This window comes from Labrus mixtus, chromosome 9 (genome assembly GCF_963584025.1).
Source record: "Labrus mixtus chromosome 9, fLabMix1.1, whole genome shotgun sequence".
NCBI classification, from domain to species: domain Eukaryota; kingdom Metazoa; phylum Chordata; class Actinopteri; order Labriformes; family Labridae; genus Labrus; species Labrus mixtus.
The window spans coordinates 21,099,201-21,318,709 of NC_083620.1; the positions used below are offsets into that span (position 1 = coordinate 21,099,201).

General features: G+C 41.7%; 8 protein-coding genes and 1 non-coding gene across 22 annotated transcripts; 7 read left to right on the plus strand and 2 right to left on the minus strand.

The window, feature by feature from the left end:
* The first annotated feature begins 7,481 nt into the window (after positions 1-7,481).
* clasrp (CLK4-associating serine/arginine rich protein) lies at positions 7,482-22,276 on the plus strand. Of its 6 annotated transcripts, none has more exons than XM_061046863.1 (21): positions 7,482-7,615; positions 9,452-9,591; positions 9,932-10,029; positions 10,140-10,241; positions 10,707-10,786; positions 11,747-11,831; positions 11,967-12,103; positions 12,387-12,483; positions 13,756-13,834; positions 13,918-13,991; positions 14,085-14,126; positions 14,213-14,401; positions 14,832-15,155; positions 15,249-15,434; positions 16,050-16,089; positions 19,366-19,429; positions 20,052-20,110; positions 20,212-20,258; positions 20,359-20,444; positions 20,667-20,691; positions 21,581-22,276. In XM_061046863.1, exons 2-21 carry the CDS (start codon positions 9,493-9,495, stop codon positions 21,621-21,623), a joined length of 1,956 nt encoding a protein of 651 aa, XP_060902846.1. In that variant the 5' UTR covers positions 7,482-7,615; positions 9,452-9,492; the 3' UTR covers positions 21,624-22,276. The 6 variants fall into 6 exon arrangements, 3 of the variants coding, with proteins under 3 accessions (XP_060902846.1, XP_060902847.1, XP_060902848.1); XM_061046864.1 differs by having other exon boundaries at positions 19,369-19,429; XR_009674190.1 differs by lacking the exon at positions 20,359-20,444 and having other exon boundaries at positions 16,050-16,093; positions 21,581-21,634.
* map3k10 (mitogen-activated protein kinase kinase kinase 10) lies at positions 11,190-147,344 on the minus strand. 2 transcript variants are annotated; one of them, XR_009674188.1, is made up of 12 exons: positions 144,860-147,344; positions 126,235-126,415; positions 125,657-125,805; positions 124,102-124,277; positions 123,158-123,404; positions 122,112-122,234; positions 121,882-122,020; positions 120,834-120,946; positions 120,453-120,748; positions 118,112-118,646; positions 115,178-117,493; positions 11,190-11,206 (listed from the first exon to the last, which is right to left on the minus strand). XR_009674188.1 is itself a non-coding variant. In XM_061046862.1 (11 exons), exons 1-11 carry the CDS (start codon positions 145,854-145,856, stop codon positions 117,114-117,116), a joined length of 3,336 nt encoding a protein of 1,111 aa, XP_060902845.1. In that variant the 5' UTR covers positions 145,857-147,344; the 3' UTR covers positions 114,290-117,113. The 2 variants fall into 2 exon arrangements, 1 of the variants encoding a protein (XP_060902845.1); XM_061046862.1 differs by lacking the exon at positions 11,190-11,206 and having other exon boundaries at positions 114,290-117,493.
* On the plus strand, positions 22,779-32,697 carry znf296 (zinc finger protein 296). Its single transcript, XM_061046844.1, has 4 exons — positions 22,779-23,129; positions 25,192-25,554; positions 29,056-30,174; positions 30,211-32,697. The coding sequence occupies exons 1-4, from the start codon at positions 23,078-23,080 to the stop codon at positions 30,828-30,830; spliced, it is 2,154 nt and encodes a 717-aa protein (XP_060902827.1). The 5' UTR covers positions 22,779-23,077; the 3' UTR covers positions 30,831-32,697.
* capn12 (calpain 12) lies at positions 41,895-55,471 on the plus strand. Its single transcript, XM_061046845.1, has 22 exons — positions 41,895-42,218; positions 43,358-43,427; positions 44,209-44,327; positions 47,646-47,779; positions 47,929-48,100; positions 48,184-48,267; positions 48,846-48,931; positions 49,025-49,102; positions 49,785-49,975; positions 50,066-50,328; positions 50,421-50,432; positions 50,536-50,615; positions 51,001-51,123; positions 51,842-51,878; positions 51,998-52,069; positions 52,176-52,221; positions 52,532-52,593; positions 52,888-52,956; positions 53,098-53,176; positions 53,500-53,616; positions 54,486-54,538; positions 54,647-55,471. Exons 1-22 carry the CDS (start codon positions 42,018-42,020, stop codon positions 54,671-54,673), a joined length of 2,175 nt encoding a protein of 724 aa, XP_060902828.1. The 5' UTR covers positions 41,895-42,017; the 3' UTR covers positions 54,674-55,471.
* trnak-uuu (transfer RNA lysine (anticodon UUU)) lies at positions 63,229-63,302 on the minus strand. The gene has a single exon. It is a non-coding gene; the product is annotated as a tRNA-Lys (tRNA).
* fosb (FBJ murine osteosarcoma viral oncogene homolog B) lies at positions 70,179-78,978 on the plus strand. Of its 5 annotated transcripts, XM_061046850.1 has the most exons (6): positions 70,179-70,477; positions 70,749-70,936; positions 72,676-73,059; positions 73,469-73,576; positions 73,986-74,384; positions 74,545-78,978. In XM_061046850.1, the coding sequence occupies exons 1-6, from the start codon at positions 70,414-70,416 to the stop codon at positions 74,608-74,610; spliced, it is 1,209 nt and encodes a 402-aa protein (XP_060902833.1). In that variant the 5' UTR covers positions 70,179-70,413; the 3' UTR covers positions 74,611-78,978. The 5 variants fall into 5 exon arrangements, with proteins under 5 accessions (XP_060902833.1, XP_060902832.1, XP_060902829.1 ...); XM_061046849.1 differs by having other exon boundaries at positions 70,689-70,936; positions 73,986-78,978; XM_061046846.1 differs by having other exon boundaries at positions 73,986-78,978.
* Positions 80,360-87,328, plus strand: c9h19orf47 (chromosome 9 C19orf47 homolog). Of its 3 annotated transcripts, none has more exons than XM_061046851.1 (8): positions 80,360-80,400; positions 81,336-81,423; positions 82,310-82,424; positions 82,659-82,740; positions 83,850-83,975; positions 84,066-84,215; positions 85,149-85,222; positions 85,321-87,328. In XM_061046851.1, exons 1-8 carry the CDS (start codon positions 80,382-80,384, stop codon positions 85,873-85,875), a joined length of 1,209 nt encoding a protein of 402 aa, XP_060902834.1. In that variant the 5' UTR covers positions 80,360-80,381; the 3' UTR covers positions 85,876-87,328. The 3 variants fall into 3 exon arrangements, with proteins under 3 accessions (XP_060902834.1, XP_060902835.1, XP_060902836.1); XM_061046852.1 differs by having other exon boundaries at positions 84,066-84,140; XM_061046853.1 differs by lacking the exon at positions 80,360-80,400 and adding an exon at positions 80,454-80,520.
* Positions 88,896-111,638, plus strand: ttc9b (tetratricopeptide repeat domain 9B). The gene is made up of 3 exons (XM_061046867.1): positions 88,896-89,412; positions 107,105-107,287; positions 107,616-111,638. Exons 1-3 carry the CDS (start codon positions 88,950-88,952, stop codon positions 107,705-107,707), a joined length of 738 nt encoding a protein of 245 aa, XP_060902850.1. The 5' UTR covers positions 88,896-88,949; the 3' UTR covers positions 107,708-111,638.
* Positions 147,345-150,056: 2,712 nt separating the features above from the next.
* Positions 150,057-215,526, plus strand: sipa1l3 (signal-induced proliferation-associated 1 like 3). Of its 2 annotated transcripts, none has more exons than XM_061046854.1 (24): positions 150,057-150,207; positions 183,201-183,284; positions 190,942-191,641; positions 191,931-192,888; positions 195,719-195,849; positions 198,132-198,320; positions 198,836-199,010; positions 199,715-199,818; positions 201,469-201,626; positions 202,100-202,682; positions 203,625-203,723; positions 203,841-204,016; positions 207,423-207,674; positions 208,255-208,437; positions 208,947-209,071; positions 209,644-209,759; positions 209,850-210,298; positions 211,707-211,934; positions 212,292-212,454; positions 212,552-212,708; positions 212,872-213,048; positions 213,627-213,753; positions 213,883-213,964; positions 214,689-215,526. In XM_061046854.1, the coding sequence occupies exons 3-24, from the start codon at positions 191,171-191,173 to the stop codon at positions 214,878-214,880; spliced, it is 5,295 nt and encodes a 1,764-aa protein (XP_060902837.1). In that variant the 5' UTR covers positions 150,057-150,207; positions 183,201-183,284; positions 190,942-191,170; the 3' UTR covers positions 214,881-215,526. The 2 variants fall into 2 exon arrangements, with proteins under 2 accessions (XP_060902837.1, XP_060902838.1); XM_061046855.1 differs by having other exon boundaries at positions 212,872-213,021.
* The last annotated feature ends 3,983 nt before the right edge of the window (positions 215,527-219,509 follow it).

Sequence of the window (219,509 nt, forward strand, 5' to 3'; positions counted from 1 at the left end):
AGAAATAATTATTAAAGAATATAACCAAAGTTGACTTGATACAACCCCAACAAATGGTGCAGCCCGTGTGAGGCCTTCAATAAACCAGCTTTATTGCACTGTAAATGCACAGTAATCCGAACTTAAATCCTAAAAGGGATCTTTCTGAAGAAAATCATATTTTCTTTAAATTTTTGTTGTTTAAGCAAAGCAGACATCAAGCTGTGGCTTAGTTGTGTTGTATGTTGTTGGGTAACGGTTAAAGCAATAACTGTTGTCCCCTTTGTGTCCATACAACAATTGGACATAAGGATGCAGCTAGTGTGACGTTCTCAATGAACTTGATTTGTTGCATTGATCCTGAATAATTCTACTAAAGGATTGTGGTGCTCCTTGTTGTTTGAGAGCCATTTGGCCAGATGAGAGTGTAACCATTGTCGCATAGCCAGCTGTCTGAGAGGTGTGAGTTCCTCCCTTCCTTTGAAGACTTGAGGTGTGAATCCCCTCTCTTATCTTCCAGGATAGACTACAGTGATCAATTGGGAAACCTAGATAAGATTTGCTCTGGTGTTGATCTAGCTTTGTTTAGCTTAGCGTTTTTAACAGTAATCCACTGTGGTTCCATTTTATCACGAAAATGTGTACCAAGACCCTAGGTGAGCCGGGAGCTGAGACTCCTTTTGGATCAGACGACGGAGCACGGCAAGAAACTGCTGCCGGTCTGACGAACCTCTCCTCAGAGGAGAGTGCCAACCTATATAGCTATTCAATTAGCATTAGGGATAAGAAATTAGAGGAGCTAGTTGATCTTGTCGACCACAGAGCCAGGATCACCCCTAACAAAGACAGAATGTATGCAGAAGACATACATCAACCATGGGCCAAGGCTCGCTGTGGATCAGACGATCCACCCCTTCAAGACGTAGTTGCTAATCTTATCCACCCCCCTATAGAGCAGCTCGACAGTCTGAACTCCTACACCCTCAGCACATGTGAAGAGAAACTAAAGGGCTTGGTTGAATATGCAAATCAACCAACTGGGAAGCCAACACGCACAACTTCAGATGTTCTAGGCAAAATTCTCCTCCTTTATCAGCGCAAATCAAATGTGCAGAATGAGATACACCGGGCACAGCTAGCCCGGGTACAAGAAGAAGGACAGATCCTGCGGGACGACTTCGAAAGATTGCAGGATAAACTAAAGACCTTGCAGGAAAATTGCATGGCCCTGCAGGAGGAGAATAAAACACTGCATGAAAGCAGCAAACTGGCCGAACAGACGAAACGAAGTGACACGGTACCCAGATTTCAGGATAGGCAGATAAGTACTGCAGCCCCCATGTCAGCTGAGGAAACCTCAGACGAAGGATGGGAGACTGAACCAAGCACATGGAGGAGGGAGACAGACATGTTGAAGGATCTGGAGGAGAGGGGAAGATACCGCCGGGTCGACCCAGGCACAAAAGCGCACACGTCCTCAGACTACCCGGTAAAGAGCTGGGTGAGTAAAGATGAAGGGCGCCACGCCTCCCCAGACCATGAAGCACCGTCATGGGGAAATGCCCCAAGGCCCCCGCGTTCTGCAATACGCTTTGAGCCAAGAGAACCCTCACCCCGCAGGAAGAGGGACTTCACGCCCCCTAGAGACAGGGAGGAGGCACGGGTCCAATCGGGCACCGAATATTACCTGTCCCATGATAGACGGCCACGTCTGAGCCGAACACAAACCCCGCCACGGTTGCAACCGTACTACCGTGACAACCACAGGGCTTACGATTCGTCAGACGACTCGGACGGCCCTCGCCAGCCTTCGGGTCAGGGTCTGCGAACCAGGCAGATGGAACCTCAGGCCAAAGATCTGAAGCGTTTTGACCCAGATAGCCCAGATTCAAGTAGTAACGACTACCTTAGAGAAGTCGACCATTGTCTCCGTGACCTGCCTCATGCGTCCTCACAGGAAAAACTGAAACGGATCTGGAAGACTACGGCTAGGAGTGTCCGTGCTTTCATGGGGACACTCCCACCAAAGGTCCGATCCTTGCAGAAAGGAAACAAATCTGTTAGTCAGCACATACAAACTGCCAAGCAGAAAGTGTTGGACTTGTTTGAATTAATTCAGGGAGTACAGGTAAGCATGGAGCAAGACATATCGTCAGGATATGACTCCGATCCTGGACCAAGCCCCTCAAATGATCAAACAACCCTGCTGAAAAAGCTCAGTAAAGAACCGAGCAGCCAGGACAACCAAAGGACTGAGGAAATAAGTCTATTTTTCCCTGATTTTGACTGTGGAGCCCCCCTCCTTGGGGAAACACCCCAGTTCCCTGACAGCTGTGACACCCTTTCACACCTTCACAGGTTGGAATCACCACATAGAAAGGGGGGTGACTTCTCGGCCCCCAGAGGCAGAGATAACACCCGGCCCCCTCCTGCTACCTGTAGGTTCCCATCGCAGGATTCACAGCTGAGGAATATCCAAACCTCAGATGACTCGGATGGCTCCCTTTTACCCAGAGATCAAAGAATGCGCATAAGGCTCATTGAATCTATGGCACAGGATGTAGAGCGGTTTGACCCAGATAACTCAGACCGCTGCATCGATGATTACCTCAGAGCGATCAACCTGTGTCTCAGTGATGAACCTGATGCATCCACAAGAGAAAAACTCAGGCTGATCTGGAAGACAACTTCCAAGAGTGTCCGTAACTTCACGACTACCCTTCAGCCTGAGATCAGATACCAGTACTCTGCGCTCTGCAATGCTTTGCGCCAGGAATACTCCACCTACATTGACCCTGCATCTGCCCTTCTTAGCGCTTTCAGTGTCCTGCACCAGAAGCACGAGTCCCCCAAAGATTATTACTGGCGCCTAAGATCTGCATATTTCCAGGGACGTGAGGCTCCAGGTTTGGAAGAGAACCAAACTTTTAAGTCCATCTTCATGCACAATCTGCATGGCTGCGTGCGGTCAGATGTCACCCTGCATAGTCGTACACATCAGCTTAGTATGAAAGAGATCAAGAAATACGCACAGGTGGTTTGGCAGACACGCTTATGTCACGTGACACGTGAGGGCAACAAGAGACCACATCACTGGCAGAATAGAGAACAGAGCCAGGGGGGTGAACGTGGGACTCAACCACAGAGTAGGTTCCAGCCTGGAGAACTGAGAACTACCAGATCCGAACGGAACTCTCGGGATGGCCGTAGCCTGAGACAGAAGGGTAGGTATAACCGGAGTTCCTACGAGCTCCCTTAGGAACCAAGTTCTGACTCCACATAGGAGTGGGGGTATAGCCTCCATTCTGGAAACACAACAATGTCACTCTACCGACATGAATGTTTCCTAGTCCCTGTTTTGACATTGGTAGGGAGACACATAATGTACATGTACATTTACACACCTACATGCCACAAACACCTTCCCACAGGCTTACTCCTGCCCAGGCTAGGAGTTAGTTCACAAATCTACACCTGATACTCTTCTCTTTCTCTCCTCCTCTTGTCTGTTTGTTTCATTTGTTTTGTTAAAGAATTCACCTTGAGTAGCAAAGCTTTGCTAATGCCTGGTTATGTTGTATGCCTAGCTTTAGACATAATTAGACAGTCTGCCCAGACTTTGCCTCAGTGTCTGCCCAGACCGAATGCCTCTCAAAATGTATGGACTGTTGCTCACTAACTATTTGAACGTTTGTCTCCTAACACATGGACTGTTGGCCCTATTTGCCCTAAAGACTGTGACCCGCAATCCCATTCTTCAGGACAAAGGGGGGATGTTGGGCCACGCAGGCTTAGGACAGTCAAACCATGGACTTTGAGTTATATTACTGAGATGGCCTAAAAGGACTCTTTATCCCAGAATTCCCTGCGGCACTTCACACCTACGTGTGACGTAAAGGGGGGACCGGAACCGGAGGGAGACCCCACAGGAAGGCGGCCAGGTGATAAAACTCTGAGACTCCCCTCGTTCATTCTCTTACCACGCGCTGACTTGAAGTGCTCGGAGACCAAAGCTCACCTCCTGTTTTCTGCAACAATCTTCCTTTGTTTTAAGTTTTGGCGCGCAGGTAATCCGCGGCCGGCAGTGTTCCAAATTCCGAGCTCGGATTGTCCAGTGAACGCATCTCAGTTTCTCGGAGAGCGTCAGACTATAACAGATTATCAGAAAGATAACGGTCTTATTCCGTCCTGCAACGAAAGGACATCAACGGACATCTTTCCCCTCGACGGAGAACCAACAAAGCCGCTCTTGCCGTAAGGGACCCTCGCCGCCATCAGACGCCTCTGCACCAGGACAGACAGAAGATCTGTTTTATCGCCGGACTCCTTTTTCCTTCACCGATCGCAGGCAAAGCGATTCACAAGTGAGGCTTAATTAGGTCTGGGCAGAATTAGCTTTAGAGAGTGTTTTTAACAATTGATTGATTGAAGCAGAAACTGTAATTTTTATCTTTGTTGGACCGTCGCGTCCTGAGTTTTACCTGTTTAAAACTCTTGTTGTTCCCATTTCGGACCGCTGCGTCCTATATGTGTTTAGCGTAACAGCGTTATAACCGGGTATTATTCTTCTGATCAGAAAGGCCAGTGTAAGTCGTATTAACTTGAATTCGGCCATTGGTTTGTTTCTGTGAATGAAGGGAATTACTCCGAGTTGTGGTGCGGGATTTGGACTGTGATCCGGCCTCTTCAGGCACGCATTTCTCTCCTCCTCTACGCTCCTTTTTATCCTCTTTTCTTCCCCCATTACGCACATAGGCTACACACCCACACACACAGAGATCTATACACTCGCGGCCATCCAGACGCCTCAGAGACACAGATCGTGTAGGGCCGAACTCGGTCTCTTTTAGACATTAAGGCCACATTAGGTCTTTGTTAGGTGTGTGCCATCGTAAGGGCGACCACGTGGGACGAAGCAATCTTCCCCTTTTCTTCTCCCCCCCCTCTCTCTCTTTCTCACACACACACACACACACACACACACACACACACACACACACACACACATTCACACCTCATTCACAAGGTGTGCTTGATAATGTTTGTTTGCTTAGATTAGTTTATAATAGTTATTTGTTTGATTAAGTTCATTGATTTTGGATTGATGTTGCTTTGTTTAAATAAATTCTGTTATAATTTAAGAGAGCAGTTGTTTGTGATTACTGGTGTATTTGCATTGTGATATAAGCTGGGTGCGAAGGCTTTGTGTACGGATTTCACGCCTTCAATTTATTAAATATAGTTATTAATTATTAATAATATTAGTAATTAAATAACAAATCTGAGACTGATTTGAGTAATATTTTGGTTATATTTCCCTGAGTACAGGGTGGTGCCCCAAAACGAGATTAAACACAGTTTAATGATATCTTATTTATATTATTAATAATTAGAAATAATTATTAAAGAATATAACCAAAGTTGACTTGATACAACCCCAACACACTCAAACTAAATCATCATGAGATGCGCTTTGATCCGGCCCTTGGCATAAAAAGTAAGATCTGACTCTGTGTGGTGCACTGCAACTAACTCTTAGATATTACGCCTTGTTTTTTTTTCAGGACAGCTGGGGATGGGAGGGTGGGAAGAGCTATTGCACTTTATCATGTATTACTGTCACTGTCTTACTTGTTCTGCACATTACTATACCATTTGTGGCAATGTGGAATATTACTGCCCAACCCTGGTGTTTTCTATGTTTTATTCTTCTTCTTCTTTTTTTTGTATTTTGTGTTTATATGATGACAACTCAATAAAGATATTTGAAATAAATAAATAAATAACATATACATCACTGAATGCAAGATCCAACCATTATCATATGTCATACTATGTCATACTGATACTGAAATGACCAAATGGCTGTATAACTACAGTCTGTAAAAGGGGGTTATTGTATCGGGCAGTTAAAGTGACTTCAGTGTCTCATCTTTGACATTTATCCACCAAATGGATGCGTTATGGCACCTTTGGATTTTGCAAGCATTGGCAGGCTGGAAATGAACACAGGCTTTCTCTCCCCACCCTGGTCAGAAGGAAATGAAGGAAAAAAGAGTTTCACACACATGCCTACACCGCTGTATCTAAAACAACCTCACTACTCCTGCTGTGACCCCAAGGATGTCATATCTGATTTGAAAGTTTTAATTCAGGTGAATACTGTCTGTTCCTCGTTTATTTGATGATAAAAAAACACCTTAATTCATATTTTGTATTGAAAGTGATGCAGCTAATGTAGGCTTATTTTAGGTTGTAATCTGAGTTGAAGGATAGACTGCATAATTCCGGGCTCAAGAGATGATTCACTTGTCGTTGAGAAATTAAATAACTACACGAGGAAAACTGTAACAGAGGTATAATTTTTGAATTTTATTCCATTAGAGTTATAACACTAGGTTTATCTCAAAAGGCTGGTGAACTTCAGAGTTTGAGGAATATCTCCTGTATAACAGGGACATCTTGTGGCCATATCACTTGTGCAAACGTTTGGCATTAGCTGTTACATTCATTCTTTCTAACATGTCTGCGTTCAATTTTCATTCAGATCCAAATGTGCAAAATAAATACATTGTGCACTTGTCATATTTTACTAAGTGAACAAGTTCAACTACAGACAATAATTCAATTCAATCTTTTTAATGATTAAATTGCTTTATGTGTGCTCTGTTAAACCCATTACAAAATAAATCAAAATTACCATGCAACATCTTTTGGGTTACCTCGAAGGGTTTTCATCAGGGAATCCTGGGTCCCATGTAAACATATCACTGTTGGTCCACCACAGGCCAAGTAATATAATAAGAATATGTAGTATTATTAACATTTATGGCTGACCGTTTGTCTTTCTTATTCATCAATCTCATACGTCAGAATCACACAACAGAGTCAAATTTCATTTATTTCATAATAAAATGCATTACTTTAAACATTCATACTACAAAGTAGCTGCTTTCTGTGGTAACCATGGACACAAACAGAGCAGCCAGAGTGCAGTAGAATAGAATGTTTGGGTTGCTTGGCAACAGTCTAGTTTCAGTTAAATTGTTAAACTAGTTGAGTTAAAAAATAATCCGTTGTTGATTTGTACTTTTTACCACTATTATCTGTTTGTATAACTGTTGTATTAAAGCAATATCTCACATGAGGTCGAGATGTTGTGGATATCAGCAGTGCTGTGATTATCTACGAAAGTATCAAAACAGTGTTGACGTTCAGTACTTGATTACTCCCTCATGGCCACCTCATGGTACTACAGCGCCCCTCAGGAGGATCTCGGTACTGCAGCGCCCCTCAGGAGGATCTCGGTACTGCAGCGCCCCTCAGGAGGATCTCGGTACTGCAGCGCCCCTCAGGAGGATCTCGGTACTGCAGCGCCCCTCAGGAGGCTCTCGGTACTGCAGCGCCCCTCAGGAGGATCTCGGTACTGCAGCGCCCCTCAGGAGGATCTCGGTACTGCAGCGCCCCTCAGGAGGATCTCGGTACTGCAGCGCCCCTCAGGAGGATCTCGGTACTGCATCGACACATTAGCAGCTCACCACTCGGACAAGGAGGCGTGTGTCAGTAACACTGAGCTGCACGTCGCCTTTGGCTGACCGAAACAACCCCAGTTTCTCTCAGTGTTCAAAAACAACAGGTACACAATGAATTTTACGGCTTTATTTGTTTTGGTGCAGCTGTATTTTATTTTTTGTCGTCTGTGATATGCGCGTTGTTCCTAACGTTTATTGCAGACTAGCTTAGCTAAGCTAGGCTAGCAGCGGCATAGGCCCGTGCTCCATGTGTAGGCTAACAAACTCTTAACTTCAAACATTGTTCAAGTAAATTATCATATATTTCGTCTAGCGGCGGTAAAGGATTGTGATAATGACATTATTAAGTGAAGTTATCAATACGCGGTCAGAGCTGTGGTGTGATAACCTAGATGGTTTAAGATAGTTAGCTCGGTTAGCTCTGTGGCTTCAGGTGATTTATCTGCTGATTTAACGTGAATCTACTTAAAAACCTGAGATTATTCTTCTGTTTACACTAAACTACGTTAACCTTTTGACTCAACAGAGAACAAGCAGCTCAGACATGACATTATACAGTCTCATGTTGATATTACAAACACACAGAAAGTTATTGAGGATATTAAATGTCATGAATCAGCTTTTACTTTATTATTTTATATGTAATTTAAGTAACATTCAGCAAAGACTATCTTTAAAATAATACATTTTGTTTAGAAATCAAAGTGGCTAAAACATATACATTTTATAAAGAAGTTTAGATAAAATCCTATTTCATGAATAATCTTTGATATTATTATATATTCAATATCTTCAGTTACAAGACTGTCTGTTAAAAAGATGAAAATTACACAGTCCTCTTATTATACTTTTATGTGATGTCTTTTCTTACTGGTTTTACTATTTTTATCTTATTTTACTTCTTACTGTTCTTTTATTTATGGTCTTATCTTAACTCCTTATGTTTTAATTTGGTAATTTCTTATCCTTTAACCACTTGTTTCTATTTCTTTTACTTCTTACTGTTCTTTTATTTATGCTCTTATCTAGTATTTATGCTCTTATCTTAACTCCTCGTAATTTCTTATCTTACTTACTTTGTCTATTTATGTTTCATATTTATATTTACTTTTTATTTTTATTAATATTATAGTTTTGGGTTTTTTGATCCTTTAACCACTTGTTTCTATTTCTTTTACTGCTCTTTCCTTCTTATTGCTGTTATCTTTTTATTTTGTTCAGCTCTTTTAGATTCTTACATCTTTTTAAATCTTTGGTTCCTCTTGGTCTTAGCTCGTGTTGTTGGGTTCTTGTGTTGCCTGGGTTCTTATCATGGTTCTTGTGATGGTCGGGTTCTATATGTCTGTTGGGTATCGTGCACTTTGGGATCTTTTCTGTTGATTTGTATTTAATTATTTTTAGTATTTTGCATTTGTTTTGTTCTTGCTGTTGTTTATGTTCTTCTGTGTTTGGTTTAGTTTGTTCTTGTTTGTCAAAGCACTTTGTAAACCTGTGTTTTTAAAAGGTGCTATATAAATAAAGTTATCATTATTATTATTATTATTATTATTATTAAATCTTTAATTTACTTACACTGTTTATTATTAATGAGTACAATTTTTAACATCAATCATATTTAGAATTTTAGATTTTTGTTATAAGAAATCTAATTCACTGCTTGGTATTGTTTAAAAACAATGAGCTCAATAACACAAAATGTATACTGTAATTAATAATATTTATTAATGTCATAAATAATAACACCAGCCATAAAAAGCAGATCTACATAAATCTTTCATGAGATATGTAGCTTGTTCCCGTATATATATTTAAATTAAATCCTACCGTTTTTTTTGTGAATCTTTGTTCTGCATCTGTTATTCCTCTTCTCATTTTCCTCTTGTTCCTGTATTCTCTCTCTTTCTTCTGTCTCATGTCTACCATGTTCTTTTCCTCTGCAGCAGCCGTGCCCCGCCGCGCCCCCACCCCCAGCGGAGCCGTCATGTGGCAGGAGGCCCGCAAACACGAGCGCAAGCTCCGTGGCATGATGGTGGATTACAAACGCAGAGGAGAGCGACGGCGGGAATACTATGAAAAGATCGTAAGAGACTTTGCAACTTATCTAGACAGACAGTCCTCCCTCTGCTGTGGCTTCTTATTTCTGCAAGAAGGTTTTTGATTTTGCTCTGTCCAGATGGTGACTGACTTAGTCTTGAGAGAACAGATGGATATAACTTTTAGACTTGATGCAGGATTTTGAACAATGTAGAGAAGACAAATACGCGTGACTAAGAATTTGTGAAGTAGCCACCACATGCAGAGCTTAAATCTGCCTTTGGTCTTTAAAAAAAGATGAAATTGGGAAGGCTGTGCATATTTCCATTTTTATTGACCTGCCGTTTCGCCTGCCGTTTATTGACCTGCCGTTTCGCCTCCCCTAGAAAAAAGATCCAGCTCAGTTTCTGCAGGTTCATGGCCGAGCCTATAAGATTCATCTGGATCCCGCTGTGGCCCTCGCTGCAGAGAGCCCCATAAACATGTGAGGAAACATATACAACACATTTGATGTTCATCACAAAAACCAGGTCTATGGTGCTTGTGGGATCTTGCTGGTCATACTGTGTAACTTAATTCTCTCGTTTTTAAAAGGATGCCATGGCAGGGAGATGCCAACAACATGATTGATAGGTTTGATGTCAGGGCTCATCTGGACTACATCCCTACATACACGCCTCCACTGCTCAACACATCGTAAGTCTTCAAAATGCCTAATGCAACATTTCCTGCAGTTTGAATCCTTGTCAGTGAGGAGAAATTTAGAAAAATTTAAAAAAAGACTGTACCTTGTGTGATACTTGTACATGTAAATGAACGTCTGGAGAATTTCAGCCCTGTCCAAAAGAGTGAAGACACTGCTTATGAGGCCAAACACTGAAGACAAATCTGTGTATTCCTCAGTATACCAGAGGTTTTATATCTTGTGTCTGTGGAGATATTTCCACGCTGTTGCAGTGATGCATTTTAAGTCAACCAGCAATGATTGGGTTCCCAGAGCTTGACTGCTTTGTGTTGTCTTCAGCACTTCTCAACATGCATTATCAAGGTCCCTTTTTCTGCCACATGAAAACTTAACTATACATCACTTCACAGTTTCTATTCTGCTCTTATACACATTTGCCCTGGTAGAAATATCTTTGTTCTCTTTGCCTCTTACAGAACCCCAGAGCAGGAGATGGAGGAGAGAAAGTGCAATTATGAACGCTACAGAGGCCTTGTGCAGAATGACTTTGCCAACAGTGAGTGAAACATGCTTTAAACCCGATCTTTCATGGAAACGTTCAACTTGAATCAGCTTTCAGAATCATGAAATAATACTTTAAATCAGGGCTGCTCAGTATATTGTTTTAGTATCTTGATATCTACATGAACTAATATCACAGTGTATGTTCCCATAAGTGCTTGAGGCAGGTATTCAGTTTCCCTACACGACTTTTGAGTACGAAGGCTGCTCTGCACAGTGGGTTTTAAAAGTCACAAAGTTGCTGTCACATGGCTTGTTGTGCCTTAACTTCCTGATACACATGATAACGTGGCATAACGGGCGGCAGTAGCTCAGTCTGTAGAGACTTGGGTTGGGAACCAGAGGGTCGCTGGTTCAAGTCCTGGTGTGGACCAAATATGGAAGTTGGTCTGGTAGCTGGAAAGGTGCCAGATCACTTCCTGAGCACTGCCGACGTGCCCTTGAGCAAGGCACCAAACCACCTGCTCAGGAGCGCCCACTGTGGGCAGCTCCGTCACTCTGACATCTCTCCATTAGTGCATGTCCATAGGATCCTGTTTGTGCATGTGTGTATATATTTCAGCCTATGTATGTGTTGCATGACTTAGAGTGTAAAAACTGAAATCAATAAAAAGTCAATCTTAAATCTTAATCTTAAAAAATAACCAAGTGTAGCAACAGTAGGTGTGAGTTTTTCATCAGTTAAGATATCCAAAAACATGACTCAAAATAATGACCTTCATGAGTAAAGAAAAGTTTTTGCAAGTTAACCTCACCTCCTTTTTTTTTTTTTTTTTTTTTCTTGCAAAAAAGTTATTCAGATAAAAATAAACATTTGAGTGAATGTTGGAATGGAGTTGAGCCTCTCATGTCTATGTTTTACACTACTGTGACTATCATATCCTGTAAACTTTCCCTCAGTGGGTATATTTTGCATTTGTGTTGTGCTCTAAAACTCCCATCTGTCTTCCTACAGTCTCCGAGGAGCAGTGTTTATACCAGATCTACCTGGACGAGCTCTACGGTGGCCTGCAGAAGCCAAATGAAGATGAGAAGAAAAAGTATGTCATTTAAATGTTTTGAAAGCAATTGTTTCATCTTTGTGTGGCATATTAACATACTTGTATTTTTGTCAGAGTTTGTTATGAGAATGTAAGTGTGCTGTGTATTTATTATTCTATCCTCCCTCTGTGCAGGCTGGCTGAAAAAAAGGCCACCATTGGTTACACGTATGAAGACAGCACTGTAACAGAGCCGGACCCTCAGTCAGACAAAGATGAAGACAATTCAGAGAACAGTGAATCAGAGGAGGATGAGGGCATCCCAGATATTGGTGAGGAAATGTTTTTTTGGGACTGAATGATTTAGAAATAGGACATTTTCATAGATTAAATATTCTGGTGCTTCAGAAACGGCACAGATTTAATCCTGCAGAAGAACACGTTTTTTCTTCTCTATTCCAATATTTAAGTTATGATTTTGTATTTTTTATTCCAACAGTTCACTTGCTCTTTACTAATAATTTCAAAATCATTTGTCACACACAAGCTTTGGAGTTATTGCTGTGTCTAAGAGTCTTTGCCTCGCGGTGTGTCTGTGTGTGTTTCTGTGTACAGATGTTGAGGTGGATGTTGACGAGCTGAACCAGGAGCAGGAGTTGGACCTCAACAAAATTGCAACCCCGTATGGAATGGCTGAAGGAGACTTTGTGAGGTAACATTTCACTCGTCAACTGTAGAGAAAAGCAAAAATACCCCTCATAACTCAAGGGCTGTCTCCATATCCACAACATTTCCACACGACTCTTAATACCAGGCCAACTGCAGGGGAGGGAGAACCACCCACAACTGCTATGTTCGCAACTGCTATGTAGGCTGTCTTTAAAGCTTGGCACTACTTGTTTTAAACTTCCATAAGACTTGAATGCTGTATAATAATAATAATGCTTTATTTCTCTAGCGCTTTTCATTCAGACAACACAGTTATTTTTAGACAGCAAGTTTAGACGAGGACATACACTGAATCTTTGCAGAACAGTTCAAAGGGAACCAGTGTCATATATTGAATTCAAAGGAATAAATATTAACCTGTGATGGAGCTCAGAGGCTCTAGTGCAGCTTCATCAGGGACAGGTGAGGCCAGTGAGAGCAGACAGTACAGTGTGGAGGAAGGTTGTTTTTTTATTGATTGAGCAAATCCATTCGTGGTAGTCTCTGGTTGTTACGCAGTAGCTTGTTGATGAGATGTTTTCATTCTTCTGTTACATTTAGAACTTAAATTAGGTGGAAGGAACTTTAGGGTTGTGTTGATTTTGGAGTCCCCTCTGGACAAAGTGGTGCGTCTTATATCTTTGCTCATCTTTTCCTGTACATGTGTAGGTAATGTTTTCTGACCCTAAACAATCATGTTGCTTTCTTGTCGAATGTACCAACAATTTTGAACATTTGCCATGGAAATAGTAAAATAATAGGCATTTTTCTTCTGTGGGCAGCGGTTTCAGGCATTTATAAATAACTGTCTGTATAGAAACAATCTTATTTGTAAATGGTCATGTGTGCAGGCTATTTCATAACCAGCTCAAAACCTCTCACGGGCTTTTCGTGAAATAATTTAAACATCAAAGTAGGAGTTTACAAATCCATAAGGTTCAGTGGTTGGTGGTTCTGTTCTATAAAGATTTATATGTTATTAGAATATAGACTAAACACAGCTTTAAAGTTTAACGTTTCATTTTCTGTTTTTAACACAAAGTCCCGTGGAGAATGATGAAGGTGAAACCAGGAAGAAATAATAAACTAAACATGACATTTTTGTAGGAAATAATTTTTTAGAGAAAAACTTAACTATATGATTATGTCTTATTTTATCACTGTCTTGTTATGTTTATATTATTATAGGTGGTTTAAAGTATCTCAACAACCTATATATATATATATATAGCTTTTGTGAATGTGTAACACTGTTAACATGATACCTGTTGAACAGGATGTTGAGGAAAGACAAGGAGGAAGTGGAGGCCATCAAACATGCCAAGGCTCTGGAGGCGGAGAAGGCCATGTACTCTGTAAGGAAACACCCACTGAGGAACGAAAGTCTGTGTTTGTCATGTGATGCGACTATTTTAAGTTACGCTTTTGATTACCTCAGGGCCGGCGTTCTCGCAGACAAAGGAGAGAGTTTAGAGAGAAGAGGCTTAAAGGTCGACAGATCAGTCCACCAAGGTAAATAAATGTTGTCCTTATAGAGATTATCTCATCCAGAGATCAGTCTCCTTAAATATTTAAAACTTTTGTCCTCTTTCTCTTGTTTTCTAGCTATGCAAGGAGAGACAGTCCCACGTATGATCCCTATAAACGGTGAGTTTTATTAATTGGTCCACTTCCTTTTATTTTCCTGATTTGTTTGTGTGTGTTTGACTTTGTTTTTCTGAACTCTCTCTCAGGCCAGAGTCGGAGTCGAGCTCTGAGTCACGATCACGCTCTCGTACTCCCGGTCCAGAGAAGATCACCTTCATCACCAGCTTCGGAGGCAGTGACGAGGAAGCTGCTGCAGCCGCACAAACAGCCCCCCCTCACTCTGGCCACGCCCCCTCCAGCACGCAGCACCCTGCAGGTCATAGCAGGGGCTCCCGGTCGGTAACTTTCCGTCCTCCTGGCTTTTCATTGGTTAATTCTTCTCATATGATATTTGAATGTCGAAATGATCGCAGCTGTTGAGGCAGAGAGAAAAGTCATGATAAAATGCAGCTCTTTTTTGTAGTAGGTGAGTTGGTGCACAGTTTTTAATAAGCAGGATGAATTGATTAACAAATGGTCACGTTCCACTCCGCATGTTCATCGAAGAAATGTTAACTTGGATCGTTAACGAGCATTTATGATTTTGCATGTCAGTTTATAGCAATGCAATAAATAGGGCTTTGAATCTTTGAGTTTAAATATTTGACAGATTAGTGCTTCTACACAAAGTAATGTTAACCTTTTAAAACAAGAAAACAGACATTGTGGAGGTAGGCTAGGTGCTTGCTTGGTGTTTTTATTAAATTATTGTCTCCTTTCGTCCAGGAGACGAAGGTCGTCCTCCAGCCGCTCCCCTTCCTCCTCCTCCCGCTCCTCCTCACGGTCCTCCTCTCGCTCTACCTCTCGTTCACGCCGTACAAGGCGTGGTCGCGGGGGAAGGGATGGTCGCCGATCCAGGACCCGATCACGGTCGAGACGACGGACCCGATCTCACTCTAGAGGCAGAGGAGGAAATGGAGGAGCTGCATCCTGGAGGAGACGAGACCGGACACGATCGCGATCCAACGACAGAAACAGAGAGCGAGACCGAGACAGAGAAAGGGACCGGGACCGGGACAGGAGACGATACTCAGCGCGTAGAAGAACAAGGTAATTCCCCCCCCCCCCCCTAATTTCTCCCAACAGTTATTAACTAACAACACACAGAGCCCTCACCTGAGCTCTCGTTTTTATTTTTCTCAGGTCACGTTCCAGCTCTCGGCAGGGGGGCAGTTTGAGGCGAGGGGGGCGAAGCAGTGCAGGCCATCGGCGGGGGAACAGCAACAGTCACAGTCCCTCTCAGTCCCCAAAACGTGCTAACCATAGTCCCTCCCCTGCCCATAGAGGATCCCAGCCCTCTTCTCTCAGCATCTGTGACAAGCTAAGAAAGTAAGTGATCAGTGAATACTTACAACAAATGTCAACAGAAACTGTTGATGATGTAGTGTATAATAATAGTCCCTATAAGTCCTAATAGATAGACAGTGACTTCTTCAGGAATAGGAGAATCAGCCATGGCAATTTCAGCACAGCTGTCCCCTCACATAACACACCTGTACACCATCCCTATGACCCCTTTAATTAGCATACTTAATACTCCTCCGAACTATTAGAAAAACTTGAGAAGAGCCACGGACACTTATACCTGTGTGTGTTTACTCTCTTAATATGACTTGAGTCCCCACCTGTTTCTGCATAACAGTGGGCACCGCAGTAACAGACTGCCTGCTGCAGGGACTTCAGAGTCAAAAGCCATTTAATGAAGAAGCTGAAAAATGTACAAACAACTTCTCCATACTCATCATTTGATACTGACGTTGAACTTCTTCAAGACACGTCATGACTCGAGCAGGAGAGGGGAGGGATGGAGACGTCCCTGTAGGAGACGTGATTGGGCCAGCCAGCTGTCAACACTGCATTGACCCCAGGGTGCTATGCTTTTACATGAAGACCTTTTTATGAAATGATTGACAGCTAATTGTCTTTCCTCTTTCCTTTCTCCAGGCCTGAAACTCCGGGTGGTAAAGAGACGGGAGCTGCCAAAGTCAGTAAGAATTTGATCTAGCTGGGTTTCTTGCTAAAGCCTACGCCTCCCTCATCCCTGACAGGCTGACATGGTTGTCCACCAGACAGGGATGTAGAAGCTATTGTTTCCCACAGAAAATGAAATGACCATGTGATTGTTTTTTTTCCAAACAAAGTGGACATGCACTGCAGCAAAACCCCTTCATCACTTCGCAATTACAGTTACAGTATGTTCTTTTGTGACTTACTGACAGACTGAAATAATGCTGCTCACTTTGTATGGAGTGAACATTTAGGCACTCTGTGATGTCATCATTGACCTGTTGTGTTTTTAGTCTGCAGCGTCTTTCTATCTGTTTGTAGTCTAAAACTCACTGCACACTTTCCAATGACCATGACAGGAAGAGTATGACTGTTTGTCTTGTTAAAGCTTATCATCAGTATCGGGCAGGTGATCATTTTTTGTGACAAATAATTTAATGGAGATACAGATTGCTTTTATTTAGAGACGTGATTTCCTGCATAGATGAAATCAAGAAGATTGATACCACCCAAAAAATGAAAATATGTGGCTTTAGGGTTTTTTCAATATCAGAATTTAAAAGTGATAAACTTGTAAAAAAGAAACGATATCTATACCTGTTTTGATACCACGGCAACAGAAATAGAAGTCCCACGCCCTCGATGTTGGCTAATCTCCTGCAAGTTAACTGCACACCTTCTAGTCTAGAGACTCATTTTAAGATATTAATTTTTAGTTATCACCCATAAATCTGTTAAACCGACCTGTGAATTTGAGTGCTCTCTATTTCTCTCTCTGCAGCTTTGGGTTATAAATGTGACTGAACGTTTTGTAAAAGTGTTGGTACTGCTACTTTTTCAAAACCATCAACTTAAGTTTAATAACGTTTGTATTCAAAGTATGGAACATTTTGGCATCATTATGTGGCTACAAAGTGCAGTCTGCTTAGGTCTTTTAAAAGTGGGTAACAGCCAGACCTGCTGGTTCTAAAGGTGACCAAATCTGCCTGCAAACACACCAGAAGCTTACTCATAAATAGTTTGTTTGTATATTTTTTAATTATATTTAACCTTTATTTAAATAGGAGAAAACATAGACCTAGTGTCCTGGTCAAAACAGGCAGTTTCCGACCAACGATGTGCAGTCACATTACAAGATAAATGACTGTAGTACATCACAGAGTCTTGAAATAACAAGTCAATCCAGCAAATATTTGTTACAATCAACCTCATTAAGAAGGTAGAAATCTTAAACGATTTTGATAAAGTGAGAGACCGCACACAACAATCCTGACCGATTAACAGTTCAGATCGCATAGTGTGTGGTGTGCAACGAGACGATCAACTCGGCACACCACACACTAAACAATTACTTCGCCGACAACCAGAGTCTCGACTATCACAAAGTGTAATCTCGCGCGGTCAGATGCGATTTAAGAGTAAACAAACATGACGGGCAAGCTAAATGTGGCTAGCTGTTAGCTGGCACATCCATTACGGTAAACATTTTTGTCAAACTCCTTTCCTTGTGAGTTGGATTGTGGTTTGTTTTACAGGACACGTTGTATATAACTTGTGTTGTTGCCACAAAACAACAAGTTGGTCCTGAATTCATGACATCCATTTAACTTTATGCTTCGCGATTGCTGTTGTCGCCATGGTAATGTTTGTTGCGCTTCCTGCTTCAGTCAGCTTGCTTCCCTATTGGCTATTGTTCCGTTCCACGTGACAATTCAGAGTCCGTGCTCGGCCGTCCTCGGTGTTCTCCCCACACACCAGGATTTCTGATCGTAAATGTTGAACACGTTTAATATTTACGATTTCAAATCGGGGCGGCCCCCGATCGTATTCCGAGCAGATCAGGGAGGTTAAAATCACTCTTAACACACGTCACACCACAGGAGAATCTGGCAAGATAATCTTTGGAACATCAGATAGTCGAGCCTTTGCTGACTTTCGTCGGAAGGGGGGAATCAGGCCCAAAATCTGCCCTGATTATCTTGTAGTGTGTACCCTGCTTTAGTCATTCAAAATCCTGCAATCACCTTGTAAACCTTCAGTGAGAACAGCTGCTGATGTTTCAGGTCATTTGTGATTTGATCTAAGTAAATAGAGCAGCAGACTTACTCTGAGAACCAACATCAAGGAAAGAAGGTGTAAACCGGATTAGCTGCTTCCTAATGTTTCCAGTCTTTACACTAACCCTAGTTAAGTGGCTAGTCCTGATAGCTGCATATTAATTAGATAAGAGTTGTATTAATCTCACTTTATGCAAGAAAGTGCTCGATGGTATTTCCCACTACTTCAAACTGTGTCTTTTTAGACACAATAAGTTCATATTTGCTGCCGTGTTTAACAACATTGACTGACTTTGCTGCCCACCACATTTTCCAACGTAGAAGAGTGGATTTGCGTTTCCTCCCACGGACAGATATAAGCAAGTTATTATCTGCCTCTATATAAAACATGCCTGCAGTGCTGTGACCTGCAGTTTTTCTTGCCTGGCCAGGTTGAAACGGCCCAGTGAAGGGCGTGTCTCTGACTAAATGCCACCGGCTCTTTCTTAACTCAGCGGACCTGAACTTGTCCTTGTTTCACTTCCCGACCCTATTCTCCTCCTCCTCCTCCTTTTGCTGCTCTCCTTCTTTAAGTCTCTGACGGTGTTCGTACATATAAACATTGTGTATTCAGGCTCATGTGATTTGGATCTCCAAACTATTCTACAGTCTTTTCTCTGTCCACACAACACAGAGTCCTGCACAGGTCCAGTTTGCAAACCTGCATTAGCAAAGCTTAATACCTGAACTAATCTAAACCTGCAGCTAACTCAAAGTCAAATCTGAGACCACCCGCAGCCGCTTCTATACTCCACAGCCAGTCCCACACACGCGCCAAGTCCTTCACTTTTATGAATCTTGTATTTTTAATGGCAGAATTGGAAAATGAAATATTTGTCATTGTTGCATAACATTTTTCTGCAGGTCACTGTTACACAACCTCGTGCAGGACTCTGACATCAAGCACACAAAGCATTCACACACACCTACAGCCCCCAAAAATACAGCGTGCTGCTTTTTGAGTAAACAAAGATTGTTTACATTTGATCTGTGATGTTGTAGCCTGTGGTCTTTTTCTACACCAAGTACTGTACACGAAGCTGAACTGGTGTAACAGCACAGTGCCTTTAATCTAGCTCTCACACACACACAACAACAACACACACTCACACAGTCTAATAGGTTTAAAGGACGTGCTAACACTATTGTGTCACCAGCAGCCCAAGATGACCCCACAAGAACGGCTGAAGATAAAAATGCAGAAGGCGCTCAACAAGCAGTGTGAGTAGAGCGGGGCGCAGTGCCAGTGTGTTTGTGGTTTGTGTTGTTTCTCCTTTCAGGGCTCCAGACTAACTTTTTGCATTGGTTGCACTGGTGCGCCTAACTTTTTTTTTTTTTAGTTGCACCCGCACAACATTTTTCATTGCGTCGCCTTTAACGCCATATGGTCAGCTTTTTATCGCTCTCCATAACTTTCATATAATGAACAAGAATAAGGTGTAGAGAGATGCTTGTCTTTATTTGAAGCACAATTCTATATAAAAATAAAAATAAAGTGCTTCACTGAGCTGACCAAATTGGTCGCACTCTGGAGCCCTGCATCTTGTGTGCAGACGTCTGAATCATCAACACTTGTATTAAATAAGTATTTTTTTTATCAGTGTATTTGTCACCGACAATATATGTTGGCATTGTTACAACCGATGAAACGTATACAAGACTTCTAGCGATGGTAATGACACACATGATACACATATACTGTGAAATAGACATAGAAACTGACAGTGTCCGAAGACGTAGACGGGCAGCCACGTACATGTGTAAAAGCTAACAGAGCAGATTATTATAAACACTTACTGTTTTTAAACCTGTATAATTAAACTGTGTTTTTCCCCTTCTGCAGCCAAGGCGGATAAAAGAGCCGCTCAGGTGAAGATCCAGCAGCAGGAAAACAAACGACAGGTGTGTGTTTGTGTGTCTTTAATCTGTGTGAATTTGTAAAAGTCAGCAAAAGGTGAAACTTTCAGAAATAACCTGACCTCATTAATGTTGTTGTTTCACAGGAGCGAGAGGGAGAGCTGCGAGCCATGGCACGCAAGATTCGCATGAAGTAAGTTATCAGTGTGTAAGGGTGTGTGTGTTGAAGTGTGTAAGTGGACCGTTTGGCATTAGTGTGTTGCAATTGTCTGACCCAGAGGCTCTGTATTCAGGGAGCGTGAGAGACGAGAGAAAGAGAGGGATGAATGGGAGCGACAGTATGGGCGACAGAGCCACTCCCCCTCTCCTTCCAAATCCGGTAAGACTTCAGGTTTCTGATCACATAAAGCCTCATGGATATCATTACGTTTTTTTGCTATAGTGTGTATGTGAGTGTGTGGCTATCTTTTATACTCGAAAGAGGTAAACAAAAAATATGGAACCAGTCAGGCGTCTTCTGTCTGACTGGCTGGCATCAGTTTTATGAGTAAAGATGTTCTGGCATTGTTTTGATCATATCTCTGTGTCCTCTTTCCCTCAGGCCGTGAACACAGCTCACACAGAAGGTATGCAAGCACCTGCAAGAATCTGCACAGCCCTAATGAAGCAGAGTTCATTGAGGGATTTGTTCACACTCGTGCACAAACAGTATCCTAAAATCTTGTTGCAAGAACTTTAAATGCAATATTTGAGCTACAGAGCTTTTTCAATGACCAGATCAGTGTATGGAGTCTGAGGAGAGACATTTCTTTATGAGGATAAAACAAGAACAAATAATCCTGTGTAACTTTTCTTCTGATTTAATTTGACCAAAAAGTACTCCTTTGAATATTTATGAACTCATAAGAAATCTTTTATGAAGCCATTTGACAAGAGTTTAAGGTTTAAGTTAAGTCTCAAAGTGAGAACATCTGGATTGATGCAAGGGAGAAATCAGGTCACAACATATCTTTGTATGGACTTAATGTTTTAAAATTGAAAAATATATTTATTTCAGAGTTCAAACTATAGAAATTAGTTTTTTCTAAACGCCTTTGCTGCCCTTTATTTTTCATTAGTTTGTAGCCAACAGATATACCAATATACTGTGTCTGTGATTTTCTGATATTAGCTGGTGTATTGATCCAGCTGATTTATTTGGCAGGGTGTAATCTTGACTAAAACGTATGACTTGTATTAGATTAAGTCCGTTCTTATTCAGATAAACCAGAAAATCTGTGTTAATCAAAAGTATAGAGTTTAATCATAATGTGGGATTGTTGGGTTACAAAGTTACAGATCTAAAATAAATTGATGATTTTTATTGACGCTCCAAAATGATTGAATACATCAGGACTGTGTGATCACTTCAGAAACAATCCTTTAAAAAAAAAAAATATGATCTACATTATAATCAGATTTCTGTCAGATAACACTGCTCTTACCTTCATACTGATCTCTTTTTCATTCTTCCAGGAGGTCGCGGTCTCGGTCTCGGAGTCCTTATTACCGATACTGAGCTGTAGGAAACGTGAACACATCCTACAGAAACGTCTGAACCGTACTTTGTCATTAGTACACAAACTGTCAAACAAAGAGGCTAATAAGTGGGAGTATGAAGAGAGGGACTGGCACTACGCTCTCTGAAACTGTCTAAACATAACATTGACTGTGATACCTTTAACTTCACTAATTACACAGTTGATTGATTCAATCTGCCACTTTTGTTTCAGCTTCATCCTGAAAAGAGAGTGAAGGTTTATTATGAGTTTCTGTTTTCTTCTGCATGCTCTTTTTTTCCCTTTTTCTGCCTGAACACTTCTTCATGATGTGAACTCTTCTGGATTTTTTTTCTTCTTCGAACTATATAATACTAAGCAATATCTCATCTTTTTACCTCCCATCTTCCTTTTTGTCATTATGCTCGCTCTCAGCCTTTTAATGATCACACTTAGGACCATTTCAAATAACTTTCATGAGCTGATGTACAGGATATTTATAAACATCAATTTAAAACTTGTTTATGAAAGCAGATGATGTTCATGTATGAATTCAATCCACCAACCTCTCTTTTTGTACATAGTTAACAGAAGCAAATCACTTTTTGTTGTTGTCTGTAAAGTGGAATGTTAAACACAAAACAACAAATAAAATCAATCTTTTGGAATAATTGATTCTTTTCTTTTTGTTATTTCTATTTCATAAAGGTTCATCAGTGTTTATTAATTGACAAATGATCTTCTGGTAGTTTGTGGTGTTACACAGAGAGAGCTGCAGTTTGTTTTTTCAACCAGCAGGTGGCGACAAATCTCAGTTTTGCAGCTAAAGCTGCTTCACTGCAGCCTTGATTGCTGAGGGTTCATTGTAACTTTTAAGAATATCTTCTGAGCTGTTTTCTTTTGCATTTTGTTATTGTTTGAAATTAAATTCTGCTAAAAAGAAAAAAAGGGGGGAAGGGGAAGTTACTGGTATTGTGGTACTTTTTTTTTTTTTCTGAGACACCTGTGGTTGAAAGTCAGGTTGTGTAACTTAGGAACAGGTGCAAAGGAACAAGATCTGTTTGCACTTTATGATGTGAAAATGTTGATTAAAACCGAGTGTACAGTTTTAAAAACCCAGAGGCAGGTTGTAAATGAAGCTAAAAGGTGTTGAGAAGAGTGTGATACTCGAAGAGGGCGGGGTCAGGGTCTTAGGAGCGGGCGGTGCCTACACTCGCCCATGCCCCCTTTTGCCCTCCGCTGGCTGCGGGGGGAAGAAGCGTGAACTTGAACGCAGCCTTCACTGCTCAGTGCGAGTCCAGGCAGAGGCCAGCAGACAGTCTTATCAGTCTGTCCCCGTCACTCGGGTTTTGGTCAACTTATCGGAGACGGAGCAGCCGGACGCGTGCTGGTGTTTTGCAGGAGGGGGGGGGGGGGTTTATTAATTTGCTGTTTGAGAGCCAGAAAGGTGCCACACGCGGGACGGCTCGACGCGATGTCCAGGCGCAAACTTGGAAGCAGACCTCAGCACCTGAGTGTGATTCAAGGTAAGCCCGAGGAGAGCAGAGATGTGTGGGCACGAGGTGGGGACGTGTTTGGGGTTTTTCTTTTAGGTGAAACTAAGGAACATTCAGGTCACGGTTTTCTTTTATTGCCAGTCTGCGTGCATGATTTAGAGACCTGCTGGCACCGGCTATCAAATGATGGATGTTATTTAAAAAACAACAACAACAACAACAACAAAAAAACAATCCCAAATATGAGTTAAAGTATCATTCTGTACACACTGACCTCCTTTAAGCCAGGGTTGATGTGTTTTTAATTGCATTTGCGAACATAATTGTTCAATATTTGACTAAGGGATGGTAATGTTCTTGTCATGTTTGTCCTGATGTGTTGCTGTGTTCATAGAGGACGGACCGGTTTACTGGCACGTTGTTTTCACAGGTTACAGGTCCGAACATGATGATTAATACTATCCAGGTTAGACTATGATCAAGTTTCTCTGACGGTCTCCAGTTGGTCCGGGACTGTTTACCTACCTACCTAAAACATTTTGAAAGACTTACATTTTTACGATTTGAAGACTTTGAACATCCAGTAAACTCTTTGGATCTCAAAGAAACGTGTTTGAAATGTGAAGAAGTAAAATAGAAACTTGACCGTCATTTATGTTTTACAGTTCTTACTGGAGACCAGCCGTGCGTGTCTGCTGTGACCACAGCCACTGACTCAACTGTGTGTGTGTGTGTGTGTGTGTGTGTGTGTGTGTGTGTGTGTGTGTGTGTGTGTGTGTGTGTGTGTGTGTGTGCGTGTGTGCGACCGCGCCTTGCAAGTCTGCACAAATAGCGCGGCCCAGAAACAGGAAAGGTGACATTTTTTCAGAAACAACTGGCGAGATCCGACTTCAGACTATACTGTCTGTACCTGTCCTGTTTGTTAGCCGGCCCTGTAGTTCAGGCAGCTGGAATCTGATCAAGGTGTGCCAATGACCGAGTTGTGCAACAGCCTACTGACCCTCCTCCTCCTCCTCCTCTAAAGGTCTGTGAGAGACACTTTGTTAAGAAATAAGGTTTTAGGCTGAGTCCAGTTCTTCAACATGTTTGCAGACTTCCTCCTCTGGCTGAATCAGACTGAAAACTCTCTGAGGCTGCTCTTATTTCAGACACCTTCACTCAGTTTTTTCTTCTTTTATTGCAATCCACTTCCGGTTGAGAAACTCCCGCCGACTGTGGCTAGAAGAGCAAGTTGTTTTGCGAGTAAAAGGTGATGTACTGGGTCAAAATGCTGATAACACACTCATTTCAGCACACGGTGGTTACAGCATTGATAAGAGGTTAATGTTGCCGCTGATGTGGACAGTTCAGCTCTCTGTAGAGGCCTCCCTCTGAGCGTGCTGATCTGTTCTGGGTCGGTTAAAGGAAGTGGTCAGTGTTGGCTGAGCAGATTGGCCTTGTTGCTTTAGAGCTCGCAACTGAAACTAGCACTTTCAATAAACACGCCTGTTTGTTGTTCCACTTACTGAGGTCTAACGGTTCTTGGTGTGCCACTTTTGATTTTAAAGCGCATGGTCAACAATCCCTGAGCAGAAGGAAACAGGTAGCCAGGTACCAGAGAGAGTAGACCTGCACGCTCCGGCGTTGTCCAGATATTCATTCCTTCTGATGATCTGCTGCCACATGAAAAGCTTCAGAGGAGGTCCAAACTGTGGCTCTTTTCATAGACGCAGTCTTCTATATACTCTACAAGTTAATTATGTACCCACAGAGACACAGCTGGATGAAATGTGATTGTTACTCCACTGATGTATCATTTAGACCGGTGACATTATCTTTACACACTCTCCGTGTAATATCTGAACTTCCCTACTTTGAACGTTTAAGTTTTTGCTCAGAAAATTGCTTAAAACAGTCACATTTCTATCTGTTTTGTAACAGTTTTTTTTATTACTAAGGGATACATCTGTTTAGTGTATTGAGCCTTTGTAAGTCTGTGTCAGTGGAAGACTCCACATTTTGTTTTCATGTTTTTCCTACTCATATAAGTTAGTGTGTTCAATTTTAAATGTCATATCAACTAAGTAACAACCAGTTTCTGTGTGTTTCTCAGATGGCACCGACGTGACAGAGCGCACCAGCTCCTCAGACGACCAGCGTCCTCTTCCCCCTCGTCCTCCACAGGTCCAAGCTCCTGACGAGTGTCGTGACCTCCTGACCTGTGGCCAGTGCAGCCAGGCTTTCCCCCTGGCCCACATCCTGTCCTTCATCCAGCACAAACAGGGAGGCTGCCGCTCTAGAAACCATGCCCCAAACGCCAACGCCACGCCCCCATCACCCGCCAACAGGACGCTACAGCACGTCGCCAGTGCCGAGCCGGGGCCAGGCTTCATCGAGCTGAGGAGGGGGGCGCCCAGAGAGCGAGGCTGGGTGGAAGAGCCCGGTGCGAGGGTGAAGGCAGAGCACAACAGAGCAGGTAAGGAAGGAGCAGAATAAGGATGGCAGGTTGTTAATTAGTGACTCTGGTTTTTGTTTTGTTTTATTGTTTTTTTTTCCAACACCCCCCCCCCCCCCCTTTCCTCATTTAACAACTGGTCCCCTTCCTCCCTCCCGAGTCCAGCTCATTAGCTAGCCGTTGCCATTAGCAGACCTGCGTGAGTTAGTGACGCACGGGCTAATTGTGTGGAAAGGATAGGCGTCAGGAGCGTTCAGAGGGCACCCGCGGGTCCCCCAGGGGCTCAAACACTGCGCAACTAAGCTCCAGAGCTGCCTCCCATCTCCCTTACTGTCAGTCTCTGAGGTGGAGCGGACAGGTAAACATGTTTCTCTGTCATCTTGGACAACAGAGACCGAAAACCTGTTCTCTAAAAAAAAAAAAAAAATCCGCTCAAAGCAGCACAGTTTCAGTGATTACGAGATTATCCCGTTCACTTTAGAGGTTTCGACGCTTGTGATGCACATCAGCGTGAAGCGGTCCGAGCGGTGGATGTGGGGCCGTTTCATGCAGCTCTCCTCTCTGCTGCCATGACACCGTAATGGAGGATGTTGCATCATGTGCAGCTTCTCCGCCATCTCCCACATGTTCTGCCCTAGGCCGAGCCACCTGAGCTCCTGGGAATCTCCTCCTTCATCGTCGTTTTTTTTTTTTTTCATCATCTTATTCACCTTGTTCTTCACCTTGTCGTTGTCATTTTCTGCATCTCCGTCCGGCCCTTTAGAGCAACACGTTCACCTCCGTGCCCTTTTCTTCTCACCCTCTCTCGCTGTTTTTTCTTTTTTTTTTTTTTTTCAATTTACAGTAGATTTCGAGAATCAGTAATTATTGCAGTTTTTGTGCAAAATTGTATTCAGTTTCAAAGTTTTTGAGATGTAGGAGTTTCTCTGCTAATCTGAAGCCCATTTGAATGCCATGCTGTATCTTCAAAGTGACAAAAAAAATCAGTATGTCGTAAATGCCTGCAGATGGACCTTGCATCTCGTTCCACACTAATACTAGTCACGCATGCTCCTTTGCATATTTTGAAACCCTCCCTGTCATGTACACACACGTTAGCAGTTCCTTCCTCTGTGTAACGCTCGGGGGACTGGTGCCCCAGCATTTCCGTTTGTCCATAACCTCTTTTTTTTTCTTTTTTTTCTTTTTTCCTTTTTCACCCTGTTTTCCATCTCGCTTACAGTCAACAGGACACTTCAGCTTGCTAATTTGGTGCCCGCTGGTTCATACAACAAACAGAAACACGTGCAGGAGGGCAGAGAGGGGAAAGAGCATGTGAATAATGTAAGAGTGGATAAGTTTGGATTAAAGTTTTATTAGCACATGTAGGCTGCATAATTGTAACTTTAACTCGGCTTTTAGGGTTTCCATCTCCTCAGATTTTATAGTTTGTGACATAAAGTCCTTGCTTGTTAAATTAGCGAAGGACAGTTTTTTTATTTTTTTATTTCTGGGCATCCTGCAGCCTTGGCAGTAATAGGAAGTCTTGTTTGACTTGAGTTGTTTTATGGTAGGGAAACTGAGTATGTGAAGCTTTAGAGATGACTGAAAGTGAAAGAGCAGTTATCCCACAGCAGACAGGCCCTGTGTCTATTTTCTGTATTTGAGGCAGAGGGGGTAGGAAAGAGGGAGCGGGGTGGATTACTGAAGAGCCGCGTGCATCTGTCTCATTCCTTTTTATTTATTCTCCTTGTTTGTTTTTTTTCCTCCTCATCTTCGACACCCCCCCCCCCCCCCCCAACCCCCCACCCGCTCCTCCTCATGCTTATTTCTTCCCCCCATCTTCAACACACTTTCGCTTTGCCCTCTTTCAATTTCTCGCCCCCCCTTCCCCTCCCTCCCTCCTTCCTCCTCCTCTCTTTTCTCCTCCCTCTGCCTCCCAAGGGAAAAGAGATTCTGCCTGCTGCTCGTTAGTGCTCCCAGCCAATCTGCATTTTTAATTAGTAGTTATTGCTTCTGCTTAATATTCAAGTGCTACCGCGGGCCAAATGGGAATCCTTACAAAAAAAAAAGCGAGGAGTGAGAGAAGGAGAGAGAAACCGGCTGGGTATTGTGTTTCACTCCAGGACCCCGAGACAAAAGCCCCCCCCCCCTCCCTCCCCCCCTCAGGGAAAGATTTGGAAGCTTTTTTTTGGGGGGGGGGGGGGGGGGGGGGGGGGGGGGGGGGGTGTAAGGTTGAAGAAGAGTAGCTAGGTTGGAGGATGGGTCTCAAGTACAATCCAAAGGGGGTGACATATTTTCTTGGTGTCTCCTGGCCCCCCCATACTACATTATAATCTTTTTTATCTCATTTTCTTTTTATCTCCTGAGCCCTGACCTACCTATCTTTCTCTCTCTCTCTCTCTCCCTCTCTTTTTTCCCTGCTCTCACTCTTCACCCTATTTTTAAAAGAAGTATCTCAACTTCTCCTGGGTTTCTCTCCTCGGGCTAGGTTAAAGGACATGAACGGCGCAGCTCCTCTCGTCTCCAGACAGAGAGAAAGAGGGAGGGCGGGGAGAAAAGGGGAAAAAGAGAAAGAAACAGTTGCTCTCTTTTTCATCTTCGCTCTCCTCTTTTCCCCCCTCCAGTAAAATACAGAAGGATTTGACTTGAGGAAACATGAAAGAGGCTTATACCAGAGTCGGCTTTGAACCTCTCCAAAAAAGACAGAGAGAGCGGGAAAAAAAAAAAAAAGAACTGTTTCCCCCTCAATTTGGGGATCTTCTCTCCAGTTTTGATTTATGCAGAAAGGCCTCATTTGTCAAGCAGGCTGAGTCAGTGCCTGATTTGCATAAAGCGTTCGTTTGCTACGTTCTGCTAATTAGCAATTTGCAGCTTAATTGGAGAGAGGCTCTCGGTTAGAAGACAAAGCTATCCACACATAAAAAATATCTCCAGATGTACTTCTGTGTTGGCCTTTTCGGCTTCCGGAGACCCATTTCTCTCCTCTGCTTTGGGTCAAACTTTTCCCCCCTCGATTTGTTGTTTTTAATCCTCATTTAGAACTTTTTCTTACCTGAATTTTATCAGAGAATTATATCACGTTAACGCTCACACTCGGCTATTAATGCTAAACCAGCTACAGTCAAAATGTCAACAAGAAATCTTCTGTCTACTTTGTATGTGAAACCACAAATAACTAACACTCAGACCTCAACTCAACTTTTTGAACTCACTGTTTGGATTCTTAGTCTGCAACTTTCCTCTTCCGCTCTGCAGCATTAGCAAAGAACAGCATTACATTTTTATGTTTCATATCTTGGAATGTTTATCTGCACTTGTCATATAATAAGTGTAAATATGTTTGACTAGAAATAAGACTTTATAAATTTAGATTTTTGCAGTGTAGCTGTCAGATGTTTTATTCTTTTCTCCAGTTTTTAACAGAATTAACTTTGTACTTTTATTTCAAGTAGATGTCAACATTTAAAAACCTTAATATATTTATTTATTTATATTTATTTCTGAAGTCTATCTTAACACCATTTCCTCCATCTCTTCCAGTGCCTGAGGAGCCATCTTATTTCACCTGCCAGCAGTGTGAAGGTGTGTTTCCCTCTGCATGGTCACTCCTACAGCACGCTCAGCACACACACTCCTTCAGCATCTACCAGGAGGACGTGGAAGAGGACACTGACGCCAGAAGAGGAAGAGGAAGACGAGGGATTAAGGAGCAAAAGCCCGCTGCAGCCACTCTGGACCCTCGCCACCTGAGCCAGGCCCTCTCCTCCGCCTTCCAGCCGTCAGCCCTGCGCCTCAGCCGCTCCCGTCAGACTCACATCACCTCCACCAACACCTCCTCTGGTACTCTTCGGGCTCTGAACTTTTCAGTGCGGCTCAGGGAGCTCGCGGAGGGGAACAACAACACCACCGGCAGCAGCTCGCCTGGGGGCCTGGTGCTGTCTCCATCCTCCTCTCCACCCGCAGCCTCTCCCTTTCCTCAGACTGGCACCCTCCAGGATGGCTTCCGGTGCGAGCTGTGCAACCAGAACTTCCACTCCCTTCACGCCCTCTCCACTCATCGCAGGTCTCACACCTGTGATCGCCCCTATCACTGCGGCGTGTGCGGGCAGGCCTTCGCCCAGAGCGGCCAGCTGGCTCGTCACATACGGAGCCATCACAGGGAGGCCGGAGTTGGATATGAGTCGATGGAGATAATGCTTATGGAGGAGGATGTAGGGAGGCGAGGGAGGTTTCAGCTGCAGCCAGCGGTAGGGATGGGAAAGGTTGAGGACTGCTCTGAGCTGGACCTGACCTTGCCCAAATATCCGTCCATGGCCTCAAGCCTGACAGTGCTGACCACACAAGTCCATCAGAGGCTGTACCAGCACCAGGGAGAGGGAGGGGAGGAGGAGACAGAGGGGCAGGGCGAGCCTCAGCACACCTCACCCTGTGCCAGCCCCTCTGAGGGCTCACTGGAGAGCGGAGAGACCGGGGGCAGCGGCGAGAGCGGCATTGCCAGCGGGAACTGCACGCCCAAACGTCCAGAGATGGGAGTGCAAGGAGCGGGAGAGTGGGAGAACGAACAAGGAGAGGTCATAGAGAGGGAACCAGAGTGGAGCTCAGACAAAGTCAGCGAGGTTGTGCAGGAGTGGCAGAGGGAGAATGAGCGGAGGGGTGTAGGTGGAGGAGGAGGAGGAGGAGGAGGAGGAGGAGGAGGAGGAGGAGGAGGAGGAGGAAACGCGAGCAGCGTACCCACCGGCTCAGCTGGTCGGAAGAAGAAAGATGAAGCATGCGAGTACTGTGGCAAACATTTCAGAAACAGCAGCAATCTGACCGTGCACCGTCGCAGCCACACAGGAGAGCGACCCTACCGCTGCGGCCTCTGCAACTACGCCTGCGCTCAGAGCTCAAAACTAACCCGCCACATGAAGACCCACGGAACCCAGGGTGCTAAAGCCTCCTTCCTGTGTCAGCTGTGCGCCGTCCCCTTCACGGTGTATGCCACTTTAGAGAAACACCTGAAGAAAGTGCACGGCCTGAGTCATGCCAGTGTGGGAGCGTATGCGCAGGCCAGCGCCGCAGACACTTTGGCTGCTATAAAAGCAGAAGAGGCAGCGGCAGCAGAAGTGGTGGTGAAGATGGAGGAGGAGGAAGCCAGTCTGGATCAAATAGAAATGGAAAGCAAAATGCAGAGTGATGCGGTGAAAAGCATGGAGGTGGAGGAGGGGCAGAGCCCAGAAGAATATGTGGAGAACAGCAGGAGTCCGGACAGAGTGGGTGATCTCCCACCTGAGAGCAAAGTAGAAGTGAGCTTAGCGTTGAGTTCTGCGCCATGAGAGCCGCTCTCATTCACTCACTGACATTAAAATAGCACTGTATAGGATCGCCCACTCAAATAAAAAAAAAAAAAAGTCCTCCCATCATCGAGCCAACAGTCACGTCACACTGGTATCTACTTTAAAGAAGACGCTCTGTAGAAAGCAGCAGGCAGTTCTCGCCCTCCCTTCCTGTCTTGCCAGCACTGAGGCACACAGCAGCCATATTTTAATGATTGTATGCAAAGCTGCTGAAACCAAGTGCCTACAGTTTCTTTAGACCACAGAGAAACAAAAAAAAAAAAAAAACAAAAAAAGAGGCTGTGACATTCAGCAGGGAGATTACCAGAGCTCTCGAAAAGGAAGAGAACCACCACAGTCCACAGCGACACAGGAAACTGATCACCATGTTGCTGAGCAGGATGCAAAAGACTCGTGATTTATCTGTCTGGTTACCCACTGGACAGGTGGAGACAGTCATTAACTGTCAGATAATATAAAGAGGGGAGTTTATTGAATTCAAAAAGAAACAATAGCAATAGAACAATGTTAATATATGTACAGAGAGAGGTCACACCGAGCTACCTAACTGTAGCTGGTTTTCCTTTTTGCGAAGGCCTTTTAAAGACTGAAGATGTTTGAACAGACGCAGGGAGTGAAATGAATCCAAACACTGTCTGCCTGCAGTTTCTCACTCTCCTCTTTTTAAAGGCTCTTGCTTGTCACAACACTTGTCGCTTCGTGTTTACAGGGCTCACAGGGCCCGGCGAGGTTGTGCTCCTGACTTTGGGACAATGTGTGTGGAGGATCTTCTGTTACCTTTTTTTTTTTTTTTTTTTTTTTTTTTTTCCAACTGTAACATGTGAATAAGGAGACGTTAAAGTCTTGTCTACTGATTTGTTTTTTTTCCATGATTAGTTTCTGTGCATAAAAAAAAAAAAAAAAATGCAATTTTATCTACACATGAAACGGGTGTGTTGTATTTTCTCTAGTTGTAACTATTGTTGTGATGGTTAATTCCTCCCTTGCGTTGTTTACATTCGTAAAGTGCCGGACTCCTCGGAGCTCGTGCATGTTTTTCAGCCATTTAAACCTGTTTTTGTTTGTTTGTTTCCTGTGTTTGAATACTTCTAATTTATGAACGCTGCATGTTCGTGGTTGTGAAACTGAAAAGTTCTGTTCCACTGAAAAACTACAGGGTTGATCAGTTGAGTTTTTTTTTGGGGGGGGGGGGGGTGGTGGTGGTGGGATGGGGGGGGGGGGGGTCCACACGAGCACTTGTTTGATTGCGTTTGTGAGTTGCGTGTGATTGTTTTTGTGTACATACTGGGTAAACTTCCTCAGGGGACACCTCTTCTTGAACCCTCTGCTCTGTGATCTTGTGTTAGCAGCATGAATCGGCTGCTTCAGATTGCTGCGTCATGCTTCTGAATTGTACCGGCGATGACGACGAAAGGTTAGAAATGTAAGAACATCTGTTAATCTCACACACAAAACGGGACAAAGCTGTCAAGTAGAGTGCTCCTAACTTTTTTTTTTTTCTTTCTGACTACTGTGATGACTTTGTGTTACAATATCTCAGTTGTGTTGCATTCATGTCAGGGAAAACGTATCCTTATGTTTGCTACACGATGAATGATTGTGAATGAGTGCAGTGTAACTGTTCAGGGATAATATTTTGTACATATATTGGCATTCTCGCTGTTGCTATACATGTTGTTGTTGTTGTTATTATTATTATTATTATTATTAATATAACTGCCTCCACTTTTCCTAGCCTTGCTCCTTTATGTTTCACACTGGCTATTGTGAAGCATTACTGCTCTGCTGTCTTTGTAAACTTGACACCATTTTGTAATTGAGCCTCAATAAACAATTGAGGAAGAGATATTTTGCTTTGTTGAGTCGTTTTTTTCCCCCCATCCGTCTCATTTCTATGCTTTTTCACTGCATGTTGATTTATTTGTTTTCCTGGTACCCACAACAAAGCTTTTGAAACTATTTTTAAGCGTCGTCTCTCCCCGAGACGTTGTCTTAGTCAGAGCGGGTCGTTTCTCTGAGGACCGCAGTCAGCGTTGACTTATTAATTTTTAATGTGAGTGTTTGGATTGGGGACCCTCACTGCTTGTTTACATCCTTGTGATGTTTCTGGCTTTGTCTGGAAACACTGTAATGTAATTCAAGCTGTGTGTGTGTGTATGCGAGCATGTGTATGATACTGTATGTGTGTGTGAGCGTAGGTACATTTGAGGTGGTGTCAGTCATCCTGCAGGCTGTGAGATGGGTGCAGCGAGCTGTGATGGGACACGGGCAGCAAAGGTTTCTCAGGATACAACATTTGGGGGGGGGGGGAGTTTGGTTATTGTTTGTGGGCATGTTAGGAGGCAGGCCAGGGTGGGTGGGGAGTGTCAAGGGGTTGGGATAATTGCTGACTCCATTTTTAAGGGTATAAAAACCTCTGCACCAGCATCTCTGGCCTTAACCCCACCCCCCAAATGAAAATGATGTTCTATGATCCCTCTAGCTCATTAACAGCAGGTCTTTTAATGAGCTTTCAACAGGGTGGGGGCTGGGGAGATGAAGAGGAGGAGTGGGGTCTGATGATGGAGGGTGAGTGGGGTCGGGTGGGGGGGGGGGTTATTGCACCAGATGCACACACGCCCATTCCCACCAATTACCATTGTGTTGCAGAGAAAAAAAGAGGAAGTGAAGACCGAAGCCCCCTCAGACCCAGATGAGTCAGTTTGTCCGTTTCGCTCCACAGAGACAGAAAACAACACAGAGGGCGAGACAGGACAGTCCAGGTGACAGGTAACATTCTCCGTCTTTCCCTCTGGTGAACTCAGCCCTTCTTGTCTGTTTGGCGCCACAGCAGGCGCCATTTGGTGCTTGTGTAGACCCAATTATGTAAGTAAGGTGATACACAGCAGAACGCAGCACAGTAGCCCCTAAAGCAAGTGGATATCATTTCCACGTCCCAGAGTGCCCTTTGTCTCCCTGCAGTCCACACCTTTCTGAGCCGCTGTCAAACCCTGCACAGGCCAGCGTCGACAGCCAATCAGAACATAAAGAGTTTATAATATCTACCAATAGAAGAGGAAGGCTGACACTTGTATGTATGTGTGAGTGTGTGTTTTCTGAGCAGTCACTGCCCGCAAGGCACTGTGTAATGTGGACTTTGAGATCTAATAGTTGTGTCTCAGGTCCACATAGGAAGCTTTTGTTGGTGGGGGAGTTGGGTGAGGTCGCTGCGGGACAGAGATTCAGACACACAGACCACTCTGTTGTAACATGGGGAATCTTGATATGCGACACACACTTACTTAAACTTAACTTAAACACGTGATTCTTTTATACATTTTAGGAAAAATGTCTTAGTGCAAGGAGGAACATCTGGGGCTTCGTTATGTATAAAGTTTCAACAGAGCAAATGTTGAGCTGCAATGTTGTTAAATGATAGTTTCCTAAAGGCTGTTGGCAAGTTATAACAAATGATACTGAATACAGCGTTCCATTTGTCTGTACCCCCAGGGCCATAGCCAAGATGCTAGAAATACTTTTCACACTTTTTTTTTTAAATAAGGGAAATGTAAGCTATCTGTAGCTTATTAAAACACCCAAATTTAGAAAATGACTCGTGATGACATCTAAGAGGAGCAAAACATTCAAAGGTGTTTGTGGAAAGCTTTGAATTTAGAACCTCCAGAATAAAATAAAGGTTAAGCAGTGCGTTTCTGTGTGGAAAATCTTTCTCTACCATCAATATTTTACAGATTTTAAGTGATGTGACAGCATGAAAAACTGAAGGGGACCTCAGATTGAACCATTGATAAGACCTTAATCCTGGCAAAAAAAAACTAAATTCTGAGGAATACTCCTGTGCTGTGTTCACACATTCACAAAATTCCTGAAAACAGAAATTGTCATGTTAGCTGCATGTATGAATGCAAACAGAGGAAGCTTTAACCCTTTGACTTCACCCTGAATTTCTCCTGCCAGTCCCCTGGTAAAATCTCTGCATGTAAAAATACATTACAGGGGAGTGGGAGGGAATGACGTTTATATCAGTCAACTAGTGAGCTACTGGGTCATGGCGCACTTAGTAAAGCAGCTTCATAGTCTTTTCTGCTAGCCAGTATGTTCTTCTCTGCTCTTTCATTGATACTGTGGATACGGTCAGTATTCCTCCTCTGTATCGTCTTCAGGGGAATGCAAGGAGGCATTAAAGAACGGGATGGGATCAGCTGAGCAGCAGGGGAGCTTAGAGCTGTATGTGTGTGCATGACTGGTGTGTGAATGTGGAGCTCCCACTCTGTTGTGCTACCGAATTGCCAAAACGCAATGTGAATTCACATACTGGGACAAAAATATAACACTGTTGCAGAAAACACTTAAAAAAAAGGGCTGTAGACACAAAGGCAAAAACTGTCATCAAATTGCCATACTTTGCTTCGCCCGCCATCTCGGATGTCTTGTCAACACTTTGACCGCGCTGTACTTTTTACAGCATGTCCTGCCTCCAAAGAGCCCCCACCCTCAAATACCCGCAGGGAAAACTTGTGTGAATTACAACTTTGGAAAATTTCAGGGGCAGGCTGTCCCTAAATTTTCTAGATATTTTCAGGAGTGTATATGTGAAAGCAGCTCTGGTCAACCACAACAACTGAGAATTTCCTACTAGGACTGACCCCATTATACAAACAGTGTTTTAATGGATTTAATACAGAGACAAAAACTATTCAGTACATTCCTCTCGGCTGTGCGTTTTCTTGAAGCCTGAGAATAAAGACAAAGACTGATTCCTAATTGCAAAAGCTCTGGATTAGTTCAAATCCAGACTCTTTGCACGCCTACCCTTTATCTTTACCCCAAATGTCAATTCTATTTCTACGCATTTATCGTCAAAAAACGGCAAAATGTCGTTGATAATGCTTTTAAAGAGCGCACTCACATATTTTATAAACCTAAAAATGGATGCAGAGACTGCTCGACCTCATTGGTAGTCTTAGAAATGAAGTGCAGTTTTCTGGCACTGATGGCACAATCACAAATTCAGATTAAATTTAAGATGATTAGCTGAAAAAATGCTCACAACAAAGGGAATGTATGAGCTCTATGTTTGCTTTCCTGTAGGGCAAGCCTGTGGGCATGAGAGGCTCTCACTTATGTATGAGACGATTGTGCTTTATCATGGAAAAAGCCAATTAACTGTGAGTTTTTAATTACATTTCTCATGGTGTACTGTCTGAAGCCTCAAATCGTCTCTGCAGTCTCTGTCCTGTTGTGCTCTTCCTCCACAGAATAGTTGTGGAGGCTGAGGATTAAATCATCGGCAGGGCTGACTGGGATGGGGATAACAAGAAAGAGAAAGATGCATTTGGGAGTGATCAGCCAAACCACAGGACTCCCTTTCTGCTCTTTATCCTCGCACAGTTCCCACAATCCCCACCTTCTCTCACCCGTCCCTCCTCCCGCAAAGACCACGGAGTGAAACCTGAACCCTGGAATTACACCCGCTTCACCTCTCCCTCCTTACCCCCCCCCCCCCCCCCCCCCCCCCCCCCCCCCCCCCCCCCAACCCCTAACAGTGAGAGTGTGAGGGAACATGGTGAGAGGCAACACGGGCCCTGGCAGTCATCCGTCAATCCAGTGCCTATCATTTTGCCATTCAACACCTTCAGATAATGAGAGGAGGGAAAGACAAGGAGGGCTCATTCTTCTTTAGGTTTATATAATGTCACTGATCTCTTGAGGGCCAGCTCTGTGGAAGGAGCGTCACTTCAGTTTGGACTGTGAACGAGGAAGTACTGATGTGACCCCGGACAGTTTGATTTTCGAACAAAAGGGAGGAAGTTTACTGATTTCTCTTTTTTTTTCAAACTGAGATCAAACATTACATCTAAACAGGCAGAAAGTGATGTCAGATGATGATGATGATGATGACGACAAGATTTTAAAACCATCCTATTATACTCATTCCTGAGTAAAGGACAGGGGCCAATTTTCAATGAGGGACCAATGGATGATGTGATGTAAAGAGACGGTGTGGTAGAGGGATACAGATAAAACATGCAAACATGAAATACGATGTTGAGATACAATAAGGTACCATAAAATGCAAAATGATGTGATGCAATAAGCTTACCATATGATGTTCCTATGCAATGCCATACTGCGGTACAACATGAGGTCTTTTAATTGGGCTCCTAAATCAATGCCCTGACTAACATTATGTGCTGTATCCTTAGCTTAGAGGGACACTGTGCCGTTTTACAACACCTAGTTTCTGGTGTTTTTTATTCAAATATTCAGAAGTTATTATTGTTAGTTTCATGTTAGGGTGTTTAAGAGTCCTTTTAACAACTGCCTTCAAGAGTGGGTGCGAAACAGAAGCATCTCGCTGAAGTGTTAGAGTGGTGAAATGAAAGAATGAAAGGTTCTCACTTTACGATATATATTTGCTGGCATACTACTTAGTATATCTTTGTTTTGGTGTCCGACCTGTGCCCCATGATTTTGGACATGATTACTATTAACGAAAGGTTGCTTCATTTCACATCCTTGTCTAAACACTCTGTGGCACTCAGGACAAAGTGTTACTCAAATGGCTGTTACTCTCTTTCTCTTTTCTAAAAACACACAGCATCGCTTCTGCTGCACCTGGTGACCCTCCTTATGAACCTGACACAAACACACACACACACTATTTACTTTCTCAGATAATTACACAAATACACAAATACACACACACAGGTACACAAACACACACAAAAACAAATTCAGGTCAGATAGTTTTTCTTCTTGTCCAGCCCAGAAACCTCCGTAAAACCCTGGAAAACTGGATTTGACAACAAACAAACACACATGCACACTCACATGCACACTCACACAAACACACTCACACAAACACACACACACACACACACACACACACACACACACACACACAGTGCTGGGGTCAGAGGTGTTGCCCGGGTAGTGTGCACAGTAAGGTTAGGAGGTAGAGTTCAGTCCGGTGACAGGTGAAACTGCTTTCATGTGTTTGTTCCCAGCAGGCCTCGGGGCAGGTGAGCTGAAGTCTCCACATGCAACCAATGTCCACTGTCACCCTGCACGTATAACTCTTTCAGTTTCACACAGTATGTCCTGTTCCCCCACATTTTCATGTGTTTCAAAACACTGTGTTACATAAGCAGAAATAGTTCTTAGATATTGACATGCTTGTTGTCTATTAAGATCACTGAGAGTCGTCTTATAATGAGCTACGTATGGTACCAAAACATTTGACTTCAGACACTTTATTTCAATATAAAACCCAAATGCAAAACATGTTTACAAAAAGCCTAAAAGCCTAATGGGGAAACATACTTCAAGCCTAATGATTGTTATGCTGTTGCAATACCAGCTGTCTTCACTAAACTTAAAGTTGCTTTGACGATTATTTTTGATCATCAACATCTCCTGAACTTAAAATCTCACAGGAATAAAAGCCCAAAGTTATCCTAGACAAAAAAAAAGACTTCATATGCATCGTGCATCAGAAAGACCAGTTATGATATTTTCTATTATTAGATTCACTTGTAACTAGAATTTAGTTGGGGAGGAGTTGCTCACATTTGAAATACTTTTGTTTTCTGAATGTAATGTATTTTCTGATCATGTGTGAAAATCTGTTGGATGAACATTCATAGGAATAGATTTCACTAAACTGAGGTTTAAGGGGGCATAAGGAGGATTCATTAAAATGTCATGCCTTTAATTATTACTATAATCTCAGCATTTTATGACTGTAATAATGCGTGAAATATCGTCGTATATGTAGGGTAAAATACATTCTTTCAAGTTGGAAAGAAGCCACTCAAATGAAAACTGAACAAAGCAAGAAAGCATAATGCTCTACTGCCCTTAATTGGAAAACAAGCCAGCATAATGAGTGTTCTTCCACTGTGGAGCTCCATTTTGAAGTCAGGTTAAATGGTAAAAAAACAAAACCATTAAATATATGGCCTGCAACTTCCTTAGTAATGACAAAAACTTTGTGAAAACTAAGTGAATCAGGGATGAAAACTACTTCAGTTTAATATAGTAGAGTCAAGAAGAAATGTTATTAAGGCCCATATAGCACGTTTAGAGGGAAGAAAGTACTTTACTGCCTCAACAAAAAATACAGAACAGAAACAGAGTGAAAAAGAAAAACCTTAAAATAATTCACGTGTTTTAAAAAATCTCCAAAGGAAGGTGTAGAAGTCTGAATGCATTTTTAGATATCCTAGGTATATCCTGATCATTTCTCCTGTTGTTCTATTAACTTCCCCCTCTCTGTCCGGTGTGTTGTGTCTGAGTGATGCGGCAGAAAACGGGTCGGGACAAAGCCGGTTAACCAGCAGGGAGACAGAGGAGGGGGGGGCCAGGGAGAGAGAGATAGGAGCCCGGGGCCCGCTGGTGCCGGGGTCGTGGGATCAGAGCAGGTTATGGAGGTGTGGGAGTGTCTGCTCGGCCCTCTGACCTTTGTCACTGAGGCTTCCTCTAATCCTGTCCTCAAAGAGCATACGGACATAATGGAGAGCCATGAATGGAATTAAATGGTGACCATTAGAAGGATCTGTGTCGCTATTCTTCCTGTTTGTTTAGCCCTGGTCAGCCTCGCGTTTTCAGAGTAATCAGGCGTGTGATGGAGGGACGGCTGGAGACTCCTGAAGAGGCCTGGTGAGAGCACCACAGGACAACAGTTTATTTGAGATGGATATCCACCTAAATTTAAAGAAAGACGCGACACAAGAAGGCAGAAGGGGGGGGGGGGGGTAATTTGTAAATCTACTTCAGATTATTTGAGTCTCGACCAGAGTTCACAAGTGTTTCTCACAGGAGGAGGCAAAGAAACGCTCACCAATGCCTTCTGGATGATATGGGTACCACTGCAAAACAACAAGGCATCATGAATAGTCTATTACACCGGTGTCATGCAAATAAAACTCTTCCTAATTTATGGAGAAGAACTGACATTGAAATGTCTGCATACACAGTTTAAAAGGACGACCTCTTGTGATTTTATATAAAGGTAACGGAGGTAAACTGTAAAATGAAGAAGGATCGTTTTAGGAAAAAGTGTAATAATGTTTTTTATGTTCTCGTTTTGTCGTTTGCTCTATGGGTACAATGAGGTTGTCCTTTGTTGTCTCTCTCTCTTTAGTTTGAGTGAGAATTAGAACAAAACCTAAAAAGGCACCCTTATATAGTGTTGAAATCAATGACTTCACCATTTACTCAATAACATTTGGGTTGCCATGTCTGAAAGCCTCTCTGCTGACTTACTTATTCAATTAATAAAATGTAAACTCTACATTTCTAAAAGTTATGAGAAAGGACATCTACAATCTACTCTGTGTTTTATATTTATTGACTGGGTGAGACGTTATTGTCATTTCCAGACCATTTGAGGTCTAATGTAGCAGTTTAAGAAACTAGTGTTTTACAAAGTGGGGGTCTGGACCCCCCGGGGGGATTGCCAGGGGGCGCAAGGAGGGTCCCTGTAACATAAAATAAAAAATAACTGAAAAAAATCATTTGTGAAATTGCTTTTTACAATATTTTGGGATGTTATTAGATATCAAAGTCTGTTGTACTATTAATTGTTGTTAAGTCAGAAATTACAAAAAAATGTTGTAATGAAATGAATGAATAGCAAGATTATTAAGAAGTGAAATGTCTGATTTTTTACATTTGCTATTGGAATATACAGGAAAGATTAAGTAATCTTAAAGGAATTTGGCGGGGGGTCTACACTATGAGGCTAGTTATATAAAAAGAAAGTCAAAGGAAAAACGAGGTGATTCGTATTATCCCAACCTGGCAATCAATATTAATCAAATCAATGGATTTACACTGATCTTTAAAGTACTTGAAATTCATAAAGTATTTATTGACAGTGTTTTATCATGGTTTAAAAGTCTAGCACAATGTATGAGGAAACATAAACTAATAGAACATCAGTGTCATATTTCTGTTGTCTTCTGTATTTTGTCTGCCAAATGATTTTTGAGTCTGTTCCCCTCCACATGCAGCAGAGTGAAGGTCAGGGGTTCAACTCAAAAAAAGATGATACAAATGCATCTGCAATTTTTTTTACATGTTGGTTAATAGCAACACTAAGAACCTGCTCCTGTGACTTTCCTTATAGTATAAATGCCTATGTGTTACTCATATAGAGGGCTCCAGATTCATAATAATTAACAATGTAGCACGTTAACAGCAACCATCTGTCCGCACACGTTTAAATGATATTCAAACTTTGCACTTTTATCAATAAAATAGAGAAAATGCATTCAGTAACTGATAATATAAAAGCATATCAAGGATTTCAACAGCTCCTCTTTTCTCTCTTCAACACACTGTTGACTCGGCAATGAAATAACAGTTAAGAGACATTTTGGTGAGTAAATGAAAAACTGGATCAGTTATCTTGAGCTTATTTTCACATTATGTCACATCAGTAAACATGGAGTTTACACACAATGTAGGCTATTTATCATGCCTCTCACTCCACGACCTTATTTATCATCCAACTACCACGTGGAGTAGACCGACCCCTAGTGTCAGATAGAGAGAACTGACGGGGGTCTCCTCTGATCTCGGTATATTAGTCCACTAAATGTAAAAGGCTTATTCATCAGAGCTGTTGCCTGAATAAACTAAATAAATATGTGAATAATTATATGTGTAGGCCTACTAATCTGATTAACTGAATCAACTTATTGAAATGGTGGAGATGTGTAACCTCTCCTATCAGACGTAGCGTATCCTACCATATAGCCTATGGAAAACAGATATCAATGGATATAAGATAAAAATGGTTAATTTCACTCAATATGAAATAAAATCTTTACAATAGTTTCTTGTAAAGAAAAAAAACAGTGTTTGAGACTTTTCCTTCAGGGGCTTATAGCTGCTTGTTGCTTCTTTCTACCAGCTGACGTTGACGGTGATGACATACAATAAATGAATAAAGATCAAAGAAGGTGTTGGCAGCGTGTCATTACTCCGACTCCAGCCCTCCGCGGCCCCCGGCGCTCTGCATACCTCTCCGGGCTGGGCAGAGCCGGGGAGGCCTCTGTGCTGCGGTGGGTGTGAGCTTTGAAATGTATTTAAGCACCGACTGATCACATATTGTGCATCTCACGATCAAGAGTTTTACTTTCAATCACTGACACCATGGCAAGCGTCGAGAAGGCACCTCTGGGCTCCATCGAGAACCCGATCAGGTTCATGGATCAGGATTTTCAGACCATCTTGGAAGAATGTCTGAAATCCGGAGAGCTGTTTGCTGATCCAACGTTTCCAGCTGAGCAGACGACCATCGGCATGCCAGAAGATGCGGATCCGAAGAAGGCGATCAAGTGGCTGCGACCCAAGGTAGACCAGGTCATGATGCGAATGCGGGTTCAGGGACAGTTGTCATCCAGATGTTGTTAGGGGGAGCGACTTGATGATCGATTTGCGTCTTTACTCAAACATTTTAGCCAACATATTAATACGTTTCAAAAGGATTAATAAATGGTGAAGGTATTCATTTGTCTACTCATAAAACAAAATAAACAAATAAATTAGAATAGCTTCCTACACTGAAACAAAGTCTGATCTGCAGACTATCATTTCATTTTTGAGTTTCATAAACGAGAGTTCATAACTAATGTAGCCTACATGTTAGAGCCTGAGTTGTTACTGACTTGTGCAGTTTAAGATAATGACATTGATATGAAATGTACCTTCAGGCACACAGGAACAGAAAGGTGTTTTGTAATGTAGCCTACAGACCAGGTAGTGATTCTACAAGGTGTGGCTCAGGTCTGGAGAACTTTTTAACCTGGAGCATTTCTTCAGGTGGTGAAAAAACCCCATAAAAGAAACAAGACAAAGAGAATCATAGATGTTTATCATAACAAATCAGTAAGACAAGGCCTATTTAAAGTATTTTTTAGAGCGATTCCTTAGACTGATACAGACACCAAACAAATAAATTCAGGTTCAGTCATGTAGCCTGATTATTAACTGATAAAAATATGTTTTACACATACATGAAGAGCAGATTTTGAATTCATTGAATACAAAAGATATTCAATGAATTCCTAACAGAGAAGTTTGTGTTGTAGAGCTGCAAAATATACATTTTCAAAAATCATTGCAGATTCTGATTTAGTTTTTAATTAACACTCAGAAAAATGTCAGAAATTTTTCATAACATTTTCTTACATTTCTTCTTCTGGTTCACCAACAGCCCGAAACTCCAATATATTTAATTTAATGTCGTGGAAAACAAAGAAAAAGACGTTTTTCTTAATCCAGGACCAGAGAAATGTTGACGATTGTGCATTAAAAAGTGATTTTTGTTATTATTAGAAAAGGATGATACTGACAGAATGACATCAGTCATTTCTTATTTTGATCTTTTCTTTTCTAATAGTGTAGACTTATATTAGGTTTGGTCATATAAACATGAAGTTGGTGGTGTTATAGCGTCATGTCCTGACATTGTCCTCCTCTCCGCTCTGAAGGAAATCAGTAAGAACGCTGTGTTTGTGGAGGACACGATGGGGACCACAGACATCTGTCAGGGCCAACTGGGTGAGTTCATCAGCAAAGCATCAACCTCCACAAACCTCAAATCAACGATGACTGAGGTTTAAACTATAATACGTCAGACTGAGATGTCGAAAATGTGCATTGCAGAACATTCACTCAACCACAAAGAATTGTAATATAGCATTACGTAGTTCATATTCTATGAATACAAAAAAATAGTGACTTCAGCTCTTATGCACCACACGGCCACAGGGAGCCAACTTCAAACACTCAGCGAGGGGGGAAAAGGAATGACTCTGTGTTCCCTAAACCCCAAATCTGCAGGGGGTCTGTACCCAATCGTAGGCCTGTGTTTAACAGCCCACAGATCCTCCTCAAATCTCAGATCTTCAGTCTGTTTCCTATTTGTGATAAACTAAGAGATTGTTTTGTGCACGAAAGAAAACTTTCCTCCCTCATCTGGGACTCTTAAATATTGGTCCGTGTCACCAGCTGCGTGCTGATGTTTCAATAGCTTGAATCATTACAAACCTCCCCTTTCTTCTGTATCCCGTGATGGGTTTTCAGTGATTTATATGGACTCCTAAAGTATCTGCTGCAGCAGTAACAAGAGAAACATCACAGAACAGATGTTTGCTGTTGGAGAGGAATGTAGCTAATGTGTTTGTGTGTGAGGGAGCGAGTTTAACCTGAAACGCACTGACAAAAACACAAACCATGAGAATTTCTACAGGGCTAAAAAAAAAAGATTGCATGTAAAATTTCACTGAAAAGAATCTTTTGTATTTTCATATGAGCTCAGTGTGTTTCTCTTGTTAATCAGGCAACTGTTGGCTGCTGGCGGCCCTCTCCTGTCTGACCATGCACCAGAAGCTCTTCGTGAAGGTGGTGCCACCGGGCCAGAGCCTGTCCAAGCCGTACGCAGGGATCTTCCATTTCAGGGTGAGAATAGTTACGACTAGTTGTACAAAAGAAAACGTCTGACTCCCTCATCTTTGTACTTGGAAAAACAAATGCTGATCAGAGGATGCAAAATATACATTTGACATAAATCCAAATGTTTAGGCAGAAATACCGGGGAGATTGAGGGAGTTAAGTTGCAGTGAGGATTCAGAGCTCACTGACAGTGTAGCAGGAGGCACGGCTAGCACTCAAGGCCCCCCTCATTTTAAGTGTGGCAGTCATTTTTTGTGTGATATAAATATATTTATATGACTTTTGAAATATAAGGATAATATCAGATGTTATAGAGGCAGCTGAAAAGAATTCCTGGGCAATTTAGCATAATGCTTTAAGCTCTATAAAATTCAAGGATTCCTTTTTAGTTGATAATTGATTTAATAAAAACCAGAGATACTTTTTATGCAAAATATATTCACAGTCTTTGTCTCAGACCAAGCAGTAACATACAGTATGTGGCTGGAAAAAAAAAAGCCAAGGCTTACAATCAGGAGCTTTAATAAAATGTCCAACTTAACAGCAGAATTAAACATGTTCAAACCTATTTTCAGGTGACAGGTGGGTGTTCCAAGCTCTCTGCTTTGCATCATACAAGTTCATCAAAGTCACTAAACTTGACACTGTGGGTATCCACCAAAAAGAGAAAAAGATCGTCTGCCATTAACAAATGTGTGTATCAAATGCTGAAATCAAGCTTTCGAATCTGTAACACATGCCTCTGACCTACATTCACTTGTTATGTATAATCAAAGGTGAAACCCAGGTGTCTCATTCCCCACAAAGCAACCCAACCACAGACATATTTGAGGGAGATTCTGTTTTGTTTAGCTGTTAGTGGCAACTCATTGAACTGTTCGGCTCCAGCAGAGATGAGGACTAGGTTCTATTTCAAATGTATTTCTTTCAGCCACTTGAGTCAAGTGAAACCTACTTTTGGCAATTTATCTTTTATTTCCCTTTAAGATGGATTCTGCTTTCTTGCTTAGGCTTTGTCTTAAGATGATTGATTTTTACAAACTGTACTTTTAAGACATTCATGATTCCAGGTGATATCTCAAGTGATGATTAATGCTACATGCGACACCTCGTGTGTGTTGTGTAGGTGTAGGTGTACAGAATTTGAGACCTGAGTACAGAACAAGCATCGACGATCAAGTTTGATTTATATACAAACATACCTATGCCTTATATTTCTGCTCACTCCTTTTATGTTATCAAAATGTTTTTTTCATTTATCTGATTTTGTCTAGTAGTCCACACTTTGATCCTTTTCTTCTTTAACTTTGGAGCACAGCTCTCAAACAGGTATAAACTCATCCTGCAGACAGTGCTGCACGGTGGTCTCGCACGTACAAAAAGAATAAACATAAAACCTCATCTTTATTACCTCATCAGATGCGGCGATTCTAATCTGGAGCATTCATCATTCACCGGCTCTGACCTGCACAGAACAATAAAAAATCCCTTTATTAGACGAATTAATCATTTCACATCAACACAACAAACACTCCAGTTAGACATAGATCACTTTGACTTTTTTTTTGCTCAGCAATTATTTTGCCCCGGAGCTCTAGACCCTCCGAGACTGTTAAGGAGAATGTGACATGATTTAACAAGCAGGACAGAAGGACTGGAAACTCATTTTGCCCTGTCAGGGTGATTGGAAAGCAGTCCAGACATGCAGGTAGTGACTACCCCTGGGAAACACACACACACACACATGCACACACACACACACACACATGCACGCACACACAAAGCTGCAGGTATGAAGGCCAGTACAGGCCTGCTCTCGGCCTCTGTTGTGTACACACAGTTAGCAGTACAGTACAGCCCCCAAGTTATGACCAGTAAACGCCGTGGGAGGTGCTTTGATACGTTTAGACAGAGCAGAGAACAACATGTCTTTATTCAATTTCTCCACAACAGGGTTTTATTCTTAAGATCTGAACAACTGATAGTTTCCTAATGCTAGTTCTGTTTTTATTCAGTGTAGAACATTCCGTCTTTCGTCTTTAAAAGCAGAATCATCAAATTTTAGCATTTAAATGTCTTCAATCTGGCCCTTCAATCTTAGCATTTTAAACATTTTTAGAAGATTTGCTTACCTCTCACATGTCGGATTCAGCCATAGGCAGCTAAAGTCTCTTCATTTATCTGGACAATGATTGATCAGTAGAAGCCCACAGCACTTTGGTCAGCTGCTGTTGTTTTTAAATGTGCTTCATAAATAAACTTGACTTGACATGTTTTAGTAATAAAAGACAATTTTAGACCATTCATGACTTATGACTTACTTGCGTGGAGGAATGTATGTTTTGTAATATCATATAACCTAAGCTGTGTCAACAGGGGAGATTGAGGAAAGTTACACTGAATAAAAATATTTACTGAAACATAGAATGTATAAAACATGGATGTAGTCTCAGTGACATCACCTATTGGTTTCCAAAGAGGCATTTTGAAGTCTATGCAGATGCAGTTACAATATTGGAAATGCTGACTCCGACTGACTTATGGTCAGTCCAGTAGCAGGTGAGGAGCGGCGCTGAGGCGGCCCTATAGTCTCCTGGTAAAAAAGTAATAACTCGCCCAACTGTCAGTCAACACAACCCCGCCCCAGTTATGCAAATGTATGCGTTCATATTCTCTTACATTAACGATATAAAATGTAACCCCCGTGCAGTGTGTGTCCAATGAGCTTTCCTTAATGGAATAAGATAATTAGATTTAAGGCCAAAACTAGTTTCTCTACCGGGCTGTAAACATGTTTATTTCTGCTTTCACACATTGGATACTTGGATGGATTTAATATGGAACCTTATCAGGATAATTGTTTTTTTAGAGCCAGCCTCAAGTGGACATTTGAGGAACTGCATTTTCTTTTTGCACTTGTCCATTGGCTTCGTTTTTCAACACTGGAGGTTGCTGCTTTGTTTAAATGCATTGTCATGTTTATTAAAAGAGAAAACTACAGTAGAAGACGTGCATAGCAAACACATTTTAATTCCTTCATTGACAGGTGGGACAGTGTACAGTGCACTCTGTTTTTTCAAATCCAACCCTTTGAAAAAGTTTATACTGTATTTATCAATAACCATCTTAAATGAAATAATATAGACCAGTAGTTGTTGAGTTTGCAATTTCTATCTGCTGCCCCCTAGAGGAGTTTATTGCCTTAATATTCCCTAAAAAAAATTAAAGTCTTTCTCATTTACTTTTCTCTTGATTTAATTTTATCAATTTATTCTCTCCCCTCCCTCTCTCTCTCTGTCTCTCTCTCTCTCTCACTGTGTGTAGTTCTGGCAGTATGGTGAGTGGGTGGAGGTGGTGGTGGATGACAGGCTGCCAGTACGAGAAGGCCGTCTGCTCTTCAGCTACTCTCACACCCGCAACGAGTACTGGAGCGCCCTGGTGGAGAAGGCCTATGCCAAGTCAGTTGCCACTAGCAGCATACGTTTCTGGGTTGTAATGTCTGAGATCAACCCACTCTTTTTCTGTGTGTGTGTCTTTGTGTGACGCTACTGTGATTTGACAAATGCACACAGCCACCAGAGAAAATGTTCTCACCTCTCATGTGTAGGCTGGTTGGAAGCTACGGAAGCCTAAAGGGGGGCAACATTTCAGAGGGGATGGAGGATTTTACTGGAGGCATCGCATACTCGCGGGAGGTGTCGTCTAGTACCCCTAAAGTCCTCTGGAGGTCTCTGACGGCCGCTCTGTCCAGAGGCAGCCTGCTCAGCTGCTTCATCCAGGTACGCACACTCTTCAGACTGATTGCAGCTAGCTAAAGGAGGTGAGATATAATGAAATTAGATTATTCTTTTTCTCTTCACAGGCCAACAGCTACATTGAGGTTAGTAAAGTGACAGGAGACGGGCTGATAAAGGGTCACGCTTACGCTATCACCGACACAGACAAGGCAAGTATCACACCACGACACTCATCTACTGCTGTGTCTTTCACAAACAGTTTTTCTCTTTATTACATCATGTTGTCTTTTCTCACACTACCTCTACACCACTTCATGTCTTGTCATTTCATCTAAACTATAAATAATGTATCACAATCTGAACATTTAATCATTTCCATCTCTGTTTATTTAATCTAATCTAACTGAAATGAAATGTGTATTTTAATTCATTGAATGGAAGCACAATCAGATCGAACACAAATAATCAGTTTGATTAAAATCAACCTGATTTATAATCATAATTTGACCTCATTTTAACCAAATAATCAAATCTCATACCCCTTGTTTTCAAATGTTATCATAATATCCTAATCTGACTTTATCTTATATTCCATCATTTCACCAAATAGCTCATCTTTGCATTACGTCTCAGTCTTTCCTCTTTTCAACTCATTTCTGAGCTGAAATGACATTTTGTAATTGTACATTTTGATTTATTAGTCATCTCATGGATAAATCTAAGATCTAAGAGTTTAATATTTTAAAGATGACTTTACTCTACAGTTTGTTCTCTCTTCGTGTTTCAGGTGAATAATGGTTCAGATGAGGTTTTGTTGCTGAGGCTGAGGAACCCCTGGGGATTTGTTGAGTATAGTGGACCCTGGAGTGACAAGTGAGGACGTTTGTGCACGTTGTTGCAGCTCACAAACTCATAGATTGAATAACACACAACACAGTGTTTTTATGTGTCTCTTTGTTACTGCAGGGGTACAGAGTGGGACAATGTGGACAAATCTGATAAGGAAAGGATTGATCTGAAAAAAAAGGAAGATGGAGAGTTCTGGTATGTGGAGAAAAAAACAGCAGGAGAGAAGAATGTTTTACCTCCCTTCAAATAAGACATATAAAATTACATTGTGAAGATATTCTACGACTAGTGAGAATCCTTTACTCACGCTCAATGAACTATGAGCACAGTCAGTAAAGTTTGAAAACTGTTCAGTTCACTGTTCACCCTCAGTGTTTTGCTTTTATATTTAATGTTACTGGATTCAAACTGAAGCTGCAATAATTTATCTGTTACATTTGACCAATTTCTGTTTCGGGTTTGAGCTAAATTCAAAACCTTAGACATTGTCGGGTAGTCAATCAATCAGTCGATCTTTATTTGTATAGCGCCAATTCATAAAAAATGTTATCTCGAGACAAAACTCTAAACATTCTAACATATTGTTTAAGATAAACAATATGAAAATTTAATCAATATACCCAGATTTGGATTTGCATGGTTTTCAGCTGTAACAGAATGTTATGATAAAAAGGTAAATAAAAAGGAGATAATTATGTGAGATGAATGGTGGAGCCAAAAGTCAAATATTTACCTCTTCAATGTATGAACAGATGTAAAAAGAAACACAGCAATTAGTGTTTCCATTTAAAGGGTGATACTTTAAATAGGAATTGAATTTGTATCTCAGAAAAGCACTAGTGTGTAAATCTCTCCCATGAATTCTCTTCTCTATCAGGATCAGTGCTGAGGATTTCTCCAAACTGTTTGACATCGTGGAGCTGTGCAGCGTGAATCCAGACACTCTTGTAGAGGGAAAGACACCCAGCTCTCCATCTTCTCCTGACTCCTCTTCCACCTGGACCATCAGCGAACATGAAGGATTCTGGATACCGGGAAGCTCTGCTGGTGGAAGCCGCAGATACAGAAGTGTGTTTGCGACCTTTTATTCACAAAAATGTGCATTCGATATTTTCAAGAGATCATTTATGTGATCAAAACTTTGTTTTTGTCTCTCAGAGTCTTTCTGGAAGAATCCTCAGTTCGAGCTGGTTCTCACAGAGAATGACCAGCAAGGCGAGGGAGATGATGATGATGATGATGGTGATGATGATGATGATGATGATGAGGAGGGGGAGGAGATGACCCCCGAGGAGACGAAGATAGCAGAGAAAAAGAAGAAGAAAGCCAAACAGTGTACTGTGCTGGTGGAGCTGCTGCAGAAGAACCGCAGGCGGAAGGATAAAGTCCACTTCCTCTACGTCGCTTTCCACATCTTCAAGGTCACATCACTTTTTACACTTGATGTTGTTTTGGGCCTTCTGTCTATTTCACATCAACTCACACTTTGTTATGTCTTTATTCTCATCTGCAGGTTCCCGCTGAGGTAATTATCTTGTGAACAATAGATAAATAATCTCTTATCTCAAATGATATCCCAATAATCATGACGAAGTCGATTACTAAGTGTTACATCCTTCCTCTCACAGCTCCAGGGTATGTGTCTGAGCAGCGACTTCTTCACCAAAGAGTCCCTTGTGGGTCGCTCCAAGAAATATCAGGCTCAGAGGTAAGAGTCCATCATGAGAAGAAACTTTGCTTAAAACATTGTTTGATAGTTTGTTCATAAAAAAATAACATTTATGGGCGCTGGCAGCGTGCAGCCCAGGTTCAAATCCAACGCGTGACTCCTTTTGTGCATGTCCCCACTCTCTCTCTCTCTCCCTGACTTCTGAATCTATCCATCGTCCCACATCTCTAATAAACAACCTAAAATTAAATCTAAAAAAAAACACCTGAACATTTGGTTCTGGTACCTTTAGCGACTTAAAACCATTTTGCAGTTTGTGTACTGTATAAAATATATTGTAAATATAGTATAGCTTGGGTGTAAATGTTGAAAGTCAAAAAGCTGATAGCTTGTAGGTTTGACATTTTTTAACTTTGTTTCTCAGAGGAGTGTGGAGAATGCTCCACCTGGACCCCGGTAACTACATCATCGTGGCCTCCACCTATAGACCAAACAAGTCCGGAGATTTCTTTATGCGCATTTTCTCCAAGACTGGAAACACTCTGGGGTAAGACTGAAGTGATTTATCTTTAAGACTGTAAAACAGCATGGAAATTAAGACTACTTAGCTGAATATAATTTGTTGGCCTTTTTTTTTGTATGAATGAAGCACATTGTGTAAATGTTATGTGTTGTATGTGTGCGTCATACATGCTGGTTAAATAATGTCCCACAACACTTCCTGAGGGCTCCACAGCTCCTGAATCACCTCTCGTCTCTCTCACTTTAAACAGCGGAGTCATGTCACCCACACTGCCCTCAGATTGGGTTCACAGCATCATACTTTTGCATATTTAAAAAAAAAAAAAAGAAGTAAAATCTTTCAACAAGAATAGACTCATAAAACCAACTTTAATAAGGGAAACGGTCATTGTTACGGCAGAGAGCAGTGGAGTGCTCCAGAATATAAAAATGAATGCAGACAGAAAAAGCCCCCATGGTGTGTAGTTCTGAGGAACTCCCTAGTGGATAGTTCCTCTTCCAAAAGTCCCCAGAACAGTTTGGTCCAAAATCACCTATTGTTAATAAAGGTAATTATTAATTTGCAGCATATTGCTGTTAATCACACACTGTATCCCAAAAGTAGAAGTTTGACTTTCTGTTGCTACTCTAGCAAAGAAAAGGATCCTTGCCAGTATACTTCTTTATGTGAAAGCTTGAGGGGATTAACACTTTTCATTTAAAGGACTAATGTTGACGTGTGTGATGTTTTCTTTGTGTTGCAGTACTCAGGACTTCACTTGCTCCTCTGGCTTCCTCCCTGTAAGTCCACATACATTTGAACACAAGGCACAGCTAGCCAAAAAAAAAAAAAACACACACACACACACACACACACACACAGTGCATTTATGTTTGTCTGGTATGTTTGTGCTGAACAGGTTATGGCCACTCCTGGCCTCCCGGAGGATCATGTGAGAGTTCAGAAGACTTTTGAAGAGGAAGCTGGCCCAGTAAGAACTCCCACATGTCGTACTACAAAGCTTCAACGTATTCAAGTTCAAAGTTGTGTCCTCTGTTTAAAATATCTAAACCACGTTCTCCTGTCTTGCCTTGCAGGATGACAAAGTGAACGCCAAGGAGCTCATGAATCTGTTTAACTCAGGTTACAGTGTAACACTTTAAATTCTTTGAGCTGGATCTAAAAATGTTTTTTTTACTGTGCAATACCTCACTTGGCCACTAGATGGGAGCAAAGCAGCTTCACTCTAAAGCAGGAACAGTGATGCCTCACAGGTCAGCAGTCTAGACAGAGGCTCATAGCTGCAGTCAGATAGAGTACAGTCAGCTGGTTGACTAATAAAAGTGACTACACTTGTCCTCACCTTCACCTTTCCTCAGCTTAATCCAATTTAAAACCTTCATTTATTTCTCTGTATAATCTGTGCTTTTCTGTCTTTCTGTTGTGATCACAGTTTTGGAGAAAGATTACCATCTGCCTCTGGAGACATGCAGACAGCTGATCTTTGGAGAGGATGTATCCTTATTTTGTCCCCAACATATTCTGTAACACTGCAATTTGATTGTTTGACTCGTTTGTCCGGATTAACATGAGCAAGTCGATGTTCACATGAGTTCACATCTGATCCGTGACTGACCCTTGCTATAGTTTTGAGCTTCATTTTGGGCTTTTTTCTCGCTGATCAAGCGGTTCAAGCCCTCAGTCCTCTGGGTTGAGTCATAACGTGCTGCCCTGCTGTTCACTTTCCTGCCTCAAAACTTTATCGCCTTGTCTTCTGTCCTGTGAGGTGACCTTAACTCCTTCCGGCAGACAAAAGGGCGCCCTAGTCTCAACCGTAAACAAACAGAAACCCTGCTGTCCAATCTGCGCACTCTGCAGGTAAGGTCTGTGTGTGTGTGTGTGTGTGTGTGTGTGTGTGTGTGTGTGTGTGTGTGTGTGTGTGTGTGTGTGTGTGTGTGTGTGTGTGTGTGTGTGAGAGAGAGCCATTTTTATTCACTCTGCTGCTTCTATCTTCTTCAGTCCATCTTCTTCCAGTATGACGAGGACTCTTCCGGCACTATGAGCCCCTTTGAACTAAGCACAGCGTTGGAAGCTATTGGTATGAGTGCACACACACACACACACACACACACACACACACACACACACACACACACACACACACACACACACACACACACACACACACACACACACACACACACACACACACACACACACACACACACACACACACACACACACACACACACACACACACACACACACACACACACACACACACACACACACACACACACACACACACACACACACACACACACACACACACACACACACACACACACACACCTGAGTCTACTGTATGTTGGCACACAGATGGTTTGGCTTCACACCTTCCTCCTCTCCTCTGTGTCACAGGGATGAAGTGTGATGGTCAAGTAGCTCATCTGCTGTCTGCACGCTTCGCATCTGGAGAGCCTCACATGCCCTTCCATGGCTTTGTGTCATGTGTCACAAGACTGCGCAAGCTTTTTGGTAAAACACACACACACACACACTCACATAAAATAACACAGATACTTTCCTACACTCTTGGTTTATTATCATTTAAGTCTATATGTCGTTATGTGTTTAGCCATGGAAGTTTTGCAGCTCTGAAATATTCAATAACAGACAAAAAAAAGAACAATAATATAAAAATGTACCCATGACCTTGTACAAGCAGGTGGACTGTTATTAATGGGATTAATAAAGGATATCACATTAGTTTGTTTAGTTGTCAACATGATCCACCGTTAAACGGTCCATATTGTACCATTATTAAATCAGTACTAGACATAGAAAAGCTTAGAGACAATCTTTTACCAGTTGGCCCAGATATTGTAAAAATGACACACGTGCTCAGGATGCTGCATGTATGTCATCTGGAGAGCATTAAGACAGTTGTGAGTTCAAATCAGGTCTATTCCTGTTGCATTGTTTTTCAACTGTGATGTCTTACTTATACAGTCATTATAGCTACTATAAATATGAGCTGTGTTTGGAAAACTTCTGTGGTTGAATGTGTGAGGAATCATGTGACAGATGCAACTTAGATCTTCAAATAGTCAATGAAAAAAATCTTCTCTACAGTGTTCCTAGACGTCTTTTCAACAGAAAAGTGCTCACGGGGACATTTTAGAGTTAATATAATACTTATTGCTCCATTACAGTCATGTGACAAATTTAATTACTGTTTTCTGTTCAAAAACATATTTTTGATTCTATTAGAAACATGACAACCTGACGAGGATTAAATCACTGGATGTTTAACTTTTTTCAGATTTTTGCAACACAATCCCCCTGAGTTTTATTTGTATTTGAACTCATCAATAACCTCTCATTACCTCTCCTCTTCTCCTCAGCTCTGTTTGAGTCAGAGAGCAGTCAAGAGGTCAAAGACAGAGGCATTAACTCTGTGAGTATCAGGCCATATTTAATCATAATATATGATCTATATCATATATCTTATATGCTCCAACTGACCTGGATCTGTTTTTTTTCTGCTTGCCTGTTCCCTTCACAGTGGCTGCTTCAGTTCCTGATATTGTGAAGATGCTTTCATCATTTAAAAAAAAAAAAAAAAAACAGCTAATCCACAGTCTGCTGTTCCTTCTGAAACATAAATAATACATATAAACATATACATCTTTTACATCTGTTCACCCATATGTGCCTTATTCTAAAGGAACAGCTGTGGATTTCCTCTATCTATCCCTTAGTCCTGATTGTAGGCTCCATATAAATAAAAGGTTCAAGGTCTAACATACAACACAGGAACACACAGTTATATGAAACAAGCGCCTTCTCCATCCAGGCTTCCCATACAGTTTGGTTTAGTTAGTTTTTTGGAAGGGACAGTGTATATTAATAAATAAACATGCAAACATGACAGAATCAGCCAAAAGGATTTTGTTCTGTAGTCCACGGCCAAGGTTTTCACAGGAAACACAAAAGCAGGGCACGCGGTTTAAAGAGACAGGACAGACGGTTAAGGGAGAAACTATGAGGCAAGTTTATTTATAGAGCATATTTAACAAATCTATATTTAAAAAGTGATATAAGAATTTTTTTTTAAAGCGCTATACAAAATATGGGCCATTAATCAGAGCAGTGTATATTAAATTAACACTTAACAAAAAGATGAATGAAAACAATTATTAAATATTCATGTTTGAGGATGCAGAACAGGCCTTTAATTGTTTTCTTATACTTTAATATTCCTCGACAGTGTACTTAGGTAGATATTGTGATTACAGGTGATTGTTGAAACTTGGTTCTCGTTGTCTTTTCAAATCTTTTCCAACATGAAAACTGTTCGTAAACCCAAATAAAATTCACCTTTTAATCATTTCTTTTTTTTGAGTTTCTCTTCGGACGTTGTGCAGTGCTGAAAATTGAAATCATGAATGAAATGGTCCACATAACTGTTGTTACACAACTGAGAAAAAAAAAAATATCTCTGCATCCCCAACACTTTAGTCATCTATGCACACATGAGCATACCCTGGGTAACATCTACACACACACTCACAGTGAGAACGAGTGCTGCCTGCCCCACTGAGGGTGTGAGGGTGATGTCTCAGCAGCGCTACACGCACCATCTCTATTCTTATCACACTGACGCCACGTACAGCGTCAACACACACTCGCCCCCTCCTCCACTACATTTTCTCTCTCTCTCCATCCTTACTCTTTCTACCCCCCCTTCTCTCTAGTAACTGTCTAAGTCTTATAATCTGCATCCTCCACCTCATCCTCCTCCTGTTACATGCTGACACACACACACACACACACACACACACACACACACACACACACACACACGCACACACACGCACACACACACAGGTATCCTTGCACGCTCTCACACATCAGTGAGGGAGCAAATGTCCTTTCTACACACGTTGCTATTAATAGCACCGTTGTTCACACACACCATTTCCTGTTCATAGTTAGGTGAGTACACACAGGTTGTCCTCGGCAACAGTCCATCTGCGTTGTGATGGAGAGAGGGAAAGCGAGAGAGGCGAGGGCAAGGACATTCATTCATCTCAATGTCTGGCCTCTCCATCCACTCTTTTTACTATTTTTGTATGTTTTCATAAATATTTCAGTCTGTCCAAACTCTGTGCTTCAACTTATTTGTGAGTCAGCTCAGCCGGAGGTCAAACAAGGTGACATCTGTAGCTTGTAAACATGATCTACAGGCCTTCACTTTGGTCACTACTATTTGAACACTTTTTTTGCCTTCAAAGAACTACCGTGCTTGCATCTCTGTACGTTTGTAATTGGTGCTTTGGTTTTAAACAACGCTGACATGTGCACAATGAAACTTTAACATGTTCCCAGTGTGCATGTCAGCATGCTAACCTTTGCTAAGTTTAAACTGAAAACAAAGTACAAATGAGACTGGATTTCACTGTCAATATTTTAGGGAAAAAAATAACTGATAACAATATTTCATTTGAACTTCCAAATTCTGGACATTATGTTGTGTAAAAGCTCACAAATCGAAAACAAAGTAGTCAAAAAGTTAAACTTAGTTTGCTTCATTATTTACAAAAGGTTTCAATGGCATTTTTTTTATCAACACAACATTCTTGATGTCATATTGTAAAATGATTTTTTTAAGAGTAAATCTTCAAATGAATTACAAATATATAAATGAAAACCAAAATGCTCCTTTTCACCCGTTTTAACCTGCAGGGCACACCTTTATCAGTGCCACCTGAATGTACAGAATATGGGAGGTGAGTGTGATCTCCAGATAAGTCAATAAGGTGAAAGGATTACAGGAGGAAATGTTAGGGCCAGTGAGCTTCAATCTTTTAGGATAATGAATGTTGGCTCAAAATAAATAAATAATAAAATCAGAATTATTGTTATACGTTAAACTGTTCTTCAGATATTTAGGTCTGGACAAAACAGACAGACAGCTAAATCATTTGATCTAAGCCTGAATCTTAACACTACATTCATAATATTAACCCTTTGACAAAGCTTAAAATCAATTTTGATACAAACTTAAGGAATGACAAAGATATCGCCATAATAAGTCAAATTTCAAAGCTGATTATGGATAAATGACACAATAAGCTTCAGATGGAAATGAAAAAGAAAAAAAGGTAAAAAAAAGAATCAGAAAAAAATGTTCACCAGTGATGTATAAAAGATCACAAAGTTACATGTCGATTACCAAAAATACAAATATTATAAAATGTTTTCTCTCTCTGAGAAGCTTTTTTCATTTATTGTATCTAAAAATGTGTAAAACTAGGATTTCATGTATTATTTTAACGCTGACTGACAAAAGAAACCCTTTAAAGTAAAAGCAGGTCTCCACAAACTGCTCTTCATGAATTATATGTATCCAGGTTTGATCAAATGTTTGCTTTGTACAGTATTCACCTACATTAACAGGGAACGATCGTCTCCCCTGCAGCCGGATGGATTAATGATTTATACATAACTTATAGTGTGGGAGCACAAGAAAAAAAAAAGATCTAGATGGTAATGTTTGGACATGTAAAGGCAGGTCTCGATTAGAGCATCTCTGAGTTTAGTGTTGAAACTGCGTGGATCAAAAATAGGAAGAAAAAAAGCAGCAATAATGCTTGTATACACATACAGGCCGTTCCTGTTTGACAAAGCAAAATCAAATTAGTGATCTGTTATTTCATTTGTTTATCCATATCCTGATTTTGTGCACAGTTAAATATTCTTTCTGGTGTAAATGTACTATTTCATAGACTCTCCCCTCATTGCTGTGCACCAAACACTGTAAATAAAAGCATGCCTTGTAATATCACCTGTCCCAAATGAAGACAGGGTCATTTCATCGACTGAAGTAAATAAAAGCCTGGGCTGTTAATAGAAGTTTTACGGTAATATCAGCATGTATTTAAGTGTTTAATACTGTCCTATATATTCACATAACTTTTGTTGTGAGGAACTTATTATTATCGTTACTTCAACTTTGCCATATTAACAGATTTAAATACATGTTTTAAATATCAAAACAACTGGCACAATAACATCAGAGTTTAATTCATGTTTTTTGATATAATGTAGTTTTACCAGACTGAGGGTGTCTCATTCAAAGGGTGTTATCACTGTTATCGCCTCATAAATATAGAAATATAACAACACTCTTTCACAGAGGAGCTCCCTCTCATCAGAGGAGAGAGAAACAGTTTGAGGCTGATCTCCAGGATCTCACTGTAAACTGCCCCCTCCCTCACAGAGAGACTATTTATTTGATATTTTCTCTCTCTGTTGATTCGGTTTCTCTCCACAGCGACTAGACTCATCCTTCCACCTGCTCTTCATCTCCCCACCTCACCCCCCTCCCGTCCCCAGTTGTCCTGTGGGATGAGATGATGCTCTGACATGCTTGGCGTCTGTTCTTGGAGGGGCTGGTATTTTTGTGCCACAGCGGCGGGGGCAGGGACAGGAATAGTGGCGGAGTTGTAGTGTGTAGTGTGGGAGGGCCGGGATCGCTTTGAGAACTGCAAGATTTTTGAGCCGGTGTATAGACAGTAAGGGAGACCAGGGAGGATTGCGTAAGTTGGCTCCCTGGCTGCAAATTTAGCCTGGGCTCGCTCACGCAGAAATTTGATGAGCAGTGCAATCTCAGTCGTCAAAGCTGGAGTATTTAAAGATGTGTGTGTGTGTGTGTGTGTGTGTGTGTGTGTGTGTCGGCCCTGGGACGTAGGGTGTATTTATCCTGCGTGTTTATTCACAAGTCGTGGAGGTTGATATGATGAGAAGAGAAGAGCAACATGTACATCCACACTCTTCCTTCTGTTCCTCCTCCTGTTGTTGCTGCATGTTTCCTAAATGGCGAAGTGTTATTGCCGGTGATAAATAGATGATGACATCTCACTGAAGTCCAATTTTATAACATAAATTAACATAGACTGAAACTATGCACTGTAAATCAGGATTGGGCTCAATTTTTTTTTACAATTCTATTGATCTATTAGTGATTTTTCTCAGGGCCTTGCATACTGATTAGCATCTCTGTAATTGCACCAGTTTTCTCCAGACGGCTGATTCTAACTGTTGTCTATTCACCACATGCTGAATTAGCCAATAAAGCATCTGAGAAATGCTGTATATGCATAAAGATGTTAGGAATACGTTGATGGAGGAGATCATGAAGAGGTCTTGAAAGAAAAGATGAAATTCATATTTAAAAACCTTCCATTGAACTTATTTGAAAACATTCAGATGCAATTGAAACTTCACTTTAACAGTTGTTGAACATAGCTGACTTTAGGCAAGATCCCACTGTGTATGTTCGGTATTGATTGGAACATTTTGAATGTGCGTCACATTTCATTCAGTTTGATTTCAGATTCCTTTATACAACTGATGAATGTGTGAGAAGCACAACTCTTAATGTGTGCATCAAATCAAGTGTGATGTCTCCGTATAACTCAATCAGAAGTGTGTGTCATCTTTTAAGACTCTCAGCATGTCGTCAGACTGAGATGATCTCATTAGACATCAAGTTCAAGTTTTCTTACAGTGGACCTTCGAGATGTGTCATTTCACACACACAGTTTTCACAAACTCAAACATCAAACTGCTGTCTATCGTCAGTGTTACTCAAATGTAGAAGAATGAAGATGCTGATGATGGCTTTTTTGCTTACAGTTTGACAAAGCTTTTTCAACATTACTCAGGTTATGATTAGTAAGCATGGCTGTATGAGTGTAGAGGGTGAAGTAAGTGATCATGTTAAAATTAAACTGCTTTTATGAGTTGGAATATCAACTTTTAATGACAGCTGAAAGAAACATATTTCAACAGTGGTGTAAGAAATAATTAGATTATTTACCCCTGTTGGGACGCAGACACTTCAGTATCTAATGAATAAGTAATAAGTAATAAGTGTCTTATTATTAGATCATTATCACTAAAGACTGTTTGTGTAAGCTCTGCAGGAGGTCTGTCTGTGCGGTATATGTAGCTTCAGAAAGTTTGTTGTGTATTTTCAGAGGTATAGAAAGTAGCTAGTGTAGAAGAGTGCAATTACTAGTAAAGTCATGTATCACATATTTTATAATGATAATACTTTATTAATCCCACAAGCACTGTTATTGAGACATGCTACACACACACAGAGTGAAATAAACACACATGCACAAACAGGATCCTATAGACATGCCCTCATGGAGAGTAATGGAGAGATGTCAGAGTGAGGGGGCAGGTGCCTTGCTCAAGACCACCTCAGCAGTGCACAGGGAGTGAACTGGGACTTGAACCGGCGACCCTCCGGTTCCCAACCCAAGTCCCTACGGACTGAGCTACTGCCGCCCATTACTGAAAAATACCAAAAATATTAGGATCAATTCATGCTGAAAGTTAACGTACAACAGAATGGTCCATTCTAGAGAAATGTCTAATTTATCATTGAATTATATTCGCCTAATTTTCACAATCACATCGCTGCACATTACTTAAACGCTCGTTGTAAACTGTAAAAATATATACTTACACCTTGCTAGTCTGCTGTCCTCTCAAAGCGCTTTAAATTACCTGTCACATTCTCCTGTTCACACACACACACTCATACACAGATGGCAGAGGATGCTAATAATAATCGGCCATCAATATTTACAAATCCCATTCAGACACATTCACACACTGCTAGCTATGCCACTGTAATTTAGGGTTCAGTGTCTTTGTTCTGTATCTTCATGCTGAGATCGAGCGGCCAAATTTCCAAATGAGAGACGACCAACTTTACCACTGAGCCACCGACACCCCATTGTTAGATAGAATACAATACAAGCTAACCAACAGGTAGCTTTTTGATGCATGAAGGGATTCACAAAATCTCATCTTTATCAACAAAAGTCTATATTTAAATACATAGTTATATCATATTTCAGTGTTGAATCTCAATTTGCAAAATGTCAAATCAAGATAAAGATTTCAAATAGCCACAAGTATGAGATACCAGAAAAATAAAGCACAGACAGATAGATAGAGTAGATCAGTGAAATGAGCATGCAGGGAGAGTGCAGAGGAGAGCAGAAGAATAAAAGGAAGAGTACAAGACCAAAGGAAAGGGTAAGGAGCAGAGGGTGAGGAGAGGGTGAGCAGTGTGTGGGCACACAAGGCCAGTAAGGTGAGGGGGATGACGAGTATGCATGCTGGTCTGTGCCTCCCTGACGTGTTCACTATATACACCTACCCCCCCCCCCCCCATTGGATTTCTCCCTCTATCATCCCTCTTCCTCACCCACTCACTCCCTTTATTTCTACCTCTCACTGGTCCCGGAAAAAAAAAATAGGGCAGTCCTTATGTAAGGGAGGCAGAAGAAGTGGGGGGAGCTAAGGAATAAAGGTTGAAACAAAGCCTTCTGGATAGAAACAACAGACAGAATGAGTAGGGGGAATAATGAGGTTGGCATCCGCTCTCCTCGTCCAGGTGGAAGCAATTTAAATCAACTTAAATAAATAATGCTCTGCTTTGACTGCATTGTGCAAAATAAAAAAAAACAATTCACAAGTCCCTGTGGTCCAGGTGATGTCAGGTCTCATAACCGTGGGATGGTTTAAGGAGCGTTGGCTGGTTGCCATCTACAGCCTGCTTTCTGGATGTGCAAAGTGCTCCAAATCCTGGCCGCCCATGTGGCCAAATCGAACATCTTATCTCTTTTCTGATTCTGCCCAGTACATAAATAAGCAGTAGTGACTGAAATAAAAAAATATCATCCTTCTGTCTTTTAAAGTGAACTTAAAGTGAAGCCAAAATATTTAGAGCTCCCCCTGCTGGCTGGGTGTGGTATAGGTCATAAACCCCACCTTCTCCATGCTAACAGATGGAACTTTGGGCAAACTTTCAAGCAAAAATGCAAGCTGATTTTTATCATCATAGTTCACGTGTTCACTTCTATGATGAGTTTAGTTCCAATTAGTTGTTTGATGCAGATGAGAGCAGATTTTTTTTAAATTATATTTTTGGGCCTTTTTGCCTTTATTGGACAGGACAGCTGATGAGCGACGTTGGAAGCTTAGCCTGGGCGATGACATGCAGCAAAGCAAGCCGAGGCTGGATTCAAACCCACAGCCACTGTGATGAGGACTACAGCCTCTGTACATAAGGGGCACAACAAAACCACTAGGCTATTGAGAGAAGAGGATGAATGGCAAGAGGAAACATAACAAAGACTAACACTGGAGGAATTAACTTTCCATAAATGTGAGTGTCTGCTTCAAACTAACAAATGTAACTAACCTGAGAAAGTGGCATTTTAACGATAAGTTTAATGCGTGCTTTGGTTAGCAGAAGGGGAGGGGCTTCAATTCTTTGGCTCTACCAGTCAATATTTATTGTGCATGTCTTGGCTCCAAATGATGCCACCAGCACAATATGTGAGCGCCCGTCGTAGGGGTATTTTGGCTTCAATAGGCTGTTAATTGCCTGGTCTGGCAGTGACCCAGAAATAGCAGTGACAGAAAAAGAAGTAGGCTATACACAAATAATCAATCTTTTCACTTATTGTCTTTTATAGGTCATTTAAGGCGTCAGCATCAGTTTCAGGCTGTTTTATAACCAGTGAAAAACTCCTCACAGTTGCTTTAAATACTTTCCTCACCACTGCATCTGTGTTTGATTAACCATGCAGGAATTGTAAGCATTTCTACCCTTGGAGGCAAGAACAGATGAAGAACAAAAACCACAGTAATCTGCATGCTACATCGAACTGAAGCAGAATATCAGCCCTTTATACTGTTGTTGGTGGTTCTGTCTTCTTTGTCAGGATGTTTCCATGTTTCTAAGTGAATTATGTCCAAATACAGTTGAACAGATCTTAGGTGTCCACATTTGAAGTGTGCATTAACTCTGTGATTCATAGTTCATACATTTCACACATCACAAACAATGCACTAATGGACAGATGTCAGAGTGAGGGGGCTGCCCACAGCGAGCGCTGCTGAGCTGGTGGGGGAGGGGCGGGGTCGAGGCTGTTCAAGGGCACCTTGGCAGTGCTCAAGAGGTGAACTGGCACCTCTCCGGCTACCAGACCAATTTCCAGGCTTGGTCCGCACCAGGATTGAACCAGCGACCCTCCGGTCCCCAAGTCCAGCCCCAATGTGGGGCTCAAACCCACGACCTCGAGACTAAAAGTCTCATGCTCTACCGACTGAGCTAACCAGGCAACATTTTCAAACAAATCTTAAAACCAGATGAAAGACTTTTATTCTACCAATGAGAAAACTTTTATGGCAGATCCAAAAGCCCTGCTGAAGAATCTCAGAGCGACTTGATTCATAACCAAGAATTTACTTTCTAATATCTTTTTATCAGTTTTTGGTTTTTCAAACCGTTGAACACTGGAGAATCTTGACCTTGCTGCTACTTCTAACATCCTGTGGCCCCCAAAGGGAAAAAAAACCCTTTGCAGATATATAAACTTCTGATGGACCTATAGAATGGTCATTTTGAGACTTTGTGTTCAAAGTTTTCTACCTGCAATGTTTTTACTCCTGCATTGCTGTGTACAATCCAAATCCTTCTGAGTGATGATTTAAATTTTGACTTTCAGTGGAGCAGCCCTTAGAAACAACCTCGCTTTCTCTGCTATGATGACTCAACATAACTGCTGTTAAAAAAGGAAAAGCAGGTAACTCTAAGTGTATGCCTCAAAAACACAAAACTCTCAAGTCAGTGCTTCAACGCTGTTTAACAACAGTATTTAACTGAATATACTGAGCTACTTTCCCCCTCTGATCTCATCCTCTCTCTCTCTCTCACCCTCTTTCTCTCCCCTCCCTCTCTCTGGCTCTCTGGCTCTCTGACTGGCAGCGGGCCTGTTGAAAGTAGGCTAGGATTGACGCGCTGCTTGAGTCTGAGTCACAGAGAGCTGTGGAATACTGAAGCCCACTGATTGCATTTAACTTTAGGCATCCGACTCCCATGCAGTGCATGATACAATAGAGCCATCCGCTCCGCTTTCTGCACCTCAATGCTGACGTTTATGGCTGCACTTAGGCAAAAAAAAGGAACCCCACAATAGTTCTGACGCTGAACAATTGGAAACATGGTTATTTAAAGGCTCTGCCTGATAAAGTAATGATCTCACTTGCTACATAATTCAGCACAGACACTCAAATTTGATGATCCTACTTGTGGTTGCACACCAGTCGGATTTAAGATGATACCAAACAAACAGAATACATCTTATTTTTAACCAATCTCTAAAACAAAGCTGTCAGGTATCTTTTTAATTTGTCCCTCATCATGAAGTTCTGGCAGGAGCTCTTTTACAGGCGTGCCACGGTCAACCACAGCCTCACTCACCTGCTAGAAATAAGTGTAAGAGGCCTGATACCATCTGAATTAAGATGATGTTAGAACATGTTGTCTTAAAAGAGCCGACAATGAGGGCTATGACGCATGCACAAAAATGAATGTTTTACCTTGTCACAGATCACTGTAAATTATGGCTCTGTGTCTGCGCTGTGTGGGTTCCTGTAAACACACAAGCTCGTTTTTTTTAAACAGAAGAGCCAAAAGGATTACACCATGTAAACCCAAGTGCATTAACATAAACAGGGCAAAAGTCAGCGGCGAGAGAGCTTTGTGCTGAAGCAAGAAAAACTGGAAAGTCAGTGTGTAAATAATGTAACCGGCTCCTCCAACAGAAAGGGTTATGGGAATTTTCCCTTTCAGACGACATCAGTTTTTTTAGTCTCAAGGATCCACTGAAGGTGTCCTTGTAGTCTGTGGGAGCATAAAATGCCAGTGGCATTGGTGCCAGTGCATTTAAACCTTGTTTGACTGAAGCAGAAGCTGAGTCTGCATCCTCATCAGAAAGTAACAAAATGTTGTAAGGTTGCTGCTTTACAGTAAATAAGGAAACTCAGGTATGTTTTCAAGAAGGGGCTTCCTGTGGAATCCTAAAGTGTAGCATAATGGACCCTCACGGTGAAAGAAAGGGGGCTTAAGACAGGCTAATGGATAGAAGAGGCTAAGTTAGATAAAACTTCTCTATTATAGCTTTTTTTCTATTCAAATCTTGTAACCGAGGTTCACGTTTGTTTTTTTTGAAAGCTTTGAGATACTGTGATGAGTTTTTTTTTTTTACTAGTTATGAAGAAGATCAAATTAAATTTAGCAGCCTCTTAATAACACCCTGTGCATTGTCTCTGTGCACTGCCTGTCAGCACCTTTGTGTCTGATCGCACTTAAAGCTGCTTGTTTGCACTTACTGACGTTGTTTCCTCCTTTCCAGATCCTTGCGTGTGTTGTTCTTACTCTCAGATGTACTTTGCTTTGGACAAAAGCGTCTGCTAAATGAAATTGTAGAATCACCTATCAAAACAACCATGATGGAAATTGGCGACATCTATCAAGATATTTTGAATGCCAAACACACTGGAATAGCCTTTGTTTACATTTTTCTTTTCATTTCAACATTTCACACAGTAAAACATTAAGTAGTTATGCTTGGAAAGGACAGGATCAGCAAAGATATAGCAGATACCGCTTTGTCCAGAAGGGGCACTAAATTAAGACAAAATGTACTCCATACAGTAGAACTATACCATGCCCTTTTTTAAAATGGAAACACAAACTTCCCTCAAACTATATACTTCATTGCCCTTGTTTACTTTAAAGCTTTACTCTATGATGTCTGTTACCAATAACACTGTTGGTTTTGTATGCTGGTTGAGTGCTTGTCCAAACATGAGTGTTTCTAGTACCTAAGTCTCTCTTAATGTCAGTCAGACTCCACTGTTAATTAAATAAAATGTGTTTGTTTCATAGGGTGGGTGACTGGGCTTATCCTGAGGTTGTATATACACCCATAAGTAAGGACAATAATGTGGCATGTAGTCTGACGCTTCTCAAATGCCTTGTTATGCAGATATTCTAGGAAGCATTGCTTGCTCTGTGTGCTGCCCTGTGGTTAAGTACTCTACCCCTATGAATACTACAGGCAATCAGAAGAAGGTGGACGCCGGTATCGAGGCAGTTTGTTTGTTATTTGGCTCTAACAAAAACAATGCAGACGGTTTCCCAGCTCCGCTCCTTTTCTGTGGCACAGCTACAAAATATCAGAGTCAGCTGAGAAACTACACTCTGCCCCGAATGAAAGGTTTGCTCTTCACTCTTGATCTGAAAGAAGACTTAAGGCAGCTGAAGCATTTCTTTTTTCTTTTAGGATTTCACTCAACACCAAACCATTTGACAGCTCAAACTGCATGTTTCAGACAAAACCTCCTCAAACTGCAGGGGCTGTTGTTCTTATGAAACAGTTGTGTCCAACCTGTTTTATAAATGAAGGCATTAACTCAAAGTCACCTTCATCACTTTGACCAATTGGATTGCAATAATGACTATACATCCAATGACAACTAAGTTTTAAATATCAGTCTTAGAAAAGGAACGCATTGCTTGCATGAATAAAAGAACAAGTCCCTGGTTCAAAAGTTTGTGGTTCAATCTGCAAAATGACTGAATAAAGGGCTCTCCTGGTTTAATTTAGACTGGAGTATTTCAGTTGATACAATAGACAAAAGCCATGTTAACAAAGGCTTGCAGGGAGTCCTTTTACTTTGCCAAGAAATAATTAATGGATTTAGACGAGAATAGATGTTATTAAAGAGATTCAGGGAAAGACATGAACCTTCACCTAAAAGATACTGTAACAATAGTCTGCAGGAATCTTCAGCCAAAGGCTGAACCGGCAGTCAAATGAAGCAAAGTTTTTCATTAAAAGTCTTAGTCTCAGTTTCAGTTTTGTTGCTCTGTACAGCAGACAAAGGCTGAGAGAAATCTTTGAGCGGCAGAGAGAAAAGCTATGGTATGAGGGCATGAGACATTTTGGTTGGCTAAAGGGAAGAGGCCGATCAAATTTCTCTCCGCGAGGTGGGGAAAGCCTGTGAGAGTTATGCAATGTTGTTGGGATAAGGAGCCAGAAGGGGTGTAAACAAAACCACTCTGAAGTGGGACAGGCCTAGTCGTTGCCTGGTAACAAATATTTTGGGCAGGATCAGGCAAACATGGCCCGCCTTCCAAAAGGAAATAAGGGCTGGCCTCATGAGCACAGCACAAGTTAGTGGCTTCCCGAAAATACACTAAGAGACGGGGGCAAGCAAAACAAAGCACACGAGGGGCATTGGACAATTCTGGGTCTATTTTTATTTTTTTTACCTTGCTCGACTGGAGTCTAGACCACCACATGTTGTAAACAAACAAACTTCAGGAAATGTAATAGCTAAGAGAGGATTGACTTATTTATCTCCATAATGTGTCTCACTCAAACTGTAGTTATGACTGGTACAGAGATTTAGATACACACAGTAAGATAAATAAAAATTATAAAGATATAACCTTTTTTTTTTTTTTTTTTTTTTACAATTACAGAATGTATGATGAAAATGTTGTAGAGCTAAAAGCTTTATAAAGCTTTCATGAAACCTGAACAGGATGTAGGTTACTTGACTGACAAACTGATACGCTATGATACATTTTTAGTCTGTTTTATATAAATATTTGATTTATAACCTATTATCCAAGGATTCATACAAAACAACATAGAGGTTTAATTGATAATCTTCAAGAAATAGCCTATTGATTTTCAAGTTGATTTAATTTGATCCAGTTCCATTTTTTTTAAATCCTGTACAGCACTGTGATCAACTGAGGTTGATTTAAATGTGCAAGGCTCTATGAATAAACTTTGGCTTGACAAGATTGCTGAGGAAAGAAGTCTTACAGAATTGACATTTTTTTGCTTCAGAAAAAGTTGTTGTTACATCAAAACAAAGACTCTTTCATGAGGCTCACGTGACAACTTTGTGTTTAGTTAGTCCTTCAGTTTCCGTGTTACAAACACATTCAGCGGTTACAAAAAAAAATGGCAAACAAAATGCAAAAACGTGTGCACTGAGCGTTGGCTTACTTACGAACATATTTGCATTTTACAAGCTTCGACCGTCACACGGGACCTACACGCGGTTAGTAAACATTAAAAACGTCAGGTTATCGTTCCCTGTGACCCCCTCGACGTCTCAACACAAAACACAATTTTAAACAACAACAAACACGGATTTAAAACAACAACCTTCCCTGCAGTAGGCCACTCAGATACGTTGCTGTTCCTTTCACTGAAAGAATCCGGAAGCCATGTTGTGTGCTGCCGCTGTCTGTCACTCACAGTGTGTTGCCACGGAAACCGGTTGCTAGGCGGCATAACAAAAAAGACCAAATTTATACGTCCTTGCGTCAGAGGGAACGGCGTAACCAGGGCGACGGAACGCTACACACATCGAGCAGAGCAGGACCCGTGGATAGCACATGGTCCGGACCAGCTTGTTTAAGCCTAAAATAGCTTAATTTTAACTGGTAACGCTGACCGTTTGTGACACACTGTTCAGTATTAAGACTGAAAAATATGTTTTGTAAGCTGTGGAAAATGTTATCCGTAAATTTGTTATCATTTGTAATCATAGCGGAAGGCTATTCGTTAGTCATCACCTCTGTGATTCTTTGCCCTTACCCTGTGAACTCCGCTGATATTGTAATTTCTTTCCCCGTGCATGTGGGATGTTCGCCTGCTTTATCAGCCATTCACCTCAATAATTCCCCATCATGAGCAACTTACATCGACGGAGTTAGTCATCCCGGTTCAGCAGCACAGCACCGGTAATGGCAGCCCGGATGGGACACAACGTCCTCCGTGGATCCTCGTCTCTGACGTTGTTGCAAGCGCTGACTAATATTTTGTTATCCCCAACTCTTCCATTTTTGCTCACGCCTTTTCACACATTGGTCCTGTACACAGAAGCATGCCCGCCCCGTGACATTTTTTTTGACATCACAAACAAAATCTTTTAGAATTTCATTCATGATTTGCCACCAATTTTCCCGTATTGAGCCTGTGGAGCGCCCCCCCCCCCCCCCCCCCCCCAAGCAAAGCTAACCTCCCACCTGCCACATTCCCACTGGTGTCCGCATGTAGGCTATGATAATGAATCACTTTGTGCTCGGCTGGGTGATGTTTGCAATGACAAGCGCTGATTACCGTCACTGCTGCCCACTGTCCATGACAGAAGTACACTGCTGTTTACCAATTTATGTTTTTCTATGAGGCTGCTGTTCTGCTCCGTGTCCTATGTGACATACAGTCTTGCCTACACTAAAATCCATAAATATGAAGGCTAAATCTAACCGAGTGATTGGGTGTTTTCAAAATGTAGGCTATCTGTTATTGAATGTGTTTTTTTTTTCTCCTCTAAACCAGAAGTTAATCAATACCTGTCACAGTGTCTTATTTCAGGTCTGGGGAGTGTTTAGACATACATGAAAAGGAGTCTTTCCTCGGATTACAAGTTAAGCACTCAGAGGACTCCCGAGGGCGTGTCCTGAGAAAATTTACAGAAGGATTTCCCTCGCATGTCTGCAGGGATGCCGTCCCGGAGCGACCTAGATATCTCTGTGACTGTAGCCTAAGTAAGCCAAGGTATTCTTTATATAGCGCCAATATCTTCCATCTTTAATACAATTGCCTTGATGATTTCCAAACTAAGATCCGTAGCCATCTAAAGCCTTTTTTTATTTTATCCATAAGGACTAAAACAATGTTTAAGTCAATATAATCTAATATTTCAACCCATAAATGAGCCCAAAACACTCCCCAAATGCTTATAGCTATATCAGACATTATTGGAATATAGGCTTATTTCTCTTGACGTGGCCATGACCCAAACATTTTCCAACCTTGATAGCTGTGGGCCTATATAGCTTGTATTCCTAAATAGAAACTTTCCACTTTCATCACCCGAAATTTCTTAAAATTTCCCCTCAGAAATTGTCAGACGGTGAGAAATATCTCGTGCTTATGGTAGTATTAAAAACAGCTATTATTATCCGCCGGCGAGGTGAGCTTCTGGTCCATTTCAGTGGGAGAGGGAATCCCTCAACGAACGTCACCAAGGATACCAAACACAACAGCACAAAAGCACAAATATGGTCATGTACGTCAGCGGAACTCCGAGGCGGGACTTCTCGCGTTAGAGATGCCTTGGTTGTCTACTCGAGGAGGATGGATTCATTCATAAGACAAGATCGGCTACTGTGCACCGTAATACAGGCGAAAGTCCACCGTCGTACAGTGAACGGACTTTATGGATCTACAATCACATTTTTGACAAGCAAAAGACGACATCTCCGAGGATTTCAAGCTTAAACGAGCAGACCTTTTAACGGACTCAACTTGGACACTTCCCCCTTAACAAGGGGAACTGGATTAAAGCTTCTTCATGCAACTTTTTTGGAAAGAGACCAAGAGCATCTCACCGGGGAGTAACAAAAAGATCACCACCGGTCAGTTCTACAATTTACTAGACTATTATTTTGGGCTTTACAGAACAATTCAGCATGCCGATAGACTATAAACACTGCCAGTTGAGGAAGTAGGCTAGTTTTCTTCAACGATAAATGTATGCAGGCAAAAAATAGCTACAGACTCGGGTTTTAAAAGTAGATTTACAAAGTCATAGGTTTACCTTTAACATGAGTCATTCTCTTCTTACAGTATGCTACCTGCCCTTTAGTACCTAATCTTCTTGGTTGTACCGGTGCCCTGTTGCTGCAGGTGACATCGACAACACTCCGGTACCTGCAGGTGTCCCCTTCTCTCTCGGTCCCTCCTGGGAGATGTACCAAGGGTTCCCCGGTGACGCAGACAGCGGATCCCGTGGAAGCTCGTCTCCATCCATCGAGTCACAGTACCTTTCCTCCGTGGACTCCTTCGGGAGCCCGCCGACCACCAGTGCTCCGCAGGTAAGTTTGAGACGAATAGGGGGAAATACTGCATGTTAACAATGTTGGAATCCCGTTTTGCCCATCACCGGATGGTTTAAAAAAAATAATAACGTTGATTTTTTTTTTTTTTAAACAAATTTAACATATCTTAAAAGTGCATGGCCATATGCAAAGATTGAACTGTGCTTGTAGCCCATTTTACATGAACCATAAATCAGCTCTGCATGTTGACGGAGACCATTGTGTGATTTATTGTTTTTAAAACAAAACGGTTTAAACAGCATAGTTTAAAATGAGAAATTACGGTTAATGTGAAGATTTGCTTACGGGTAAAATTATCGCTTTGTCGCTGCATACTAAAAAAAAAAAAAAAGCAACTAAAATCATGAAAGAAAATAGCTTAGCCTACATATCAAAAACACTGTCATTTTTATCTATGAATTGAATCATATTTTGCAGACTTTAGTTGTAGCCTATAGCCTGCTTATTCCACTTTTATTACTAGTGATGTTATTTTTAGTCACTGTGTTACTCGATATAAACAGCTTGCTAAGTATACCACCGGACAAAGACGTACATCTATTTACTTATGTGTTGTTGAAAAAGACCGGTTTCTCGAGCCTTGACAACGTGCTTAGTTTACAGCACGCCGCAGAACGGATGACAGAGTCCTGGAACTCTCATACGTAGGGTGGAAGCCCCGCCTCGCCCTACTCTCTCCTTCCACGCTCTCCGCTCTCCTCTCACAGGCCTCGCCGTGACGTAAATGCTTGTTCTATTTTGGAGTGCTACGTCGCGTTGCCAAGGGGAACACCGGGGGTGTGACGGGGGAGGAGGAAGAAGGAGGGGGGGGGAGACGCTGATTGGTCGAGGAGACCGTTTTAAGAGCTGCCTGTCCCAATGTCATAACACCCTTTGTATGAATATTAATGAAACTCGATACTTCCTTCCCCTAGTCTAATATAAAAGAAGACACACAAAAACACACGCTAAAGAGTTAAACTTCAGGGTTTTTTTTGACCGATATAATGTTTACCTCTAAACCTATAAGTAAACAGTGAATGCAGGGGTTACTCTCAATTTATAACAGGCGTACTGATATTTTTTAAATAAATCTTTTAGTCAAATTTCGAACGATTGACTATCTTTGAGAGTCAGATTAAGAGTTAAAAAACTTTTGTAAACACATTTTTAATCTACTTATCACAGCACTTAACTTAAAGTAGTCAAGTAGTAGGTTGACGTGCCAATTTTTAACCTATGTACTCGTGTACCTTCACTAGTATTTAAATGATTAAACATAGGATCTCTGATGGAATAATATATGAATTAATAAAATATAAGAGAGAAAGGGGAAGGGATATATAGGATTTATGTCTACCTATTACTTTTCAGACACTGTTTTGTTTTGCTTGTTTTTTATAATCTTATTATGTTTAATTCGTCTTATTATGTTTAGATAGACTTAATTTAAGTCTATCTTTTATTCATTAATATAGGATCTTGAATAGAATGTATTGTAATAAATTCATATCAGTGCATTTGGAGTAACAGATATTGTAGCATTGTGTTGTTGAGGTACAGTCTATGTGAGATTGGCATGATGACAACAATAATTATTTTTTTGGAAAAGGAAAATTAAGCTGCTTCAAGCTTGTTCCTCCAGGTCTTGCTACCTCTGTGTCTCAATGTGTTACTTTATGGATGGTGGCTTTGTATGTTGTGTGAAACTAGATTTGTTCTTGTCTCCTGCTTAGGAGTGTGTGTCAGCAGGAGCTGGCCTGAGCATAGTGGGCAGCGGGCCAGGAACTAGTGTTGGAGGGGAAATGCCTGGTTCATTTGTGCCCACCGTCACCGCCATCACCACCAGTCAGGACTTGCAGTGGATGGTACAACCAACCCTCATTTCCTCCCAGGCCTCTGGACATAGTGGGTCCACTGGCACCACAACCATGACCCAGCCAGTGTCACTGGTTGACCCATATGACATGCCAGGCCCCAGTTATTCTTCTGGGTCTGGGTTCAACCCTCTAAGTTCTGAAACGCAAGGCCCCGCACCGGGCCCCATCCGCCAATCCAGAACCCGTAACCGCCGTACACGAGACGAGTCTGTGAGTGAAGATGGAGATGTTGGTGTGTTAGTAAGTGTGTGTGTTTGATGGTTTGCTTGTTGACTCTTGCATGTGTATTGTAGGTACAGTATGAACAAAGGTGGGAAAGAATAAGATCCAACTACTTTGCACAGTGATGTTAAGCTCTAAGATGACCAATCACTTCCTATCAACTTCAGACCTTCTCATAAAAAAAAAGTTACTTCAGAAGGAAAGAGGGCAGAGAGTATAAGGTCTTTGTGGAGAGCTTTGTGGGAAGAGGGAACAGCTAGAAAATATACTCTTTTTCCCCCCCTACAAATTAAAAAAAAAATGTAAATAAATGTTTAACCATTTCTGGCATTCTCACTGTTGTTTGGACAACACAAAATATTTTTTTTCAAAATGAAAGGCAAATCTTGTACCCTAATCTGCAGATCATTTTTCTTGTTCATCCTAGCTTTCACCTGAGGAAGAGGAGAAGAGGCGTGTTCGTCGAGAGAGAAACAAGCTGGCAGCCGCCAAATGCAGAAACCGCAGACGAGAACTCACAGACAGACTGCAGTCGGTGAGCTTTGCCCTGTTATAACTGCCAGAATGAGTAATGATCATAATGACATACTCCATGTTACCTCCCATAACATTGCAGTGTGTTAATAAATGTGTGCATGCGCGTTTAAGAGAGGATTACTGTACTAGAGTGTCGTGAAGACAATTATACCCATGTTACATTGGGCACGATTAATTAGCTTTTACATAAGCCACCTTCCAACTGCAGGTTAAGAAAGTATTTCTGCTGTGATGAAAGCATCCACCTCCACAAACACTGCAGGAGGTGAAGGTGAAGGAGGTTAAGTGTAGCTAACACACTCTCTCTCTCTTTCTGCTTTGCATCTTCTTCCCTCCTCTACCCATTTCACACACCTCTGTCCCGTCCGTATGCCCTTCTGTCTATCGTTCTCTGTACCTGCCCACAGGAGACGGACATTCTGGAGGAGGAGAAGGCCGAGCTGGAAGCTGAGATCTCTGAGCTGCAGAAGGAGAAGGAGCGCCTGGAGTTTGTCTTGGTGGCCCATCAGCCCAATTGCAAGATCCCATACCAGGACCAGTCCCAGCAGGGCTCAGCGCAGCTCCCTCCAGTGCCGCCCCAGCTCGCCCCCCAGACCTTACATCCTCCCGTCTCCATTGTGGGCTTGGCTGTGAAGGAAGACTCTTTCTATCTGCCTCCTGCCTACACAGCCCATCCGTCCTCTACACATTCCCAGCCTACGGTTCAGCAGCAGCAGCAGCAGCAGCAGCAGCAGCAGCAGCAGCAGCAGCAGCAGCAGCAGCAGCAGCAAGTCCAGCCGCAGCCTCAGCCAGGGATGATGCAGGAGGTAGAGTTTTCTAGTTCTTTCTATGGCTCAAGTGAGCCAACACAAGGCGGGCCGTGCCTTATGGCCAGCGACAGTGGTGGTGGTGGTGGTAACCATGACGATGCGGCCATTGGCAGCTACAACACCTCATACACATCTTCATTTGTGTTCACCTACCCAGAGGGAGCCTGCGGGGTCAGTGCCAACCAGCGGAACAGCAGTAGCGAGCAGTCATCTGATTCCTTGAACTCGCCTTCGCTGCTGGCGCTCTGACTGACCGACAGACACACGCGCACACATATCAACACGCACACACATTATGCTGGCTGGAAGTAGAGCCAGAGGCAAGTACATGCACAGTTCCTTCAGTATCAGCCTCAAAGTTTGAGAAAAAAAAAAAACATTTGAATGATTGATTCAAAGTTTCAACATTCTATAATGCATTCCAATAAAGAGCCATACAAATAGTTGCACATGAATAATATTAGATTTTACATTTAACATTGAGCTTAAACAAAAGAAAGTTTCTTTTTTTATATGATCAGTATACCTGAAAATGGACAAGAGGAGTGAATAAGACTGAGTCAAGTCTAAGATGCCAGCACAAGTGCTTTGAATTACCGGATTATTTCACACATAATATTCTAAATCGTCAACATGCACAGTACATTGACATGCCAAAGGGCACCACAGCCCCCACCTTGTTCCCTCTGTCGGTTGCCCAATGCTCTTGCTCTCATTCTTCTTCCATCCTTTTTCTCCCTTCTTCCTCTTGCTGAATGTATTTGTGCAAATCTGAAATAGGGACGAAGGACACCTTGTTCAGGGTCTTTTCTTGTGGGAGACAGACAGCTGATTTCTTGCTCACCTCTTACGCTTCATCTGCTCGACTTTCTTCTGCTTCTCCATCTGCTGCTTGGACTTGGCAAGTTTGGGATCTGATTGTCACAGCCACCACTATATCTTGTGCTTTCTTCTCTGGTTTTTTTAAAAACTGCCGTCTGCCTACCTGCCATGCGACCCATCTCTGCCCATCTCTTTTTCTCCTCCTCTGTCTCTCTGTTTCTTCTCTCTGAAGTCCTCGACCCCTGAGAGCCCGAAGACCCCCTCCAGCCCTTGGGACCTTGAGTGAAAGACAAGCCAGCTTACACACCATTTTGCACCCTCTGATAAAAGGACAGGACCCTGCTGATTCAGAAGAGTATTTTATTTTCTGAGCGGATCCTTACAGAGAACAGCAGCTAAAAACACAAACGCACATGAACGCATAATCAATGAACGCAAAATGCAAGACAGATGCCACTGTCTCCTGCTGAGCCATTTTTTTAATGATGAGATAAATCTTTTGTTGAAAGTGAATATGGAGAGAGGTTTATGAGGAATTAAGGAAGGAAGCCCAACCAAGCTGGACAGACTCAAATGGGAGATGATGAAAAAAGTGATGACGCCCATTCAAACAATCGATTTTTGGAACCAAATGTTTAAAACAAAGCAAAAAAAAAAAAAAAAAAAGAAGAAAGAAAAAATCCTGCTCTTGCCAACTGTGTGGAAGGCTGACCTCAGATAAACACCTCCATACCACAGAGCCTCATCACCCTGGGCCTACATGCGCACATACACAACATCGCTTTAAAGTCTCTGAACTGAAGATACAGTTGTTTTGTTGCAGCGCACCAGCTCGGTGTTTTGCTGAGAATCAATCAGATGTGAATGCCTTTATTTAGAGGAGAGACTGTTTTTTGTAGTGATTCAGACAACCTCTAAACATTGGGCTCAGTGGTCTCTGTACCTCCCCTGTTCTCTCAGCGGAGACGAGGCGGGGTGCGTTTATTGTGAGTGCGTCCGTCCACTCTGAGGCACCTGGCCCGTTTATTTCTTTCTTTATTGAGGTTGATATGGCGTGAGCACAAAGCAAGCCTGGAAAAAAAAAGGGGGGAGAACATGTGGGCTGATGTCGAGGAGTGAGCGTCCCTTTGCCTGTGAATTTGTACGACTTGTTTTTCCTGTATGTTTGAGTGAGAGTTGTTCTATATTTGAATGTCTTTGTTCGTTTGTGTATCTGTTTTGCGTAGACCTCTGCTTTTATTTGTACTGTTGTCGTATCTTGGTTTTGTTTGTCTTTTTTTTTTTTTTCAATCGGGATATTTCCTTATAACTGTTACTATTATTGCCTTGTAACAATTGTTTTTTTATTTTATTGTATTTTCATTTGGCAACTTTGGAGGCATGTTGTGCACTACAAAAAAAAAACATCTTAAAAGTCTATATGCATATACATACGTATATACAAATCACATGTATATAAAAGTGTATGAACCATGATTGTAAAGTATGAATGTTTGCGGATCTTAAATGGGATATTTTTGTCAATGAAGAACAAGAAAAGATGTTACTGAGGTTTAGTTTTAAAATGAATATTTTTCTAAAGGAACAAAAAAAGACTATAACACATTAAAGTACTGCCCTGTCCCTAGAAATGAAGCACGATGTCACTGCCTCTGTCAATGTGTATTTATGTTTTATAAACAATATAAAGCACTATACAAGTTACATTCAATGTATGTTTATTATGATGATGTAAGAAGGTTGTGGTAACGCCTTTGTTTTGTTTCTTCATTTTTTTCTGTGAGGTCTGTCCTAATGCTACTGACACCTTAATGCCACTTGATCCTTAGCAGATCAAACTGAGGGGGAAAAAAACAAGTGTGATTGAATGTTAATACACGTATTAAAAGTGTTCAGACTACAACATAAAGACTAAACTGTTTCATTTTAAAGGGCAAAGTATTAATAACCCAGTATGCATTTCTGTCCAGTATAAACATATCACTCCATAACATTGTTGCTTCTAACTGAAATGTGTGTTTTTGAAGGATAACCACAGTTTAAGCCTTGATATTAACATTATCTTGTTAAATCATTCTTGTATTCAATTTGTTGTTTAAATAACATAAAGCCTTTATTGTGATTGTATTTGCTGGATAAGAAGCTTTATTTTCAATAAATAAAAAATGTTTATTCACAACAATTACAGGATTAATAATGTAGATTTGTGTTCAAATTTGGCTCTTGGTTGTCAGAAAATGGGCAGACCTCATTTTATTTTGATGTTGAATTTATGACTGTGTTTGTACAGATGTCAAGATGCCTTTTAAGTTCTCTCCAAATGCAATGTGATGAGAATATGTTCTGGTGTATCAGAATAAGCATAAAACATATTCAATAGTTCTCATGTACATAGGTTTATGTGGTGCTACTTATAGTTTACTATAATAACGAGGCAGTTTCACATTGTAAGGTTATAGGGTCACACATCGCTGAGGACATTATAAGCAGAATAGAAGCCATGAACAGTGAATTCTCCAGCAGCTAAAGCTCTACGAGCCGAGAAATCACGCTTTGATTTCATCAGAGTTTAATATCAATTTCCTGCAACATCTTTAAGATGTTTAAAGTTGGTCTCAGAGGGCCCCTGTACTGTGCCTGCACTCTACACACTTAAGCCCCTTATCAGCTCACAGAGGATTCATACTTTTATCAAATATCTTTGACTGGGGTTTAGTTGAAGTGGTCCAAAAGCTTTTTTTTCTATAAAGTTACAATCACAAAGGAGTAGTTAAGAAAATGATAAATATTATCATCTACTATTATGAAACAGAGAAACTGCATGCACCTCTACCTGTATGGCTTTATTGGTGTCAACTGAACAAGAGCATTCCTATTTTTCTATGCTAAGGCAAATGTTGCTGTGTATGTTAATTTTCCCATTCATAAGCTGATTTAAAATCAAATGCAATACTTACTATCTTCTTGGATAAACATAATGTAGCATATAACGCAGTGCTCAAACTGACTGCTACTATATGTCAAGTGTGATGCTGTATTGCTTAAGTTACATCATTTTGTTAAAAGATGAAAAATTATCCTTAAACAATTTTAACATTTGGTTTTGAAACAATCATGACAACGAAAATATTTTGATCTTTTCTTTTTATGTTTGATTATGTGTAGGGGCACTTGCAAGGTTTCAAGGAGTCAATGCTGCTTCTTTTCTAATCAATCCCTTCATTAATGTGTCATTCCTTTTGATTTTTGCAAAGTTCTTTTCATGTGTTTTCTTGGAGCAAAAATGTCAAATTTAAAACAGGGCTTTTTGCTTTATTTTTTGGCTACCTCAGTGAAAGGGCCAAAGAAACTTGTTTTAGATGTAGAATTGTGAGACTTCAATAATAAGTCATTTCAAACACAAAAATATTCACGATTACCTTGTGATGCTCTGATTTCAATTGGCCATATTTTGGTACAAACACCAAAACTTTTTGCACAGCATATTTATGTTCTGATAAATTGTTTTTCAAAACTTCATCCTCATTGCTTCGACCAAAGTTTATGAAAACTTGCCATGTTGCTTCTGCAAACCCTGTGTTGAGATCTTGTGTGTCCACTTCAGCTTCTGGCCCTTTTTGTTACTGTATAAAAGTTTACATGATCAACTAATTTCATGGTTTCTAGACTGCAGAAGTTGGGTGAGCTGTCTCATATCAAGATGGTTTGACCAAATGCCATGTATTTCCAAATTGTGAAGAAAATGCATAAATAAACATATTACAACATATTTGTCTCTCAATATTACAAAGGCAGTCTTCTTTCTTCCCCATGACCCATGTATGTATTTTGTGCTCAAAAGAAATGAAAGTTTGCAGCTGTGTTATTCAAGTTGAGACTGCAGGTGCTGAACATGTAACTTGTTTGTGTACATCAGGGATGGGCAACTTTGGTCACAGCAAATCTGGCAGGATTTTCCATTTAATCCTCACTGCCAGGGGGCCAAATTGTAGTTTAGAAAAACGATTACAGTCGATTAAGTCTCAAATTTACTTCAGTGATCTAATATTATTCTGGACATATTTCTGCTCTGCATGATTTCATGGCAGGTGTAGTCATGTTTTCTTTAATTGATGTGTAAAAATTGACCCGAGGGCCACGTTGAGGGTTGATGGGGGCCGCCAGTTGCCCACCCCTGGTGTACATGTATATGTTTTGTACTTCACCATGGTTTCTTTTCCTCATTTCATTTGCGGATTATTTTCTTGATTAGTTGAAAAGCCCCCAAACAGTCAAAAACAGAGGAGACTCCTATTATTAGCATTAAAAGCTCTGCAAACCAGAAGTGAGCTGATGCTGTTTGTACGCAAATGTAAGGGCAAACCAATATTAACTGAAGAATATGCTAGGAAAGACTAACCCGTTATGAAAGTTTAACTTGGTTTGAAAGCAATACATGAAATAAGGAATAGAGTAGGTCATCATTGCAATGAACAAGATGTTTTCCATAAAGATTCCTAACGCTTATAGCCTACCTTCACAACATCAAATGGCAGAACAACACAGTAAGGACAGACTAACGGACATTGCAGCATTACACACAAATCATAAAGATAACAACAATAAAGATAACAACAATAAAGGTAAACTACAGAAAACAGAAAATACATCACAATCATACATTAAAAGCTTGTTTGAAGAGGTGAGTTTTGATAAGTGATTTGAAAGTAGGAGGGTCGGTGCAGTGTTGAATGTGTGTAGGGAGTGAGTTCCAGAGGGAGGAGGCAGCTATGGAGAAGGCTCTTCTTAAATATCTTTAAGAACTTGGTGAAGAGAAATACAAAGCTCACAGGAGAGTCTATTGTGTATAGTAGACTTACATCCAGAAAATTGTCCAAATTACAGCTTTTTGTAGAGCCTATTGTGTCTGCTGGTTTTAAACAATCTACTCTTTGTTGACATTACTCAACGGTTTAAATACTATTTAATAAACAGCATAGTGCGAACACTTTTAGAACAAGTCATCATATCACCGTGGATGTCTGCTAAAGGCTTCCCGGTGTTACTCCACACAGTCTCTGTTGCTCTCTAGCGTCCAGAATTCGAATCTCTCCAGTCTTTACGGAAGTGACGTCACAAGAGCGGCGCGAGTTCTCCGGATGTATCTGACGTCACCGCACATTTATTGTAAACATGGCGTCCGTGACAACAGGTGAGAGCATAAAGGCCGGCTAAAAAAAAAAAAAAAACGTTACCGCTCAGCGAGATATTTAATTATGTCTGCATTTGACTGCACAGTGGACACGTCCGTTAACATTACTCCGAACACTGGGTAGATTTTGTACAATGTGGTGTGTGTATGTTTGACGCCGCAGTTAGTCGAAGGCGTTTTTTAATTCAATGCAGAAGCTAATGCTAACATGCTAATGTAGACTGCTAACACAATCGGTTCTGCCAGCGAATCTTCTCTGCTGCCATTTTTTTTTTCATTGTACTTAAAATGATTAAAACACACTTAAAGGGAGGGTTGTGCCCTGGATTGGCGGCTTTTTTTATTATTTATTTTTTAGATATCGATGGGTGAATGTGGTCGACCGCCGTCTTGTGCTAACTTGTGCTAACACGCACTGATTTGAAATTGTATTTTAAACCTGATGAGTGCATCTTAAATCAGACTTAACACGTCTTTACTGGAAAATGTTTGGCTTCCATATGTGAGTCTGCATGAGTCAAACCCTAAAGTGCCACCATGTGAGTTTAGTCTGTGTGTGTAGCTATGAGTTCATCACTATTAGTCACAGCATGTTGGACTGAGCCATTGTTCTGGCAGCTGTTGAGCTCCCATCACCCTGGATCTGTTACTCCAACTACAAGACGACACTTCATTATTGGTGTTATAAATAACCTCCAGCTGGCTGTGGTCAGCATGTGTTAGACCTCAGCATGCTGCTGTCTCCTCAGGTTTATGTCTCCCACTGACAGTTTAGTGCCAGGCTGTCTCTCCCAGTGTAGTCATATAGTTTCATATAAAGCTGTAGCCCTACTCCACATTTATAGATTATTCCAGAGCATTGGTGATTTAGTTGATTGTTAAATGTTGTTCAAACGTTTAATGTTCTATAATTTATTTTTTTTCTTCCCCCAAAGCCACCTCAGAGTGGATCCAGTTTTTTAAGGATGCAGGGATCCCAGCCGGCCTCGCAGTGACTTACGCAGTCTCCTTTGTGGACAACAGGTAACATAATGCCTGCTTTTCTGTACTAGATATATCATTACAATGCTGCTCAGACAAACTGTCCCTGTCGGGCGGGGAGGGAGGGGGTGCATCTTAGGAGACTGGACATGACGTAATAAGTACAACATGGAAATGGTGGCCCAAGCAACGGAGTCTGACGCTACAAAGTTTGAGCATTTATATCAATGCGATGTGTAGTTTGACGTATTCAAGACGATTAGAAAGAAGCAGCTTTATTAGAAATGTAATCAGTAGCCGTATAAAAACATTTGCAGTTCTTCAGGATGAGCTACAGACACTACTGTTGTTTGGATTTCTAACCGTTTAAAGCAGGGGTGGGCAATGTTGGTCACAGCAAGGGCCACATTCATTTAACTCTCACTGCCAGGGGACCAAATTACTAGAAATACAAGCCAGACAGAATTGTAGTGTGATCATGCAAGTTTCCTTCGCATCATCACACACCAGGGTGCAAGTAAGTTGTGACAGTCTCTTCCATCAATTGAACCGCGTCACTGCGATAAAGTAATTGGTTTAACTGATTGGTTTCAGTCTGAAGCGGTAAGTAAGTAAGTAAGACATGATGTAAGATGATGACATTATCATCACATGATATCATCTGAGAAGACGTTAACCCTCATATATGTAAATTATGGTCTTGTGGTAAGAATTTTAAAAAAATGGTCCAAACTAACCATTTAGTGATCTTGGTGAACTTTTATAGATTCAAAAATGTAATCAGCGTGTTTTATCCTGCTGTTAATAATTGCAGTGACTGTCATGAATAATGTCATAATAAAGTAATAACATTTTTATTTATTGTTCGCAACTCCAGATTGAGAAAAGAAGTACATGCAGTAATTTATATTTTTCCTGGTCACTGCAGAATTAACAAGAACATGTTGATGGACCTCAGTAAAGACATCATGATGGACCTTGGGATCACAGTCATTGGGGACATTATTGCCATTCTTAAACATGCCAAGCAAGTCTACAGACAGGTGAGAGCAGACCCGACGGTCAAATGTTCTGAATAAATGAAATATTTTTAAATGGATGCTGTGATGTCATCGGTGCGGGCATGTAGAAACAATTTAGCCCTTGAATATCTCCTCTATTGTTATGAATGCAGTCATGTATAATGGATGTCTTTTTTGAAGTTGCAACTGTCAGGTCAGCAACTCATTGTTCACTGTGACTTTATATAATCTCTGTAATTTGTATTCCCTCTCTAGGACATGTGCAAAATGGCCACAGAAGCCATCTCCTCAGGACAGACCAGTGTTAAAGCTGAGCTCAGAAGAACTGCCAATACTCGTGAGTATGGTCGCTTAACTTTTCCACAGCAAACATCTATAGAACATGTTCGCTGTCATACACTGTTATGTATGTAATATGACATTTTCTCAGACTTACAGGTTTTTTTTAATACCATATGTCCTATTGTATGGCTTGTATGTTTCTAGAAGTGGTATGAGCAGTTGTACACTACCACTCAATGACCTGCAGTGATTTAATCAAAGAGGCTGACATTTCATAGGAGCCCTGATTTGTGCTTTTAATGGAACTTCAAATATTTGATTGAAAATGTAGTGAGAGCATGAGCAATTCTTGAAGGCTTTAGCTAACTATACTTCATTACCATAGTAGTTAAAATGTACTGATCTGCTCACTGCTACGTCCATTGATCAAGAGCCTAATGAAACCAGTAGTCATTTTAAATCATAGTCATCTATTCTCCCTTATTTGCTGATAACTCTTCTACAGCCGTAGCAGAGCAGTGTTACGGTACTGCTGATGCATCGTCATGATGAATAGGTGTTTGAATTTGGTGTATATTCTACCACCAGGTTGTCAGTGACTACATGTTGTCCATCAGAACACGGTATTGTAGTAATTTCTGTATAGAGCCTGTCTTTGCAGACTGCCACCGTCTTTTATTGTTACATGAGCTGCTACATTGCACCTAGCAGCTGTTGTGGAAAACAAATGGCATGCAGACAAAGATATCTACATTATACTAAATCTTCACTTTAATTGAAAATAAGCAACATCTAATAGAGAAGACAGTTATCAAGCTGGCTTCTGGTACTTAATGAAAGAAAGAATCAGGTTTAGCGTCCTGTTTAATTTGTGTGGGAATATCCTACAAGGGCTAACCTCTAATGTTTTGCAAAATAAAAGGTTTGTCGTTGTTATGTCCGACAACAAATAGTCATGAAAATGAATACATTAGAGGATAGAAGCACATTAGCCTCATCTGTTAGCAGAACATGTTTTTTTTTAAAGCTTGTGTTTAATCTGGCATCTCTCACATAGCTCTGAAGCCCAGCTTTCCTCTGATCTGGTCTTGGGGACAGAATGTGACATGTTCATAGACTTCCTTTAGGAAACAAGCTAACTAACACCTCCTTTTTTCTACTCAGCTGCCACTCGTATGATTGCCAACGCTTTGAGCAATGACTCCCCACCAGCCACTCCAGCCCGTCGACCTGACAACCGGCTCTCTGTCACAGTGTCTAATATGCAGGGGAACAAGAGCAGCAAAGCAGGTAGATCCCTTATTTCCCATCCTTTTTGGAGTCATTAGCCGCATCTTTTGCTCCCTCGGTTTCATCCTCTTCTCCTCATTACTTTGTCAGTTGTAAGTCAGCCAGCTGACGAGGGGAGCGGTTTGCAAGCAGTGAAGCGCCGACGTGTGACAGCTGAGATGGAAGGCAAGTACATCATCAACATGCCCAAAGGCACCACGCCTCGTACACGCCGCATCCTGTCCCAGCAGGCCAAGAAAGGTAGGCCTGACCCAATGGCCTCGCCTACAACCCGCTCCAACTAGTTACCAAGGCTAATCAATACTAAACGTTTTCATCGTCTTCTTTCATACTAAAACTGAATGAGGCGACTCAGGGTTGATACACTGAACCTGTCTTAATTGTAACACCTTTCCTTCACTAATTCATCACACTTAACTAACAATTGATCCATCTGTCAAACTGTGCTAGCCTTTTTTCTTTTTCTCTTTTTAATTTCCCCTTAATTTGATCTATTTTTCCGGACTATAAAGCTATTTTGCATGTCAGGTGTTCTGTTATGGGATCTGTCTCTGAAAAGAGTTGCAACTATGTGAACTGTTTTTATTTATTATTGGGGGGGGACTAAACTCAGACCAACTTAAAAACCTCAAAGTAGTTCTCGAGAAAGGCTCCAGTTAGCAGAGCAGGCGCCCAGTGTACAGAGGCTACAGTCCCCGTAGTACTGGTCGCAGGTTCGACTCCCATTCCTGATGCTGTCAGGTGCATGTCATCCATCTCTCTCTTTACCCACAGCCATTTATATTTCTGTTCCATGACGCAAAACATCCAAAGAAAAAACCTGAGGTCAACTGGTTCAAGATATAAGCTAGACATGTCCACATAGTGCATGCTTCTAAATAAAACCTTAATAGCTAACGTGAATGAATAAAACTCTCACCCTCACAAAGATCAATTGATTCCATGATTCTAGTACAATCCTTACAAATTGGAGGATGAATGTTTTCTTCAGTTTCTATCTCATGGTATTGTCAGAACCAAGTAGGTTTTTTGGTTAATGTGTAAGCTCAGTCTTTGTCCGTGGCTCAGTTATCACAACACAAACAAAACCTAGAACAGTTGTGCAGTGACAATTATTCTTATGTATAATTTCTTTTAAAATTCTAATTGCTGCTTGCTCTTCAACTTGAAAAGGTTCGAAACGCACCTCTGTGTTTGCAAGACTCGGGGCTGAATCAAAGGCAGACACAACAACGAGCACTAACAAGGTGAGTTCTGTCCGTATTTCTTGGTAGCTCACTTTGTATTCCATTAAGCTGGATGCAGGCAAAAATACCTCTATGCTCATTATGCTCATATTTGGCAGCCCACCGGAGTATTCAGTCGACTGGATAGAGGGGGGGAAGAGGACCAAAGGCCAAAGCCTGGCAAAATGGCTGGGAACATGGCGGTGGAAGACGAGGACGACAGCGACGGGGAAGGCTCTGTCCTCCAGTACGCTGGGGTTCTTAAGAGAGCCCCTCCCTCCCAGAGGAAAGAGCCAGCTACAAAACCTGCCCCAACTACCCTACGGCGCCTTGGAGGCAAATTCAAACTACCTCCCTCTGACACTCCCACCTCTCCCTCCTCATCATCTTCTTCCCCTAATGGTCTCCCCCCTGCCAAGATCAGTGTGCTTCAGAGACTGGGCAAGCTCCCTGTCTCGCACCCGAGCACGGCCGTATCAGCAACACCTGCTGACACACAGGACAACAGGGTGACAAGCACCCGGCCGAAGGCTCAGGAGAGACTGACCATAGCAAGCCCCAAGGTAAGCAGCAGCACTGGGGCAGCTGTGGCAGCAGGGGGAGAGTCTGTGGGAGCCCAGATGGACGTCAGGGCTATCAGTGTTTTTAAAAGACTAGGCAACAAGAAAACCTAACACTCCCTGCCCCCATCCTAAAGTTATTCAGAATCTTTCTATCCACCTTTATAGAATTTGTATATCCACATTTTTCCATCTGTCCTGGTAACATACCAGACTTAAGATTTGAGAGTTTGGCCTGTATATAAGACAAATTCAAAGCTGCTTAGTGGAAGACGAACGTAAATGTGTTTTTAATTCATTTTGTCCATGCTGCCATTGAAAATCCTTTTTTTTTTAAGTGTCTAATCTTTTTATTTGAGGACTTAAAGTTCTCTGTATATCACGGTATGTTGCTCAACCCAAAAGCTATTTATCGTGCTTGTTAGTCATGTTTGCCATATGTCATTTAAAAATATATATATTTAGCTGTTCACGTGAGCTTAAGGCATGAGCATGACATCAGCATAGCTGTCATAATGTTTTTTTTTTACTTTTAGCTTTTATGTCCACATATAAGGATGGTGCTGCTGCACAAACTACCTTTTTGAGGGTCCTCCTGAATGAAAACACTTGAGTAGAAAAGAAAAATGTTCCTTCAAGAAGAAATATTTGGTCGTTTTTGATATTTGTAAGAAAGTTGCTAAGAATTTTAAAATAAGTTAGAACTTAACTTAAGGGAATTGCTGTGAAACTGTTGTTTTACATAGTAAGACAAGAATGGAAAAACATTTTTTAAAAAGTTTTTCTCAACACCTCAGGCGATTAATTTTTATTTATTCAAGTAAAAATAAACAAAAGAAAAGCAGACACAAGAGGAGCCATGGGTTAGTGGTTAAATGCTTCTATTTCTTATTACCTTCACCACCTCATAATTACCTCCTTTATCATGATTTAAAAGTAGGAAATGTTTAAGCTTTTTTAATTTGAATCTTTAAGAAATATAAAATAGTCGCACAGAACAACCTCTTTGAACACGAGTATCGATACGAAACACAGCACCTCTTCTTCTGCGCTTTGTGGAGTAGGAGTTCACACCTTTGACCTACAGATGAGCATGTCAGATTTTCTACCACAGTACTGAACATTTTCTATAAGCACCTACTAGAAGGCTGGATCACGAGAATATGGTTTATTTTGAAATGCAATGTATAGATTTGTTAGACTTGATTTGGAACAGCACAGAACATGTTTCATATTTTTCTATGTGGACGTTCTTGTATCATGTATACATGTAATGAAACTCAGATGCCATCAGGCCTGGTGTTAGGGGTCTCAGTAGGTAGTTCACCTTTTACCCTAAATGGGTCGTTCACAACCGTGTACTGTTTTAGTCTTTCAGACTTCACACTAGAACTTTGTTACACTGTAAATAATTGAGCGTTTCAAATCATGGTAGGGATTGTTTATTGTTTTAAAGAACCAAGTATTAAGAGACAAACCATGAACTGTTGGGATTTTTTTTTTAAATATATTAAGAAAAAAAAGTGTGCTTGGAAAATAATTAAAAGAGAAGAAGGGTTCAAACATATCTGGTGTTCTTCTTTTTTTTTTTTTTCCTGTTAATTTATAGAAACCGCTGCATGATGTTGGTTGATACACCTGTTTTTATGTAAATGTTTCATCAAAGGAAGACTTCAAGCAGCTGCAACCAGGAAAACCGACTCTTAACTTTGTTTCAGTTAAAATTACATCTTTACATCATCCTCAGTACAAATAACAGATAAATATGGCACATTGCTACAATGTTAAAACTTCACTTAGCAGATACTGTGGTCCTAAGCAAGGTACATCTGAGAGTAAATTTCCACCTACTATTATCTGTGGTATTGTAGGTATAAAACGGTCTACTGCTTTGTGCACTCGCGTCATACTGACCTCCTGATTTTAAAGTTGAAAACATGCAAAGGACTTGTTTCTTAAGCATTTAAATGATGATAAATCAGTGATTGATAAAATGTGTTTCTATATGCTGTTTTAAGGGAAATCACAGCTTTACCCAGGAGGAGCTTTTACACAGAAGGGCACGTTAATTATAGATGTAAAACCACAATGTTTACATGACTCACTGACAGAAAGGCCTGCTCCAGGACTAATACGCCCTCAGGTGAGACTTTCCTCTGCTGCTAATGAGGAACACCTCACAGATGCTTTTTAAACCGTAGGAAGTTAATTTATAACCCACTAAAGATCCGACAATTTTGCAGAGAGCAACGTATTACCCCAAGACAAAATACCAGCTATTTTTCTGCAGGTGTAATTGCAATGATGTCCCCTTGATGTCGCTCTCTCACTCTTCCTCCTCTGGCCCCTGCAGCCTCCTGCTGTCCGTCTGTATCTCCTTGAAAAACCTTATCAGCTAAAGTCATCAGTGCGCTCCGGTTCGACCACAATCTGATGTTTATAGAGGGGATTTCAGTTCAAGCAAAAGCTGTATCAGCCTATTTTTAATGGTGACAACTGGTCACTTCCAAAAAATAAGAGTGACGTAATCTTCTTTTTTTTTTATAACGCTATTTTTAATTCAGTCATTTCATTTGTGTAAGTACAGGGCAACCTTGTATGTAGCCCAAATAACCCGTAGCCTTTGCCAAATAGCCAGTTATGCAAACATAATTAATTGATTGATAGAAGTATTCTTATTTAATTATCCATTTATTTATTTTAAACTATTAACAAATAAAGTCTAATTTTCACGAAAACACATCATGAACTGATATTTGTACACGTTTTTGGTTTTTTTTGTAATGTAAAATCTGGACTGCAGCAACGCCTCACGACTTCTCTTTTTTTTTTTTTTTATATACCCACAATGCCATGCGGGAGGGGTCGTCGTGTGCGTGTGCTGTTTGTGGTGCTGATGCTGCGCGTGCCTCGGAGGTTGCCACCATAGAAATCTACACGAGCATCCTTCCGCGAGAGGACCGGGACGACGACTCGGGCTTGTTAAAGCGGATTGTTGTCGCTATTGAGGATGTTTCAGACGATTTTTTTTTTTTTTATATAATCTAGTCTTGTTTATATCTTAATAACTGCAAATATATTGAACACTTATTGACGTTTCCTAAGCGGTGTGTTTTTTTCAAAGGTAAATCTTCTCTCTGGTGCCACCGCCTGCTCAGCCGTAATTGCCGCTCCATACCGCATCCTTTATGCACAGCACGCTGCTCCGGTCCTCCCCAACAAAACACCCGTTCGTGTCTGAGCACCATGGCCCGCTCCAGTCGCTTTCACTGAGCGATATGGAAGCCAAACAGCACCAGATAAAGAGCATAAAAAGCTACCCAGAGACCGGTGGTCGGAGCCTGGCAGCAGCCGCCGGCATAGACAGTGGCGGCGGGCTTCGAGTCAGCTCAGCCGAATCAGAGATGGAGGCGAAGATCCAGAAAGCCATCGACTTCAAGGTGGAGGGTCATCGCTGCTACAAGGAGAAGAAATTTCGGGAGGCGATCGGCAAGTACCACCGGGCGCTGCTGCAACTCAAAGGGGTGCATGTTGTCGACGGGACGACCGGATCCGAGGTCAACCTGCTGAACCAACCGGCGGCCAAACTGACCGAGGAGCAGCGGAGAGCCGTGGAGAGCACCGAGATCGAGTGCTACGACAGCCTGACAGGTGAGCAGCGCCGGTACATCCCCACATATCACCGCACCTCGAGTAGCCTTCGAGTAGTAGGAGCCTCGCATGTTGCAGACTCTATTGTTCGTTTCGGTGTTCTTCGAGTTTATTCAAGCGAGCTTTTAGGTTGTAGTTTTTTTTGGTTTTTTTTACTGCAGATGAAATAAGACTGCTGAGGGCATATGGGAATGCAGGAATGAAAGTAGGCTACAATGTGCTCATACACGGGGGATGTGTACACACTAACCGAATTAGCTATTTAGCCCAGTTTCACATTAAATCAACTCCTACTATCAATGCTATTCAATGCGTTTCTTTTTGTGTTTGCCATGCCACTTGGTTTTGTGAGCCATTTCCTTTTTCGGGTGCCTTAATTCAGAGAACAAAATACAAAAAAACAATGAAGGCAAAAGCAGCCTGTCATGCCTACTCTAGGCTCTATGTATGAGACAATAATAATAACCTAATAATGATGATAGGTCCAATAAGTTCACCAAGTTGTTATATTGTTACATCAACATTTCATGAGCGTGTCTGAGGGGAGAAATCGTCCTCTGAATCATCCAGGGGATGATGTAAGCCTGTGTCTATGGCACCACTTGACAGTGACTTTACGACTAGGGTTAACTGAGATGGCTTAGCTCATTACTCTCCTCTTATTGTACCATACACAGTGTGCTACAAACAGCTCCTCACTTCCAGCAGATTTACTCAAACACATCTATTCAATGTTCAAATTTTAATTGATTTTGTCCAAAGCTAGGCCTATTTATCATCATCATCATCATCATCATCATCATCATCATCATCATCATCATCATGTTCACGCTGTGAAGATATCAATATATCATTTTTAATGAATATGTAGCTGTAAAACATAATGGGGGATTATAGGAATCTATTTACTCTATAATAATGTCATTTATTTTTCAGAATCAGCTTTATTGGCCATGTTTGCTTACACACACACACACACACACACACACACACACACACACACACACACACACACACACACACTTGTCCTCAGTAATTGAGCTCTCAATGTACAAAAAGTACAAGATTAAATATAAATATAATCTAATCAAAAAGACTAATATATATATATATCTATATATATATATATATATATATATATATATATATACAAAGCCAAATAAGACAACAGTGCAGTGGTGAAGAGTGCAATAAATGCTGATGTGATATTAGTAATTATGTAACAGATGGTTAATGTATATGAGGTAAAGTTTTTCCAGTTTTGAAGAGGTTAATCGATCATTCATCAATAAGTTTCTAGTCATCACTTCCAACTGCAATTGCTTGATTTTCAGAGAGATTCAGAAATATGTAGGCTAATTTATTGTTTCACAGTTTTAATTTAACAGGGAAATATTGACAAACCACACAATGTATACTTGCTGTAAAAAGGTAATTATGACTGCAGTATCTGAATGTAGTGTAAACAGCTGATCGTGATGAATGTTGACATCCATGAGGAGATAATAAACAGTGCACACTACAGTTACATCACATCATTATTGTATTTGTGATGCATCACTACAGTAGTGAATGCTGGGATGTTGTGTCATGAGTCTAACATGAGTGGGGTAAGCTGAGGATGTTGTGTCTCGTTGCGGTCCAAGGTGCCACCCAATCAGCCCGTCATAATGCTTTGAAGGTCGCCTTGTTCTGCACAGCGTTCTGTCTGGAGCCTGTAGGGACACCACTGTGGCGTAAAGAAGGGATGGGGGAGGGAAGGGAAAGAGGAGGAATGAGGAGTGAAACAGGAAAGGAAAATCTGGATTTGGGAAAGACGTAGCGGTAGATATGGTGGACAAAATAGCGGTAATCGTGTGATCTTGTGCAAGAGAAGGAAACCCGGCGTGGAGAGGAATAGTAGAGAGCAGTGAATAAAAGGGGAGAAGAGGGGGAGGAAGGGACTGCTAGCACGCGACAGGGTGCCATATTTACCATGGCAACCATCACTAGGCCTTTTCCCTATGGTTGTATTAGTATGACTCGTACCCTTCCCTCACTGCTGCAGCCTCAAACAGCAGAGTGTGTGAACATGCGCACACAAGAAAAGAAACCTCACTTCAACCAAGATATCCATATTCTATATTCAAGATACTGATACGTGTGTTCACCTTTTTTTCCCCCCCTGATATGTGGAACTGTTTTGTGACTGAAAATAATTCTGTCCAGTTTCAGCTCCACGTAAGATTTTTCTTTCCCAGAATTCAACATTAAACCGTCATAAATTATTATTTTCAAAGCTGTGACTGTGATGTGAACCGTGATCATTGTTGATTCCTGTGTGTTATTACGAGTTAAACCAAATAGCTGTTCATTAAGTAAAAGAGAGGACAGGGTTTCTTTTAAAAAGGTAAAAGAATCAACAACTGTGTCACTGACTGAAATTAAGCAGTGACTCACTGAGTGTGTACACTGTAGTAATCCAGCTGCAGGTGTTCATTGTACGCCTCCAACTTACCCAGAGTCCCACTGGGCAAATGCTGGTCATGGTTATGAAGGAGCTGTTTTTTGATTGGTAGTCTGTCTTTCTGATGCATGGTAGGACAGCAGCAGCAGCAGCAAAGATGCACAGGTGTGTGACAGTGTGTGTGACAGTGTGTGTGTGTGTGTGTGTGTGTGTGTGTGTGTGTAGTTGGGGGATGTGGAGTGCTTTCAGAGCTCCACATCCCGTCGTTCTCTTCGTACCCTCTGCTGACTTTGCTGATTTTGTAAAAGTGGAGCGTATTAGTGAGTGCGTGTGCATTTGTGTATGTGTTTTACCATCCTCTTGACTTTGTTGTGATGAGGGCAAGCTTTTGCCTCATTGCATTTGTTGAATCCATACAGTCACTCAAGTACTGTACAAGTAATTTTAAGTACTTCACTTGAGTTTTTCCATTAATATTCCATTAATATCACCCCAAAAGTAATGAATTGCATTAGTCATCAACAGTATTTAGATCAATCAATCAATCAATCAATCAATTTTTATTTGTATAGCGTCAACTCATAACAAGTGTTATCTCGAGACACTTTACAAGAAGCAGGTAAAATACCTTACTCTTTGTCTGTTAACATTACAAAAGAGCAGGTAAAAAGACCTTACTCACTGTTATGTTACAAAAGAGCAGGTAAAAAGACCTTACTCACTGTTATGTTACAAAAAGCAGGTAAAAGACCTTACTTATTGCTATGTTACAAAGATCCGGCCTATCCATCATGAGCACTTTAGCGAAGCAGCAAAAGTTACAGTGGTAAGAAAAAACTGCTTTATTAAAAGGCAGAAATCTTGGGGTTGTTCTGGCAGGCCGTCAACCAACGATCCGGTGGGGAGGGGGTGGGGGGGTGGGGGTTGTTCTGGCAGGCCGTCAACCAGATCTGAAACTTATGTAGAGTTCAGGTGTATGAAATGTGATAAATGCTATGAATGTTTAGCTACAGTATAGTTTACTATAGTATTATTTGCTCATATGAACAAAAATAACCCCTAAAAGGACAACACATAAAAGATAAATGTTCTATTCAACTCTCAGAATATTTTATATTCTTCAAACAGTAATGACAGACATTACCAGATTTAAGCATCTCATTTGTGAGGATGTGCTGCTTTCCCCTGTATTAAGAAGAAGTAAACTTGATAAGTTTACATTTTTGACCATGAGTTAAACAACAAGAGAAATGTTAAAAAATCTGTGATTTTTAGGAAGAGAATCTGTTGATCAAACAATCAATGACGAAAAAAGAATGCAGCCTATTTTACTCCAACCCTGTATCACATTCGGCTAAACTCTTGTATGTATTTTTGCTCAAGTTACATTTTAGGAATAGAGTTATTTTACAAACTGATTTTAAACGACATCTTAAATCTGACTCGTGGCTTCTTTCCTGCATGTCATTGCTCACTCTCTCTCTCCCCCCTGTTTCCAACAATCCACATGTCTTATCTGAATAAATAAAGAAAAGTCAATCTAAAAAAAAAAAGACTATTCTACTATTGTTGAAAAAGTAATCTGTGATTTTAACCTACCTAAAGGAATGTGTAATTATTTACATGTTATTCATAGTTGTGTTTTATATCCCAAGTGAAGACATATTGATACGTATATTGATATTAGAAACACGTACAGCAAACCGCCCGTTCCTTATGATTTCAGTGTATGACTGGGCTTTTCCTTAAACTTAAACTGAGCTCATAACAGACAGCATTTGTTTATTTGTCAGCAACTTCTAGAAATGCCGATGAGTAAGACGTTTTTTTTTACTGAGTGCTGAGTAACTGTTCCACCTGCTCGGTAAACTGGTACAAAACACAGAATAGAAAGATGTATGTGGAGAAAAAATAAACTATGGAGGAGAAGAGAAGAGCAGAGAGAGAGAGAGAGAGAGAGAGAGAGAGCCGTCAGGGACATAAAAACAAGATAATTATGGTGGACAAGATGCTGGTGCATGTGGAAGTTAGAGTTTTTACGATGTTCCATAAAGAAGTGGATTTGATGAAAGAGAAGTAGAAACAGTAATAAGTCTTAACCCCCGATAGTGAGCTACCTGATTCTGTCAAAAGATGAAAGATGGTGAATGTCCTGTTTAGTGGCCTTCTTAAGGAGACACTTTGAGTCTGTGAGTCCCTTTTGGGCTGCGTCTAAATGGGTTACACCAGCACCACCGCTCTCCATGTGTCCAGTTCACAGTAGGGCAACATGTTGGCTACAGGCGGACTTCCTGCCTGTCCGCCTCAGTCATCCATCCACCCACCTCAAACACACTGAGAGGCAAATACAGAAATAACAGATGTGACTGTACTTTCTTTGCTCTTTTTCCTGATATCGATCATGAAGAGGCACAGAAGAAACGTTTCCTTAAATAGCACGCAGACTGGCTTGTGGGCATTATTGCAGAAGCTAAAATAAGTTTGATTCATTACAAATGGACATGAGAAAGATAAAGGAGAATCATCCTTATGTGAGAAGGATCAATCAGACTTTTTTAACTCCTGCTTGATCTGATATCTGTTTGAAATTTTTCTCTGTTCTTCCTGACCAGCACAATGTGTGAATGAGTCATAAGTCAGTGCTTTAGGAGAGACACAGCAGGAGGGGATGAGTCTGAAATTGTATGTTTTTTAACACCATGCAGCCAACTTTTGTTTCAACTGCTTGCCATAATGATGATGCAGCAATTTCCTCCCACTTGTCACATTTTTTGAAAATTGCAAAAGAAATGCAAATTAAAAATGCAAAATATTTTTTTCCTGCAGTCACACACGCATAGATTCAGAACTAATATAACAAGGGTTTCAAATTTGACATTAATAACATTTGTTTCTATGAAGCAGCTATGGTATTGGATCATTCAAACTGTGTAAGACATGATGAGCAGCCGGTGAATAAACATGGTTCCTTCTGGAGACATACTGTCCTGTTAGTAACCTGCATTGCATGTAACCTTTAATTCAATCAACTTCATGTTCAGTTTTAATTTTCTTTTTTCGAGGAAACAAAATATGGCGTCAGACACAGTCAAGTGACAATAATGCTGCTAAAAATAGTCAACTTTTTGTTTTACAGGCCAGAACACCCAAAGACCTTCAAAATGCTAAAATACTTCCTAGAGCTCAGAGCCTATGACAACACAGTAAAAATTAAGGTCCTATATTCTGAAAAAGAAACCTTTTTAATTACAATACAATTCATTATATCTATTGTGAAAGACAATGAACAACATAATCCAGAAAAGTCTGCTAAAAAATTTGTTATTTTGTTTTAAACATCGAAAAAGCATCAGAAATAAGTTTCAATCCAAAACTGAAATATTGTCATTTACGAAACTGTAAACTCTACCCACACTGTATTTGAATTAGAGGTTCTAACACTGGTAATATGAATGATGCAATTCATTCCATAAACTAATCATTAATCTACACTAATCATCAATAACAAGTGTTGTGTTTGGTTGAATGCAAATGTCAATTATCTGTTTCAGGAGTTTATAAAGGCGCCTTATCAATCTTTTTTTTTTTTTTACTTTGGGTCTTGAGCTTTGCCACAACACATTGGTGCATCCTCTAAGAAGAGCTAGAGCTAAGATTGCATGCAAATAACTGTGAAAGAAGCATGTTGTAACTCATCACTCAGTGACCTGTTGTAACGAATCATTTGCGGATGACAGAGCTTCTTCATCCTTTCTCAGATGCCTCAAACACAAAGGGCTGCACTTTGCTGTTTGTCACATGTACTGTTGCTGTCTTTAGAGCCTGACAAATGCAAATCACAACAAAGGAGATGTCAATCAAAACTGCCAGGCAAACACACACAGTCTTGAAAAAGGGAATAATGAGCATAAAGAGCTGGTTTTAAAAATGGTTCTGTGGCTTGTACTTCTCAGGGTTCTTAAAGAGACTCCATTTTGCAGCATTTTTACTGTTTCAGGTCAAATTTTCACAGGCCTTAATATAAAATTTAGATTAAAGATGTGTTGAGGATTAAGAACAACAGTGATTTATATCATTGTACATTATCTTGATAACAGAAGACGGTCTATGTATGATATTAATTTACAGAGTAGCAGGCAGGCCACATTTAAAAAAAAAAAAAGGAAAGGAAAAGCCTGTTAGTTCCTGGTGGGGGTCTTCTGGTTGTAAGACACAGGTCATATGCTTACACCAGGTGTAAACATGTTTCCCGTCATGTGTACTGTATTCAGAGCCTCAGGAGCATTTCACCGAGGCTGTACTTTTGAACCATGACTTGCAATTACGGGCCCTACACTGCAGACTTAATGAGCCTGTTGGTGGCACCAACATCTGTTCCTCAGTGGACAAGAAAATAAAAGCCCAGCCACAACTAAAGATTCACCTCAGCCTCTACGCCCAACCTTGCTTCAGATGTGATGTTGGGGCTGTATTAGAATAATATCAGTGCTGTGTAACCGGTTGATTTCAGCAGTCCATTGAACAGAAAAACTCCCTGCTTTCATCTTCTTCCAGCTCTGTCAGTAGGGGGGACACGGTGGAGTTTGTGAGATAAAGGCAGAAGAAGGGATGGAGGATGAAAGGGGTTGGGCAGAAGAAATGTAAGAGAAAGGGGTTAAAATGAGAATAAAGCAGGGTTGGTAAAGGAAAAGGATCATGCCTGGTGCTTTGAACAGAAGCAGTGCAATGTGCAATGTGCTCGTAGGAGGATGGAGGAGGGAGGAGGGAAAGAGATGCCATGCAAGGGTGAGAAGGCGGATGGGGGGAGGTTTGGTAGGTGTTTTTTTTAACTCCCTCTGTGTGTGCCATCAGAGCAATGGATGGAGCAGAACGAGAGTTGTCGGAGCGTCGTGTGCCAGGGCTGCAGATGGCATGGTATTGCGGTCATGTGTTCGACTGGCACTCCCTTTACTGTACCACTCACACTGTACCCTTCTCTCTGTGTTAGCTCACAGATGAAAAAGAGGGAGAGAGATTTGGTGTGGTGGGGGAAGGGGTGAGTCAGTAGAAAAGATGCAGTGGGTAAAATGGGGGATGGGGTTAAACCAAGGGAGCCGAAACTGGACAGAATTCTTAGATATGACGGGCTTATACCACAGAGGAGGGAGTGTGCGAATGTAAGAGAGTGATAAGTGAGGAAGGAGAGGAGGAAAATGCTTGCCTACATGACCTCGAAGTAGTGAAGGGACAGTTTGGGGAGTTTTTTTATTCATCGTGAGGAGAAGGTTGCTGAGAAATCCAATCCAGACCAAACTGATTTATATCAGAGTCCTGACAGACCCCAATGACTCCTGTCACAAGAGTAAATAAGATTCAGTCATCTGTCAGGAGGAAAAGGAAAGAGACTGGACAGGCGAAGTCTCAGGGGGAGAGAGAGAGAGACAGAGAGAGAGAGAGAGAGAGAGAGAGAGAGAGTCAGAAAAAGGGGACATGAAGGCAATAAGCAAATATTTTTATTCTGCCTTTTCGCTCCTCTATTTTTAAACAGAAGCTATGTTAATGTCCACAAAGTTTCAGTTTTGGACAAAATGAAGCCAGTACAAGAGAAAACGAAACACTATGAACCCCCACAACACAACGTAAACACAGTCAAGATCAAACAAACACAGTGAAAATAGAAGATAAATGCTTACCTCAGCAGGCTTACAGTGACAATGATCAGATGCTGATGCTAGGCAGATCTAATGTTTGTAATTTTTTTTCATGTTTAATGCAGTTCATATTGTGAACAAATGAAGGGAAAATGTATTTTTCATGTGAAGTTTGTTTGTTAGTATCAAACAGCCTGAAGCAAAGGATTGTCAAACAGAGAATATCAATTTGGAAAAAGACACCCTGAAGATTTGACCTGTTTTTCACAAGGAAGTGATAAGATGTACATCAAAGCACCTTAAGGATTTATTTGAATGCTTTTTGGCAATATTTATTATTACCTTTTTCCAGGTAATATTTGCTGTGATTTATAAAGATAAGAGGAGAAGTGTCTGTCACAGCTTTTTTTTAGCTCTTAGTTGAAAGTCATGGCATCAGCTGAGAGGAAACAGAAACAGATGCCCTTTCCTGACACCCTCAGAGATAGAAAGAGAGAGTCAGAGAGCATGTGAAGGATTGAGTGAGAAATGCAGAATATTCATCCTCTGTAAGCCTGTAATGAGAATTTGCTGAAGCTGTTTGCGCATATCTAACACCCTTGGCTCCGTGGTCACTGCAGAGTAAACCAATTGGCTGTTTATATTTATCCACAGAGCCCCACGCTGATAAAGAGCCATGTTGGTCACTATCTGAGTTCTCCCTACGCAGCCTGCTTCGGCCTGACACGGAACGCTTCATTACATGCCCGGCTGGGGGTTGACAGTGAAAACTCATAAGCGGCTCTGAAATGGAAAGACTGTGTTCGGCATGTTTTAATGATCCATCACTGAGGGCGATCATCAGAGATGCAGGGTTACCTGTAATTGAATGGCTATTTTGTCAAATTTGTAAGGTAAATTATCAAACAAAAACAGCAATATTGTTTATCTCCTATAACAAAATGTCATATTAACAATGGATCGAATGACTCCTTAATTAATCGGGTCACATTAGGATGAACCTACAGCTAATAGCCATCCACAGTTACGTTCACAGTTACGCAATAAAATGCAGATCAAGGCATGTTTCCATCTATTGCTGTTCTCCAAATGTGACAACTTTTTTCATCTGAATATGACATCTGAATGACAGCCTGCTCCAGCTGGAAGTTATTAAATCACTGTAGAAAACACAAAACTGAACTGAAAAGAGTGACTTTCAAATCCCAACCACTGTAACACCAAGATAACAATTGTTAAAATATTTCATAATGTATTATTTTGATGTAGGAAACTAAGTACTTATCTGATGTTTTAATCTGGTGCCATATTTTCTCTCTTTAGTGGCATTGCTTGTGTATGTGATGACTGCATCTTTATAGATTCAACTTTCCCATTTAAACCAACACTTAAACATTTAAGATTTTTTTTCAATTGATAAGTTCTGTGTTAGGTAACCTGTTTCAGTATAAACAAATGCATACATACAAGAATCAACTTAAAATCCAATGATGTAATGACGGCTTGTTACCATTGACTCAACTGGTCAAAAATCCTGATTATATAGATTGATGGTTGTCAGGTCACTCAATGATCTCCATACTTTTTGTTTTGCATGGACTACATTTTAAACACAGTAGTCTGCCAACACGTGGCTGTATAATTTCTGTAAATTAAGAAAGCTCATGCTTTAGCTATTCATTTTCTTCAAGTACTTATAGGAAAGGTTTACTACCTTGCAAATAATGGCTGACTTCATAAAAGTCTGAGCCAAACCATTTGGCACATTTCTCTGTTGACCTCTCCAGAGACCCCTCATCAGTCTTATTACCAGTTTAATGCACATAGCATGTTTCTCACAGCTATACTACAGATAAATTATCTAAAGAAACCTGAAAAAAAAAAAGCAGTAAGTGGATGAGTATTAGCTTAAACTGCCTTTTTACTTTACTTATACCTTCCAGTACCCTGTACGGTCAGACTTGATCAAAGAAATAGACGACAGAGGGAAAGCATTGGCAGAGCTGAAGGCAATAGTCTGCTCAGTGTCCAAAAATGACCACACCAATCAGATTAAAGCCCATCTAAGGGTCACAATGACATTATGTCTATGTCAGGGAGTTTAACTATGGATATAACCTCAATAAAAGTCTCTTTTATGCCTTATTAAACTGCACTTATCTACTATTTGAACGCCTGTTTATACTCATGAGAGCAAAAATGATCAAGTAAGTCTTCCTAGGCCCTCGGTCACAAAAGGATATGAAATAAGAATACAAGTTGTAATGAGTTAAATGAAATCATGAGTTCATGGACAGCTCTCCATTCTCTTTAGTGTTTCAAGAAACCTCACAAAGACCCCTCACCCTGAGCAGCACAGGCTTATAGTACAGCTTAAGTTCTGAAAACTACAAAGTGCAATGGAGAGCATTAAATGATCTCATCTTTGGTGAAGCCATAGAGATGATGGCTTCCTCACTTGTATTAATATTTAAGTAGATGAGCATTAATCCTGAGTCAGCGACTATTTTAGGAGAGCAGAACCATGAAGTAGGGTGCGTACCGAGCAAGGTGAAACATGGGACGTGTAGCAAGTTGATAACTGAAGTAAAAGACTACTGACCTATCCTGGCTGTATGATTGAAGTTAAACAAATCTCTGCTCCCTCTGTACCAGCATGTGCTTCTGCTGGACAAGATCCTACAACAAACAGTTAGGAGAGTGTATCTGCTCCTTGCGCTTTGTGATGTCTAACAGCATAATCTGGCTACTTTGTTTTCCTTCACTCCCGGGATCAGTGTTGTACTGTGGGTAGTCCATTCAAATATGTTTACACCATCGGTGTCCATATCTGAAAGCTTGGGGGTAAACATGCCAACAAGAAGGTTGTTGAAAGGAAAAAGGAGGTTTGATTTTTTGTCATGTTGTAAAATGTACTTGTTCAGTTTCTTGCCTAGGGCACAATGTGAAGATGGATACCACCGTCATGCCTGGCTGCTATGAAGCTATATTTAGCAGCCAGCTAGCTGAGCTTAGCATAAAGGCTTGAAATAGCTCGTCCGGCTCATTTTGGACCGAGCCTCCGGAGCTTATTAACTAGCACAAAACTGCAAAGTTTTAATTTTTTGCACATAAGTTTTTTGTTCAGATGAAAAAAACGAAAAATTATATTTCATGCATTATTATAAGTAAGCGGCTCCTGTTTCGTATGTATGTCATATAATTTGCATATCGGAAAGCAAATAAGAATATGAATACAAACATGACCACGAACACAAAACTTGAATGATATTATAATGATGTTCAAGGAAACAGTACAATGAAATTGTTATGGTGTTCCCTGAATCTAATCTATAAATATGAACAATTCAAGACATTGTAAAAAAAAATGTAAACATCAAACAAACTATAGAAACAGATCAATATGCAAGACACAATAAAACCACACAATAGTTTCCTGGAGCACTGAGCTGCTGCATCCATGGCCGCAGCCATCTTTAAAAAGGAACACGATAGTCTAAAAAAGCTGGGTTGCTACATTACTTTTTGAATGTATTTTAGAGGTGTGATAAGGTTTTTTATTTAATATTATTTGCAGAAATTGTGGCTATGTGGCTTTGAATTCACAGGTGTTGTTGACACTTAACTGCTGTTATAGGTTACAAGTAGCAGCTGGTTAGTTTAAAAATACAGAAACACTGTCTTCATCTTGTTTCATTCAGTCTGTAACTAGAGGAAACTGAGCCTTTTAAACTCCTCGTGTCCCTGATTTTGAAAGTATAACTGTACAGATACAAGAGGTGGTATCATCTTCCCATCCAACTCTGAATGTTGTATTATTTATTCAACCCAAATAGTGCAGTAAAATATTTTCAGAAAATGTTCCTCACCCTGTAGTACCCCAAAATGCAAACAAATGTACACTTTTGAACCTTTTCTTTGAAATACAGACTATACTCACTATACACTTAAGTCTGTACTCCTCCAGAGAAGTTGATAGTAGTCAGTGACTAACTCTGTCCCTGTACTTTACATTTCTGGCTACCCCATAGGGGCCTGTGGAGGCGCTCACAGTCACACAAGAGTGAGTAATTATGAGGCTTTCTTTTATTTGACACCATATGGAGCTGCATTAGCCTTCTGCTACAGTGACACACAATCAAAGAAATACTCTTCACCACTTGTTTCAAGACGTGAGATGAGCTTTTATCTGTGTAATAATAAATCAAAGCAGCCATTATGTAGATTTCCTCTAAGGGAAAGCAGAGCCTATTTCGTACTCCTTATGTCACATTGTGAGTGATAAAAGAGACATTTGAAGACTCATCTGCTTCATTACTGGAGTGACAGCTTCCACTAATCAACATTGGGTATAAAAAAAATCCCTTTAACAGCTACAAAATGAGGTTTTCAAGATAAAAAATAAACGCGCTCACAAATGGAGACACAAGAACACGAGAGAAAGAGAGAGCAGCTGGTGGCAGGTTAAGGTGGAGTTAATGCTGTGTCATGTCAGTGCAGACAAGCCAGAAGCCGAAGCCCTGTCCCTCTTAATAACAGAGAAAATGCTTTGGGTGGAGCTATTCTTAGTGGGCCTAGAGAGAGCCGCCACACTGTCCGAGAGCTGTGACGTCAGCGTGTAGCGTCAGAGAATGTTTGTTACGGTAATGACTATGCACTCTTCATGTGCCTCTTCAAATCAATCAGTTAAATTGTCTTCAATGTTGTCAATGTGTTTGTGAAGGAAAGACAGTGACAGCTGAGAGGAGCAATGTAGGGTGTAGGACCAGTGAAGGACGAGGGTCAAAGATGGAGGCATGTGGGAGGGTGTGTGTGTGTGTGTGTGTGTGTGTGTGTGTGTGTGTGAAAGAAACCGGTGAGACTGATGGGTCTCTCCATCTGCCATTATCTTTCCGCAGAACTAATTACAAGTTGATGGACAGCAGACTAATCACCAGGGCCCACGAGTGGCTTTAAATTAGCCGGATCGTGGTGTCGTGCCTGGTGTGATGAAGAACGACAGGAGAGAGAGAAGGAGAGGGGAGAAGGCAGGGGGGTTGTGGGTCCTGAGGGGAAGATGAGGTGATGCAGAGAGGCAGAGATAAAAACATATGCCATTGGAGAACATGTTCCGTCTTCAATACAGATATATTGTCTTTATTAACCTCAGCTATGTTTGGATTTTGTTTTGTCAGTATCTATCTCTGTCCTTTCTTGCCCCCTCCCCCCCCCCCCCCCCCCCCCCCCCCCCTCCGTCTTTCTTGTCTTGTTTCAGCTTCCTGCCTTTTTTTCTCTCACTCTGTCGCTCAAATCTCTCTTTCTTTTATTTCCCCTAGGCTTTGGTGCTCTGTCAGCCAAATGAAAGCGAGTCTATGTGCAGGCTCTGTTTTTACTGACACGATGCTTCAGGCAAACCAGTGGGGTTCCTTAGCATGTGTTAACCACTTCACACTCACTGGACTATTCGACATACGAGCAATGGAATCGCGCACTCTCATAAAGACAGCTTTGCACCTGGATTTTTTTCTTGGTTCATTTAAGACCATTCTCCTCCCCCGTATAGCCCCACACAAAGCCAGTGTCCCGGTCTCCGTTCATTCTTCAGTCCCTGTCAAGTCCCTCATTAAAACAAATCTATTTTATCTGCACCACTAATTTCCTTTGTTCTGTCACATCCCATTATTCCTCCTCTCTCCTCTTATGTACCATTGTACCAATAAAAAGCTGTGGGAACAACACATTTTATTCAAATCATCCAATTTTCTTTTCATATCAGAAGAGGAATCATTCTTATACAAGGAAGAGTCCAAGTTCAGCTAAGCCATGGAGCTGGCAGAGTTTCAGGATCTTGTTCATGGGCACTAAAGCAACATGGATATGATGCACTGTGTCCTTAATCGCTGTCATTCCTCATTTTATTATGTCTGCAATTATTTTCCTGCTTAATTGCTTCATCATTTTGTCTAAAAATAAGAAAAAACTTTCATTACAATTTCCTTAGAGCCTAAGGTGGCATTTGCTTGCTCTATCTAACATCACTTAAAAAATCCAAAGATAGAACATCGGTTAATCGTCATATAAAAACAGAAACTCCTTATATTTGAGAAACTGGAACAAGAAAGTGTTCAGCATCAGATAATGCTTGCAAATTGACTGACAGTTTAGCTTTCTGCTGATTTAATATTTGCTTAATAAAATATTTTTGTTAAACTTGGGATGCCTTGATAGAAAGCAATGTGTGCTTGAACCTTCTCGTCACAACATGCACGAGGACCTGTTGGTGAGTACTTGGTAATTCTTGCAGTCTACAATACCCCGAGAGATAAGGAGAGTGCGGTTGAAGAAAATAAAATAATATTTGTATTTTGACAATAAAAACACTTGTTAAAGTGGTCAAACAAAAGTGCTGGCTATAGGTTTGTGACAAGAGGCTTACATCGACGTCTGACTGCAGAGTGAAACATGCTTCATGTTACTCATCACATCCTTACACTTCACCACACTACATAAAGAGTACACCGCTTCCTTTAGGCTCTTGTGTCTCTGACTCTTAGTCGATGGGACAACTTGGCTCCAGAGATATTGTTGGGCTTATTTTTTTATCTGGCCTCTGTCTGTCTGTGTCCCTGCCCCGCCAGCTTCCATGATCTCGTCATTATCACACCCTTAATGCATCTCACCACACACTACATTTCCTCTGGCACGCCATCCATCTGCCTAATGGGCCAGAAGGGGTGCGGCCGGCCAGTCATCACTTGTGCACACTGCTTTTTTTGTTTTGTTTGCGTAAGTGTGTATTTGTACAGTCATGAATCTTTATAACCATTGTTTGCATCAGAAAGTTCATTCAAAGTCATCTGTTTGTGATTTTGTGTGTCTAAGTTGTCTTTTGTCAAGCTTCATCCACCCTGTGTCTACGCCCAGTTGTTTGTTGTCCTTCAACCGTGTTACTGTGGATATATGGGTTCCTACTGCCCATGGTAACTGTGTATCCGCTATTGTTTTGTGTGTGTGTGTGTCTAATACCAGGCATGTGTGTGTTTGTATGTGAGTGCCAGTGAACTCTCTAACTGCATCAGCCATTAAGCCATTATGGACTGTAACTGAATCCTCTGAAAGCTCCTCTCAGGTCCACTGCTGCAGGGCCAAGACTGTGATGGGCGAGAGGAGGGAAGAGAGTAGTCAGGTCTTAGCTGGACGGTGGTAGAAACAAATAGAGGAGTGGATTCTGTGTGGAGAGGTGGAGGCCATCTGAGGTGATTCCCACTGTACTGAAGACAGAAGACCTGACACAGTTTGACCTTGCCTCTCTGATCTGAGCTGAGTCATGAGCAGGCTAAAACAGGTTGTTTATCATGGTTTTCATGTTGTTGTGTGAGTTGATCAGTTTGATGATAATGGTATATATATACACACAAAACTCCATAAAATAATCTAGCAAAAGAAAGTATGCTAATTCAATAGATAATTTTCCAACATAAAGAAGATATGCAGAGAAAAATGGGTTACAGTGTATCATTTCACCAAGATAAATCATTAGTATCTTATAACGGTTGGTAGGACAGAATATGATCCCACTCAAAGCTACGTGCAGTGGTACATGTTTTTGTTGGTTTTGTGCATTTTTTGTACACATTATTCCATTTTCTCTGTTTTAATTTTCTTATTATCTGCCATAAAACTTCAGTTGATCATGGACCTTCGAAAATAACCGATAATAAACCTAAATCAGTGTTCACATGCAACAGTAACTCAGTTTCTATCAGAGTACTCCAGGTTTCTCCCGTGTAACAGAAAACCTAAACCCAGAACACTTCTTCTGCTCATGAAATCACTCCTCACCGTTTACAGGCACACTTGTGTTTAAGTGTGTATTGTGCTATTATTATTGGAAACAATCCTTTTTTTTCCCGAGAAGAATCAGAGAGTTTGGATTAGAAAACAGGGGAGTTTAACATTAAAAAGTTATATTATTGTTCTACCTACATTCTGTATTTGCCATGAATCTGAGGAGAATGTTGTTAGTAATAATGGATAAAAGTCCAGCTGTCTCTTGATAATACCAAGCGTAATTATTCTGATGATTGTACTTAATGAGACGTTACGTATAATAACAAAAGGTATTTTTTAAATCAGTAGAGGATTAGGTGAAGACAGTGTAATGAAAAAAACAGGATAAATGTAAAACGCTGTCTCCAGATAACCATCCCCCCTGTTTTAATTGCCTGTTTCAGGTTAAAGTTCATGTGTTCAGCTGTGAGACTGGAGGCAGTCACTCACAAACAAACAAACACACAAACAACACACACAGTATTCTGCCTGCATCTACCAGACACATGTGCAACTTCAGCCACTACACACCAAAACACATTGATCGGCATTGAATCGCTCCGGCCCCTAAAGTCCACCATGAATTATTTAGTGTTTTGCACTTGGCTTGTTGACGGGCAAGGCCAGACCTTCTACAGTTTGTTTCTGAGGTTCAGGGTGAAAGGACACCTAAAGGACCACTAACTGCTTTTCACACACTCCTCACCCTTTAGACTCCCCCAGCTCTCACCTCCTCTTCTCCTCATATACAAAGCCTCTCTTCCTCCCACTTCTACCGCAGCCATGCCCCTCACGCCCTCTTCTCTCCGTCTCTCACTCCTGACTCACCCTGCCTCTCGGCTAATAGTGCCTGACTCATGTTATTCACAGAACTGTCTGTGTAACAAGGGCAGACTCAGAGAAGAGAGGGAGGAAAGGAGGGAGGCTATAAAAAGGAGACAGAACAGGGAGGAAAGGGCAGCAGAAGTACAAGGAGGGATGAAAGGAAATCATTTTTGATAAATCCTCTGATAGGTAGAGACACTGCAGGGAGGGAAGTAGTGATGACAAAGAAAAAAGTGAAGAAAAACCTGGAGTGCTTGTGATCATCAGAAGAATATTGTTTGAGTGATCAGATATCTGATCCATCAGCAGGTTTTTAAAAGCTTTGGTGGACTGAAAGCTCCTCGTGTGATTGGGTTTGTGTGTCTTTACTAATAAAGTTATTCCAACCTAAGCAAAGTGCTGCTGCAAGACACGTCGATACGATTGATTATTACAATAAAATACAATTTTGTGGCACTTGACGTTTTTTTTTTCAAAGTACCACACTGTTCAGGTTTAGATTTCAGTATCTGTCACTCACTCTGTCTCAGCATCCTTCCTTTCTTTTCCTGGTCCTTTCTCCCTGACTCTGCTAAGTCAGGCAGGTGAAACTTTAGCACCCTTGCAGGGTGTAGTCCATCATACTCAAGATGAGTTTTCTCCCATTCTTCTGTTTTGCATGTAGAGACGTTACGCTCCTGCCCCGCGGCTCAAACTGCTTGCACGATTTTTTTTGTGTGTCGTCTGCACACTGTGAGACATTAGTATTGGCTATTTATAGTCAGCCCACTGCCATCCTGAGGAAGCACTGTGGAGGCTAAGTTACACTGAGGCTCTATTAAAAGGCACAGAGTGAGATGTCAGCAAAAAAAAAATCTGCGTCTTTGTTTCACACTCCTGGGACATGCTCAAGGTGTTCGAGCAGAAAAATGAACTGTACCCATTATTACACTAGATTTTTAATCATTTTCAAACAACACATTCTCTGTCTTCCGTCCTGCAGCGTGCCTTCTGCAGTCAGAGCTGGTGAACTATGAGCGCGTGAAGGAGTACTGTCTGAAGGTGCTGAGCCACCAGAGAGACCACTTCAAGGCCATGTACCGAGCCGGCATCGCCTTCTATCACCTGGGCGACTATGAATGTGCCCTGCGGTACCTGCGTGATGCCAAGAACCGCGAACCCTCAGGTGAGAATAACTTTGAAATAACTTCATATTCTCTTTGGGGTAAGACAGAGAAAGAGATGACAGGCCTATTCAAGCGTTTTTAAAGTCCTGGCTAAAATCCCATGTTTCCTTAAAAACCACTTGAAGGTAGGTAGCTGGCCTAATAAATGACTTTTAACTCAATATTAGACATTTTCTGAAATATCAATCGAGAAAACAAGTGACCCTTTTTTTTTTTAGAAACCTGATCCATTGCAAAGCTCAAAGTCATTGCTGTTCCTACATTTTTCTGAATTAAAGATGTGACTCAACCTTTCTTCCTCACGTCTCGTTTTCTGTCTCATCACAGACACCAATGTGTTACGGTACATCCAGCTGACGGAGATGAAGATAAGCAAGTGCGGACAGCGGGAACGAGAAAGCAAAGAGACGCAGGGCTGAACCTCGACCCTTTCACCCTCCTGGCTCCTAAACCTTCGACCTGTCCCCTCCATCAACCCTCTCTCTCTCTCTCTCTCTCTCTCTCTCTCTCTCTCTCTCCCTCTCTCTCTCTCTCCACCTCCTGTATTAACTCCTGACAGCAGCACAGCCCGCAGACAGAAGAGACAGACCAAAACACCCGCCAGCGATGGAAAACAACGTGGGACATATCAAAAGCCGTCTGCAAACCGACGTCCTTCCTTCCTTCTCTTTCCTCTTTTCTCCCTCTTCCCTCCCTCAGGTGCTGTGCTTCACCTCCCAAGATGCAGACAGTCGAGCATACAAAAAAAAAAAAGAAACAACAAAAAAACAAGGAAAATGCTGTATTATACTCATGCAAAACAGTCAATGTGGTGGAATGACAAAGGAGCTTCAAAACATACATATGAATAATGGACATTTGCGTGATTTAGTTAATGTTTTAAAGACATAAGGTACATTTAGTTTCTGCTTTCTTGCTCTCGCTTTCTCTCTGCCTTCTCTCTCTCCGTCTTATTTGGAACTCTTGATGAGAATATCTGTGGGGTGGGAACGTTTGACCACGCCAGGAGGAAAGCAGGCGACAGTGAGGGGTATGTGTGACACACATCAAGACCATAGCCCAATTTGATTGTACGTCCTTCTCCAACAGGGCTCACTCAGACCCCTTACCCCGACTTTTGGACAGACTAGCATGAGAAATCCATCATTACATCGAGAAAAAGCCTCCACACTTAATCCATCGCTCTGTTTTCTCACTTTTTTTCCTGGATGACATGGTTTCTTGGTTTATGGACCGTTTTTTTTTTTTGTCAATTCAAGGGCTATTATAATTGTTTTTTGAGGTTTTACTTTGCTTTTTGGTGTTCATTGTTCTCTGTAGTAAGTAATCAGTTGTTCATAGCATCGTCATAGCTCGCAGCAAACAGACACAATCATCCAGCGGTTCTTGCTGTATTCAAGTGTGATAATGTGGAAACTTCTGTGTCTTCAATCTGTTGCCCCTCCTGAGTCGTGTGCCGTTGTTAATGTTGTTTAGACTACCGATGAGCCTGCCTCCTTCTCTCCCTCTCTGTTCTCCTGTTAATGATGTCACAACGGAAAATAGCCAAAGGGATCAGAGTTCCATCAACCGCAGCTGGCTGGATGGAAATCCACTTCAAAGTTTAAAACACTTTAAGATTTCTGAAACGGAGGTCCAACCTTTTATCGCCGGTGCCGTAGGTTTTTTCCGAGACATCGATAACACACTGAGGAGTCTCTGGGCAGCAGCGTTAATGCAGGGAAAACAATCGCACACATCTGTCCTGGACCCTGGCAGTCTACACCGACATGTTTTTAGCACTCAGCTTTAGTGCTCTTTAACAAGAGTGTTGCCATTTGAGATTTCCTCCTTTTTCATTTTTATTGTGTTTGAAATGTGTTTCCCACACACCAACGTAATGTTAGACTAGATCAACACAGCATTAGCGTTAGAAACACTATGAGAACACGGTTTGCTGATATACGTGGCCAGCTGTCAAAAGACACATGTATCATTTGCTGCCGCTTCTCTTGTGACTTTGTGAAGCCGAATTATTTATAATGCCAACGTTACTTTCATGACAGCTTCACCACAGGCTGTTCTGCAGAAGGTTGGACTGACAATTTGTGATCGCATGACCTAAATTTCCCTTCTCTCTGATGCCATGAAACTCTTTCCCCTCCTGCATGTGACGTGCGGCTGCAGAGGGTTACTTCAGATGTATGGGATAGGGATTATATCCGCTCTATTGCTTTCCATCATGGCATGCCGCCACGCTGTTTGCTCATGCCTCTATTTTATCATTCTGCTCTTTATAAACACAGAAGGGGGTGACAGCCTGTGGTCGCAGCAGCACCAGAGGTATCAAATAAAATAAGGAGGTGTCTCATAAATTAGGGTCACCTTCTGCCTCGGCAAGGCAAGAGATAAGAGACAAGTTCAATACTTGAGAAATTCAAAAAGGGTTTAGGAGGAAATCGAAGAATTGTGTTGTAGAAGATTTCCCCTCCCCATTTTTCCAGTGACCCACGAGGAGGTGAATAGGTACCTATAAGTGTGTCAATTGGACTGTGGAGAGACGGCACCATGTGTTGAGGAGACCGGCATGATGCAGAGAGGCTCCAGAGGAGGGAGAAGTAGGCCAGCATCAGCAGCTGGAGGTCCTAGACACTCTAGCAGCAGATACACAAATCAGAAGAGTTTGGAGCAGGGAGAGTTACTCTAGGTCTTTTTGAACATCTCCAACACAAACTTTCAACACTGATCAGCTTTTTAAACGACCTCCCCTGTTTTTATGAGCCTGGCAGCAGAGAGTTTCTCCCACCCAGATCTCATAGTTCCTTCCATATAATGTACAAAACAATAGTAAGACGCTTACTTGTCTGACATGACAACCTTTTTAGTTTGAGTTTAACATTTTACATTTTTCGCAGTCTGTATGCTTGTGTGACGCTACAGCTAGTGGCACGTTAGTTGGATAGTACAAAGACTCAAGGGGGAAAAAGCTGAAGTGGTCAGAAGGTGATAAAAATCAGCCTGTTATCACAACAGAGCTCTAGGCTGTGTGCAAACAATGTGTCTGTACAAATTGGACTTGTGAAACCATGTAGACAATTTGGGTTTTCATAGTTCTTGCTCAGTGAAACAAATTCAATACCAACGGTTACTTGACAAATTCTCCTCAGTAATAAAACGTTCTCAGATAATTAGTGAGAAATCAGTCACTGGTGTAATTTTGTGGATAAATGAGTCAGAAACATTTCATCAGCGCCTCTCGGCTGAAAACATCAGACGCACAAGCCTTCCTCACTCTTAACGTGCTTCTCTACATCTTCTTCTCTTCCTCCGGCGTCCCAGAGGAAATAAAATACAACAACAACAACAGTGAGGAATGGCACCTGCAGGCTCTTGTCTCCATGGCTGCCTGGGCTGAGTCTCCTCACCCACGAGCCCCTCTGGGATCGGTCTCCTCCCGTGGCGGTCTCTCCACGGCACCAGTGTGCCATCTTGTTTTTGTCTTGTTGAGCTAAGTCATTCTAGCTTAGCATGTGCTACGGGTCGACTAGGTGATAAGTAGCTGCACTTAAAGAATAGGTTCATTTCAGGCTCCTCAGTTCTCCCCTAACAGCAGAGCTGGAATTGTAAGCTGGAAAACATGCTGTGTGTGCAAAAAAAAAAAAAAAAAAAGAGAGACATCATATCTCTCCATGAGTGAAGCTTTGAAAACAAACAAGAAAAAGCACAACAAAAAAAGAAACAGAAAAGTCAAACTGGCTGTGTTATTTTGCTCTTTTTTGCTTTGATGTCATTTGAGGTAAATGTTTGTCAAACGTCAGAGTAGTTTTTGTGAATATATGATACAAATGTACAAAAAAAATAACAAAAATGGAAAGTTTAATGGTTGTGAAAAGCTTTACTTCACTGAAAAACTTTATCAACGGAGAAGAAAAGCAAGAGATAGAAAAGAGAATTTTATTAAAAGCTCCTCCACAGAGCTGCTTCGTGACTGTGTCTGTATTTGTTGGTATTTCTATTGATGTCCCTTTTCGTCAAAGGGATCAACAACCGGCTCGTCTGTTTCTGCACAGTGAGACGCAGGAGTGGACGAAAACTCTGAGGAACTCGTACCAGAGCGCAGAGCTGCTCCTCACAGCCACAGATCTCCATCATCCTCTCCAGGAGAGACACAAAATAAAACAGACATGAAGCTGGGGACGTCAAAGCTATGACTGCGTTTTTGTCCCGCCTCGCTCCCAAGAGGCCTTTTTTTTTCCATTCAACATCCAAACATCACAGGCCTCCATCACCGGTTTTACTGAACTGCTAGCCTGGGAATGCACTATTGATTGGTAAATGAAGATTATGAATAAAGTTTCAAACAAAGAGGAACGCTGTTTTTGAGTCAAGGTTTTTTGTGGCTTCAGAGAAAGTTCTATGAAGTCTGATAAAGTGTCTCGAATGATGTCAGTGTTGTAGATAAAAAAAAGTGCAAATTTGCTTAAAGGTAAAGCTATCCACTATAGTACTCAAACAAATTGAGTTGCATTGTGGGTAACGTATGCACCAAGTTTCCACACAAATGAGAGATGTGTAGAATAAAAAAGGACATATACTGTGAGGACACACACGTAATATAAAGAAAGAAGGTGCAGAGTCTGGGGGCCATGAGGTTAACGATCAGAAATGGAAGTGTCAGACGCTCAGATTTCCAGACACTTAGTCGCCTTGAATGGATGAAATTCAAGAAATACCCAATCATCTTTATTTTCTATTCTGTATTTTAATTCAACCCGTCCCATCTAGAAACAGCCCTCAGAACATCCTGCACTTTATCCAGATTCTCCTCAGCATCAGGACCACACCATAAGAATCACTTCTGGACATATTGCCACATCTTGATCAGAATTCTTACAAAACTTAAAATACACAAAAAGGAAACCTTCCTTTGTGCTTTTTTTTATTTTTTATTTTTTTTATGTAAATAGATTTAGTTTGGAGACAATGAAATATTTCCTGTGCAGATTTGAGGACACAGCAACTGGCAGCAAATCTGGTTAGTGGTGCCCTTCAAAGTTAACACCAAACACACTTATTTCCTCTCCTCTTTGTCCACCTCTCCTCTTACACCTCCTCTCCATTTCTACTTTGAAGTGTCCACAACTCTGAATCTCACCCATCTCTGAAATATGACATGATTGTTCCCCGCAACAAAGGAGGAGGAAAGAACACAATCCGCATGTAAATAAGAGCAAAATCTGTTGAGGAAACGGTGAAGGGGAAAGACAGAGAAGGTGATAAACAGGTGAGAGAATAACTGCTGCTGTTCAGGAAAACAGGCAGAGAAAGAACAAAGTGTCTTATAGCAGACAAAACACTGGGCTGGCTCTTTAACACCTCTCTCTCTCTCTCTTTCTATCTCTATCTCTATCTATCTCTCCGGCTCTTCATTTTCAGGTCAGTGTTCCCTTTTCTCTTCTTTTCTTTGTTGTTGCTTTTAATAGCATCACCATGGAAGTGAGGAGAGGTTGCTAGGTAACTGGCTGGCGTCTGGAAAAGGGTTCTCGATTGGCTGTCACAGAGACAGACACAACAGTGGAGTGTGTGTGTGTGTGTATCATCTGCACACACATATGTCCAGATTTGTCTGTAACACTCATGTCATGAAATCTAACATTCTGTACGTCACATTTTAAAGATTTCTCTACACAGTAACATCTTGAATTTAATGACATAAAATCTTTATTTGCTGTGTTTAAATGTATGAGTGCAGCATAACGGGCTGTTTATGGTCACTGCAGAGTCAGAGAGCGACTGGCCTGTAGGAATTCATTGCTTGGAGAAAAACAGCAGAACAGGAGATGTTATGACATCATAGGGCACAGTGCTGCCACCTAGCGGATTTTATCAGTCACTGCACTCCCCTTTGTCTCATTGTTAAATCCATCATAACATAACAATACACAGTATTAAGAGATATATAAGGCTTTTGTACCTCACATGCATGTTGTGATTTTGTGCTACCCTATACTAGTAATCCTCTCAATTCAAAGGGACAACATGTACTCTAAACCCCACACATTTATTCATCTATATAAAAAAGGAAGACATATAGTTTATGGTAAAATGATGTCCAACATTGTTGACTTTGACACCTTTCAGTAAAGCTGGGACAAGTCTGGTGCAACCCATTAAATTTTAGATTGTCTTTAAGCCAATCCCTGACAGGACATGCATCTATACATTTTATTTATTCCATTTTCCTGTGATAAATCAAAACATTACTGTTGTTTAAGTCAAGATCACAAATATCTCAAGTGAATAAAGCTGGTTTTCCTATTATAAACGATTAATTTATCGCATTGTTGGAGATCATAAAACTTGTTTTCCTGTGGCAGCAGGATCATTTTCTGGAAATCAAGAAAACAAAACCAAAGGCTGATCAACGCGATAGGACCGACCCGACATGTCATGCTGACATTACCCACACTAATGAGGTACTGTAAGTGGAGTCTTTTTCTATGTTGGGTTTGTGCTTTTCGTCTTTGGTGATAGAGGATAAATAAGTTCAGATCTCAAGAGAACAGCCGAGAATGACACGTTATCACAGAAAAATGCAGTCAATTAAGTGTTGCATGTCCGCTTAGGGCTTCCATAGAAAACTGTTAAAACTCCTTGGTGTGGTAAAAAGTAGCTCAACATCCACCTGCAGCAGCTCTAACAATAAAATAAACACAAATGCAACAGAAGAGGATTCATGAATAGAGGACCTTTTTACTGCAGAGTAAGCACTTTCTTCTGCTTAAGACTTAAATTCTGCAGAGTTTAGACACAGGGTCTTAAATTCTAGAGAGGCCAGGTCAGTACTTTTCCCTTTAGTTCATTTATCTCACTCACAGAGGGTTTTCATAGATTATCTTTATATCCTTGTGTCGCTACTTTTAAGTACAACTTCCCGTCGTTCCTCAGACATTTAACGATACAGACACGTCTTCAGATGTAATCGATGGACCATAAAAAAATACATTTACGACTGCAGTGAATCATCTTTCTTTGTATTTTATTTTGTCTCTCATTCATCACATTGCACACTTTTTCCTCATTGAACCCAGAAATGTCACAGGTTGAGACTGGAGACGACATGGAGGTTTCAGATTCTGAGGTTTTCCCCGTTTTTTCTTTCTCCTGTTATATTAACAAATATATACAGATATCCCAGGAAGAGCATTGTAATAATAATAATAATAATAATAATATTTAATCCTTTCCAATAATAACAATTAATTTAATAAATACTCAGTGTTCTTAACCACACGAGGAGAATGAGTTTGGGCTCACTCTTTTACCGACGGGATTGTCATCATCCCATACAAATAACAACACACACATATTCAGACTCTTACACACATACTCACATACTCACCTCGAGAAATTTGCACTGTCAAGTAAATACCTCCGTCCCATGTGTAAAATCAACTCTGCAGAAAAAGTTGATTGGTCAGCCCGTGAGTAGAGTCAACAGAGAGGCTGTTTACGTGCACAGCATGGCTCCAAAAGTGCCACTGCGATTGAGCACAACAGGTCAGAGGAGAATACAAAGTGTCCAACCAGTCCTACGGGAAATCCCCCTCGGACTCCTTCTCTTTAGTGTCCATTCCAGTGGCATGAACGAACGGCATCCAAACAGAGTGTGGAATGTTTTTGTCCCAAAACGGACTAACAGATGAAAACGTGACAGAGTGAAACGGCATCCACACATAAAACAACATGCACTGAAAAGCACCAGCACGCAAATTATAAAAGAGCCCAGTTTTGTTCTTCCACACATGTACAGTAATATATACACACTCACACAGAGAGAAACACACAGCTGCAGGTCTGCCAAACCAATAGAAAAAAAAACAAAAAACATTTTGCTAGCAGGTCGCCACGGGAAAATAAACAGTTTTTGTTTTTTTTAACTGTACAAGGCTGAGGAGAGAACCAGTCCAGCAGAGCTGTGAAAAGAGGCTTTTTCTTGTCTCAGCATTGTAAGGAAGAGGATGATGACCCTCGTGTAGAGAGATGACACATACTGTATGAGGATGAATGTAGAAGCTTCATGGGAGATGTTCGTGCACTAGCAGAAGACACTGCGTGCAAAATAACAAACAAAAACACTCTCTATTAAGAATCCCAAAGCAGTCCAGCTCCTCCTTTCGGTAAGGGAAACACTCCTGAAGGGATGGACATTTAGATGAAATGTTAATCAACATTTTCTTAAGTGCAAGCACAAAGCGGACAGGCAGAAGCACAAGCAGGTGGAACGAACAGTTAGCAAAGTCAAAAAGTGGCTTTTTAAAGTACTTGAATGGCTTTTGAAAGGTGTTATAGGAAACGCAATCGGGTCATGAGAGCACTAGGAAGCAGGTTAAGATGGCTTCTGAGGAGGGAAGAAAGTGCTGGGTAAGTTGGGTTATAAAAGGCCTGCAGGTCCCTCAGTGTGGTGCAGGTTGGAGAACACTAGCAGGTAGCTGCTAGCTTGAAGGTTTCACACCTTATTATTATTAGGACACACGAGATGAACCGCCTAAAAACGCCTCAAAAAACGACAAGGGGTGTTTTTGCCAATTTTGAGTGAGTGCACTTTGCTTGGCTCAGACATCAGTAGGCATCGACCGTTGCCATTGATTGCGGCCATGTTCCTCTAAGGCCGCGCTCAGGTTGGTAAGCTCTTATGCTGTTTCATTACCGCACGGCTCTGTTCTGAGTTCTCAGTCATATTTAGCGTGCCTGATTCTGTTAAACTGTTCTCGGGCCTCCTGATGGATGGGTAACTAAAAAGACAACAGACCGAAGGATAAATGATGTCAAAGCACAGACTGTACTAAACATGAATGTAGTCTCAGTGACATCGACCATGGGCTTCTGAAGATGGTGGCTGCCATATTGGGAAAGCTACCTCTATATAACTTCTGATTAATCTAGAAACAGGAAAGGAGGTGGAGCTGAGGCGGGGGCCTTTACCCTCCCAGCGTACAGCTACAACTCCCCCGTCTGTCAATCAATCAGCCACGCCCCTAATTGTGCAAATATATGTGGAACTCTCAGCCTTAATATCATCCAAACAGATGAGTTATATAAAGTCTAATCTGTACAGATTTTACCAAGAAGAAGAAATGAGCTACAGAAAATAAACCCATGTGTTTGTACCCGTTTATAAATGTGATTCTTTTTGCTGTAGCTTTTTAACATGGGACCTAATGCAAATCTTTGGTTTTAGAAACCAGTGTCAAGTGGACACTTAAGGAACTGCAGCTTTTTACACTCGTATTGGATTTATTTTCAATATTGGCGGATGCTGCTTTGTTCAAAGATGAAATCACAACAACCTATTAGCAGTGGTCAACAAAGGCTAGTTGTTAGCATCCAGCTACTTGTTAGATACTATTTGTGTTAGTTAGAAAGTAAAATAAAAAGCTAATATAACCCGTAGTTTGGTAGCTTTAATTCTTAGCTAATTTTAAACGTAAGCTTGAAACAGAAAACTGGTGAACATCATTGGAGCTAATGTAATTTTGGCTAATGAAACATAGTAAGAGCTTGAATGCTATTAGCTGTTAAATAAAGTTAGATTATTAGATGTTAGATGTCTTTTTACTTTTGAATATTGGCAAATTTCCCCTGACGATTTTCCCCAATCACATGTCTGAATGACTTCAAAACTGGAATAAAACATCTCTTGAGCTTCCCACTCTGAGCGTGACGTCAAAGGAAACGGCTTTTAACGATACTTGTGATTTATTTTTCGGCTTGAGCTTTTATGTCCTGGTTCACGTTTGGTGGTAAAAACTTGAAAATGTTCACTTGCTGTTTTTCCCCCCATGACTACTCTTGTCCGAACACAGTGGCCAGGGGGACAGTGCGGTCCGAGCTCTGGCCCTCCACGTCCATGTCCATCAGGTTGGGTTTTGTGGTGCCGGCACTGCTGCTGTCCCCAGAATCCAGGGGGCTGTCACAGCTGCTGCCCGGGGAAGAGCTGAGGGTCCGAGAGAGAGAGCCCAGCTTCCAGGGGTCGGCTCTCATCCTGGCCGGAGTGGGCCGAGGCCTGGGTGCGAATTCAAGAGTCTTGGGTCTCTCCAGGGGGCTTATGAGGCAGAGAGGACGTTGGTCAGGTATTGGTGGAGCCGGGGCTTTACGCCGCTGAGGGATCGGGAAAATGGTGGAGGGGTCGGGAAGGCGAGGGAAGTCCAGGCTATCTGAGGTTCCTGAGTAATTAGGGAGAGAGAAAGTAGTATCAGTATAACAAAAAAAAGAAATGAAGCAAGAAAAAAATCTACTTAAATATAAAGATTAGGTTGTTTTTTTAGCTCTAAATATGTTCAATTTCATCCAAAACTTATTTCAGGGTCTGGCAGGGAGGATTGTAAGAGGATATAAAGTGTTTACAATGAGAGAGAGAATGTCTTTACTACTATTAGTATAGGATGACAGGGTTTCCTACAAGCCTTGCTCTTGTGTAGAGAATTATAATCCGTCTTTCACTTGTAAAAGCAATACTTTAAAGACAGTTAAAGACAATGGTTGAATAAAAACAAATCCCTGAATTTGTCTCAACAAATGTTGGATAAATTGACGTTAAACTGTGTTCAGATGTAAATGGTTCACTAAGTATGTTGAGCAATCAGATATGACAGGATGCAATGCGATACGATACACTTTATTGTCCCCTTTGGTAAATTTGTCTTGAAGTGCTGCACACCTTTATCTGCCTTCACAGGTAAAAACTATTTTTTTTAAAAAGGCCAGAAAGCAGCAGAGCGTGAGTCTGGGTCACAAGCAGGGAAATGCAAACCGAGAGTACATGAATGAGTGTGTCACTGTACCTTTGTTAGAGGACCTGTGTTGTACTCCAGGTGGAGGAGGCATGGGCATGCTCCCGTCTGACGGCGTCCTGTGATGTCCCAGAGTCTGAGCTCGAGGTCGTATTGCCCCATCTGAAGGCGTCCGTCTGTGTCCTCTGTTCAAGGCCATGGTTGCAGACACGTGAGTTGGCGTGAGCGACTGGTTGGGCTCCTTCTTGAAGCTCTCTGCCCGCAGGTCCAGGAGCGGGTTGAGGGCGGGAGCCGGCGTTGCTGCCGGAGTTTTGACCCCTGTCATCGGGGTCAGGGGGTAATCGTCCGGGTCGGAGGGGAGGAGGGACTTGGTGGAGTTGCAGTCGGACAGAGAGGACAGGGAGAGGAGTGTGACGGACGGGGAGGGGTCAAGGCAGGGGAGGGCTGAGTCGTGATGTCTGGAGAGGGAGAGGGAGAGGTTTCTGCTGGGCGGTGAGGTGCTGCGACGGAAACGTCCCGTGCGCTGGAAGAGACCGTCCTTCTTCTTCCGCTGCTCCTCTTTGAGGTCCTGCTCGTCCTGAACCACCTGAACACAACATAAGCAAAGGTTAACAACATGTCACGTACAAAATGTAAGACTTTCTCTGCCTCATAATCACTATCTTTCTAAAGCTAAATAATTAAACACAAATCATTACTTTGATGATTGCATTACTCTAAACTGTGCGTCTGCTCCTTTCCTCTGATCACAAACAGAATCCCTTAAAACACAGAATCTATGAGGGGCTGGAAAGTGTCCATGCAGACCTCGGTCCATGCTGACTCGACAGCAGCGCTCATTTCCTGCTGATAATTTGGCAGCTTGTTCATCCTGTTTCATCTCGTCCTAAAGCGATCCATCAGTCTGAGATCTGGAGACTGAGCAAGTGATCTGAGTCACGTCAATGTTACTGTAAGGTTCAGTCGTGAAAAAAAAAAAAGAGTATTTTGTGACTATAATATGTGCATTCAGTGCAGACTTTCAAAAAAATATGAATTAATTAATCAGGAATTACTTTAATATCCTGTAAGGAAAGTCTTGTTTAAAGACAAGCTAGCAAAATGAAATGTCCTAATAAAAACTTGAGCTCGTAAATAACCCAAGCTGCCAGTTAGACAGGGTTGGTACCAGAAAGAAAACTAATGTATGTAACAAAAAATATTGAATAAATTACATAAAAATGGTAAGAAATACAAACATAATCTATTGACTGATGTATTTCAACTCAACATGTTGACATATCTGCTACAGAAACTGCTGTGCTCTTTGCATTTAGACATTTGAAACCCCAGCCAACCTGTTTATTTTCTTATTCTACAAATGCCTGAAATGATTATTGTTTGTCTTTGTTTGTGGTCCTTTTTGTCTTTATATTAGTTGTAAAGGCGCTTTTGTCAAAAGCGACATACATGTGAGAGTGAGTAGGACACAAGCAAAAGGAGGAAACAGTGTCATTAAGTGTCAACACTCAGTTTTTTATAGAATAAACACCCTGACATGTTAACCTGTTTATCAGCATCATTATAATGTTTAGTGTAGGGTGAGTTTCTACAATTCTACAATTCACTTAGCAGACGCTTTTATCCCAAAGCGACGTACATCAGAGAGTAAGTACAACACGAGCAAGGATCTAGAAAAAAGGGAACAATGTCAGTAAGAGCAAACGATCAGCTTTGAGTCTGATTGGACACACAGGTGCTGACAGGAAGTGACCAGAGGCAAAGCACAACATTGAGGGCAGTTCTTGAGAGCTCTAATCAGTATAGAAACCATCTTATAAGTCGTCGTTATCAAACAAGCTCGCCCTTCAGACGAGTTTGGTCGTGTTTAAAGAAGTGGACTGTTTTGCATACTTTTGTTTCTAGATATTTAAACTCATTATTAACTGTACTGAGACTTATAGGATGGAATATTTAAAGTCTACATTTTCTGTTGTTGATATATTTGAGATTCTACATAAAATGGAAATTCCGGTCATTTCAAACTTTCTGGCTCCAGCACAAAGAAAAACATGTAACCAGCTCAAAACTCTGTAACGTGCAAACATGATGCATTTAACATGTATACAACTGGATGTGTCCCAGTGCAAATATTAGTATCCCTCACTCTTTTTCATACACATCAGCTCTTTCTTAGAGGAAAAATCAAAAGGACTAATCGAGCAATGGAAAGACATATTCAGTGTGTAAAGTAAGATCTCCTTCCTATAACACCTGAAGTGGTGTTAAGATTGTTAAAGTGATTCTTAGAGCTAGTCGACTTTAACTTCTATAACCATCATTAGCAGTCCTCTTTCATTATTATAGTTGCTAATGTTATTATTAGAATGATTTCAGTTTCTTTCTTCCTCACCTGCAGTTTTCCGAGCTGCAGCAGGTCTTGCCCGAAGCCGACAGACGCCAGCAGAGAGGCACAGCCCAGCAGCAACATGTCGCTCTTCTTCCTCTGGCTGCTGCGGCGGAGCGAGTCCTGGTAGCTTGCCCCCGTCCACAGGCTTGACCCGGATCCATGACATGAGCCAACACCAGCAGGTAACGTGTTGGGGCCCAGGCTGCTCCAAAGGGACCCCGAGTCCTCCGTGGCCCCGTTGCTGCTGGTCTCTGAGGGCTGCATGGACCCCGGGGACTCCTCAAACTCACCGCACTCCTCTGTTCGAGCAAGAAAGCAAAGTTTAAGGTGAATCTCTCGACACTAACTTGACGCAGAATTTCAAAGTGAAAATTGAAGACTTACCCATTTCATTGAGGCTGGAGAAGCCGGCTGTCATAGGTGCATGTTTAGGGGACTTCCCAAGATTTGGTGCACTGGACGACCACACTTTGCATCCTTCACCCAGCGATTTCAGTCTGCAAACACACACACAAACACACACACACACATAACACTAAGTAACAAAGTGCTACAATATTGTCTTCAGACTGAGAGAAATAAAAATCCAGAAGCTTCATGTCACATGAGGACAGTCATCATCACAACATGGATTTTTTTTGTCTGTCTTATTTTCCAGAGACAATAACGCCGCTTCTCACCCGTTTAAACTCTGTGATGAGAAATTGATTGAAAAGTTTTTGTTGTTCTGTGAGGAACAACAATCTGTAAAAAAAAATACATGAGAAAAGGTTGTTTTCTTCTGGTCTGTGATAACTGTGATTACCCACTCACTGTGGGTGAACACAAAACAAACTTATGATCCACTTTTAGACACTTCAGTTTGATGAGGTACATTGTGATTAGTGCATCTCACGTTTCAGAGATCACTGTTAGGTATTTCACACTGTTTACAGAGTTGTTTCTTTGTGTGTTAGATTCCCTTTAATCAGTGTAAAGCTAATCATGTGATCATCAAATTAACAACATAGATTCAGAATAAATTTTACAAATCCTGATGTACTCTTCCTCAAAACAAATTTGAGCTTTTTTATGTCACGTTATTCTTCTGCTCACAGCATTCCATAAGAAATATGTTCACTTTTACTCCAGTACAACTATTTCACAAAACATACAAAGAGCTCATGAAATAAGTTTAAACTTTAAATTGTACAAGAACAGCTGCCATTGGATAATAAAAATAAATGTAATTGTCCACTCTTTTAATTCTGTCTGTATTTATTTTATACAACCACTTTTTATTGTTTCTGCCTTCTTTGACGTTTTGTTAATTAACTTTAATAATAATTTAAAATAACAAGCATATAAATACAAATATTTGTCGGGATGATGATTCTCTAATCACCTGTTACGGCTACATTTAAAAAAGACTTTGTGTAAACGAGTGTCATACTTTTCCTCCCCGCCGACCCTCTCTTTCTGGTGGGTGGAGCTCGGTCCCCAGGTGCGTCCCTTCTTCTTGCTGGTCGTCAGGTCTTCCTTCTTGCACACGGCACTGCGTCCCCACGTCTTACTGCCGTCACTCGGCGTCACTGATGTACAGAGAGAAAACCCTTATTATTTTAATCCAGTCCTCTCAGACAGGATACTCAATAAAACATTTTTTGGCAGTTTTTCACTCACGTCTGATGGCTCTCAGCCGGGGTATGACTCCCGGGCTGGCAGGTGGGGTGGTGCTCTCGCTGCCCTGAGTCTTCCTCTTGTCCACGCTGGGAGACGCCTGGACTGTGATTTTATGTTCAAAGCCTGCAGGTGAGAGAAGAGAAGATGTTTGTGTTTTCATCCTTTACATTTGCAAATGAAACTTTACACAATGAGATGCCGTCTACTCATAACCTTAAATTAAATTAAGAGATTCCCTGTTGGTTCAGGGCTCAGGTGTCTCACCAGTCAGTTACTTTGAATCTTTTCCCTTGTGAGCTCTCTACTGTTCAATAAAATAGAATCATGCCCCCAAGACAAACAGCATAATTGTTCTGGATTTTACCATGCATGCAGCAGGTATGATGGCAGAACATTTCCCTGAAATAGGGATATAATATAACAAGAATCATCAAATGTAATGTGGACAACCTACGAGAAATCAAAATGTGCAAAAACATGTGAAAACATGTGGAACACTTGTTCGCACATATTAAAATCCATGTGGTTTGTTTGTTGTGAATTTGGAAGTCCACATACATTTTAATTTTCCACTTGTGCTCCATATTTTGCAACACGTGATCCCACTGAAGAACAGGGGAAAATCGTGCTTTTTTTCTGCCAGGTTAAGGCTGAAACAAATAGTCCCTTTGTCAATTACCTGACAGGCAGAACAGAAATCCTTTTCAGTAGTGTAAGTTAAAGTTTTTGTAATTTGTTAAGTTTAATACCAAACCCTTTTCTTCTATATCCTGGTAAAATGTAATGATGTGTAAGGAAGTTCCAATAAATAAACTGTAAAAAAATATATATATTGTATGAATGTAAAAATGATTATGGAATTATTGGATTTCAGTGTTTGGTTATATTTTCATCAAAATAAAGATAAATAAACATGAACTTGTTTGTCTAGTCTCATAGGGCTGTTTAAAACCACAATTTACACCTGAATCACCAAAACTGCATCTAACAGGAAACTCTAATTCCTCAGATTAAAATAACCTGACTGCAGTTCCTCTGTCACCCACCAGATGGCAGACTGATGCAGTTGCTGTCTCTGCCAAGTTTCATCAGACGACTCTTCTTGAAGTGACCCTTCCTCTTCTTCACGCTGGGTTTCTCCTGGTACACCTGGTGGATGATGATGTTCAACTCTCGCTCCACGATGTCGATCTCCCTCTCGGCCAGCTCCTGCTCTCGCCTCCTCAGCTGCTCCTCCTGCTCCCTCTGTTCCTCAGCCGCCCGAGCCAACGCCTCCTCCCAAGATCTCAGCTCCTGTAGAGAGAGAGAGAGAGGAGAGGAGAGGAGAGGAGAGAGGAGAGGAGAGGGGAGAGGAGAGGAGAGGGGAGAGGAGGAGAGAGGAGAGAGGAGAGGAGAGGAGAGGAGAGGAGAGGAGGAGAGAGGAGAGGAGAGGAGAGGAGAGGAGAGAGGAGAGGAGAGGAGAGGAGAGAGGAGGAGAGAGGAGAGGAGAGGAGAGGAGAGGAGAGGAGAGAAAGAAAAAAGTGTAGAAGTATAAAAAAGAGGATGTTTATGAAAACAAAAGGAAGTGAGGAGATGAGAGTAAAGGAGATAGGAGGAAATGGGAGGATGAGGAAGTGATAAAGGGGTGGAAGAGGAGAAGGAGAAGATGATAGGAATAGGGTAAAGACAAGGAGGAAAGAAAGGAAAAGAGGAAGTAGGGGAAGAGAAATTAATAAGAAAAAGAAAATGATTGGAAAAGAGAGAGGATAAGAAAAGGGTGAAGAGGGGGAGAGAAAGGTGTTATTAGCACATCAGCACCTCCTGTCACACCTCCTCTGTTAGACTTGTTGCTAAGTTAATGTTGCTAAGGTAAATCTGAGTTGGAGAAAAAGTGAAGTGTTGTCATTCCTCCCACCTTTACCATGAAACTCTTCTGTTCTTTGGATCAGACTCTAATTTTAAACCTACTATTAAAAAAACAAGTCTCTGTGTTTTTGGTCAGAATTGTCACCTTCTCTTTGGCCCGCAGCTCGTCAAACATCTGCTGGATCTCCAGCCTCCAGTCCTCCTGCAACGAGTGGAACGACTCCAGAGGCATCTGAAACATGGCCGACTGCTCGATGGCCAGCAGTCTTCTCAGGATGCTGGTGAAGGAGGGTCTGCTGCGTGGGTTCGAGCTCCAGCACTCTGCAGGGCAAGACGCGACAGAGTGCACACACACACACACACGAATGAAAAGCATTCATTTACCCTCTCTATCTCCACCTACTTTAACCACTAACATTAAAATATCTCAAATATGTTCAACTCCTGCGTGTGACATTTTACATTTGTAAAGTAACACAACAGAGTAGCAACTTTTAAATCTTCTAAAGTTTATTCTTTAAGGATTAAAACAATTATGTCCCAAGTGGCAATTTAAATGACTAAAAAAAGTATTTATTGTTGATCGATAAATACTTTAAAAAATCTAAACGCAACAGTACCATATAAAAACTATCAAATAAAAAGTGCTCCTGGCAGTAAAGGCGGCAACATGAGACATGGAGGCGAGCAGCATGGGACGGCATATGGCGACCATCATGAGCCAAACCCTGAGTGACAGTGTTGCAGAAACACGGTGCACACCTACAGTAATCTGCTGAGCCACACTCATGATCACTGCTGCCTCTAAACCACAGACACAAACATGGACTGAGACAAGCACCAAGAGAGGCAAAGTAAGAGTGCCACCAGGAGGGGGGGGGGGGGGGGGGGGGGGGGGGTTCATATTTTTACAGCAGGTAAGACTCTCTATGAGGTAACCTTAAATTAGCATAAAGAGTGAAGGGATGAAGTCGGAGCGGGAGGAGATGAAAGTGAGATGATGACAGGAGTAAACAGAGTGTGGAGAGATTAGCGGTAGAACATGGAAAGGATGAAGAGGAGTGTAGGGGAGGACGAGGACGAGAGGAGGAAAAGAGCTTTAAGAGCAGAGAGGGAGAGGACTGAAGTTTGCCTGACAGTTAAGAAACAGCTCCTTTCTTTTTATTACAAGTAAAAACACAGCCACGTAGCGTACTCATCGCTACAGAAAGACGTTTTGGAAAAGGCATGTGTGTGTTTAAACAGAGACAACCTCAACTGGGAAACAAGAGCTCTTTAATGCTCTGTCACTGTTAGCGTTGAGCTGCCGGATTATTTGCAAGGTGAAAAGGAGAATCTTGCCCTGGGGATGTCAGGCGATGCGTGAAGATGTAAAAAAAAGCTACTTAATGAAGACGTTCACACGGATTCCATCCTTTTTTAACTCTCAATGTCCGTCCACCAGATGCAAAAAATCATCGTCTATAACCAATCAGTATACGGTTGTTTTATAGTAAAGACGAGATAACAATTGCACTTTTTTCAAGGTGAATTTTTAACATGTTTAGGGTCATATCTAATGAAATATGGAGTGCTAAAAAGCACAGAAAACATAAAGCTAAACTTTCCAACCCTGAATGAAGAGAACAGGTTCCGTTCTCCATAATATCACAAGTATTGACTTGATTTCTGAATTGTTACAGGGGTCCATGGCTGCTTACCTCCCAGCAGCTGAGCGAAAGGTTCAGGGCACGTTGAGGGGATGGGGAGAGTCAGCTTGTTCATGGCGACACCGTAAGCCACGGCCAGAGCGTCTATCTCCCTGTAGGGAACCTCGCCGGTCAGCAGCTCCCACAGCAGGACACCGAAACTGTGACAAATGACAAAAGAGGAACAACATTTCAGGTGCTATAACATCCTTCTTAGGTTCAGTAACATCTAAAGTCTCAACATTACTGAAGACTGACTCACTTTGACATAATACTTTCATGAATGGACATGTATGTATGAGGTGAGGCATGTGGGAATGTGATGAAGGTTATCTTTTTTGTTTATAGAGAAGCACAGCACATTTATTTGTAAAATGTGCAGCGGCAATAAAAGTATTTTATTCTATTCTACATTCAAAACACGAGCAAACAGCACTCAAAATAACGATAGCTTCACTTTAACCAAATCAAAAGTGAAAATGTGCTTACAAGTGAATCCATCAGTGTATAGAATAACAGTCACGTGTGAGATGTTAGCCGTTGTGTTAGTCAAATGAATAGAGGTTAAATGCGTGAAACAGGTGCTGTACCTCCACACATCACTGCTCTTGGAGAAGAGGGAGAGCTTGATGACCTCCGGGGCCATCCAGGCGTACGTCCCCGCCGCACTCATTTTGGTCGTCTGGTGCCATTCCCTGGCCAAACCGAAGTCTGTGATCTTCAGGATTTTACAGCTCAAGTCCTCCCGCTCCACCGGCTCCAGGATGAGGACTGAGGGAGAAGAAAGATCAATGTTAAGACACAGCTGCACACAAAGTAAGAATGGCACAACAATAACAAATAAAAACTTCTTCTGTAACTTTGAGGTTTATAAACGCTCCCTGACAAGAGATTAAAATGACACGAACAGCTAAATGTAGAGTTAAAAAACTCTTTTTAGAGCTCAAGGAGTAAAAATGTAATGGTTCTAACGTCAAATATGCAATGAAGTTATGATATGTTATGATAGGAAATAGAATACTTTAGGTTTGAACATAATTCATATTAAGGTGAGCGGCTTGAAGACCTTATTTTGGTGGTGATGGGACATTTCTCAGTTTGTACATGTTCACTTAGAGGAGTCATTATTTGCATTGAATCTACAAAACAATACATCTTTAAAATCTTTGTGAAAAAGAAAACATGCTGGTTTAACATCAATAATCAAATCAAATGTAAGATTTCCGTTTGTTTTTTTCCCTTTTGGATTTTATGCATATAAAGGCATTGTTTATTTTTGGTTGGTGTTTTTTTAAAAACCCAGTTTCTTTTCCAGTTCATGAATACTCTGTAACACTGTGAATGTGCCCATTAAAAAGAAAAAGAAAAAGGTCTTCATGTTCAATAACACAGTCATGTTTACATTGCAGGTGTGGCCGCAGCAGTGTGCTCTTCAGGTTTCTGCTGTACATAAATATCAGCTGTGCAGTCAGAGCAGGCTGCAGCATTTGATGTGTTCAGCATGTATACATGCGGTCACACAGTCTTTTGAATAGTATCTTCTTCACACTATTCCTTGTTAATGTTGGCGTCTCTGTGTTTCTCTGTACGACTTCCTCCTTCATTTCCGTGTGCGAGCTGGTTATGGAAATGTTTGGAGTGTACACAGTTCACAGGCAGGTGGGGGTCACTTTCTCTCTCTCTCACTTATCTACAGGCTTATGCAAAAAGAGGTGGAGGGAAGGAGGCTGCACACACACAGCGGTGTCTTTGTATACACAAATGTATGCACACACACACACACACACACACACACACACACAAACTCAACCTTTCACGTGATACAGGTGTGCCTCTCTGTTTTCCTGCTCTGTCCACAAGCTCACGAGCAGAACAGTTTCACTGATAAAGGATTGATCTCAGGCGGGTCTGCACTTTTATCCATAGTCAGAAACCAGTTTTCACATCATCTACTGAGATGAAAGTAGTGTTAATAAACCACAACCCAAATCAAAGTCATGTTTAAAATGTATAAGATCACTTGTGCTTATGATAATATTAATGATTCATGGACGCGTGAGCGGTGCTTCATGTTGTTGCTGGTCAACTGGATGTTTAACTGCTTTATATTGCAGCAATAACAAATGGTTGATCCGCCAGTTAATTTATCAAAATGTATTTTGAAAATCAGCAAATCAAACCCTCATTTCTCTTTTTTTTAGGTTTCATATACCTTTTAAGTTTGAGGCTAAGTCAATGAATACACACAAAAATGGCTGGTCAAGAGAAGAGACGCTGACCATACCGAGAATTGGCAAAAATAGGAATACGGCATTGATATTTGAGCTTTGATCACCAAAATCGTCGGCGAGAGGAGAACATCCTCAAGTCAAAGTGGACTTTTGTGCCAAATCTGAATAAAAAAAAATCTCCCAAAGGGTTTCGGAATTATCATGTTCAAAAGAATAGGAGGAAAATGCCAAACCTAATTTTTCTGATACGTTTGTCACTGTGAGGGACAGCCGTCTTCTCATGGCTAACTCTCTCTCTCGCTCTGTTTGTCTCTGGAAAAACTAAAGATGGAGTTCAGACAGACAGAACAGGAGGATGAGATGTGTTTGCATGCTAAGATTGCTGTGTCCTCTGCCTCTCCTGATTTTCTGTGATAAATGTGGAGCACATCCACACATGGAGGGTGGAGGAGGAGCGCAGGGTCGGGAACACAGCGAGGAGGCGTCACATAGAAACTGAATGGATGCGAAGACGCGTGAGCGTAGCGGCACTTCCACCTGCTCCCACTCTGCCCCCCCCCCGTTCCTGGTTTAATTATAAAAACATGAACGTGTTTCATCTTTCACACCTCGAGATGGTACTTCTCAGCTTCTTGACACCAGCTGCACATGTTTCATTCACCAGGTTGAGGACATCCGAAGGAGCACAGCACATTTAAATTCAAGCGAAGAAGAATAAATATTAGAATATAGATATTGTGGTGAAGTGGTTCTATTTTCTCTGTTAATTCAAAGGCCCTGATTGTAATGTTCCAGCTTTTAAATGGATTCTACCCGCAAAGATGTCAATATAACAAAAGGGCCCTTATCTGATTAAATGTTTGGTGAAGATGTACCCATTAGGACTTCATCAGTATACCTGTGTGGAGTGCCGACTTAGAGGTGCAGAGGAGCCATTAGGCCACAATCCAGAAACTCTAGTTACAGCCAAGTATCATTGCTCAGCTGTCAAAAACACCTGCTAAGTGGCCAGAGAGTCAAACTTTCAGCCCACAGGGAGCAGCAGTTTTCTTTGAGTCCACCGTGATCAAATGTTGATTCAACCTTTAAACACCGCCCTTGTTCTCTCTGCCTCCCTGGACTCTGACCCCCCGCTAAGTGTTCAGAAATGCTACTGAGTCAGTGTTTGAGCACAGATAGAGGAGTGACCAGCCAGGCTTTAACCCGACTTAATGATCCACAGGCTGGTTAGTCAGCGCAGGTGACACATTAGCAAACAGCCCGATCAGATAAGTCACCACTCAGGAATGCAATCAAAGGTCCTCCGAGTGACGGTATTTCCCCTCAGAGCCAATAAGGTTAAAGTGTATAACACCTTAAATGAGACACGTAACAAGTTTGGCATGTGGTGGCTCTAATCTGGAAACTCCCGGCCAGTCCCACAGAAGAAAAGCTGCAGATCTAACCGTCACACTGGGTCGGCACTTGTGAAAGATTACACGGATAACAATAGAATAAAGAGTGTTTAGCAGTAGAAAAAAAAAGCTAATTGTGACGACAACAATTATACTGGATGTTTGTGCTGGGTGCTTAGGGTGTGAGCAATTTAAGCATCAATTAAAGGGAAAGGGAGGGAATTACATTCTCACTTAGTAAAAAAAAAAAAAACCTTAAAAGTCATTTCTTCAAGACATCATAGCATCTTTGATTTGTAGTTCCTCTGAAATGAGTGTGTAACAGCTAGTTAGCAAACCTAATTTGTAGGAATATTTTAGAATTCCTAACAAAACAAAAATGATAAAAAATTACAAGCTGTAATAAATAACACTAGATTTGCCAGATTCTGCATGTCTATGAAGAAATCTAAAAATGAACATACAGTATTTGTCACCGTTTGTCATCATGTTTTGAAGTATTTTATTAAACACTGAATGAAGGAACTACAATGACTGGACTTGAACATAGACAAACTGAGCCACTATGTTGTCACTCTGTACTGCCTCGCCTTAAATAAACTGTGTTGGACGGCGACCAATCAGCTGATCAGAGTTTTTTGGGGCGTGGTCATCCGAGAAGTCAGCTGAGAGATTTAGTCAGTCCGATCAGCTGATCAGGATGCTGCAGGTGGTGCAACCTGTCAGAGTCAACACTGTCACGATCACGACACATCACAATAACCTCAAGAACAAAGTGTGCTACAAGTACAAATTCAAAGCAGGTTTAAAGCTCAAATGTATCCTCAGATCTGCTTTAAGGATGAGCTAAAAAAATACGTATTCAACCTTACATTGACACTGGTTAATACACTAGTAGTAGTTGTAGTTGTGGCCTTTGCCTGTTTTTCTCAGTTGACACGTTGTTTTGTGATGTTTTGGCTCCGGATCAGTTCAAGTCTGCTGTGTCATTAACTTAGCTGTTATGGTAACAAGGGCAGAGGTCACAGACTGAAAGTATGACACTGGGAAAGAAGAGAAGAAATCCCTCCTGCCCCTATGAGAGCACTGTTTTCTTTTTTTTTTACGGCTCAGTTTTCTACATTATTTAAGTTTTCACATCCGTTCTTTTGAGGGCCTAAGAACACTGACTGAGTTTTTTTGGCGCCGGAAGCGTCCACAACCTCAATTTCAAAGGGCTTCTCAACAGTGCTTGCTGTTGCTAGGTTACAGAAGTTGTGCCACGGCACTTCCGCATCCCTTGGTAATGACTGTTGAGTCTATTTTTAGTTGCTCTGTATGCTTCATTTTTGCTTTTGTTCAAGGTAATTTTTTTTAAAATTGTAATAGTAATTGAAAGGAACGATGTCCTGGTATGGAAGCGGCTATAGACCTGATAATTGGACCCTCTAAAGAAATGACTCTGGGTGCACGAGGTGGATGAATTAGCCATTGTTCCTGACAAAGTTGATGTCAGAAATCCTGCCCTTACTTGATTTTGATCGGTCGGTGAACGAGGAGTGACAACCACTGGCATGACGGTGTTCTGAAATGTTACACCTCCTTAACTTCAGCATGTTGCCGCTCTCCTGTTAGCACGCCGATGTTAGCATTGCTTTAGCCACACAGAGCTGCTAGCGTTCTTGTCTGACCAATCACAAATGTTTTTTTTTATGCAGGCTACGGGGCAGGATTAACCAGCATGAAGACAATTATTTTGTAAACAAACAAGATGGCTGCCAATGAAGCGTAACAATCTGGATGAGCTGAGGGAAGAACTGGACTGAAGTTGATATTGTGCATGTGAAAAACAAATATTAAATGTAAGCTCCTAAAAGATACCAAACATTTGTGCATATGAGGCTTGATGTAGAAGACATATGAATCAGATCCTAGCTTGCCCGAAGACACTCGTTTCGTGGCTTTGGTTGGTTTTAGTGTCCGGATGCATATTACTCCGAGTTTATCGATACGGTCCCTCGGGAGTGAGAGGTCCAAGATCGATCTGATAAGCTCATTTCTGTTGAGTTTCCACGTTGATTTCTACGTCAAATCTTCGTAACTCAGACTGAGGAAAAAAGCCTTCATCCAGATACTTTCTCCAATTTCACTGCTTCAAAAATGAATCTTCTTTCTTTTCCCACAACAAACTCATTTACACCTCCCCTGCTCTGTGCAGAAAAACAGGTGTAGCCTGCAGTGCGGAACAGCTGTGGTGCCAAGTCAGCAAATCAGATCAGACATTCTTACAAACACCTGCTCCTCCTGATACCTCCATCCAACTTTCCACACCTCAAAACACCTCCACACTTTCTGCAACCTACGCCTGCCTGCCTGCCAAGGGATGCTGCCAAACACAAACAACATGTCAGGGAGACCAAAAAAAAAGCTACTTGACTGATGTGGCAGCAAGGCCACAGTTCATCAACACAGATGTGATTGGGGCCCATGGGATGCTGAGCAGCCAGGCCCCCCCCCCACCCAGCCCAACCCTTCAGGCCCCAACATCATCTCTGGTTCTGCAAAGATCAAAACCTTGCAAACAAAAAAAGCAACCTCCCCCTTTATCACTACTGCCTAATGACTGGTCTCTTCATCTTTGTACCCCCCCCCTTCCCCCCCCCCCATAGTCATCCCCGTCTGTTCCTCCCTCTGTGATGGTGCCCACCGCCTCACTGTCTGCTGTTTCAGCTGTCGCCAGCCTGGCTGTGATCACAACACACCGGGGAGAAGAAATGGAAGAAGAGACGTAGGGAAAGCAAAAGAGTGGATGGAGTCAAAAAAAAAAAATTGTAAGTAACTGAGAGGTAGATTGTGTGTACATAATGTAGGAGGCGGTGGGAGTGAGGTTGGGGGGGGGGGGTAAGAAGATGAGGAGGCAAAGCTGTCTGAAGACGAAGAATGGGGGAGGGGAGACGAGGAAAGAGAAGCAGAAAAGAGGCAAGAGGGGACATAAAAATGACACGAGAGGGAGAGCTGCAGAAATTAGGCCAAGAGCAGCGAGTGAAATATTGGGAAGAGAAGCAGCTGAAAGGGAAAGAAGAGTCGGTGCAGGGGAGTGAGAAAAGGCAAGAAAGAGAGCGCGAGATGGGGCAGAAAAGGAAAAAGCACAACAAGAAAGAGGGTAATAATGAGAGGATGAAAAGATGCGGGCAACTAGAGGTAAAGAGAGATGACTGGAGGGAGAGCTTTTGTAATTTTTTCTTGGCAGCACATACCAGACGTCTTTGTATCTCAAAAGGTCTCTCTATCTTCCTTTGGCTTTCGCACATCTCTTCTCTCAAGAGATTTTCAAGCACAGGGAGATATAAAACATCTCCTAAAAAAAAAGAAACTTCAAATCCCCGTTACTGCAAATCAAAGTCCTTTACTTCAAAGAAAGCTTGAGAATTTTAAACATCGACACAAGGACTAGATTAACAACTTCAAAAATATAACCGTTGGATTATTTACATTACTAAAAGTCCACAGCGAAGGCCTTTTTGCACACCACAGCGAGGCATGCATCAAATCTCCGGGTATCTTCCCTGATCCACCATGCTTTTACATGGAGTTTGGAGCGAGGAGCGAGTCTGCTCCCATGTCATTGATACTCTGGCTTGGCTCCACGTGTACCACCACAGGCCATGAGGGCTCTAATCCTGAGCCGCTCAGTGGCACAGTTTCACCCTGCAGCCATTCACTTTGTCTGCACACAAACGCAGCTGCCAGATTCGTGTGACCAGGCAGACTTTCCCTCAGAAGGGATGGAGGTATTAAATGAGGCGGCTTTCTCTCAGCTCTTTTTTAGGATGAAGTGTGTGTGTGTGTGTGTGTGTGTGTGTGTGTGTGTGTGTGTGTGTGTGGTTGTGTGTGTGTAATGAAAAAGTGAGTACTTACAGTGTGGGAATTCATGGAAAAAATGTATGAGATTGACCTGTCAGATTCGAGGCAAAAAAAAAAAAAAGGTGATCATTGTTTTCCTGTTTCCAGATTAACATGTGTAAGAGTGTTATCCCTCTTATCAATAATAAGTAGGGATCATCTTGTATTACAGGTCGATGTCTGAATCTCTTCTTTATACGTTGAGATTCCTCGGCAGTGCATCAAAGCTCAGTCATCACCCCGCCTTTGAAACTTTTACATTGAACCCCGCAATGGCGTGACATTGGTGTCCCAGTGTGTAAGTTAACATGGCATTACAGCGTTGCGCGAGAGGCACGAGGCTCAAACACACACACACACACACACACACACACACTCATTGCCTTCACACGTGCACAAATCTCCTGAAAATTTCCTGAAATAAAAGGGGGCGAGCTATTTCGCAAAAAGACGGTTCACTTGAGGTGTGAACGCGGCAGTTTTGTACTGTTTTATGCTTGACATCATGTTTTTTTTTCTATTTATTAATTGATGCAGTCCAGTTACGAGTACCATTGATTTAAGGGCTGGCAGGGAAAATCTCCCTACTTGAGGGATGTGTACAAGAGCAACTCAGAAAAACTTCGGAGGCAGACCGTTCTGAAATGTTCTAGAACTTTTCAGGAGTGCATGTGTGGAAGGGGCTTCAGACACACACTCTCACTTCAGTGCTGTGCCATTATGCTAATATAGTAATGTCGTTTTTTTTTTTTCTCTGTTCCTACTTCTGATGCTGGCTAAGCAGCAGAAAGGTCAGCATTCTGCTTCTGCGACTTTAATGTTCCATCTTGGGCAAGCTGTGTAAAAGGGGCTCGTGGATCTACATTTTTAAAGACGGTAATCACACAGGGTGTAACTCATCATACTACTGAACAGCGTTTTCTATTTTAAGTCATTATCATTTATGGGTAATAAAGGACCTGAGCTCTCAGCAGGTCGCTCAGGAAGCCAGTCAAGTGCACAAAAAATCTCATCATGTTAACATGTGTTTTCCCCCCTGGAGTGCAGATACATGTTGAATAAAACATTTGAGTATTGACTTCCTAGGTTGTTACACTGCAAACATGCATTCGCCGGCCTGTTGTCGGACTGAAGTGTCCTCTTGTTGACTCCACTCTGAGGGTGGGTAAAGGACTTTCAGCTCGGGGGACACCCAGCGCCTTCTCTGCTCAGCCTGACTCCCTGCTCCCCGTGCCAGGCTGCTATCCAGCAACAATGACCCTCACAGCTGAGTCCCTGAACATACAGCGGCCAAGGAGTTGTCAATGTAAGTGTAAGTTTGTGTGACATTACTGTGCTGATCACTTTGTCTACCATAATGTACAGCTTGCCCCCCCAGACACACAAAGACACAGTGTGTGTTTATTTCTGAGCATTATTCCACAGGGATATTTGAATAAAGAGACCAGAACTCATTTGAAAGGCCTGGTCAAATAAAAGAGAAACAAATGTATTGTTTCAGTTTCTCTAGCGGAGTGTTTTCCCTCGCTGTACACTTCTTTGTCATCTTGATTTAATATCAAAACGACCTCTCGTGCCGCTGCTTCTCAGATGCTCGACTGACTGAGGAGCTGAGGTGAATTTGAGGCGAAGATGAGGAAAGGAAACCGCCCAGGGCACTTAGCGGTGGTGTTTACTCCACTACTGGTTGTCTGTCTCCTGACTCTGAGCAAAGTAAAATAAACTTTCAGGCCTGTTTTTGCAAAAAAAAAAAACAGGTGAAGAAACCCCAGGAGCTATAGGATCCAGCCTTTTGTTGGCATATGCAAATCTGTTATGGTTATATAATGCAGTAGAGTTATTTGCTCGTAATAGTGTGTTTTGAAGCAGTTTCAGGAACAGGATGTGACAAAAACCTTCATGGACATTTGAACAGTGATCACTAGGGATGGGACAAACTATATATCAGTACGTCGTCCAGACTCATGTGATACAATTACTGATTTCCTGGGGCCAAATATGGATACTTCAATTTAAAATAAATACAGCAATCCAGACTGATTCCCCAATTTGACTCACTGCTCCATGACTTCTCATGGTGTCGCTTTCAACATTAATGAGTGTGATGTGAACAGAAAGTGACAGCGGGATAAAAGACAACAGAAAGATAATGTCAGACAGCAGTAAAGAAGCATAAAAAATGGTGGAACTGACACCACACTGCAGTCCCCTTTCACACAGCCTCACGTTTAAGTGAAATAACTCAAGACACAGAAGCATAATACGGAGGAGAAACCGTTCCACCGCTAAGCCAGCATCGTCACTGCATACATCAATCCTGCAGTTATGGGCGGTTTATATTCGTCAGTTAATTAGACATCACGATGGATCAATGTGTGATTGTCTTGCAATATATAAATTATCGCTGTATCCTGGTAAAACTGATATCGTGGGTGATGTATCCCATGTGAAATTGTACTGTGAGTTTCACTGCGATTCAAACCCCCAGTGATCACAAGTAACAAATCAAACCCTCCCTTTATACTGTAGACCCGCATGAAGTTTGTTTCGTTTAAATCTAAAGCTGCTATTCTGCATTTCATAATGTTCAATAACATAGAGCAGTGTGATGTGTAAATGTGTGTCAGTATGTTTGGCAGGTCCACAGACAGCCAGAGTTACAATGCAATAAAAGAGAGCAGAGAGTCAACACTGTTAACTGGCTTCAAATCAACTTTTTATTGACCAGTGGAGAAAACAATTGCCGTTTGGTGTGTGTGTGTGTTGATGCATACATGTTTATTCATGCAGCCATTGACCAGTGTCACCATTTGGTTTAGTTGTGTGACCGTATCTCTCTCTGTCTGTCTCTCCCTCACAGAGACGGACTGAGGCATGGCAGTGCGAGGCGATACAAACATCTGTTAGCAGCGTGGCTGAGTTCACACGGCGCCAGAGACCTGAAACTAGTCCGAAGTATACTTCTAACAACCTACACTCTCCATGCTCTTCTCTATATTTTGAGCATTTCAGGTTTTTTTTTTTTTTTTTTTAATCTCTGTATTTGCCCCCTTACCTGCATCTTCAGAAACAGAATAAGTTCTGAAAAATATAAGAAAGAAAATGTAAAATAAAACCGTTGTCAATGAACATTGGCCAGTGTAGAGCTTTATATCTCCCTTATGAGTCTTACATTTTCATCCACACATTAAGTCTGAGATGGTTGATTAATAAACACCACTGGAACTTGTAAATGTGTAATGCCAAAGTGAAAACACACAAACTAATCACACCCAGAATAGCAGAAAATATCTTGTATTTTCAAGTATTTTTGTTGGGGTTTGCTCTTTTTTGAACATAAGGAAACATTTGGTGCTTAACGGAGTCTACAGTCATACTAGCTGCGCTTTAGGCTAATGCTATCATCAGGCTAACATGGTCACAATGACTGTGCTAACATGCTGATGTTTAGCAGGTTTATTATGTTTACCATTTTAGATGACAATGATAACAAGCTCATATTTGCTTCTAAGCATGAAACACGAGGTTAAGCAAAGGCCGGTGGAATTGTTATTTCTCTTGCAGGTATCTGGTCCCAACCCATAGTATTAGTCAGATTAAAATGTTTACCTGATGAGTGTAAAATACAAAGTTATTGCAATTCATCCAAAATGGGAAGGTGTATTAGTGTTTTAAAACACCAAAACATTGTGACTCCTTATTTCTGATGCACAGTTGTCAACCTGCTTATGGAGCTAAAAGTCACGAGGATTCTTTCTCTGGTGGACATGACTAAATGTTATAATATTTTACGTCATTAAATATATATATATATTTGGAGGGATGGATGGATAGATGGATAATGATGTCTGAAGTGCACAGCCAGCAGAGACAGATATTGCGTTAAACTGCAGCCTACAGTCCATCAAGGCTGTTAGCCTTAATCTGTGGCTGGCTCATTGAGAGAAAGAAGAATGCTTTGACCTCCTCACAAACTGCCCTTATACTTCTCCCTGCCTCCATCTCTCCCTCCCCCTTACAGCTCTCCATTCCTTTTCCCAGCCGAGCCTCCAGGGGTTTCTCTACCGCCACTGCCACTACATTCCTGCTCTGCTCCTCTTCCCGTCCTGCCTTGCCTCCATCCATCTGAACGCTCTGTCATTCACAGCCTACAGTCGCCCCTCGCTGCCTCCATATCTCCCATCCTTCAACCCCCTCCTCTCTGCACTGACTCTCGCCATTGTGAGTCCTGCTCTTGCTCCTCTGTCTTGGGCTGCTGTGTGAGAATGGGGTCATTGTTGCCCTGTTGCAGCATGTACGTGTGTGATAGTAGGAGGGTGAGTTCTCTGCCCCGGCACCAGCATGCCCTGCTGTCCGACCTCCACGTGCACACACAGGCCTACAACTGCAAATGCATCAAACCTGCAGACGTGCCCCAACAAAAACAAATGAAAACACAGCTTGTTCCTGTGATAGTGCTGTCTAACAACTGGACTTCCAATGGGGAGTCCACTTTTGAAAGACCTACATTTTCTTTAAAGGTAGACTAAATTGAACTAAACTGAAGATTAAGCAAAATGGATACTGCAAATGTAAACATGCAGCTACCTATAAAGAGTTAGGATTGCAGAGGTTTTAATGTTTGTAACTACTAGTTTCAAAGTTAAATCATTAATCCTTAAGAAATGATTTTACAGATGATATTAATGTAGTACAGGTTAAGTAAGGAAACATCTGCAGCCCAAACAGAGCAATCCAGGTTGATAACAGGAAGGCGTCATAATGTTAGCAGCTGTAGCCTCACCTAAAAGACTTGGGGGAAGAAATGATCCGTAAACAGAAAAAGCCTTTGTTGACATTTTCCTCAGCAAAGATTCAGAGTGAGTACTACAATTGGCTGTTAAAAGAAAGTCAGATGTGATTTTTCATCAGAAATCAGGAGTTACACATGTCCAGGACAAGATCAGCAAGGATATTAGAGGTAAGGCCTACTGCTTTATTCACATGGAGCGCCAAAATCAACACAAAGGGAAAGTTCCACACAGGAGCTTTAAAGGCTTTATATGCGATTTTTTTTGATCCAGCAGATGTCGCCCTTGAGCACCAGCATGAAACCAAAACAACTTGCGCTGCATTGTTGTGTTAGCATGCTAATGCTAGCGATCTTTATTATGCTCGTATCTTCACACTGCATGTAAATTTACCCGAAATGAGCGTGATCTAGAAACGCAGTTAATCAGTGAGTACAGTATGTTATGTCCTGACGATGTAAACAAAGTGAAGATAGGACTCTGAAAACTCAGAAAACATCACAGACAGTGGGACTCGGGTGTTACACCCATTGTAGACAGTCATGACTCACAGAGTTATTTTCAGAGGATATACTTGATTTATATTACATTTAAGTGTGAAAAAATCACATATAAAGCCTTTAAATCAATGACCATGTTGTATAGGAGTAAGCTAATGTTAACTGTGGCAGTTGGTTCAGGACACTTTCAAATGGTTACACCGAACAGTTTTAGGCTTCTGTACAACCACTGAAGTCATGTATAATCTCTAAACACAACTAGGCTGAGTTTGAATGTGCAAAACAGTAGCTTTCTGCAACCTACTACACACATCCATCATAGATATCATTCATAAATCCCAAAACACAACACACTTCAACACAACAACCTAAAAGACTCGTGATGATAGCAGTCTTATCCTCTGCAGTACCAGCCATATCACTAGCTCACAGTCTAGTTAGTCACAGTCTCGGCCTCCACAGCTCTGTGTCTCTGTGGGATTAGCAGCCGACACCGGCCACCGCTCTAATCCTTTCCTCAACAGACTCACTCTTATATTCTCTCACACACACACACACACACACACACACACACACACACACACACACACACACAAAGCCACAGATATAGACTTTTCAATGACAGTGTCTATTTGCCATATCTAGCCTTGCTAATCTGTTAACTAGGTATTACAGATTTTATGTGCAGTGCCGTTTCCTGATGTCATGTTAACTTGATTAGCAAATTAACCCACATTGAAAGAAAAAAACAAAAATAATCCCAATTATATTAATTTGCCTTTTTCTTGCCTTTTGATAAAGGACTGCAGGGCAAACAGCACACTCAGCAGGCCTGCCTAGAGACACCATTCACATTATTGTTTACTGTGTAAACACAGCTTCTATTTGAAGCTACAGCATTCAAGACAGCAGGTAATGCCAACAGGTCTCTGTCTTTATTATCGTGTCCATAATGGCCTCTGAATCTACATTTAAACAGCACATATAGGCTGCACAAATTGGACCATAACATTTCCACTTACATGTCACTTATTGATTAGTGAGTTGAAATAAGGTGGAGACATTATATGTTAAAGGTGTTCTAAGGGAGGACAAATATTAGCTGTATGTATACAGCTATCCACAGGGACATAGTCAACCTTTACCATGACCATGACCTTTATGTAGTAGCAAACAAGACGTACAGATAAAAACCGGCCGGTGTCCCGCTGCAGGTAGCATCAGGTGATCAGCTCACCAGTATTGTCTTACCTGCGGCTGACTCATGGCTTCTATGGAGTTCTAAGTAAAGTGTCAGTGATTCTCAGTGACGTGTGTCCACATTTAATGGGAACCATGACTCAGTCTCACATCCTAGTAGTGCTAATGAAACAGAGCAGAAAACAATATCTCGATGTCCACTTACTCACATTTTGCGGAGCTTTCAGTCATATTTCACCCAGCATTCATCATTCATTCAGAGAGGCAGGAAATGTTGGGAAGAGAGAGCGGAGAACATGGGGCACGCGACATAACCGCTATAGGCTATCGGGAACCACCCATTGACGGTATTCTAACGATGATTTATTCAACTCATAGACTGTAAATGTTAATGGAGGAAGCCTGACTGATGTCACAAATCTGTTACTGCAGGGGTCATTGGAGTCCCATTCATGGCAGTGGCCCTGCTGGAAATGATGTCTCCCCCTAACTTTCAGTCAGCACTAACAGAAGTTTATGAGCTGCAGCTGAGGTCGTGATTTAGCCTTCTGAAAAACAACTTCACCGCGCCCATCTGTCAATTAGGTCAGCTGCAAGCCTCATTGTGAATACCGCTTATCGTTCAGAAAATCAAAACAGACGAATTATCCAAAAAATCCATCCCCCTGTACAGTGGGTGTTGATCGAGGCATCGGCTCATCAGACCTATTTCGTTATTTGAACCAGACTTTTAAACATGTTCAATTTCTGCTGTAGAAATTGCCTTTATTAAATGGGGTGTCGATGTGACTTCCAGTGCTTCTGCAGCCAGCCTCAAGCGGACACTCGACGAACTGCAGGATTTTGCATTTCTCATCACTGGAGGTTGCCGCTTGCTGTAACGCCACACTGAAAAGGAAGTCTTGCCTGGAAGTTGTTTATGCTAACTGCTGGCTTCACCAGAATTATGGAGAAATTCACATCCGTTCCCCCAGATACATAATATTCTCTGTCAAACGATGAATGACAATGATATCCAATGCTTTTAGAAAATGGGCATTTAGTGACCAAAGACATCCAAGGTTGAAATATATGACATTTGAATTTGTCAAAATGATGAATAAATAAAATCTAGGTTGTATTAATAAGTAATATCTGATTTAGTTCCATCACTAGTTAAACTCTATCACAATAAAATACAATCATTTGTCCTTGTCCCATACAACAATACTGAGACATATGTGCGTCTTTTATGTCTGTTGTGACTGAAAGAACTCTTGAGTCTTTTCATTTACTGCTGTTATCCTGCCAATCAAAAAAGGACGGGTGCCCTGTGCTTTGGGAGACAAGAGGCTGATTCAGGATCAGAGTGACAGGTAAGACATCACCATTGGGTGACGGGGGGACCTACCAACCTACAAACACATTGTGACATCACTGTAAGGAGGTCATGGTAATCAGATTACCCCAGACTAAGTCACCACGTTGGGTCTGATGGAGAGCCGCACACAGCAGTTAAAAAAAAACAAAAAACAGAATACAGTCTCACGCATCCACACGCCTTAAAATTTTAACTCGGCGAAAAGATAAAATTAGATAAAAGCATCACAGAGAGCTAAAAATAATTTCCCTTTGCTGTGAAAGGTTTGTAAAGCTTCAAACACACGCTGACTCTAACAGCAGTCACGTTTTGCCTTGATGCCTGCTTCTGTGTGAGCGTGAAGACATGTTTACTGAGCGCAGGTCGGCTGATGGGAGACAGAGGAGAGGCTCGGGGGCCTGAGCCGCTCTGTAACCGTGCTGATGCCAAGTGGTCGGCGGTTTGAAGAGGACACCCGAGACCAGCGCACCTGGACAATGAGCTGAGGTGTAACCCTAAACTGAGATGAACCGCTGTTTATCCCCCGTGCGCTCCCTATCTCACTGTTTCCCATCAGTATCCTCACTTACTTCATGTATCTCTTCTCTCTCTCTGATCTAACGTGCACCATTTTTATTCTCCCAGTGTTGATAATAAGAATTAAGTATGCTGGGTTCTAGTATTTGGATACAAAAACACAACAATGCCTTGTATATTTTAATTCAGATTCATATAATCAAACTATGAAGGAAAGCAACTTGTGGGTTGGTCTCGCTCATGTCTAAAGAACCATTGAATCAAGTGCAATGTCAAATTCTTTGACATTTGGACAGAGTATTTTTACAGTGTAGTTTTGCATTTTACATAAATGATCAGAATACTTCTTCAAAATGTATTCTCCCAATCTCTTGGTTCCCTGCCTCTGTCCTCTAGCCTTCTTTCCATCGCCAGTCTAACGCTAACTTCTCTCAGTAAGAGTGTGAGTAACAGCCTAATCACGTACATAACTATTAGCACCACACATTTTCAGAAAGATTCGTCAATCAGGGTAAAAACAGTGACATTCTTGCATGTCTTGCGTCGCTATTTTCACTCAGACAATACTCTAAATTGGGAGACTGACATTTTGCGCAGCAGCTCAAAGCAGCTAGCAGCTGTATGACTCAGTGACACAGAAGCAGAGCCCATGTCACCATGGAAAGGCAGCGTTATGGTGTTGTTGCCAGGGCTCTGCTGTCCAATACACGTCTGATCCTCAGCATCTCTTACAAATCGCATAAGGGAGGAGGGAGAGCAGCAGGGTTCATGTGGTAAAGAGCGAGACATGATAAAAAAAAAAAAAAGTTTGAAAAAAAAAGAAGAGACTATTAGGAAGAAGAGGAGGATTTAAGATTAGGAAGCATTTTGGAAGATCAGCACTGACTGTGTTAGAGCTAAAAGGCCTTTAGTCAGCATCCTGCACACTCCACCCATATTTGTGCACTCCCTCCCCCATCACTCATGTCACTTAGGATAAACGCACACAGTCTGACCTGCACATATACAGTATATGAAAACACACTCACAAAAATGCACTTTGATGTGCACTGTGTGTCATTTGTTAGATGCACCAACAACTGCAACTGCGTCTTTAAACAGCAAGTAGCACAAAGGACCAAAAATAGCACAGTGAGTTGCAGAGCAGAACTGCTCTCCTTGAGGAGGGGAGGAAAGAGGAGGAAGAGGATGAGGATGAAGAGCGGGAGGAGATGCGGAGAGGGATGACAGGGAAAAGATGGCAGAAAGAGACCAGCTCTCTAGGACTCAGGCCGTCCTGCTGGGTTCAATTTAAGTGTCACATCCAGTACCAGCTCCCAGGAAGACCTATCTATTAATATCCAGTGCTTGAACTTGATAATCACATTTCTGTAATGTCATGAAATTATTCTCTTAACTGTCCACTTTTTTTGTGGCAGTGGATTTACCTAAGGTCAATTGGAGAGAGTAATAGATTTGACTGGACAGCAGACAGGTCAATGTTAGAAGTGGGACAATTAATCAATACACCAACATATCACAACAGGCTCTTTTGCAGGGGTTTAACATTTAAGAAATATGATAACACATTTTGGCTTAGAGTTTGACAAACATTGTTTTAGATTTTAGCCTAGAAAAAAAGAATAAACAAAGATAAACACTTTGCCTGACTCAGTAGGGTACAAACGTCTTTAACTTGCTGACTAACACGTTTGACCAAAACGTTTAAGCACTTGGCTAGGATATTGTCCAACATGACCACCCATAAAAAAACCCATTTCACATCAATATCCAATCTTCTTGCTAAGCTAAGCTAATAAACTCCTGGCTATATCGTCATATTCACAGTTCAGGCAGGCAAGAGGTATCCATCTTTTTGTCTGGTTCTCAGTCAGAGAAACATTATGCATATTCCGCAAAACTGTTTATAGATGTTTGAGTCTTTAAGGGAGCAATATGTAACTCTGACAAGTAGCGTTTAAAATTGGTACTGCAGTCCAAATTCAAAACATTGGAGAGAGCTGTTTCCCCCCCGCCCCCTCCTACAGACTGTCGATGTGCACACAGGTTGCCATGTCGTGAACAAGCTTCAGTGTTTAGCCAGCTCTGCATCGGTCTTTCCGCGCTCCAACCGCTCTCCTTTTCTTTTACAAAAGTATCTCCAATATTTATCCTAGTTGTTCCACGTTTGTGGTCATGGAGCTTATTAGAAAAATGCAGAGGCTTTTCAGGTCGGGTAGAATCAGTTGGCTTGCCCGTTTCCATCGCTGCAACACCTGTTGTTTTGGAGTTTGCCTGGCATACCAAGGGGCCAAAAAGGTCGTGTAGGGTTGCCTCGATAACGCCAAACCTTTTCTGGTCAAAACAACTACAGACCATTCTGCATGAAACCTAGGAGGAGGACACGGCTGCTGCATTGCTGTCAGAGAAGTCAGCACTTAAACGTAGCATGTTTCCTTAGTGTCTGATGATATATATAGTATGGTCATTTTATGATTGAATTCAGTAGATATCTTACATATTGCTCCTTTCATTTATTTTGGCTTGTATTAGATTGTTAACCTTAAAACCACTGTTGCCATAGGCATTTTTTTGTTTTGATAATATTGGCATATTATTCCCACCTTGTGTCAATATCTCTGTCACAAGTGCACTTCATCTTATAAGATTTACTAAATACACCCTCTTAAAGAATTACACTCTGCTGTTATTATATAAGGTCCACCTTTTTTTAAACTAATGCAGTCATGTGCACCAGTTCTGCCATTAACCAAACCGTCATGATGTAAGAAATGTTCGTTTTCGTAATAAAAGAAAAACTGTTTTAAGAACCATTTCAAGAACCACTTACTAGCTTATTCTGTTCATCTACCACAATTGTTATGTTTCTATTAATCTGATAAGTTTCCTAATAACTACTATGACTTTTTAGACCAAGATTTCAGTGTAACACAATATAAGTCAATAGCAACATAAACTCTCCGGGCTCTAAAATGTCCACTAAGTTGAACTTATAGTTTCAACACAAACCAAAAATCATAACCTTCATAAAGATATGATTTATTGCATATAATTGTTTTGATATAAATTATATTCAGTTGTTTTTAAAACTTCCTGTGGTGCTGCTCTGCTGGTGACATGGGTGCTAAAGCTGCCACAGTTCATAAGTTCTTTAGTGTGTGTCGTTTATTGTTAATTTAGTGTAAATTTGTCTCTTGTCTTACGTGTCGTCATGATATTTCAACAATACACAGTAACCTGCTGTTCACCAGGGCTGGACATGGTACGAAGCTGTGGACTCGACTTAGGCCCTTGCTTGGCAATTCACACAGAGAATAAGTCACAATTGTATTTTGTACTCACTATTGCTGGACTTGAGGTCTCTGTGGATGATGGGTACGAAGGCCTGGTTGTGCAGGTAATCCATTCCTGTGGCGATCTGGACCGCCCAGTTCACCAGAACACGTGGAGGAACCTTCTTCCCAGCGAGCGCTCGGTTCAGAGCCCCCCCTCTGGCATACTCCATCACCAAGCACAGGTTGGGCTCTCGCAGGCAGACCCCCCGCAGAGTGATTATGTTGGGGTGCCTGAGCATCCAGAAGAGCCGGGCTTCCTGTCGAACGCTCTCTGCTGTGACACTTATATCCTCATCTGGGTCTTGCCTGGCGGCTTTAACTGCTACTTCTTCTCTCCGCCATACACCTTTGTACACTTTCCCAAATCCTCCAGCTCCAATCACTTCCGCCAGGAGCAGTTCTGAGAAGTCTATCTCCAAGGGACAATCACCAACCCTGCCTGCCACCAGCCCTCCTGCAGTCAGCTGCTGGTAGTTGGCGGAGCCCCCTCTTGTAACATAGTTGCTTGGAAAGATACCCACCTTGTCCTGGATCTTCCCCGTCCACCAGCCCTCATCCCCGGACACTTTGGAGTCTTTGGAGAGGACCTCAAGAAGGTCCCCACGCCGCAGGGTTAACTCCTCATCTGCTGTTGCCTCATAGTCGAACACCGCCGTCCAGTAGGGGTTGGGGTTGTTGCCCCTGCAGCGGTGACCAGGATGGGAGTCCGGAGAGTCTGAGGAAGACATCGTGGAGGAGTTCCAGCTGCTTCCATTCTCCTCCTGCATGGCAGGGGCCGGACACATTGGTGGTGGAGGGGTCATATTTAGAGGCATGGAGGAGGTAGAAGAAGAAGGGGGCCCTGGTGGGATTAGACAAGGGGGAGGCGGAGAGCAGCAGCCCCCACAGCTGGTGCAGGACAGGGGGGCCGCTGTGCTGCTCACTCTGCCGTATGGGTTCATGGCAGCCTGGTTGCTGTTTGACTCTGTGGGCCTGCCCTCTGTCAACTCAAGCACAAAATCCATACAGGGCCCATCTACAGAGACGAGGTGTCCTCGACCACCAGTGGGCGGGGGGGTGAGGGGATCAGAGGAGGCTGTGACCGCTCCCCCCTGTCACCACATCGCCCGCTTGAAAGTGTGCCAAATCCTGTCACCGGTTGCTGCTGTGCTGTTGATACAGAGTGTGTAAGTAACATGTATTCCCAAAGGCAGGTTCACTCGGGGACAATGTTCAGCGGGTCATATAGATCCTTGAGTGAAGCCCCCCCCCCCCCCTCCAAAAACCCAACTGACTGTTTCCACAATTGTGTTTTATAGAAAGCTGCCCCCGGCTGTTGACGTGTGTCTCAGAAGCCGCAGGTCCAACGATCATTTAGAAAGATGTCTTCAGTGTAAAAAGTTCCTCGTTCCATAAATGTTTACTCTCATTTTTCTCTCAGTTAACAAAAGCTTAACCTACTCACTTAAAAAGTGACTATGTTGCTGTTACATGTAAGAGCAGATCATCTGAATTCAAAAAAAAAAAAAAAAAAATCTGGGCTCATGATTTCAGTTTGAGCCACAGAGACACTAAAGTGATAATAAAGCCACAACGGATTAATTTGAGATAGAAATATGGACTATTTAAGCTTCGAATTAAAACTGCAGTCTGTGTTTGAAATCCTCTGAGCAGGGGTCCTCGTTTTTTCTCATCCAGTCCAGCGTAGATGCACCTCCCCCGCCTGCCATCTCCATGAACACGGGCTGATTCCTCCTCTGAAGTGTGTGTGTGTGTGTGTGTATGGAAATATCCGCTGGATATTCGCCCTACATCCCCTCAAGCCAGTCCAGAGTAAATCCTACATGCATGGCCACTCATGAGCCGGTTCAACATCCCTGAATACCTCCAAACAAAAAAGCCCTGTCCATTTAAAAAAAAGACAGCTGAGGGAATTAAAGAAAGAGGACGACGCCTGGTCGGCAGGTATTCAATACAGAGCAGGAAAGTGGCACCATGTTCAGCATCCAGCAGCCGAGTCTCTCAGCACAACAAACCCGCCCCCGTCTCTGTGCAGCGGCCTGCTTCAGTCGCCTCTGCTGGGCTACATTTGTGATGGTGACGAGCCCTCGGTTACAAAATAAACTCTTCTTCTCCGGAGACATTAAAGGGATGCCAGCATTTCTCATTATCCTGCAGCCTCGAGAGCACGCGGAGGGTACAAATATATCCTACTTCAGCAGGGTAGTTTTTCTAAATGTCCACGACTTATTTAAGAGACAAGACACCATCACACGGCGGCAACAAGGTGGGAAATCGAGTCAGCGGAGGTTTGCATGGAGGCATTGCAACATTACAGTAGCTCTGGTCCAGCCAAATAAAGGCGATGAAGAGATCCACACAGTCTCCATGTTTCCTTTATCAAAAGATCCGTACCCTGTGTTAATAATAATAACAGTAATAAACGTAATAATAATAATAATAATGATAATAATAATAATATAGGCTACGGTTATTTTTTAAGCCCGTACAATTCTGTAAGCCCGTACAATTCTGTAGGTTTCCAGTCCCATGCTTTCGTCTCCTTGCTTTAAATACGTACTATTGCATACTGTAACCTAACCTGGACACTGAAGGCAGCAACATCCACAGACACCGTCGCTTGCTTAGGGCGTGTGGTTTCATCCAAGTAAGAAGAGGGACCATCCAGGTCAGTAACCCAATTTGTCGACAAATGCTCCGGGGAGTCCCAGTTCGTGCTGCTCAGCCAGCTGTCCGGGGGTCCGTTGTATTCAAACGGGCTTTATCTCCAGAAAAAGGCAGTGACATTTCGAACACACAGAGGCGAGCTGTCAGTCTGCTGGTCTGACTTTGCATCCAAACACACCGGGGGTGCAGTCCGCATACGTACCTACTATTGCTTCCTCTGTCGCCGATCTACACAACATACGGATGGTCGAAGCACGCAGGAATCTGTACGCACTCACTCCCATCACGTGAGTGCAGATCGGTGTGCAGAGCGGAGAAGAGGACGCTACAGACTGTTGGAACCTGGTTGGAACGAAGCTGAGGATGTGCGGTTGCATTGTGGGTAATGTAGTTTCTGAGGGATCTCCTGCTGACCTACATCATTCTGGCAGCCAATGAAAGTAAATAATTAGCAACATAACCATCAAAAGGAAAAGGATTAGTGTCACCCACGATATAGCTACCATATTGTACTCCAGTTGCATGAAGATTATCATTCATTTTGTAATCTCTTTATTGCTATAATGTAGGCTATTACATAGTAATGTGTATAGCCTTTTCCCTGGTCAGATTGTTCAGGGGACAAAGGTCAGAGCAACAGCCCTGTTGCTAGCAGGAATTGAGTATGTTTGACAATTTGTCGGTGTCGAAATCATACAGCCTAAACAAGAACAACAACGACATAAATGTTTTTTTTTAGATCGATAGATGGATGTTGGCTACTTAATTTAGTCCAAACTGGTAAATTCTGTAAAATAATCAATTCAACAGAAGAGATGTCTGACTTTCAAGACCAGATGTAGCACAGTCAGCTAAACAATTTCCCTGGGTTTTGCACAAAAAGCATTATAAAGTGGTGAATGATATGATGTTTTTATATTGCATTTGATTTACTGAGACAAAATGACATGACATACACTGATAACTGTGTTAATATAATAGCAATAATTGTTATTTCACCTATAAACATAATAAGGTGAAAGAATTGCAATATGTTTCGGGCAATAAAGGTTTATGCAATGCTGACCCCTGGTGTGAAAAAAGTGTAACACATGCACTTGGTGGCTCAATGGTTGTGTCCATTGTCAGAAAGTGACAGTGCTAAGAAACTTACATTCACCTTAGTGCAATGTGAACATAGTTGACTATTTTCATTCTCATCTATACTCACTTAGATACACCGTATTGGACTTTTAACTAACTGGTCGTTGTAGAGGTCTCTGCATCTGCCCAGCTAATGGTGGAATAGTTGGGTGGAAATAGTTTTTTTTTAAGTCTACACATGAATGTTAAGTGTCATGTGATAACTTTTGCCTTCATGATATGAACATGTATGATTAAAAAAAAAGTTGTGTATTATGTATGTTTATTTACCAATCAATTGTCACCTTGTATGGTAATTGTTGCCACTGATTTTTTGTATTAGGAGTCCAAGTGAAGCAAATACAGTACACATGAAATACTGCTTAAATTTACCCATTACTCCTGGAATGGCCCAGTAATCGACATACATTTATACAATATATTTTGATATCTACCAACAAAAAAAACGTAGGCCTATAGCTTTCTTTCCACCATTGGTAAAAGGTAAAGATCGCACAATAGCATTTGTGTTGTATTGTAAAATTACACAATTAATTTAACCTGTTTTTTAAATTTATTTATTGCACAAAAAAAACATTAACATAATAGATCAATGGAAAAACAGACAGTACATAATGATTAGTTCATTAACAAACTATACATTTTGAAAGAAATGTGCTGGAGGAGCCAAATAAACCCAGAGGGGCTTGTCGAGTGGCCCTCCTAAAGAGAAACATGTAACACAGAGACATACTATTAATGTAGTCCAAGCAAAAACAATAACGCTAACAAGAACACATACTCAATAAGGTGTAAAAGAAAGCAAAACAAGAAAGAGACAAATTAAAGAAGAGGGGAAAAAGGAACATAAGCTCTTATGGCAGAGAAAGATTATGATGGCGCATTGGTTAATTGGCCAAGCAGGTTTGTTTTTTAAACAAGTTGAGGCTGGTGCTGTTTCTAATATGATTGGGTAAATTGTTCCAACAATGAGGTCCTCTGAATCTGATAGAGAATTGAGAAAACGATGTCCTGAAAAATGATTCACTTTTTTAACCTGATAATCTATAATAGCCTACCTAATTAAAATGCAAATAATGTATTACTGTAGCAACCACAAGGCGGTGCTATTGACTAATTAGTAGGCAATGCATATTGAAATGATGGTCATGCAACATAATAAACGAACAGAATGCTTTTCTAATGTCATTTGGTTACTGTTTTTCTCAGCTGCAGTTTCCAGTTTCTTTGATATTCAAAGTAAACTCACTTTTACCAGACGGTCACTAAAACGATGTGTACTAGTAGTGTCCACAGTCTCAGTAGGCTGATAGTAGTCTGCCGCCCCCTGTGTGTTACTATCAGTAGGTTGCGCCAACCGTAGCTGCGCATGCGCAGTGATTGTGCGGGCGCAGCTTCGCCGTGGTTTCGGTGAGCATTCTTAACAACGTCTCGCTCAGTGAACAGGCACTCGACCGTCGGTGAAGGAGTGTTTCCAAAATGACTGGAAAGACATTTTAAGGGAATAAGAGTAGACTGGAAACACAAGGGAAACGAAAAAGAAAGGTAAGCTTTCCCGTTTTTGTTCGTGGACAGTTTCAGTTGCAGAGTGTTTGGGATTCAAAAGCGCTGAAAAGTGACGAGTGAAGTAAACGTTGGCGAGAGAAATGCAAACAGAGCCAGCCGAGCCGACCAACTTCAGTCAATGCAGGGAGCAGGCGATTTACTACGGCTCAGCCTTTAGCCTGAGTACTCACTAAAACCGTCCACACCGTCTCAGAGCTTCACTTCGACCTCCGGTCATTCAACAGGGTGTATAATTAGCTTTAAATACGCCGCTACTCTCAGAAATGCATTAACTACCAATTATTCCACAACCTTCCTGATCATTAATGTTTCAATGCGCATGCTCACAGTGCTTGGTAGTCTTCGGATTTGTAGTTTTTCGTACCTGAGTTAATCGCAGTTGTGAGGGCCAAGAGAAAACGGTAAGACTACAAGTTCCAGACAATGGGAGCTTTGTTTGGGAACAGTGCTAGCCATTTAGTTAGCCTGTACGAGCTTTGAATTTCGAGTAGTTGTGCTGCAAATCGGAAGTTGCCTTGGCAGAAGATTTGTTTAAGAATGAGGTGCATGGGGATTGTTTTGGTTGTCCGGCAACACACACAGGCATAGTTTGTCCTTCTTTTATTTTTTTTTTCAACATCAGTGTTATAATAGTTGGAAATGAAACTTGTTTTCTGTGATAGTTCATGCAACATGTTTTAAATATGTTCCGATAATGACATTTGATCGTGCATCTATGTGGTTGGAGGTGCAGACTCTGTACAGCTGTCATAAGACGTTTTGCACATTGGATTTGCAAGTGCGTAACGTTTGTGTGTGTGTGTGTGTGTGTGTGTGTGTGTGTGTGTGTGTGTGTGTGTGTGTGTGTGTGTGTGTGTGTGTGTGTGTGTGTGTGTGTGTGTGTGTGTGTGTGTGTGTGTGTGTGTGTGTGTGTGTGTGTGTGTGTGTGTGTGTGTGTGTGTGTGTGTGTGTGTGTGTGTGTGTGTGTGTGTGTGTGTGTGTGTGTGTGTGTGTGTGTGTGTGTGTGTGTGTGTGTGTGTGTGTGTGTGTGTGTGTGCTGAATGGGAAGGTGATGATGCCTCGGTGTGTCGTCTTCCTTTCACAGAGATCCCCCGTGTTGCTACTGTATCCCCCAGCCCTCAGGAAATGACACGTCGAGGATCAGGATGATGGATCTGTCGTGCATGAGCTGCAGAGCATGGCAGCACTGCACATATTCTGGGCTTCATTTACGCTCGTTTCCTTTCATCTGGCACTAATGGAATAATTATTGCAGGGAGATCTAGGAATGATGTGTTAATGTCTAGCCCGGGTTATCCTTCTGCTTAACAGTCTGTAGCAGCACAAGTGTTGAGCATGCATGGCAATGGCGAACCTTTGCAGTACAGTGAGGAAATCCTGTGTTTACCTTGATCGGCCAACACAGTTTTGAACTGGGAAGTTAACTGCTGAATAATTCAGGTATGGTTCTCCATATTGTAAATCTAGTTTCTTTGTTGAAATGCTGTGCAGCAGACTGCAAAAGTCAGCAACACAATGCAACCTGTTTAAAGTTCCCTGAGAGAAATTTGAGTCTTGAGATATTTAAAAATGCTTCAAATTAATAACAATTTCACACACACAATCACTTTAAATGCTCCTCTTCTGTCTTCTTTCATAACTCTCTACCTGTCTGTCAAAGCAAAACATTCTTTTGATAAATAGTTGACATGAAACGACTGCAGTACGCTTGTATTTCAGCATGACTTGTTACATGAGTGACTGCAGCAGCATGTCCCTGCCAGCTGTTTATCTTGGATATATTGAAAACAACTGGAGCTTGAGACTTTAAAAAGAAAGCAGTAGATCCTGTTTTGTTGCGCTTACCATATTCATATAAAATGATGATTTTATGGGGTTTTACTACTTACATCTGGGTTTATATGGGCCGCAGAGAGGCATGTGATGTGACACTGCTATTAGGATAGCTAATTTTCACATGTCGGTCAATCAGCCAACAAAAATGGAGCTATTAAAATAACATTGCATCCATGTATGCTTGATATTCCTTGTATTCTCCTTTGAGTGTCTCGTTTCTAAAGTTGTAAGCAACGAAAACGAAACGCACTGTCTCGTCCTTCATTCATTTTTTTCTGTGTTGTTTTTTGTTTCTGTGGCAGGAAGGCCAATTTACAAGCCAATGGCATGTCACTCTCCAGGTTCAACGCCTGAGGCTGCCTCACTTGATTCGAGTCAATGAAAGACATTTAAAAGAAATCACATTCAACAACGTAGCCGATCTATCAATAATGAACTTTCAGTTTTGGTTGAAAAAGTTTTACTCTTAAAAAAAGACATAAAGTAGTACATTTCAAGATCCAGTTTCTCTCGTTCAACTGGACCTTTTCTGTTTCATATTAGAACTAGACTTTTTCTTAAACTCTAAAAATATGCTTCATACCTTAGATTCTTTCCAGATTTAGTTTAGCAAAAACCACACAATTGTGGAAACGTTTGCCTGCTTCAAAACGTCTGTCTAAAAACTTTGATTTGTTTTATCATTGTATCGTATCTTTCTGACTCATTTCACGTTTTTGGACCTGCTTCTCATAGTTGTAAGGCACCTACAGCAGTCATCCTGTTGTTGGCTCCTCTGGGTATCAGATAAGTAGGATTTATGTCTGTGATCTTGAGGACCACCTAAGATTGTGTGCGACTCCTTTTGGTGTTTCATAGCAAACCTCTGCGGGAACAAAAGATCCTGTCCTCAAAGACATACCTGAACATGGGCCACCTGAGTTATTTAGCCTGTAACATCACGTTGAATCACCATGTTTTATCTTGACAGAAGTGACTCATCTGTTGTGTGATTTTTTTTTTCTCCCCCCATGTTCCATCATTCTGTACAAGGATTTTTTTACACACGCACTTATAGTCATCTGTTTGATGAAAAAACACGTCTGTCTGTTGTAATGTTTTTTTAAAAGCGTGAAAGTTATTGTTTTTCCCCAACTGTAACACCTTGTCAGCAGTTGAGCTGTTTGTACATTTAGAAAGAAAAGCCTTTTGACAGGTTTTTTATTTTAAGGTTATAGGAATGAACGATTGTGTGCTCTCAGTGTACAAAAGAACACACTCCAACATCTCAAACAACATATATCACAGATATCAAGTATATCCTGACGGGTAACAGAGAGGGAGAAGAATGCCGCTACCTTATGCCATCTGGTCTATGTCAAGGTGCGCAATGATGTTTGCGTCTGTCTGCATGCGTGTGCGTTTTGAACATGCAGCATGGTCTTCAATTTGAGATTACAGATTCCAGCCATTGTGCTTTGGCCCGTCCGCTTTGTGCCGCTGACATTCATTTCTCATTGAGCTATATTTCTCCCTGTCCTTGTTTATTGCTGCCTCATGCTGTCGGTTATTCTCCTTTTTAAATCAACACTGTGACGCACAGGTTCAACCCATGTCAGCGGTTAATCTGAGAGGGTCACCACGCGTCATCACACCAGGCATCACAGCCTCCTCCTAGCTAGTATTAAATGCAGAACGTTTATGGACTGTAAGGAAAGGGAATTTTGCTGTGTCCTTAAAGTTATTTATTGCCCTCCACCACCTTTGAGATGACCCAACCTTCTTTATCAACCTCGTCAGGGCAAATCAAGAGAGATCAAATATTGTATCATATTATTAATTGAAATGCAATTCAAGTTTTTAGGTATTAATTAGAACCACAGTTCATTGAAAACACAAGCAAAACAGAAAAGAAAATAAGTTGAATGTCTTTGATTTGTATTCTAGTTAAAATAAATGAAGCAGATCTGAAATATGACCACATTGCTGCAAAAACTCCTGAAGATTTTGGATACATAAAATATATTTTGTTTACACTTAAGCCACATTTTATCCACTGAAAAAGAGAGAGAGAGAAGCATGGAAAACAGAACTGTGTGTGGGCGAGAGCCAGCATGGATGCGGAGAGAAACTGAAACATTTTATTTGAAAATTATGTAACATTGTGTAGTTCCATGTGGTTCTGTGGTTTAGAAGCGAACCTGCACCACAGTAGTAGACGAGAGATTCTCTGAACTGAGAAAGATATCTCTGCGTATCTGAAAACAGGAGCACAAGAGGTAGCATATTTGTATTCGGATGTACTGTATACATTGAGGATCTGTGGTAGGGGTTGTTTAAATATATCTTAAAATACAGCAGTAATGAACAAATTGAGGGTGTTTTTTTTTTTACTTTGATTCAAGCGATGAACCTCTGACAACAGCCTCATAAACGGGTCAAATGGGGGTTGAATATGAAATTGGGAGACCTGCGTCATGCACATGTATTAGTCAGAGTGCAGGTGTACATTTCAAGATGAAATAGCATTAGACCACCAACAGTAATGCAGCCCCCTCCTCCTGAACCCGCTCTCTTTGATCTATTTGCCTCCCGTGAGGGTCATATCCATAAGTCAGCCCGCATGGCAGTGTCAAGAGGTCAGAGATTTACAGAAAGAGGAGAGCACTCCATGTTTGCTGAAATGAGTCTCTGCTTTACGGCCTACTGTTCGGCTATAAAACACTTGCTAGGTAGGAAGTTGATGTATCGAGGCTGCCTCTTCTTTATCATCTTCTCACTCCCGCTGAGGTCAAATTCCCTCAGGGTGTTGTTTACCAACCTCCATCTTCATCTCAAGGAAGTGGATGAATCAGAGAATCACAAACCGTGATGCTGCCAGCGTGCAGTTGTCTATCTTCTATGAGGTTTGGATCTATTCAGTTTTAGCTGGTTTCTATATTAAATGCCCAAAGCTACGTCTTTACGCTCCTGATTCCTCTCTGTGCTGCTGGGTATGTTTGACCGGGGTAAATATAGCTCTGTTGGTTTGAGCTCGAGGATAAACACAGATGTTGAGGAGGCCTTTCTTGCCACAGGTCGGCCTGCGTTCTCCCTCTGGTCAGCGCTGGTAACAGAGGCAGAGAGTGAGAGGGAAAGCGGTATGATACAACCACAACACACTTAAACAGGGCTCGATTTAACACTAAGCTTAAGACAGGGTTATAGTAGATGTATACATTCCCTGCAAAACCTTTACACATCTTGATAAAGTGCTGTACATAAAGAGGGATTTATACAATGGCTGTCCATTTAGCAGGTAAAAGCAGAAGTCACTCTCCAGACTTCCAAATGGATTTCCACTTAACAAAATGTCGGTACTTTGCTTGAATACTTGGATGAGTGTTTATAGAAATGAGAGTTTTCACAGAGAATACTTTAAGAAAGCCAGTCCTGACTGTTTGGGTTATTCTCAATCCTCACACTGAAATCAAGGCCGTGAAGAATAGGAAATCACTGCCAAAAAGTGGCTGCAGACCCGCTCAGTCCCTGAGCAGCACTGAATATGCTCATTTCCATAACATTAAGAGCTCTTATCTGTTACCCCCCCCCCCCCCCCCCCTTTTATAATGTTTCTCTCGCTATACAGCTCTTTCAAAAGGGGACTGATGGTGTTAAATGGTGTTTCAGTGCTCTGCTGTAAAGGACTGTTACTGATAGAACAAGAACAAATCATGCATCAGATCTCTGGGGAACTGTCTTTGTTCCAGAGACTTCCAAAGCATTCAGATATTCATTAATATGAATTGTCATGCAGCTGAGAAGGGCAGCAGCCATCGTTCACTCTGTAATGTCTTCATTTCCTTTATGCTTCCTACACCTTGTTTCTTGTGACATGGGAGTTGAGTTTGTCTGCTGCGTTAAAGCAGAGTGTGTTGACACACCTGCTTCAAATCTGTCCTTGACTAAAGCTTTACACACAGGGTGGACAGGTGGTGTGTGTGTTTGTGTGTGTGTGAACAAAGAGCTCTGTTATACACCAACATAGCAGAAACGCTCTGGAAATAGGAAATCCGGTATGAAGAGAAAGAGAAACAGCTGATCCTGTATCCATCTGTTTTTTTTTATGGAGTGAAGAGGAGTAATTAACCTTTTGCACCCAAAGCCCACATGAGCTTGACCATTACAAGCCTAACAAGTTAGAAACAACATTGCTGTAGGCTTAGCTGTGGGAAGATTCAAGATTCAAATTATTGTCACTTCCACAGAACTGTCAGTCGGCATACATGGGAGCGAAATGCTGTTTTCCTCAAATCAGGCAGACTAAAAAAACATAACACAAAAACAAAGAGACAAGATGCATGATAGAGACAGGACGCGAGATGGTTAAAAACGGCACACGACAGCAAGAAAAACACAAACCTGTTAAAAACCAGTTATGTGTAAGATTAGAGTACAAGACTAAATAAAATACTAAGAAAGTGCAGTGTTGTATTAAGTGTAGGACTGCCTGAAGTAGTAGGTGTTTTTTAAGTAAAAATTGCTGAAATTCCTCAGGTTTAAACTTAAGACTTTGGGGTTAAGACTTTTTATCAGACAGTGTGAATCATTCAAGACGTCGCCTTGGACTTTGAGGTATTTCATTGTGCATTTTTCACACACTTTCAACATTTAACTGCCAAAGAAGCATTTATTGAATCACTCCATCAATCAATCACTACATTTGACCTGCAGTGGCTGTGAAACTGAAACTCCTTTAAAACTGTGTCTTCTCAAGAGCCAGTGTTCGTTCAGAAACAACGACAGGGCCTTTAGCAGAGGAGATGTTTTGTAAATATACAATGCTCATTCTAAGGTAAACCAAGCCACTTTTTTTTCAGGTTATAAAACACTAATGGAAAAAACAATGCATTTTATATTCCCCTTTTATCTACAATTCCACTCTTACACACAAGTTCTTCCCATTACAGAAAATTGGTGGAGATGCCCTTGATGTTTTCTTCGTTTTATTTGATTAAAAATGTATTAAGCATGGAAAAGCAAAGAGCTCTCGGATCTTAGAAGCTGGAACAATCAAATATTAGTCATGTGATCTCGGTTTCTGTCTGAAATTGTTACTTGATTTTAAACATCCTGTGAGGATATTTTGGCTTGTGTTGATTTTGGCGACCCCTGTGTGTAAATTGTGTTTTTCTGATTTAAAAAAAAAAAAAGTCTCATCCTGCTTGATTTTAAATGTCTAATGTGCAACTTAAATCTTTGGCCTGGGCACATTGAAAAGGGAACGTTAAGTGATGCATTGTGTTAGTGGCCTTGTTTGACACCTTCCCTGCAGAAGGGGTGGCAGTAAAAAAGAAAATCGTCTTATGGTCTGGTTTGCTTCTGTAGCTCATTTAAAGGTGCAGTATTCATTTCAGTCAGCTAAATGCTCCTTTAAATATACGTTATTAGAAATATTTTGTCAACTGACTATTGAAGTAGCCTAATAGTTTAGAAACTCGATCACTCCAAAGAACATACATTTGCACATAATGTAAAATAACCTGTAGAAATGTGAAAACACAGCTAGCAGAGACATTTAAGAGAAGGTTGAATGTCTCTCCTTTCACGTCATATTTAATTTTTTATTTGTGAATAAAATGACCGGATGTTTGAAATCATTCACCAGGAATGAGGAAGTTTCAAACTCCTTCATTTTTTGGTCAATGGCCTGAATCACCAGATCAACAAAGATTCAGCCCACTACGTTCAAACAATGAGTCAATTCCTCATTGTCTAATATGTGTGCATGATCACACTTTTGTGTCTTTCTAGAGCCATTAAAGCATCTTTGTAGCCCTCACAGACACCTCATGTGAAATTCCATCTGTGTTTTATTTGGAGGCGCTCGCAGACCTCTGTGCGCCTTCTGGCTCTCTCTGCTGCCTGTTGGAGGTCAAGCAGTCGCATAGGAAGTGAGTATGCACTGAGGAGGATGCGAGTGTGTGGTGAGGATGAGTGTTGCTATGAATCAGACAAAAGGCGTCAGGAGGAGAGAAGTGGGCTCATACTACAGAGATCAGTCACGCAGATGGACGGCCAGTCAGCGGCCCATGAGTAAATCCATTCTTTCAAAAGCTCAGGAAAATGTCTACATGATTTAGATGCAGCTGATGTCCTGGACTTGTTTTTGCCCGAGCATCGTTGGGATAATTTAGTATTTACTCATCTTCGTCACTAGAGAAGAACAGCTGCCTCCAACTGCTGTTGGAAAATAAAATAAAACCGTTGGAGATAAGGGCGTAACTCCAAACACCACCAGGAAACATGTAGATTTGCATGTTTCCCCTTTCCTCTGTCACTGAGGATGTTTTTCTTTGAGTGACCTGCTTGTCTTTTGAAAACACCGACAGACAAACACACACTACCTCCTGTGTGTGTGTGTGTGTGTGTGTGTGGTTGAGTCTGAATTTTAAAACAAATGTTTTGGAGACATTTTGGTTATTCCTTTGTCTCTATCCATCTCATTTTTTAATGAAAAACACATCAAAAGTCAGCTTTTCTGTGGTATGTGTGGAGGGAGGCATGCATACATCCATGCAGATATTCTCCCGCCCATTTCCTCCCCACAGCTCAGATCTCTGGCTATGCCTGCTGACTTTGGAGCCATTGTTTTAATGCTAATTGAATATAGCATGTGGCCATTCCATGAATGCCTCTTGGCCCAGTTTTGTATCAAAATCAAAACAGTGATTTTTTTTTTCCCTCCTAGTTTTCAGAATAGATTTAACACCAGGATGGAGGCTATTTTAAAGGCTATTTTCACACAAGCTAATTTGGTCCACTTTTTAAAAATTGCATGGAATGCTAATGTGTTTATACCGGGACGGACTGAGGCAGGGAACATTATACGTGAAGTCTCTTTATGAGTGGGGCATTAGGGATTTCGTTGAGACATACAGTATGCAGCTGTTATCTTCGGGGGCCTTTTGAATAATCTTGCTGAGTACGTAATCCACTGTGTGAGTGTGTGTGTGTGTTTTTGAGTTTGTGTCTGTGTGTAGCTATGGCTATGTAAGTAAACCTTTAAACATGTTTTAGTGTTTAGTGTTTCCTGTTCAGTGTTTAGTTATTTAAAGGTCATAGGCTGTCTTTGGGGGTGTTTGAACAATACAACTTAAGGGATGGGGGTGTGTTGCTTCAAATAAGGTTATAATTGATTACCAGTGTTTCCCCTACCATTATATTGGGCCCCCCTGAAGGTCAAGTAAAAAAAGATTTATTTTTGGGCTTTTTGTGCCTTTATTTTAGGGATATGATAGTGGATAGAGTCGGAAATCAGGGAAAGAAGTCATTTAAGGATACCTTTCCGATAGAAAAGGACAGCTGTCATTAAAAGTAACGCAAGAACACCAAGATTCCTTCAAGTGTTTGTGTCGCCGTGTCGGCATGTTGGCTTGTCCCCACCCCCTCAACGCTGTAAACCTAGGGGAAACACTGGATTACTATTATCAAATTAATCTCAAACCAAGCCTGTGTCTATAGCACCCTCTTAACTCTTAACATACTTTGTACATTTGTACAAGGATGATGTCTATGAAGTGATGAGAGGGAAACTATAGTGTGGCTCCTGCTGCTCCGTTTGCTTCCAAATAAAGTTTCTGCTCATCCAGCACAACACACACACAGTTATCTGTTTTTGCTGAGTCTCAGTAAAGATGTTCCCTGGGCTCCTGCATGCATGAGAGACCTTGCATGCCTTCCAGTGCTGTTCATTTAAGTGCTTGATTAAATTTGTAGTATTGTAATTAACTCTGCTGATGACATCCTTTGAAACACTTCATAATGAGAGTCTCTTTGGCTGTTTGGACTCTTCAGTTTGAAGTATTTCTTCTCTGCACACATGGCTGCTGTCGAGTTTCTTTCAGCTCATGCACTACACTGCTGTGACACTTGTTTATGGGCTTTTCATTCAGTCAGAAACGTCAGTCATTAATGTAATTACTTGTTGTAGCCTTGGACCGTGATACAAACTTCTGTCCTTCCTGCAGCGTCTCTGCATGTGTGTGTGTGTGTGTGTGAGAGTGAGTGCAGCAGTGACAGCCTTGTTAACTGTCCCACAGGAGTAGCTCAGTGGAGGAGAGAAGGAAGTGACAGAAGTCTGGGTGTTTCTCCACACAACAGTAGAGCCTGTTATCATCGTGGGAGAGGAGGAGACGGATGAGCTGATAACTCAGAGGGGAGAGAAACGGTTCGACAGGGGAGGAGGGATGGGAGGACAGAAAGAGGGGGAGGCTAAAAGGGAGGCCTGTTGGGAGAAGAAAGCCAGCCCATGTGTAACCTTCTCCTCTTTCCCCTCCTTGTTTTGGCCTCCCTTTTCTTTCTGTCTTTTCCCCACTACCTCTACAGCCGAGCGGAGATTAGATAACTCTCTGGTTCAGTGTGTCAGGTAAGGTTGTACCTGATGATAATCAAACAACAAAGGGAAAACAAAACATAGTAGAAGGGATAATGGATGTGAGTCAACCCCCCCTAGAGAAAGGGAGTGAGGGTGGACTGTGTATGAATCTTTGCAGAAAACATGATTGTGTGGTTGTCTCTAGGGAGTTTTTATATCCCGAGCAAATCGCCTATGGTGGTGATGAGTTGGATTAAGAGATGCAGAGAAAAAAAAGTTTGAATGAGAAGTCAATGGCCAGTTTTTTTTGCTTACATGTGTCTGCTGAAGGTCACTGCTATCACTGCACCCCGGTTGACCCACTTTGTGGCCTAAAGGCGCTCAAACACTTGCAACACCTCTCTCTCCCCTTCACCTCTGATATGCACTCAAGCAACCTCTCTCTCTCTCCTGCTCTCAGCCCAAACACCTCAGCATACACACGGCTGAGTCCATTAAGCACATTTCTACCAAGTAGGATGTAGCTACTACACACACACTCGCATGCGCGGTTGTGGACATGAGCTGTGTTTTTCCAGTGGTTCCCACATCTAAATTTGACAGAAATGTTGACAGCTCGGTTGGGAGCCTCTGGCTGTGAAGTTTCTTTCCACTCCTTCACAATTTATGAAGCAGAAGGTCAACATTTTTGAGAAATGCACCCTTTTGCTGTCTTCCTGAGACTTGCATGAGAAGTTTGATACCATTCTCATGACAGGCACCTAGCAAAGCAAAGCGTACTGTATCTGGGACAAAATTCTTCAATTCAGATATCATGATGTTTAATTATATAATTCACTTGCGATGTATTGAGGTATGCCATGGCATAGCATGACTTCCTTTTTCTGTGAAGTTTTTTGTTTACAGTCTGACTGCCTATGGACAATATTACTCTGACTACAAACAGAAGCTAGAACACTTCTGATACCAAAATGTGATTCCGATACAGATCCACATTTTTATACGGAATCTATAGAGATTAAATCTTTGGAGTTAAGAGAGGACATTTGCTTTCCTCATTTAAAAACGCACATTGCCTTTAAACTCGTGCTTTGTCCTCTCTCCAACTCTACATCCATTTCTATACTTTTTTTCTCCTAAACTTTTTTGCCATTAGTCAAATGTTTGCACTCAACACCACAGTTGTCTGTGCCTGGAAAACAACTAGGCCAGTGTTTGCTTTTGTGAGCACATGTGCAGCTCAGTGTGGGTGCACATGCATGCATGGCTGTAGAACCACACCCTGGACTCACGCCACGCTTTTAACCAAACACAGAAAGAAAGAGAGGCGACTTCTGGAGGGATTTAGCTTGTTGTGACAGCGCTCTGTACTAGTTTAGGCCCAGACCGGGATGTCTGTGGATCGCAGGAGGAACAATGAGTAGAGTGACAGCAGTGCAGGCCTTCGAGCAATCCTTGATCCAAGTTTGAGGAACAAAGTGATGATGATGATACGCTGCTGCTGCAGTCCCTCTGTTGGAGTTTCATTTGAGGCTGCTTGAAGCAACACACCTTCCACTCGGCTGTTTTTACTGAGCAAATTCCACTTCCGAGATGCTGCTGTCGGTCCACATAACTGGGATATTTCTGAGGGGCTGAGATCTCTATCAGCGCGTAAAACTCCCCCTCATCCTTCAGTGTGATTGATGCTGAGGCCTAAAACAAAAGGTGAACATAAATTATCACCTACACTTCAGCTTCATAACCACATACCGGTTAGAAGGGAAGCATGTTTTAAAATAAGTCGAGGCTAACGTTGGAAGTAGATCCTGTATCTCCATTGCACTTTTCATTATGGTGAGTTCATACAGTGAAGGAAACACACACACACACACAGACACACAAACACATGGAGGTTGAAAGGAGCCACACCTTTCCCCTTTAATCCTCTTTCAGTGGAGACAAACCCGTCTTTATAATATCTCCTGAATAGACTGTGTTCACCTGTGCACACCACCTGCCTCTTATTCTGCAGACATTTGTGTGTAGGTGTGTGTGTGTGTGTGTTGGCGTCTGAAGCAGTTACTTCAAAAAGCAGGCAGATTAAGGATCATTTTTGCAGAGTTCCACCGTAAATATGACCAAAAGAAACAGTCAAATATAACAGTCAAATAAGAACAAACGGTTATTGGAAACGTCCTTATGACGGTGACAATGCACTACAATACACAGAACCATAAAACTAAATAAATCAACAAAGCATATTCAATTTAAGAAAAGTGATGGATAGAGAAGGATTTTAACTAGAAGTAGTTTGTATCGGATATATGGTTGTCCACTTTCTTCACATTTCAGGTCATATTCACACTGGACAACTTGCAGTTCTCATCGATGATGATGGATTAATCCTCTGTTAAATGAGTATAGTAGGGTAGCGACAGAGATGTCTTTTAATCTGTTAACCGATAATTATCGCTATTACATTTTTTTTAGTTCCCTTTCACCAACTCAAGTCAGCTGACCTCACTTGGTCCTGACTCTCAGAAGAAACAAGTCTTCAGACCCTGTTATCGCTTTTTTACAGCCGACACATATGTCTCATGTGTAATGTAATGTAATGCTGGCCATGGAGGGGTGAAAGAGAACGTCCTGTTTCTACTCACTCACTCATTGGTTAAATTAGCCTAGGAACAGTGAATGCAAGGTCCTGATTAGTCAAATAAGGAGTCAATCAAATTGCCAGAGGTCATGAATTAGTGCAGAGGAAATGGCCAAACAGTTGCGGAATTTTTGAATCAATCTGTGCTGTGGATCTTTATGGATGTAATGTGATAAGATTATATCTTTCTGGATTTGGATCACGAGGACCGTTGCCGATGCAGCAGGATAATTTTTGTTGGAATATTATGACTGCAGGAGTAACCTACAGTAGACTGTCAGACGGTAAGAGTACCTGAAAATCTACAGTACATTGTTACCTTTGGGATTTACCTCTGGTGTTATTTGCTCTGTTTTAATTCCCTGGCTATTGGCCTTCATTCTTTGTCTCTCCCTCTTTTCTCACAGCGTCAGTTTGTATAGTACTCTTTGCAGCTCTGCGTTTCAGATTGGTCTCAATAGACCTTCTGTACTGTGTTTGCTCTCACTAGTCAAAGTCCCGCAGGCAAACAGTGCCTGGTCTCTCTGGGGCCTGGGACTGTGTTTGAGAGGAGCCAGGCCCGCCAAGATTCAGTACTACTGTTTCACCATAGCCTCATGTTACGACAGGCTAATGACACTCTGTGAGAAGTAGGAGTGCATGTGTGTGTGTAAGTGCCTGCAAGTGGGCGGTAAGGGATTCTTTTTTTGTTGTTGTAATGTTACACACAGGGTGCAAACAAATCAATCAAAAAAGAGCCACATAGATGTAAAGTTAACTCTCTCATCAAAACAAAAAGTTTAGGAGTGGATCACACATTACGGTAGGTGTGAAAGGAAGAGCAGCAGACCCTTGTAAAACAAAGACACCTCACCCCCAGGGCAAGGAAGGCGCAGCAGTTGCCCTCCCTATATCTGATGCTAGTTTGTGTCCATGTGAAATCCACGTTGGTGCAAGTCTTTATCGCTGTAAGCCGACTCCTTCTACCTCAGATCTTCAAGTATTCTGTGGGACTTGAAAAGTCTCCCCTCGGCTGGAGTTGGCAGACAGAGCAAGGTGGAGGAGGGGGAGTCCAGAGCGATTATGAGACTTGGGGTGAGCTTTAACCCACTTAGCACACCATCTCAGGGTCTCCTGCCAAAATGGTGAGCTAAGTGCTTTTAATCCCCCTCCCTGTGTGAGCTGATAGTTTGTTGCTTGCGGCCGTTGTTTGTCTTGCTGCTTAGGAATATTATCTGCGACAATTTTTTATTATCTGCACCAGCATGATGTTTTTATTTGTTTCACAAGTGGATACATATGTGTGCAAAGCTGTCCATTTTGCAGTATGTTGTGAGTGTTGTCAGGCAATTTCCTGGCCATAAACACGCCAGTGAAAAAGCCTTGCTTTGGTCTGAAGTGAGCCCCCCTGTTGGCCCTTGCAGCCCTCACAGCCAGCCAGCCTGGCATGTTTATTTACCCCCCTCTAGACTGGTTTGTGCTGGGCTGGCCTCTGCCCCCAGGGGTCTGACCACAGTCCAGTTTAGAGTCCATCCTCTCCCTGCCTACTTCCAGCATCACATGCCTGCCTCCCCAAAACTATGCTGGGCTCCCTCTCTTATTAAAACAGGCTCATAACGCCACGTTCCTCGCATTCTTTATGTGCAGCATTCTCTCCCCTTTGTTCACATGCATGGGTGGGTTGCACAGAGAAATGTAGACCACCATTAAGGCAGCCAAAAGTGTACAAAGCTGTTTGTGTTTTATCTGTATATTTGTAAACATATAGCGTTCACAACATAGCAGTTTTCCACACAAAAGTTGAAGAAGTTTCCTCTTTATGTGGAAGTGCAAAGTGAAGAAGAAGAAGAAGAAGAAGAGGAGGAGGAATAAGTGAAGGCTGATTCAGTAGTGTGGTAGTGCGTTGTTGGAGCAGCAGCAGCCCTGTCACTGTAGGTTTTCGTCTAGACTCCAAACCCCCCTCCTTCTAGCAGAACAGTCATGGCTGAATTGGGGTCAGCCACGCTTCTTCAGTTAGTTCCCAGTTCTTATTTTATCCCTCTTTCCCCAAAACAAACTCTCCTGTCAGTGTCTGTTCGCATAACTGTCATCTGAACTCCTCCTTTAAATCACTGTCTCACTTCTTTCCACCTCTGTTGGTTTTTTCTCCTCATATCGTCTCCTCTGAGTTACTTCACTACCCGTCTGAAGAGGAGGACATGGTGAGATTTATAATTAACAAAGGATGATTTTAGCACTGAAAGGGAAGAGCTGTCTGAGGAGTTTGTGTGTGGAGCAGAGCACAGGGTGGAGATGGTGAACAAATTGGGCTTTTTACATGCAGAATATCAAATAGATACTATAAGGAAGGAAAAGAAGCTCAGCTGATGAGACACAATGATGGATGTTGTGCTGTTTTTGTATGCAAGTTTTGGCAGAGTCTAAGCAGCTTAGACATGGCGGACCTCCACTTTAAAAGCAGCCTGCAGTACAGTGGCATGTAGTCCAACAGTGCATAAATGCGCTGATGAGCTCAGGCAGGCATGAAGACTCATTACCATCTCATAAAAAAAGATCTTTGTCTTCCCAAGACTCCCTTATCTCTGGTGGAGTTAGGACAACTGCTCTGTGTTTTAGTGCAAAGTAACACATTGCTACTACTGCTATATCTGTTTATTATGGCCAGAACTTATTACTTAACGTTTAAATATTAGAAAATGGGGAAATTGTTGACTATATATGAGCAAGCTGATCTTTATTTTCTGGCACATCTCAGACTGTTGTTATGTGGTCTAGTGTAGGTTCATACATCCCTCGTTACCTCTTTGCTTAAGGGAGGAAGTTTCAAACTGAGAATGCAAATTATACACAAAAAAATGTCTGCAGTAGTAGTAGGCTGGCCTGTTCTAAGGCCTGCCCTGGCCTGGCCTGGCACAGTCTTTTTGGTTAAACAGATGGCTCAGTGCATACAGTGCTGTGAAGGGAGGAACCCTGAAGACAGACTCTGAACCATCTGGGCTCCAAAACACATCAGGAGGATTTATCTCATACAACTGATTTTCTTGACACCCATCATGTGGACAGGAATGAATGATCCAAATGCCACCTTAAGAAAATGATCCGTGCACTTTTAAAGATGATTTCACATTTATATCTGTGTTTGAAGCCTTGCTGCTAGCACACAGCTGGGAATCATGATATGGCACAAAACCTGGAAACAAGTGGGGTAGCAAATAGCAATAGAGTCTAAAGGCCACAAAAACCATCTCAGAATCTCTCAAGGCTCAAATGACCAGTTATTTGTTTATCCCGTACAAAATCAAATGTGTTACATCTTTGTGCCAGAGTTTAACAGGCAACGTAATAATGAAATAAGACTCCAGCAAGTCACGCAATAGTCCTGCACATAAACCCTTATAAAGCCTTTAATTGTCCTTATTAAGCTGAACTGTCTTCTGCTTTCGCTTCACATTGTATCGACAACTGTAAGACTGATACGGCTTTACTCGTAGCCCAAGTCAATCATAATCAACCAGTGCTTCAACCTTTCCACCTTGGAAAGGAGCTTAAAAACCCCACAATCATAGAAGAGTGTTAGCATAACACTAACCCAAAGATTTAGTGTCAGTCAATCCATTTCCCCTGAATAAAAAGGACTTATATTATGTGACATTGCAGAGAAGATCTTCAGCACAGACTATAAATGACCTTTTACACAGAGATTCCATGACAGTGATGTTAGAATCAGAATCGGCTTTGTGGCTATAATACAATACCTTCATGTTGCTACAGCAGTGTATGATTTTACAGAGTAACCCCTTTTACATTGACTGTTCAAGACAGGACAGCACACCATTTACACCTTGCGGTTATTGTTCATGTGCGAAGTCAGCACTTGTGCTTCCACAGCGCAATAACGCTACGTTAAATCACACAGCAGGACACCAATATACCAATATAATGCAGTTGCCGGGTTAAATGTGAAGGCTAAAAGATATATTGATGGCAAGTTTTTTTTTTTTACAGCATTGTGGCAGTAGCCTGGTGTAAATAGCTTTTTCTTTTTTACAGCTTCACAAGAGCAATAGGCAAGAAGTTCAATCAATGCGCTGACGTCACACTCACAGCGCCTTACAGTCCTGATAGCTTCCCCACACACACAGACGTTTTTTCAGCTCTTTGCTGCTGGTTTATTGGCAGACCTATTTTTTCTGCACCCTTCTGTCTGCATACCTGTTATACAGCACAACAATGACAGAATAATATAGCAGAATTACAGAGTATGGACAGGCTGTGTAAAACAGGATTCAGATTGACTAAGGTAAGATTGGTTGGGAACGCAATCTTATCCTGTATGAGTCAATTTAAAATTTTTTTTAGCTGTATGCAGTTTATCACAAATTACAGGCTTGTTTGAACTAGTCACTGTTTGAACTACTGCTTGACCTTTTCATATGTGATGACAATAAGCCTTTTTTCTTCGAAATGTGGATCTGAGACTTTCATCTGAAAAACAAAACACGTCTCTGACTTTCTTAAATCAATCTGACATTGAGTAACACGCTGAAGTGGGTGGCGTGGCTTTGAACATGTACTGCAGCATTTTGAGCTTAAGTCCAAGGTGATGTGGTGCAGCACAGAGGCAGGGCCCGAGCCTGCCCTCAGTCAATATTTGCCTCATTGAGTGATTTGCGACTGGCTGGATAACAAACTGAAATGTTCTGTCAAATGTCTTTAACAGAGGTGCAGAGTATTTTTCAGACCATTTCTCAGCTACAGTGTTTAAACCTCCTTCAGCTGCCACAGAGCATGTGTGACACCTGTTCCCCATGTTCTCCAGGTCTGTGTTTATAAAAAGCACCAGAGCAAAACCACAGCACTAAGTGGATGGTGGGTGGCTGCAGCGGTAGCTTCATTAGACTCTAAAATGCACAGCATTTGTGAGAGTGTGTGTGAGAGTGTGTGTGTGAGTGTGTGTGTGTGTGTGTGTGCTTCTTAGACTTTACGTTTGCATTGAGCTGCTGTTGTGACATCTTCAGCAAACAGCTCGGACACAGGCCACCCAGCGAGAACTGGACGCTGTGCTGTTTGTCACCCACTCTCTCTCCCTCTGCTCTGTCCATCTGGCAGGCAAAGAGAAAAAAATGAGCCGCAACACACAGGTGGGAAGAGCTGCCAGTATGACACAGAAGAACTGTGAGAAAATAAACAGCCAAAGATGAGGGTGATGCCAAGCCAAACGGAGCAGTGAATGGACATACAGAGATAGTTATGAGCTGAAAGTGTGTGTGTGTGTGTGTGGGATTCAGCAACACATGTGGCGCTTAAAGAGGCCGGCTCTTCTCATTAACCAGACCTTCCACAGAGGCTTTGAAGTAAGTCGCACACCACAGTAGCTTATGATTTCCTTACTAGAGTTACAGTGTGGGGGTGTATAGGAAGTTGTAGTCTTGTTGGATCTTTGTTCAGAATATTCTTCTAGCGGATTTTCCCCCCAGTATTTTTTACTTCCAATATGCCATTTTAATATATCAGAAGGATTTATCAGCTCTCTGCCTGGGAAAAGATCAGCTGACATTTAGAAAAGCAATTCTCTCCCACAGTTTCTGTTTGGATTCAGTCAGGAGGTTATTGGCGAGCGTGCTGTCGGTACGACTGCCAAAGAAACAAATTGTTACTCCTTGTTCGTGGAGGTGTGCAGTGAGTCATTGCACAGTGAAACTCGATTGCCTGCTTTGCTCACAGTCATCCTCGCTGCTGCGATGAAGTTGTATTTCCTGTTTTGCGAGGAGTTCCAGCAACCAGCGGCTTTGTTTGGGGGGTTATGGTTTGGGCTGTTTCAACGTGTTTACTTGACACAGTTCCACAAGAGTGACAGACATGGAGACACAGACGAAATAGCTTGATTTTCTTTCTTTGAATCACTTGTGTAAAATGTTTATGAGGTCGGATGAGTAACTTTCTCATAGGTTTCTGGATTCCAAAATCTACCAGTCACTCATTTTTTTACATGCCACTTTCTTTTAAGCTTTATTTTAATGCTACTCTCAAGTGACACTGAGCTAAGCCATTCCAGCACATAGCTAATCATTGCTAACACTGACATGAGGAAGAGGCAGATCCCTGTGTTCAGTGAGCATTTAGGGCCACTTCTGCTCATAAAGTCACAGTGGAACAACCAGAAGACCGGGATTCAATTTCAATGTTTTCTGTCAAAAATCACTGTAGCTAAACTTTTATTTACCCGCCACTGAGGCCAGTAAATTGAGCAAATTCAACCGCTACTGCAGAAAACACTCGTATTTGACGGGTGACAGTTGCTAAATTCCAACCTTGATACACACTCAGACTTGCAAGTACACACAACACTGTTCTCCCCTGCTGGCTCCTCCGTTTCTGATATCTTGATATCTTTGGATGGTAGAGGCTTTTTATTGTTTTTAATTGATGTTTTTGTACAGAAAAGGGCTTCAGGGAGTTATTAAACTTCACATTAGAAACTCATGAATTGTCATGTTCTATCTCTCATAGAACCCATTTTATGCCCTTTTTGGGGTTCGTATATTTAATCTATGTACCTACTAAAGTATGTTCACAACAGCTAGAGTTCTAAAAAAGTGTCTGTTTTCATGTACTGCCGCTCCATGCACCGGCTCGCTTCTGACTCTCTCTAAGGCTCTGAAGTGCCCATGTTCAGAGTCCCCCCGTGTGCAAAGTCTGATCTGATTGGTCGGCCTGTCGGCTCTGCCGTGATTGGTCAGTCGCTCAGCCACTCTGGCTCCGAGGGCAGGGGAGCAAAAAGATTAGCACCTTAGCACTACTGTGCTACCGCAGGCTACGGCATATCGTGGGCGTGCTACAGAAGTTAACGGGCCTGCAACATGAGCTGCTGGGCTTTCCACAACGAGCCAATGGGCTTAGATCAGTGATATCACACTGACAAGATGTCACACTGACACATTTTTTTCGAGGGGGGCTAGAACCGAGCGTTACATGCAGCTAATGCTACAGCTAACAGGAGGACGTAGGAGAAGCCTCGTTTTTTTCTATTTTTGCAAATAGATGTGCCTAAACATGCACAGGACACTTGGAAAACACACTAAAGACCATATAAAACCAGAAAAAGCATAATATGGGCCCTTTAACACGACTTCCAATAGAAAATCTGCTGCTTATATATATTTAAAAAAACTTTGGTAGGTTTTGTTGACACAAGTCCCGCTAGCCTTTCAAAAACAGTAATAAAAAGTTATCAAAGAAAATAACTGAAAGGTTAACTTTGTTACAACAGAAAGTTATCTCATTGTTCTTTACAGTTTTCTGTATAGCATGAATTGTGTTTTTTTTACATCAGTTGTGCTGAGCAGAGACTCAGAAGTTGATACAGTCAGATGTTCCAAGTTTGACTAAGTGACTGTTAAAATACAGAGGATCATATTTTTGGGGTTCCCCCATGCATTCCCTCTCCTTCTATTTTCCATGTTCAGTCTGCTGAAATCTCATCCCAGACATCTCTCACCAACCTGACCACAGAGTCGGAGAGAGTAGCTACAGGAAAAGGAGTTTCTCAGACTTAGCTTTTTAGGTTATCAGTCTTCTGATTTTTTGGAGAAATGTTTCAAATCTTAAGGAAACCAGAGTTAAGCACTTCTATTCAGTTGATTCCTTTTGAGCAGGACACTGAGAGGCCTTTTCTCTCTCATAATTTGAGACTCTGGGTCTGCTGCAGCAATAAATATTCAAATAGGTTTGAAACTTAAGTACACAGACTTTAGCTGGAGGTACCAGTATTTGGCTTTACTCAAGAGGAGAGAGAGGAAAAGGGAGGAACAGGGGAGTGGTTGCTGTGTTTTTAATTTCCTCTAGCAGCTCTTAGCCTGCTTCTGCTGCCTACTTCTAGAGTCCCTGTGGTGGACTGCAGGGGTCTGGGTCAGGATCACCTCAGGACAGGGTCATGTGTTGTGGTTTGGTGGGATTACGATCCATCTGAATGTAGCGAAAAAGACATATTTGGTTAGGTTAAGACGGGACAACAGAGAGACATGTGAATTAGATAATTTTTTGAAGAAAAGTAAGACTTACTCTTTTGAAAAGTCAGACTGTCTGTCCCTTAACGATTCTTTAACCGTCATGTCAGATGTTTTTATGGTCATCATTTCCACCATAATGTAATAATACAACTTTATTTGAAGAGTTCTGTCGCTCAATTCAACTAGTTTTCTTTCTTTTTTGCAAACATTTGAACTTCTTTTTAGCATAGTCATTGAACATTTACATGATGGTACAGGCTGTGATGATACAAAGGCCACACACTGTTTTAAAGGACAGGTTCAGACAGCCGAAGTCTCATATTAGCTTTGGATGAACACATGAAGGCATAACTGAGCAAACAGAGGATTTTGATCCTCATATTTTATCAGTACCATTGCTCTAAAAGATTCATGGCCAGTACAAACAGGAGGAGTAATTACAGCCAGTGATAACTCTGTCAACAACAAGCATATGATCTGTGAGTATTTAGAGAGACTAGAATACGTCTAAACCTGTCTTTTATTGGCATCTGGTTTTAAAGCAATGGGAAAGTCAAGGTCTAGGATTGAATTATACAGATACTGATGGCTCTGTATGAGCTAAACAAGAACATCAGCAACAAATCTGATTATTTTTATGTTGTGATTTTAAATGCCTGAAAGCATTCCTGTGGGGTTGGTGTCACAAAGTGATAAACAGCATGCTGCTGGATCAGTCTTTTTTTATTTTCCACATCAAAGATTCATGGTGATTTATACAATAGACTGTTTGAATAAAGCGTACAGATTTTTGTTAGAAACACATCCTGTACATGAACATGACATAATATACTAAGAGATAAGAGGTATAGCTTTGACCAAAGGGAGTGGCACAAACCAAAAAATAAATCACATGAGCTTCAAAGAATGAATGCCCACTAAAGAATGATCTTTAGTCCAACTAGGCAAACTGATTTGAAATGTTTATAATGTCAAACATGTTTGTATTCTGGAGCAATGTGCATTTAAAAAGTGATTCAAAGCCACAACCCGGCAATCTCTGTTGTTCACCACGGTTACTCCAGGCCTTTCTCATGCTATTTCCTCAGAGGATGTTTGGCAATCCAGCATCAACTCATTACATGAGTGGAGAGGACAAAATATGTAGTAATATGTTTGGGGTCTTGCTGTTCTTCAGGTAAGTAGGAGGCTTACTCAGGATAACTTCAGACTTTCAGGCTGGTTTTACTTAGCTGCACTGGAGCACTGTTGTCTTCCTGTGTGAAATAGTGACATTCATGCCTGTGTATATATCCCTCTTTACTATTTCATTGCCGAGATTGAGGTTAAACTTTGAGCCACACTTTGTACCCGAGAGCATGTGAAATGGATATAAAGCCTTTTACTGTGAGATTATTCCAGACCAGTATACACTTTCCTGTCTTTTGAAGGCTCCAACAGTCAGTGTCAGGTTTTCCTAACAAGAATCAAATTAAAATAAGCCTTTCTCATTTCACGGCGGAGGAACCGCACAGAATAATCTCCAAATTCACCAGCGGTTAAACCCTTTCACTTGTTCTGAGATTAAATTGACCTTTACAGTATTACTCCAACAATATGCCAAGCCTTTCCCACACTCTATCTGGACCTAACCACTGACTTTGCTGAAAATCCAGTTACAGTGCGCACTGTATAGAACTCCCCAAAGGAGTCCATCATTTCACAGGCATCAGAGAAACCGGCAGGCACTATTATCTCTATCTCTGACCACTATCTCTCAGCCCTGCCACGCTCTATCTCCACCAGCTGAGCGTATCTAGGCCATACAGCTTCATAAATGCTGGGCGGAGGCCGCTGCAGACATACTTTTTAAAGCCCTAAAATCAAACAAAAGGCATTTAACAGTCCATTATGAATTATAATATCTTGATTTCCAAGTGGAGGGACATTTTTTAAGCCTATAACAAACTCTGACCCCAGGTCTGTCTGAGCCATTCAGTTCTGTAGAGACTGTGCCTGGGGGGGAAATGATCTGCAACAGTCAGGTTTATCCCTGAGAGCTCATTTATTCCCTCATACAATAAGGTCCTAACTGCCTCTTCTTTCAATGCAACCATTCAAGGGGGGAATCAAACAGTGACGCAGGAAGAGAGAGAGAGAGACAGAGAGTTTGGCTGGATTTGTGTCACAGGCCCTCTTTGTTTGACTACACTGTAACCCCAGCAAACTACGCACTCACACACACACACGCCCCTTGACCCCGTGCTTTTTTTTTACCATTGTCGATGCGTCATGCAGAGTAGGTTGCAGAAAAGAGGGCAGCAGTGTCACTTCTTGTTAATCGGCCTTGTTAAAACATTACTGATGGAGATGTCACTCAGTTTATTTCCATCTTTTTCATGATTAAAAAAGGAATGTTAGCTCCTAGCACTGCGCTGTGGTCTCTTTCTTTTTACAAAAACATCTTGCATATTTCGTCCCTGAAAAGGACTACGAGAATAAATGTTTTACCTATATGCCAGGAGACCGTGAGAATTCATGTTAAGAGTTTAACATAGTATTTGTTGTTCTTGTGTCTCATCTATTGCCTTTTTGGCTACGATTAAACAGCTTGCGGAACAGTCTTTTAACATTTAATAAAGGTAATCACGCTTAGTGGCTCAAGAAAGTGTTGTCAGCCTGAAGGGAGCGCTGTCAATTAGCTTCAATATTAGTTAGAGGTTTGGGAATCCCAGGGCAACTCATGATATGATACGATACAATACACAATACATGGTCCACAAAACGATCGTATCACAATACAGTGATACATGATTTATAACGAGACAATCATCTATTGAAACATCAAAATATCTGATTAACTGAGGAATTGGAAATTCCCCTAGAAAATTCAAGTGCAGGATTTATGTATTTTTTCACTGCTAGTTGGTGTCTCTTCCACCTCTTCTCATACATTATCCTATAAACTTTTTTAACCACTGTCTGACTTTATCCCGCTGTCAGCTTCTTCTTTGGCCAACTAACTTCATTTCACGTTTCTGGCATTCCTGTAATAAGCTCCTCTATGAGGAGTCATGAGGAAGTGAGTCAGATTGGCAGGGAAATCTGTTTAGAGCCTTTTTTTTTTTTTTTTTTTTTAAAAGATTAAAATATCCAAGTTTGGCACCAGTTATTCAATAATTGTATCACACGAGTCAGGACAGCGATGTAATTATTGCTGTATCGATACTTTGTCCTCATCCAGAGTAAAGCCGTTAATGTTTACAAATGCATTTTTTATTAATTTTGGGATATTTTGGGAGAGTTGCCACTGAAATGTAGTTCAGGAGAAAGGGTGTACAAATAGTCATTGCCTCTTCAGGACCTGTAGTTTTTCTCAATAATTTAATCCATCTCAGGTCTGAAGTCAGCACGCATACTCAATACTGAAGATACAGCTTCATCACTTATCTCTGTTATGTCTGTCTAAGCCAGTTGACTGCGGTGTGATAGTCTTTTTCTTCTTGAGCATGTCTTGAATATGTCCAGATCCTAGTCTTAGCTTGAAATCCCATGTTTGGCTCATTTCTGTGCTTGCACTGATTAAATAATCTGTTTTTAGTGAGGTGAAATGAGGAATGCGCTTTAGGAATTTTCTGATTGGGGCTTACCCCGAGCTTGAACCCCCCTGATCCAGTCACTGGAACTGGTGAGATGGACACGTAAGTCTGTAGCTTGGCCGCCTGCATGGTGGTGCTGAATGAGTACTCACATCTAAACATCAGTAGACTGCATCGGCACAGTCTATATATCTTGAGTTGAGAGCTTCAGCAGGGTAGTGAGAGGGAGGCGTGTACTTCAAGGACCTGAGAGCGGGCTGTTAACCCTGACATCTGACCCTCCTTTAAAGGTGGAAATGTGCTTGAAGGGCCATTAATACAACCGATAATAATCATGACTTCCGTCTTAAACGTTATATTTACTGTACAGCTCTAACCGTAGCTCCCAGTGAATATTTCAGATGAGCAGAGCAGCTTTTCTCTGCCAGATAGAGTTTCTATAAAAGTAAAGCTTCCGGAGAAAAGCCCTGACTCCCTCCCAGCTGTTTGACACATCTTCTCTTGTCCCTGCTGGAGGCCTTCACTTCTTGAAGCCTCATCATCATTTAGCCTCATTAGTCTGTCACTGCTCTGATTCGGTTACAGGAAGAACCTTGAAATACCCACACACTCAAACACATTTTTATGTCGACACTCCCCTGCTTCTGCTTCCTCCATGGAAGGCATTATTATAAAAAAATAAATAACCTGAGTGTATATGCATAAGATCTTACAGAGTTTATTATACGTTTTACAAATGTTTTTTTTTTTTGTATACGACCAGGTTCTATTGAGGTTCTTAAACTAATGTGTTTAATTTTGTTGTTGCAAAGCTGCAAAAGAGCATTTCCATTACCATATACAGCCTTAAATCAACAATTTGCATGCACAATGTATGCGGGTGCAAAATTGCACTTTTTACAGTGTCTGTTCTGTCAGGAAAGACTCAAAGCCAGCATTTTCTTAGCTTAGCATAGTTTAGCATAAAGACTGCAAGCAGGGAGAAACTGCTAAGCTGACTGTTTCCAAAAATAAATCTCCACGTCTTTGATATTTTGTTTCACTAATCTCACAGAAATAACAATACTGTAAACCTCTAGCAAGGATGCACATTGCTACAAACATGTCGGCATGTCCACTGTGTAAACCTCTCGATCTTGGCCCTATAAGAAGACGAGGATTTCATACTTTCAGGCAATAATGCAGAAAGTCTGCTGCTCTAACCAATCTTTTTTTTCTGATGGTCTTATTTATGTTGAGAATAATGATTGAAGCCCAGTGATTATAAATCCCCCAATTTCAGAAAAATGGTCAATGGTTTTTTATTGCAATTGACCTCAGGGTCTCATCATCCTCTTGCATCTAAAGCTTTATTTATGGTCAAAATATTCTAATCTCTGTCGTCCAGTTCTTGAACTTACTATGAGAGTCTTTAAAGCTGGAGAACAAGTAGTGAATCTGCAGTTTCTGCTGCACCACACAGTAGTCTGACTGCCCCTTCTCGGTCAAGCTGTACAGAACATGAACGGGAAACACCAGCAGCTAATCACTGTAATGCCTGACAGATTGAAAGGGACAGATGTATTTAGACTTCTCTCATGATCTTCATTCTTAGCAGTCAGCTTCTCGACAGGTGAGCAAACTCAAATCCAACATTTCCCATTCATAAAGATATAGTGTCACTGATACAGTGTTCTGGCAGGTGTGTATGCCCAGCTGCATCATGACAAAACACCGTCATCATTTGCATAGTTTTGTTTGAGTAATCATAGCAGTGATGTCTGTGATCAGTTGGCTACTGAGAGCCAGGTTGAGCCAGGACGGACATGGCATTGATTTGTTTAATTTTTTTTTTTTTTTTTACTGTTTTCAAAATATGTAAAAAAAAAAAAAAAGAAATGACGATAAAAACAACAGCAATTGTAAAATGTAAGTAATTTTAGCTCAAGAAAATGTTTACCACATATTCCTGAGAACATGTTAGGTGAAGTGTTATCAAAATGTATTTAACGGTTCATCAAGTCACAGAAAATATGAAAATTCAAGCATTTAATATCCTTTTATTTTTCAATTATTAGCTGTATATTATACGTTATTTAACAGCACCTAATATATTGTTCCAGATAGCAGAAAAAAATTGTAAGAATGAACTTGGAAAAAAAAGGTGATACAACCACCTGAACAGTAGGGAAGGTCACAGGGGATTTTTCAAGATATAAAAAAAAAAACTTTTAGCCAAATTAAATAAACAAATAAAAACTCAAGAGGAACTAAAAACAAAGTATTTTCTGTTTTTTTTGAATGGCTTCATTATTTTGCTACTAAAGAGAGTGAACAAATCACCTATTTTATTATTTTATAACAGAATAGTATAGCACACAAATGAAAATCTCAGGATCACGTCCTGTTAATGTAGATGATAAGAGCTAATTAATTATTTAATGTTGAACTCAAGCCATACAATAATAAGGTAAGTTCTGTAGTAAACATGCAGCCCTACTTCTGTCTTTATGTAAATGTGTGTGCGTGAGAGTTTTCCTCAATGATCCCTTTGCACGACCCTCTGGTTAATCCATGTGGAGCAGCAGCAGCAGCAGCGCGCTGCTGTCCCCTGAGACGTCTCTGTGGGAGCTGCAACAGCTGTGACGGCGTAAGTCACCCCGAGGACCTGCCCTTACTGCTGCTGCGTGCATGCTCACACACAAACACACCCTGTCTCACCACACTCACCCATGGGGACAGAGACTGAGGCCAGGAGCTGAGGTCTCGTGGCTTCCTGTTGTCTTTGTTTAATTTATTTCTGCATTGTGAGCTGTACGCCATCTATCTTATCATCTGTAGTGTTTGCTTTTAAAGCTGTTCTTTGGTGATAATAGAGAAAATAAAGATAACAAAGTTATACTCAATATCTGAACAGTATCTTGTTATTAGTTTCAACATAAAACACTAAGGTATGAAAACAAGGGTGTAAGTGTTGAGTTTCCACACATGAGAGTGTTGTTATGAATTTGCCCTCTGGCCTGAGTTTTGATCAAAGAATCAGTGAAGCTGGTGTGATAATTTCAACAAAAAGATGTGGACTTGTCTTGTGTCTGACCGGCACGTCACTACTCAGGAATGCGTCTTTAGTCCGATAAAATGCGGGCCTGGCGGTTTGTAGCAACGACAGGTAGTGAGCTGACAGAAATCTCGATGGTTATCTTGGCTCTTACAGCTACCTGATGCCAGGTGATATGCCTTGATGAGCCAGGAGAAAGGCTGAGTGTTGAAATAAATATCTGTGGGGTCAGATTCCCCCTTTACTACCTGAAGCCATGCAGACCTGGACAATCTAAATAGTGTTTCATTAGGTCATGTATCTGTCAGATATCTAGAGTTATAGTTTAGAGCCTTTTATTGGCTACTTGTAAAGTCGTTATAAAGGACAGGCTTGCTTGGTTGCTTAACACATAAAATTCGAGTCACACAATAAAGTTTTCCTCCTCTGCTAATCCTCTTTACTTACCTTGTCACCTGGGTCAAGCCTCGCAGATGTAATTGAAAAGTCTGTCCGTGCAGCTGGCTCTAAAGCTTGGCATATGGCCGGTTAATTCAACACAAATAGTGCGATAAGACGACCACGTATAGAAAACAGGAGGGATTTGCTACACCAGATTATGCTATGGAAACAAAAACAAGTAACAGATGCTGAAAGTCTGCTGATGAGGGCACTTTTGCAGCCCTGAGCGTTCTCATGTGTTTAAAGAGTTTAGAGGCCATTCTAACATGCTTTGATGCTCGGTCGTGGGTTCAGAGAGAGGAAGAGCAGCCGAGCGAGGGGGACATGGACTGCATGATTTAACCACATGAGTGAGAAGGAGCAGATCTGAGGACAGCTGGGTGAAAGTTTTTAAAGACCGATAATTAATTTGAAATAATGGAAAAAAAATGGCAAAGAAGTGCAGTAAAGCTCATCATGTGCAACTGTCGTGTGTGTGTGTGTGTGTGTAAGCTTTGCTGCATTGTGCTGCAGTGACATCACAGGCATGCTGCTCAGTGACCAGCTGATGACGGTGTTATGGTGATTACTGAGTGGGTTTCAGTCTTATTATTTATCACTCTGCTCTCAGGTTGTGTCCTAATTGCCTGCGGCCTGCAGTCTAAATGGAGTGTCCTTTTTTTTTTTGCCAGTGCACCTTCTCGTTCCTATGGCAACCAGCTCCAGCTTAGCCATCAAACAGCTACAGCAGCATTTCCAAGTGGTTTGGTGAAAGGAGCTCTGTGTGTAGCATATGACTTCATAACTGTATTTTCCCTTTTACGTTGCCCAGAGGTTAAAGCACACAGACAACCAGAGAGATTTATTCCCTACTTTATAAAACTGAGGCATACGAGTTGGATAAATGTGGTTTTTTTTGTGTGCAATCAGTTTCTTAGCAAGTAATGATTTAAAAAAAAAAAAATAATCCTTGATAAATAATGGTGGAAAAACACCTACGCACAGTTTAGGGTTGTTGTCAAAAATGCTATGTGAGCAGATAATTACAGCCTGAAGCAGATCTGGATAAAAGGATCGTAATTTGGTGTTTGATGACTTGCTGCAAGAAAAGAATAATAAATCACTGCATGACATTCATCAGATTTGCAAATGGTGTACCCCCTACTTTGCTGATTTATAGGGGAAACATTGGGATATGATCTATCTTACATCAGAATAAAGCCTTGCTTATTGGTGAGCTTTGCTCGATCAGCACATCTGGAGGCGTGCACGAGGATTCTTTAAAACAGTATGGATTCATCCTTTTTTACAATTGATTTCCCGCATGCGACACTCCCTCTACATCCTGCCTACATCCCAGCTACATCTTAAGAGCCGCATGCCATTCACTTTAGTGACTTGTAGGAGCCCAGTGCTTCATTTGAATTCCAATGGGACGAGGTGGCAAGAATCAAAGGGGGAGAAGAGAGGGGCGTGCAGGAACACGAGACGAGAAAGGGATGAAAGTGTGGCTGTTCCCACCTCCTAGTGTTGGAGTTTGAATGGGGCTGCCCACCCCTCCCTGCAGGGGTTGCCCTCCCTCTCGTGTAGTTTGTTTACTACAGACCACAGCAGACTATTTAAAGGATATGCATATTATATATTACATGCCATCAAATGACTGCTTGTTTATGAATAACTGTTTGCAAATTTATAAATTAAAGAAGTCAGTATGAGACAGTTACAAAGGAAGAAGAAAGCATATCAGGTTTTTTTTTAAAAGCAGTTAGCCTGTAGTTTCTCTGCCAATTAAGAAAGCTTGAACAAAATAATGTCTGATGATTAAATGATAAGTAAAGCATCTCCCTCTATCCCATTTTCAAAGCCCAACACAGTCGGCTGTTCAACATGAGTCTGGTTATGCTCCAGGTTTCTGCCTCTTAAAGGAAGTTCTTCCTTTCCACTGTAACTTTGCTAAACGTTGCTCAGGGCTCATGATGGATTAATGTTGGGTCTTTGTAGATAATAAAACAAAGAGTAGGGTCTTTTACCTGCTCTTTTGTTAAGTGTCTTGAGATAACATTGGTCATGAATTGGCACCATACTAATAAAGATGAATTGATTAATAGAGGCTTAAAAAGGGCTGCAAATGAGATAGCCTCCATACATGGGGTACCTGACATAATAGCTAGGCTATCAGCGCCCCCAATTTACAATTCTAAAAATCAGAAAATCCTCAAATTTGAGAATAATTAAACAATAAATGTTTGCCATGTTGCTTGAAAGTGTTACTTGAATATTTGATGGTATCCACAACAAGCAACTACTGTTAACACATGACCAGCTGTATTTTAAAAGGTTTTATTGTACCTTCTTTTTTCAATTGGGCTCTGCTTGTTAGAAGTACACACTGAGAAGCAAGCGGTAATTTTTTTTAAATACATTTTCGTCAATATCAGCAGTAAACTGGTTTAATTGGAGCTGAATCTATTCTAACTCTGCTGCACGGAGGTAGTTGTAGCCTTTCAGCCTTTTTGATAAGAGCACTGTCAACTCACTGTTTGTATAAAACTTCAGCGGGCTGAACTCTGGAGGAGTCCTGACTCAGCGACTGCTCTGAAATATTCATGCATCAGAGATGTGACAGTAATCCTGTTGTAATCACGATGATGGTTAAAGGTCTATAAACTCTTTTTACCCCATTAGGGCTGGTTATCTTTGATTTGCACGTCTCCTCTAGCAGACAATTTTATTTTTTGATAAAGATATTTACGCAGAACTCGTGCTGTCCATGCACACGCACACACAGGGAGTGAGCCGGCTGTGTTTTAGCTGTGTAACAGATATACTGTCAGCAGTAAATTAAGTTGTGGAGTCATTCTCTGTGGCTCTGACTCCTGCCAGAGTCTCTACAGCTGGGGACATGCAGACGTCTGCTCTGCTTCCAGCTCTGAGCGCTGCACTTCACCTGAAGGTTCTGCGATGTTTAGATGTGCTGTTTTTGTTTACAGAGGCCTCATCTGTTAATTAAGTCCAGTCCATACAAGTGTTGCTGGAGCTTTTTGATCTCTTCTAGCCTTTCACACTTCATGCACCTTGGTAGTTGGTGAAGTTGTGCTGTAAAATCCCACCCTGCTTCTTCAGTGCATTGCTTACAGAGACCACAGAGGTCATTTGTCTTCATCCTGGTGCTCATAGTTCTTCTGTCAAAGTTGCTCGGTGGTGTCTGAGAACCTTCACTGGAATATCAGACAATCACCAGAGCCAGTGGACCGTTTCCAAGTTTGTCATACTGCAACAGATGCACCGTCTTTCACGGCCATGTTTTGTTGACATAAGAACCTGTTTAAAAGAACTTAACAAGATTTAGTTTAAAGCTGCAGGTGCAAAGCCAAAATATCATCTTTCTGATCCTCATACCAAACATTTTAAGCAGAGCCTGTGTTGTAGAGGTGATTAATTCCTGTGGCTCGTTGTGAGCCTGTATTTGTGTGGTATGTGTGCATGTGGTTTACCAGCTATGGTATGTCAGTAAGATTCCCTTCTCTCCTGTTGTTGCGCTCCTGACATCTTTGCCAGCTTTTTTGTGTGGCCGTGGCTCTTAGGTGAGGCATCATCCAGCTCCTGTGGAAAAGTGTTAGAAAGAAAGTGAAAACACCGGTGGTGCTGATATAACAGCCAACCAGGTGTGCAACAATATTTGAAGACATCAGATAGCTACCATGCAGATAACTTGCAAAAAAAGTACATTTTGTTTTATTGTGAGTTACCTCTCTCATGCCGAGTCAGCTTTGTTTTCATCTGAGCTGATGTTTTGCCAGGGAAAATCTTCATAGCTTCATGAAATCTTCTGTATCTGCATTTTTGATAAACACTTTTCTTTATCATTTCGATTATTATTTTTTTTGCAAGTAACATGCTACTAGATATTTAACGTGTGTAATGTTTTGTAAGGCTTGTTAATGTGTATTTCTGTTTATTTTCGTAATAACGTAAAGAAAAGAAAATACGTGTACTTGAGTGTAAGTGTCTGAAAATGAAAGTCAACGGCTGCTTCACCAAAAGTTGTACTGCATGGTATAATCACTTTGAGGCTGGGGTCCATGGCTCAAAGTCGGCCATGCATCGGAAGTTTTCACTTCCAGTTTTTAATTTCATCCTCAGGGCAGTGAAGTGAAGCCTGAGCTTTAAATCCATGCTGACGCTGCTGATTTCTTAAGCACTGACACGTTGCTTTTGAAAAATAGACACTCGCTCTGTCACTAACGTCTAGTTTCCAACCCCCCCCCCCCCCCCACACACACACACACACACACACACACACACACACACACACACACACACACACACACACACACACACACACACACACACACACACACACACACACACACAAAGACAGTGTTATGAAGCAGCAGGGTAGGTGGACCCTGATTGATCAGCATTGATGAACACTGTATATGTCAGACAGTTTGGGCCTCCCCCTCAGGACATCATGTCTGCTGAGTCCCACCAACCCCCCTCTTGTGGCCTCACTTCACCCCTCCATGTCCTACTTATGCCCCCTCTCCCTGTTCATAGGCCCCATGACCTCTAATCATAGAGCACAGCCTCTCTTATTTTACCTTCTCTCTTTCTTCACCCTTACATTCAGCGCTGTGGGGTTGAGGGAGGGTGAACAGGTAAATAGACACAAAGTCAAAAATGTGCAGTTTTCTACGTTTCCAGATGTATTGATTAAATCATTCTGTTTTTTTAATTGAGCTAATGTGAAAACAAACTCAGTTTTCAGAGGAGATATGCTTGATGACGTGTTTGTTGTTGTTACTCTGTGCAGGCCAGTCTGTGTGTACAAACAGGTTTTCAAACGTGTTGACAGTACAGATGCTGTGCAGTTAGACTGCCTGGGGCATCTTTGTTCAGACTCCTTACATACAATAGACATGTCTCTGTAGACAAGGTCATCACCTCACGATATTGAAACTGTTCACCAAAGACCATTTTAAAAACATCTCTTAAGTTTGATAAAACAAACATGAAACATGCACAAAGCAAAACAAACTTAATGAACAATGTTTATTTCTATGAATAAATTGATTGGTTTAAAAATAAGTTGTCTTTAGTTGAACTAAATGTGAATTTCTTCTTTTTTTTCCTACAGATTAAATAACAGAGCCTTCACTTCCTGCACTGTGACCTCAAACACCGGCTTCCCCTGCAGACTGAATTCCTGTAGGTAGTAAAGGTAATATACAGACATTTTCATGTAGCACATTTGTGTGAAAGAGTATTTAGTAGGAACTTGTAATTTATTTCATTTATTTTGTCTTGGTTGTTTTTTCTTTTCACTACTTGTTCTTGGGTTGTGGTTACCGACTTGAATGATCATATTCATTTATTTAAAGAGCGTCTCTCGACCCTGTAATCTGCACACTATTTCCTGTCAGGCTAATCCGGCGTTATCAGTTTGTGCTTTGTCCGCTTCTGATTTGCATTTCTATTGGTGAGTGTGTAGTTTGTAATGTCGTTAAAAAAAAACCTGCTTTCTTTGTCGTTGTCTTTATACTTCTAATCTATAATGGTTCATTTAACTTCCATTATAAGGTTTTCACTTTCAAAAGTGAGGTCAAAGGACTTGATAAAAGGCTAATTGACTTGATGACCTGGATATTTTTCTGCATTGTAGGGGTGAAGTGTCTGCCACGCTGTTTGGTAGATAACACACGTCCTTGTCTGCATTTAATAGTGATAATAAAAAGCAGGTCACTTTTTGTTCAATCTCTTTTATGAAGAAGAGCCGTATATAAAACTCAAGTCAAAACACAAAGGCTGCTGTCCAAAGTTTAGAAGTATGTCCTTTGTCTTTTCTGACCACTTTTCCTGAACATCGATTATAAGCATGAAGTTAACAAGTGAGGGAGAATTCATGAGGTTTTAAAAAAAAGAAAACTGCAGTGCAGAGAATCTTGCTTACCTGAAACTGTGAGGTTGGTACTGATGCTTATCTGCTGTGGTGAAACTAAATTCTCTCTTTATGGCCCCTAAGGTCCTCTTCTGTCACTGTTAGTCAACTACAATCTCATAGAGCCTGTGTAGACCATAGACTGTATAAAAAAGGGATGTAGTCTCAGTGAAGTCATCTAATGGTTTCTGAAGAGCCCTTTGAATTCCAGAGGTCCAATTTTGGAAATGCTGATTCTACCTAACTGTGATCAGTCTCAGAACAGACAAAGAGCTGGAGTTAAGGTGAGTCCTCTCACTCCTGGGGAACAGATACAAAACGCCCACCCATCAGCAAACACAGCTTTCCTCCCTAATAATGCAAGTTTATGAACAGCTCTTAGCCTTGATTGAATCAAAACAGAAAATGGGCATTTTAACATGGGACCTTAAAGATGATTTGGTTTTTGAAGCCAGCCTCACATTTTTTGTACTTCCTCAATGGCTTAATTTTCCAACTCCAGAGGTGCGTCAGTTTGAAATTGCTGCCACAATATGTGGCAGCTCTGTAAAATATGGCCATGTGTTTCCTAAAGGAGATAAGAAAGATAAAACAAATAACTCTTTGATAAACCAGTAAAACTGAAACATCTTACTAAAGCACTGAAGTATAAGTAAATGTCCTCACTCCTCTAAACCTGGCCTCCATTTCTCCTCTCCACCTCCATCTCGTCAACTCCTCCTCGTTTTCTCACCACCATTCTATCTCCTGCAGCCAAATAAGTGAATAATGATGAATGTTGATGTGGGCTGCGTGATCCTTCAACTAGATGCAAAACATGAAACTGGTCATGTAGGATTCCTGAGTGTGTTTGTCTGTTTCAATCTTTTCTTATTAAACGCTTCCTGCTCTTTTCATCCCAAACCCCTGTCCTTCCTCCTCCTCCTCCTCCTGCTCCTCCTCCTCCTCCTCACAAGCTGTGTCAGTGTCATGGGACAGCAGCCTGATGGACAGACAGGCAGATGGAAGTGACAGTAGCAACATCAGCGCGATTCAGCATAACAATGCAGACAGAAACGAGTTGAGACAATGACATCAGGGTTGGGAGAGTCTTGAGGAAACGATCGAGGAGGAGAGGGAGAGGGAAGGAAAGCAGGGTGACGGGGAGAGCTGTGGCTCAGAGAAACTCCAGTCTGAGAGAGAGAGAGATGTCGCCGGCAGATAAGCCAGACAGACTTAAAGCCCAATTTAGACCGGAGTCACAGGCTTCTGTGTGTTTCCTTCCAGCCCAGTGTTTCTTGTGGAGTTTTTTTGTTGATTGTGGGGTAAGAGTCAGGAGATAGTTTGTATATTGCTCATGTTTTAGGCTTCTAGGAATGCCTGAAGTTAATAATTATTAACTCACATGAACATTTGGCATGACATGATTTAGTAACCAACATTGTGAATTTGAACACAACTTGTTTGTCTGTTTTTTAATACCAACCTTTTAGCAGATTGAGAGTGTTCCACATCAGTAGCAGCCATCTTTGTTGTTAACAAAAAAGATAAAAATAAGATTATAAATTCCGACTTTTGCTATTTGTTTATTGCAAACGATATCGCTGTAATGATTGATTGCAATATATTGTGCAGTCATCATAAAGCTTGATTGAAAACTGTCTGAACAGATAGAGGGCCAGATGAATCTTCCAAAGCAAACAAGAAGTCAGCTTCCTGACGCATGTGATTACCTGGCTAACGTTTGTTTATAGCAAAAGGGGACGTGTTCCTGCTGTAGTAAAGGAGGGTCTTTAGAAGATATTTTGTCAGACACAGAGGTATGTCGTTTATGAGGCACGTTTTGTCACCATGACAACAAATTTGTTTATCAAATCTGTTATTGAGGGAGGAAAGAGCAGGTTGCCTCTGTAATCACATCAGGAAATGCAGTAGACATGGGCACAGTCACCCTCTAACCTCTCATCACGAGCGTCTCCAACTGCTCCTCTGCAGAATGATACTTCATCCACTTTAACAGACACCTGAATGCATCTGTCGCAATGATGCTACTTATCTATAACAACAACAGTTAAAAGTCTTTTAGGGTAAACTCTACATTAAGTCGCATGGCTTTCAGTCCCTTAAGGGAATCTTTTTTCAAGTGAAGTTGTATGAGTTACTTGTCAATAGTAAGTGTATTAGCCAAAGGAGCACAAATTCGGTGCATCACCAAGAAGTGCTAATACAAAGTAGCTGAAAGTAAAGCATGGAATATTTTCTAAATATAGTGTAGACTAACATCGTCATTGGTTTTTAGGTCAGTTTTTCTTAAAATAAGCTCAATTATGTGGTAAAGCTGACCCCGTCTGCAGTGGGGTAGTGCCTCGTTTCCATGCCTGCACTCTTGCAGGTTTCTCAATAATAAGGCCAATGCTGACCAGCATCTCCTGTGGCTAATAGACTTAAAATGGACATGTTCCTAATATAGTGCTTTTCACAAAAAAGAAAACATCAAAGGAACTTATTAGGTTAAAAAATAAGTCTCTCTTTGTATTGTTTGTAAGTGTGCCTCAGGCTAAACTTGTTGTCTCCAGCTTTGAATTTCATCTTCTGGTTAACTGATACCAAAATGACACCTGTGTAGCCAACTGCACACACCTTACCAACCATCGCCTAAGGCTATTTTTTTTCTGATTGCTTGTGTCTTCCGTTTGTAACCTCCAATCACTTCTGTTAACCTTCTAGCTTTGCACTTCAGAGTGAGTCAAGATGATTCAGGTTGAGCTCAGGGTCACTGCGGACCTGATGACCCCGCCCCCACATGGTCTGCCCCCTCCTTAAGACATCAGGGTGCCATAGATGCTGCCAGTGCTGTATTGTGTTGTGTTGTACAGTGTCGTGCTCCTGTCTGCCATCTGCCAGTCATATGTACCACCATCTGTTCATCAAAGCAGCCCATAATGTAGCTCGCACACTGGCATGGCTGCTTAATTTAAACACTTACAGTAACTGCTGCTGATGTTTCTATATGGATTTGATGTTGTGGATTTGTGGCTTTATTTTTTTTTTAACCTGTTTTCCATCTGAGCTTCTGTGACATATTGTAAACAGCAAATGTCTGAATTTGTCCCTTGTTTGTACATGGTTATTGTAGATTTTCCGAAGCCTTTTGTTGTGCACATACATCTCTTTATTTGACTTTTGCTGTCTGGTTCACATCCCTGCTTTGATCTCTGATGTATTTAAGCTTCTCTCTGTAACAACAGAGACAGACAGCAGGTCTTTTCTTCTCTGAGCCTTTTACATATGTGACAGCTCCACACTGATCTCAGGTCTGCCAGCGCTGGTATGACATACCAGCATGCAATACGACAGCAGGCACCTCCTCCACTCAGAGCACACTCATTCCTCTGGAATCTGCACTTCTCTACTAACTCTGTCATTACTACCATCTAACCAGCGTAATTACCAGCCTCGGTGTGTGTTTGTGGTGCACGAGCCAAGCCTGCGTCATGCAAACCCCATCTGAGCGCGTGTGCAGGGAGAGAGGGAGGAAGCATGAATGGGAAAGACAGGGAGAGTCAAACATAGAAGGTGTGTCCCACAGCTGAACAATTACTATATGTGAGTAATGAAAAGGCATTAAATGTCTGCACTTTATCTTCTGAAGTGTGGGCCAAAGCTGTGTGTGTCTGCTCAGGTCTTACGTGAGAATAAATAATTAATCTCCATCATTTAAAAGGGTATTTCCCTGGATTATTTTCAATGGATTTGATTCATAACTTTAGATTTATACACCACCCTTTCCTCATCAAATAAATACAACTTTATAGATAATTGAATATTGTGCTAGTGTAAAGTTCACAGGATTCTAACCTACTTCTGTGGGGTGTCGGGTTGGGCTGGTAGAAACGGCCAGCCGGAGGGCCGTAAGTGTGTTTTCTTATTCTCACCGTCACCGATATTATAACTGCTGTGTACAAGTTTCAATCATTCCATACATCGAGAGAAAGCTATGATTCTTGTTAAAACCATATAAACTATTTCAATACACCCAACACAGCAGCCACAATCTATGAATCTATCAGACCACCCACAAACCAACAATATTTGTGATTTATTATCTTAACGGTCTGGTTATAATATTCCAACACTGTCCTGCTGCATTGGAAAGGGTACCAGCAATCAAAACCCAGTGAAAGATTTAATCCTAACACTTAAGATCCATAAAGATCAGAACTATTCACAGTTTGTATCATGTTTGGATCCACATTTGTATCATGTCAGTTTAGAAAAAAGTGTCCACAGATTGCTTATCTGTGTTCACTGATTTGCAAACCGTGGGTACAGATTTGCCAACATTTTTTTTTTCTTGAGCCTTCAAGTGCTTGTTATCAAGACTCAGCAAAACCAAGAGATAGCAGAATCACAACAGCAGAAAGCAGCTGCACAAAACATTAAAAAAAAAACAGCATTGGAAGTTTTGTATCACAGACGTTGCTCTACAACAAATGCATTTAAAGAGACGGCGGACATCTCTCTCTTTCTCTCTCGCTTAAGTACAGCCTAACAAAGCTTCTAGCAAAGCTGCAGAGTCTTGGTTTTGTTGTATTGATCATCTATAAGGGCAGCAGCCTCTTTCTCAGATTGACCATATAGTGGCTGTCTATAAAACATAGTCGGCATAATTGTCACTGGCTGTGGACTGCAGACACTCTGACAGAGGTCAGTGCAGAGAGCAGACCGCTCTCTATCCATTGCCTCCTTCATCCGACACCTCAGACACATAATGAAGCCATTCTGCAGCTCCTGCAGCTGGGGCTGGATAATCTGGGATTGGGCCTGATAGTGGATCACAGGACAGCCCTGAGGATGAGGAGAGACTCTGTCAGAGAGCATGATCAGAGCAGAAGCCATTTGCCTGAAAGTGTCTTTGGTTGTCCTGAAACAAAGACGTAATTTATTTGCACATCTGTGTGACTATAGGGGGATTTTGTTTGCTGTGAATGAGTTCTGTTGATGGTGCCCATGTGCATGTATGAGTGAATGAGTAATGCAGTCTTGGAGCCAAAAATGAATTCAGCGAGGACTCATAAAAGGCGCTGTGTATCATAAAACACACAAACCACACTGAGCTGCCTTGACACAATGAAAAGCTCGACGGGATGCAAATTTGGACCTCATAATGAGATAGTCACCCGAGGAATCGACGTTTGTAGAACTCCCAGACACTGAGGCAGCTGGAGAGAGACAAGCAGAGATTTGTTCTCCTAACAAAAATGTTCCTAATGTCAGTTTTCTGCAGGCAGTCAAACTTACTGTAAATAGTCAAATATCGATTTCCTCTCATCAGGCGAGTGTAGCTCCTGATATAAGACCCCAGTTTCTCCAAGTGTGACAGCTATATCACTGAAAGAGGCTACATTTTAATGTGGCAAGATTTGAGTCTAAGTGAACAGTTTACTGCTTGTGGTTGAATCGAATGATAATTCATAGCTTCTTGTCTGAAGAGTAAAAATGCTACCACTCCTGAGCTAAGCAAAACTTGGTAATGATAAACTACTCCAATAAGAAGTGTGTGGTGTGAGCGGTTGAATCACATGTTGTGGTGCAATAAAGGAATGATAAAAATGTTTCATATATCAGTCTGAATTGGGGCACATGATTGAAAGCAGGAGAACATTTGGTGTGGATTTTAACTTTGGAGATTTGAGCAGAGAGTTATGAAAATGAAGGAGCTTAAATCCAGAAATGGAGACCTCAGTAGAGAATGAGATTAGACAGAAACCAGAGAATGGAAAAGGGAATTCCCCCAAAAAGCAGCATATTGAATACAGCAGAGATGGATGGATTGAACACATTTGCACATTTAGCTAGAGCCCAAAATATGTGAAAATGTTGAAATCCTTTTGTTCTGTTGTCACATTTTCAAACTGTCAAATATAGCAAAGACATATGGCGTTCGTCTGTTTTGCACCAGTTTTTTTTTTAGCTGTTTATGAAAAAAGACTGATGCCTCTCCAAGTCCCACAAGACCACCAGTGTAACAATTATCCATTTCCAAATATTCATTTTAATGCCATGATCCGCTATGGCTGGGTAGGTTTCAGACTTTTATTCTACACCAGTGACATTAGTGAAAAGAGTGAGAAGGTTGAAAGTCAAATGTTCTGAAAGAATTGCTTCTCCTGTATAATGTGTAATGACTTTAAAAATCATTTAGTTGAACCTCTGTCTTTACAAGGTCATTGGATTTGTATTAAACTTGATGCAGCCTGACTGTCACATCAAAGCATGCCGCTGAGGTCCACTGAGCACTGCTCCTTCTTGCTCCATCTTGACTCGACCCAACTGCTCTATTTCTGGGTTTACCCCACCTCAACCCTCCAGCTGTTGGGTCACTTTCTGCTTCTGCCCTTTTCCGTCTCTCTCAAAGTCCATATTCATCTCCACATTTTAAAAGTCTTCGGGCTGCACTCTGACACAGAACATGGTCTATTCTGCAGTTGTTAAAGAGACAACAGTGTTTACATTGTCCCCCTGTTTGCGTCAGAATTACTTTTAAGTCTGATGTTGTTTGATGAAGTGTTTTTATTCTGCACAGAGTGGACACAGTGTTCCTGTGGGTGTATGAGTTTGAGTGTGCCCTGGAATGAAGAGCGTGTGATAATAATATCCCTTGTCAGCCTCCTGAAGATTAGCCTCTACGGGAGAAATCCTCTGTCACATCCGCTCACCTTATTTTCCCTCCCGCTCTGTCTTATCAGCCTTACGGTGTTTCTCAGTTTACTGACTCGCTCTTTTCTGAATTTTCACTGCTCAACTTTTCTTGACCCCTGTGGAGAAAATGTTGGGTCAAACACAAAAAAAGACGTTTTCAATCTAACCAATGTTTGGGTATTCATCATTCAAATGTTGATAATCTTGAAGGTGATTTGTTTTGATGATAGACTTTTTTCTTTGTTTTGTCTTTGCTCAGATCTGCATCAGACTGAAAGAAGTGGGAAAAGAAGAGCCGGTCTCAACTCAAGCTGGTCCTTGATGGACCATTAAGTCTGTTCAGGCCTTCCGGGTAAAAGCGATGTTTTTGGGAGCTGGAGGACGTAGCAGAGTGTGTGTGGGGCCCCTCCTGTCCCTCTTTCCCAGCACCCCTCCTGACATGGGATGCCAGCCCCCTACCTCCCTGCCCTGAGCTCACCTGGGGTGTTATGAACAGCTACAGAGACAGAGGGGTCACTTGCACCTCCTCGGACCTCCTGGATGGAGGGGGAGGAGGGGGAGGAGAGTTGCCCCATCAAACTCCATTTCGTCACACCCCCAATGGCCACCCAGCTCTTGGCCTCACAGACCCGGCCATGCAGCCACGCTTCTCGGTGCCCAAAATGGGTGTCCGGGCTAGGATTGCAGAATGGCCGCCACGCCGTGCGCAGTCCAGGGAGTCACTGCTTGAAAACGGGCAAATCGGCAACAATATAATTTCCTCATCAGTTTTGTCATCGGACATTGGGTTGGTGCGGGGAGGAGTTGCCAGGTTGCCAAGACGACGGTCAAAGGATGTTGAGTTTAGAGGAGGAATGTTTGGCGGGGAAAGAGGTTCACCTTTGAGCCTCAGAGTGTTTCCTCCTTTGAGACAGCGTTCCAACAGCGAGGTGACACTAAGTGAGCAAGACGAGAACGAGGTTAGTCTTCAACATATGTTCACTCTCACACCTAAAGTTTGGTTAGAGGATAAAGGGATGTTGCCTTTTAGTTCTGTGTATAAGACTACTTTACAAAACTTCCCACACCCTGTGGTGGTCATGTACAAGCATTGTGTTTGTACAGTAGCATAAACATATTCTTGTTTTAAAGCTCTAAACTCATATTACTTCTGTTAATCAATCCACTTTCACACCACAAACTGCTGCAGAGTTTAAACCAGCCTAAGCTACCCGTAACCACAACATTCTCTGCCCTTCGTTTCCAAAGGTGGAGGTCCGTGGAGGTGGCGGGATGGGGACCCTTTTCAGAGAGTACGGCAGCACCTCTTCCATCGACATCCAGGGCATTCCCGAGCAGAGTTTCTTCGACATGCTCACCCAGTTCCACCAGGAGAGGCCTGACCAGCGCAGCTCAGCACCTACACGCCTCAGAGAGCTGCTGCAAGCCCAAGACTCGAGCACACCCCTACCCTCTGCTCCCTCGCCTGGTCCCACAGGGGACGACAGAGGGACGGGAAAGAAAGAGGGCGCCGAGAGAGTGAGGAAAAAAAGTGGAGGGACGGAGTCCTCGCTGGGCACCTCCTCTTTGTTCAGGAAACTTCGGAGCTCTAGCCGTGGTGATTTGGACGGAGGTAAAGGAGAGAGTAATGAGGACGGGGCCTCCTACAAACCATGGATTTGCCCAAAGAGCTTTGTCCACTTTGATGCTCAGAGTATCCTGTTTGACCTCCACGAGGCGGCGGCTCAGCGGGGCTATGCTGCCCAGAGGAGGAACACTGCCACCGGGGCGTCAGCTGCTTCAGTGTCCCTGTCTGTCTCGAGATCCTCAGCTGTGACCGACCCTGTTTACTCTAGCATTGAGGACCTCACCCTGAGCCTCGACCCTGGATCCACTACACCCTCCCTTGGCTTGGCCTTGGAACCTCTGGACGGACCTCCTGGAGCCCACAACTCAAGCCCTCTGCTCCTTTGCTGCCCCCACTTCCTCAATGAGACCGGGGGCCATGGGGAGCGTAACATTAGCTTCCTAAGCTCGTCAGCAGAGCGAAGCGCTGACAGAGGAGGAGACGGACTGAGGGGTTGGCTGAGGAAGAGTAACGCTAGCGTCTCAGTGCTGGAGGTTCCTATTGAACAGCAGGTGACGAGACTGGACCGACTGAAACTGTACAGCATAGAGCATGTAGACCTGGGGGCCAGGTACTACAGAGACTACTTCCATGGAAAAGGTAACACTGAGACACCTTTACAGTCATCAGATATCTTTATCTAAATTAATAATTGATGTGTTGATTCCAGCTGTATTTGCATGGCAACATCTTAAAACAAGCCAATTCAAATGACTTACATAAGTCTTGAAAAACCTAAAGAAGACAATATATTATATATATTTTTTCGCCATTATCAGCTTTCTCCATAGAGCCTGTTAGCATAACTTCCAAGCAGTATGGTGGACGTTAAGTTTCGATTCTGGGAGTGAGTTCCCACCCACTGATCTGTGATAGGTCTGTAGCTTCAGTGGTTGAAAATATGAGGAACTAGCGTTGTAGTTTCAACCCGATGACAAAAATTATGATTTTTGAGTCATTGGAAGCTCCTTTTCAGACTCAGAAATACAAAGATTTCCAATCTCAGGGCAAAATGAGTGCGGGATGCATGACCATTCAAAAATACTACCAGGTTTCTAATGATACAAAGCTTATTGCAAATGGGTGAAGTATCCCTTTAACCAAAGATCTGAAGATGTAACTCTTTGATTCTAAGGGTTGATAGTAACCCTTAATTTCATCATCATCAAAACAAGAGCACATAAGCTCTAATGTGTATACATACTGATCCCATTTTAGACTCTGATGTAGGCCCCTTGCTGCTATCTGTATGTGTGAAATAGACACCAAGAATGTCTTCTCTTTGGTGTCATTCCCCACATTTCCTCCTGCGGCTGTTAATATCCAGCTGGGCCAGAGCAGAGTGAGGGGCCAAGCTGGCAATGCTCCCAGAGTTTTTATTACACATGTACCTGCCACTGGACTGTTGGCAAACTTTGTGCTGATGATACACCACCTGCCGCTCTGCACCATCACAAGTACCACTTAACGGCGTCCACAAGGGAAGCTTTGTCTTACATCTGGTTTAAGTGTCAGAAGTAACACCTCACCTCAGAGAGGGATGGGGTGTGTGGTTGCGTGATTTGATGTGTGCCCGTCTGTGAGCGCATGTGGGCATTTTTTTATTTTTTTTTAAATCAACATCACCTCTTCAGACAGTGTGGATGAAACTTGCCCTCGGCAGGGCATCATCTGGCTGCACCCTAATTAGTGACAGATGCTGTTAGGAGCACATGTGTGCGGGCAAGCGTGTCTGTGTGTGTGGGTAAGAGAGAGGGAGAGTCAGGCCTGCAGCCACACAGCTAAAGGTTATCGTTCCAAAAATATATTCATCTGCTCACTCATTTCCAACTTAGCTTTTCCCCAGAACGAAACTGTGATTGTGTGTATGTGCGTCAGAAAGCCTCGTCAAAAAGCTGACATTTACACCACAGGACGTGGCATGGGAGCCAAACAGGCCTGGGTCTCCTCACATGTATGATGACTGGGCGGGGGGGCTAGAGGAAGAGAACTTGTCCAGCTAGATTCCTCCCAGAGTGTGTGGAGAACTAGTTTTTTACTCCCACTCTGCCTGCAGCGTTCACATTACTTCAGCTTAGTTTGAAGCTTAAGATAAGCACAAGTCAGATTTGAGTATTATCTCCATTTATTTCATTTAGATTTTATTAAGATGGCTCAGGAACATGACCATGTGGTGTGGAGCACAAATAAATCATAAATATTTACAAACCAAAGCACATGCCATGACTAGTTTACAACAAAGTGTTTGGAATGGATGAATGGGTAGACAAATGTGTCCCTTAATGGTTTGTTAAACTTACAGCTCAGCTGAATTTATCACTCCTCATACATCTGTGAACACACCTCTATCTAGTCTATTAGTCTTCCCTTTCTTTAGTACTCATGATCTTTTTCTCTAGGTTCTACCTTGTGTCAGCTCAATTGATTTTGTCATTATGTGGCTATTGATTACTAGATAACACGTCATTGTCTTGTCCTTGACTTAATGTCCCTCCTCTGTCAGTCCTGCTGACTGCACCAACACTAACAAGGATTTTTCCTTACTAGCAAATCTCTTCTCTTCGTTTTGTCTTTAAAGGTTTCATAGACCATCTTCTCTCATTTCTACTGTTGTATGTCAGTTTTAAAAACTACACAGTCAAGACGTCATACCTTGATATAATGTAGCAGTTTATGTACAGTTGTTTGTTTTTCAGCATTGTAAAAAACTAAAACAGGAAAATCATGTTGTTTAAAGTATCAACAATTATGAGAAAAAGAAAAAAAGTCCATTATAGTTTCCCAGGTCCAAGTTGATAACCAGTAATCTCAGAACTTCATACATTGTGTTTACGATCACAATGTAGAAAAACCAGGAAAAAATCACATTGAGAAGCTGAAAACAATTTTTGTTCCTTTAGCTAAAAGGACGACTTAGGCTAGAATAATGAATAATTAGGTCTATGTCAAACTTTCTGTTTTTTTTTATTATCTTGTGACAGTTTAAGGTTGATAATTAGTTTTTTAATCAAAAGATTTGGTCCAATATGCAATTAAAAAAACGTCCCTCGCAGGTTTTCAGATTGATTTTTTTATTACTGGTTTGTAAAACTAACGGCCCCAAATCCCCAAATATTCTATTTACCATCACGTTGGATTGAGAAAACCAGCAAACATTCACATTTAACACAGTGAAGCAAGACAATTTCAGCTTATCTGTTATTAGAATAGTTATACAGTAATCCCTCGTGGATCCAGAATTCGCATATCGTATCCTTAAAGCTGTAACAACCAAATTTCAGGTCAGGTGTCATATTAGCACGATTAGGAAATTACAAACCGCAAAAATATCGTCTAGGATGGAGATTTATCAAAAACATGAATATTGAATAATATTTCCTCCACAACAAACTCAAATCAGAACTGTGATCTTGTCCTTGTTCCTCACCAGAGCACTCAAACTACTTTGGGACAGATGATAAGATGGGTGCTGTGGCTGTGAGCATTCGCAGGGAGAAACTGGAAGACACCAAAGACCTGAAAGACCAGTACCAGTACCGACTCATCGTCCGAACCAACGAGGTATGCACAAAGTTGCGTGTGTTTGTTTGGGAACTATGATGAGTCACAATGAGTGTGCATGCTTTAGTTAATTCCTACTTTCATTTTACCCAGCCCTTCCTGGGACTCTCCTCACCCTCTTTCTGCCCCGATTTTAACCTCCCCTCTCACCCCCTCTCTGCCAGTGGAAAATTCCACCTGCCCGGTCTCAGTACAGTTAAAGCCAAACCAAACACTGGCTGCTCTTCCCAAAGCATTTGGCCGGCTCTCAGAGGGAGCACACCCAACCACTTTTCCACTCTGATGGATCAAATACTCCTAATGCATTAAGTGAGGGATTGGTGTTCATGGAGAATCAGTTAACAGTCTATGCAGTCCTTCTGAGGTCTGTTTAAAGACTTTACGAGAACAAAGTTATTCTTAATCGTTCAATTATAAAGCACCACACCTTTTTCCTAATCTGATCATCAAATACTAATTTGAGTTCCTTTGGAAGAAATCGGCCAAATGTTCTTTTTTTTCTTAAATGAGAGGCTTTTTTTTTATCGTCTGTGATATTAAAAATCGTTCTCTTTGGATTTTGAACTGATGGTTGATTGAGTTCAGTATCTTTTCAGTATCCGTGAAGAGAACTAGCACCTCTCTTGCAAACATTCCTGGAGTTGAACCAGCAACCCTCCGATTCCCAATCCAAGACCCTTTGGGCTGATCTAGTGCCACCCATGTCTTGCTGTCAGTGCCTTCTAACCTCGGTCCACGTTACCCTTATTCATGTCACAATCGCCCCCATGAGGAGTCATGAGGTAGTGACACAGTGAGTCAAACTGGCTGACAAAGCTGTTTGGATCTTGTTTTTTTTAAATTTAGAATATTGCTTATTTGACATCAGCAATTTGGTAATTGTATTACACATGTCAGGAAAACAATATTGTGTTATATTAACATTTTCACCCACGTCTGAGATGAATAATTTAGTTGATCAAAGACAGTGTTTTACAAGTATTGTGCTTGCTTTCTGTTTTTTAGTTTGAATGAAACAGAACTCTTGTACTTTTATTCTCGGTTGTGTTAAAGAGGCCACACTCAGTTTGACCTACTTCACGTATCCTTAAACACCTTTCTATCATTGTCAAGGTCACTACTTAATCAAACAGTAAACTTTGCTGCTGTTATGTGTACATCACACGTAGTGTCTTGCTCTCTGTGGTTGGCTCCGTGTTGTTTCAGAAGGATTACATGGCTGCCTGGCCTCATCACCTTAACTCTGCTTTAACAATGAAGCCTCTCTGCCATCTAAGTACACAGAGCTCAGCTAACACACACAGCCAGCACCCCAGGCCCAATGTTCCCACACAGGAGAAGAAAAAAAAAAAGAGATTGATTGCAGACTTTATTCTCTCCCACTCAAGCCGCAGTTGCTCTCAAATATCCAACCCTCTAAAGTCTGTCATTTAATTCTGTGCAACAGCGCTGACACAGCAAGGTGGAGGGGGGACTTCCTCTTTCCCCTCATCCTCCTCCCCCATCACACATTTTTTACACACATTCCTGCGCTGCATGTCACAGCCACTCAATCCACCGTCGCACAGAAGCTGACGAGCAGAAACGACAGCTCCATAATTCTCAGTCGAGTGTCAATCAGGCTTCATATCTCTGAGACACACCCGAGTCTCTGAGGTTCAACTGTCTCTCCGGCCCCTTCCAGCTCCAGAGTCTGCCATGCATTTTTAATGAGGCTGTGTTTGTGTGAGTGTGTGAGTGCAGTGAGGCGGAACAGCCCGCTCCTCCCTCACTGTATCTCAGGTTATTACAGTCTCACTGTTTTGAAGCAGGTCAATTTCCTCTCACCGGGGAGCAGCACTCTGTGGCAGCACAATACTGAGCAGAATATTAATTCACAATACCACTCAACTTCAAATCTTCCACACAGAGCACTCTCACAGGGTGTGTGTGTGTGTGTGTGTGTTTGATGGAGTGAGGAAGTGTAGCTTCAGGGCAGCAGGGAACTATTATGAGGAGTGAGACCATCCCTCATCTAATGGACCCATATTAAGCTCTCAGGCTACTAATCATCTCCCCTCCATTTCCAGAGGCGTACTGTTGCTCAGCTCCGACTCTGATCTTATCAATAATTTTACTTCATATGCTTCATCAGCTTTTTCAACAGTATTGTACTTGTTTGTTACATGAAAAAAACCCAGAAAACATTTCCAAAGATGCACTTGTTTCTTGACACTTGGTTATGTATGTCTGGTTGTGTATTGCTATTAGTTTAACAAGAGTGTTTCTGTCGCCATATTTAGCTTGTGACCCTGCGAGGCTCCATATTAGAGGACGCGGTCGCCTCTACGGGGAGGCACGGCACAGTGCGGGGTCTGCCACTCAAGGAGGTGCTGGAGCAGGTCGTCCCAGAGCTCAGCGTCTCCTGCTTGAGACTCGCGGTCAGCGCGCCCAAAGTCACCGAGCAGCTCCTCAAATTGGACGAACAGGGAGTGAGTCTTCATGCCTTCGTTTGTATTTTACAAAATGTAAACGTTGGTCTTATTTTCTTGCGTTCAAAGTTCATCTAGCAGCTAAAGACATAAAGCTTCTGCTACAGTGGCATATGGTTTGCTAGGACAGTTCGTATTTAGGTTTCTGTTATCTGTATAACTTATTTAGAGACGGTTCAAAGTGTAAAGTAAGACTGAGAGCAGTGAAAGCTGAGTGAAGCTGGGAGGGTGTGGTGTGTTTAAGCATGAGTGTGCAACCATAAAAGCTTTAATGATAAGCCATTTTAGCTCACCTTTTGATTTAATGGAGGCTGAAGTACAAGGCAGAGGTAGTATGATAAGTTGTTTTTGTATGTGTAGGTGGTTTATAGAGATGCTTTAAGTGCATCCAGATCTACATTCTTACCTGTTAAATCAACGTTGTCATTAAGTAGACTAGAAAGCTCAGACTGTTCTGTTTGCATGTGGGGATTCAGCAATGTGTGTGTAAATGTTATTTCTCTCTCGCCTCATAGTTAAGTCAGAAGCACAAGGTGGGCGTTCTGCTGTGCCGTGCGGGCCAGAGCACCGAGGAGGAGATGTACAACAACGAGGGGGCATCGCCCGCCTTCTCTGCCTTCCTGGAGCTGCTGGGGGAACAAGTGCTCCTCAAAGGATTCACCAAATACGCCGCACAGCTCGACACAAAGAGTAGGACCTCCCTAGAGCCCACTTTCACACATCACACACTACAATACTCTGTCACATGTCTGATTTAACACCTGAGTCACTATGATGATGAGTCACATGTCCAGGTTGATGCTGTTAGATAGATTTACTTCCATTTCATCATATAAGGCTCTCTTTAATAAATGCATCAATTATCATCTCCTGTTCGTTGAGATAATAGAATCAGTTTATTAAATTATAAAACCATGTGAGAGGAGCCTGTTTTCTCTTATTTCATCATGCAGTCAGTTGTTAGGATATACAGCCAGATTCCTCTGATAAGTCATATGAGCAAATAGGAATTCAATAGAAGTCCAAAAAAGCTCTATCTGTTGTCTAACAGTGAGGGTACTTATAAAGAAATTGGTTTAGAAATTTAGCAGAGAGAGGAAGAATACATGTAACATCCTTGATTGATGCAGTGTGTGAGGTTAGAGAAAACAATCGTCCTCCTGTAGATCATTACATTAATGCTGCTTTCATGCTTGAATAAAGCTGCAAAGATAGTTTCTGTTAAAGATACCTTCAGTCCACTATCCATTAGTTTTACACACAGATGCAGCCTCGTGTTTTCTGAGTCAGAAGTAATAGCCCAGCCAAGCCATGTGTCATTAAAGAAAACTATCTGTTTGAAGTGTTTGTACTAAAATCAGCATCACAGTGAACACCGTCTCTCATGTCTCCAGCGGACTCCACAGGCACCCACTCCCTGTACACCGCCTACCAGGGCTACGAGGTCATGTTCCACGTGTCCACCATGCTTCCCTATATGCCCAACAACCCCCAGCAGGTGAGAGCTTATCAGCACCTCAACTCAGGACCATCATCTGGGCCTGTTACTTTAGTCTCAGAGTAACAGTGTTAACAGCTGTGAAATCATCTATATTCATCCATTCACCAGGTCTTTCTGTTGTTGTTACCTAAAGCAGTGCAGTTTGCTGCAGGTAGTAAACAACAGCAAGAATCCATCAAGTGGAAACCTGTGACTTGTGTCAGCCTCTTCATGTAGAATCTTTTCCCTCTGTTATTCACTCTGTTTCTTTGGGTTTTTTTAAAAGCTTTTTTTTGCTCGCACTCTCTCTCTCTCTCTCTTGCCTTTTCTTTCACCCTCTCTCTGCCTCTCATTCTTTAACTGGATCAGAGCTGGGTGGGGTTCAGTAGTGAGTAGTCTCTTTATTTTCTCCCTCTTTTTTTTTCTACTTTAAATAAAGCAGCCTTCCCACGTGGTCTTCAGGGTGCTGTGTGTTTGCAGCGTGGGCTGCATTGTGTGAGTGACCTATGTGTACGATAACGCTCTTGATGTGGGTAGATTTTAATAGTTTGCGTAAGTGTTTGCTTAGAGATGCTCACACATGTGCTCAGACCGGGTGGGGGCTTTGGGTTATGGTACACACTTTGAAATATGTCAGCGCATTATCACAGAACAGTGCACGCTATGGAGGAGGCATTAGTCTTTAACATTATGAGATGGTGTGGGTGTATCTCCTATTATTCTATCAACGGCAATCTTTTGTTTGGAATTTTTTTGACAGTTACATCATCTTGTTAAACATCTTGTAAATGTTGGGTAAACAAGGAATAAGAGGGTGGCACCTTTTTTTACTGGGAATATTTTATGTGTCTCTGAACCGTTCATAAAGTTATCAGCTCTGACATCATCAAATGTACTTTAATAAACTGCACAATAACTCCATCCAGAGGTCAGGAGACAGCAGCAGCAAGAAGGTTTACTTGCTTGGATGAACCACTAGAGGGCAGCATCTGACATTAAAAATAACCTGCAGATGATGGAAGCAGCAGAAGAAATGTAGAAGAAATAAACACTGAGGGCATTCAGGTTAGGAGAGAGCTCTTGTATGTCAAGCGGCTTTAATGTTCAGTTAATAACAGCTGAATCATTGGTATCAGGAACAAGTTGAATTTAAAATGAATGCAAAAAATGGAAAATAGACATTCATGTAAAATAAGACATTTGTTCTCCAAATGTCCATCGTCAATGTTTATAAGGACTTCTTCAAGCACAATCATCCAAATCATAAGAGCTGTAGTCTCAGTCAAAGTGCAGGATGCTCCTGTGGCACCATGCTGCAGCACGTGTGTATCAGAGGCCAAACAGTGGGCTGGATTACATAATTGGTACTTTCACACTTCTCTCTGCAAATGAAGAGGGAATTGGCAGGCACCACAGCACAGACTCACAGCCTGGACTCTGCACCATGTCTCCTACACAAACACAGATAGACTGACAATCATGCACACAGGCACAAATAGCCCACACAGAACCTGACAGAAACACATTACATAAAGAGCTGTTCAGTGAGCATCTCAATCTCTCATTTCTCTTGTCAGACTTTCTCAGTTGTTGACTGAGTCAGTCATGTCAGAACGAGTGATGTCATTTTAATTAATTTGTCATTTTATCTCTCCTCTCGCTGCTCAGCTCCTGAGAAAGAGGCACATAGGGAACGACATCGTCACCATAATCTTTCAGGAGCCGGGAGCGTTACCTTTCACCCCCCAGAACATTCGCTCACATTTCCAGCACGTCTTTGTTATTGTGCGTGTGCACAACCCCTGCTCTGAAAACACCTGTTACAGGTAAATAGAAGACAACAAGCACATGTTCATTGAAGGTCTTTAAGGTCTTTCCTCTTAAGGTTGTCAAAATGTTCACTTCTTTGATACTATTTGGTACCAAGATAAAACAATACCATCTGTGTTATTTTAATTAGTGATAGTATTGTGGAAAGTACTGACGCTTAAAAAAAACAAGTGCAGATCTTTAGTGGTTTATTTGACTTAAAGAAAGACAACACTGTCTTAAGTTGCACAAACACATCGGCAACATTTCAGCACTGAAGCGTTGCCAATATATTTTTGCAACTTAGACATTGTGCAGGAGTTGGATTGCATTTTTTTCTAAAAATAAGAAATGATCCAGTACTAAGTGTATTTTTGTTTCAGTGTTATCGATTCACGATTGTTAGTATTTGATTTTTTACGAGTATCATATGGAAGTTTAAAGTTCTGATATCTTAACCCTACTCACTCTTTAAATCCTTTCCCTTCAGTGTTGCTGTAACGAGAATGAAGGATGTACCTCCTTTTGGTCCACCCATCCCCAACGGTGTCACCTTCAGGGACCCAGAAACCTTCCGTAACTTCCTCTTAGCCAAAGTCATCAATGCCGAAAGCGCAGCGCACAAATCCGAGAAGTTCCACACCATGGCGACACGGACGCGGCAGGAGTACCTGCGTGACCTGGCTGAGAACTGCGTAACCAGTACGCCGCTCGACTCGGCCGGCAAACTTAACAACCTCATCTCCCTCGCATCCAAAAAACGCGAGCGCTCCAAAGCAAGAGAGGGGGCGGAGCTTGGAGCTGCGGGAGCCGTCGCCTGGAGGGTCCAGGCCCAGGACTTCAGTGGAGGTGGGACGGAGCTCCCCTGTGCCTTGGGCTTGTCAGCTGAGTACATCCTCCTCACGGACTGTTCCACCAAAGAGGTTGTGTTTAACTGTTTCTGTGCCGATGTCATTGGCTGGACACCGGAGCGGCTGTCACTGAAGATCTTCTATGGCAGAGGAGACCACATCGCAGTGCGAGTACCAGAGGGCTGTGCACAGGACATCAGGGAGGTGGTGCAGAGGTTGAAGGTGAGAGCTTGTTTAGTATAAGGCGATAGTGACGACCAGAGCAGAAAGTTCAATCCTCTGTGGCCTTGTAGGCGCAATGGTTTCATCCTATTTAGGTTTATAGGGTTTAAAACTAGACTTTAAGAGTTCATTTTGGAGTTCTCTTGTGGGAATTGACAGGCACGCCCCTAAAAAAGCAGTTCTCTAGCTTCCAGTTTTGTCTCTCTATGATGCAGAGTCTAGACTTGTAATTCAAAAATATGTCTCCATGCATTTTAGGGATGGCCTCTACTTGGGGAATGCAAATCTAATTATCTTACTATCTTGTTTGAATTTTGTTTTTAATAGAAAATGTAGCATCCTTGAAAACTTGAAATTGCATGACTCATGTTTTCCTTTTGAAATAATAATAGCAACTTTGAAGATAGAAGTAGGGATGATGTTTGGAGTGGCCTGAAAAACAACAAGAATACATTTTTAAACTTTAATCCAGACTGTTTAGAGTATCATTAAAGAATGAACACATGCAGATTCTCTATGTAACTTCAAAACTCCCTTCTCTATGAAGTTATGCAACAGCTTCCACTGGCTGATGAGAGATTTAATATTGTGATAATCCCGGTTAAATTTGATGAATTAAATGCTAGGAACAGGAGATTTTCTGGAACCAAGTGAGCTCTTTGTTAATCCAACAGAAAAAATGGAAAGAGTTCATCCTTCTAAAAATAACAAATGCATCCATACTTATATGTATCAGAAGGCTAGTTGAAACTGTAACGGGTTATCGCATGCTGCTTGTGTTTATAGTAATAATGTTGTTGATGGATATCAGTTTTAACAGCCTTTTTCAGGCTGCTTAATGTATGTTTATGTTAGAAGACACCAGGAGTCTGTTTGAGTCCACACGTATAATAATGCTGTCATGTTTATTTTTCTATTCTTATCTTTCCCTATGCTTGCCAGTCTTTGACAGTGGGATGTGAGACGGTGGACATGACTCTGAGGAGAAACGGACTCGGACAACTGGGCTTCCATGTTCGCCTGGACGGCACTGTGGCCGAGGTAACGACAAAGGACCATCTGCTGCGTCAGATCTCGAACTGAAACACTATCTATGAAGATCCTTGGCTACACATGACTGGCTTGTTTGAAGATTTTTTTTGTGGTTTTCTCTCCCAGGTGGAGGAGTACGGCTTTGCTTGGCAGGCCGGACTGAGACAGGGCAGCCGGTTGGTGGAGATCTGCAAGGTGGCAGCAGTGACGCTGACTCACGAGCAGATGATCGACCTCCTGAGGACGTCGGTCACTGTGAAAGTGGTCATCATACCTCCGTATGAAGAGGGCGGGCCTCGCAGGTGTGTTAGAGTCAGCCTGCTGTGCTTCTTTGAAGCTGAAACAATGTGTGTGGTTCTTTTTCAAACGGCTGAGGTGGATACAGAGGTTGAAGCAGGAGCTGACAGCTCGACAGGCGCAGAGTAGGGGTGGAACAAAATATTGGTATAGCAAAATATCATCGTCCTGCAGTAACACCTGTGATACAAATATCGAATTGCTGGTGGCACTGTGCCAAATATGAATATTTTGATTTATAAATAATACAACACTCTACACAGACATTCCTGACCCAGCACATGACTCCTGGCTGTGGTATGACATGAATGAGGGTAATGTAAAAAAAGAAGTTGATTGCAGGATAAAAGAAGAAGAATCAATCAATTAAATTTTTATTTGTATAGTGTCAACTCATAACAAGTGTTATCTCGAGACACTTTACAAGAAGCAGGTAAAATACCTTACTCTTTGTCTGTTAACATTACAAAAGAGCAGGTAAAAAGACCTTACTCATTGTTATGTTACAAAAAGCAGGTAAAAGACCTTACTTATTGCTAGAAGAAGCAATAAGAAGCAAGAAGAAGAAGAAGACAGGGAGATAACGTAGGACAGCAGTGAAAAGAAATTAAAGAAAGAAGCATGATAAGTGGTCAAACTGACTAATTGCAGTGACATAAATCCTGCACTTTTTGGGTCATTTTATTTTCTCAAGTTAGTCAATATTATGATGTATCATCATTTAATATCACTATTATTATATTTGGGCGGCAGTAACTTAGACTTGTGTTGGGAACTGGAGTGTCGCCAGTTCAAGTCTCGTACGGACCAAGTCATTGTATCTGAGAGTGAGGGAGGGGCAGTGGCATTTACTGCTTGTAAATGTGTGTGTATTCCTGGTCTAGGTAAATAATGGAGTGTAAAAACAGAATTCCCCCTCTGGTTTTGATAAAGTGTGTCTTCTTCTACACGATTGTCTTCCTATGTATAGGTTATCGCAGAATCACTGTATTGTGATATAATGGTTTTGTGGGTCACCCTCTAATTCCCACCCCTAGCGTAGAAGTCGGAGTAGAAAGACAAGAGCAAGCACAGGACGCTCCTCACTCCAACACACAAAAGCATGGATGAGAGAGTGGCTAGACTCCAATGTTCGGAGAGGATTTTGTGTGGGAGTGTGTGAAAAGAGGAAGCGAGCGAACACAGAACGGTGATGTGTTTCAGGAGGAAAAGGCAAAACGAGGGATAGAGACAAAGAGAAAGAACTGAATTGTTTAAATGCAAATTCTTCTTATCTTGTCATCTTGTTCAGCTCATGGTAGCCTGTTTTTCCCCCATCTCCCACAATCCATTTCTTCTCCCTGCCGTCATCCTTTTCCAACCTTTCATCTGCACACAAACGGCCTTGAAAAAAAAAAAACGGAATAAAGAGGCCTTATGAGGCACTGGTTTGCTGTCACAGAATGGTAACAGAGGTGAGGAAATAACTACAGTGTGTACTAGAGTGTTTCTGACTGAAACTGGGTCCTAAACACAGTAATTGTGGCCTGCTGTGTGCTCGCACAGCGGTTAGATTTCTTTAATGTTCGAGGCAGTTTAATTACACCAAGTTAAATCCCTTTGACACACACACACACGCATGCAAAAACACACAGACTCTCTCTCTCTCCCTCTCTCACGCTCTCAAGTAGCAGTTGATAATTAGAGTCTTGTATTTCACCCCCCCCCCCCCCCTCTCTCTCTGTCCCATTTGTGTGCCAGGCAAGCAGATTGCATGAGATTAAGGCTTGAAATCTGCAGAGGGAATAAAAAAAGAGAGCACCAAAAATAAATAAAGAAAGAAATGAGTGGAAGTGATTAATTAAAAATGCATGCCCTGTGCGAATGAAAAGGACTGAAAAGAGGGAGCGAGAGAGAGAGAGAGAGAGAGAAAGGGGCAGGGATGAGTGTATGGAGCTGAAGAGGCAGAGAGACGATTGGTGAGGAGGACGTGTTTCAACACCAGAGAGAGAGAGAAGTGGGTGGGCGAGAGACGGAGAGAGTTGGAAATGCTTTTCTTTCACTGTTCTGAATCCACTGCGCACATGCAAGATGGACGCATACAGTGGAGAAAAGGTGTGATGCTGTGGTGTGTTTAGCCAGGTGTGTGTGTGTGTGCGCGCGTGTGTGTGTGTGTGTGTTTGTGTTTGGAAGCTCCAGCTGTGAGTCACCTTTTACGGTATGATGGAAGAAACTCTGCATGTCAACATGTGTAGGCTAAGCTTCCTCTGAGGTTTGTACTCGCTTCTTGAGGTGTGTATGTGTTTGTGTGTGTGTGTGTGTGTGTGTGTGTGCGTGTGTGTGTGTGTGTGTGTGTGCGTGTGTGTGTGTGTGTTTATGCGTTTGTGTGTGAGCGTGTGTGCGTTTTTGTGCACGTGTGTTTCAAGGTCTGGGCATGTACTACTATGGATACTGGTTATGTTAGCCATGTTTTTTCATTGATCAATATGCCTTGATGCATGTTGTGTTTCTGTTTATTGATTTTTTTGTTATTGTACATTTGTTGAACACACCTTTTTCTGTTTTCTAGGAGTGTGCTTATTTCAAACCGACGTGTATATGTGTGTTTTATTTCAGAGAATTAAACTCACAGATCGAGGTCTTTGTGAGCCTGGTCTGAGATTAACAGAGATTTAAACTCTGAAGACACCCTCTTGTTTACACCAGTATTTATCCATGGAGAGAGTTTTGTATTTGTATTAGATTTGGCGTCTGAAGCAATACAGTTGTGGTCATTATAATTTAATTCATGGTACTGATGATAATAATTTATTGCAAATTCAATTAGTAAAGTGCACATTGATCAACATAATAAAAACCCATCAATGTAAATATGCTGGAATTAGAACATTAGTTCAACTGTAGTCTTATTTTAAGGGGGGATTAATCATTTATTCAATGGACATCAAAATAATCTGCAGCTGTTTTTTTAATATTTAAATGTACATGTCCTCCTCCTTACATTTGAAAATACTGTAATAGTTTCTTAAATCAAAACATTCCCATGTGTCCTCATCTCTTTTTTTTTTTTTTTTAACTCTACAGCTTTTCTCTGTTGTTGTTTTTTTTATTTACTCCTCTCCTGTCTAGTTTCACAACACAGTGATTTTGCTCTAACTCTTCACCTTGACACCACTTCTCCTCTGCTATCATCACCCCTCTCTCTCTTCCTCTCGTCTTGAACACTTTCTCCATGCATATTTGATGCCTTCTGCCCAGCTGCAATAGACTGTCTGAATTAAATAATAATGATGTGTAAAAGATATGTGCTGGATATAGAGGCTGCTATGAGACAATGACAATTGAGTTGCTTTACCTCCAGATGGGGGTGTGGTCACTTTGTCTGCTACAGCCCACTTTTTGCTAACAGACCCACCCTGTATGTTTGTTCAGGGGTTGCACTGAGGAGTATGAGATGAAGACCATGGAGCAGAAGCCCGAACCTGAGCCTCTGGCGGCAGGATACAGACCATCTCCTCGCTCCACGTGGAGGTGGGACAGCCCACCAATTCCTGCAGGGCTCCACATTGCCCCCAACGCCCAGCGCTGGGCCCCCATGGGTCCCCCGCCTCCTCCACTGCCGCGCTCACACAAGGCCATTATGTCTGTTCCCTACAGGGAGCCCCAGCACCTCAACTCCAAGAGGTGAGACTCAGAGACGCTGATTTATTCACATTAAAATTACAGAAGACACTGGACTGGGATTCTTATAACATAATTCATTAGCAATAATAAAGAATATTCATATTGAGACTGAATTTACCTGATGTCTTTGATACTCCTGACTGAATAAGGCGGAGTGAGATTCTTTATTTAAAAGCAAATATGTACAGTATAAGATCAGCTAAGAGTTAAGAGGAAGGTTAGAGACTTTGTCCACTGGGTCCAACATGGACAGAAGTTTTTAGTAGATGATTAATTTATGGCTCAACAATGCATTTTTTAAATTAGTCTTTTGAAAGAATGGCTTTTAAACTTTTTTAAGGTTGTAATGTTCTAGCATTGCCTTTTTCTTTCTTGGTTGCTAGCCAGTATCCACACACACACATTACTTTAGCCCCTACTAAAGTCAATGACGACAACCAAATCCTGGCACCTTCCATTTAAAAAATTCCTTTTTCAAATTTTTTTCAGTGTGCTTTTTTACTGACTACTGTTTGATTTTCACTGCCTAACTGATGTCTTACCTCCTGGCTAACAGTCAGCCTGTTTGTGTGCCCTCCAGGCCTGTGAGCTACCCAGAGAACCACTTTAGTCTGTCTCCTGCGGGGGGCGACAGAGTGCTGACCTACAGAAACCCCTCAGCCAGCTTCTCCTCCCCCTCCTCAGGCTTTATCGGTCTGTCCACGATGGGGCCACCTGGGATCACACCAGGCCCCTTCGTACGCTACAAACCCTCACCTGACAGGTGTGTGTGTGTGTGTGTGTGTGTGTGTGTTTGTGTGTGTGTGTGGGTGCGGTGTGTTTGTATAGCCTTTTGTTCTCCTAGCTTTCCTCCTTCTCTCTTTGATCTTGATTAAACATGTCTAATGTTACTCACTGTTTTGTGATCTTGAGTCAGATATCTTCTTTTCATAAGACAGGCTAAATGATGTGGAAGATTCAGGTCTGAATTTAGATGTGTACGAACACTGTGTCTCTGTGAGGAAGGATCTGTTGTGTGGGCAGCTCTTCCTCACAGTGTGGAGGTTGATAACATCTCACCCAACCAGAAATGCGTTTTCACCACCATCAGGAGGCAAAACAGAAACTGAAATTCTCCTCTGCTCAGTCAAATGTGAATTCTACATTTCAAGTGCTTTGAATGTATGGAGTATGAATATGTGCTTGAGTTAATTTGACTCCTCTCCTTGTTTTTTGACTGTGCATCAGTGTGTTTATTAATCAATCCCCACCTCCTATGGTCCATCTGTGTAGATATGGAACAGGACAGCGCCCCCTGCTGCCCTATGAGCCCCACCTCAGTGTGGACATGAACTCCAGTGGAGAGTCTTCCTCAGGCTTCACCAGTCAGGAGAGCACAATGGAGCGCTGCAAAACAGGTACATTAACCACAGATTGACCCTCTTTTTATTTTATTAATGTGCAACAAGAAGAGTACCTGCAGCAGTACTTCAAAGCACCTTAAATCAAGACTAACAAAAGACTGAATGACTACTTGTGTAAAAGAGTTTATTTATAGTGATGAGCCTACAGGGAATTTACACCGATGCTTTAATTCAATGAAACATTTTTGCTGCTTAGTAGTCGTTTATTTCCCTCGGGAGATGTTAGAGCCAGAAAAACGGAGCTAAAATAGTTTGAGTTAATTTTGTACTTGTACCCATCGGGTGACCAAAACATGACTCCATAAGAATAATATTGTTTCCCTCCGTCTACCGGAATATAAACAAAGATCAGTTTTTCTTAAAATAGGTGTTTTAGGTCTTCAACAACAACCACCGTCTCTGTCTCTGAGTGTAAATGTGCAGAGTTAAGTTACCACAGTGTAATTTTGCGGCTTGTTGGCTGGGTTGTTTAAATGTGCTATAAGCATTTAATCCTCTTTGTGGACCATGGAGGTTCAGTGTAATTTGATTTAATCCTGTGAGTGTCTGTATGTGTTTCTGTCTAGAGCCCCTCTGGCATGTCCCCGCTTCATCTTCCCGGGGTCCGGGTGCTGGAGGAGGTCAGAGGAGACAAACTAGACAGGATGTCCCGGGTAAAGACTCTCCAAACAGACACTCAAAGGTCAGTCTTGCCATCACCACGTGTTATTTGTTTTCCTTACTCGTCTCGTTGCCTCTCTGTGTCTTAATGTTGGCTTCTTGTCCTCGGCAGGGTGAGACTCAGTACTCCAGCCACTCCAGCAGCAACACTCTGTCTAGCAACGCCTCAAGCGGCCACAGCGACGAGCGCTGGTTCGAAGGAGGAGCCGGAGGAGAGCGAGGAGGCAGCGGGAGTTGTCTTATCGACCCAGCTGACCCCGACCCAGACCTTCTCAACAAGGGGGGGTCAAACGACAGCGGCATCGACGCCTCAACGCACTACAACAACGCTCGTCAGGGAAACGTGTCAAACAGCCAGTCGCATAAGCCCATGCACTCCTTCGTCACCTACAGCGGCATGCAGGAGCTGTCTGTGGGGAGGAGCAGCGGCGGGGGAGAGGTGAGGAGAAGAGAGTCCTCCCCAATCATACCAGCGTCAGCCAACCAGAACAAAGGGTACCTGACGAGGACATTCCCGCCTCCTGGCTCCAGTGCTGATAAAATGGATGCTTTCAAACCCAGGTGAGAAATGATGAGATGCATCTTTTAAGGCGTGTTTTGTGAAGCTCATAATAACTCAAATGAATCTCAGATAGTGACGGGACAGATTCAGCTCACTATACTAGAACGGTTTTACAATCATATATCTCACAGTTTAACGCTGCTTTGCTTTACGGAGAATGAACATACTGGTCATGACTTTAACAGGTCAACTTCATGAGGAATCTTTAGAGAATGAATCAGCGAGCAGCAGGTATTCTCAGACACCAGATCTCTTGTAGACTATAGTGTGATGCATGGACATGTATATTTGAGAGGCACATCAGGGATTAAAGCAGCTTTAATCCTTGTGAAACATACAGATCATCATGTGATCTGCTGGTGGACCTGTCCCCCCCCACCCCCACATCATGGATACATGCAGAGAGTCAAATCTCTGTTTGTTGGATTACAAATATCTGCATCTTAACCCTGAGTACCATAAACGGATGCTGCAGTCTGTGCTCGGTGTGTGTTGGACCATGAACATAAAGTAGACATAGAATTACATTGAATGATGTAGGACAGAGAATGATACATCACAAGTTTTGTTTTGCACACATGTAGACATGATAGTGTTGTGAGGTGAATGATCACACTTCCATAATAATGAAGAACTTAAAGTCATTTACTTGACTTGTTAGTTTAAAGTTTTGGAGCAGCAGAGAATAGGTTCATTGAATCAAAGACATTTAAAGTTGCTTGATAGATGAAGTTCATAAGTCTACTGCTGTTTAGGATTTGCTGTCATTGGTGTTATTTCAGCAGTCTGATTAATAGAATCAGTAACGTGATTCTATCTTCATTGCCTGATTGATGAAGAGGAGATAAGGAACATTTTTGCTACAAGAATTAGTAATGCCAAAGACACAGGTAAAAAGAAATGTTAGAAATAAATTCAGTTTAATGGAGTTGAGCTTTATTTTAAACAAATGTATGTTTACTCTAGTTGAGGATATCAGCACCACTGTCATGTGTGTTGTTTTTTATGAGGCTAAGGCCCAGCAGGTGGTTAGCTTAGCTTAAAGACTGTAAACAGGGTAAAACATCTAGCCTGGCTCTGTCCATTTTCATGAAGACCTCTTCGGGCCCCTCTGTATCTCACTAGTTAACACACCTAAAAGGGGGTTGCTATGCTGATTGTGTGTCTCAAAAAAGGTTGAACTTTTCCTTAAACTTTCTGTGATAGAAAATGTTGACTATCCATCCAATGAACAATAATTTAGCAGAGGGGTTATTATGAAATCATTTCCTGTTAATGTAGTTCCCCCCCCCCCCCCCCCCCCCCAAAAGAAATCATTGATCTGTTGTTCAGATTTTCTGTTTATTTCTTCCTGTGATCTTTTTTTATGATGCAGTAATCACACGTGTGTCTTGTCCCTCCGCCCAGGGCCTACACACCACAGGGTTACAAGACTCCAGCGGAGAAAGCTCGGCCTATCCGAGCAGCTACCACTACACCAACTTCAGCTCATTTAAGCTCCACCCCTCTGTCCAGCTCCGCCCCCAAGTCCTCCTGGGCAGGGAAGAGCAGACAAACTGCCTGGCAGGGTGACGACAGAGGCCCATCACCTTTAAATGCAACGACATCCAGTTCAGACAGCAACAGCAGCAAGAAGTGAGTTTCTGACGGAGAACTTCTACCTTTAGGCTTTAACTAGGAAACATGCCTTTACAAATGTAAAGGCATGTTTCTCGAGTTTGATCTCTACCTGAGCAACAATTTCACTTCTCCCAACATCTAAATCTTTTCCTACTACAGGCCAACATGATAGAATAAGATGTGTGTACGAAACCCTTTAATAACGCTTCAATAACTCAACCTCAGTCACCTGCAGATGAAATCTTTACAGTTTAATTCCTTACTGTGGCCTCGCTGTAAATGTGCTGCAGAGGTAAATGATCTGGGTCAATGTAGTACACACAGGAAAGAATACATGCTGTATTTGTGTTTTTGACACTCGTATCTCACCAGGCAGGTGGATATGAACTCAAAGAACGTGTTTGGACAACCTCGACTCCGAGCGTCACTAAGGGACCTGCGTTCTCCGAGACGGACGTACAAAAGCACCATCGAGGACGACCTGAAGAAACTGATCATCATGGACAACCCTGGAGAGACACCACAAAGAGATCCGGTGAGGAACACACCCACAGTTTCTGCACACCCATTTCTATCAGTCCACTGTCTCCCCTTTTTTTTTTAATGTGCTCTGACCTTTTTTCTCCCTGCAGTCTCCCAGACGGACTTTGCAGCGCACCTTCTCAGACGAGTCGCTGTGCAGTGGGCGCAGAGAGGCAAGCTTCGCCAACTCGGAGAACCAGACGACTCCCACTGACTTACTGTTCACCTGCACGCTGCCCACACGCAGACACATGCAGAGCAAAAAGGGTGAGTTCAAACTTCAGCCAGGCACTAAATATTCACTGCCAAACCTGCTCTGTTATTTGCTGCCAGCTTTCAATCTGTCAGTATCAGAGACTGTTATGCAAGAGTTGTTTTTTTTTTTTTAATTCCTGACTTCTGCAACCCGTTGTCCTCTCCCGTCCTTCAGTTCCTCTGTCGGCCTCAGAGCTGTCTCTCACAGAAGTAAGAGACAAAGTCCCCCCCCTGAGGAGGCTGGACCCCGGGCTGATGCCTCTCCCTGACACAGCCTGTGGACTGGAGTGGTCCAGCCTGGTCAATGCTGCTAAAGTCTACGAAGGTGAGGCCGGAGAGTCTTCAGGATTAGGTTTGTTCAGCTACATATAATATATGGTGTGGGTGTGGTTTTTTTTGTTTTTGTGTTTGGACAAACAAATGTTTGAATAAGCAGCTTCACTCAGACAGACAGTGCAGGTATGTGCTCTCTGCTGAAATTAGCTCAACGTCTTAAGAGATGCACATAATAACTACTGATTGTTTTCTACCATATACAGTATGTGATTCTTAGTCTAAATTTTCAAGGATGTACAATTGTTCTGGTGTAAGAAAAAAGTGAGATTGATGAAAATAATGAAACAGTTCGTCATGTAAGTGACCTTGTAGGTGTAAGTCATATTGTCTGGATGTGGAGGGTCGATCAGGTTCACCTTGTCGCACTCCTCTTCTGTCACATGATACTCCTAAGAAAGACAGATCTTAGTGTTGATCACAAAGACCACCACAGCCAAGACAAACGCTCCAGAGACCCGAGCCAACACTTGATCTCCGAGTTTACCTGCTGCCAACTCCTCCTCTGTGGAGACGTTTTGTGTCCTGTATCCCGAAGGACTAAAAGTCTCGTTCGTGCAGCTTTTTGATCGCGAAATGATGCGTCCTTTTTTACAGCACAAAGAGCCGTCTCCCTCTTCTCGCTGAATGAGCCACAGGCTGGAGGTCCGGACATGAGACCAGCCGTCAGTCCAGTCCAGTTTCAGACTCCTCAGACTCCTCGGACCACGCCCACCTTCAGCTGGTAGGTCAAACTACAGCTACTGTTGTAAAGTTAAAAAAATAACTCCTTAGACACATGTTTATTCTTTTCTTAACTTTGTCATGACTGCCCCCTTGTGGTAAATGAGTTGAACTGAACGTGTGTTCACAGCGACGAGGTGCCCAACGAATTGTCTGGTCGGCTCTACCACCTGGAAGTGATGCTGAAACAGCTCAACAATGATCTGGAGAGAGTGAGAATCATTTCTTTTCACGATTTTCTCTTTACTAAACAGTTACAAAATATAAAAACCTCCTGGGTGGAATTTGAACCCAGGACAGGACAGTGAGGTCTCGTCCACCTCTTCGAAAGCCCACTCTTTTCTTTTGCTGTCACATTGTAATTCATTAGTGCTTTACTGACTTGTGAAAACAGATTCACAGTGTTTCTGTCTAATTTAAAGGGTATCATGTGGCACAAAAATGTTTTTTTACAGAACCATTAAAACAATTTTATCAGCACATACTTGTGCAAGAATTCTCATAAACAATTTCTCAGTCTACACAGGTTTATAGTTTTTCTTTCCTGCCATTGAGATTGTAATCTTTAATCTGTTTTGTTATAATATAATATAATAATAAACAAATTTTTTTTTGAATGTTGTCACTTTTTTAACTATATTGTGAGCTACTATAAGAATGATATAGTCGTGAAATATTGATAACATCTTAATAAAACTTGTAAAAATATTTATTTATTTTTCCATTATTGATGCTAAGCTAAACTAATAGCTATTAGATTGAAATATGTTGTTGATCTTCTCCATCCCAAAAAAAACAAATAACTGAGTTGCAGCATTTTTAAATTACTCTTTTCAGTAATAGTAAAAACATAAGCTCCATCTGTTTTCTGGTAACACTTTAAAGTCATTATTTCTGTTTTTTGTGTGTCTTATTTCACTGCCTCTCTCCCTCCAGGAGAAGCATGATAAAGTCGTCCTGCTCGCAGAGATGGCCAACCTGAGAGAGAACAACCAGCGGCTGCAGGAGGAGAGCCTGACGGCCAGCGAGCAGCTCAGAAAGTTCAGTCATCTTTACACAAACCCCAAGAGCGAGAGCGACCACGAGGCTCACTCCTTAACACACGAACATGACCCAAAGAGGGAGTGACACCAGCACCTGCAGGAGGAGAGGAGGGAGATATTCAGGCCACAGAGGGAGGACGACTGTGAGACAAATCCTCTTTCCTTGCACACACAGGGGCAGCAAAGGTCACCATGATGTCACCTCACACAGCTTCCACTGGACTGCCTTAAACTGTAGAGAGAGTGAGGGAAAAAAAACAACCTGATTTTTATAATGCAACACTCCCCGAGCCTGTTCACACACACACACACACACAGAGCAGGGAGCCTCCCTCTCTGTAGTCTGAGCCTGTTTATTTTTGTAAACTGAAGTGGAAAAGTCTTATAGACCTGTCCTATGTTTAAATACTTACCTACTATGCCAGAGGAGCGAGTGCAGGAGGAGAACCTGACTGTTTAAGAGACACTACATCACCTGGAGAGGCCTAATACTGTTTCTGCAGCAAATCAGCCAAAAACTAAAGACTCATTACAGACTGCATCTCCCAGAATGCACTAGAAGTATGGAGACTCTACAGACATGGTACTGTAGATAGATGAGGTACAATTCTCATGTATCAATATGACCTTTATTGTACTGATATTGTATAACAGTCTTACTAAAGAGGTGTGTGTGTGTGTGTGTGTGTGTGTGTGTGTGTGTGTGTGTGTGTGTGTGTGTGTGTGTGTGTGTGTGTGTGTGTGTGTGTGTGTGTGTGTGTGTGTGTGTGTGTGTGTGTGTGTGTGTGTGTGTGTGTGTGTGTGTGTGTGTGTGTGTGTGTGTGTGTGTGTGTGTGTGTGTGTGTGTGTGTGTGTGTGTGTGTGTGTGTGTGTGTGTGTGTGTGTGTGTGTGTGTGTGTGTGTGTGTGTGTGTGTGTGTGTGTGTGTGTGTGTGTGTGTGTGTGTGTGTGTGTGTGTGTGTGTGTGTGTATACTCAAGATACTCAGAAGCATTACAGCACAAATGTTTTTGTGCTCAATTTCTTTCCCTTTGGTGTGTGTGTGTGTGAATGTGATGGACTTCTGAGTGAAGAACAAACCAGTTTACGGTCATATAAAAACGTTTGGGCCACATTATTCTTCTTTCCTCCGTTAACATGGACAAACCACAGTCCCTGAGATGTGAAACAAGCCATCAGGGAGTGTAAACAGTCCACGTCTTAAAACTCGGAGATAAACTGAATTTTATCTTTAGTGTAGTGATTTGTTTTAAATTTGATCGTCACTGTTTTTAGCAGTGCTGCATCATCTCAGACCTAAATGTACTGAAAGTGTATTTTAGCCCTGTGACATTCTCTCACTACGTCTTTGAAATGATCTTTTCATTCTGATATTGAAACCGATGTATGACATGTCAAGTCAAATGCATTAAACGTTTTAGGATCTATTCTTTAATTATGAAGCTGCTCTGATTAGCTTAGCATAAATACTAGAAACAGACAAAAGCAGTTAGCTTTGCTCTGCCAAAATACAACAGAATGATCTTTACAGCACTTCTAAAGGTCATAAACTAACACACCCTTTAAGATAGTCCATTCTAAATTCACAGGCTTTTGTTTTGGGATCCTTGTAGTCATTTCCAGGAGACTTCATGGGTTGCCTGGTAACCGGTTCCGTTGTCACTACTTCTGTAACCGTGTAATAAGATTTTGTTTAGTTTTTTCTTGTTTTACTATTATAATATTTTTGCCTGCTTTTGAAAACAGTTAGCAGACATCTTGCCCTCATACCATTTTAATAAAATATACTAAGATATAACAAGTATTAAGTGAACTTTAGAGGTGCTGCTGGGTAGATTTTGTCACTTTTAGGGGCTAGCTGTTCTCCCTTGTATCCGTCTTTATGCTAAGCTATACTTTGTTCATTACCCCCCCATGAGTCAATCTCTCCATCCCGCTCTCTTCCAGACAGAATGTCAAACTATTGTTGTTATTGCTTCTTCTCTGCATAGCCAAATAATCAACATGAAGCTGTACATGAAACTCACTGGACAACACTGAAGCGCCGTCATATCTAAATTGCTCTGTGTGTGTGTGTGTGTGTGTGTGTGTGTGCGCGCGTGTGAGAGAGAGAGAGAGGATTTGTCGCTGTGTTCTGTGATAAGAACCCAAAATGAACACAAACTACACTATTTATACTGCTAACTTGCTTAACGATATTGTGTACTATATCTATTTTTCATACAGAAGTAGTGTGTTTTGGATCCTGGGACTGAAAGGACAAATCCTCCCTGCAAAGGATGAATCTAAGCTTTCTGTGTCAGAACGGATCATTTCTGATCAAACTGAATTTAATGATCATCTCCTGCTCTGTAGATCAGCTACTTTTTCCTGGTCTGACTGGAACTGTTGTATTGTCACTCCCCACCTCACTCAGGTTTCTCAAGATGCTGTTAAAGACTCTAACCATGTGGACGTTTGGGCTGAGAAGCAGATAATTTGTCATTGTAGTTCCCCTTTAAATAGTTACCGATATTGCATATTAGAAAACCAATTAGCAGTGATTTTAAGACTATTTTTACATTTTTAATCTATTGCCATGATTTTAAAATATTGAATTAGCTGGATTAGCCTAAACAGACCTTCTCCACACCTGGACATGTAGTAATATGTGCCCTGAAGTTTCAGCTAACACGCCCACTCCTCTTATGAACAAAACTTCCTTCTACTGGCACATGATCTGTAGAGAAAACGAACAGTCTGTCCTCCTGCTCCGCCTCAGCCTTTAAATGTTTCCACCTCCTTTATTCTCCTGCAGCTAGTCACATCAACTTTTATAACAGTAGACTTTATACTTGAGCCTATTTTCACCTTTACTAGTCCGTCGTCACAGATTCAAAATATACTGAGGTTCACTTCATGACTGGAACAATTTCTTGTCTTTGTGCAGCTTCGCAGGTGTCGCTGTGATTTTAGTATCTGCATCTCTCACTAGTTTGCTTTGTAAAACTGGCAAGGTTTTCTTCTTTTGAATATCTATTTTGTTCATGTTATGTGTACTGTAAGCTTTTGATAGCGTACACCTGAATCCCTGTTGAACAAATGAATATTGCATTATGGTTAACGGTAATATTGTATGCCTAGTTTTGTTTTTTAGATGTTTTAATATTTTGATAATTTATTTTTTAACACATTCCCACTGTTGCAGACAATAGTGAAGATAAGAGGGTACTGTGTTTTATTTGTGTATGCGTTCTTTTCTCCTGATCTCTGTACAAAAACATGATTTGTATGATTTATTGTTTTGTTTTTTTCTATTTTCTCGAGTCGTTGTTCCTCCTTGTGCATCACTGCTTCCTGCATGTTGCAGAGGTTTGAGGTGCAGAGATGAAAAGGTGTGGTTCCATATTGTTTTCTTTGGGTTGTAATAACTTGTACATTTAAAAGTGTAAATTATGTTTCCATTATTTTATACAAAATATATTAAAATAACTATCAAAACATTGGATGATTTTATTTGTTCATTTTTAATGTCGTACGATATTCACCTCGTCATCGCTCTGACGTTTCACAAGTGAGACGTGCAACTGCTCGGAAAAAGTTTTTACATCTCAGAATTCCTGAACTCTAAGACGGCTTTGCTATCTGCTAATTTGGTCTTTGATTTATTGTAACATTCACACCAAAGCAACTTCATTTTTAACTGCTGAATTCTGGCATCTTAAACATCAAAACTACACATTAGGTAAAACATTTAAGTTATTAGAAGTAAATGTTCATTAAAAAAAATATGAAGTATTTGCAGCTTTACTTTTTAATGCATTAAATGGTTTTGAGTGTTGATAAGAGAAAAGAAGAAATTAAACATCTGATCATTTTAAAATTTGTTCAGAAAACAAAAAGAGATTTGTCTATTCTAGCACTTATTTTGTTTAAGTCTACATATTTTCTTAAATGGATAAATTACATTCAGGGTTTTAACTTTATTTTAACTTTTTGATAAAGCTTCAGTGAAACATGAAGAACCCGTGCTCCCAACCTTCAGTCCCTTTTTATAAATGGGATGAATTTGCAGAACAGGGTTTACCATGTTCTACTAAGGGGTGATGTGAAGGGCAGTCACTATGCAGGTAGCTCTCAGGGCAGAGTCTGAGAGAACATTATAATACAGTCATCAAGTATGACGATATTGTCAAATATCTTCTATCATTAAATAACATTATCAATATATGAACCTGATGTTTTGCTCCTGCTGGTTTTCATTAAGTTTATATTCCCTCTGGCCTTATTACCTTTGTTGATCAGCTGTCACTTTAATGTTGCCTGAGATAATAATGAACCAGAAGTTACCTTCAGCTAGCACGCATTTCTCTCTACATCTTTACTATGGCTACCGAACAGTAAATATGATCAGACAGGATGTTTAACAGAAAGGCTGGCTTGCTAGCCAGACTTCGAATCTTTCCAGTGTTATCAAGGAAAAATAACGTCATGTAAATTAGATTTACCCCCTCCCCTCCTCCTCCAAATGTTTTTATTACAGATCTAAATGAGTCACACAAATGACCTATTTGGGATCCGGAAGGTGACACGTTTGCACCCCTGTACCTTTTTCCTGAAGTCAAATAATCCTCACTAAAGTTATCCTTTCAGAGCAATCAGTCAAAGCTTAAGATAACGTGTAAATCATGACAAATTCCTCCCTTACTTTCAGGTGCCTACTGTATTAAACGTTCT

Excerpts from the sequence above, each read along its gene's own strand:
- fosb (XM_061046846.1), top strand. The coding sequence starts at position 70,414 with ATGCAACTTTTTTGGAAAGAGACCAAGAGCATCTCACCGGGGAGTAAC. Across the intron at positions 70,478-70,748 it reads TAACAAAAAGATCACCACCG|GTGACATCGACAACACTCCG; the intron begins GTCAGTTCTACA and ends CTGTTGCTGCAG. Across the intron at positions 70,937-72,675 it reads CGACCACCAGTGCTCCGCAG|GAGTGTGTGTCAGCAGGAGC; the intron begins GTAAGTTTGAGA and ends TCTCCTGCTTAG.
- ttc9b (XM_061046867.1), top strand. The coding sequence starts at position 88,950 with ATGCACAGCACGCTGCTCCGGTCCTCCCCAACAAAACACCCGTTCGTG. Across the intron at positions 89,413-107,104 it reads GTGCTACGACAGCCTGACAG|CGTGCCTTCTGCAGTCAGAG; the intron begins GTGAGCAGCGCC and ends TCCGTCCTGCAG. Across the intron at positions 107,288-107,615 it reads CAAGAACCGCGAACCCTCAG|ACACCAATGTGTTACGGTAC; the intron begins GTGAGAATAACT and ends GTCTCATCACAG.
- znf296 (XM_061046844.1), top strand. The coding sequence starts at position 23,078 with ATGTCCAGGCGCAAACTTGGAAGCAGACCTCAGCACCTGAGTGTGATT. Across the intron at positions 23,130-25,191 it reads GCACCTGAGTGTGATTCAAG|ATGGCACCGACGTGACAGAG; the intron begins GTAAGCCCGAGG and ends TGTGTTTCTCAG. Across the intron at positions 25,555-29,055 it reads GGCAGAGCACAACAGAGCAG|TGCCTGAGGAGCCATCTTAT; the intron begins GTAAGGAAGGAG and ends CATCTCTTCCAG.
- capn12 (XM_061046845.1), top strand. The coding sequence starts at position 42,018 with ATGGCAAGCGTCGAGAAGGCACCTCTGGGCTCCATCGAGAACCCGATC. Across the intron at positions 49,103-49,784 it reads AAGGAAGATGGAGAGTTCTG|GATCAGTGCTGAGGATTTCT; the intron begins GTATGTGGAGAA and ends CTTCTCTATCAG. Across the intron at positions 54,539-54,646 it reads AAGACAGAGGCATTAACTCT|TGGCTGCTTCAGTTCCTGAT; the intron begins GTGAGTATCAGG and ends TTCCCTTCACAG.
- map3k10 (XM_061046862.1), bottom strand. The coding sequence starts at position 145,856 with ATGGATTTTGTGCTTGAGTTGACAGAGGGCAGGCCCACAGAGTCAAAC. Across the intron at positions 126,416-144,859 it reads AGACCTCAAGTCCAGCAATA|TCCTCATCCTGGAGCCGGTG; the intron begins GTGAGTACAAAA and ends CTTCTCCCTCAG. Across the intron at positions 122,235-123,157 it reads CTGCATCAGTCTGCCATCTG|GCTTTGAACATAAAATCACA; the intron begins GTGGGTGACAGA and ends TCTCACCTGCAG.
- clasrp (XM_061046863.1), top strand. The coding sequence starts at position 9,493 with ATGTGGCAGGAGGCCCGCAAACACGAGCGCAAGCTCCGTGGCATGATG. Across the intron at positions 10,030-10,139 it reads GCAGAGAGCCCCATAAACAT|GATGCCATGGCAGGGAGATG; the intron begins GTGAGGAAACAT and ends CGTTTTTAAAAG. Across the intron at positions 13,992-14,084 it reads CGACAGATCAGTCCACCAAG|CTATGCAAGGAGAGACAGTC; the intron begins GTAAATAAATGT and ends CTTGTTTTCTAG.
- sipa1l3 (XM_061046854.1), top strand. The coding sequence starts at position 191,171 with ATGAACAGCTACAGAGACAGAGGGGTCACTTGCACCTCCTCGGACCTC. Across the intron at positions 202,683-203,624 it reads AGGTGGTGCAGAGGTTGAAG|TCTTTGACAGTGGGATGTGA; the intron begins GTGAGAGCTTGT and ends TATGCTTGCCAG. Across the intron at positions 204,017-207,422 it reads GAAGAGGGCGGGCCTCGCAG|GGGTTGCACTGAGGAGTATG; the intron begins GTGTGTTAGAGT and ends ATGTTTGTTCAG.
- c9h19orf47 (XM_061046851.1), top strand. Across the intron at positions 82,425-82,658 it reads CCAAGCAAGTCTACAGACAG|GACATGTGCAAAATGGCCAC; the intron begins GTGAGAGCAGAC and ends TTCCCTCTCTAG. Across the intron at positions 83,976-84,065 it reads GAACAAGAGCAGCAAAGCAG|TTGTAAGTCAGCCAGCTGAC; the intron begins GTAGATCCCTTA and ends TTACTTTGTCAG.